This window comes from Meles meles, chromosome 10 (assembly GCF_922984935.1).
Source record: "Meles meles chromosome 10, mMelMel3.1 paternal haplotype, whole genome shotgun sequence".
NCBI lineage: Eukaryota > Metazoa > Chordata > Mammalia > Carnivora > Mustelidae > Meles > Meles meles.
The window spans coordinates 64,242,266-64,530,623 of NC_060075.1; the positions used below are offsets into that span (position 1 = coordinate 64,242,266).

At 35.5% G+C, this 288,358-nt stretch overlaps 2 protein-coding genes and 3 pseudogenes across 7 annotated transcripts; 2 read left to right on the forward strand and 3 right to left on the reverse strand.

The window, feature by feature from the left end:
* Window positions 1-26,421: 26,421 nt before the first annotated feature.
* Window positions 26,422-232,705, reverse strand: PHF14 (PHD finger protein 14). Of its 6 annotated transcripts, XM_046020326.1 has the most exons (19): window positions 232,248-232,705; window positions 231,631-231,741; window positions 222,586-223,379; window positions 214,961-215,105; window positions 193,034-193,193; window positions 187,807-187,918; window positions 184,784-184,921; window positions 173,120-173,266; window positions 172,201-172,471; window positions 171,781-171,887; window positions 170,560-170,655; window positions 168,391-168,494; window positions 166,331-166,462; window positions 160,350-160,518; window positions 140,623-140,673; window positions 140,380-140,501; window positions 95,242-95,271; window positions 94,392-94,509; window positions 38,928-39,298 (listed from the first exon to the last, which is right to left on the reverse strand). In XM_046020326.1, coding segments are annotated over exons 1-19 (2,937 nt in total). In that variant the 5' UTR covers window positions 232,249-232,705; the 3' UTR covers window positions 38,928-39,169. The 6 variants fall into 6 exon arrangements, with proteins under 6 accessions (XP_045876278.1, XP_045876282.1, XP_045876277.1 ...); XM_046020322.1 differs by lacking the exons at window positions 38,928-39,298; window positions 95,242-95,271 and adding an exon at window positions 26,422-26,617; XM_046020321.1 differs by lacking the exon at window positions 95,242-95,271.
* Window positions 138,567-138,734, reverse strand: LOC123952340 (annotated as a pseudogene).
* A 2,108-nt stretch (window positions 232,706-234,813) lies between the features above and the next one.
* Window positions 234,814-235,538, reverse strand: LOC123951523 (annotated as a pseudogene).
* A 7,700-nt stretch (window positions 235,539-243,238) lies between these two features.
* LOC123952327 lies at window positions 243,239-243,355 on the forward strand (annotated as a pseudogene).
* Window positions 243,356-247,712: 4,357 nt separating this feature from the next.
* NDUFA4 (NDUFA4 mitochondrial complex associated) lies at window positions 247,713-255,613 on the forward strand. Its single transcript, XM_046021612.1, has 4 exons — window positions 247,713-247,871; window positions 249,167-249,255; window positions 250,707-250,767; window positions 255,397-255,613. The coding sequence occupies exons 1-4, from the start codon at window positions 247,830-247,832 to the stop codon at window positions 255,451-255,453; spliced, it is 249 nt and encodes an 82-aa protein (XP_045877568.1). The 5' UTR covers window positions 247,713-247,829; the 3' UTR covers window positions 255,454-255,613.
* Window positions 255,614-288,358: the final 32,745 nt, after the last annotated feature.

Consider the following 288,358-nt stretch of genomic DNA (forward strand, 5'->3'; position numbering starts at 1 on the left):
CTGTGTGTCCTGTACCCTAGCATACATGATCTCACTTAATTCCCAAAACCACGCTGGGAGAGGGGAGTTCATGTTTTCATTCTCCAGTATGCAAAGAATTTCAGTAAAGCTAACTGAATAATCCAGAAGATTGAATGCCTGGTGACTAGAAGAGATAGCCTACGCTCATGCTGCCTGCTCTGTGCTAGGTACGTGAAACCATCTCTCATGACTTAGAGTTTAACAATGAAAACAATTCAGGAAAGAACTGCAGGGTCCTGGGCACATTCTCATGTGGTCTGCCCAGCCTGTCTCCCATCATAATGTGGAGTCAGCAGCCACAGCCTCCGGGGAAGGCTTCTTTCACCGTATCTAACCATCTCGTTAAATGAGTACTGCATGGAGCACTGGGTGTGGTGCAAAAACAAAGAACACTGTTACGCTGAAAATAAACAAATTAAAAAAAAAAATGAGAACTGCTTTCTTCTTACAGACCCTCAACCCTTTTGTCCACAGGCCAATCTCTAGGATGCTTCCTACCTTCCTGACTGCAATTGTTTGCGGCTGGGCATGTGAAACAGTAGTAATAATTTTTAAAAGTTTGTAGATTTTTTTATGTGTGTGCCAGACACTTTACATTTTAACTTATCTCTCCTAACAATTCTGTGATATAGGTATGATTACTATCTCCATTTTGCAGAGGTAGAGAGTGAAATCCAGATGGTTAGGCATCTTGCCTAGAGTCACATATCTGGAAAGTTGCAAAATTGAGATTTGGTTTTATATCAATTAGCTGTTGCCACCAAAAAAAAAAATGCCAGCTGAACAACTCAATGGCTTAAAAAAACAGTCATGGATTGTCCTGGATCTGGGAGTCACTTACATGTTGGCTGGCCGAGGCCAGGCTCAGCTGGCTGGCTCTGATCTTGGCTGAGATCGCTCATGCAGTTGGGTCAGCTCAGCATGTACAGCCTGGACTGGCTGGGTGGCTGTGCCCCATGTGTCTCTGGGGACCTCAGGGGCTGGCTTGGGCATGTCCTTCTCACAGAACAACTAAAGAGCAAGGCACAGATGGAAATTAAAGAGGCCTCCTAAGGCTTGGGCTCAGAATCCACACACTGCTGTCTTCACCTCATCCAAACACTGTCAAGGAGTGAAAAATGTAGTCTGTCTTTTGTGAGAACTTCACAGTGGAAGACAAAAATGAAGATTCTGAAAGAAGCGAAGAATAGGGGCAATGCCACGATCTCCCCCATGACCCCATCTCCTTCTTTAGGATGTTACATCCAGGCTGGGAATTTCAGGTCCTTGTTAGTAGCTGACATGATGAGAAATTAAGCTCTGAGATTGTCAACACCCACATTCCCCAGAGAGAGGAAGCAGTTCGTCTGCATTGGTATGTGGAGACATGAGACAGAAAGTCCCGGGGATGCTCATGACCCTAAGACCAGTTCTCTTCAAGCCTCAGCTGTGTTCCTGCCTTTCCTGTCATTTGGTGGCTCAAGCCTGCTTCTGAGGTTCTCACCCCAAGGACGTCTAATTTAGGTTTATTTTCTGCCAAATGTTCCTGAAAATGTTCTAAGCAATATAACATCCTGTGAGTAAAACTCAGTCAAGCAATCTGCAGTAATTCATGCTGAGATATTGAGCATTCAACATATTTTATGCATCTACTATTTTCAGTGGATTATGTTAAAAACTGAGGATCAAAAAGAATGGTTAGGATTGAATTCCTGTCCTCAAAGAACACATCACCTAGAGGGGGACACAGCACATACGTAGCTTGTGGTGCTATGAGATGAGAGCAGTTTGCTCCTAAAGGAAAACACAGGAGAAGAGGGGATTAAACTGTGATTTAGGCAAAAATGGGAATGCCTCAGAGGGACCCATGTGTTCTGTCAAGTCCTGGGAGATTTGGAATATTTCTACAATCAGAGAAAAGAGGTGGCAGTGAGGGGCGTGCTTGGGGTAGGGCAAGGACAATGAGCAAAGTCATTGAGGTATAAAACTGCATGATATCAGATAAAGGGATCAGAATCGCCTGGTGAGTGATAAGAAATCTTTTAAGTGTAATATTGGAAAGAAGAATTTGTCAGAGTGCCTCTAAGGGTGATGCAAGAGATTGCGACTTGTTTGGCTGGCTAACGTGTTCTGCCCTACTTTACAGGCATTATGTCCCCAAAGTGCCATGAGGTATATAGAAAGGGGCCCTTGAGATTCTTCTACTCCTTTCATCCTGATACTGTTCTTGGGAAGCAACCTTTTCGTCGTAATTTGGTTTCCCACATACCCTGTCCTCTAGGGAGGAGAATGAGCTCACCCACAGTATTATCCTGATCCACTTGACAGTTACATTTCTTAGCATAGATTTTTAAATTGACAGCCTCGTTTATAAAACAAACTCATGGGAGTTGAGTGTTTAGTCAGGACTCTTTATTTTACAGAAACCCAACCTAAGCTAAACAAAAAGAGCTTCCTGGAGAATTGTCAGCTTGGCTGGCGGAGGCGGGGGGTCCTGCAGGTACCAGAGCTGCTGGAGAGCCTTCAGAACATGGCAGCTGGAAGCCCGTGTCCTGCTGTCATCCTTGTTTGGAGATTTACTCCACCCGGAAGACACTGGCCGCTCTGAGAGTGTATTTATATAGCTCAGCAGCGAGAAGGAAGAAAGGAATTATTTTGCTCATTCCAGCAGAGATGTGGTTATATGTGCACTGGTGAGGGATGCCGAAGGCGTGAGCTGGAATGACGGGTCCAGTTCTGGATCATGTGGTTAGAGGCAGATGAGAATATTGTTCCAGTTTCAGGAGTGGAGGGGTGAGTGTTTTCTTGAACAGCAAAATCATTGTTTCCACCTTTGTTTATCATGAACCAATTAGGCCGTATGCTCGGTGGTCGCCAGGCTAATAGATGAAACTGAGTCTGAACCCGAAAAGCGCAGGGCGAGACAGGGACTGTTCACCTTTCCTAAGGATGGAGCAGCCTAACAATGTTTAGTCTGGTACTACTTTTCTTGAGTCATGATTTGAAATGATACGGGTTGAGTAAGCTTTCAGACAGGTCATAAATTAAGTCTGCAAAGGTCAACCCTGTGGGTAGGATGCTAAATTTATACTGAGGTGGAAAGATCCAGCTAAGCATCAAATGACAAAAGAGAGTGGGTGTGATTTTATCTCCTTTGCCCCCTTGGGGAGGCACTCATGTGTCTTATGATAGTGACACAGAAGATTTGGAATCAGCAGCCTTCCAGATGCCCAGGGAAAGGTGGAAAGGGGAAGAGTGTGGCCAGATCCCAGCCCAGGCAGCTTCCCTTAGACCCATCCCTACCTGAGAAACTCAGCTTTGCTTTCAAAACAGCACAGGAACCTTTGGTACTCACAGATACAAAGGGTCAGCACTTTTTTTGTGTGGTTTCTTTCAGCCTTATTTAAACCAAGGACCGCTCTCGTAGGTCAAAAACAGCCCATTAATACACTTGATAAGTTGAGAATAGTTAAAAGCATGGCTAATAATACAGAGTTTTGAAAGGGGGGCACGAAATACAAAGAGAAAAGCAGTGGACATCGGGAGACCAAATCTCTGATGCTCATTCTTTGTGTGCTCTTGGGCAAGATACATCCTCTTTGATGCTGTGTCTTCATCTTTGAAAGCACCAGTTGGACAAATTAATCTCTGAGAATCTTTACACATTGGAAAATGTACAATTTCTCTGGAATGCCTAATTCCTAACCTTTTCTGGGATTGATGTGTTCTCAGTGTTCTTTGTTATTAGTGAGGATGATGGGAACGTTGGTGTGGGAGCGGTGTCTATATAATGAACCATCCTTAGTAATTAATTTATACAACACAGAAGAGCATTTAGAACCTGCCATTTGGAATGCACAGATCTATGTTCAAATCATGCCTCTTCCCCATTGCCTGGTATGAGGGACGTTGTGAACAAAGAATCACTAAAACTTGGCTCCTACCTTTCTGGTGTAGGACATTCAATAATGGCTCCCTGACTTTGAGTTTGGGAGAGATAGGAAGGTGGGCTTGCAGAGTCTGGTTTTAGATGTTCAAGAGAAAATGTGCAGGAAGTGGAGAGAGAAGTGAGAATGGAGGCCAAGAGCTACAGATTTTTAAACTGGAAAACAGTATCTTTTTTTCCTTTCAACAATGAGGGCTACAAGCCAAAAAAAACCCTCTGGCTCAGACATGTAGATTAACAATGGCCTTACAAATGCTGTTTTATAAGGGATAAGTAAAGGAGGACATTAGGGGACAAATACAGCTCAAAGGGGCTGTTGACACAGAGCATACGAGGCGGACATGGAGGAGGCTGCCATGCCTGCCTTTCTCCTGTCACCTGGTGTGATGAAAGAAATTCCATTCAACTCCATCCTGGCTTTATTTTAGTTACTTGACACTCCCCGTGTCGGTTATATGGTTGTCTTTTGTGAATGAAAGCAAAAGTTCTTTTCAGGTACCTGTCTTCCTATAGAAGGTGGGGCAGGGCCTGTGGCCTGCAGTCAGCTAAGACTGGGCTTGAGTCCTAAACAGACAGCGACTCATTCCAGTTGTATCTGCGAACTTCACGAAGGTGGATTGACAAGTGCCCATCAGTAGATGCCCATCATCGATCTCTAGTAGCCGACCCAGTGAAATACTATGCAGGTATAAAAAATGAATGAGTACGGGGTGCCTGGGTGGCTCAGTGGGTTAAAGCCTCTGCCTTTGGCTCAGGTCATGATCCCAGGGTCCTGGGATCGAGCCCCACATCTGGCTCTCTGCTCCTCGGAGAGCCTGCTTCCTCCTCTGTCTGCCTCCCTGCCTACCTATGATCTCTCTCTCTGTCAAATAAATAAATAAAATCTTTAAAAAAAATGAATGAGTAGGCTCTTGTATAGTAGAACAGAAAGGTCATCAAGAAATTTTGTTATGTGAAAGGAGTAAGATGTAAAACAGGTTTTTTTTTTCTTCAAGATTTTATTTGTTCAAGAGCAGATAGCAAGAAAGAGCATGAGCGGTGGGGAGAGGAAGAAGCAGGCTCCCCACCGAGCAGGGAGTCTGACGTGGGGCTCGATCCCAGATCCTGGAATCAGGACCTGAGCCAAAAGCAGATGCTTAACCAAACGAGCCACCAGGTGCTCCAAAACAGTTTAAATAGTATGCTACCTCTGGGCTAGGAAGGAAAGAAAAGAGTATGTTTACATATATCATTATTATATACTTTTGTGTAGTATGTATAAAGAAACACTGGGAAGATATCCAAGAAAATATTAAAATAGTTCACTATAAGACAAAGGGGAGAGGGCATGGAGCATTGCACACAGAAATAACATGGGAGTGAGACTGTCAATGTGCATCTTTTATATTTCTATTTATATTTACATTATTTTGATTGCTAAACAATAGGAATAGCTTGCCTATTGTAAAAGTTTTAAATCCAAATGAAATTTCAAATGTATATTTGTTAGTTAAGGTAATACTAGCTGTACTTGAAAATAAATCACAAAATTCAAAAGCTTAATACAGTGTATGTTTATTTCTCACTCACACAAAGTCCAGAAGCAAATAGTCATTCAGGACCTCTGCTGCTTTCAAAATAGGTCACCTTCCTTCAGTATATCTCCAAGTTCTCAGCCTCCAGCTGACAGAGCTGGGTGTGCAGGGGAGGCACGGCCCTAGAAGTGAATCACTTCTACCCACATCGCTTGGCCCGAATGCAGCCATAAGGCTACGCCTAACTGTGAAGGAAGCTGGAACACAGTCTAGCTGTGTGTGCCTGGAGGAGGAGATGAATTTGATGAACAGGTAGTGTCTCTGCCACCAACAGAAAGACCCAACAAAAGAGAATTCTGGTGAATTTTATTCCTCTGTTGAGTATATAAAATTAAAGTTATTTCTATAGCATTATTTTGAAACTGTGCATTAGGGTAGCTGTTCTTGCTAGACAGCTTTGTTGACGTTGATGAAATAGGGACATTCACTAATCTGATCCATTCATCAAATGCCTTAGTCTCAGGTTGAAGGCAGCCATTGGCAGATCTGTCATTAGAGCAAATCTGATGGTCCACAGAACAGTAGGACTCTGTTCAGAAACCTCTCTTTTTTTTACTTCAAGTAGGATGAGGACCCCTGCTCAGTCTATGAATCCCAGGAGATAAGGAGATCATAACTTTGAAATCCCTCCAAGGTGGGTGCTGCTAGTACCAGTGGGCTGTCCAGGAGGGAGGTCATGTTCACTTACCAGGGTAAGGAAATTCAGACAGAGCAAATAAGATGACAGTGTTTCCTGCGGTGGACTCTGTCATTGTTTAGAAACACCTTTCCAGGGTTGTCTGCTGATAGCCTCTCATTGCCTCTGAGCTATTTTACAATTGATGGCAAGGCAAATCCTACATGTCTGCAGACATGCAAATGAATTGTTTGGTGAAGGGACCGCTCTCTTCTTTGTGGAAAAGACACGTATGGATCCACTTACAAATTCAGTTCAGTATTCCTGCCTGTTAAATGTGTCTGTTCTTTGGCTTCTCCTTTAAACCGGTTTTAACATCTGCCTGGTTCCTTTGTTAACAGTTCAGTTAAATAAAATCTTTAATGTGTGTTCTTTTTATCTGCGTGAGAGTTACAATTTTATCCTCTTTTGAAATGAATCCTTTAACAGCCGTAATTGCTCAGAACTAAGGAACTGTACTTCTGGCTCTTGTCAAGCTTTGCTTGCTTTCTTTGGTTTATTTACTTGTTTTGTTTTCTCTTTTTGTTACACCTATCAGCATTGCCAGAAAAACTGTTATGTTGTATGGCATAAAAATTAGGCAGTGAAATGATTTTACTCTCTTGCACTTCCTCCCCGCCCCAACCCCAACTGTTAGACTGCTAATGCCAGCATAATATCATCAGAAAGCCTCTTCTGATGACATTTCAAACTCCCACAGAAAACGCTGTGTATTTTCTGAAAAGCCTTATTTGCAAGATTTGTTCAACAAAGAGGTTGGATAAGCACTTTGGATTAAACCTTCAAAGCAGCAGGCCTTTGGTTACTTTTCCCGATTAACCTGGGAACACTTTGAAACTCTCTTCTTTATTATACTCTGTTTTTTGAAACCATCCATTTTCATAACGAGAAAATTTTTGTAAACACACTTTTTGGTATTTCCTTTTAATTAGCAAAACCTTTATTTTTGCACAAAGATTTCCATATATCAACTTCATCTGCAAAGAATACTTAGTGTGAAGTATTAAAGAATTAGAAGGTTAATGGAAATTACATTTTTTCTACTGATAACATATCAAAATCTGTTGGTCTATCCATTAATATCTAGCTGCTTAGCCTCCAGGAAGCTCAGGGCCAAATTTGGGACTCAACTTTAATCACTCTCAGTAGGACTTACCTGTCTGCATTCTGCCTTTTCCAGTCTTGACCTTGGTTCCTTATTTATATTTTACTTGTTACTGATTTTACTTATTTTTATTTTCTTCTATCTTTTTGTTAATGTTCATAAGCCATCTCTACTGCTTTAGGAAGTAGACTAGATATAAAGGAAAATTTTATACGGGTGCATTATAAATGCCTCTATATTCAATCTTATAAGAGTAATTCCTGGAAAAATTAGTTTCCCTTGTCATTGTTAAAGAACAATGTGTATTTCATTCAGAGACGAGGAGGCGTTTGGGTATTTTAATTCTCTACTCACATGCTATGTAAGGATTGTATACACTTCAGGAACAGACAAAGTCATAGTAAGGTCGGTTAGTATGTTTCAGTTCCTAGAATGATTCACATCGTTTAAATAATGTCGTATTTCAATCTCTAGAATATTTCTTAGCTATATCATTATTTATTAGGAAAGTACTTGCTGACGGTCAGAATCTCATCCAAATTTCTATAAACAGTTCATGAGCTAGAAAATGGCTTGCCATTATGCCTAGAGGTTAAGAATTCAACTTGAACAGGCTTACAAGGGATTTAAGCTACATCTAAATCACCCTGGGAGGGGCATCTGGGTGGCTCAGTGGGTTAAAGCCTCTGCCTTCACTTCAGGTCATGATCCCAGAGTCCTGGGATCGAGCCCTGCATCAGGCTCTCTGCTCAGCAGGGAGCCTACCTCTCCCTCTCTCTCTGCCTGCCTCTCTGCCTACTTGTGATTTCTCTCTGTCAAATAAATAAATAAATAAAATCTTAAAACAACAACAAAAAAATCACCCTGGGAGCCCCGTGGTCCTCAGTTCCCTTTATAGAGGTGAAATCTCCCTAAAAGGAATCAAAGTATTGCCTTAAAGGGAGAAACAAAAGGGCTGCTTAGGTGCCTTCCCCCTGTCATCGGGAAAGCCCCTTTCCTGATGTATTAAAAACACATTGGACTTGGGAACACTTTCTTCCTTATGAAGAGTGTGTTTCTGGGACAGCTGTCCTAACTTGAGCTTGGATAGAACTCTTTTCCTTTCTCCTAAAGCAACAACAACAACAGAAACAACAAAACCACCCTGGCCCCGAAGCCCCAAATCTGGGTTCCAGCCCTGGTTTTGCAACTTGCTGAAGTGTAGTTTCCTGCACCTATAAAATATGGATAAAAATTGCCCTTGCCTTTTGAGTGGTTGTGAAAAGTCCATGTGGGCACACTTGGCATGGAATGGGGTTCCCTCTTCACAAACTCCCTCCCTGATTTGCAGTAGGAACTAAATCTGTATGTGTGAACTCTAGAGTTTTGGAGGCTTTTTCTTTTCTCATGACTGGGTGCCATGCTCAAGCAGGCTGTTGCAATAGCAGCTCAGGGCTTTGGGTTTTACCCTTTCCCCAGGGAACATCCTCACCCTACTCTTGGACATACTTCATTTTGTCTTAATAACCTTTGAGGAAACCTTCATTAAGGAATTACTTGGTCATTTCTGGCATTTTGTATTTTCCAAAGATGGCCACAACAATTTTTCTTACCCCATAAGCTCTTCTGCAGTGTGAAAGTTAAGAAAGGAAAAATTGGGGTTCTAAAAGGATTTAACACTCAGTCTTATGGTCATTCACTTTCTAAACACAGACACCAGTGTTTCAAATTGAACTTCTGTTTGTCATCTGGAGCTTTACAGGGGTTAAATGGAATGGACAACTTTCTTCTGTAAAGGAAAGCAAAGTTGAATACTTCTCCCCATGAATATTGTCTGGCAGGTTAGTTTGGGAAAAACAATATAAGGAAGTAGGAATCTGGAAATTGATTTCCTTACAATGATGGTAGGCATGTACCTTTTGCAGGTCTTACTGTACCTTTGATGGGATGAGCCTCCTAGCTTGAAAGTTACTATTCTTTGCAACCATTAATTTGTGGTGTGATAATTTGAAACTGGTTTTATAAGATACTACTAGAAGCTTAAAGAAAAATCAAAATGAGGCTGGGCTCCATAATGGAAAAAAATTCAGGTAACTCTGATTTAACAATATTTCTTTGTTGTATGTCTCAGAATATAGTGACTCTCAAGGGGTAGAAGATATAGAATGCAACATTTCCCAAACTGAATTGGACAAGAAATCTATTTTTTTCATGGACTCTGATATGAGAATAATATTAAAATTACATATGCTTTTGGAAGCATGGCCTGTATTAAGTATTTATTGGTGCTTGACAAATTACCGCAAATTTAGCTTGGAGCAACGTATATTTATTATCTCACAGTTTCTATGGGTTAGGAATGTGGATACATTTTGATTTGTCTTCTGCAGGGGCACAATTTAGGTGTTGTCTGGGATGGATCTCATGGGAATGTTTGACTGAGAAGGGGTTCAGTCCAAGGAATTGGGTGGAGGAATTCATTTCCTTGTAGTTGTGAGACTGAGGGCCTCATTTGCTCACTGGCGGTTGGCTGGAGGACATCCTTGTTCCCTGCCACTTGGGTCTCCTTTCATCAAGACCAATAAGTGAGCAGCAGCGTCCTTACAAGATGTTTTTGCCATCTCATGTAATATAATTACATAACTGTAGTCATGTCTATCTTGTCATCTTTGTTGAAATCAGTTGATAAGAAGCAAGTTATAGGTTTCACCTACACTCAAATGGAGGTGATTACACAAAGGCATGAATATCAAGAGGGTAGGAATCACGGAGGTAAGAACTGCAAAGCTATCAGTACAAGTGACTTTGTCCACTACCCACACTTAGACACTTAAACAAACTCTAGCATAGCTTCTATCATCTCAAGGCTCTGTCTCTGGGATGACAACCCCTTAAAAGGGCTGCCTGAAAGAGCTCAGTGCTGCCAAAACAATTTACTCTTTCCTGTAGCTAAAATCTGATTATGGGGCGCCTGGGTGGCTCAGTGGGTTAAAGCCTCTGCCTTTGGCTCGGGTCATGATCCTGAGGTCCTGGGATCGAGCCCCGCATCAGGCTCTCTGCTCGGCAGGGAGCCTACTTACCCCTCTCTCTCTGCCTACCTGTGATCTGTCTGTCAAATAAATAAATAAAATCTTAAAAATAAATAAATAAATAAATAAAATCTGATTATAGGTCCCCTTTCTCCTTTTTGGTAAAACATTTACTTTAGAAAACTTGCGATTGTAACTCCGTTCTCTGCCTCTTTGAGATGTGTCTTCTGCAACCCAGAATATCTTTGTCAAGGACCTGAGAGCCATCTCTCTGAAATGCAACCATTGAGGAAGGGAATTGTCTCCATTTTCCTTGGGAAATAATGAGCCCGACTTCAATAAGCACCAGTTAGCAGGCACAGATCTCTAATGGCATTGGCCAGCCTCCCCCCACAGTTTCCTTCAGTGCTTTTCCTTTAGCACACCCAGCATTTAAAAGGCATCCTTTTTGTGTCAGTGGAATGTGATCAGTTTATACTGGGGTCTCTGTCCCCTACAGCCATAGCCTGAAGAAAATCTGTCTTGCCATCTTTGACTAATGTCGGACTCTTTTCTTGGACAAGGGCAACTTTAAAATTTATCTTCCACGATCACCCAGAGGCTTTGGAATCATTTCACTTTCCATTCTAACACATCTAGTCGAGCAAAAGCTGAGGTTCAACCTGCATTTTTGGATTACACGTTTGTAGAATAGCTTGGGTGTTTCTCCTTTTACATAATAGACATGTTCCTAAGAAAGGTAACTGTTTCAAAATAAATTAATAAAACTTAAACTATGAGGGGACTTTGATATTGAAAAGAAGCACAGGCAGAGAAGTATATCTGGCTTGTAGGTCTGGCTCTAATGTAGACTAGTCCAGCTGGTTAGTAGGCAGAAATGAATTCTTTTGGTGGTGAAGTATGATTACCTTTAGACAATTTTGGAGGGGAAAAAACCCAAGTCTCAGCCTTGCTGGAACAGAGAAACTAAGCTGGAGTCAAGTAACGCACCATTACTGCCCGCTCTCAGCCCTTCAGTGGGAATTCACTCCTTTCCCTTGAGGGAGTCAGGTGAATTCCGAGTAGAGAAATAATCCACTCATCCAGTTCGGGCCCTGGATAGAAGAATTGATACACAATGAAAAAGACGTGGTGCTAGACCGTGTTTGCCAAGCAAAGGTTTTGGGATATTTATTTTGAGCCCTTCAGTTAAAGAATCTCTTTGAAGTCGTGTTGGATCTAGAAGTAGTGACAGCAGGTGTTCCCTCTGGCCTTCTCCACGGGCTCCCACAATCAACCGAAGAGCAGGGGCCACCTCTTGTGGTTTCTTGCAAGGAGCGGATCACTTTCTTGCACACAGCTCTCTCCTGACCCTATGGAGCCAGCTCCTTTGCATCGAGCCTGCACCTCCTCCCCAGCTTGTCAAAGGGTGAATGAGCTTCACGGATCATGATGCACTAAGCCAGGAAGAAAAAGACATTGCACAGGTGTTGAATGAGTACAGAGCAAGAGGGCTTTGCAGGTTCTGGTGTTTGGTTTGGTTTTGTTTCTTAAGGGAAGCTCACAGCTTCTTTTATGTTTTATATTATAAACTATGGACAAGAAGAGCTGAGATTTCCCTTTGACATTTTGTCTGTTCAATGAACTGCAGAAAATGCAAACCTTTCCAAGCCAGAGAAATATATCTTCCTTGTGTGTGTTTAGAATATTTAAAGACCAATCTGTGTCTAACTTTTTTGTTCTCAAAGTTTTAGAAATAATATTCCTCTTGATTTCATTCTTTTAAAAACTAATTGGTTCCAATTCTGCAAGTGTTTTATGTCAACAGTTATTTCCCTATTTTTATATTCTCTTTAGTATTCCAAAGTATCATTTCTCTCATTGCAATATCATTATATAGTTCCTTCAAAATATGATTCTTGGGAAAAATTATAATATTCCACAGCTACAACAGTTCTAAAATGAAATTAAATTCTACATAGATTTTTGCTTCTCTTTTATATTTTCTTATTTTCCCTTGAGATTCCCTACTTTTCAATAAAATGGTTTCTTCTCGTATGGACAACTTCACTTATATTTTTAAGCCATTAGTGGTTTGTTTCTAGATTCTTCACCTTAACATTGTTCTTACTACATTAAGAACTTTCAGGTCTTGCTGAAAGTCAAGTTGGTCACTCAGTTGTAGATTCTGGGCTAGAATCTTGCACCTCAACCACCTTCTCATTCAAGGTCTCTGTAGACGGTCATACTCTTCATGCTTTGAGATTCCATCACCGTGTGTGGTTTCTCTGAGCCACTTGGCTAACCTTACTAGCTTTCATTTTCATTTCTTACTAGATGATATTATCTTATAAGCTTATTCAGGAGTGAAATATTTTCATGAAATTATAAAAGATGAAGATATTCCATCAATTTGGAACTATTTGAGAAAAAGTTTAATATCTACTTCATACCAGAACACTCTAATGTCCACTACTTATTTAATCATTATGTGGTAGATAAATCCTAGTGCTCTTGGTCCAGGAGAAATGCTTCCTTCCAATGGCCCTAGCTGTTACTCTCTTTGTAGCCCATCACTCCCTCCCTCAGCTGTTTAGACACAGGAAAACATGTGCCTCAAGAACTAGGCCAATTGTATTACCTCATTTGAGACTTTAGAGTTAGTTCATGGACATTGCTGGAGTTGGAAGATCAGGAGCCTGTGTTGTGGCTCATCTAGACCCGATGCTGATGAGGAATCAAAAAGAAAGTTTTTACAGGGAGGAAGGATGGAAGGGGAAAGAGAGAAGAGAGAAGGGAAATGATTTTAGGTAAAAATAGAGGGGAAACTCTGGAAAGGTATGTTGCCAATCAGCTCCCCTGCTTCTTGAAGATTTTCTAGTTCCCCATTCCAGCCTAAGATTTTCAGGTATTTGGATTCTGTGAGACATCCCTGTGCTCACACATGAAATCTCCCTTTATGTAAATAGGCTTGAGTGGATTGTTAGTACTTACAAAAAAGCTATACATGACTAAGTAATTTCCTAACAATTGTGTGAAAATTATATTTAAAAATTAGGACAGAATGTTGTTTAAAAAGTAGTGGATTGAACTCGTGTTTCTCTCTGCTGCCTTTCTAAGACCCAGTAAAACTGAAATAAAGAGATAAAAAGGGCTTAAAATCCCAGGGACAAGGAGAAGAATAAAGTCGTATTTTAGAACAGTGGAAGGAGCATGATGAGTCGTCCCCCTCTTAGCTCAGCAGAGAAGGTGAGACCAGGTGCCTCAGAACCAGACTAGTATGTGTCTCCAAACTCCCCCAAAACCCAAGAAATTGAACCAGCAGACATGGTGGGAGACTGGAGTGAAGAGTGAAGCTGAAAAAGAACAGATATCTAGGTTCACTTCCCTAGTCTACACAGGTGAGTGTCCTTCCAGCTAAAGGAGGCACACCCATCCCCTACTGAAAGACCAGAGGGTCTCCAGACAGACAGCAAGTCCTGCTACAAACAGAGGAGGGAGGCTCCCTACTGATCACAGGGAGATTGAGTGAGTTTACAAATGGGACCATGAGAATCTCTAATCCCACTAGAGCCCTGGTTTTCTCACTCTTTTCTCACCCTTGGCATACTGTCCTGAGATGCATAGTTTCAAGAAGGAGGCTGTGGCATTATTCCTGGAAGAAATGGCCAGAAACACACAGGCACACACAATCAGAGGTGTGCTGGCTTTTGGCAGATTTTCTTGTCAATGTATCAGTGCCTCCTGGGGTGAAGCTCACCAGCTTAGAACTTGCCCCATGTACGTAGCACACAGAGTGCCCATTTTTTAAGTGTGAGTGGGCTGTCAAGAATTTCCAGACAGGGGCGCCTGGGTGGCTCAGCGGGTTAAAGCCTCTGCCTTCAGCTCAGGTCATGATCCCAGGGTCCTGGGATCGAGCCCCGCATCGGGCTCTCTGCTTGGCTGGGAGCCTGCTTCCTCCTCTCTCTCTCTGCCTGCCTCTCTGCCTACTTGTAATCTCTATCTGTCAAATAAATAAATCTTAAAAAAAAAAAAAAAAAAAAAGAATTTCCAGACAGTTGAGGAAAAGCTTCAACATGAAAAGGGAGAAAAGGAGGGAAAAGGATATTTGGGTGAACAAAGGGGAAAAAGTGACAATGCAAGATAGCTTTAGCTAAATGCAGGTTTAGAGGTATGGGTATCTATAAGGAAATGCGAATTGCCCAGAGCAGGACATAGGGGAACAGAGACAAAAGCCTCTTTAGATAAAGAGGTGAATTTGGGGGTTCCTGGATGGTTCAGTCAGCTGGGCAGCCAGCTCTTGATTTTAGCTTAGGTCCTGATCTCAGAATCCTGGGATTGAGCCTGGTGTGCAGCTCCACACTCAGCATGGAATCTGCTGGAGGATTCTCTCTCTCTTCTCCCTCTGCCCCTCCCCCAACTCATGCGCGCGCACGTGTGTGTGTGTGTGTGTGCACGCGCGAGCGTGCGCACTCTCTCTCTCAAATAAATAAATCTTTTAAAAAAGTGAATTTGAAGACATCAGCTTTGTGATGTGGCCTCAGATAAGGGAAGATAGGTGGCTAAATATAACAAAAGGAGGCTACTAATCCAGAAAGCAGGATGTAAAAGGATATTTAATGATAGAAAAAGAAAGTTTGGTTATTGTAATAGAGGAAAAACTGACTGCCTTGGTCATAGTTAGAAAAAAGCAATGAGGGACATTAAAAAAAAATTGTTGTAAACAACCCACCCAATGGAAAGATGGGGAAAAGATCTGAACAAGCACTTCAGTAGGGATTATATACAGGTGAAAATAGGCACAAGAAAAAGTATTCAACATCATTAGCCATTAGGGAAGCACAATAAGTAAAACCACAGTGAAATGCCCATTTGAATGGATAAATAATCAAAACAAAACAAAACACACACCAAGTGCTGGTGAGAATGTGGTGATGTGGGGCAACTGTGTCCATCTTACATTGCTGGTGGGAATGTAAAATGTTGCAGTCACTTTGGCAAACATTTTGGTGGCATAGTGCACAGTTAAATAAATATACACCTACCACATGACCCAGCAACGTCACTTTTAGGCATCTACCCAAGAGGAATAAAAATTATATTTTTCACAACAACATAGATGTTTACAGAAACTTTATTCATAATCGCTCAAACCTGGAAACTACTCAGATTTCTCTCAAATGGTGAGTGGATAATATAAACCATGGTACGTCCATACAATGAACACTACTCAACTATAAAAAGGAATTAACTCCTGATACATGAAACAACATGAATGAACTGTTTTAAGTGAAAGAAACCCCACCCCCAAAACTGCATGCCGTAGCATTCTATTTTTATGATATTCTGAAAAAGGCAAAACTATATGGACGGGAAATAGATTAGTGGTTGCCAGAGGTTGGTGTTGGGGAGGAGACATTGACAGTGGCTATAAAGGGGCATAAGGTAATTCAGGGATATGACAGAATTGTTTTCTACCTTAATTATGATGCTGCTTACAAGACTGTATGGTATGTCAAAACACCAAGAACTGCACATTAAAAGTGTGAATTTTACTGTATGTAAATCATAACTTTTAAAAAATGGAGGAAAAATGGGGGCACCTGGGTGGCTCAGTGGGTTGAAGCCTCTGCCTTCGGCTCAGGTCATGATCCCAGGGTCCTGGGATCGAGCCCCGCATTGGGCTCTCTGCTCAGCAGGGAGCCTGCTTCCCCCTCTCTCTCTGCGTGCCTCTCAACTTGTGCTCTCTGTCTATCAAATAAATAAATAAAATCTTTTTAAAAAATGGAGGAAAAATGAATGAGGTTTCTGGCTTGAGTGACACTTGGAGAAGGCATTGCTAAGTTCAGTAGGAAAGCCTGGCTGGGCAGCCGACAAACCCGAAAGGAAATAAAGGCAGATTCTGCCCTGGCAAATAGAGCTTGAGGCAGCAGAAATCCGGACAGATAATATGATTAAGGTGGTGGGGGCGTTTTATTGCTGGTCAGTATCCCATTGTGTGAATATACCAGAGTTTATTTTCACGTTTATCAGCTAAAGGACATTGGAGTTGTTTCCAGATTCAGGCTGTTGTGATCTCTACACACATTTGCATGGCTACTGAAGGATCTGAGCAGAAGAGTCAGGGATCTACGTTCCTAAACTGCAAATCTGATCATGTTATTCCCCTGATTAAAATTCTTCACTGGTTCCTTATTTCCTACAGCAGTGATTCTGCGGGGTGACCGCACATCACTATCACCTGAAGTGCTTCAAGATGCTGACTGTTTGGCCCACCCCACAGACTCTGACTTAATTGAGCACTGGATGAGGCTCAAGTGTCAGTTTTTTAAAAAAAGATCTTTATATGATTTTATTTATCAAGGCTTAAATCTTTTTCAGTTAAACTAATTAAGATATAATGCATGTAACATACAAATTATCCATTTAAAGTTTACAATTAGATCATTTTTAGCATATCCCATTACTGATTTTTTTAAAAACATGTATTATATCTATCACACAGTTTGCCGTTTTGTTTATTTATAAAAAGATTTTATTTATTTATTTGAGAGTGAGTGAGAAAAAGAGAGAGAGCACGAGTGGGCCAGAAGGACAGAGGGAGAGGGAGGAGCAAACTCCCTGCTGAGCAGGGACCCTGATGTAGGACCTTATCCTAGGACCCTGGGATCATGACCTGAGCTGAAGGCAGACACTTAACCGACTGAGCCACCCAGGCACCTGTCATTTTTTTTAAAATATATTTTTAAAAGATTTTATTTTTATGTAATCTCTACATCCAATATGGGGCTCAAACAACCCTGAGATTGAGAGTCACATGGTCTACTAACAGGGCCATCCAGGAGCCCCTAAAATTTGCTATTTTCATGTGTATAATTCAGTGGCATTAATTACATTCACAATATTATACAGCCATCACCACTGTTTCCTCTTCCCTATTTAATTTTTTTTTTTTTTTATTTGACAGAGAGATCACAAGTAGGCAGAGAGGCAGGCAGAGAGAGAGGGGAAAGCAGGCTCCCTGCTGAGCAAAGAGCCCGATGTGGGGCTCGATCCCGGGACCCTGAGACCATGACCTGAGCCAAAGGCAGAGGCTTAACCCACTGATCCATCCAGGTGCCCCTCCCTATTTGATTTTAATATGTGTCCAGTTCTGCAGAACTAAATCCAGGTGCCTTAGGAAACTCCCAAAACCTTTCATAAGAATACCTCATCCTTTCCTCCTAGATGCAGTCCCTGTCACTTTCTGCCCTGCTTTCTCTTGGATCCAGACATGCTGATTCATCTTCAACATTTGAAAGCTCATTATCTTTACATATTCCTATTTCATCTCTCTGAAACATTATCCCCACTACTGCTTGTGATAAAACCCATGTCTTCAAATCCAGACTCAGGAATTATTTTTACGAAGTGTTTTTTTCTACCTCTGGGATTTTTAGCTGGTCCCCTCTGTAATCTATAGCACTTTTCATGACCCTCTGTTGAAACACTTAATCGTGGCAATTTTCTGTGTCTGTTTTTGTCTTTCCCACCAGAGTGTCTCCTTCTCCTCCTCTTTCTCTTTCTCTCAAGTGGTGAACACTCTAATGGTGAAGCTACAATATGAACACAGAAATCCATGAGGCAGTTCTTGAAGAGCTGGCAAGAAGAGCCACAGAGAGTGATACGAATGAGAAGTAAAGTTTTGTTGGCTTTAAGGCACTGAGATTTCAGGGACTGTTTGTTTCCACAGCATAGCCTAGCCTAGCCTGACTAATACACTCAGGAATAATTAATTCATCATAGTCACTAGCTGTTCTCTTGTGATGTAAATAAATGGAGAATGTGGAACTCCATGGGAAAGAGATCTTGGGTTTGAGGGCAGGTAGGAGAGCTTGATTTTAGAGAATCTAGGAAAAATACAGGTTTAAGGAAAGGTCTTGAGCAAAGATGGTACCCCAGGGAAGATGGATCTGGGCTGCTGGGATGAGGGAAGATGGAGCACATATTGGTTGTATCTAAAGCAAACAGGCTATTAAAACACTTTACATTGACTGTTCCAGACTTTCAGAATTAGACATAACCAAATGTAAAATTTCAAATCCCAAATCAATACTTGCAAAAAAGATACAGTGTAAAAATGAGAGAGAGAATCATAACCCTGAACAGATGTTCCATTTGTTAATTTGATTTTTACTAACAAGATAAATTTTTTGAAGGTATTGCTGAATGTACCAGTTTTGTCCCTTGTTAATATAATCAGAAGGATGTCTTGGTTCAACAGTGCTCTGGAGGTTGAAACATGTTCTCCTTTATGATTTGCATCTCTGATTAGTTCTGTTTTTCTGCCTAAGGGGCAAAAATGCAAATGTGAATTGAGATTCTGTGTAATTTCTGCTTCTTACATCATAACCATTAAAAAAAAAAAAATTCAGACCAATTATTTTCTTTTGAGAATGTGTGGCCTGAGGTGCACAAGGCAGAATTTACTGTTCTCCAATCTTCCATAATCATATTAACCTACAGTTTCACATTATTAAAAAACAAAACAAAATGTGCATCTGTCATAGAAAAACATATGTAAATTAAACATATCCAGAAGTAAGTTGTTGAAAGGAGAATAGATGTTCAAAGGCACTGTAGTCTGGGATCTGCTTTAAAATAATTAGGCAAGGGAGAAAGAGGAAAAAATTTATAAAGCAAGCATGGGAAAATCTCAAGAAATGTTCAATCTCAGTTTTGAGTAGATGGAGATTCATTGTAATCCTCTCCCTACTTTTGTGTGTGTTGGATATTGTTGATGGTAATAAATAATAGAGGGTTGAAAACTTACAGATAAAACGCCTTCAAATATTTGCATAAATTTAAGGGCACAATTTACAGAATTAGGTTCCTTAATCTGAGAATTACATTGTGTTATATAAAAAAATAATATTTTGCAAACAATAGTTTTGATTATTTCTTCAATCCTCTTTCACTATGTTACTCACCATGGAATGTAGAATGACAGATTACTGCAATGATTATTATCTCTTCCTGATGCTATTTAATAAGCTGCTTTTCTCACTGCCCTGAAATCTGAATATTCTGAAAGTGTTCATCTGTCTTTAGAAGGAACAATGATCTTGTGTCACCTTTAGGATTAGACACAATGTTAAAAATGACAGTTGGAACTGGTATGCATGAAGATCCACATTACCATCTACAAACTTACACATACAACATCTGATTCAATTACTGCTTTGTAGAAACCCTATCTATTGTTTGTGGCTTGAATCATGGATTTGAAAATAGGGATTTTTATTTTACTCCCATGACAGTATCAATAAAGGTAATATAGATCTTATTGTCTAGAGAGATATTTAACATGCTGTAGGTATAAATGAAAGATAAACTAAGAGACAAAAGTGAACCTTTCAAACATTAATGTGATGTTGGCTGTGTTATTATGAGCCTAATGATATCAAGTGCACACAAGAACACATAGGTGTCCTGCTGGGAAACCAATGATCTAGCTTTCATCTTGACTGCAGGCAAAGAATATCTCATTAAAGCTATAAATTTCATGAGTCTGTTCCCAAATTTAAAACCCTTAAGGAAAATGGTTTTTCATGGTTCAGCAGTTTTAAAGGGTTGTACTTACTTGGCTTTGTAACAAGGAAATTAATAGTTTTTCTTAAACAAATCAGAATTATGCCGTAGTTGCATGTGTTTCACGCCGTTGCCATTAGCACTTAACTTGCTTTCTAGATAACAAACCAGGGGCTCCACATTGAATTCACCATGGGGAAACATTTATTACTTGCTATGTTTGTTCAGGATAGTCTGGGATGGGGATGAAATTTGCTCAATCATGGCTAGGTAAAAATTGTTTTCTTAGGTGATGTGAAATGGAGTAGGTTTCTAATCAACCTTCACTATTCAGAGTGAATCTTACTTAGCCTACCATGAGGAGGAGTAAGTTGCTCTAGCCCCACGCAGTGTCAGCAACCAACCGACTGAAATGCGGGCCGGCCTCGGGGACCCAAGGGATTAGGAAATAAATGTCAGTGCGATGAGCTGAACTTACTTCTTTATCTCAGTGGACTTCGTAATAAATCTTCTATAGCCATGTGAGAGGTGTACTTGTAAGAAACATTCCCCTGTTTTTGTTTTATATGCATTTAACTTAAAGAGCAACCATTTGTTGTACCTGGGGAAAACAAGACAAATAACCACAGAGCTAAGAGAGTACAGAAGTGTCAAATGCCTCTAATGGTTTAAGCTAGACTCACCTCATTTCATCAGGATGATCAAAAAGTTACAAATAAAAAACTCTTACACCCTGGAAAGAGCCTGTCCTGCGAGGCATGTGTCGAAGTGAAACTCGGAGATGTTCATGGACACTCGAAACTCAAAACATATAACACTTAAAGTTGGAGAAACTGGATGCACATCTTGCTTTCCCCCTCACTCGAGCTTTCTGATCCCAAGGGGAAAGGATAGAGTTTAACCAGAAAATACAATTGTGATTGAAAAATTTTAGGTTGTGTATACATGTACTTTCAACTGCAAAGGTTATTCAAAACAAATCATTAAACCAGAACATGGAGTCATTAAAAAGCTTTAACTACATTAAATGTTTTCAAATAAGGCATTATACTGTTTTTGGTATGTTTAATTTCTTTTTAAATTTTCATCAGCATCTTTGGTACATAGTAATTATTCCCACCCCTTACACTGTTACAAATATATTGCACAATATATTCAGTTTCCCTGAAAGAAAATCAAGGAGGTTTGTGAACCATATACCCTACAGCTTAGTGTGACAAATGGTTTCTGAAAAGAATAACCATCATGAAATACAACTTTTACTTAAAAAGAAAAAAAAAACCCTCCAGTTTGTGGCTAATTATGAATAAAGTTGTTTAAAATATTCATGTAACAAATGTGAACCATGTATGTAGCTATATGCAATTCATGTAATTTACATGTAATTCATGAAAACAAATATTTGTGTGGGCGTATATTTTCATTTCTCTTCTGTGAAAATCTATAGTGGAGATATGGGGTTACATATTAAGGGTATGTTTAACCTCATACAAAACTTCCAAACTCCTTTTCAAGGTGTACTGTTTTACACTCAACCTGATAATCAGTGGACTTTAGCTGTCAGTCAACCTCGTTCCATGGCTACATCATTACTTTCTCAATAGGCTCATGAATGAAATGCCCATCCTGAAGGGATGGAGCTATGTATGGACTCCGTAACATTACTGTTTACTCCTGAAAGGAGATTTGGTTACCACTGCTGAATGCCGGACTTGCCAACAGTGGCAGCCTAGCCTCAACTTCTCATGCAGTATCTCATTAGTTTTCTACTGCTGCAATAACAAAGACCACAAAATTAGCAGCTTATGACAACACACGTTTATTATTTCACCATTTCTATGGGGCATGAGCCTGAACATGGGTTAGTTGAGTCCTCTGTGTAAGTTCCAGTTGCTTCGTGACCTCACCAGCCTCATCATCAGACTTTAAAATAGCCCAGGATTATCCAGTAGAAATATAAAGGAAACCACATAGACAACTACATTAAAACAGTGGAAATAGTTGAAGTTTATTTAAAAAAAAATTTTTTTAAAGATTTCATTTATTTGTCAAAGAAAGAGAGAGCAAGTGCTCAAAGAGGAGGAGTGGCAGGCAGAGGGAAAAAGAGGCACCCCGCTGAGCAAGGAGCTGGATGTGGGATTCGATCCCAGAACTGGTAAGCAGGTGGCTGAGTCACCCAGGCATCCCTGAAGTTTATTTTATTTTAAAGATTTTATTTATTTATTTGACAGAGAGAGATCACAAGCAGACAGAGAGGCAGGCAGAGAGAGAGGGGAAAGCAGGCTCCCCGCTGAGCAGAGAGCCCGATGCGGGACTCGATCCCAGGACCCTGAGATCAAAGGCAGCGACTTAACCCACTGAGCCACCCAGGTGCCCCTGAAGTTTATTTTAATAGTATACTTTTGTTAGCCAAATCTATTTAAATTTATTGTCATTTCAGCATTTAATCAGAATAAAATTAATGAGATATTTTATCCTTCTTTCATACTAAGTTACCAAAATCTCGCTTGTATTCTTACAGCACAACTTCATTCAGACTAGTCATATTCCAAGTGCTTAATAGCCACATGTGGCTAGTAGTTGCTGTATTGAGTAACATTAACCATAAATATTTTAGTGCGTATACAGTGGTAATTGTAGTTTTAATTTACATTTTCCTGGTAACTAAATGATGTTGAGTATGTTTTCATATGCTTCTTGGTCATTTGTATATCTTCTTTTGTATAGTATCTGTTCCAATGTCCAGCAGTACATGGGATATGCAAATTGTGGCATACTCACACAATGAAAAAATGCTCAGCAATAACAATGGAAAAAATAACTACTGATTCATGCAATAACCTGGATGCCTCTCAAATATTATGCTGAGTGAACACAGCCAGACACGGAAGAATACACCTGCAGTGATGCTGCTCGCACGGAACTTTAGAACAGGCCGACTAATCAAGAAAGCAAGCAGATTGGTGGTTATGATAGGGTGGGTGAGTGATTGCAGAACTGCGTGACAAAACTTCGTAGAGTGATGGGAATGCTTTGTTTCTTGGAGTGGTGATTACGTAGATATGTATATTTGCCAAACTTTATTGAACTGTACGTCTAAAAGGGGTACTGGATACTGTATGTAAACTATACTCCAATACAGTTGATTTTTAAGGAATAAAAGCAATACGTGTTAGTCATACCTGCTATGTACTTTGCAGATGCAGTGCAAAGTAAAACTGTGGGGTCCCTTATTTTAAAAGTATTAAGAATTTCAAGACAGGGACAGCAGAGGGAGTCTGTTAATCGAATTCCTGGTACTAGATGGTGCACGGCAAATAGAAGCTTCCAGTCAAGTTCTGTTGAATGAATTTAAGATCTCATGCTCAGCAATTTCTATTTGAGACCAGCCTACCACCTTTTCCTATTTCTGCTGTTTATTTCATAGACCTGAGGAAAGAGTAGAATTCTGAATACAATTTTAAAAAATGCTGGTCATAAGTATGCTAGAGAAAAGTACTGAGCAAAGTTGGTTTATTTTTAAATTTTCTAAAGATGTGAAGAAATATAGCCCAATCACTAACTTGAAGAGAGAACAGTTTGGCTGAGTGGATGAGACCATACAGGCTCATAAAGTACAAAGGAATCTTGTCCTTTCAGTATTCTGTATTGTTAGGCCCAGGCTAGACTCATAGTGGCCGTGTTACACCTAACCTGGGTCAAGAAAAAAGCATTGGGTATATATAGAGATAAAACAGGCACATATAATTGTGCAGTGGTTTGTCTTCTTTAGAAATCAGTTTTAGATCATGTTCCAATTATTAACATTTCTAGTATTTTGTTCCATCGTAACTCAGTGTACAAAAGACAAAGCAAAAATTTCATGCTTCGGAGCAGGCGGCATAGTGGTTATAAGTACATATAATCCATACTGTCATAGACATTTCATTGGGAGTTTGCTCTAGTGCTTTTTAACTGCTAGAATAGTTATTAACAGAGGCACTTGGACTTAAATTACATGGTATGGATTGAATGCATCCCCTCCAAACCCCCACGTTCATATGCTGAAGCTCTAGCCCCCCAGTATGGCTGGGTTTGGAGTACGGAAGTAGTTAAATGAGATTAAATGAGATCGTAAATTGGAATCCTGATGATTAGGGTTAGTGTCTTTATAAGAGACCAGAGAGCCTGCCTGTTCTCTTGCCTCATGCATGTACCAAGAAAAGCCCCTGTGAGGATGCAGTGAGGCCACCATCTGCAAGCCAGGAAGAGTCCTCATCAGAAACTAAAACCTGGGAATTGCAGACTCCAGAACTATGAAAAGAGAGATTTCTCTTAAGACACCCAGCTTGGGGTATTTTGTTATGGCAGCCTGAGCTAATACAATATGTAATATTCTATAAAATAATAAAATTATAAAATATGCACAATCTGATTCAAATAAAGTGACCAATTTAATCAGCTACATGTGGGCAGCCCTATAGGGTGATAAAAGGATTTATATGTATGTATGAGTAGCATGAATTTATGGACCCTAAAAATTTGAGAAATTCATATGGCAAATTATCCCTACAGGGAATTTATAGTGATTCTACTTCATCACTTACTATCCTAAACCAAGGGGTATTTTAAAAAATTTTTTAAAAAGGAAAACTGGGGTTTTAAATGATTATAGGTATCCCTTAAATATAAATATCTAAAATGCCTGTCCGCTGGCTGAGTGTCACTGTGCCTCTCGTACTATTCAACAACTTATTTTAGGAATCAAAGTATTAAGAGATGAGATGGTAGTGCACTAACAATTGAATAAACAGTTCACTGAAAGAAATGGCCCAAAAAAGTGATTTTGTTACACTTGTTTCATTGGAACTCTGTGTAAAAAAGATAAAGCAGGATTCTCCAGTTTTGGAGCAGGTGGAATGGTAGTTAAACCTGTTTCACTTATTTCACTTAAGCCGAAGTCTTCAAAATAAATTAAGCATGGCTGAGTAGTTGGGGAAGAGAAGTTACTAAAGGAGAGGGAGCAAGTGATGATGAGGGGCTAACAAGCAAGACAGTGCATTTTGGGGGAAGACGGTGGATTGAAAGAAGTATGGTGGTAATAGGTATTTCCACAGTAATTAAATGCGATATTCTGAGGTGAGACCACTTGGGTTTGAAGTCTTTATGCCAGTTACAAGCTACATAACCTTAATTAGCTTACTTCCCATCTAAACCTCAGAATGACTGTTGGAAAATGGGAAAAGTAATAGTAACCATCTTCTATGCTAACAGGGATGATGAGTGGCATAATGTAGAGTAAGCATTTAGCACAGTACCTGCAACAGAATAAACATAATAAATGCTACCTATGGTATGAATCACATATTCTTCTTTTCAAAAGTGTCACTACTAACGTAATTCTAATTTGTGTGAATTTGGGTACTCTAACTCAAAAATAGAAAAAAATGGGGATAATGTCATTTTTATATTGGCTTATTGCCAACACCCTCTTTAGACTCTAACCTGCCTTTCTCAGGCATTTGCCTTGAATTCTTTGTTCCAAAATTAATCCAAGGAGTCCAATATGTGCGATATAGCTATTTTCCTGATATCCACAGTTAAACCTTATTTGAGGCTATGTATCAGTGAATTTTCTATCTTGCCTACTTGTAGTTTTTCCCATTTTGGTTTACTGTATCATAACTGTCAGCGTGTCCCACTGTCACACCTTTATTGAGCTTGTCAGATCCATGTGATAAAACTATGGCTTCAGGGCAAGTACAGATTTCATTCCCACAGGGAAGAAGTTGTATGCTGACATTCTCTTATAAGCCCTCCAAAGTTTTGCCTCTTATTTTAAGAAACTCTGCCTTAAACAATCCAACAAAGACATCTGCCAAAAACATTTGGCTCTGCAAAGAGCAAGTCGTTTCGTTGCTCCTGCTGTAGTTGGCAAATAATAGCTAAAGAATTAGAATCAGCAAAAGTAAAATGTCTTGTTATGAGAACTCTCTTGGATAGAGATAGGTATCAAAGGAATTTTAGAAAATTCCTAAGCGAAAGAAATATAGCTGGGAACTGTTCTTAAAATGTCCAGGAAAGGTGTGTAAGTAGCAGGCCCTTAGTTGGTATTTTATGAATTAAAAATCATGGTACTACTATGCTGCAGAGAATGTTAAATTATTTCTTTTTAGCACTTTTCTGCAATCCTAGGGTAGTATGTCATACACATGTTGATGAGATCACAAAATGGTATTTCATCTTGTGGCACCATCTGATTTTAAGTGTTTTCGCATGCAAGTGTTCCCTGTTCGTTTTTGAACAATGTTGGTTTTTCTTGATATTAATAGTTGGAATTCTATTTAAGGCCCCTGAAGAAGACAAAAGAGACTATTAAGGGGAAAAATGATTATCAGAGAATTGTTGCTTAGGTCATCCATATGTATACTTACAGATTACATGTTACAAATAAGAGAAAATTCTGTTTTTTCTCAGATTTTAGTTCAGAATTAAAAAAAATATATATATTTTAAAGATCTTTTATGTAAAAGTTTTTTTGCTTTAGAAAACATACAAATTCCAAATGCAAGGTCCTATTTCATTTTCAACGACTTTATTGAGAACATTTTGCAAATTAGATTATACAATTTAGCATTTTACAATTAGAAATTTTATCTGCTACTACATAAGTTGCAAACTTTTCAAAACACTACAGAAAATCCTTTAGTTCTTTGGATTTTTCTGTTCCATGCTGAGCTCCTGAGATATATTTTTTCTTTCAGCTTCATTTTCATCTTCCTGTGAAATAAATTTTAAAAAACATTAAAACATAAACTTTCAGGCATTTTATCAGCTATACTTAATACATTTTAATTCTGTTCCCTGAAGAATTAACTATTGTGATTCTGGTAATCCAGAAAAAAGGCTAGAAACAAAATGATAAAATTATGTAACATTTAAATGTTTAGAGTGGGTGTTCTTTTACACTACACACTGACTAAAATTTTCTATGTTTTTAAAAGCAACTTATTAATGACCTAAAAATTACTTTTGAAAACACCTGCCCATAAAAAGTGTCCCTTTTAGGAGGTGAATCGGGTATTTTTACTTCACTGCTCGATAAAAATAAATTTAACTTCTGAGACACTTTATGTGCTCCAGCATGGCATTTTTTTCTCATCTAGCATACTTTCTTGACAGGTCTGCCAATTTTCCAATTACTTGTACCACCATATGTTATCTGAAGATCAGTCAGCTCTAAAATAGGAAACATGGTCATGTCAGGCTATCGAATGCTTACAATCTTCTACAGTTTCGATTCTAAGTGGTGGCTTCATAATTCACAGCATGTTTCTGTGGAACACGGTGAATAAATGAAGTGACTTCATAATGTCAGTCTCCACAGGAATGAAGTGCATCTTGTGTTCAATATTAAATGGTGACCTCCAAAGTATAAATAATGAAGAATCTGGAAAAATATTTCATCTTACACTTTGTAACCCATTTTATCATCTATGTTTCTTCAACAATACCAAGTCTAAAGCAGTCTTGCTTTCCTAATATTTCTAGTATTTGTTAAGTAAGATCTTTTGTTTTTATTAATTGAAGAAGCATTGTCTCTTCTATTGAATTAAAGCATGAGTAGCAATTTAAAAATTTTTTTTTTTACTTTTTAAGATTTTATTTATTTATTTGACAGAGAGAGATCACAAGTAGACAGAGAGGCAGGCAGAGAGAGAGAGAGGGAAACGCGGGACTCGATCCCAGTACTCTGAGATCATGACCTGAGCCAAAGGCAGTAGCTTAACCCACTGAGCAACCCAGGCACCCCTGAGTAGCAATTTATTAAATATCTCTAGTAATACAATAGTATTAGTATCACCAAATACATCACCTTCTATTTCTGAATCATATAAAACCCAATTCAACTCAATTAAGTAGTTGAGCTCTATGTAGGAAATTAACATTATTAAGTAAATACAAATCGAGACATAAATGTGTTTCCCATGAAAAACCACATCCTTGCCTCTGAATGTTAGGGTGGAGAAAGCTTCCTTTATATACTTTGTCTCTCTCAAAACTCACCAGCATCTGTGATTTAGTGTGTCAACACCAGAAAAGTGGAGAAACCACCAATATTATCATCCAACTTGGGCCATTTATGGATATATGGCATAGAAGAGATGGGGTTTTGAATATTATTTTGGCAATGTGATTTTAATATATTTTTTAACTATAAGAGCCACTGTATGTTGTTTAACTTTTTTTCCAATTTATCTCTATTGAACAGAGATACTATGTTCTATTGACTCTTAAACAAGTAGTTTTCACTTTTGACAAGAGTTTCCAGAGATTATATTTTGATTAGATCCTAATAAAAAGCAAATCTTGCTCTATACTTTCCACTGTCTCCTTCGGGTGAGACACTGACAGGAAGTGTTAAATCAGCAGGTAAGGGTGGCAAGAAATTTTTTGATAGGTAGCACTGAGTTTAGCTATATGTTCCTCAAGGCAGGGCTTTCTTTTTTTAATATTATACTCTTATTGTCAACAATGCACATTTAGTATATAGTTGGAGTACAATAAATGTTTTCTGAATTATATGAAACAGTGGAATAAAAAATAAGAGAAGTCTGCCTAAACTAATGTAACTTGGAAAAGCGTAATATTCTTCCTCATCCAACAGTCACACTTTAAAAATCTTAAACTTACCAGGGCAATACCAAAAACAAAAAGAAGCAAAAACATTTGAAGCAACATTAGCCAAAACAGCCATTATCAAGCTCATATCCTTTTTTTTTTTTTTTAAGCTTATATCCTTTAATTTGAAGGACAGGATTGGAACCTTTACTTTGTGGACAGTCTAAGTTCCTACACTGATATGACATACTGGTTTAATGAGCTCGGTTATCTCAACTTCCCTAGTAGCCTTCAGTAGTGCTCTAAGTCAAAAACGGAAATGTAAAGGCTTAATAATAACCTTGAGGACTAGGAAGTATCTATAAACTTTACTTTCATATTTGGCTAAAATTCTTGTAATGCTTGTCTTCTTGCTGAATTCTTCTTAGTAATAAAGTATATACAGTTGACTCTTGAAAAACACAGGATTGAACTACGCAGGTCCACTTATACACAGATTTTTTTTTTCAATAAATACAGTATAGTAGTATAAAAGTATTTTTTCAACATCTCTTCTCTAGCTTATTTTATTATAAGAATATAGTATATTATACATGTAACAAAATAGATATTAATCAACTCTTTATGTTATCACTAAGGGTTCTGGTCAATGGTAGGTCATGTTAGTTAAATTTTGGGTGAGTCAGAAGTCACATGCAGGTAGGTTGTTAGCACCCTGAACCCACTGCATTATTCAAGGGTCAACTATAGTTTATAAATGTGTGCCTCTTCTAACATTGCCTCCTGTTCAGGACAGGTGAAGAACTGTTCCACATTTTTCTTTATGCTGAGGATGTCTTACAATATCTTGCTTTTCTATGCTTTTAAACCATTTCCATAGGTAACAAGATCCAATCTTTTTTCCATTGTACAAGGGTAACTGTGATTCAGATGAAGAAAAGGATTATGAAGGGGAAGAAAAGGCATTTAACCCTAGCTGCTAGAGTATAACACACTGTAATTGCCATAGTAGAATATCATCAGAATAATGAAAATAACAGTAACAGATTTTATCATTATAAATAAAAACATTAGGATTAGCCACAGTAAAGGTCCAGAAAGGATTTTAGAGGTTGCTTTGCTGTTTTTTGGGGTTCTTTTGTTGTTTTTTGGAAGTGCTCATTTGTGTTTCTAACATTACAGGTCAATTTGTATAAGAACTTTATAAGCAATTAAGATTAATAAAATCATTAAAATAGCTCAGGCAGCAAATGAAATATCATTGACAAATGATTGCATAATGAATGAAACTGCAAAGAAAGGAAGATTTTTGTCCAAGTATTTCTTCACTACTAGATATTAAGGGCAAGCGAAATTTTCTTCTAAGTGGCAGGTTTTTGTTACTCTTTGCTGAGATAAGACATCTGTTTGTTTCCCAGTGAAAGAAACCCTTGCTACACGGATCATTTTCTTAGTGACAGTCCTGACAATTTTGACATTTGTCTCATGAAGTGTTCTGAAGCAGCCAGCAAGAAAATATACCCTTTGGGGCCACTGAAAAGTGTAGTCAGGTTTACCTCTTAACTTTGAAGCTTGTTAATTCATACTCCAGAAAACATGTTTGTAACAATCTTGCAGACCTACTAGTTACATGTGGAATTTCAAGAATACCCATTCACATAACAACAACTACTCATAATGCCAAATAATTAAGGTGGTTCTTTAGCCTTCTTGCTCTTTTGACACTGACTGCATTGTTGTAGTAAGGAGAATGATCATTTCTAGGCATATATAGACTGTATTTATATATAGATATATATTATTTATATAGAGACATATTATGGTCTAATGCTCCATGTGGCAATGTAAGACTGAAAGAGTTATTCTAACAGAGAAGTCAGTAAAATCACTGCCATTCTTATTTGAACTTAATCCCTCTTATCACTGAATAAAACTTGCAAGATTTTGTTTAAATGCTATTCAAGCTTCCACCTTCAATTGAAACAGAGGTGCCCTTGGCTTTCCGTATTTACAAAATTGTCTTGGTTTTCATAATAGTCCAAAGAATTGATGCCAGTTAATCAAACCTATCCATCCTGCTTTCCCTTTCTCTTAGGAGATAACTAACTCCAAATAAATGGCAATTATTTTAGCAGCTTAGGTGATATTTGGACTCAAATTAGTCAGAGTACAGATGACTCTGTCTTCACCCTAGAGACAGCCAAACTGTAAATTCTCTTAAAGTACTGTTATACAAGGGGACAACTTTCCCCATTGATTCTTTATCTTGAGAGATGACTGTGTGAGTACCTTTATAGTGCAGAGACCTGTCAGCAGCATACCCCAAGTGATCAAGGTTAACATCACCAGTGAAACATATTAACACTAAACTTTTGCTATGATATACTAAAAAGGGCACAACTCTGGTCTATGGTGTCGTTCCTAAAAATGCATAACTTCAGTTTTTTTTTTTTAAAGATTTTATTTATTTATTTGACAGAGAGAGATCACAAGTAGATAGAGAGACAGGCAGAGAGAGAGAGAGGGAAGCAGGCTCGCCGCCGAGCAGAGAGCCCGATGCGGGACTCAATCCCAGGACCCTGAGATCATGACCTGAGCCGAAGGCAGCGGCTTAACCCACTGAGCCACCCAGGCGCCCCGCATAACTTCAGTTTAATCATGAAAAAATATCAGATAAACACTATAAAATAATCGAACAGTAGTTTTCAAAACTGGCAAGTTCATGAGAGAAAATACAAAGATTTTACAGTTGCAGATGGGAGAAGACTAAGGGAACATGATGACTAAAGACAGTGCTGGGATTCTGCACCATAAAAAGGATATTAGTGGGAAAACAGGCAAAATTAAATATGGCCTATGCAGTAGTAAATAGTACAGTCTTGATGTTAATTTCCTGGTTTCAGTATTTACTGTGGTTATAGCAGTTGGTAACACTACAGCAAGCTGGATGCAGGGCAAATGGCAATTATCTGTGCAATTTCTGCAACTTTTCTCTAAGTCTAAAGTTAGTTCAAAATAAGATTTAAAAATTGCAACATAATGCAGGTTTTCTAAATCAAAAACAAGTATCATGTTTGTGCAAAGGTTTTATGTGGAAAAAAAATTCAAGGCACTTATAGCTGCCTACATTGAAAATACACAGCTCAGAGTCTGCTTTTCATTATTCTACTTAAGATTCCTTTTGTAAGTATCTCTAATGGTCAAAATGGTGATGTTCTTAATTTTTATTCCCTTGTTTGTGCTTTCATGTGTTTTCCTTTTCCACTCTGAGCATGGATTACTTTTATAAACAAAGAACACAAGATTTCTTTTAATAAATCCCTTTATAACCTGGCCATTTGAACTATTTCCAGAAATAAGTAAGCATAATGGAGGTCAATGTTTACAAAGAGAATGGTTTCAGTTGTTTTTACTTAACTGAATTTCATAGCAGACAGATATATGGTAGTATAACAGTAAAATGAAGCGAGAAGGTGCAGCTAAGCACCAACTTAACATATTTCTATTTTCATATGTAATCTTTAGATTTTAAATATTCCTTTGGCCAAAGAATTACTGTAATTAGATTCAAATTAATAACCAAAATTATCTGTATGCTTGAACAATGGTCCTTTTAAAATGTTAGTGTGTGTGTGTGTGTGTGTGTGTGTACATAGATACATATACCTCTGGCAAAAAAATACACCTAACCTGTTGTTAGTTATAGAGTAAGTGTCAAAAGCAATAAATATTCTTCCAATCTGTGGTCAAAAACTGCCTTCTTTTATTCACTTAAAGTGTAGTCCAGATAGAATTCTCAACAGCACTTACGATTGTGCTTTTAATACAGAAAATATGCCAGTGCTGCACAATGAGGAAAAAATTCATCTTAATAACTGGAAAATACTGATGCTAATGAAAATGTTTTAGGCAAAATGGGCACGCTGCATGCTTCAGACTAAAATTAATTAGAGTTTTTAATGTTTTACAATTCTACCATAATTCTTTAAATGGTGCATTTACTTCATAGCAATAAACACTTGGATCATTAAGTAAAGTGCAAGATGTGTGTGATGTGCTACATTTAACAACCTTTGGCTTTTTTTTTCTGTACTTCTGCATTCAGTTTTCCAATGCATTGAATAAGCAACTGAAGGCCACAATTAAATTTCCTGACTTTGCATATTTGAGATTCTTATTTCATTTAATACAAAAGTAATTAATCTACCATTTTACAACTGAATTCCAACTTTAGTGGGCCATGATAGATACTGAAATGAACTTACAAGAAATGCTTAATTAAATATACTGTAAAAAGCATACTACAGGTTTTTTTCTTATGACAGAAGTTGCATATTTAATTAGAAATTCTGGGCTATGTTATAAAATTAACTTGGGAGGTTCTTAGTAAACCTAGCTCAAACACTTAAGTTATTACACAGAATAGAGTTATTTTGTAAATTTCTGCTTTTTCTCTGTACTTAGTGATTTGAACAAGAAATCATAAAGGAAATCTCCCTTTATTTAATATATAAATCATATCCTTTATTTTAATAGCAAGTGAGATAGATAAAAGGGCAGTCATGAATATCTAATTTAATGTATAAGAATATATGCACAGTTCTATTTCATTTGTTGGGCCCTTATCTCCAATTCATGATTTTGGAGATTTAGTGGGGTAGGTTTGCTTTTCTAAGTCTTTAGTTCCTCTTGTCACTTTTTACTTGGTGGTTGCTTTTGGCAGCATGGAAATGGAAAAGTTAAAAAAATAAAACATAGGATTTTCCATATATAATCTGGGAATCTTTCTGGGAAGAAAGGCCCTATGGTCTGGTACTACCATCTAGAGAAGGGTATATTTATTGTAAAGGAAATGAAGATCAGTGAGTGGAAGTTGAGAGTCAGGCAAAATAAGTAGGATAAAAGAACGGAAATGAAATGAGTGACGAAGGGTAGACTCTTAATTCTGTAAGCTTGTATCCTTGTATCTTCCCATAAACATTAGAAAAAAGTACAACTTCCATAAATTGAATTTTTTGGGTATTTCAGATATGTTTAAAATATGAACCTTCCAGAGCTAAGAATACCACTAGTCTCTACATGTGGAACTTATGGTCTTGGAGATTAAAAAAAAAAAAAAATTCCTTCTCTAGTACAAGTTTAATATTTGGAAAACTAATGCTCAATTCTACATTAGAAGCCCCTCCCTTGATAACTCACTGTCATTTATAACATTTTGATTGATTGATAGACTTATTTATTTTGAAAGAGAAAGAGAGAGAGAAAGAGATTCTGAAGCAGACTCCCCGCTGAGCATGGACCCTGAGATGGGACTTGATCTCAGGACCCTGAGTTTATGACCCAGGCAGAAATCAATCAACGGAGTCACCAGGTGTTGCATTTTTGCTTTAAAAGATATTACTTGGTTAGAAGAATTCAGGTTGATAAATTGGTATGTAGTCATCAGTGATTATAGAAGACGAAAACAAAACAAAAACACCTCAAATTCTATAATAGGCCAACATAAATATATTTTAAGTGAGGACAGCACAAGTCCTCTATATGTATTTTTCCATGTAGTACATTGTTTGCTTGTGTTTACTATTTTAATTGAAACACAATTGACATAGTGTATTAGTTTCAGGTGTACAATACAGTATTTGATAATTATATACATTACCCAGTGCTCGCCACAGTTTGTTACCATCTGTCACCATACAAAGTTATTAAAATATTGACTATATTCCCTATTTTGTAATTTTCATCCCCATGACTGATTTTATAACTGAAACTTTGTACCTCTTTGTCCCGTTCACCTATTTTGTCATTCCCCCTCCCTCTGGCAGTTACCAGTTTGTTCTGTTTAGGAGTCTTTTTCTGATTTTTTGTGGGTATTCATCTGTTATTTTTTAGTTTCCACACAGAAGTAAAATCATATGGCATTTTTATTCCATTTTTATTTCTTTTCAGTGTTCCAAAATTGTTTATGCACCACACCCAGTGGTCCATGCAATATGGGCCCTCCTTAATACCACCACCAGGCTCACCCATCCCCCCAACCCCCTCCCCTCCAAAACCCTCAGTTTGTTTCTCAGAGTCCGCAGTCTCTTTCACTGTTTCACTTAACTCAGCATAATACCTTCTAGGTCTATCCATGTTATTACAAGAGACAAAACTTCATTCCTTTGTTATGGCTGGGTAATATTCCACTGTGTATATATACCGCAACTTATCTATCCATTCAGCTATCCAGGGACACTAAGGATGCTTCCATATCTTGGTTATTGTAAATAATGCTGCAATAAACATAGGGGTATGTTGTATAAACATGTATCTTTTTGAATGACTGTTGTTCTTTTTTTTGGGTAAATACCCGGAAGTAGAATTATTGTGTTGTATAGTTTTTCTATTTTTAACTTTCACAGGAAACCCCATGTTCTTTTCCATAGTGGCCGCACCAATGTACATTTCCACATGTAGTGTACAGGGTTCGTTTTCCCCCACAGTCTTGCCAACTCTTGTTATTTCTTGTCTTTTTGATAGTAAGTGATATCTCTTTATGGTTTTGATTGGCATTTTCCTGATGATCAGTGATGTTATCTCTTGGTCCTCTGTATATCTTCTTTGGTAAAATGGCTATTCAGGTCCATTTCTTAATTGGAATTTTTGTTTTTAGTAGTGAATATATATATATATATATATATATATATATGTATATATATGTGTGTGTGTGTATATATATATAATATATATATAACCCCTTATCATTTGCAAAGATCTTCTCCCATTCAGTAGGTTGTCTTTGTTGATTGTTTCCTTTGCTGTGCAAAATATTTTTATTTTGATGCAGTCCCAACAGTTTTTCCCTTTGTAGCTATGGCTTATGTCTGAGAAATTACTGCCTGTGCTCTCTTCTAGAATTTTTATGGTTTCAGATTTCACATTTAGGTCTTTAATCCATTTTGAGTTTATTCTTTTATATGATATAAGGAAGTGGCCCAGTTTCATTCTTTTTCCATGTAGCTGTTTAGTCTTCTAATACCATTCATTGAAGAGACTTTTTCCCATTGCATATACTTGCTTCCTTTGTTGAAGACTGACCATATAATCACGGGTCTACTTCTGGGTTCCCTATTCTGTTCCACTGATCTAGGTATCTATTTCTGTGCTAGTAACATACTGTTTTGATTATTATAGTTTTGTAGTATAGTTTGAAATGTGGGATTGTGATACCTCCACCATTGTTCTTAAGATTGCTTTGGCTATTTTTTTTTTTTTTATTGAAGATTTTGTTTTTTTGGGGGGGGAGAGAAGGAGTGGAGAGGGAGGGACAGAGAGAGAAGCAGGCTCCCTGCATGGTGGGGAGCCCAGTGTGGGATTCGTTCCCAGGACCCCAGGATCATGATCTGAGCTGAAGGCAGATGCCTAACTGACTAAGACACCAGGTGTCCCTGCTCTGGCTACTTGAAACCCTTTGTGGTCTCATACAGATATTTAGGATTATTTGTTCTACTTCTGTGAAAAATACTATTGGCATTTTGAGACAGACTGAATCTGTAGATTGCTTTGGGTAGGATGGATATTTTAACATTATTAATTCTTCCAACTGATGACCATGGTATATCTTTCCATTTATTTGTGTCATCTTCAAATTCTTTCATCAATGTGTTATAGTTTTCAAAGTGCAGGTCTTTTACCTTTTGGGGGTTTTTTTGAGTTGAATTCATTCCCAGGTATTTTACTGTTTGATTGCAATTACAAATGGGATTGTTTTTTTAAACTCTCTGCTAATTTGTTATTAGTTTATGAAAATACAACAGATTTCTGTATATTGGTTTTATAGTCTGCAGATTTACTGAATTCATTTATTAGTTATAACACCTTTTTTTTGGTGGAGTCTTTAGGTTTTCTATATATAGTATCAGGTCATCTGCAAATTTGAGTGCTTTTAATTGGATGGCTTTTATTTCTTTTTCTCATCATATAGCTACAGCTAGGATTTCCAGTACTATGCTGAATTAAAGTGCTAAGAGTAGACATGCTTGTCTTGTTCCTGATGTTAGAGGAAAAGCTTTCAGCTTTTCACCGTTGAGTATGATAGTGGCTGTGGATCTGTCATACAGAGCCTTTATTATGTTGAGGTATGTTCCCATTATCCCTACTTTGTTGAGGTTTTATCATGAATGGATGTTGAATTTTGTCACATACTTTTTCATCCATCTATTGAGATAATCATATGATTTTTATCCTTAATTTTGTTAACATGGGATATAATGTTGATTGAACCACCCCTGCATCCCTAAAGTGAATCCCATTTGATAGTGGTAAATGATCATTTTAGTGTATTTTTGAATCTGTGCACATCAGGGATATTGGTCTGTAATTTTCTTTTTTGTAGTGTCTTTGTCTGGTTTTAATCAATGTAATGCTGGCATCATAGAGTGAATCTGGATGCATTCCTTCCTCTTCTGATTTTTTTGAATAGTTTCAGAATAAGTATTAATTCTTCTTTAAATATTGGGTAGAATTCATCTGTAAAGCCATTTGCCCTGCACTTTTGTTTGTTAGGAGTTTTTGATTACAGAGTCAATTCTCTTACTAGTAATCAGTCTGTGCAGATTTTCTCTTTTTTTCTGCTCTACTCTTGAAAGACTATGTTTGCAGGGATTTACCCATTTCTTCTAGTTTGTCCAAATCACTGGCATCTAATTTTTCATGGTAGTCTTTTGTAAACCTTTGTTATTTCTATGGAGTTGGCTGCAATTTCTCTCTCATTTCTGATTTGAGTCCTCACTTTTCTTGATGAGTCTGGCTAAAGGTTTATCAATTTTTGTTATCTTTTCAAAGAATTAGCCCTTAGCTTCACTGATTTTTTTTTTCTATTGTTTTTAGTCTCTCATTTATTTCTGCTCCAATCTTTAGTTCCTTCCTTCTACTAAGTTTGGGTTTATTTATTCTTTCTCTAGTTGTTTATGGTGTGAAGTTTAGTTTATTTAAGATTCTTCTCGTTTTTTGAGGTAGGTCTGTATCACTCAGCTTCCCACTTAGAACTGCTTTCACTGCATCCCAAAGATTTTAACCCATATGTTTCCTTTTTCATTTGTCTCCAGGTTATTTTTAATTTCTTCTTTGATTTCTTCATTGATCCATTAACTGTTTAGTGTTATTCTAGAGTTCACTTAATCTATCCTCATTTTTAAAAATTCTTTTTTTCTTTTTGCTGTTCAAGCTTGGTGGCTTTCTGCTACATTGTCTTCCAGATTGCTGATCTATTCTCTATCCTCTAATCAGCTGTTGATTCCCTCTAGTATATTTTTCATTTCAGTATTGTATTCTTCGGTCTGTTGTTTAAAATATATATATACATTTTCTTTCTCTGTGTTGACATTCTCACTGTGTTCATCCACTTTTCTCTCAAGTGTGGTGAGTGTCTTTATGACCATTACTTTAAACTATTTATCAGGCAGTTTACTTATCTCCATTTCTTTTAGCTCTTTTCTGGGTTTTTTGTCTGTTCTTTCATTTGGAACATATTCCTCTGTCTCCTCATTCTGTCAGACTCTCTGAGTTTGTTTCTGTTTTTTAGGTAGGTCAGCTACATCTCCTGGTCTTGAACATAGTAGCCTTATATAGAAGGCATCCTGAGATGACCTGTAGCATAGCTCCTTCTGGTGCTTCTAGGGGTGTCCCCTATGTGGGCTGCACATGTCCTCCTGTTGTGGTTGGGAAGGGAATGGGTGTGCTGGTAGGTGGAACGTGCTTGCAGCCCAGCTGTCAGCAATGACCAACTGCAACTACTGTGGGTACACTGGTAATGAGGGTTTGCCCTGAGCATGGCTGGATGAGAAACCTGACTGAGAAACCACTATGCGTACATTGATGAGCAGGGCTTGCCCTCAGCCTGCCTTTCTGCAGTGACCAGCTCTGACTATGTGGGTACACTGATGGGCTTGGCTTCACCATGCAGCTGGCTAAGAGAACCAGCTAAGCAACTGTAAGTGTGCTGCTCACTGGGGATATCTTCCCCTGTGCCCCAGATAGGAGTTGCTCTGGATGAGTGCTGGCCCAGGACAGGGCTGCCTGCCAGGTGTGGCAGGACAGTAGTTGCTCTGGGGGGGAATGCCAGTCCCATTAGGCTGCCTACTGGGTATGGTGAGGTGCAAGACATTCTGGAGGAGTACCTGCCCGGGTGGGTAGGGCAGGTCCACGGGAAGAATGCTGGGGTGGGATAAGTGGTGCTAGCAAGGTAGAAGTTGTCAGAACTGGTTCCCACAAGCCTCTGGCCAGCTAGGCTGCTGGGAAGTAAGTAGAGGGTGCTCACCAACCATTCTGTTCCTGGAGAAAACTGCAGATCCTTGCCTATTTGGTACCCATCCTAAAATTAGTCAATAAATCTTCATATATAACCCAGGTGCTTTTCAAATTGCTACTTCTGTGCTGGGTCTTGAACTCAATGATATGGCATGCTAACCTTTTAAGAACTGAGACTCAAGTTTCTTAATAGCCCTCTCGCTCTGCTGGAGTTAAGTACTGCTGATTTTCGAAGAAGACCTTATGAGGGCTTGTCTTCCCAGTGCAGGTCCCCAGGAATGGGGGTGCATGATGAGGGGCTTGATCCCCTCAGTCTTCTGTGCCTGTGATATTTCTATCACTTTTGGGTTGCCACACTGGTGGTTTTTAGGTTCTGACCATGTCTCTGTCTCTCCAGCACTCCTTAATGTGGCCTTCTCTTTATATCTTTAGCTGTGTAAGATCTATTCTGCCAGTCTTCAGGTTGTTTTCAGAGTGTGCTGCGTTACATGTAGTTATTTCCTTGGTGTATCCATAGGGAGCTGAGGATCCTTCTATTCTGCCATCCTTCTACCCTCCAGATAGTACATTCACAAATTCAGTATATATTAAAGTTTACAGTATACCAAGATATATTTAAATAGATTCTTTAGAAAGTATTTTTATATAAACCATCTACTATTCACTAAACGTAACACCTCAAAAATCCCAAATGTGCTAATATTTAAAGACTTTACATAGAAATTTCTACCTTCTCCATAGTTACTCAAACATTTTAAATTTATGCTATTTTATTTTTTACCCTAAATCTACAGGTTTAAATTTCCAGGGGTTTAAAAAATTCTACCAAATTAAAATGAGAAATATGCAAAATATGAGATACAGTGATCACCAAAGTATAGTAGTCAAGAGATTTCCAAGTTGGATTAAAAAAAGAAAAATCAGTGATTGGCTCTTTAAAAATTTCAGAGATACATATATTGTTTACTATGACCAAAAATGATTCAGCAAATAACAGAGTTTGTTATAAGAGCTGGAAAATACTGTTATGCAGCATATTTATTTATTCATTAACATAAGCAATAACCATGATACTGGAATTGGCCACTTGAAGAGTACTTTCTTTAACAGAGTATGACAGCATTTTCTTTATCCTTCACAATACAATTAGGAGTTCAATGCAACATAGATTTAAAAAGATACTTTATATTGTAAAAGAAATTTTTTTCTGCTTAGTAAGGCCCTAAGGTTATTTTTTACCAAAACTAACTTCTATAACTGCCATTAGAAAAATCTCTGGCTACTTTAATTGAAACCATAATAAAAAGAGAGGGAAAAGGAAAGAGAGAAAATACATTTTATATTTCCTTTGCTGAATTCTGATATTTTAAAGAAAGAATATAGTTCATATGTATCAAATCACTGTCAAAGAAACAAACAAAATTTACATAAATGGTAATGTTACAACCTTAATAATTACTTTTGAGCTATATAGAAAACATCCAGAAAGTAAAAGGTAGCAAAATCTCCCTTAATGGAAATTATATTATTTACATAATTTGCTGTTATTTACAATACTTGATTTCACTGAATGGAATTTATCAAAGTGAAAACTACAGTTTGTATTAAGATGAAAAAATAAGCTAGCAGAGTATTTCACTAAAATTCTTTTAATGTTACTGTTTCTGAGGCTAGACGATGTAAATGTTTTTAAAACTGACAATTTTTAGAATAAGAAATAATTTCATACCTAAGTAATAAAATATCTAGATAGTAGACCTTTAGTTGGGGATTTATAAACTATCTCAATTTTAATTGTTTTCAGTATATAATGCCCTAGTTAAGCAGGAAGTTGCTGAAATACTTATTTCAAAAGCCATATCAAATTCAGATGGACTTGAGGCATTTGTAAACATGATATGTATAAGACATCTCTTAACTCACTTCCAGTTCTCCTCAGGGTAATTAAGTCCCAGAATATTAAAGATGAAAAATTATCAGATCTTATCTAATCCCCTACTATATATATATATATGAAAATACTGAGCACTAGATAGACAAATACATGAAACCAATTTCTTCAGTAGGTTTTCTAGTGGTTTTAAACAACTCCCCAAATTGTTTTCCGAACTCAAATGATTTAAAACTACATTGTTAAAGAAAAACAGTAATTTACAGTGGAAAAACATGATAAACACTAACTTAATTTTAGTGAGCAAGGTTAACCTCACTAGTAATACATATTGACATCCTATTTTCTGTCAAAGCATGCACTGAGAAGGAACATCATCTCTGGTCTGTGGTAGCCTCAATCTAATCATGAGAAAAGACCAGACAAACCCAAATTGAAGGATATTCTACAAAATAAATGAATAATACTCTTCAAAAGTGTCAAGATTTTGAAAGGTAAGGAAAGAGTAATTTCCACAAAATGGAGGATCCATGACGAAATGAAATAGGGGATTCTGGACCAGAAAAAGGGACATTAATGGCAAACCTGGTGAAATCCAAATAAATTATAATAGTTTTAAGTAAACTATTATAAAGGTTTGATAATTTTCCTATGTTCATTCAAGATGTTAAGATAAGGAGAAGTTGAATACTGCATACTCTCCATACAATTTTTACAACTCTTAAAATCTAAAGTTATCTCAACACAAAAAGTAAAAACAGATAAGCAAATAAACAAAATCTTTGTTAGGATGATTTAGAAATAAGTGTACTTTGGTTTAAATAGTGTAGTTTCTCACCAAAGTAGTATGCAAAGTTAATCAGAATTATACAAAAAGAGGCTTTGGGATTTCTGTGATAGGAACAGCTCATTATAGACTCTATACTATGAAGTAGTGCTTTTAGTAAAAAAGTGCTAGGAAAATCATACATTAATCCAGAATAGTGTTTTGCACATGAAGTTCACTGTCATGGTTTCCTGACTCATGCAGCTTAAAAATCATTAGAACAATATTCAACTGTAATATGGTAAAATATGACTTGTTTTTATTATGTCATTTGATAGTTTTTTGGATAGCAGATAGTCTAATATTGAAATGTTATTTCAATAACTTTTAATCTGGGTCTTCAAAAATTATGTCTATTATCTAGAGAAAAAGAGATACTCTTGCTTAACAAAAGAAATTTCTCCAAAGAAACATCATTTGACCTGAGACAGACTTCATAGGGTACAACTGTCAAAACAAAGTAAAAATATTAGTAAATCAAAACCTAGAGATTGAACAATCGATCTATTTATTCATTTTTGGTAACCCAATGAATTACTTGATTGCATTGACTAAATAATCTTTACATTTTAGAAGAGTCTGGAATATATTTTGTCCATTGACTCATATTAAAATTATTTTTTTAAGATGATCTTAACTTGAAGTAAATTCTATTCCTAGAATCCTTCCTTTTATTCTCTCACAAAAATTTAACAAACAATGAATATGTGTTAGACACTAGGCAAGGTGTTGGAAATAACAAAGCTGAATAAAAGGTCTTGCTGTCTAGAGGAGTCCATGTTCCATTTTGGTAGAAAGGAGGCATATAATTACAATGTAATGAAGAAAGTACATCAGACATATAAATGTGAAGAGAAGAAAATTGAACCATGATAATACATAAGAGAGTATTTTTTTAAATGAATAATATTCTACAGAGTTGCGCTATGTCATCAAAATAATAAACCTTCCCTTGTGCCCAAAGATTAGTATTGTGAATTGTTAAAACAAATACTTCTAAATGTAACCTACACTGTTTTTGTATTAAGATAAATTCAATGTCAAGGACAGCTTTCAGAAATAGACTTATGTTTAGGAAGTGAATTTTAAAAACTTTACTCCGAAGTGAACAGATTAAGTTGCCTCAAATATCTCTATTTCAAGTTGAATACTATTTTCCCCAGAGTGAACCCATTAATCTTCACAGTTTTATTGGAAATTAATACCTCATTAGATGTCCAAGCAACACATCTATGGCACATTAATTTTTCATGGATTAAAACACTGATTTTGCTTCAAGAAAAATTTAAAATGCCATTTTAGAAAATTCCACACAAAAAATTGTCTAATGGTGGTATTTCATAATCAGTGTCAAAAATAACAGCCACATTTCCACAACTTGAATTTACAGATTACTCCATAGCCACTATTTTGCCTTTTTAAGAAAAAGATTAAATGTTTTAAACTGTTACCATAATGAAAACCATGAAATGATACATTCAAAAAAACAGGCCTCTTGGCAAGTAACAAATCATTTAGAAACCTTGCCTAAAAATGCACTCACTTATTTAATATTTTTCTATGACCAATTAATTATTCTATAAGTTTAAAGTATTTCCCAGTATTCCATTATTTAGGCAATAGGACATTAGAAAAAATAATTCATACAATGACATTTTCAAGTATTCTATTTGAAAAAAAGATACCTGGAGAGATATATAAGCCATCTATGTATCCCTCTCTGATTATTAACTATGTATCAAGTGTTGTGCTAGGTGCTCAAAAAATATGATCTATTAGAAAGACACAGACAGTCCCTGCTTTATGGAGCTTGTAATCTGTGACTAAAACAATTGATCACTGGAGTAACTATAAAACTGCAATTACGATATGTTCAATGAAAGAAAAGTATAGTGCCACGAAACTTTTAATAGAAGGATCTGAACGTTTCTGGGAAGCTCCTCACCCTCCTGAAAATGACAAATATATTGAGATCTGAAGGATAAGAAGGAGTCAAATTAAGGAATCTGAAGGAATAAGCATTCCAGGTAAGGGAAAGAGTGAGAAGGTAAAATCAGCTAAAGTCCAGTAGGAGAGAGGAAAAGAGTGGGAAATGAAATGGAAAGATACACAATAGTGGTTCTAGCATTTTCTGGTTCTAGCATTACACACTTTGAACAGATGGTTACTTTAGATGCACTTTTATATTTGTTCTGTTTCTTCTATGTAATTGGGTAGTAGTGGGTGTATAACTTGGGCTTTGTGGTCAATAACTAGCAAACCCGGTTCAAATCCTAACTTGGACATGCACACCATCCAAAGCTATGCGGCTCTGAAAAAAAAAAACAAAACTGCTTACTCTTTTTGAACCTTGTTTCCCTCCTCTGTAAAATAATAATAACTGTTACTGATGGCTACTGGTATCAAATAAAATAGAATGTGAGGAGACTAGCACAAATACTGGTCCACAGAAGGCATTCAATAAGCTTTATTCCTGCTTCCTTCTAAGGGTTGACTTTATGACAGAGTTTAATCACCAATGGTATACTGATATGCTGTTAAGTAGTGGGATCCTTTTAAAAACAGTATTAGCTAAATTGCCATCATTCTGATATTAAGTTGAACTCTGTTCCATTTGTGTCTTTAATTTTTTGATCTTGCAATTTCAATTGTTTGTATTACCAGACTCAAAGCAATAGGAAATAAAAGAGTAAGTTAGTTGGGTGAATGATGACTCTCAAAGGTAATCATTCAAAAATAGTAATAATTAAGGAAAGGCAAAATAAATAATTTTTCAAAATTACAACAGGGCCTTTAAGTATCATTTTTGACTGAAGTTCCTCCCAGAATTACCTTATGGTCTGTGTGATGTTGTGATTACTGAAGAATGTAAACTAATGCTTTTCTCCGTGAGTAAAGCAACAATCTTATTGTGTAGTCCAACTGAAATGAAAATAACCCTGGGATCTAGATAGGTCTAATACATAAGAATAATGAATAATGATTTGTAGAGTTAGACAAGTATAGTTCTTATTATTCTTTAATTGACTTAAACTTTTAGGCATATCGTTTAAAAATATAGGCCATAATTTTACAGATAAATTTTTCAAATTTTTAGAAATAGGAATCTTGGAAGAGAAGCTAGAAGTAACTTAATTCACCTCTCTTAGTAGTTAAATTTTTTCTTTTATATATGTATATACTCAAATATATACAGATATACAATAATGGACAATATTTTATATTTGTGAGGACTATATAAATATATGATAAGTATAATTATTCCTTATTATAAACATGATATTAATTATTTGAACAAATAGTCCATGCCACAGGAATGAGTCCTCATTGCAAGGTAAATTCCATAGAAATAATCTGGTTAAATTTATTAGTTTTTTAAAAATGTGGTTGACTATCATGATAGACCCCACTGGATACATGAACTGATTTTAGATAAAATACATGGAGAAACCTACTGGGAACTTCTGTGAATGTATTCCTTACTAAACAAACAAAAACCAAAAACAACAAAAACGCCACACACAAGGCAGGGATCACTTCCTTTGGCTTGCCTTTATGTATTCTTATGTGAGGACATAATACCTAGAGCTCCTAAAACCATCTTGTGATTACTGAGAGACCAGCTTAATGCCAAATGTAAATATACTGATAATTCCAGAAGACAAAATGTCTTCTTTAATTAGTCCTGTAACTACCTAATCTTCTCCAATTCTGAAATACAGGGTCTGGAACATTAATAGTTGGGTTTTCTATTACTTGCAGTTAAAGCATCCTTACCAATACAACACTGGCATCGTTCTTAAATTTCTTCTCCTAGTTCTCTGAGTTTTCCTCATATCTTTTCTTTTAACTTCCTTTTATTGCGGTCTTTAGAACTCTGTTACCCTTTGATAATCTTATCCAGAGATGGCTCTGAAGAGCCTCAAATTCCACCTATTTTATGATGACTCTCTAATTTATATCTTCACCACTGACATATATATTCCATGCTTTAAACTCATATACCCACTGCTATTTGATGCCTTCAGTGAATTTTAATAGATGGCTCAAACATTCAACATACAAAGTCAAATTCTTTATCTTTTAATTTTTTTTTTTTTTTGAGAGAGAGTGAGTGCATGTGAGGGTACAGAAGGTGGAGGAGGATCAAAGGGAGGAGAGACAAAGAAAATTTTTTTTTTTGTTAAAGATTTTATTTATTTATTTGAAAGACAGAGATCACAAGTAGGCAGAGAGGCAGGCAGAGAGAGAGGAAAGGAAGTAGGCACCCCGCTGAGCAGAGAGCCCGATGTGGGGCTCAATCCCAGGACCCCGGGACCGAGACCTGAGCTGAAGGCAGAGGCTTCAACCCACCGAGCCATCCAGGCGCCCCGAGACAAAGAAAATCTTAAGCAGGCTCCACACCCAGCATGGAGCCTGACATGTGGCTCAGTCTTACAACCTGAGATCATGACCTCAGGTGAAACCAAGAGTCAGACACTTGTTGTATAAGTCGGTTGACTGAGCCACCCAGGCACCCCTTAAAGCCAAATTCTTAATTCTTTTTTCGCAACCACTATCAACCCTCCCACCCCCCTGCAAAAGCTTTATACCTCCCTTGGTCAGTAATCTGCCCAACTGCTCAAACCCAAACTTTAGGGGTCATTCCTTAATTTCACACACATGGCCAGCTCCTGCTGTCTCTCACCAAAGGGTATCTAAAGTCTGTCTAGTGTTTTCCATCTCCACTGTTACCATCTTAGTTCAGGATATCATATTTCTTGTCTGAATTATTCCAACAGCCTCCTAACCAGACTTCTTGCTTCCACTTTATACTTGTAAAAACAATTCTCCATAAAGACAGCAATCTCTGTAACACAGAGATGACATAAAATCTCACCCTAGAATGAGGTTCTCCTTATAGCCCTGTATTTAGAGTAGAATCCAAACTCCAGCTTTGACCTATAAAGTCCTATATCATCTGGTTCCTCTCACCTTTCTAGCTTCATCTCCATATCTGTCCAACTTGTTTACCCGGCTCCAAACATGCTTGTCTTGCTTCTAGACGAGATTTGTCTTTCTAGACAAATGGTGGTTTCCTTTGCATCTTTGTACGCTTAGTTTACTTCTGTCATATAGGTCTTAGTCAAAGAGGAGTTCTCTAACTTTCTGCATGCAACTAGCTACTCCTTCAGCACTTGGATTATTCTCCATAACATATATCACAATGAAATGATAATTACCTTATTTATATATCATGTGTCTTCTTTCACTGGAGTCTAAGCTCCATGATAGTAGATATTCTGTCTTACAGTATCCTCAGGAACTTTGCTATTCCTATTATACTCTGGCTTCTCAATGAATATCTCTTGACTATATGAGTAAATTCACTACTATACAGATGGCATAGGAAACAAATACTACTTTTGACTTTTTGAGTATTTATTAAATACCAAGTACTTACATGCATTATATGTAATCTTCACAAATGCCACACAGGAATAAATAGTATCATTCCCATTTCTCAATGAGAAAATTGAGGATTAGAGACATTAAGGGACAGCTCTTGTTCACATACTTAAAAGTATGAGATCTAGGATTCAAACTCAGCTCTGACTCTAAAAATACTAAAGGGATATCCAATATACTAAAGGGACAATTAGAATTGCTCGTGATCAATAAATTTTAAAAGCTTCCCATACCTTCCCAAAGTAAGTCAAATTTTGCATAATGAATACTGACAACTAATTATTAAGTTAAGGTCCTAAAAGTCTATCTTGTAGAACTGAATGAAAAAACAAACTTTAAATTCAAAACAGTTTGACAATTCTGCTCCCTGAAGATAATTCCTGGAAATCTTCATAGAAATCTTAATAAACATGCCAATTGGTTTTTCATTTTTTTCAAGCATTAGAATTTTTTCAATTAGGATTTTAATTTTCAATTAGGATCATTTTTTTTCAATTAGGATTTGTTATTTTATATTTCTTAAATATCATGAGGAATTAGAAATAGTTGACAAGAAAGCGTATTGGGAAGCTGCTGCAAGGATCAGTTTCTGAGCAACTGACAATTCCATTATCTTGGAATGACTGCTTTTAGATCTTAAAATAATTTATTTTTATTTATTATCAAGATCCATAACTTTCTCAATTCTTTTTTGTTTTTTAAAGATTTTATTTATGTATTTGACAGACAGAGATCGCAACTAGTCAGAGAGGCAGGCAGGGAGAGAGAGGAGGAAGCAGGCTCCCTGCTGAGCAGAGAGCCCGATGTGGGGCTTGATCCCAGGACCCTGGGATCATGACCTGAGCCGAAGGCAGAGGCTTTAACCCACTGAGCCACCCAAGCGCCCCTCAATTCTTTAATAGCTACTAACCCAAAGGCTTACTTTCTAAGAAAATAAAAATGGCCTCTATTTGTAAGAAGAATCATAAGCCTCTACAGGTAGGTCAATGATAGACTCCTCTGGGCCCTTGGCAATGTTGAGATTTCAAACTCAAGAGTCTCAAAAGGAAATCCTAGAATACTATTAAACTGAATATAAAATTCTGATATAACTCAATAGTTAATGAAAAAGAAAGTTATTATTTCAAAAATACAAAAATGACAAAATTAAAGTTAATGATCTCATAGCCACATCATGTGGCAGAAATACTGTTCAATCAGAAATGCATTAAACATTTAGGAAGTGCTAATTTTTAAATACAGACGTTCGGCAAATACCCAGGAAATTTAAATTCATAATTTTCCATTGGATTATGAGAAGGTTTTTAAAAAATGATTTTATTTAACTTATCTTTAAAATTACTGGTGTATATTTATCACAGAAAATACATAAATACAATGTGGCTTTTTTCCAGTTTTCTTTTAAAATAGAAAATAAAGAATATACTCTCTAATTCACCACAGATTGAAATGTCTTATTGATATATTCAATTTCAAAAGACTAATAAAGCAGGATTATAACTGAACAATAGCAGGTGTTTGAGACTGTAATGCTATTTTACCCCCTCTGAATGTAGGTAGCCTGATCAGTTAGGACTTTATTTCACTGATTCACAGGTAGTAAACCCCATAATTAATTTCCAAGAAGAGCAAATCAATATATAAGCAGTTTACATTCAAGAGATAAATTAGCTATCAAGATGTTACAACAGATTTCTATGGTCTTTTCCAGACCACTCTTCTCTACCAAGAGCTGTAAGATTTTAGAGATAGGAGGTACCTTACTTAGGGGTTGGATCATTTGATCTATTCTTTTTATGCTGCTGACATTACGGCACATAATTGACTTCCCCAGGGTCCCACAGCTAATTAATAGTAGAGCTGGGATCAGAATTCAGGTCTCCTAAGTTGCTGTCTGGAACTCTTTCCAGATGAGAGTTGACTGCAATGAAGCAATATGATTTTAAATCAAATGTTGGCAACATTGTGTGTATACATCATCAGTGAACTGAATGGTTTTATACTGAAAAACAGTTGTGTGATGTTCTTACCCAAGACATCTACATGAGCACAGTGGACAATGTCTAGGCTTTGGTGTAATCCTGCTTTGGCACTTACTATTGATGTGCTTTTGGGAAAGGCACATGATGTCTTAGTCTTGGTTTCCTTACCGGTAAAATGGGAAAATAAAAACCCAACCTCAAAACCTAACCAGAATAAAAATGATCATTTGGCTTCCTTTTCTAAGTACAATTTTAGTATTCAATATAAATGATAATTGTTACATTAAGAATTACTTAAACTTACAATATATTATTGTTTTCTATTTGTTGATTAATCTATAAGTATGTGTCTACTATGTGTCAGGTTCTGTTCTAGGAAATGGAGAAACAGCAGAGCTATCCTCTTGGATCTTAAATTCCAATAGGGGAAGACAGATAATAAACTATTAACAGGTAATTTCAAATTCTGATGTAGCAGAAAAAAGGAAAAAGAAAGGGGTACCAAGTGCGGCACCATATTTTCTTAGACAAAGTAGTCAGGAAAGTACCTCTACTAACATGGCGACATTTAAGCTCAGACCTGAATGATATGAAGGAGCCACTAATGTACTCATCTGTGAGAAGAGAGTATCTAGGCATGGAGAATAAGAGCAAGGACTTCCAGTAAAAATGAGTGCAGCATGCATGTGCACCAGAAGGGTCAGCATATTTGGTATGAGATTAAATGTTCCATATTACGATATATGCAATGTTGGGTATTCTATGTATAATGGGAAGCCATTGAAGGGCTTAAAAATTTAAGTAATCAGATTTGATTTTGAATTTTATGCTTGTTTTAGTTGCAACATCAAGTGGAAGATAGGTAAGAATGAAAATGGGAAATAAGGCAAAAGGCTATTACAACCGTCCATATCAGGAATGAGGGTGTCTTGGAGTCCTTAAGTAGTAGTGTGAATAGAAAGTATGATATGCTTCAGAGTATGGTATAGTTCAGAGAGAGGGCAGGCTGATAGGTAAATATGGGAATAAACAAAAGAAGAGTAATTAGACATGATTTCCTGTTTTTGGCACCAAAAATAATTAAGTTGGTAAAAATTATGGGAGAAGTAGTTGTGATGGAGTGATGAAGGATCAGGAAACAAGAATTATATTTTGGCACTATTAAGCATAAGACAATCTTTAGATATTCAATGGGAATATCTGACACATGTTTGGCTATATGAATTTAGATCTTGGCAGAAGAATTAAGGGCTGGTGTTATAAGTTTTGAAGTCCTCAACACATAGCTAAGACTATTTGTAATCATCTAGGGAACAATATGTAAATTGAGGAGAAAAAGGCCTTAAGGACTAAGCCATGGTAATACTACTTGGGTGGAGGTGGAGAATTTAGCTAAGAAGACTGAGAAGGAGTTGCCAGTTGTGTAGGAGAAAATGGGGGTCACAGAAGTCAAGGTAAGAAAATTTTTTAAGAAATAGGTAATGGTCAATAGATTGACAAATGATATTGAGAGGTCAGATAAGATTCAAACAAAGGCAAGATTATTGAATTTAACAAGAAAGAGACTGTAAGTGACCTTAACAAAAACTGTTTCAGTGGATTGATAGGTATCAAAACCTAGTTGAAATAGCTTAAAGAGGGAATGGAAAATGTCATTTTACACTTCATCCTTCTATTTTAATTTCAAACATAGAAGTAATGACTAGAGTTATAAAAGCAATCTTTGAACCATGGTAGAAAGACCAAAAGAATCATAATAAAATTACTGATCGCTTGGGCTCCTGACAATACTATTTATGGGCTTTTTGTTAAGCCTTATATTTTATATCTTCTATATTAATCAAACCTTGCCTGCAGCATAAAAATATCCCTCTAAAAATAATATGTGGTATATTCTCCATCCTAGTCTCTAAGACTTTTAGTTTGAATAAAAAACAAAATATAACTGCAGCACTGATTCGCACAAAGTCCTCTGCATTTACTGTAAATAAGAACACCTTTTAGCATCTCCTTGTAAGTCTGGTATGTTCTAGTTATCCTCGAAATGACCATATGATGCTGAATGTATGTATGAAAGAGAAAAACTTTCAGACAAAGCAGAGATCTATAATTGCTTTTATTTTCTTAATGTGCCTATATGTCACTTTATACAGCCAACCATAAACAGTTAAATCAGAGTGATCTTCCCAACTTCAATTTAGTGTTCTGAGAATTATCACTACATGACTGTAGTTAGGAGGTATATAATATTTGTACTGTTTCACTTATTTTTATAAACATTTCTAATTTTGGAGGAAAAGGAAAAGGAAAGTATTGAGTATGGACAACTACACAGAAGTTTTGTTGTAGTAGTTTGGAAATGGGCAATAGTTGGAGAAAGGATGAGGCCAAAGTTAGAGGCTCTGAAAGACTGGGAGATATTAAAACATGTTTGTCAAAGAAAATTTAAATAAATGAAATTCTTCTTGAAAGAACTAAAATAGTTCTATCTGATGTTCTTTTGGTATTAGTTTCTAAGATGAAGTCTTAGGCCATAACAAAATTATTTACTTTCAAAATTAATTTTATAATATTTAAATATTCTATTATAGGAATTTTCATGTTTTGGCTATAAAGCACTGGAAACTGTCATGAAGCATACTGTTATTAAGTCTAGATTTTTCCAATGAAACATTTTAAGATAACAGAATTAATTTAATATAGTTCATTCATGATGAAGAATTTAGGCTCAGCAAATTCAAGAACTTGCCATAATTAAAAATTTTTAATATGAAATATGCTTACATATTTTCCTAAGTTTGTTCTGTAATATAAGAAGTTTAAATTATGATTATGTATAACATACAGAATAGAATTAAAATATAAATAAAAAGATCAAAAGGCTTAGTATTCTATGACATTAATTTACTGTTTTTAATGAAATAATTATGGTACTGTTTGTGTATCTTATACTTGTCACTTTTCAAATTAGCGTATTTCAAAATGATAAGAACAAAGCACATAATTATTTTATTAGAAAAACTGGTTTTTAGATTTTGATTAAGTATATTACTGTAAAATATTATTACAAAATTGATATGAAACTGTGCTAATTGCTTTAGGACAACAGCAATGTTAAAGCTGGATAAAATAAAATACTTCCATAAATTTTAACAAGTGAATCAGCAACTTTATATTATCATTAAAATAATCTGGAAATGCTAAATTCTTCTCAGCCTGTAATGAAGAAATTGCCTAAAAGACATTTTGGAGATTTGCTCATTTTCAGTCTATTTAAGTTTATAGCAGTGATAATGACACCATCATTTTAAAAAAAATAATGTGAATTTTTCACATATGAAAGTTTATGCACGCAGAATGTTATTTTCTTCTAGATCCTCAGTGAAATGGCCAACGAAATTTTTAAAATAAGAGAAAGAAAAAAGAACAAGTGAGATCACAGAACACTCCTACTACATTCTACAAGTAACAAGAATATTTGCTGGGACACAATCAACCAGAGTAGTTCCCTTGCTACAGGTTTTAACAGTACCTGGGGACTTTTCCCATAGCTTCCATCCCATTTGTCTATATTCTCTGACAGACTCTAAGCAGGCCTCATGAGGGCTATATCCAGCCATGGATGCCATGTACTCAGCAATGATTCCTGGACCTTACACTTAAAAAATGCTCAGTAAATATTTGTTAAATGAAGGCAAGATGAAAAGCTAAATAGAGATATACCAGTATACTAACAGTGGTAATCTCTGAAAGGTAGGTTATGAGTTTTGTTTTATCAATTTTTCTGCAATTTCTGAATGATGTTAGTGAACATACATTACTTGTATAATAATTAGAGCAAGATAATACATTTTAAAAATGCAGCTATTAAAATAATGTGCCACTAAATTCCTTACAAAACATACCTTAGATAATCAGCAATATGAAAAAAGGTAATAATAGAAATAACGATGCAGGGGCACCTGGGTGGCTCAGTCTTTTAAGCATCTGCCTTTGGCTCAGGTCATGATCCCAGAAGACTGGGATCAAGCCCCAAATCAGGCTCCCTGCTTGGTGGGAAGCCTGCTTCTCCATCCCCCTCTTCTGTTCCCTCTGCTTGTGTTCCTGCTCTCCCTATCTTTCTCTCTGTCAAATAAAAAAATAAAATCTTAAAAAATATTACGGACATTGGGGATGGTATGTGCTATGGTGAGTGCCGTGAAGTGTGTAAACCTGGCGATTGACAGACCTGTACCCCTGGGGCTAATAATACATTATATGTTAATAAAAAAATAAAATTTATTTTTTAAATCTTAAAAAATAAAATAATAATGCATTATTTATATTAAAAGTATGCTAAGTGAAGCTTATGAATTTTATTTAAATTACTATCGCATACCATCTTTTTGAGGAAAAAATTTTTTAGTAAAGGAACTATTTTAGTATATAGACCATTGTTCAATAAAATTTTATTTTTCATTGTTGGAAAAAACAATGTCAAAGTCAAAAAATGTAGATCTAGGGGTGCCTGGGTAGGTCAGTGGGTTAAGCCTCTGTTTTTGGCTCAGGTCATGATCTCAGGGTCCTGAAATTGAGCCCCACAATGGGCCCTCTGCTCAGCGGGAAGCCTGCTTCCCCCTACCCCAGCCTGCCTCTCTCTGCCGACTTGTGATATCTGGCAAATACATAATCAAAATCTTTTAAAAGTAAGTAAGTAAGTAAGTAAGTAAATAAATAAATAAATAAAAGAAATGTAAATCTGGATTCCCAAAGCCTATCAAGTATTTCTGACATATCTAAAAAACCTTTTATAGTTCTAATTTTTTTAAGTAATACAGATCAAGTAGTATGTAGACTGTTCCCATCCCAAGCAAATACTTAATGACATTTTATCACTGTATTTTTATAGAGGATAATGTTTTTGTGAACTTAAAGTATTTACATTATTAAGAACTATTTTACCTTTTTTTTTTTGCATTTTACTGGAGTTTTTGGTGATTTGGTATCGTGAACATGTGACTACAACAAAAATCTTACTATTTTTCCCCTCTATCAAACAAAAAAGGATCTTCTATAAGATTTCTATAAGGTTTGTGATAATGATAGGTTAAGCTTGTCATACTATTTTTAATAAAATAGTGCATCCTCACTTTAATATATGGAAGATACATTTTCAAGAAGGAAAATGCTGATGTTATCTTGGTTATAAGCTTGCTGCTAAAATGATTTAGATAGTTTTCTCTTCCACACAGTATCAGTGTAAGGTCTTTCTTTTCAAGCAATGAATTATAGTGGATACTTCAAACCTGTTTTATGTGTAGCTCTTAGTTCAGAAAAATGAGAAAACATAAATATTCTATATAAACAGAACACAAGATGTAGATAAAAAAATGATCCATTATACACCAGTGAGTAATTCCAATGTGTATCACTGTAAGAATGGAAAGGGCATCAAATATTTCTACCAGCTTTAAATTTCAGGATACCTAAGGCTACTGAGAAAATTTAAATCTGCAATTACATGTGTTTGGGAAATGCATTTATGGCTCATGAATTTACATCAATAATAAATTCAACATTGTCTATAGCACATTTTGTCAAATACAGTAAAACTACTAGCTTTGCTTCAAAAGCATCTGTAAACAAACAAAAAGTCTAAAAAATCCTAACATGTAAAAATAAAAATAAACAGTGAAGTTTTTTAAGTAAATTCTTCCTTTCACTTTGCCATTTCTGATACCCAGATATTTAAAAGGTAGCCACTGAGGTTTTTATAAGCAAAAAATTCTCATAGTCTGATAATTTGAGGAGAACATGCTAGTATTTTTTTTTTTCTTTCATGAAGCAGTATTTTTAAATTTTGGGAGACTACATGCTAAGGAGAAGGAAGTATTAATTAGGAACAGCAATATCACTAACAAGGTGATAAGTATAAAAACATACATGCTAGAAACAATTTCAAACTAGGTTAAAAATGAAACACAAAAATACCTATAATCAGAGATTCACATAATACACTGATGCAAGGGGCCCCTGAGTGGCTCAGTGGGTTAAAGCCTCTGCCTTTGACTCAGGTCGTGATCCCAGGACTCTCGAATCGAGCCCCGAGTTGGGCTCTCTGCTCAGCAGGGAGCCTGCTTCCCTTCCTCTCTCTCTCTCTGCCTACTTGTGATCTCTGCCTGTCAGAAAAATGGATGGAATCTTTAAAAAAACACAAACACAAACAAAAACAAAAAACACTGATCCAAAATGAAGCTGATAATTTCAAAAATAAAATACGTAAACAGATTGAACTTCTCTATTGGAACCATATATCAAATTATGCTCTTGATGAAACTCAAACTATTACACAGCACAATGCAAGAAAAAATTTTAAATAACTTATTTTACATCAAAATGATAAGAAAATATTTTAATTTGGTCTACAAATGCCAAACAACAAGCCCAATTAGATAGTCACAGAACTTTGACAATATTTGGGAAATGTATAGGCACTGTAAGAGATTTAACCACAAATATCCATAAAGGACGACTTAACATCAGTACTATAAAGGGCAAAGACTGATGGACTTGGAGACAGAAAGTCAAAGTCCTTAACTGGGCTCTGCTAATCATTATAGGTCTTGGACAATTCACAAATCTTCTGGAACCCCAGATTTCTTTTCTTTTTTTTTTTGGAACCCCAGATTTCTTAAATACAGAGATAAACTTGAGGGAAATGAGATATAAGAGCATTTGACCAGGTGACTGTAAAGTCAATTCTAAATTTAAATTCAAAGATTCTGATAGGAGAAGCAAGATGGCAGAGGAGTAGCAGACTGAAATGACATCAGGTCCCAGGAGTTCAGCTAGATAGTTATCAAACCATTCTGAACACCTACAAACTCAATAGGAGATTGAAGAGAAGAAGAGCACCAATTCTAGGAACAGAAAATTGACCACTTTCTGAAAGATAGGACATGCTGAGAAGTGAATTCAAAGCAACAGGAAGAGAGACCATGGCGGGAGGGGCTGGCTCCCGGCAGGCAGGAGGGGCCGGCTCCCGGCAGGCAGGAGGGGCCGGCTCCCGGCAGGGGTCAGAGCAGTGGAGCACAAAATCAGAACTTTTGGAAGTCTGCTCCACTGAGGCATATCACTCCAGAGGCTAAGTTGGGGTGGAGCCCTCAAAGGAACACTGTGGTCTTAGGGCCTGTGGGTCACTGAAAGATCGGAGGTGTCTGAGTGTGACAGAGCTCCCAGGTATTGGAGCTGGAGCGGGAAGGCAGACTACAAAGACAGAGCTGGAGTGAGCTCTCAGCTCGGGGTTACCTTAAACCATGATCCAAGGCACAGTCAAGCCACTCCAGAGAAGCAGCGCGGGAGTAGGCGGCAGGATTCTACTGGTTTTGGAGACTCCAAACAGCACCGAGCACAAGAGAGAGAAGTGCTTGGTCACAGGCTGGGTGAGCTTGGAGCACAGCCAGAGACCAGGGAGATGGGAGGGATTGACTGCTTTTCTCTGAGGGCGCACTGATGAGTGGGGACCCAAGCTCTCAGCTCCTCTGGGCCAGAGATTGGGAGGCTGCCATTTTCATTCCCGTCCTCCAAGGCTCTAAGGAAAAGCGTTGAGGGAACAAAAGCTCGTAAGAGCGAACCCGAGCAGATTACTTAGCCTGGCCCCTGGCAAGGGCAGTACAATTCAGCCTCAGGCAAAGACATCTGATACTCACTGCAATAGGCCCCTCCCCCAGAAAATCAACAAGAACATCCAGTCAAGAAAAGCTCACCTATCAAGGTGACAGCAGAATTCCGAAGCTTGGGGTAAGTAATGCTAGAATGCATGGCTTTTTGCCCATGACTTGCAAAGTTAAATTTTTAAAACTTTTTTCTTATTCTATTTTTTTAACTTTTCCTCTTTCCCCTTTCAACATTTTTTAACTAGATTCTCTTAACAGTACCTATCTAAAAAAAAAAAAAAAAAAAAAAAACTTTTAAAACTTTCATTGTTATAGTCTTATTTTATCCCTTCATTGTATTTATCCCTATTTTTTGTATAAATATGTTATTTTTTTTCCTTAAAATTTTGGGATACAAAAAAATTGGGGGGGGGATACAATTTCTTCTAATAGATCAAAATATACCCTAAATCTAGCACATAGTTTTGTTCTAGTCTCTAGCCTGAGCACATTCTCTCCTTTTTTTTTCTATTCCAACCAACTTAATTCCATTAGAATTTTTTTAACCTTCATCTTTACAGTCATATTCCATCCCTTCATCGTGTTTACCCTTATTTTTATATGTATATGTTTTTCTTTCTTTAAAATTTTGGTAGGTAGTTACTTCTAATAGACCAGAATACACCCAAAATCAAGTGGGTAGCTCTGTTCTTTTCACCAGTCACACACACACACACACACACACACACACATATGTGTATATATACATATATATGCATATGCATTTTTTTTTTCTATATTTAGTTCGTTTTTCCCCCTTTCTTCTCCTGCCGGTTTTGGGTCTCTTCTGATTTGGTTAGCGGACATTTTTCTGGGGTCTTTGCCATCCTTTTAGTATTTTATTCTCTTGTTCGTATATTATCTGGATAAAATGACAAGGCAGAAAAACTCACCACAAAAAAAAGAACAAGAGGCAGTACCGATGGCTAAGGACCTAATCAATATGGACAATTGTAATATGTCAGAACTACAGTTCAGAAAGACGATTCTCAAGGTGCTAGCTGGGCTCGAAAAAGGAATGGAAGATATTAGAGAAATTCTTTCTGGAGAAATAAAATCTCTTTCTGGAGAAAAAAAGAACTAAAATCTAACCCAGTTGAAATCAGAAAACCTATTAATGAGGTGCAATCAAGAATGGAGGCTCTTACTGCTAAGATAAATGAGGCAGAAGAGAGAATTAGTGATATAAAAGACCAAATGATGGAGAATAAAGACACTGAGCAAAAGAGAGACAAACAACTACTGGACCACGAGGGGTGAATTCGAGAGATAAGTGATACCATAAGACAAAACGGTATTAGAGTAATTGGGATCCCAGAAGAAGAAAAAAGAGGGAGAGTGGGGCAGAAGGTATATTGGAGCAAATTACAGCAGAGAATTTCCCTAATTTGCCAAAGGGAAGAATCAAAATCCAGGAGACACAGAGAACCTCCCTCAAAAATCAATAAAAAAAGGTCCACATCCCATCATCAAATAGTAAAACTTAGAATTCTCAGTGACAAAGAGAAAATCCTGAAAGCAGCAAGGGACAAGATGTCTATAACACACAACAGTGGAAAATTAGGTTGTCAGCGGACTTATCTAAAGAGACCTAGCAGGCCAGAAAGAAATTGGCATGATATATTCAGAGCACTAAATGAGAAAAATATGCAGCCAAGAATAATATATCCACCCAGGATGTCACTGAAAATAGGAAGAGAAATAAAAAGCTTCCAGGACAAGCAAAAACTAAAAGAATTTGCAAACACCAAACCAGCCCTACAGGAAATATTGAAAGGGGTCCTCTAAAGAAGAGAGAGCCTAAAAGTTGTAGGTCAGAAAGGAACGGAGACAATATACAGTAACAGTCACCTTACAGGCAATATACTGGCACTAACTTCTTATCTTTCAATAGTTAATCTGAATGTAAATGGGCTAAATGCCCCAATCAAAAGACACAGGGTGGGGCGTCTGGGTGGCTCAGTGGGTTAAAGCCTCTGTCTTCGGCTCAGGTCATGATCCCAGGGTCCTGGGATCGAGCCCCCGTCAGGCTCTCTGCTCAGCAGGGAGCCTACTTCCCTTCCTCTCTCTCTGCCTGTCTCTCTGCCTACTTGTGATCTCTGTCAAATAAATAAATAAAATTAAAAAAAAAAAGACACAGGGTATCAGAATGGCTAAAAAAACAAGACCCATTAATATGCTGTCTACAAGAAACTCATTTTAGACCCCGAAACACCTCCAGATTTAAAGTGAGAGGGTGGAAAACAATATGCCATGCTAATGGACATCAAAAGAAAGCTGGGGTGGCAATCTTATAACAGATAAATTAGATTTTAAGCCAAAGACTATAATAAGAGATGAGGAAGGACACTATAACATATTTAAAGGGTTTGTCCAACAAGAAGATCTAACAGTTTTAAATATCTATGCCCATAACACAGAACCAGCTAGTTATATAAACCAATTAATAACAAAATCAAAGAAACACATCGACAATAATACCATAACAGCAGGGGAATTTAACACTCCCCTCACCGAAATGGACAGTTCATCCAAGCAAAAGATCAACAAAAAAAAGATCAACAAGGAAATAAAGGACCTAAATGACACACTGGATCAGATGGACATCACAGACATATTCAGAACATTCCATCCCAAAGCAACAGAATACACATTCTGCTCTAGTGCACATGGAACACTCTCCAGAATAGATCACATCCTGGGTCACAAATCAGGTCTCACCTGGTACCAAAACACTGGGATCACTCCCTGCTTATTTTCAGACCACAATGCTCAGAAGCTAGAACTCAATCAGAAGAGGAAAGTTGGAAAGAACTCAAATATATGGAGGCTAAAGAGCATCCTACTAAAGAATGAATGGGTCAACCAGGAAATTAAAGAAGAATTGAAAAAATTCATGGAAACAAATGGTAATGAAAACACAACTGTTGAAAACTGTGGGACATAGCAAAGGCGATCCTGAGAGGAAAGCATATAGCCATACAAGACTTTCTCTAGAAACAAGAAAGGTTTTAAGCACACAACCTAACCCTACACCTAAAGGAGCTGGAGAAAGAACAGCAAAGAAAGCCTAAGCCCAGCAGGAGAAGAGAAATCATAAAGATCAGAGCGGAAATCAAGGAAATAGAAACCAAAAGAACAATACAACAAATCAACAAAACTGGGAGCTGGTTCTTTGAAAGAATTAATAAGATTGATAAACCCCTGGCCAGACATATCAAAAAGAAGAAAAAGACCCAAATAAATAAAATCATGAATGATAGAGGAGAGATCACAACCAACACCAAAGAAATACAATTACAAGAACATATTATAAGCAACGCTACTCTAGCAAATTTGACAATCTGGAAGAAACGGATGCATTCCTAGAGACATATAAACTACCAAAACTGAAGCAGGAAGAAACAGAAAACTTGAACACCCAAACCAGTTAGGAGATTGAAGCAGTCATCAAAAATCTCCCAACAAATGAGAGCCCAGGGCCAGACAGAATGCTGGAATTCTACCAAACATTTCAAGAAGAATTAACACCTATTCTCCTGAAACTGTTCCAAAAAATAGAAATGTAAGGAAAACTGCCAAACTCATTTTATGAGGCCAGCATTACCTTGATCCCAAAACCAGACAAAGACACCATCAAAAAAGAGAATTACAGACCAACATCCTTGATGCTAAAATTCTCACCAAAATACTAGCCAATAGGATGCAACAGTACATTAAAAGGATTATTCACCACGACCAAGTGGGATTTATTCCTGGGCTGCAAGGTTGGTTCAACATCTGCAAATCATTCAATGTGATATAATGCATTAATAAAAGAAAGAACAAGAACCACATGATACTCTCAATAGATGCTGAAAAAGTATTTGACAAAGTACAGCATCTTTTCTTGATCAAAACTCTTCAAAGTGTAGTGAGAGGGCATATACCTCAGTATCATCAAAGCCATCTATGAAAACCCCACAGTGAATATCATTCTCAATGGGGAAAAACTGAGAGCTTTTTTCCCCTAAGGTCAGGAACATGGCAGGGCTGTCGACTATCACCACTGCTATTCAGCATAGTACTAGAAGTCCTAGCCTCAACAGTCAGAAAATAAAAAGAAATAAAAGGCATCCGAATTGGCAAAGAAGAAGTCAAACTCTCATTCTTTGCAGATAACATGATACTTTATGTGGAAAACCCAAAAAACTCCACTCCAGAACTGCTAGAACTCATACAGGAATTCAGTAACGTGTCAGGATATAAAATCAATGCAGAGAAATCAGTTGCATTTCTATACACCAACAAGAAGACAGAAGAGAAATTAAGGAGTCAATGCCATTTACAACTGCACCCAATACTAAGATACTTAGGGATAAACCTAACCAAAGAGGCAAAGAATCTGTACTAAAAATCTATAAAGTACTCATGAAAGAAAGACACAAAGAAATGGAAAAACATTCCATGCTCATGGACTGGAAGAACAAATATTGTGTAAAAGTCTATGCTACCTAAAGCAATCTATACATTTAATGCAATCCCTATCAAAATACCATCAATTTTTTCCAAAGAAATGGAACAGATAATCCTCAAATTTATATGGAACCAGAAAAGACCCCGAGTAGCCAGCGGGATGTTGAAAAAGAAAGTCAAAGTTGGTGGCATCACAATCCAGATTTCAAGCTGTATTACAAAGCGGTCATCATCAAGACAGTATGGTACTGGCATGAAAACAGACACATAGAGCAATGGAACAGAAAAGAGAGTCCAGAAATAGACCCTCAACTCTACTGTCAACAAATATTCGACGAAACAGGACAGAATGTCCTATGGAAAATTTTACTCAACTCTCATTTCTAGAAACATTTACTATACCTTTTATATACCTACTGTAACTTTTGGTATCTTTTAAATTTTCTTGTAATGTTGAAAAAGAAAGTCAAAGTTGGTGGCATCACAATCCAGATTTCAAGCTGTATTACAAAGCGGTCATCATCAAGACAGTATGGTACTGGCACGAAAACAGACACATAGAGCAATGGAACAGAAAAGAGAGTCCAGAAATAGACCCTCAACTCTACTGTCAACAAATATTCGACGAAACAGGACAGAATGTCCTATGGAAAATTTTACTCAACTCTCATTTCTAGAAACATTTACTATACCTTTTATATACCTACTGTAACTTTTGGTATCTTTTAAATTTTCTTGTAATGTTGAAAAAGAAAGTCAAAGTTGGTGGCATCACAATCCAGATTTCAAGCTGTATTACAAAGCGGTCATCATCAAGACAGTATGGTACTGGCACGAAAACAGACACATAGAGCAATGGAACAGAAAAGAGAGTCCAGAAATAGACCCTCAACTCTACTGTCAACAAATATTCGATGAAACAGGACAGAATGTCCTATGGAAAATTTTACTCAACTCTCATTTCTAGAAACATTTACTATACCTTTTATATACCTACTGTAACTTTTGGTATCTTTTAAATTTTCTTGTAAATTTTCTTGTAATTTCTTTCAGAAACAAAGCTAAATGCTTGCTATACTCCATACATTTGCCTTTTAACATTTTAAATTGACTATACTTCAGGATTAATGTAAAATACATACATTCTTCATTTAAATATAGTACAACTGCAAAATCCTTTAAATTTTATTTTAAACTAAAGGCTGATGATTTCTATTTGTCTTTTTTTTAAAGATTGTATATGTATTTATTTGAAATTGAGAAAGAGAGAGAGCGAGCGACAGCACATGTGCACACATGTAAGCTGGAGGGAGAAGGAAAGAGAATCTGAATCAGACACTGCACTGAGTCCACCACCAGGCTCGATGTCATGACCCTAAGACCATGACCTGAGCTGAAACCTACAGCTGGCAGCTCAACCTACTGAGCCACCCAGGCAACTTTCTATTTGTCTTTAATTTCCTCTCAATATGAAGTTCATGAGAATGTGACAATTAGTTAACTTGATTATACTCTCTTACCTGGGTCAATACGTAAGGCTACTTAAATAGAGAAGAGAGCTTCTAAAATGAATATTCCTATATGCAAATGGAACTAAGTCATGTATTAAATATCCTCCAAATGTTAGAAGAAACAAGTATACGTTCAAATAAACACAATGATTCTAAAAGGTTAAATACAGATAAATGTCTTATATTTGATAACAGAAACAACACATTATTTAGACGTTTTCTCTTAATAGGTCACTTGTTAATAAATCTGTAAATTTTTAAATAAATCAGTTCTGTGCTAGGGACAAATTTTGTTTCAAATTATTTTGAAGCCAGCTCCTTTCTACTGTTAATAAAAGCTATCTTTTTGTAAAACAAATTCTTTTCTTATGTAAATGTGAAAATGAAAACTTTTTTTTTTTTGCAGACAGTCCTACTCCCTGAAACTTCTGTAATAAGAGTATCTCCAAGGACTTTGTTTTTATTAGATTTTTAAAACTCATACTGGGAAAAAATAAAATATTTGCTCTATAAACAATACCCTCTCAAAGCTATAAAAACAAGAAAAATATAACAACCATATGTTTGCATTTGGTTACAGTACTTGGGTTCCAAAACCACTTCTTACAATGGATTTAAATTCACTTAAAAGGCAGTGCAGTTTTTAAAAATAAAGTTTTTATATTAGAGGCTGTAAAAATAATAAAACAATATAAAAATACTATTCTCGGTCTTAAGAGTGCTTGTCTCTCAGAATCCTTTTTCTCAAGATAGTTAACGGAAATACAGATGTGAGGTAAGTTTTAGAAATTAAACTACTGTTACAGTATTGAGTGTAATATATATGGTTTATATGGTAAAACATTTGTTATTGTCACACTTCATTGTGCCAAATATTTGTTTGCTTGGCTCCATAAAACAATGGTTTCTATATTTCTACAGTATCAAATACCTGGTACTGTTAGTTGTTTTTTTAAAGATTTCTTTATTTAAGCCATCTCTATACCCAGCGTGGGGCTTGAACTCAACCCTGAGATCAAGAGTTGTACACTTTACTGACTGAGCCAGCCACATGCTCCTATTTAGATATCCAAAGCATTAATAAGTCCTTAGTTCCTCAGTTTACATGCCTATCTTCCCAATGAGAGAGAGTTACTCAGAGGAAGAATTGTAGTCTTGCTCTCATTTTTAACTAAGACAAAATGTCTTACTAATTTTTTAATCTTCATAGCGAAGTAATGGCCAGCACAAAGGCATTCATGTTTGTAAATGATAGTCATAAATCATACCCTAGAATTATGTAAGAGAATAAGCATATAAACTAGAAGGGCTATAGTAAATACAAAGATCAGATCATTTGAAAGACTTCAAACAATTATGTTTGAACAATTATGAACATAATAACAATTATGAACGTAACAATTATGTTATTGAACAATTATTGAACAATTATTAAACATAATAACAATTATGGTATTACACATAAAAAATGTTACAAAGGAATCCTATTGAAACTTAGATTTTTTAAAACTGATGTTTCACTCTCTAAGTAGATACACAATTCTGTCTCCAACAATCATAAAACGATGTAGTGCTTTGTGGATATTTGTGGATTACTAGAATTTATAATTATCATCTCAAATGAAATTTCAGATAAAACTGATTATAATGACTGATGTCACAAGTGAATCTACTTTTTCTTAATTTATTATACCCATTGTGTGCACGAAACTGGCTTTGCATAAAAAGAATTTGAATAGTTACTATGTAATATTAAGGGAAAGAGCAGGATAACAGTTGTTTATGCTAGTGTTTCTCAATTGTTTTATTAGCATTTCCCAAGAGTCTTTTTAGAATTTTTTTTCCTAACTTCCTCTCCATGAAATTTTAATGCCACAGATATACTGTATATCTGTTTATGAGCTGTACGTATAGCTAGCTATACTTTATGATAAAAGGAGTTAAGCTTTATGCTTAAAAAGAGCTTAACTTTTTATTTGATATAAGGTTGTGAATGACTAAATATAAATTTTCATCCTTTTGAATTTAACAGAATTAACTTAAAAATTAAATTAAAAGATATTAATATGTAACTTAACTGTGTAACTATAACTGCTGAGTAATTTATTTATATAAATTATATATCAAAATATCCTATTTAAAAATGGGAGAGGACCTGACTAGACATTTTTCCCAAGAAGACTTACAGATAGCCAATAGATTCATGAAAAGATGCTCAACATTACTGATCCCATTGAAGAAATGTAAATCAAAACCATAACGAGGTATTATCTTACACCTGTCAGAATGGTTAAAATCAAAAAGACAAGTGTTGACAAATATCTGGAGAAAAACGAACTCTCATGCACTGTTGGTGGGAATGTAAATTGGTACAGCCACCATGGAAAACAGTATGGAGGTTCCTCAAAAAACTAAAAATAGACTTTTTAAATTTACCCAAAGAAAACAAAAACACTGATTCAAAAGATGTATGTGGGGGTGCCTGGGTGGTTCAGTGGGTTAAAGCCTCTGACTTCGGCTCAGGTCATGATCCCAGGGTCCTGGGATCGAGTCCCGCATCGGGTTCTCTGCTCAGCAGGGAGCCTGCTTCCCGCTCTCTCTCTCTCTGCCTGCCTCTCTGCCTACCTGTGATCTCTCTCTCTCCCGTCAAATAAATAAAATCTTTAAAAAAAAAAAAAAAAAGATGTATGTACCCCTATGTTTATTGCATCATTGTTTATGGTAGCAAAAATACAGAAGCAACCTAGGTGTCCATGAATAGATGGATGGATAAGGAAAATGTGATACACACACAATAGAATATTATTAGAAAAAGTATGAGATCTTGGGGCACCTGGGTGGTTCAGTGGGTGAAAGCCTCTGCCTTCGGCTCAGGTCATGATCTCGGGTTCTCGGGGTCCTGGGATCGAGTCCCGCATCAGGCTCTCTGCTCAGCGGCGAGCCTGCTTCCCTCTCTCTCTCTGCCTGCCTCTCTGTCTACTTGTGATCTCTCTCTGTCAAATAAATAAATAAAATCTTAAAAAAAAAAAAGAATATAATCTCACTTAGATTTTCTATTTGATTTTAGTAAACTTGCTAAAGGCCAAATTTTCTCTAGCTATAAAATGGGCCAGTTTCTCATCAGAACAAAGTTTATCTAAATCAGACCAACGTTTCTTTTTAACACAGTGAACTAAAGCAATCGTTCTCAAACATTCATACTATATATCTCACTAGTCTTCATGAATGATGGTAAACCACTGTGAAAGAAAAAAGAAGCTCAATATTTCTATTAATGATATTCATACATTTCACATTTAAATGGTATAGTATTCATTTATTCATTTAAAAATATGCCATCAAAAGAAATGAAATCTTGCCATTTGCGACGACGTGGATGGAACTAGAGCGTATCATGCTTAGTGAAATAAGTCAATCGGAGAAAGACAACTATCATATGATCTCCCTGATATGAGGACATGGAGAAGCAACATGGGGGGTTAGGGGGATAGGAGAAGAATAAATGAAACAAGATGGGATTGGGAGGGAGACAAACCATAAATGACTCTTAATCTCACAAAACAAACTGGGGGTTGCTGGGGGGAGGTGGGATTGGGAGAGGGGGAGGGGGCTATGGACATTGGGGAGGGTATACTTTATAATTTTTAAAAGAATAATTAAAATAATTATGGCCATGTTTATTATGAGAATTAGATTAACCACAATCATTTTATTTTAATACCTCACAAGTTATCTAGACAAGCTTCACTGAAGAAACTACAAAATATGAGAGTATAGTTTCATATATCTAAACCTATGTTTATACACACTTACTGACATTTTTAGCTTAGATAGTCAAAACATTTGCAATGTATTAAGTGTGATACATATGGTTAAGGATGGTTAAGTGCTCTTCTCAAAAAGTTTCATCATTTTGGGACACTTGGGTGGCTCCATCAGTTAAAGGGTCTGCCTTCCACTCAGATCATGATCCCAGAGTGCCAGGATCGAGCCCAGCATTGGGCTCCCTGCTCTGCGGGGATTTTGCTTCTCCCTCTCCCTCTGTTCATGCTCTCTCTCTCTCTCTTTCTTGTTCATTCTCTCTCGCAAATAAATAAATCTTAAAAAAAAAAGTTTCATCCTTTTCTAGGCTCCTGTAATAGCATATGACAAAAGACATGCTCATCCTCCACTCTCTTTTTTTTTTTAAGGGAAAAAGTTATATTTAAATATAGAAAGGAAAATGTAATCCATTTTTACTCATGAATGCTGACATGAAATTTCTGAAAATGTGGCTTCATTCATAGCTCAAAATACTTTACTATAGTAGTTATATTATTTATGGGTCAAAAAATGTTCAAATAAAGAAAGTCCACAAAAGCCAAAGCCTATAGATTTTTTTTCAGTCCAAATAAAATTGAAGAGTTCTAACTTCTTCAGCTTGCATCTTGAAAAAGATTAAGTTAAATGCTGACAGAACTATTTAGCAGCAACACTGTCACTGTGGCATGCAGTACAACATTTGTCACTGTGGAAGTCACAGCAGCTGTTAACTACCCAGCCTCTCACAAACCTTACTATATATGTGATGAAAAATGAGGGACTTTAAAATACAAGAAATGCAAACATAACTGAATTTAGGAAGACAGGACAAGTTGTTTGGTCTGAAATGAGATGATGAAAAAATCTTAACTATTGCCAACAACGCTAATTACGTGAAGCAAAGCTCACTAATTATTAGTCCTGCCATTCTGCTCCCACCTATTTTTTAATACCAGTTGACTTTAACAAAACTAGTCTGAATGTATCATAAGTTAATTGTTTATCAGTTTTCATGTATCATCCTTTACATTGGTCGACTGGCTAAAAATTATACAAGCTATAAATTAGCTTTAAACAAGCTCTGAATCAGGTTAGAACTGGTTTTTGAATTAAAGAGCCTTCAGTATATTACAAGTTGCTGTCATTTTATTACCTCAATCAATTCTGTGTGGCCTGAGGTGGAAGAAAATGAATGCTGTCTTCATTTGCAATGGGTTTATCTCTTACAGCAGGCTCTGGAAACACAACCACAGCAATGAATTGAAAGCTAAAGCTATATTTAACATTACCAATGCAGGAAATTGTGCTCCTTAACAAAGTTGAATTTGCAATGGAAAAAAAACAATTCTTTACCGTGAAAAATATACAAAAAATTAACATTTGCCTAAACTTAAATTTTTATGGAGTATTTAAAGAATTTTAGTTAAAGCCAACATTCTATTAAAATAATTTTAGATGGTCCTCTAATGAAGAAAAATATGAAAACAAGGAATGTACTGTTCTCAGTATTTTGGAAATAGTAGACAGAAAATACATATATTTCATCTTTATCTTAATGAAAACCACTTCATTTCTTTTTCTTTTGGACATGCATGTAAATGGAAGAGTGAATCAGGTACTGGTAGGCTCATCAACATTGTTATTAGACTCTAAAACATGGATAAAATAGCCCCCAAAGCTCTGATGGGTAAGTATTATTATTGTCTCCATTTTAGTATGAGGAAATGAGGTAGAGAGATTAAGTCACTTACCCAAATTTATATCGTTACCTATACAATACGATTGTGAGTCTGTTCTTGAAGCAGACTATTTGACTATGATTACAGGAACACTGAGAACATCTAAGGGACTTATTTCTTCTTGTACCACAAGAAGTAATGAGGGACACTGATGACAGAATAAAAACAAGTTTACAGGCCTTAGAAGGCTATGTCAAGTGAAGAAAGAGTTCTAGTGCCAGTAGACAAAGAAATCAGGATATTTTTGTGAAAGTGCTCATATAATGTAAGAATTATTAGTCTTTCAATGAAGCTTACTTTTATTAAAAAGGACTTGTGTTTCTCTCCCTAATCACTCACTGTATATTGTCATACAGTTTGAGTTAACTTACATTTTTTGCAAAATGCTTTTAAGTACATATATTTTAGCACTAATCTTACTCTTTTTTTTTTTTTAAAGATTTTATTTATTTATCTGACAGCGAGAGAGAGAGATCACAAGCAGGCAGAGAGGCAGGCAGAGAGAAAGAGAGAGGGAAGCAGGCTCCTCGCCGAGCAGAGAGCCCGATGCGGTACTCGATCCCAGGACCCTGAGATCACGACCCGAGCCGAAGGCAGCGGCCTAACCCACTGAGCCACCCAGGCGCCCCTAAGCTTATTCTTAATCACTGAACAGATTTAATGACAATGTATAATAATTTCTTAAGTGCTCAGTGATAGATTAATGACTATGTAACCCTAATGTGAATCTGAGGTTACTTCTCTGAGTTTTACCTTCCTTATCTATAAAACAAAGCACTTTGACTGGAACTTTTTTTTTTTAAGATTTAGTTATTCATTTGAGAGAGAGACAGAGACCGAGGGAGCATAAGCAGGAGGAGCTGCAGAGGGAGAGAAGCAGGATCCCCGCTGAGCACGGAGTCCAATGTGGGGCTTGATCCCAGGACCCTAGAATCATGACCTGCGCCAAAGGCAAATGCTTACCAGACTAAGCCACCCAGACGCCCCTAAACTATGGACTTTATTTTTTTTTAAGATTTTATTTATTTGACAGAGAGAGATCACAAGTAGGCAGAGAGACAGGAAGAGAGAGAAGGAGAAGCAGGCTCCCTGCTGAGCAGAGAGCCTGATGCAGGACTCAATCAGGACCCTGGGATCATGACCTGAGTCAAAGGCAGAGGCTTTAACCCACTGAGCCACCCAGGCGCCCCAACTATGGACTTTAAATAGTGCCTCATTAATTTTAACAAATGTACCACACTAATGCAAGATGCTAATAAAAAGGCATGAATGAGGGGGCATATGGGAACTCTCTATGCTTGTCACTGAGTTTTTCTGTAAACCTAAAACTGCTCGGAAAAACATTATTTAAAACCAAAAAAATTAAAAACATATTAGTAACTGTTATATGACTTGTTAAACAAGTTTAACAGTTTCCTCCTTAGAAACTGTACACAATTTTTCTCTCCCAAGGATTCCCCCACACTGCTTCAAATAGCAGAAAAGCCCTCTGAAGTATGGTAGCATTATATTTCCCTGGCTTCTTAAAGGTAGGTTTAATGTAATTTGTGGAATGTAAACTGAAGTGATGTGTCAACTTCCAAATATGATTTTAAAAGCCATTCTGCAATTTGCTGTATTTCCTGCTACAGTGCCAAGGACTATATATATATATATACTTATATATATATATAACTGTGATCAGCTTGGGTCCCCAAATTACTGTGATATGCGGAGTTGCTCTGTCAATCTCTAATGGCATGTTATTTGCATGAGAATTCAACCTCTGTTAATCTGCTAAAAAATCTGGGATTTGGGGGTGTGTGTTGCATAACTTAGCCTATCCTAACATTCTAGTCAAATCCTACCTAGTTTTCATAATTCCATTCAAATGATGTATTATTCACCAATTTCTTTTTGATTCTTGGAGCGGAAAGTAAACTAATGTTCTTAATTTCTAAATTCCCAGAGTAGCTTCTCTATACCTTCAAATGGCATTTAACGCTTTAAATCTTGTATTATGACTATATGCATACATGTTTTATCTATCCTACTAGAACATTAAGTTTTTTAAGGGTCAGATTCATGTCTGATTTTTTATTCAAAGATTTTATTTATTTGAGAGAGAGAGAGAGAGTACCAGTAAGAATGAGCAGGGGGAGGGAGGAGAAGGGCAGCGGGAGGAAGAGAAGCAGACTCCGAGGGAGTCTGACATGGGGCTCCCTCCCAGTACCCTCAGATCACAATCTGAGCCAAAGGCAGACCAAGCCACCCAGGCGGCCCAATTTCTGATTATCTTAGTGTATCTCAAGTATCTAGTACAGTGTGTAGCATATCTTTTGAATACGATACAGATTTTCATTCAATGAAATCAGGTTCCTGTTACAGACATATTGACAGGGTCAATAAGATAAAGAAAATACCAGTGTAATATTTCTTCTCAATTTATGTAAAAAAATATAAAATAGACATTTTCTTTTAGATTAGTTTTACCCTCTTAGACAACCCTTGGTGTTCTTCATTCTGGAGGAAACGATTTCTTTTTAATATAAAACTGTATCTCTTTTCCAAAGAAATAAACTATAATCAACAGGTACTCATAAATGTTAACAGAAATGCTCAGTGAACTAGACAGGAATAGAAACTATTCTAAGAAAAGATACTTTAAATTTGCTGAACAGATATTTTCTTACGTCTCTTACTCTAGGTCTTTTATGCATATTTGGGTCATAGCTGGCAGAAATTTACGTATCAGACATCATTTGTTGTTTCAACAAACAGCCTTGGGCATCTAAGGCAAAAGGTAGAACTATGCTACTTCTACTGCTGTTCAGCAAAATAAAACTTTAAAAAATAATTTTAATAACAACTAATAGGAAATGAGCTAGGAGTAAAGAACTAGTAGAAGCATTTTTAAATCTATCTTAGAAAAAAATTGTACGTAACACAGAGACTCCTTGTCTTCAAGAAAGTATAGAAGAAATACTTCTGCCATGCACATTTGTAATCTAGCTGGTAAAAAGAACCCAGACATAAAAAGATAAGTAAGAATCCAAAGAAACATCTACTAAATGCCAAATGAACATTCTAGCAAAGAATGAAAAAGAAATTCAGTCTAGTCCTAAGGATTATACATGGAAACTTAAGCTGAACAATTAATTTAAAAAATACCCTCATATTTATAATAGAGAGAAGAAAGTGAAGCAAGAGGTAAGAGGGAGAGAACAGGAGACAGAGCTATTTTGGAGTATTAGTACGGAGGCAGATTTCAGATGGCCTTAGAAGTCACGGATAAAACCCTGATGTCTATCCTCTAGTATGGACAATGGAGAACTCCTTCCTGGAGTTTTCTAACCTGGAAGGACATGTGAAAATGGTCTTTCAAAAAGATTGATTTGGAAAAGTTTATAGATTGGCTTAATGAGAATAGAAACCTAGATTATGAAGAGAAAGGTGATTTTGGGAATAAGGAAAAAAAGTAAACAACATCCCCACCCCACCCCACCCCCAGCTTTGGAGAGAGGAAACAAGGGACTGAGGTAGGGAAAGTAACAAAGGTTTAGTAGGAGAAGTATGAAGGACTATTTCTAAGGTTGAGAGGAGATATGATGGGGATATGGGCCCTTTTCCTCAATGATCTTAAGAGACAAAGTCAGCTTGAAAAAAATGAGGGTGTTGGAAATAAAACTGAGACTTGAAATATGTGGCAAAAATTTGATATAGCTGTTATAAGAAATTTGATAAGGAGCTCACAAGTGAACATAAGTCCATAAATTCCTCCAGTTACTTCTGGCCAGAAAACAAAAACAAAACCACAAAAAAACCAGTTAAGATGAAACAGTACAATGGATCTAGAGAAAGCTGGGGAATTATAATAGAGGGCTCTAATGCTTTTTTAGAAGTGTAATATTAAATGCCAAAAAAATACTTTAATAAGGGGAGAGGGATAAAATCAGAAGGAAGATGAGGGCCTAGGGGTCTTGATGAGTTGAGGAACTAGAAGAATGTATTTGAAGTAGAAAAACTAAGAAAAATCATAATTTGAGTTATGGAGATGGGGTATTTGGTATACATTAAAGGATTCATGGGGTGGGTGAAATTTTCTCTATCATAAATGGCTTGAAATTTCATTTTTATAAAGATATGCACTGATAAAATATTTCAAAAAATATTTACGTCAAAGTCTCACACATAGAAAACTGAAGACAGCAAAGGTGAGATGAGAGCAAGGATTTCTTTAGAAGAGGAAGTTTAAAGGGAGTCCCCCTATGAGAAGGATTTTCTGAAAGGTACTCAGAGAGTTTGCCCCTAGGAGTTTGAGAGTCACAGAGACTGAATGGTGACGCCACTAGCCGCAGTGGTGGAGCAGCGGAGAAAAAAAAATCAGGACCAGAGATGGAATGCCTGCTTTTCTGAGCTTGCAGGGCAGGGGTGTGTGTGTATGTCCTTATTTTAGGAATAACAATGAGATGTGAAAGACAGCAAGATTCTAGTTATCCAGAAAGGGATTTAGCCAAAGAGGACAGACACACTAGCGGGAATGAGGTGATGCCAAGCAAAGTGGAAACAAAAAGAACTTAAATTCTAAAAATGTGTTGTAAGTAATGCACAGGAGAAGGCATCCAACTCTCACTCACATCAAAGGAACTGCAGGTAGGCAAGCCTTAACAATATGAGATCACCAGAAACCCACAAAAGAAAGCAAGAAAAAGACTTCAAAGTCCAGTATGGCCTCCATCAAACTAAAGCTTTTCCAGTTTGAAGCAGGCCTCAGCTCGGGAGAGGAGAAGTTTTGAACTTCTTGAGAGAATGAAGCCTTGACATTACACCAGACTGGATTTTTTTATATTAAAAAAAAGACTATTAATACCTTAAGGAGACTGCAAAAGCCATGAGATACCTCCTAGAGTCACTGGAGAAAAGCAAATCCAACACAACTTGTTTAAAGGCACTAAGAAGAAAGAATTAGGTTGCTGTTTGTATCTTGTCTTAATTTTTTTTTTTTTTAAGATTTGTATTTATTTATTTGTCAGAGACAGAGAGAGAGTGAGAGAGAGCGTACAAGCAGGGAAGCGCAGGCAAAGGGAGAAGCAGACTCCTGATGAGCAAGGAGCCAGATGCAGGCTCAATCCTAGGACCCTGGGATCATGACCTAAGCAGAAGGCAGCTGCCTAACCCACTGAGCCACACATTACTTACTCCCTGTTCATATCTTGTCGGAAATTTACTTATATTTGAATAAAAGTGAAAGATTGGTATTTTAAAAAGAGGAATCTGGATAGTCTTCAAAGCATTTGAACACGGAGAACAGATAAGACCATCTCTATTTTCTTATATAGTCTACTTAAAATTAATTTGAAGGGTTTTTATTTAAAGGTATCAATTTCAGTCTGTGGATTTTTTTTTTTTTCAAATTGCTATGGTGAGTAAAAAATAATAATATCAATTTAAACAACTAACTATATTTGACACTATTAGGGAGGTTCCTATCCTAGGGAAGATTTTTACTGATAAAGGACCACAAACACATAGAGTATTCATTACACCATTACACCTCAGGGGGAAAATGAGGATGGGTGAAAGAGTAAGGAAGAAAAAACTGGCGTATTTTGGAACAGCTAAATCATAAAGAAAGAGAGTTTACCTCACTGCAAAAATCAGATTCATGAGTAGTAGACTTGGGAATACTCAAAAAGAAATGGGGAATAAGATAGTACTTAAGACAGTCATGCTGCAAACAGGTTAAAGCTTCCACGTTGTCATTAAATGTCAAAGGGAAAAGACAGACAAGTGTCTAAATTATACAGTACTTCACCTTCACGTAAAAGAGGAGAATGTTTTCTGAAAATACCCATTTCCTTCACAATCCTAAGTGACTTGAAGTACAGAAAACCTAGTGAGTGAGAAGTAAACTTAATGACTGGATACTAGAGTACATTTTAAACTGAATTATTAAGTAATTATTTTTGTTGTTGTGGGTCATATGTTGAAACTGCTATATTAAAACAAGGAAATAATGCTAAAATACTTATATTCATGACTTGCTTTAAACCATCTTGCTGTGCTTTGGAAACTGATTCACAAATATCTGGTAATGTAAATCTAGAAATCTGATCTAGAAACAGAATTTACACTACACAATAATGTAATGACTTTGAAAGTTGAGAAAATAGTATAGTCCCTTAGGAACACAAAAGTGAACTGATAAAAATGCATTCATGCAGCCTGAACTTTTCAAAGTGATTCTTAAAAACTGTAACCTCTATATACATACCTTAAATAGTTTTCAAGTCAGCGAACCAGATAATCATTTGTAGCCATTATTGAAGGTACATTTAACAAAAAACCAACTTAACTTCAATGAAGATATAACACTACAACATAAACCTTTAAGAAACCTTCAGAGAAAACATTAAAGTAAATTGTATCTTAGGTGACCAGAGTTTAAATTTAGCATATGAATATAGTTCAGAGGAAAAAGGGAACAATATATTAAAGCTAAAAAAGAAACTTGTAGAAGTCTGAAATCACAAAAGAACATAGATGGCTGAGCTAGGTCGCAGGTGGAAATATGGCAGAACACCACAGTTACACATATGGATCTGTAGCTGCCAAGGATTGGTGGGGGGAGACATTTTTTTAACATAAATTAAAAGTTAGGTAATAAGTTCATACTCTCTGGCTGACAAAAAAAATTAACAAAAGAATTAATCCAAATGAATCTAAATTATATTATAATTATTCTTGGTCCATGTATGAGGTATTGGTTTTGAATAAGAAGGAATTTTTTCTGTAAAAGAATGCTGATATTAAAAATATATATATATATTAAACCTTCCAGTTTGTACACAAAGTGGCAGACACTGCACAAATCATAACGTTCTTTTTTTTTTAAGATTTTATTTATTTATTTGACAGAGAGAGATCACAAGTAGGCAGAGAGGCAAGCAGAGAGAGAGAGAGAGAGGAAGAAGCAGGCTCCCTGCCAAGCAGAGAGCCCCATGCGGAACTCGATCCCAGGACCCTGGGATCATGACCTGAGCAGAGGCCCAAACCACTGAGCCACCCAGGTGCCCCAAATCATAACATTCTTAAACTATCTTTGCAAAGAAACTAAATATGGCTGCTTTTAGTTTCTTTAGTTTAGTTTCTTTTCACAGTACAGGTTTTCAAACTTCACAGTTAATGACAACCATTAAAATGCAATATTTGATTCAGCAAAAATATAGTACTTAGTGCCAAATGAAAAAAAAATTCACTTTTAGATCCCTTTCCCTCACCTCCCTCCAAGTACAACAGATTAGATACTGCTGGGTCTACATAAATCATCTATACTGTGAAGTGGTAACTATCTCCCTTTACAAAAATAATCATTTCGTTCAATTTTATGAAGAAAGGAACTTGAGAAGTTATGGTCTATCTTCTACACCTTACAGTAGGACCATCTTTAATTAATTCATCTGTTTAAGAATTACCTCTAGGCTTTATTGATTTCCCTATTCACTAAAAACACCAAAACAGATCCCACTTAACAATCAAGGTATTTCCTTTTCCTGTTACAGTGCTGTTTATTTATAATACAAAATTATCTGAGTTTCTACATTACCAAAATTTACAGTGACTTCAGGACAAAATCTAATTTGAGAATCTCATGCAAGAAGGAATAGAAAATACCTATTTCAATATGGGAAAGTGGGGCACCTGGGTGGCTCAGTGGGTCAATATGGGAAAGCAAGTTTCTAAAACAAAGACTCCAGAATCAGGCAGGTCTGGGTTTGAATCACTGTTACACCACTTACATGTATAATCCTCCTCTGTATCTCACTTTTTTCCCTACACAAAGGAGATCAAAACAGTAACTACCTTGAAGACTGTGGTGAGGAGTAAATGACATGATATGTTTTAAGTGCTTAAATAATGCCGGGCACATAGAGGTACTCAATAAATGTTAACTGCTATTATTATTTCTAAAATTATACTTTATTTTAAATATGTTCAGTTTTTTGAACCAGAAATTATACAAAGAGTGTATCTGTGCAAAGAAATGTACAGTACTAAAAAATCTGGTAAAAAAAAATCTGGTTAGAAAAAAAGTATCTAACATCACGGAAAATGGTCCCATACACAGTTACAATTTAAAAAATTATGTAACAGAATACATAATATGATTGAAATTTTTAAAGAGTAGGTTGTAGTAGGATATACTACTGAAACATGAGCAGAAATGTGATGCCTACAGGTACTATAATTGCAGGTAATTTAAAGGATTTTATTTATTTATTTGAGAGAGCACGAGTTAGGGGTGGGGGAGAGGGAGAAACAGACTCCCTGCTGTGCCGGGAGGCCTATGTGGGCCCTCAATCCCAGGGCCCTGGGATCATGACCTGAGCTGAAGGCAGCCAGCCGTTTAACAGACTGAGCCACCCAGCTGCCCCTGCAGGTAATTTGAAAATTTTTTTTATGTTTTTAAAAATTTTCCAAATATTCTCTAATGACCATGTATTATGTTGGTAAGAAATTTAAAAAAACACAATGTATGTAATTTCTTTTCTGATTCCAATTTTCTCCAGAAAAGCTGAGTCACAGAAAAGAAAAAAATAAAGATAAAAAGACAAGCATACTTTTTTTAAAGCAAGATTTTATATAAAGGATGTTAATTATATTAAAAACTGTTCTTTTGAATTATTACTCTCTAGCTTTAAAGAAAAAAAAAACTTAAAAGAAGAAAACTCAAAGTCTGACACTGCAATTACAGCATGTTTAATCATATGTCCAGAACAATATTTCACTTGGAGATCAAGTTGATATATTCTCCTACTTAGATAAATTGCTATTTAAACTTTGTAGTAATTTTGTTTTTCCCCAACTTTATTGAGATATAAATGACATATAACACTGTGTAAGTTTTAAGGTGGGCAACATGTTGATCTGATACACATATATTGCAAAATGATTACCACCATTGTGTTAGTTAACATATCAATCACATCACAATTACCATCTCCTTTTTTGTGATGAGAACACTTAAGATCTACTTTCTTAGCAACTTTCAAGTATATAATACAGTATTGTTAAATATGATTAATATGCTTTTCATTAGACTACCAAAACTTATTCTGCATTCCAAGTGATTACACCATTTTATATCTTCACCCAAAACTCACTTGCTCCTCCTTCCTGTTAGAAGTTGCTACTGTAAAATTTTTTAGTTTTTCCTCAGTCTACTAGATGGTGGAAATGGCCAACTAAAATTTGGTGAATTTATCACTAAATTATGTCTTAATTATTAGGCAAAAAATATTTATTTAAAAATAAATATTTAATAATATTTAATTTTTTTCATATTTAATTTTTTCAAAGGGTAAGACTTTAAAAGGCAGAAGGTCTCTCTTTCTAAGAAAATTAACTAAGAAAAAGTAGGTGGGTCGGGGCACCTGGGTGGCTCAGTCAGTTAAGCATCTGTCTCTGCCTCAGGTCATGAGCCCGGGATCCTGGGATCGAGCCCTAGGCTCCCTGCTTCTCCCTCTCCCTCTGCCTGCTGCTCTCCCTGCTTGTGCACACGTTCTCGCTCTGTGTAAAATAAATAAATACATCTTTAAAATAGAGAAGAAAAGGAGGAAGGAAAGGAGCGAGGGAAGGAGGGAGGAAAGGAGGAAGGGTAATTGGATCATTAAACCTAAATCCCAAGTGTTCTTGTAGCTTTGGGTATGGATGCTGTCACCTGCAAAGTAAGAAAAGAAGACTATAAAAAGAATCCAAAGAAGCCTATCAAAAAGACCAAAGATATATATGGTCTCCTAAGAAGAGGGAAAACCAAGAGAAAATAAGTTCACTGAAGGGGCAGGAAGGCTGTTTGCAAAAAGGAGGAAGTTTCCACCAGTATCAGCTGCTGCAAAGAAGTAAAAAAAGATGAAGCAGAGTAACTGAGGAAATTCTGCATGGGGGTAAACTGAATTTACAGCTCAAAGATCCTGAAGATGTTGCTGAGCAATTCCAGAACTTGGAAAGAAGAAAGGGAATATGGTATATTAGTATGGAATGCTACATAGTAACAGGAATGCTACTGTAGTGAACCTGAATCAGGTATCATCAGTCTACCTTGAATCTGCCCGAGGAAGTTTGAAAGATAGTCTGTAGGTACAATAAGTGGATATATGAAGTAGAGACAAAACTATTTGTCTCTTTCCCTCTCCCTCTGTCCCTCCCCCCACTTGTGCGTGCACATTCTCTCAAATAAAAATCTTTTTAAAAAAAGACATATCGTTGTCATGTAAGACTGATGAATCACAGACCTGTGCCCCTGAAATAAATAATACACTATATGTTTAAAAAAAAAAGACATATTGAAGGCACACAATCATGTTATAAAATTCTAAATAAGTTTTTGCAGTGTGCCCTGAAAGTTAATAACCTTAATATCCAGGCTTCACAAGGAATGTGAAAGACTAGTCCAGAACCTTCCATATTTCCATCCTTAGGAGTTTTCAAACATTTATATGGTAAAAGGATATGTTGCTGATATATGCCTATTCTCTATAATCATTCACTAGGCTTAATGAAATCTTTTATTATCAAAAACTGTATATACTTTGACAAGTAGACTCAAATTATCTTACATCTGTCTTCAATGGTCTGTTAATTTTAAATTTTATTTTATTTACTTCCTATTTTCATTTCAGTTTCAGGTTTATAGTTTTCATGACCTTCCTTGACCAGGAAATAATATCCCTCTCCACAGTCTATGGAAATTTCTTCTTGTATTTCTTTACCTATTAAGAAAATCTATCTTCAGTTAAAAACAAGTTTCCTTTTATCCCCATGCCAGTTATATCTTTTTTTTTATTATTCAATGCATGGTAGAACCAGTGGTTTAAATATGACAGTAAACCTTTACTTTCTAAATAATATGCCTTCTTCTTATAAAATAAAGGAAACACATTAGTGTATGATCTGTGTGATTCACAGAGGACCATAATTCTATATTCAACATGAAATAGTCATTACCATCAATATTAAAAAAAAAAATGATGTGCTAATGATCCACAATAGACTTAGAAAAAATGCATGACAGAATAGAATAATTTGCAATTTTAAAAGTTTAGAGAGCCATAGGTACCTTAGTTTAAAAAACAGATGAATTATAAAGATAGCTTTCATGACCTCTTAACTCTACAAGAAATTTAAACAAATGGACTTTTTTGTGAATGGAAATGTTAGACATGACCTTACTCTATTTAGTGTGGAACTCTGAAAGAGGCAAGAAACGATTTTTACTTGGTATGTGAAGACAAAAAAATAAAACAGAAAATTGCTGAAGAGCAATTACTTTTTAAAAACATTTTTTAGTCCTGAGATCAGTCTCACAAAAACATTTCTTACATTCAAAAATCAGAACATTAGGACTAGTTTTGAATTTTTCTCTTTGTAACTAAAATGAATGTTTATTTTTAAGAGTAAGAAGAGATATCATTTACTGAGTATCTCTATTGTTCCAAGTATTGCCATTAAACCTTTCACAAATAAGCAACCTGAAGCTCACTGAAATGAAACAACCTGCTAACGGTCACAAGCATCGTCAATAGTTAATATCTGGACCCAGTCTATTTCTTTTCAAAGCTCATAAAGCTATTTATTCTACACTGTACTGCATACTTTGACTTTCCCTATATTTTAAATTACTGTTTTGTTACTCAACAATGCTTCAGATTTTAAGAAACTCCATAAATTTAATGGTCAATTTTTAAGAAAGGAAGAATATTTTGACTTAAAAATACAAACTTACAGAGACACATACCCTAATCTCATGTTAAATGTTAAGTAACCTGGCATAACACTCTATGTCCCTGACCCCTAATCTGCAATATCTTATCAATCTCAGAACATCAGGATTAGAACACTTAAGTATATTTAACTTAAGAGCTCAATTCCATTAACTTTCAGAGTCATTCTTTGAATTTTCTTAGCTTAGATTTGAAGTCTTACCTGTAGATAAACAGTACTTCTGAAACCACAATACATAGGTTAGAAAGAAAATTTTTAACAGACAAGTAATTCCACACAATGATGAAATAGTTAAAATAAATGTTTAATAAATTAGAAGGGATAAACTATCTGTAGCAGGAATACATGAAATCTCACTGTTTTTTGAAGCTAGGTGTTAAGCCTTTCCTATTATTTACGTTAGTTACACAGCTCTGAAAATGGGCTAGCTTATTCCAAATAGGACCATCTCTTTGTTGCAAACAAGGTCTCTCACCCTCATTGTATATATAAATACTGGAATAAAAACTTCGCACAATTAATATAGTCTACCTTCCTTCTAAATTCTTACATTAATATATTATATAATCCAAATTTAATAATGCTGGGTTAACAAGTAAAAATATTCCTACTAACTTTTTAAAATCTGTAATGAAAATCCTTCAGCCTAACTACCAGATTTTTAGTAGGTGGCTTTTTCCTTCAACATAATCTAAATATATATACTTAAAAAGTGATTTAAAAACTAAAGGATAGAAAAAAGGAAAAAACAGAAGAAGCAAAAAACTAAAGGATAGTATAAAGTTAGTGAGTTTTGAAAGGCATTCCCATGTATGGCACCCTGCTGTACTTTGATTAATTATCTCTCAGTTATGAGTTAGTTCCTTATCACATATGGTATTCCACAGCATGCTATGCAAATGCATCAGCCCACATGCCATCTAAATTAGAAAACAGTTGGGTTTTTCCAGTTTGTAGTAAGTATAATCTAAAAAGTGATTTAGATTTTCAATTTTGTAAATTATTAACATAAAAAAATTTTATCTAATTTCAGTGGTTCCATCAATTTTTTTTCTGTGAACATGATGTTGAAATATACACAAATGTATGTGATAAACACTGATAAACTCTATCTGGAGGATAGAAATCGTATTTTCAGAAAGATTTGTAAGGAATATCTACCCATGACATATCAAAGCATATGAATATGCTTAACATTAACTACACAGTCCCCATGAAAATTACCTTATGTTACGGAACTACACAGATCAGTAGAGATTCCAATTCTACTATAAAGAATAACCACAAACAATCTTTCTTTAGCTCAAACTGTTACTTGATAAGAATACTACCTGGAATAGGTTTCAGAAAATGTCTAGGACCATCAAGTAAAGAACCTCTGAGCAAGCTATAATGACAACCAGTTGAGTAAACAAATGTTCAGTTTTTAAAAATACATTCTACTTAAAAAAAACAGCAATAACACAGTAACCGACTATTATTAGTGGAACGGTTAATGACTATACTTACTGAATTCAAAAATCATTGTTACAAGTCTCAAATTACAACACTCAGAAACTAAGGGCTTAAATAAGACATTTATACAAACAATTCTGTCTGTCACAGAAAATGCTAGAGTAACTGCCAATTGCCTGAACTTAATCTAGATATAAGGTAGGAGAACCACTGGAAGATTGTGGGCTTTATCTCACATACTAGCAAAGAGGAAATCTAAAGTTTAAATATGTAACTATAACTATCATCAAGGATAACTACACCAGTTTTAATTCTCGACTTTTAGTAAGTCTACAAACTACCACGGATTTATTCTATGGTATTCTACTGTAAGATATTGTATAAACAACTTGTCTCTAGACTTTTACATACCTGTATCAGTAAACAGGCAAATCAAAACTCAGTAATGCTAAAGCACTGTTGTAAGCTTTAATGCTTGTCATACAAATGCTAGAAGAATACTAGATAAATGGTACAATTTTTACCTGAAAGTAACCTCTCATGTTAAATCCATAAACTTAAAATTTAACCTAATATTAAATAAAATCCCAGACATCAAATCAATAGTTAAAATATTCTTTAAAAAATCCCAGACGTCAAATCGATAGTTAAAATATTCTAAAAAATCTTTCTTTAATGGGTAAGTTATATAGTTCAAATTTAAAAATGCTTTAAATGATAGTTTAATTTAAAAAATATTTTTTTAAATAAGAATTTAAAGTAATCTCTACACCCAACATGGGGCTCGAACACACAACCCTGAGAACAAAAGTCCCATGTTCCAACAACTGAGCAAGCCAGGTGCCCCTTAATTTTATATTTTTCATAATTTTCATCATAAAAAAATTCAGACATCCAATTCTACCAGGTTCAATTAAATGTGCTTGTTTAATTTATTGTGGCAAGATACTCTTTGGAGAAATTATTTTGTTTCATTCTTAAAGGGGCAAAATTCACAATGAATATTTTATTTGAAAATAAGCACTTATATAGGTAGTTTTTACTCAGGTATATCAGTTATAGAATTCTAGTTGTTAATGCAGAAAACTAGAAAATAAAGATGAAAGAAAATCATGACTTTCCCTACTCAGGGATTTCTAATACAAATGGTTATCAACTAGTACCACTTGCCTCAGGAGGCATGTATTGTATTTGTAGTTCCAGAAAATCTTACATAGGGATGTAGATGACATTTCTGTGCGCATCACTTCAACTCAGTACTGCTCAAAAGTAGTACACTATATAGATCAAATACAAAGAAGCAAACAGAGGTCTCCATGCTAAGACAATTCTTCTTCTAGTAGTCATACAGTGACCTGTCAGGTATACTCTATAGCTCTGCACCAAACAGAGCTTAAATAAGGATGAAAGCTAAAATCATAACTGGCACAGGCACTGTAAAAGTACATAATACACAGTTAAATTCTCAGTGGCATTTGTGAATATATGTGACTTGGATGAAGCTCTTTAAAAAATATTTACGCATATTCATTTCACCATGTCAAAATAAATTACCTTCATTTTGGGTGTTTTAGGAGACAGAAGTTGTTGAGATCTCTATCAAGTATACTCTAGAAAAAGACTGAATAGTGAACTATGCCCTATATTTAAAAAATACAATATTTAGTCTACCTTGCAACTTAAATGTAAGTATACAACATAATTTTAAACTGGTTTGTTGATGTTTCACTTGGGTTATAGGCATTGTGTATACTTGGTTTGAAGTTCTAAAAATTAATTTTTAGATTAAAAATTTTCTGAATAACTGAAGAATTCATAATACACATAAAACAGATTCTTATTCTTGACTGCTCATTAAAATTATTTAGGAAGCTCGTAAAAGATATAAATATCCACCCTCTTTCACCTCCTCCCAAACAATTCAGTCTAAAAACCATCAGGCTATAGTAAGCAAAATAGGTGTCCATGTAGGGTGGAATTAGAGAGTGACAAGAGATTAGTTTACCATCAGGGGGCTGATCATATATAGAAATATTTAAGAATAATGTGGGGCGCCTCGGTTAAGCATCCAACTCTTGGATTCAGTTCAGGTCATGAATTCAGGGTCATGAGACCAAGCCCTGCATCAGATCCCTCTGCTTGAGTGCTCTTTCTCTCTCTCTCTCTCATTCACATAAACAAACAAATAAATAAATAAAATCTTTTTAAAAAAATATATTTAAGAATAATGGGAGCCAGTTTTCTGTTAGGGAGTTACAAATATAGAAAGGAAGAAAGCTGGAATGGTTTCCAGTAACTACAAAGGCAGAAATATAGGTGCAAATGTATATGTACACATACATACATCTAATCCTTGGCTCTGTGGCTCTGTCTACTGAGAAGACCTAGAAGGAATAATGAGCACATCTAGTACCCACAGCTTGATTTCTAAATACCATTCTCCACTGAAAGGAAACGGAGCTCCTTGGAGAAATGGCTTAGTTCCAAGAATAGGGAAAGGGAAAGTATAGTTGAGCCTGGAACATCTTTAGTAAGGAAGTATTTGAAGATTGCTGGGGTCATGTCACAAGGACATAGATGCCGGGTTGAAGTGTCAGAAGCCAGCCTGAAGTGGCTTCTGTTAGCCAACTCTGGGACAATATGAACATCAAAATAAATGGTAATAACCTATAAAATCTAGTGAATGAAACAGAAAATGAAAATTTGATGAGGAATAGGATATTTGCATAGTCTCAAGTTTCTTCCCCACAAATTAATTAATTAGAAAGGTGAAGAGAATGGAGAAGACTTACAAAAAACTTATCAAGTGATGAAAGTTATGCTTTATGAAAGACAACTTTAGTACCAGCATAGAAGTATGGTATCCAAACATTATAGTTGATGTACCTCCATACTAAAAATATTTTAAATATGCATCTTTATATATATATATACACACACACACATACATATGTATGTATATATATGAAGTTACATATACTACAGTATTTACATTATTTACATTATAAGACAGGTAAGAAATTAAAGTCGGAAGCTATATAGAATGAAGTTGATTTTATTACTTATCTTGTCTATTTCTTAGGGTGCAGACACTTCATTTTGGAGGCCTCTAGTAAAAAGAACGGGTAAAATAGATGAGTATGGCAGATTTACTAAGATAGTTTCCAAAATAGGAGAAACTGATAGAATGAGGAAAAAGTGAGACATTGAATCAAGGCAGAAGCAATGGAGGAAAGGAACAAAGAGCACACTGGAGAAACTCTAAGGAAGAAAACTTTTACAGGACTCAGGAAGTGATTTTCTCTATGAGAAAAGGATTAGAAAGGCTTGAAGATAATTCGTTATTTGGCTTGGATGAATAGATGGAATAGAGAGGGGAGAAAAAATAAGAGATAGGTGAAGAGGAGGATTAAGAATAAAATGTATTGCTTTCCCAGGCACATAGCACTCATTAGTGATGCTATTAACACAACACAGTAAAGAGCAGAAAGAAAAATACTAATGCATGTTGATAGGTAGCAATGAACTAGCTTCACTGAACATAAACCCAATACACTGACCAGATAGCTGATGCATTAGTCAATTGTCTTTGAAGCACAGCTTATAGGAGAAGAAGGTATGTTTTGTGCATGTCTGTTTCCGTGTGTTTCTATGTGTGTGAATTTGCTTCCATGTAAGCATGTGTATATTATGTATCTGTGTCCATGTAGTCCTTTTCCATGAAAACTAAAGTGAACTAACTAACAAGGTTTAAAATGGGTTGATAAGGCAGAGAAAGTCTTATCATGCTATACTTCATGGGTTTGGATAGAATAAAAAGTCATTCTATATACAAATATTGAATGATAATGTTATCATACCCCAAACTAATATGTTATATATATCAACTATTTCTCAATTAGAAAAACATTATCCTACTTTTAGGTAAATTGTTATTAAGTCAATATTAAAACTAACTATAAGTAGGTGTATTTTATCATGTACTAAAACATTAAATTATGGGTTATGATATGATGAATATTCTTAGACTTCAGTGGAATTTCCATAAAAGTAATAAGCAGGATATCTGACAGAAGATTTTTGCCCTCATAAAACCCACAGCAATAAATCTGTTACTTGAAAGACAAAGACATGAGAATATACACAGCAATATTTTAGAGTTTCCCCTGCTACATAAAATTTGGAAATAATATTAAGTTAAATTAATATTTAAAGAACAATGCATTTTCAAGCACATATTCAGCTATATACCCTCACCTTCTAGTTTATCTAAAATTCTAAGCAAAATAAATAATTTCTTATTTGGGAGTTGAATTTTCATAATAAAGTTGAGACTTCTTGGACTTAATCCTGATTACCACAGAGAAAGGAAGTTGGATATATGATTTTATGGTTATCACAATTTTACACATGTACTTCCTCCCACCTAAATTTATTAGCAACTGATTCAATTCCCTTCTCCAGGCAATAACTACTTCAATCTTACTTTTCATATCATTAAAATATATGATCATGGCAAACATACACTGTATTACCTAACAAATAACACTCCACCAAATCCAATAGAAGAAAATGAAGGACAAGCAACATATATTAACTTCCATTGTGGGTTTCTTTTAGGTCCTAAGATGATACTAATTTTGGCTCAGATGTTAATAATATTTTAATATTAATATTGTAAAACTGATTTCTTAATTTAAAATGGCTTTTGAAGCAATTCACTGAATTATAAAGCATGACATTATATCTATCAATGCTTTCTTCTTAGGACCCAAACAGGCAAACATCTTCCAAAGGAAAAAAAAAATTTTTTTTTTAAAGATTTATTTATTTATTTGACAGAGAGAGATCACGAATAAGCAGAGAGGCAGGCAGAGAGAGAGGAGGAAGCAGGCTCCTCGCTGAGCAGAGAGCCTGAGGTGGGGCTCGATCCCGGGACCCTAAGATCATGACCTGAGCTGAAGGCAGAGGCTTAACCCAAGAGCCACCCAGGTGCCCCTCAAAGGAAAATTTAAACAGAAATCTACTACCTGCTGGTCAAGAACAGAAGTCTTCAAGTGAACAAAACAAAATGGATGCAACACAAATATTCAAGGAAATAGATTTAGTTTCCAGCTTAACTACTACACTAAATTTAATTTTTTAATGGAAAAAAGTATAAGCATAGAATAGAATGTTGGTATGATAAAAATACAAATCTATTTCACTGCTGTAAACCTTACAGTGAAATGCTGTAACAGTCCAGAGATTAGATACCATAATTAGATGAAATTTTGACCAAGTTGGGTGTTTATATCTGGTATTCAATTAGAGGTCAGAATACAGAAAATACAATGCAAGTTTTCTAACAATATGCCTCCATAATGGATTTCCATCAGAGTCCAAAGACCTATTATCTTGTAAAGAGGGGAAAAACAAAAACAAAAATAAAAATACCTTATGCTTCTCAATGCCTACTGGCATCAATTGCATTACAAAATGTATGATATACTCTTAACATATGTGAAATAGGACCCCTTTACTATATAACTTAAAGCCATTCTTTAAAAATTGAATAAATGGGGCTGATTGGAGAGGCAAGATGGTGGAGGAGTAGCAGACTGAAATGACATCAGGTCCCAGGAGTTCAGCTAGATAGTTATCAAGCCATTCCAACCACCTACAAACTCAACAGGAGATAGAAGAGAAGAAGAGCAGCAATTCTAGGAACAGAAAACTGACCACTTTCTGAAAGACAGGATGTGCTGAGAAGTGAATCCAAAGGACGGAAGAGAGACTGCGAGGGGAGGGGTCAGTTCCCGGCAAGCACCAGAGCAGTGGAGAACAAAATCGGAACTTTTAGAAGTCTGCTCTACTGAGGGACATCGCTCCAGAGGCTAAGCAGGGGTGAAGCCCTCGCAGGGACACTGTGGTCTCAGGACCCATAGGTCACTGAAAGATCGGAGGTGTCTGACTGTGACAGAGTTCCCAGGTATCAGAGTGGGGAAGCAGACTACAGAGACAGAGCCGAAGAGTGAGCTTTCAGCTTGGTGTTATCTTAAACTGTGATCCAAGCACAGTCGTACCACTGCTCTTTGAGCAGGAACCCCACAAGTGGCAGATCCAGGGAGACTCACCTTCCTCCTCTGCAGGCAGGAATCTACTGGGTTTGGAGACTCCCAACGGGGCAGTGTGCCAGAGACAGAAAAGCTTGGTCACAGGCCGGGTGAGCCCAGAGCAGGGTCGGAAACCAGGGAGATAGGAGTGATTGACTGCTTATCTCCGAGGGCGCACTGAGGAGTGGGGCCCCAAGCTCTCGGCTCGTCTGGGCCAGAGACTGGGAGGCCACCATTTTCATTCTCATCCTCCAGAGCTCTACACAGAGCGTTCAGGGAACAAAAACTCCTGAGCGTGAACTCAAGCAGATTTATTAGCCTGGCCCCTGGCAAAGGCGGTGCAATTCCGCCTCGGGCAAAGACACTTGAGAATCACCACAACAGGCCTCTGGCCAGAAGATCAGCAAGAATATCCAGCCAAGACAAAGCTCACCAATCAAGAACAGCTGAACTCCAGAGCTAGGGGAAAGCAATGCATGGTATTCATGGCTTTCTCCCCATGATTCTTTAGTCTTGCGAAGTTAAATTAAATTTTTAATTTTTTTTCTTATTCTAATTTTCTTAACTTTTCCTCTTCCTTCTTTTAACATTTTTAACTAGTTCATCTTAATACTTTATAAAAAAATCTTTTAAACCTTCATTATTATAGTCATAATTTATTCTTCATTGTACTTAACCTTATTTTTTGTTTACATATATGGTTTTTTTTTCCCGGAATAAATTTTGGGATACAATTTCTTCTAATAGATCAAAATATACCCTAAATCAAGCACAGGGCTTTAGTCTGGAACCCAGCCTGAGCACATTCTCTCCCTTTTTTTTCCCTTCTTCTTTCTAGTTCCAACCAACTTATCAATTCTTTCAGAATTTTTTTTTAAAATTTTCATCTTTATAGTCATATTCTATCCCTTCATCGTGTTTACCACTATTTTTGTATATAAATAAGTTTTTAGTTCTTTAAACTTTTGGGAGGTAGTTTCTTCTAAGAAACCAAAATACACCCAAAATCAAGTGGGTGTCTCTCTTCTATTCACCAGTCTAATATATATATATATATATTTAATTACATATATATGTGTGTGTGTGTGTGTGTGTGTGTATATATATATATATATGTATGTATTTTTAAAAAATTTCTCCCCCCGGTTTGGGGTCTCTTCTGATTGGGTTAGTATACATTTTTCTGGGGTCTTTGCCAACCTTTTAGTATTTTATTCTCTTGTTCATATATTCTTATCTGAATAAAATGACAAGGTGGAGAAACTCACCACAAAAAAAAAAAAACAAACTAGAGGCAGTACCGACAGCTAGGGACCTAATCAATACAGACATTGGTAACATGTCAGATCTAGAGTTCCAAATGACGATTCTCAAGGGGTTAGCTGGGGTCAAAAAAGGCATGGAGGATATTAGAGAAACACTGTCTGGAGAAATAAAATCCCTTTCTGGAGAAATAAAAGAACTAAAATCTAACCAAGCTGAAATCAAAAAAGGTATTAATGAGGTGCAATCAAGAATGGAAGCTCCTACTGCTAGGATAAATGAGGCAGAAGAGAATTAGTGATATAGAAGACCAAATGATGGGGAATAAAGAAGCTGAGCAAAAGAGAGACAAACTACTGGATCACAGGGCTGAATTCGAGAGATAAGTGATACCATAAGATGAAACAACATTACAATAATTGAGATTCCAGAAGAAGAAGAGAGAGAGGGGCAGAAGGTACACTGAGCAAATTATATTAGAGAATTTCCCTAATATGACAAAGGGAAAAAGCATCAAGATCCAGGAGGCACAGAGAATCCCCCCTCAAAATCAATAAAAATAGGTCCACACCCTGTCTTCTAAGAGTAAAACTTACTAGTCTTAGTGACAAAGAGAAATCCCTGAAAGCAGCTTGGGTCAAGAAGTCTATAACATACCATCGTAGAAATATTAGATTGGCTGCAGACTTATCCACAGAGACCTGGCATGGCAGAAAGAACTTGGCATGATATATTCAGAGCACTAAATGAGAAAAGTATGCAGCCAAGAATACTATATCCAGCTAGGCTATCATTGAAAATAGAAGGAGAGATAAAAATTAAAAATTTTTATCTCTCCTTCTATTTTAAAATTTTAATTTTAGATTTAATTTAAATTTAATTTTAAATTTTTTAATTTTAATTTAAAAAATTAAAAAAGAGATAAAAATTAAAAGAATTTGTAAACACCAAACCAGCCCTACAAGAAATATTGAAAGGCATCATCTAAGCAAACAGAGAGCCTAAAAGTAGTAGACCAGAAAGGAACAGAGACAATATACAGTAATAGTCACCTTACAGCCAATACAATGCACTAAATTCATATCTTTCTATAGTTACCCTGAATGTAAATGGGCTAAATGCCCCAATCAAAAGACACAGGGTATCAGAATGGATAAAAAAACAAAAGCCATCAATATTCTATCTATAAGAAACTCATTTTAGACCCAAAGATACCTCCAGATTTTAAGTGGCGGGGGGACAATTTATCATGCTAATGGATATCAAAGAAAGGTGGGGTGGCAATGCTTATATCAGATAAATTAGATTTTAAGACAAAAACTATACTAAGAGATGAGGAAGGACACTATATCATACTCAAAGGGTCTGTCCAACAAGAAGATCTAACAGTTTTAAATATCTATGCCCCTAACGTGGAAGCAGCCAACTATATAAACCAATTAATAACAAAATCAAAGAAACACATCAACAATAATACAATAATGGTAGGGGACTTTAACACTCCCCTCACTGAAAAGGACAGATCATCCAAGCAAAAGATCAACAAGGAAATCAACGCTTTAAATGACACACTGGACCAGATGGACATCACAGATATATTCAGAACATTTCATCCCAAAGCAACAGAATACACATTCTTCTCTAGTACACATGGAACATCCTCCAGAATAGATCACATCCTGGGTCAAAAATCAGGTCTCAACTGGAACCAAAAGATTGGGATCATTCCCTGCATATTTTCAGACCACAATGCTCTGAAGGTAGAACTCAATCACAAGAGGAAAACTGGAAAGAACTCAAATACATGGAGGTTAAAGAGCATCCTACTAAAGAATGAATGGGTTAACCAGGAAATTAAGAATTAAAAAAAAATTCACAGAAATAAATGATAATGAAAACACAACTGTTCAAAATCTGTGGGACACAGCAAAGGCAGTCCTGAGAAAGTATTATATAGCCATACAAGCCTTTATCAAGAAATTAGAAAGGTTTTAAGCACACAACCTAACCCTACACCTAAAGGAGCTGGAGAAAGAACAGCAAAGAAAACCTAAACCCAGCAGGAGAAGAGAAATCATAAAGATCAGAGCGGAGGGGCACCTGGGTGGCTCAGTGGGTTAAAGTCTCTGCCTTCGGCTCAGGTCATGATCTCAGGGTTCTGGGATCGAGCCCCACGTCGGGCTTTCTGCTCAGCAGGGAGCCTGCTTCCCTTCCTCTCTCTCTGCCTCTCTCTCTGCCTATTTGTGATCTCTATCTCTGTCAAATAAATAAATAAAACCTTAAAAAAAAAAAAAAGATCAGAGCGGAAATCAATGAAATAGAAACCAAAAGAACAGTAGAACAAATCAACAAAACTAGGAGCTAGTTCTTTGAAAGAATTAATACGACTTACAGACCCCTGGCCAGACTTATCAAAAAGAAAAGAGAAAGGACCCAAATAAATAAAATCATGAATGACAGAGGAGAGATCAGAATGAACACCATAGAAATACAAACAATTATAAGAACATATACTGAGAACGCTACTCCAGCAAATTTGACAATCTGGAAGAAATGAATGCATTCCTAGAGATATATAAACTATCAAAACTGAACCACGAAGAAATAGAAAACCTGAACAGACCCATAACCAGTAAGGAGATTGAAGCAGTCATCAAACATCTCCCAACAAACAAGAGTCCAAGGCCAGATGGTTTCCCGGGGAATTCTGCCAAACATTTAAAGAATTATTAATACCTGTTCTCCTGAAACTGTTCCAAAAAAATACAAATGTAAGGAAAACTGCCAAAATCATTTTATGAGGCCAGCATTACCTTGACCCCAAAACCAAAGACCCCATCAAAAAAGAGAATTACAGACCAATATCCTTGATGGACACAGATGTGAAAATTCCCACTAAAATACTAGCCAATAGGATCCAACAGTACATTAAAAGGATTTTCACCACGACCAAGTAGGATTTATTCCTGGGCTGCAAGGTTGGTTCAACAACTGCAAATCAATCATGATCTGAAGGGGCACATGCACCTGAATGTTTATAGCAGCAATGTCCACAATAGCCAAACTATGGAAAGAACCTAGATGTCCATCAACAGATAAATGGATAAAGAAGTTGTGGTATATATATACAATGGAATACTATGCAGCCATCAAAAGAAATGAAATCTTGCCAGTTACGATATGGATGGAACTAGAGGGTATTATGCTAAGCAAAATAAGTCAATCAGAGACATTTATCATATGATCTCCCTAATATGAGGAATTTGAGAGGCAAAGTGAGGGGCTTGAGGGGTAGGAAGGAAAAAATGAAACAAGTTGGGATTGGGAGGGAGACAAACCATAAGAGACTCTTAATCTCACAAAAAAAACTGAGGGTTGCTGTGGGGAGGGGGAGTATGGAGAGGGTGGTCAGTTATGGACATTGGGGAGGGTATGTGATATGGTAAGTACTGTGAAGTGTGTAAGCCTGACAACTGACAGAACTGTACCTCTGGGGCAAATAATACATTATATGTTAATAAATGTAATTAATTTAAAAAAAGAAAAGAAAAATTGAATACATGGTACACATTTATAGTAGTACAGAACCTTTTCAAAAGAATGTATGCAAAAAAGTATATTCATAAAGAGCAATAAATCGTTTAAAAGATGCTTTCCTAATTTTCTTGTTGAGGGTAGGAAGAAACTCCACGCAAGAAAGGTGTTAGAAAAATCGTATTATACCACAAGGAGTCCAATAAGACAACTCTCTAAGATCTATAGTACAACCACTATTTTTTAAATTTTTAAATACAATTTATGTAAAGCATTTTTTAAATCATGCAATAGCTTTTGTTATTAAAATCTAGGTCTTAGTAAAATGCCTGGAAAATAATTTTTGATATTGTATATTTAAAATCTTGGGCAAAAATGTTTGGTCAGTAAATAAAATGTACATTATTTTCTATTTTAATAATCATTAAACAAGTCTGTAAAATTTTTTACAGAATGCTTTGAATAGTTTTTTTTTTCTATAACCAAATGTTTTTCTGCAGTTTTTCATAAGTAAATTTTTACAGATGGCCTCTGTGGTAACCTAGGTAATCATTTTAACTTAAAAAATATGTATTTGGAGTTTTTTGTTTCTCTTGCAAGAGCTTATACTTTATTAAAAGGTAAAACTGCAAACATTTATACAGACACCCATTATGCCTTTGGGGTTACTCATGATTCAGCATGTTCTGAAATTCACTGAAAAGTGAATTTCTATCCTTTGGAGGATCTCAAATTAAAAATGGATCATTCATTAATGAATTACTAGACTCATTCCACAAACCATTCTCCTTGGCCATTATCAAGGTTCTTGAATATTCAAAATTAGACTTAGAATCTAAAGGCAACAATTTGGCCAAAAAAACATACATACGCATATACACACATTTGATTCCACCATCAGAAAGGAATTCAATATCAATTTTAATTAACTCTAGGACTGACAAATGTATTTATTTATTTTTTTTTAAAGATTTTATTTCTTTATTTGACAGAGAGAGATCACAAGTAGATAGAGAGGCAGGGAGAGAGAGAGAGAGAGGGAAGCAGGCTCCCTGCTGAGCAGAAATCCCGATGTGGGACTCGATCCCAGGACCCTGAGATCATGACCTGAGCCCAAGGCAGCGGCTTAACCCACTGAGCCACCCAGGTGCCCCTGACAAATGTATTTAAATGGCATTTGGGAAAGACAGTTTCATGTCCCTGGATAGCTGATTTCCATTGTCTACTTAAGGAAGAACAATGTGATTAACCTATAGTTGACCAGAATGTCTTAGTTCAAATACATTCAATATTTTGGTCAAATGAGTTAAAGTATCAGGAGTCTAACTATTCACAGACTTTAAAGAAATAATAATCTTAAACTGTATATTACTACAATTTAAGATTATAGTATTGATATTCAAAAAATATAACTTCAGTCATTTTTGGAGATAAAATATTAAACAACCTTATTCTTTTTACTTAGCTAAATACATATAAAAAACACGTTTTAGGATATAAAAACTAGTTTTCTCAAAAACAGACTTCTCTTTTATTACCCCCATATCCATGTTTTGCTTTTTAAAAAAATTTTAAAAAAATTTAAATTTAAAAATTTAAAATTTAAATTAAATTAAATTTAAAAATTTTAAATTTTTAAAAATTTAAAATTTAAAAAAATTTCTACATAAGTGAAACCAAATTATTTGTCTTTCTCTGACTTATTTTGCATCAATCTCAAAGAACAGATTTTATCAAACATTTACAATATACTTAGTGAGTCATCTACAAAATAAAATTGGATTTTATTGGTTATTCTGTTGACTCACATTTATAAATGTTAATATATATTTCTCAAAACAAATTTCATATTACCCAAGGCAGAATTTCCCTGCCATTCCCAAGGTGTGGTAAATTAGCACAGGGTGACTTTCTCTGGTGACTAGACCACTACTTAGTATGTTACATTAACTGGAAAGTATACAAAACAGCTAAAATATTTCAGAAGAAACTACTATAATTTAGTAAAGCTGTTTATTCCTTATTTTAAGCGCAATAAAATCACCATCAGAAAATCTGTGAAGTGCATTAGATTAAAATGTTGGTCATTCACAATTATAATTCTCTTTAAAGTTAGGAAGCTGATGGTATGATATGGCTATCAAAATGAAGTAAAACACTTCTTCTTATGGATTTTCTTTCTCCTTACCTTAGAAGATGAAGAATCACACTCCTGACATATCCATCCATAGCCTGTTTGTTTAGGAGACTTTTTCAAAGGGGGATCCAAACAGCCAAAATGGTAGCACAGTCTGCATTCATCACACCTGCAGGGTAAACAGATTTATGGTATATCTAAATAGTATTTTAAAAAACTGTCTTTTTCAAAGACAAATGGCAAACTACTATACATTTCAACATGGTTAATTCTATGCTTAGTTCACAAAATTATTAAGTGAATGTCTATGACAAAGACAATCTAAACCTGAAATAAATGTTTTAGGAAAAAGCAAAATACAAGAATAAACTTAACAAAGTAAGTATCATTTAGAACACTTTGATAATAGAAATGTTAAGAACATGTGAATGAATGTACATGTATAGCCAAATGTGTTCAAAACTAGCATAATTTCACTTTGAAATTCAAGAATTAATCATTTACCCATTAGCTTAAAAACATTTAATATAAGATACATATAATTCTATATTATGAATTCAATCTAATACATTGTAATTACTTAAAAAAAAACTTAAGGTGTAATCAATCCTATGCAATTTATACCTTATTTATACCTTATCCCTTTTCTTCCAAGTTAAGGTAGATTTTAAATGTACGGTCTAATGTTTACAGCATGCTAACACAACCTAGCAAATAAAAACCATCCTAAGAATGCAGTATCATTTTTCTCAAATATAAATATTCTCAAAATTTACCTGTCACTTTCTCTCAATGCATTTGGGTTTTCAAAGTACTTCCTAGTACACCTTAAAGTTTATGAACAAATATTTTCAGTGTCTTTGCCACCTATGATGTACAAAATCTAAGAAAACTATCATACCTATTCTTCGTTTCAGACAATCTCATCCTGCTGACAATGAAGAAAGATCTGCATTATTTCATTGTTTTGTAAAAAAAAAAAAAATTGCATCAGTTGGAAAAACAAGACCAAAATTTGACAGCAAATAACAAAGATGTATACATGTTATAGAAAGGATTATATCCTCATTTTCTTTGTGCTCTTTTAACTTAAGATACCTTTCTTCAATCTATCAGATTCTCTTTATATATGGTTTCTCTTACTGATTTAAACATTGAGAAATCCACAACTATGAAACCAAGAGAAAAATTTTATAATACATGTTATTACTTGAATAAGATATAAAATTACTATTCAGTAATCTTTATTAGCAAAAAGGGGGAAGGAACTAGTGCTATAAACCACACATAAAGAAAAACAATTGTTTTTCATAATAAAGGGGACTATAAATCTACATTTATGTAAAAATTTCAAATCATGCTACCAAATCCAATTGTTCAAAGACCCATTTTAGAAATCAAGAGTTTCAGAAAGTTAGCCAATTAGCCAAGTTATTCAGTTATAAAGAAATTTAAAACATAATAGTCACAAGTTTATGCATTTCTTCCTCTAGAACTTTCTCTTTATGAACGAAATAAACTTATGCACTTTTCCAAAAACCTTTTCTAAGACTCAAGACAGCCTTGAAAAAAATTGTCTACCAGAATTCTAGTTACATGAAAAATAAAATCAAACAGGAATAACAGCATTTTATTTACTATGCCATTATAAATAAACCAAAGGATTTTTAAATGTCAAATTATTCAAATACCTGTTGTTCTAGCATTAAGAAAAACTACAGATAACATATAGCTAACATCAAATGTAACATAAAGAGACTAAATAGCAAGCCCACACAATTTTATGTTCTTTCTTGTCAATTCAACTTATTTACCTTTCAATAGTTAGAACTTCAATTACTTGACATATAGTTACAGGAACCTTCAGAATATGAGTACTTCTGAATTTATGAGGAGGTTGAGACTTCTAGACAGCTGAGTGCATATTCCTTCAAGCATAAAGCTAGTATTTCAATCATCTTTGATGGGAAATTTAAAAAGAATCACATTCTTTGCTTCATCAAGAAAATACATTAAATATAATTTACTTTGTCATCTCAGGGTCATGAATACAAGTAACACATGCTGCTATGGCTAGCAGAATGCCAGCCTTTTATGTTTGGAGTACTATCCATCTGCTGCTCTGTTTGAATTCTCATATTCGACTTTTTATAGGTTTTCAGGGTCCTCACTTGCTTAAAAAGTATCGGCTACTGCTTTCTGATATTGTGACTCTATTTGTCTAAGCATTTCCCTAACAATAATTTGTTGTGGATTTAGAAAACAAATCTTAAACCTCAGTTAAACTATGCAAACAGACAATTAATAGACATGAAAATGAGACCTTCTATTGAGTTAAGTACATGGACTCAATTTGGGATAATATAATTCTTTTGCTTCACTTCAGGTTTTTGGGCAACGTTCCTTAGAGTTCAGATTGCCAATAATCTGGGCTCTTGATAGATGAAAAGTTATGGCATTAATGTTTTCGTAGTTCATATCAAATTACAATGTAATTATTGCATATTTACCTTAAAACTGTGCTGAGCTAACTTGAAATTATGATTTATAGTGTATAACTCACGTCAAAACACCATAATCAATATAAAGGTAAATTTTAATTTATTTTTCACATTCATCGGTGCAAGTGATTCTTCTTGTTTTATCTATGTATTTCCAGCTAATAAACTTAAGAACAAGTTTGCTACACTGATAGAGTTCGTTTGTACCAGATTTCAATTTATTGTAAAATCAAGTTACCAGCTCAAGAATAAATGCACAGAGGAAAGAAAGGTTTTAATATGCTAGATTTGTTACATGATAATGTTGAAGTATATGCCATTTGGAAATAACATAATCCTTACTGAGTACTTCATGAGTAATACCTTTTAGAATGACTTGGTCTCCATATGGAACTCTAATGTATTTGTAATGGGTCTCAGAGGAAAGGCAAAATTTGTTTGTCAGAATTAGGGGGATGTTACAAGAGTTCTCTAAAGTTATAGCTCACTCACCAGTAAATAAAAACTGCAATTGCAAGACTAAATAACAAAAAAGAGTAGTTAATATACTTAGGAACTGTCAAAATCCAGGAAAGAAAAACACAAAGAGAAATAAATCAATCTTGAAATCAACAGTTCTGTTAATAAATACGCCAATTAAAGCTTTCTATAAATGGCTAAAATTATTTCCATGTGGAAAAAGTACTATTGTTTCTACATTAGAATACTGAGGACATCCATAGCTTTACGTGCTGGTAACAAAAATATCTCGATGATACAAAGTAAACTCCAACAGAATTTGTAAGAATTAATACATCATAGACAAATGCAAGAGATACCATTAAAAACTCAAAAAACCAAGGAACAATGTAGATGGTAAAAATACTGGATTACTTATTTCATTCACACACACACCACTTTGAAAACGTAAGAAAATTCTGTCAGCCAATAAATTCTGGCCATGTTACAAATTTAGATCTTTTTTAAAAATTGGAAAGCAGAAACTCCTAAGGGTCTGCAATCATTCTGCTACCTAAAAGGTGAAACAAAGTTGAAGCAGTTATTGATCAAATTATTATTTATGGTCTCTACTATTTCTCACATATACCTGGAAACACATAACCACAGCACATAATATATATATATATCTAATTAATCAAAAGTAGTGAATACAATGTTTTAAAATCTTTTCCAAGAGCAGTCATTGACCCACAAATGATATAACACAATATACTTTATTAAAAACACAAATGTCTATGTAAAAAAAAAAAACATTATAATCCAATAGCACATATACTAAGTAGAACGATAGTATCTTAAAATATTTAAAAGAATATTAAATTAACCTATAAAGAAATACTATGGATTTTTAAAATAAAATACAAATTGGATGCTTAAAGAAGTATCCTTTAAACACCTAATAAATATTGTACACATTAACACTACAGGGCATTCTAAAATTACAGTTTTAATGAGATAAAATGAATCCCACTTATAAGACGAAAGGAAACTTGATTTTTTAATTAGATTATTACTAAATATAACTTCCTAGGTATCAGATTCATAAAGGATACAATGTAAATAATAAAGCAGATATAAACACAATTCTATATATATATTTAAAATACTTACTTAGCATATGGTTAAGTATAGCACCCTAGACAAAGAAGAGGAAGAAAATGACTTATGTTCAAGTCTAATATCCATACAACAAGCAGTCCTTGGTTTACCTGATTACTGAGGACATGAATACAAGTAAAAAGAAGCAACTGATTTATTTCTGCCTGTACCAAGAAAAAGGCTAAAAACCAATATTCCAAAGGATTTCTTTAACCCTCTTAACTTCCAATTGATAATTTCATTAGAATACACTAAATAACTATTTTTAAACTAACTGAAACAATTAAGTGTACCTCCTATGCATGTAACTTATAGCCAATTTATAAGCTAAATTTCAGAAGAAGAAAAATCCATGCGTGGGACTTGAAAAGAGATGTACATTTTTTTGTGATCAAGTTGATTCATAATCACAACTATTTTTTATGTCAAGGAACATTTTATTTAGGTCCATGTCTATATACGGTAAAATACTGATTGAAAATATATACTACTACATCTCTTCACTCAAAAGGAAACAGACTAAATATTGAGAGAACTGATGGGTGGGTTTCCTTACTTTTTCATCATCTCTGTGTAAAACTTCTATATAAGAAAGATCAAAAGAATTAATATTAACATTACTTAAATAAAATTCACTAGCAGCTTAAAACACCCACACAAATCTATTAACGGCAGTGATAGATTCTTTCATTGAATAGTAGCCAATTATTTCAATTACTCATATTAACAGATGGAGAAAATGCTGGATTGTGGCCCATGAGTTAAATAAGTTTTAAAATAATATAATTTTAAACAAAATTCTGTATTCTACCAATCATAATAACATTTCATATCAGTAAAGACATTTTACTCCTTGTATTTTACAATTTTAGTGCAAACCATCTATATGACCATTTTCTAAACGAAATAATTAGAAAATGTACTTTAGATCATATCTCACAAATATAAGACTAATGTGGAGATCTTCAGCATTTTTCATTAGTGCCACTATAGACCTCTATTTTTTTATCACAGGCAATAATGAATGAATGAGTGGTAAGAAAGACAAAAATACCCTTTACCCATGAAAGTATATTAACTGAAAAAAGTATCTGGATAATTACTGAAATCCAAATTCATATTTAATGATAACTTAAATAATAACATCAATTCAGTTAGCTACATCTGTAATAGCCAGGTTACAAGATTCAAAGGGAAACAAAAAAATAAAACATGAAACAAAAAGAATTCATATAAAAATACATAATTAAGGTCAAGTACCGCCTCACAGCATGATAGAATGATGAGACATTTCCATACCTGTAACACGTCTGCTTTGTTTTTCAATAAACTGATCTCCATCTGCTCATGCCCTTGGAAATTTTTCAGCAGTACAACCTGCTGTGCTCAAGCCCTACATAACTTTGTATTTCCCTGCTCATAATTAACTAATTATGCTCTAATCAATAGTGTAGATCCTGATTTTACAATGTAAATCAGATAAATGAGATGATAGCTGGGGGTCAATCTCATTTTATTTACAAAACCCAGCATGAACAACCAATTTCATTATATCTTATGTACCTGAACAGCAGTGAATCTTATCAGCAGGCCTGCAGAAAGTCTTAAGAGTGAGCACTGGGAGAAAGAGGCCTATGTTCTTACAGAGAAAGTATTTGCAAACCATGTCCATCTCAGAAATACTTTTAATCACAATCCTTAATAGTATGTAATTTTACAAAGTGCTGAGTCAGACAGGTCGGAAAAAAATCTATCTTCATATACATGCAACCCTAAAGCTGAGTCTCTCAAACAAGTTTCAATTGTCAAAAATAGTTTTAGAAGATAAAAAAAAATTTTTTAAACATTACATTCCACTATGCTGTAGAAAGTCCTTCTACAACTCCTTGAATAGATTTTGCTGAAATACTCATAAAATATTTCCATATTGTGAATCAAGTAAAAGAGTGGTAAGTTTTGTAAAATAAGGAACACTTTAAAAAAGAGTGGTCTCATTAAGTGATAAGATGTATAAACAAGAAAATAGTATAATGATAATAAATGATTATTATTTATTGGTCAGTAATCTATTTTTAATGTCATCAGTGTAAAATCAGATAAACATCAAGCAATACATGAATAATGATGATATGTAAGTGATACATAAATATCCTTTCTAAACTAAAGATGGATAAAGGTTAAGGCTAACCCTTGCATATTCAAACATAACCCTAATTTTCAACCTTTTTTTTTTAATAAACAAAGTAGTGAATTATGTACAAAGGCTATGTTCTTTGACTAGTTTCATAAATTAGTTACATAAAATAGTGCTGTCCCCATAATAATTAAAATTTAAAACTTAAAAAGTAAAAAAAAAATTGCTTAAATGAATTTATAAAAAGAAAGACAGTGTATGTTATAGATACAACTCCTATAAACTTATCCAGAAACAAATATTTTTGGAAAACTTAAGGGCTCTTTTAAAGACACTAACGCCATCTTCAATCAATCAATGTAACCACAACACAATGATTCTTTTAAAAACTATTATATACAAATGGTTCTCAAAGTGGTGGTCCCTGGCCATCAGTATCACTCAGGAACTTGTTAAAAATGCAAATTTTCAAGGCTCATCCCAGACCTACTAAATCAGAAACTGGAGGGAAAAAGGAGGAGGGAGTAATGTAGGGAAGAGGATAATAAGAAGATGGAAGAGACAGCAATCTGTGTTTTAACAAATCCTTCCTGTGACTCTGATGCACTACAAAGTTTGAGAACCACCACTAAATACTACTATGTCATTCTTCTTGTACTTCTGATCATTTAATTTCCTTCCTGATAGAATTACTGTATTTTTCCTCTCTCTACTTTGTGAGAAATAGCCATCATTTACCTAACCTACTGATTTTACACATCTGTGAAATATGTATCATTTTGCGCCTATTTTTTTTAAGGGCACATTAATATCTCCTTTGAATAGGAATTGGACCAATCATGGAAAAAAGAGTTAATTATATACTGTGGAAATATGCGAGCACTCGGGAGATTATGAGAAAATGTTTAATTCTACTCCTTTTATAAGTTCTCTTACATGTTTGCAGTACCAATGATCTTATGAATTATGAGATTTGAATTTGTGATGTGTGACAAAGATTTTAGGGTTAGCAACAAATACGGAATAGCATATCTACCACTGAAGATTTTAAGAGAGAGAATGATGATAATGTAGTATTCTAATTAAAGCGAGGTGGAAAGGATTTTGAATAGTGACACCAAAACCACAAGGCTTAATGGTTTCTCAAAAAATTAAAATAAAATGACCCACTAATAATTTCTTACCATATATCAAAGGAGGGTGAGGAACATTAGCATATTCCTTTAAGGAAATGGCAATCTTCCATTTTACTTATTATCTATTACAGTTAAACAATAATAATAATTATCAACTTTCTCTTCAGCTTACGTCAAGATAATGAGTCCTTATTCCAGAAAAAAAAATACCTACTGGTTTTGCTACAGGCTATTAATAATTTTCCTCCAATGTTAAAAGGTCTTTTGATAAGTTAATAATCTCAGTTTATACATATTGTATATACATATTACTTTTCTTAAACATCTTATCCAATAATAAGTTTCCTTAACTATAGATTACTAGCATACAGCAACTTCATACTTAGACTTGTTTTTGCTTATCTAAACATTGCTTATTCTATTCCTAAAGTTTAAACTATTTTCAATTGCCACTATACCTGAAAAGATGTCCAAACCACATTTATAAATCAGGAAATTCCAAGAAACAAGTTAACAATTACATGTATATGTACATTTCAATTTCAGCCAAGAGTCTCTTCTAAATCAGTTCAAGATGGGGTGATGGAATATTCAACATATTTCTGTCGTTGATTTAAAACTGGATCATTAAAACTTGAAGATCAAATTTTAATTCTGTAAACCTCTGGAAAAATATAGATGTTGATGAAGATCTTTCAGCTGGCAGGTTGTATAGTCATTAAGCTTTGACTCTCCCTCATTTCATAACCTCAAATTTAAGGTCACAAAAAATAAAATTATATCGAACACAGAAAGTTCGTGTTAAATCAATGAAGACTGAACAAAACTGGGTATTACTAAAAAATATCTAGAGATCAACACAGATATATTTTACTAATGAGCTTAAAATTTGAAGTTGTAAAAGTTTCATGCTAATAATATTAGTGCTTTCACACTAGGACTAATGAGTCAAAACTAGAATGGCATATGCTTCACAAGTTTTTCACTTTTGTTGAATATTATAAATAGGAATAACCATTAAATAAGAGTCTATAGTTGTTTCTCAATGTAATATTTCACATATGAATATATGTTTTAAATTGGATGAAATAGAATAGCAGACTAGTGGAATGCATTGTCTTTCTTATTTGTTACTGGTATTGTTCAACAACAATGAGTAGCACATTGTATTTAAGTCCCACAGGCTTCCAAAACTCTTCAGTAAGTCCAAACACTGCATATCATCATTTGCCAAAGAAGCAAGAGGGAAAGACATTACTTAATAGGACAATTCTGACAAGACATTATCTACTATTTTTCAACAATGCACATATCAAATGTTTCTGATTAGTGCAAGGAAAAAAAAAAGAAGAAAAATATAGAAAAAAATCCACACAGGCTTAAATTAACTGCCTTGTCAGTCCAAGCAACAAACCAATCAATTACATTCTATCCAAACCTGACAAGCAAAGGCAACTTTTTGCAGTGATAAGCTTATGGGAAGGACAAGATAGCTGTTCTCCTTTACTTTATGTACTCTATTGAGAGTGTTATCCACATTTTTAAAATCACACTTATAAAAGAGGTTTCCAGGACTGCCTCCGAGGATGAGCTGTGGCAGAGTTGGGTCTCATGAAGGGTATCTACACAGTAAAGTGATAAGAAAAGAACATTAACATTTAAAGATCATAGCAGCTCTGTACTATGTCTTATGAAACATACTAACAATACCACAGTAGATTCAAATAACATGATTTGGTCCAAAGAGATAGATACCCTAAAGCTAAATGCCATGATCTTGTATAGGTTTGTACTGTTTAAAATGGAATCATATTATCCTTTGAAACACTGAGTTGCCTCCTCTTGTATTATTAGTATTGTTATTATTAGCTTAAGTTGCAAATTAAATCTATCTTACTAAAACAAAAAAGAAAACATAAAAATGCTGGAGAGTTTATATTTACACAAGCAAATATGTATTTGATCAATAAATGTTTCAAAAAATGGCAGTTTGCTCTTTTTTCTTCAACTATGGCAATTTAGCAATGCTTGTGAAACTGCGGAAGGCGTACTGAATGCAACTGTGCTGAAAACAATCACACCTAATTGCCATGTTACAGTAGGGCTGGTTCTGCTCGACTATAGTCTCAGGGAGGACATTTTCAAATGATGTCTGTCCCCTGGGCCTACACTGCCTTCCTTTGTTAAGGAATATAATAGAAATGCTTGGTTACAACTATGAAAAGTATATCCTGAACTAGCTACTTTAGCGGACTGTGCAACAAAAATGACAGAGAAAATACCTCACTGAGAAGACCAGAAAGATTATGAATGTACTAATTTAGCCAGATTTTCAACACTCATTCACCTGCATTTATTTCTCAAAACTTTTTCTATTGTTTCTTGTATTTATTTCATTAGGAACATGTATTCATTTGCTACCTTTGTGCCTTTATTTTCAGAGGAGAAATGTTAGGTGCTTAGTCATTAGAAGAACTTTTTTTTTTTTTTTTTACTGTGGTAAACACAGAAATTTCTTTCTTTCAGATATCTGTCTGTACCTATGTAGATGAGGTGAAACTGTCAAAGTAGTCACACATCATAGAGAAACTTCATTTTGGTATTTAACTACTAGAAAGATGTGTTTAATGCTTCTAAGTTCCATTGAGAAAAAGAAAGTGAAAAGTGGCACATCACAGACAAACACAGCACTACTGAGAAGAGCTACCACACCAAGCTGAATAATTTCCAAAGAAAGCAAAAACAAAACTGTACAAGAAAAAAAAGAATATAATATGAAACATAGTTTTCAGAGAAATGTACTTATCACCACATGAGAAATAAACAGAAAGAGCTAAAGTCCTTTGTCAAATAATAAGGACATAGGAAGAGCTGAATTCCCTTGTTGAATAGTCATAGCGCTAACTTTTCTCAGTGCTTCAGTCTCTCAGAGCTTTAAGCACATTCTGAATGTGATATTCTGAGTGCTTTGTCTGCAACTTAAGAACTACTACATAAACATAATGTAAGAGGAAGCAACCACACCATTTACCAAAGAAGTATAATTCAATCTTAATTACATGCACAAATGATGGAGACTAGCAGAAAATCCAAAAGATGTATCTGTATTTAACTTTGAAAGGAATTTGAACATAAAAACATTAGGTACCACGGAAATCTGCTTTAAACCCCAATGAAATCTAAGTTGAATTTTAACTTTGAAAAATACTAAAAAGCTATTGCTAATATTCTCCTATCCTACAATTTCACTTACTATTCTAAATTTCCCTTAAAGCCAGAATAAGCTGTGTGACTTGTCTGGGCTACTATCTTCCTAGGACAAAAGACTGTAGTCTTTTACATCAGAGATCAAGTTGTGGCTTTGTATTTGTTCCCTATGTATCTAGTAAGCTTACTTACAAATTACTGTAGAAAAAATAATTATTTTCAAAGGGCTTCCCTGATGCATGTACCAGTAGTCTGTATCTTGTACAGTTGGAATTGCCTGCCAAGAAGCATTTACTTCTTCTGACCCAATAAAGTCAAATATGCTAAGACAGTGTAGTCTAGAGAGGCAGTATACCTAATGATTATTTAGAACACAAGCTACATAGTCAAGACTATTTAGACTCAAACCCTAATTCTACCACTTTCTAGCTGTGTGATCTTGGACAAGTAATTCTTCTCAGTTCCCTCTCCCATAAAATAAGGATAAAATCTGTATCTCTTTCCTGGGATTACATGAGATAAAATATGGAAAACACTAGCACACAGATTGCCCCATAAAAAGCACTCAGTAGGGGCACCTCGGTGGCTTGGTGGATTAAGCCTCTGCCTTCAGCTTGGGTCATGATCTCGGGGAACCGGGATCGAGCCCCACATCGGGCCCTCTCCTCAGCGGGGAGCCTGCTTCTCTCTCTCTCTCTGCCTGCCTCTCTGCCTGTGATTTCTCTCTGTCAAATAAATAAATAACATCTTTAAAAAAAAAAAGGCACTCAGTAAATCTCAGGAATTAAAAGAAGAGCAGCAGATTTATCAAATAGTGTAAGTATTTATTGGAAGGGAAAATTTATGTTTTAATACATAATTTATATAGTTTCAATATAGAATTGGAATAATTTCTATTTCATGATGCTTAGTATCTCTGTACCTCAGTTACCTAACTTCCAAAATGCAGATGTGCCTACCTCATAGGACTGTTGTAAAAACTGAATGAGATCATACATTTAGAGAGCAAAGAATAGAGTCTAGGACATAGGAAATATCTAACATCAGGATTATTTAAATTCCCAGCCCATAAAGACTTTAAAATAACATTTTTAGGGTTCAGTTACAAATGTTAAAAATATAAGATTCTTATACATTATTACCTAGATATAAATATCTATCAACTACAAAATTTATATTCATTGTTATTTTCAAATTCATTTTACCTCTAATTTCATTAATATTGTTTATTTCATAAAACTATGCAAAACCAATACAAATCAAAACCTTGTTATACAAGGAACAGATGAAACAGGATGTTTGATTAAAAAAAGAAAGAAAAACCAGAAAAGATAGTTGGTTTCTAATACTAGGAATTGGATAATGCTTGTTTTGTATGACTCCAAGGACTGAAATTATTAAGGAGAGACATGTCAATCACTTAGAGAAACTGCCAACCATCAGACCTGCCTTAAGAGGAAATGGATTTCTTACACACTTCTATCCCCCACAGCAACTCATTCTCTGTCTCTTAGTAGTGATACTGGGCAGATGATTCAAGGATCAGATGGATGGTGGGATTACATGCTTTGAGATTCTTTTCAGGACTGTACAGTGTTTATTCTGGAGCTTCTTCAAGTTACAAAAGTTACAAAATTTGAGAAAAAAATGAGATTGATGCCTTTATTTCACAAATGAGAAAATTACTTTAGAGATAACTTAATTCGAGGTCATTTATCTAGCCAAAAACAAAACTGTGGCTTGGGTTCCAGTCTTCCCACACAATTTAAAATTTAATACATAATCCCTTCCATATAACTTAAAATATCAACACATTGTCATGGAAAATAAGTAAAAGATTTAAAAAATAAATTTTACTGAAAAATAGATGAATGAATGAGAAATATTTCACTGCTATATATGCTTATGTTTACTACTCTAAAATTACTCCAGAAATACCACACTTCACTATGTAATTAATATATACCATGTTCAGGCTTTTGTTTTCTTTAAATACAAATTACTTGTTTATAATGTATTTAATTTAAAAAGAAAAATAAAATCTAAAAATTCAAACACCGATAACATGAAACATACAAATATTTATGGAATCATGCAAAGTTACTTAAAGGTTAAAAGTTTCAATCAATATAGATCTAAAAGTCAAAGAATGTCATATTAAATACTGAATGTGTAAGGCAAATTATCCAACCTACACATCTAACAAAATTCATTAAATCAACTTAGTTATAAAAGAAAAAAATATAATGCGTAAACACCTTTTTAATGTAATTTTATCAGAATATCACCTTAATAAGAAAAATTACCTTCATTATCTAAATATAAGTATTGTGAAAATTAAACATCTCTTTCCAAATTTTTGCTAATGGAAAAACATTCTTAAAAAATAATTAAAGTTTTCTTCACCAGACCCAGTTTATTTTCTAATTTCCTCTTTAGGATCTAATCTTTTTATGATGTACAATACAGCATCATTTTATGTTCAAAAACATTAACTTAAATCACTGATCATTGCTTTTATAAATCCAGGTCTAAAGCAAAAAGGCAACATTCTTGGTGGTAGGAATGGCCAAGTAGCTTCTACAAGTGGTGATATAAAGCATTCCATTTTAAATTTTAGACTGTCATGCCCGTAAGATATATCTCTGTTATCCTAAGTCTGTTCAGTAAATGTTCACAAGAGCCTTGGAAAATTGCATTTGGAGAATAACGTAAAGACAGCCAGGTCAAGTGGAGAATAAAGAAGCAGGAGAACAGTTGGCCTACTCTGTGAGCTTTCTACATTGACTGGAGTTGAGGTTTAAGCCATTTTATCAGACAAGAGAAAAATCCAAAGGTTTGGAGGATCTGAAATATATTAGAGCTACAGAATACAGTTATATACTAACAATAAAAATGGGTAGAGCCAAAGCAAACAATGGAATCCATGGAGGACTAATCAGAAGTAAGAAACACAGAAAGAAGGCAAGAGAAAACACAAAGCAGCTAAATAGAAAACAGTGAAACAGAGTAACATAGTAGAGAACAGTGAAACAGATACTGAGAAAGAGCTCAAGGAAGCCACAAGAATGAAAAAGGGAGGGAATGGATATCAAGAAATGTTATGATGGAAAATTGTTTCCAAATTATTCTTATTTCTAGTTTTCAAATAATATACAACAGCTATACTTAAAAATTTTTTGAACAAAGTCATAATTATGAATAAAAGTAAATACATTAAGATGCTATAAGATTAAAGGAATTTAAAGTCTTAGAATTTTTTGTATTTTTTTAAAAGATTTTATTTTTATTTATTTGACAGAGATCACAAGTAGGAAGAGAAGCAGGCAGAGAGGGAGGAAGAAGCAGGCCCCCTGTGAGCAGAGGGCCTGATGTGGGGCTCTATCCCAGAACCCTGGGATCATGACCTGAGCCGAAGGCAGAGGCTTTAACCCACTGAGCCACCCAGGCGCCCAAATTTTTTGTATTTTTATGATGAACAAAATTTAAAATGTTTCCATGTACCTGCCTTTAATTTTTTAAAAATATTTATTTATTTATTTATTTGAGAGAGCGAGAGAGTGCACAAGCAGGGAGGAGGATCAGAAAGTGAGGGGGAGGCAGAACCCTGACTGAGTAGGGAGCCTGATGCAGGGCTCAATCCCAGGACCCTGGGATCATGACCGGAGCCAAAGGCAGAGGCTTAACTGACTGAGCAGTCCAGGCACCCCTGCCTTTAATTTTTTCTTTTAATTAACAGACTTTATTTTTCAAAGTTTTAGGAAAATTGAGTAGATATACAGAGATTCACATATACTTACACACACACACACACACACACACACACACTCCCTTTAAATTTAAAGTCTATATTTTTATATAATGGGCACTTTTGATAGCTCAAGGAAGAAAAAATGAAAAAGAAGAATGCCAGGTAGAAATAGAGGAAGAAACAAACATGCTGAGATTTGAGAATGTGCACACTTCATTGATTCTTATTTAGTGTAATGATACTGGACAAGTCTCTGAGTTACAACAATGAAGATAAACAATGAACTTTTGAATATTTAAAGGGAAGGGAGATTTTCATAGGAGAACTGAACTAGCCTTAACATTGCCTCTGGCATCAGTGTGTGTTTTAAGGTTCTTACATTAATTGTGAAGAAGTAAAATAATATTTGAAGAGTTTCAGTGATACAATAAGAATACATACTGTAAACCCTAGGGCAAATATTAATTCTTAAAACAGAGTCTAATTAATAAGACAACAATGGAGATAAGATGGAATCATAAAAAAAATACTCTATGCAAAAGCAGGCAGAAAAAGAGAATAAAAAATAACAAAGAACTGATAAAATAAATAGAAAACAATACCAAGATGGTAGATTTAAATCCAACCATATCAATAATGGCATTAACTCTAAATGGTGTTACCTCATGAAAAGACTGAGATTGTGAAATTGGATAACCAAATGCTGTTTACTTGAAATACAATCCATTTTAAATATAGTCTGTATATCTGAGTATTCAGATATGTATGGAGATATATATATCATAAACATAAAGCTATTTTAAGCATAAAGATAAAGTTAAAAGTAAAAAAGGGTAAAAGATATACCATGCAAACAGCAATCAAAAGCTTATTGGAGTGCCTAGAGTACCATCAGACCAAGTAAGCTTCAGAACAAGAATGTTACCAGATATTAAAACGGACATTATATTGACAAAGGGGTCAATTCACTAAGAAGAAATAATGTATAAAGCAAATGCTAATAAAACTGAAAGGTGATGTATACAAATCTATAATTATAGTCAGACTAATACTCTTCTCTTAGTAATTAATAGTATAAGTAGATAGAAAGTAAATATGTATAAAAACACTTGAACAATGTATCAACCTATTTTTATAGGACATTCCATTCAACAAGTGATCAATATATATATATTCTTTTCAACTTCACATAGAATAAGACACACTACATTCTGGACCATGAAATAAACCTCAATGAATCTGAAGGAACTGAAATCATATAAAATATGTTTATGATACTATTTTGGCCAAGAGAACTGTGTTTCCTCACTAAAGGCTCTAAAAGTCAATGATCAGTTTCAACTGGGAATGAATGGGACTCCATCTTAAAAAGACTTTAAGAAACCCAACTCATTTGGGTTGGATCAGTAAATATGTGAGCTGATGCAAAAAAGGCAGGGGATGTTTTATCTCTGAGGTACCATATCAATGTTGTTCACCTCTGATGTGTGTGTGTGTGTGTGTGTGAGAGAGAGAGAGAGAGAGAGACACACGCAGTTGGGGGTGGGGCAGAGAGGAATCTCAAGCAGGCTCCATACCCACTATAAAGCCCAAGGCAGGGCTCAATCTCACACTCCTGAGATCATGATCAGAGCTGAAATTAAGAGTTGGATGCTCACTGGACTGAGCCACCCAGGTGCCTCTATTCACTTCTGAATTTCTGGAACTAAGTCCAGCATCTGGTACAAAGGGACACAGAATAATTATTTTCTGAATGAATTTTTTTCTAAAATGTTCTCCCAAACAGTTTGAACTTAGTACATTAAAAGCGTGAATCTAAGGGCCAGAGTGAGAACTGGCACAGGTACTATCAGGTAGCTAGTACCTGTGAAGCTTTGTAAAACCACAGATACCCAAATTCCACCCCAAAGACTGAGAATCTATCAATTCAGAATCTCTAAGAGTGTGATTTTTCTTTTTGTTTGTTTGTTTTCAGTAATTCTTTCTAAAGGTGATTTGCATCCCTAGCAAGACTAGAACCATTATCTTAGGGCTTCAGCTAAAAGGATTTCTGGAATAAAACACTGGTTCTCAAAGTATGCCCAAACTTTCAAAATCAGCATTAACTGAGAACTTGTTATCAATATAAATTTTGAGGCACCACCCTAGGACACTCAAAACAAAATTCTGGGGCTTAATAATCCTCTCAGGTGGTTTGAATGTACCCTGAAGATTAAGAACTACCACTTAAAGTAGAGCAAATAGAGCTGGTATGAAGAAAAAACAAAGAGGCATGGAAAGGAAGTTAAATTACTACTACTACTACTGCTACTACTACTACTACTAATAGTAGTAAGGTAAGTAAGGGTAAGTAGTAAGGGTAAGAGACAAATTACAAATATTTCATAAATTTACTTAAGGTGGACCAAGCTGACATTCAACTACTCAAAGACAAGTTTTATTTACATGAAAATATTTTGGTCATGAGAACAAACAAATAAACCACAGAATACCGCACTACCTCATCTTGAGGATTTCCTACTTGGCAGTTAAAATTTCTCTGGACTTAGTGTGTGACCCAAGGACGCCTTAGTGTGTAAACCAAGGACACTTACAGCCAACTCTTTCAGTTCCACCATTCCTTCCCCACCTCCCCCCAAATTTTTTCAGTTCCTCCATTCTTACAGAACATGATTTCCTGCTAGCCCTTCAGTATCCATTCAGAGACAGTCATTTACTTAAAAGTAAAGGTAGTAAAGTTAGGATTGGATAATTGAGTTATACAGAACAAATCTGTAACAGTTACCAAATCTATAACAGTTATCAAATATATTTCCAGAGTTTGATTCCTCTCTATTATTTATAATCCCATAACTTTAAATGCATTCTGGAGATTTCTAATTAACACTCCTAAAAAGGAACCTCACAATTCCCTATAATACCATTCATTTATTTTGTTTCCAAAAATTAAACATGGCTGCTCATCTTTCTGTTACTAGTACTGCGATTCTTTCCAATTAGTTATCTTGAAGTCAGTCAGCTGGGTTAGTCAGGCTTCCTTTTAGGAATATTTCCATGATCCTCTAAGTTCTTATGTCTCTTATATAACCTCCATAACAACAATTTCATGGATGAATAAATGAATGGGTTTTAATATCCTTAATAAATAGGAGGCAGATTAGAAAATAAATCTGAGACTAAACATAGGAATCTTATTTAAAAAATAAAGAACAAAGAGATCTCATAATTTATTTATAAATGAAAGCTTCAAAAGAATAGTCAAAGAAATCTTCAGGCCATGTGCTCAATGCTGTAAATGAAACTCAACTTTCCTTTTAAAAAACATTTATATTTACAGGCCATATCACAAGAAGACTCTTGATATAACTAGGCAATTTTCCTTTTTCCTTTTTTTTTTTTTAAGATTTTATTATTTGACAGAGAGAGACACAGTGAGAGAGGGAACACAAGCAGGGGAGTGGGAGAGGCAGAGGCAGACTTCCCGCCAAGCAGGAAGCCCAATGCAGGGCTCTATCCCAGGACCCTGAGATCAGGACCTGAGCCGAAAGTAGACACTTAACAACTGAGCCACCCAGGCGCCCCATAACTAGGCAATTTTTCAATTCCTTAATAAATGACATACATGAGTACCTGACAAGAGAAATTTAGGACTGGAAGAGTTTAGTGACTTAAAAGGGAAGTTACTGACTGATGTAATTTCACTTGGATGTGACTGAATCCCATTGATTTAGTCTTTCCTAGGCCTATCTTCCTTGTGCAGCTGTGTCTATTGGATTTCATGAGCAATTACAGGGAATGTCTAACAGTCTCTTTCAAAGCAGAACTCCTCCTCCACTTGCTACATTTGGAGAGAACATACTTAAGGAGTTGCTTTTATGTAGTTCTATCAGTTCTCAAGTGCTCAAATGGTTGCCTATTTATGAACTAAATCACAGTAAGGATCCTTGGTTTCATGCATTATCTTTATACTAAAAAAAATCACATATACACACAGAATGCTTGAACTAAAATTTTACCCTAAGTCACATCATGCAGTCACATTTTTAATAGTATATTCACAAGGTAATACTCAACCATTCAAACCTGTTCTTTTTACCCATAATATTTTCCTCAAACTTAGGCCTAAGTATTTTAGGAATACACACACACATACATACATACACACATGCACACATACATTAAGTACCCTGATTAAAAAAAAAAAAAAGTTCTAGAGTTCTGAATTTTACCTTTTAAAAAAAAAACAGGCATATTCAGATAAGTTTCAAAGAACACCATGAAGAATCAAACAACTGCTATATTACCTATGAAAGGGAAGCTGAAGAAACTGGGTAATTTCACTTTTTTTTCCCCCTCTAAATTTCTTCCTCTCTCTTTCACCAAAGAACTAAAGTAAGGGTACAACAAAACAAAACAAACAACAACAACAAAAACTTTGGTTAACAAGCAGTGTAACTCTTTTCTAGGACAGAATTAAATATAATAATAACCAACATGGGAAAATGAAAGAGCTATTATTTTGGAGAGAGATAAATTCTAGAATTGATAAGTTAATTTTCAGAAAAGAATACATTCAAGGGAATCAAGGTTGCAAGAACATTTTTTTTTTAAATGTTCAGGGTTTTAAAGAGAAAAATCCAAATTTAACAGTAAATAAATCTTTTGAAAATTCTGGTAAGTCATTTCACTTACTTGTGTTTTAGTTTCTAACTCCAGTTCTATTAAGCTAAAAAAGTTCATGTAAATCAAAATCGAAGGTGATAAGATAACAAGATGAAGACAATTTCATGTGAAATGTAATTCTTTAGAGTAGTATAGGTTAAGAAATGAAGTACAAAGGGAGCAACATTATATTATATACATATATATGCTTACATATTATATATATATATTTTTATATATTATATATATGTAATAAGAGTTTCTTCTATTATTTACCAACACAAAGAGGCTTAATGAGATTTAAAAACAGGGGTGCAGATAACATGACTAGTATCAATAAATCACATGTTACCAAAACATTTTTTCAAGAATTTGAGAGCCAAACATCAGAACAAGAAGGTCTAGGAAATTTAATAAATGAACAATTTTATATATGGGATATACTACTACTTCTAAAATGGGTGCAGAATTTAAAGATTGACTGTGATGATTAAAACTCAAGAAATATATCAAGAATTGGTTACCAATTACAGTGGAGTGATCAGATTAACTGAATAAAATTTTACAGAAAGTAGCTCTCATCACAGAAGGGAAATGTGGAAATCCAATGATACATAATGACATGACACATGCACATGACACTATTTAAAGTATTCAACGAATACTCAATTCAATGTTCAAGTAAACAATGAAGAGACTTATACAGTTAATCCAGAAGGAGCAGTATTCTCCAAAATGATGACCAGTCAAAACACTAGAACAAAAGTGTTAAAAAGTACACACAATTCATTAAAAAAAGAAATTGTTGACAGGGCATGCAAAGATATAACTGTACACTATAACAGACTCTAAATAAAAAGAGTAGAATTATTTTAAGAACTTAATAACACAGCACCTATAGAAACAGCAAGATAATGAATACTGAAGTCAAGAGGTCTGGGTTCTAAGTGTAACCCACACTAAGCAAGTGTCTTTTACAAACCACACATTCAAAAAAAATTACTGAAAGATTATAGCACACCAAGTTTTATCCTAGCTCTTGAGATACAAAGATAAAACTCATTAAGTTCACAGTATGATGAAGAGGTCAACTGAACAAAAGTATAAGACTCCACGGGAGATTCAGTACATGGTGACAAGTATTATCACTGAAGCCTGCATAAGCTGCTAATGTAGTAAGAGACAATCTTTACTTGAGAAGTAGGAGAGGGTTAAGTAAAAGATTAACAAAAGATTAAAGCAAGTATTAAAAGGTTAAGTAAGAATTTATCAGGCAGAGAATATGTGGAATAAAATTTGAGGCAGAAGGAAAGTACAGAGGAATTTTTAAAAAGATTATGTCAGAAAAGTCACATTGGCATGACTGGAGTAAAGGGCACTTGTGGATAAGTGACAGGGATCTAGACAGTTTCCTGGAGATCCTCTGGAAGTACTTAAATCAATAACATAAGTATATGATACAGAAAGAGAGCTGTGGATACATTAACTGGAGAAGGATACTATAAGGAGGGACAGTTTTAGAAAGTTAACAGCAAAAGTTCACACATGGGAAGATAAAGGCCAAAACTAAAGCAATAGAAGTGAAGACACAAAATGAAGGCATAGATATAGAAGGTACAAACTGTTATGGAGATGTGTGTGACTAGCTATACCAGTCAGAAACTAAGTAGACAGAGTCTGGCTAGAGTTAAAAATTCTGAGTATTACAAATTAAAAATAGAAAATACCAGATAATCCAGTAATCCCACTATTGGGCATTTACCCAAAGAAAATGAAAACACTAATTCAAAAAGATGTACGGACCCCTGTCTACTGCAGCAGTGTTTACAATAGCCAAGATACAGAAGCAGTCCAAGTGTCCAATGATGAATGAATGGATGGATACACACACACACACACACACACACACACACACTGGAGTATTACTCAGACATAGAAAAGGATGAGATCCCACCATTTACAATAATATGAATGAACCTAGAGAGTATTCTGCTTAAGTGAAATAAGTCAGAGAAAAGACAATTATGATTTTATTATTTACATGTGGAATCTAAAAAATAAAACAAATAAACAAAAAGCAGAACTACCTCTTAAATATGGAGAACAACCTGATGGTTGCCAAAAAGTTTGGGTGGTAGGGTATGGGCAAAATGGGTGAAGAGGAGTAGGAGATATAGGCTTCCAGATATGGAATAAATCAGTCATGGGGATAAAGGTACAGCATACGGAATATAATCAATGACACTAAAACAGGATTGTATGCTAACAGATGGTAGCTACATCTGTGGTGAGCATAATATAATGTATAGACTTGTCTAACCACTATGATGTACACCTGATACTAATGTAACATTGTGTGTCAACTATAATTCAACTAAAAAAAAGAACACGAAAAATTTTTCAGAGAATTCTGCATTAATGGGAAAATTAAAGATATGTCAAAGATGAGATAACCAAGAACTCTGCAGAATGAAAAAAGAATATTGGACTGAATGTAAAACAAACAAAACTCACTAACATGAGCAGGGAAAGCAAAGGAGAGAAGTCTATAAAAGGACTATTCAGAGACAGAATACCTAGAATGCCATGTGTTGAAAGCCAAGGAAAGTAATCAATGGAAAAGAGTAAGTTGAAGATAGAGGAGTAGGAAATAATCTGAGTCCAGGAGAATGGGGTCCAGGGCACTGGTAGAAATATTACCTTCAAAAGGAAAAAGGACCACCTTTTCTAGGTGTACTGCTAGGAGAGATACAGGTGATAGAAAGAGATGCCTATGGATACCAACACATTTATAGGTAAGTTATAGGGTACATATTAGAAAGTTCGTGCGTTTCTGTCTGATCCTTTCTGTTATCTATGTGAGACAGGAGATGAGGTCATTGTTTAAAAATGAAGAAAGAAAAGAAGAGGTGTTAAGATGAGGTACATAAGGAGAATGGAAATAGGTGCTGTCAGCAATGAATGTTCAAGTTGACTAGGAAAACATGGAAGGACTGCCAGACAATGGGGGCCTAATTTATGAAGATTAGGTATGTCAAAAAATATAAAACTTACAGATGAATCAATAAATTGTTTATACCTCAGTAAACATCCTTTCAGTCTATTTAGTGTTTTGTTTCTTAACTGAAACTATGTGTATAAAAATTTATTTAGTCTGCCTTTAGTGCCTTTTTTGAGGAAGAATTTGATGTTTAGTTCGTTTGAATATATTTTCCCTAGGAAATGGTAATTTCTGAGCAAAGGTTTGTTAGGTTTCTAAGAGCCATGGTCAACTGATCATAGCTATGTTTTTTTATATTTAATTAGTCTTTTTGTATGTGTGTCATATAGGGCTCTATTTAAACATTACATTCATGTAATTAACTTACTTAAAACTTATTAAAAATTTTTACTGTTTTACTCATAATCCTACCATACTAAAAAATACCATGCTCACTTTTTATTCTCTTCCAATCTCTAGCTACCTATATGTAACAATTTAGTGGCATATACTTACTCTCTAAAATGGGTTTCTTCACTCCCATGTAATTACATTGTAATCTATAAAAGATACATAATATGTTTGTTATCCTGATTTGCAGTTCATCGTCCACTTCCTATATACCATGTTTAAGCTGTTTTTATTTGGGGATTTGTGTGTTTTGGGGGGGGTGAGAATTTTCCTACTATAAAAATGTTTTTATATAGCTTATTTTCTTTGAATATTTCTTTGTGATCAATTCTGAGGAGGAAGATTATTACAATGAAATGTAAGAATATTTATGTAATTAACACAACCAAAGCAGTAAAAGAATTGATTTTTCCCCTTAAAATGAAACAGTGGAATATATGAAATATATTTGTAAATATATAATTTACAAAGGATATTTTTAAATGCCAGAAATTCAAAAATATTGTGTTACTTGCATCAGTTGTTAGTGTTTGGCATTCAGCAATCTGTAAACTATACATTTAGGAAATAGGCTATTATGTGTATACATGTGCATGTATGTGTATGGCCAATAAAAAGTTTCCTTCTAAAGTTGATAATGATGACACTCTTGTAAAGTTAAATTTTATACTGAAGGAAGTAAGCAGTATTCTACCATAAATTAAAACTTATAAAATTATGTCCTACAAATAATTCTGGGTGATTTATAATCTTTATGATAGCTTAAAAATGTATTTTTTATTTTATTTTATGTTTTCCTTTCTTTTTGCCACCATTCAGCTTCTGGAAATCTTCACGATTTGCCTAAACTATTCATAGTTGATTTTCATCTTACATATTTAAAATGCTTACCTGATACCAGAAAAGAGTGATAGAGGAGTCTTATACATACATAGATACACTAATGAAGCTACAAAAATAAAGGGTACTAGAAGGTAAAGAGATAGTTGGTAGATGTAATTCATGTCAGCAAGAGCCACTGAAAGAAATAACTGCACAGGTAAGTAAATACTCCTTAGGAGACAATCACTACAGTGAAGTAAAAGAAAATGGTACTATATCAAAGTACCTATTATCAAAAACAAACAAACCTGAAAAAAAAAGGGGGGGGGCAAAAAGGAACACAGTGCTTTCTATTGCCATGGACTTACTCCAGGAAGTGAAATTAGTAGTTCTCAAGCTGTTAACAAATTTCGTTAAGATTAGAGTAAAACAGAGACCCAATTACACATTACAAAACAAATCATATAGCTTTATTTCCTCTATTCTGACCAAACTAGATTGATATAGTCAGACCTAAGTTCTAACTCTATTATTGCCCAAGCAGTTAAAATCAGCAAAAAGTAATGGTAACATATATTTTCAGATTAGATACTTCGGATTTTAATGAAATAGGTACTATCTTTAGAAACAACAGGAATATTAAGGGTAGTAAAATTCATCTAAGAATTTTAAGAGAGAATAATATAGAATAAGAATACAGAATAATAATACAGCCATGAAAAAAATTAACTGAATTACTATACAAATTATATTAAAATAGGTGATTACAAAATACTACCATCCAGTGTAAACAAGGCTTCAGTGTTTTGTATACAAAAATAACTAAGTTAAGTTCCCACTAGTTACCTGATGACTGTTGCTCTTAAAATATTAAATAAAAGCTACTTTAATTAAAATCTATAGATTCTTATTCTCTTCAGATGTGTAAAGGGCATGCTATATGATCAGCACTGAGCTTGTGATTGGGACTATTAAAATGAATTTGCTTTAATTTTTTAGATATAGTATTTACACACTAAGAATCATGAACTGACAAAGACATATAAACTAAATATAAACAAGTGAGAAACCTCATTCCAGAAAAAAAGGGGAGGTCATATTAGGTAAAAGGATATAACGTAAAGTAAAAGGAAGATGGCATGAAAGTAACGGGAAAGTTTTAATAAGGAGAGATAGTCTGCAGTAGTTTGAATAGATGTCACCTGGAGCTGTGAATAACCAGAAATGAAGATAAAAATTAAACTAAGGTCAGGTTTGGAGAGCCTTAAAAGCCACAGTATAAACTGAATTTACCTTGCAAGAAACAGAAAGTTGCTGGACAAATTCAAGTACAGCATGAACAAATTCATCCAGACAACTGGATAAAGACTATAGACATTCAAACTAAGGAAGGTGCTTGTTACTGCAACAGAATAGAAGAGATTTGATGAAGGTATATGATCACTATATATTTACAGTCATTTAATCCTCATAGCAATTCTATGAGATAGAGAAAGAAATGGCTATTATTCACAGTTTACAAATGAGGAAACTAAACCACAGATATTATAAAACCAAAGCAAAGTCACAACTCGTAAGTGTTTGCGAGGGGAAGATATGAACCCAAATTACTTGGTTCCAAAATTCAAGCATTTTAACCACTATTTTGCTATTGAGAAATAAAACAAAAACAAAAACAATACCACTGCATAATAAAAGCCAAAAGTTTCAAAAATAAGGTTGGTCACTAATATTATATGCTGAAATGAGATCAAATGCAGCGAGTACTTAAAAATTTCAAAGGCCATTAAACTTAGCATTTCAAGGTCAACATTCTTCAACATAAATGACAATTTTTGCCTTAGGAATCAATCACCTAATATATATTCAACTTGAGATACCAAACACTATACAAAAGGTTAGAACATGAACAAGTAGCTTCAACATGTTTTAAAATTTAATTTTAATGAATAAAATTTAGTAAATGAAATTTATTACATTTATTTTATTTAGAATAGAGTCTGAAAGCTAACAAGTTATTTTTTTTTTAAGATTTTATTTATTTATTTGACAGACAGATCACAAGTAGGCAGAGAGGCAGGCAGAGAGAGAGGGAAGCAGGCTCCCCGCGGAGCAGAGAGCCCGATGCGGGGCTCGATCCCAGGACCCTGAGATCATGACCTGAGCCGAAGGCAGAGGCTTAATCCACTGAGCCACCCAGGCGCCCACAAGTTATGTTTTTAAATCAAAAGAAGAATAACATTTTTATAACAGTCTAATGCCAAAACGTAAAGTAAAAAATTATTCTTAAATAGCACAGTATTTCAGCAGATCTTAAAAATATTAGAAGCAAAACAAGTCATCACACAGGTCATCTAGAAGGCAAAGACAAATAATATGTGGTGCCTGCCTAAATAATGTATGATACGTTATCTGTCTATTTCATAATGATATATCAGATAAGTTTTTTTCAGACATAAATATTACAACATAAAAAATTAAAATTTTGATTTGGCAAAAAGTACCATTAGCAAACAAAACACATACATACAAAAAAAAAAAAAAACCTGAAAGAAAGTATTTGCAACTTATACAAAGACATGTGATAAACTCATTTTAAAAAGGGGAAACAGCTAATAGGTAAACAGGCACAGGAAACGGAAAGACAACACATGGGTGATAAAACCCAGAAGGTTAATGCTAATCAATATTTGATAAATTCTCAGTCTCATAGGTAGTCACAATATGTAATCAAATGCCAATTTCTATCCACTGGATTGTTAAAAATCTATGTGATGATATTCTCACACATTCGTGTCTATTGGGTAATGAAATAATTGTATCGATTAAACTGTAAAGTATACACACACACTTTATGTATATATACATTTAATAAACATATTCTTTGGTCAAGCAAACTCACTTTTAATAGAAATCAAAAAGAAAAAAATTCCATAAATAGAGAAATATGACAATAAATCATGGTGCATTCACATTACATTTTGTAGCTATTTAAAAACTGGTTTAGTTCTATTTTTATTCAAAAAAGTCCTTTATGTGTTCTCAAGTTAAAAAAAAAAAAAGCAGGTGTTAGAGTAAAGTCTATTACAACTGTAAAAGGGAGAGAGAGGTTGGAGGGAGGAGGTCAGCCAATGGGCCCTGACATTTTGTTTGTACTTAAAAGAAAGAAGTATGGATGATTATACATGAAACTTAACATGTTCCATCAAAGGAGTGGGGTTTAGAGTAAGTAAGGAGAAAAATAATATTCCTCTATACATTTTTTATTTACATGGTTACAAACAACTTAAAAAAAAACAATCTGTAAGTTAATAAATGCGTTCTAATCCAGTATGCCATTATTTACTCTTAAAATAAAAAGCTATCTATATATGCCAAAGCATTTGTTTTACTTTTGGTTTTACCTGTTTTTCCCTATATGTATGTATGTATGTATGTGTATATATATATATATATGTATATATATATATATATATGGAAAAAAACTATCTTACATATGTATCTTATTTATATATCTTATATATAAATATATATAAATGTATTTTTTCTTCATGAACATTTTGTAGTTTTATAATTGTTATTTTAACTAAATTTTTAGCAAACAGTAATAATTTGAAAATAGCATCATATAAAATGTCCTTGTAATATCTTACTTACATAATGTAACAGTCCAAAAGAAAAACTGCACATTGTGCTATTTCAGGCCAAATAATTCACCATGGATCCCTGCTTGAATACACCTACTACCAAAAAAGAACTTCCCATCTTCTGGCTATGGTCACAGAACCTCTCTTATGGAATGTATGGAATGCCTTGCTCCTTTCTTCCCTACTTGCTTAAACTACCCAACCTTTTACAGTCCCATTGCTTTTACTGGATACCACTCATTTTTTACAATCATCTTACTGGGTAATCCTATACTAAGAGTTCCCATTATGTAAAATTATTGGAAAACAGATTCTTCCTTTGTAACAAATTTCTGTGGCTTTCAGATCCCAACGATGTAGTGGATGAAGTGGAGAGAGGAAGAGACATGGGGGAGAAGGGGAAAGGGAGGAAAGAAAAAAAAGGTACTTGTTCAGTAGGACATACTTGAATTATATCATTAACAAAGGTCTTCGGTCACTTTTAGTTAAAAGCATGGGGATATATATACATACTGCATACTGTCCTGACTAGTTCTTTTGAGCTAGGTAACTGCTATTAGCAAAAAATTAAACAAGATAAAGTGAAGATAAAGAATCGTTGAACTCAATGTAAACTCTAGTATTTTGAGAAATGTGGAAGAAAAGCAACAGAATTAATGTTTGTTAGGAAACTAAATCTAATCTACACTTACAGAGCTCAAGGAAAGCAATGAATATTGCTCACAGAGAGCAATATTCAAAGAGTTATTCAGTTGGGTAAAAGGGAACAACAGACAGAATACTGACTGAGAAATTTCCCATTAAATTTACATTCCTTTAATTGATACTGCACCTTTTACTTTTTAAAAACGTTTTATTTATTCATTTGAGAGAGAGAGAGAGTGCGCACGTGAGAGGGGAGAAGGTCAAAGGGAGAAGAAGACTCCCCATGGAGCTGGAAGCCCGACGTGGGGACTCGATCCTGGGACCCTGGGATCATGACCTGAGCCGAAGGCAGAGGTTTAACCCATTGAGCCACCCAGGTGCTCCTCAAAGTAATATTTAAATACTACTTGATGCATTTTTTAAAAACATGAGATATTAAGAAATGTTCATGTACCAAATAAATTCTCAAGTTTTTTGTTTTTTAAATAATTGTGTGATTGGGCCCATACCCAAGCACTCCATATCAACACTAACACAGAAAGCCCAATGCCCCAGAAGTTTTACAAACTGTCTTTTGGTAAATTACTTTCTCTTTCTTGACAATGTTTTCATAGATGCAAATAAGCTTTGTACTAGTTTTATGTGGGACAATTTTGTAACTTAAGTCCCACTAGAAATATATCCTCTCAAAGTGAAAAAAAATGTTGATTTTTCTTCTTATTGTTTAATTTTAGAGCAAAAGTGTGAGCTGGGGGAGGGGCAGAAGGGAAGGGAGAGAGAAACTCAAGCAGACTCTACACTAGTGCAGAACTGAGGTGGGGCTGCACTCGACTGACCCTGAGATCATGACCCCAGCAGAGACCAAGAGTCAAATGCTTAACCAACTGAACCAAGGAGGCTCCTAGGCAGGTACTGATGTTTTAGGCCTTTGAATCTATTCATGTTTTGTTTCCTTGTATAAGCAGCTCAAGTAATATACATGCAAAGTGATAATAAAAAGGATACTTTCTGGGTTACATGTATAAATGAGACATATGCATTTACTAAACAAAGATTTCCTGATTTATTAACAGGTCATTTAAGATCAAGGGTTACTAAGATAAAAAAAGAACAGGAAGTGCATAATGGAGAAAGGGATTAACTTTAAAGAATAAACAAGCTGTCCCTTGCAGATATGACAAACTAAATGATTTGTGCATCACAGTTTATATATAACGTAAAGGGGGAAAAGCCATGCTCCTAAAATATTTTTTTTAATTTATTTTGAAAAGAGACTTCTATAATAGAATTCAGTGCTTGGTCACCCTTCCCCTACATTTCTATCCCAACTTTGGTTTCTTTTTTAATGAAAAAAAGGAGTCAGCAAAACAAAATGCCACCATTAAATCATTTTGCAACGTTTTGTGTCAAAAATGTAATGGGAAATGCACACATCAAGGGAAAGGTTACTGTTCTTCCAGAACATCTTTTCACTTGGTTCATGGCTCATCCTTCTACATAACTGTGCAGGCACTACTGATGGTTTTCTTTCTTGGTTTAATGTGGCATTTGAAGGATTATGGCATTTTCAGGAAAGCACACTGCAGTGATTTTAGTGGTTATCTGGCTGAAAGTGATACGGATATTTAGAATAACTGTGCTGTTTATGTGCAATAGTGAAATTCAGCTACCAAGTCATCTCACAATGTCAACTTAATTCTTGATTGTGTATTTTCTTAATTATACATGAGGCAGTCTAGAAAGAGAGACCAGAATTAGAGGAAACTCCTAGATGGGAGCTTGCTGTATGTACAAAGGTATACTATAAAGGTATACTATATACAGCTTTAAATACTATATACAGCTTTAAATCCTACTAAGTGCACTGTAGTAGGAAGAACTAATTCAGAAATTGATCATCTTAAATCACTGCAGTTGAGGATAGCATAATTGCTCCTTGAAACTGTTTCACAAAAAGGATTAAAAAGAATTAAGAATTTTAAAGAATCTTAATTAAAATGAAAAGAAACTATATATCATACACGTAAAACAATCAGGAGATATAAAGAGTAAATATGAAACCTGTTTTAAGTACTTACTTAGGTAACACATTATTTTTGTGTACAATATACTTCAGCCTACTTAAAAGCTCAACCTATCTTTTGTTTTAGAGAATTAAGGAGAGAACAAAAATGTTTCAGATTTCACATTTCCTACTATAAACTATTCCTCACAAACCTACATCTCAATTAGTAAAAAATGTGAAGTGGCTACCTTATAATTAACTCACATTTTGGTAGGCTATGATCTATAAGATGTAATAACCCAATCTGAAATTAGAAAAATATTATGGCTAATAATACATTAAAAATAATACTGTAGGTGAAAGTTTTATGCTTTAAATTTTTCAGAATTCCATACATGTAAATAATTTCTGAATTTCTTCATTGCTATACTATTATAAAATCATAGAATGAAAATTGAAGGGGATTTTCAAATCGATCTAATATGCTGCTCATTTAATGAATGAGATAACAAGTTCCCAAAGAAGTTATCTTCATTCCTCATGGTAACACAGTCTCTTGCTGGCAAAGTCTTACCTAAAATTTCAACTTCTCAATTTTAGCTTTGTGTCTTCCCTACCATTTTTCTTGGCTGGTTATTTAATTAAGTTTTCAAGTAAGACTCACTTTTTGAGTCTATTAAATATTAAATGCACTACCACTGGGGGAAAAAAAAAAGATTTCTTCCTTTCGTAAACAGAATAATTACCATCCTCATTTTCCTTATTAACAGTTTTTCCATATATGCCAACAATATTAATTGGAATATTAAAGTTATACTAATGAAGCATACTGTATCTAGAGAATGTGTGAATAAGATGAAATGAAGGAAAATGAGGTTTGATGGCTTCTCTTCTTTACCCTTAATCATAAAACAGAAGCATAAAATCATGCCTGTTCAGGTACCAGAGTGTTAACTAAAATACACATGCATGGCATACACACACACACACACACACACACACACACACACACTCATACACTTTAATACCTGATCAAGATTTCCCTAGGGTTATGTAATTCTGAGGTTATGTATTTCTGAGATTTAAATCTGACTTTCATATATGCTGATGTAAGAATTAAATTCTCAATGAATGAACAAATTAGTATTTATTTTATAAAGATTCTAAAATCACAATGTCTTATTTGCTAAGCCTAGTAAATTTCAAAGGACTGCAAACTCTATTATCTTATATTGTTCTATTCATTTACATGATCCTTCCTCTCCAAACAAACAACTCACCTCAGATTATAATCAAGAGACTGACTTATATATATATCTGTTGTACAAATATAATTCACAAAATGCAAATATACTATACTTATGATTTTTCTTTTTTCTTTCTTTTTTTCTTTTGCACAACTCATGGTTAATACAGATACACCTCTCTAAAATTTCACATCATTGTGCTGACATATCCAGAAATTGCTTTAATCTACAATTAGTACAATGATGTATGTTGTTCTTATGACAAGACAGAGGGACTTCAAAAGCATTTAGTAAATAGACAGTAGAAGAATAAAGATTATAGCGCCAAAGTCTCAGACAATATGAAAACTATAAAATAAACACATCGGATCATCATAAAAGGGCTGTTACCATTTAACCTGCAACAAACACATTTATCAAAGGCACATTTTATCCAATCAGGGAGGGGAATGTAAATTATACTGAGACTATATAGGATTCAGAGCACAGACTCTAATGCCAGACTGCCTGAATCTGAGTATCAGCTCTACTACTTCCAAAGCTATGCAACTTTTGGGAACTTACTCAGGTTCTCTATGGCTTAGTTTCCTCATCAATTCAATGGAGATAATAATACTCCTTAGCTCACAGGATAAGGATTAAGTGATTAAATATATATGGTACACATTATTTGTTTTATTACAGTTGTTGTTTGCATATATAGAGCATTTACAATTCCCTAACAACTAAGCCAACCCCTATATTTGCATTTTATCTCACTTAATCCTCCAACAACCTAACGGGTAGGTACTAGTGATTACTGCTATTTTACAGATAAGGAAACTAAGCCACACAAACAATACGGGCAGAGTTAATAATAACAAAAACAGGTGTCAAATCCAGCTGAATGGATACAAGTCCTCAAACTAATCATCTGTTACATAATACTGTCCCCAAAATGTAGAAAAATACTGAAATTTAATAAAATTTAGGCTCTTTACATAAATATATCAGGCTACTTTTTAAAATATCCAATGTTAATAAAATACCAAGGTAAAGAAGGACTAAAATGGAATGATTTTTTTATTTCAAGACTCATTTTAGTATATCTTTAATTAGAAGTTCCTTCGTTAAAAAAAAATTCAATCACACTTGTTAAAGATGGTAAAGTATACTTCATTTAGAACTATCACAATAGACATTAGGACCATAGCAACTGGATTTTATAGTGGAAGAGAGAGATGCAGCTCAACTCTGAATAAGCATGCGCAAGTGGGAATTTATGGCCAAGGAAAAGGGTGGAAATCAGTGGATGAAAAATTACTAAGAGGCGACATCAAAAATAAGGGGAGATTCTAGCTAAAACCAACAAAACAGGATTGTTGCAGAAGCTCGCCCTGGTGATCAGACATCCCCTTCGGAGAGGTGGAGGATGAAGAACCTAACCAGATATCTAGGATGGTAAGATATCAAGGGTGCGGGGATTCTGATTGAACTGATTTAGCAGGATAAACAATCTAACCTTACACCTAAAGGAGCTAGCTTAAAAAAAAAAAAAAAAGCCCAAAACCAGTAGAAGGAAGGGAATTAGAAAGATCAGAGCAGAAACAAATGAAATAGAGACCCCCCCCCCAAAAAAATAGTATAATAGATCAATGATACCAGAAGCTGGTTCTTTGAAAAGATATCAAAATTATAAATCTTTGGCCAGACTAATTAAAAAGGGGGGGGGAGGCAAGAGGGAAGACTTAAATAAATAAAATCAGAAATGAAGGAAAAGTAACAACCAACACCACAGAAATACAGGAGGATTATAAAGGGATATTATAAAATATATGCCTACAGATTCAATAACCTAAAAGAAATGGATAAACTACAAAACTGAATCAGGAAGAAATAGAAAATTTGAACAGACTGATTACTAGCAATGAAACTGAATAGGTAATTTAAAAAAGCAAGAACAAAAACAAAAAAACTCCCATCAAGCAAAATTCCAGGACCACATGGCTTTAAAGGTGAATTCTAGCAAACATTTAAAGAAGAGGTAATACCTAGTCTTCTCAAACTATTCCAAAAAATACAGAAGAGGAAGGAAAGTTTCCAAATTTATTCTATGAGGTCAGCAATACCCTGATACCAAACCAGATAAAGACAACAACAACAAAAAGAAAACTACTGGCCAATATCTCTGATAAACATAGATATAAAAATCCTCAACAAAGTATTACCAAACTTTACATTAAAAAAATCAATTACCAGGAAAAAGCGGGATTTATCTCAGGGATAAAAGGGTGGTTCAATATTCGCAAATCAATGTGATACATCACATTAACAAGAGAAAGGATAAAAACTATATGATCATCTCAACAGATAAGGAAAGGCATTTCATAAAGTACAACATCTATTCTTGATAAAAGCTCTCAACAAAGTAGGTTTAGAGGGAACATACCTCAGCATAATAAAGGCCATAATATGAAAAGGCCAAAGCTAACTTCATATTCAATGATAAAAAAGTGAGGGCTTTTCCTCTAAGTGCAGGAACAAGAATGTCCACTCTTGCCATTTCTTCAGCTTAGTACTGGAAGTCCTAGCCACAGCCATCAAGTAAGTAAAAGAAATAAAAGGCATCTAAACTGGTAAAGAAAAAGTAAAACTGTCACTATTTGCATATGATCTGATACTATATATAGAAAACCCTAAAGACTCATAAATGATTTCAGGAAAGTCACAGGATACAAAATTAAATATCAGTTGCATTTCTTAACAATAATAATTATCAGGTGCATTTCTTTAGACTAATAATCAAATAAAAGAGAAATTAACAAAACAATCGCATTTAAAAATTGACAAAAAATAAAATATGGATGAATAATGCAAGGAGGTGTATTCTGAAAACTATAAAACACTGATGAAAGAAATTAAAGACAACACAAACAAATGAAAACATATCCCATGCCCATGGATTAGAAGAACCAATACTGTTTAAAATGTCCATAAGCAATCTCCAGATTTAATGTAACTACTATCGAAACACCAACATTTTTCACAGAACTAGAACAACCAATCCTAAAATTTGTACGGAACCAAAAGACCCCAAAGAGCCAAAGCAATCCTGAGAAAGAAAAACAAAGCTTGAGTATCACAATTACAAAGGTGTATTAATCAAAACAGTACGGTACTGGCACAAAAGCAGACATATAGATCAATGGAACAAAACAGAGCCTAGATATAAACCCAAGCATAAATGGTCAATTAAACTACAAGACTAAGGATATACAATGGAGAAAAGATAGCTTTATTGACAAATGGTGCTGGAAAAATGGGACAACTACATGCAAAAAGAAAACCAAAAACTGAAAAAACAAAAACAACGTACCATTTCCTTACACTATGCACAAAAATAAACTCAAAGCGGATTAAAGACCTAAATATGACACCTGAAACCATAAAACTCCTAAAAGAAAACATAGGCAGTAATTTCTTTTACATCAGCCTTAGCAACATTTTTCTAAATATGTCTCTTCAGGCAAGAAAAACAAAAGCAAAATTAAACCACTGACACTACAACCAAATAAAAAGCTTTTGCACAGAGAGGGAAACCATTAACAAAACCATAAGGCAAACTATGGGATAGGAGACGATATCTGCAACTAATATATCTGAGAAGGGGTGAATATCTAAAATATACAAAGAACTTATACAACTTAACACCAAAGAACTAAATAATCCCACTAAAAAATGGGAAGAGGAACCATTCTTTCAAAGAAGATATTCTAATGGCCAATAGACACATGAAAAGATGCTCAACATCACACATCAAGGAAATGTAGATCAAAACAATGAAATATCATCTCACACCAGTCAAAACAGCTAAAATATAAAGGACAAGAAATAATAAGTACTGGCAAGCACTTGTGGGGGAAAAGGAACCCTCATGCACTGTTGGTGGGAAAGCAAATTGGTGCAGACGTTGTTGAAAACAGTATGGAAGTTCCACAAAACGTTAAAAACTGTACAATCCAGTAATTCCACTATTGGGTACTCACCCAAAGTACTCACTATACAGTATGATCCAGTAATTCCACTATTGGGTACTCACCCAAAGAAAACAAAAGCACCAACTTGAAAAGCTATATGCACCCCTATATTTACTGCAGCATTATTAACAATAGGCAGGATATGGAAGCAAGCCAAGTAAATAAATGTCTACCCACAGATGAATGGATAAAGATGTAGTGTGTGGGTGTATCTGAGTATGAATGAATGAATATGAATATTACTCAGTCATGAAAAGGAATGAGATCTTGCCACTTTCAACAACATGGATAGAACTACCACGGATATGGTACTAAGTGAAATAAGTCAGAGAAAGACAAAAACCATATGATTTCACTCAAACTTGGAATTTAAAAGATAAAACAAATGACAGGACAAAAAAAAAGAGAGAAAACAAAAAAAGCAGACTCTTAAATACAGAGAACAAAATGGTGGTTGCCAGAGAGGAAGTGGGTGGGGAGATAAATGGAACAGATAAAAAGGATTAACAGTACACTCAGTGATGAGCACTGAGTAATTTACAGAACTGTTAAATCATTAGACTGTACACCTGAAACTATTATAATAACACTATATCTTAATTATACTTCAGGAAAAAAATAAATAAAAAGTGGGGCACCTAGGTGGCTCTCAGTCACTTGGGTGTCTGACTCTTGGTTTTGGCTCAGGTCATGATTTCGGAATCATGAGATTGAGCCCCACCTCAGTCTACATGCTCAGTGGGGAGTCTACCTGGGGTTCTCTCCCTCTCCTATGTGCTTCCCCTTGCTCACACTCTCCCTCTCAAATAAATAAGTAAATCTTAAAAAAAAAAAAAGTATTTGCTATTTAACAATGGAAGTAGGTATTATGAATAAACTTATTTTCCTCTCCTCTTTAGATGAAAGAGAGAGACACAGCAACACAACAGCTTCCACTCTAAGAGATTTTTTTTTTCTTGAGACTTAATCAAGAGATATAATCACATTCTACATAGTTACAGAGTAGCCTCGAAAGAGACCCTACTGACAATATGTGTTTCCAGGAGAGCTTGTGAGGGAACATAAACAAATAGCATGGGCTTGGGAATTTGGGAGTATCACATAATCTGTGAATATCAGAGCTACTATGTTAGACTTCAGAGATGATACAGCCTAAGTTCTTCTAAAGTAAGAAAACAGAGATCCACAGAGATGAAATAACTTGCCTAAAATGACAGAACTGGCAAGTGACAAGTATGAAGTAGCTGAGATCTCTCAGTGAAGTATCTCAATCAAAAAAATTTATATAACTACTTTTTCCTTACAACATGTATATACTATTTTTAAGTTTGTTCTTAATAATTAAAAATGCTTATAAATTTTAAAAATAAAACAAAAACTATTTTTTAAAGATTTTATTTATTTATTTATTTGACAGACAGAGATCACAAGTAGGCAGAGAGGCAGGCAGAGAGAGAGGGGGAAGCAGGCTCCCTGCTGAGCAGAGAGCCCAATGCGGGGCTCGATCCCAGGACTCTAGATCATGACCTGAGCCGAAGGCAGAGGCTTTAACCCACTGAGCCACCCAGGCGCCCCAAAACAAAAACTTTTTAAAGAATTGTCTCTACCCTCAAAGAAATTACAAAGTATTTCAATTGTATAAAGCTACGAAGGTGTACAGACCTAACAATGTATCAGCAAATAATTTAGTATTTATTTATTCTGAATTAATTGCCTGTGGCATACTGTATTAGATTATAAAAACCATCACAAAACAATGGAAGGCCAAGACCCTACCTTATCTAATAGAAAAAGTAAAAACAATTCATAGACAATTTTTAAACAAGAGGATGACAGCATGATGTAGGACTGTATATGAGTCCCAAGGGCAACCGAAGCAAGAAAAAGATCACTGTGGAATCATCTAAGTCAGGAAGGGTACATGGAAGAAGTAAACACTGACCTTGTCTTAACAAGAAGAGACTGTGATCCAAAATATTACAAGTAGAAAAGTAAGCAAATAGTTGCAGTGCATATTCAAAAATAATGTACAACTAAAGAAAAGAGGCAACTGACAACTGAGATGAAATTTAAAAATTCCCTGGAAAACCCATCTTATCAAAACAGACACAAAACAAAATAAAAAAAAATTCAATAGTTCTATATTTATTTTAAAAAATGAATTATCAAAAACTGCCCAAGAACTAAAACTGTGGTCCAAATGGTTTCACATAAAAATTAAGTGAAAAAGTATCAATTATAAAGGTAAATGAGAGAGAACACTTTCTAGTGCCTTGTAGAGGGTCAGTATACTCTAAAAACAAAACCTGATAAAGACTTTACAAGAAATTAACAAAAACAATACTTTCATGAATAGAGACACAAAGCCTTTATCAAAATATTAACAAATGAAATCCAAAAACATATATATAAAAGGCAATACCTCATGACCTAGAGGGGCTTATCCCAGGATTGCAAGGTTGGTATAATTTTTTAAGCCTCCTTATGTGGAAGAAGGAGCTAGATTGAAACACTGAAGAAGGAGCTCATGCACCTCTACCAAAATCTCCTTATTGAGGGGTCTTACAGACACTCTACTGACTCAGTGCTTTCTACTTCATAACCCTTGCACCCATCCTCTCCCTTAGTGCCCAGAAACCAACAAAACCTTTTGTTCAGGACTCCCTTAGCAGTGACAATAATGCCCCACTCCCCTCTATGTCTGCATTGATTGATTTGAACTTCACCCAATGCTATTCAGCGGAGAAAACATGGAATATCTGGGGAGCCAGCAACCTTTCCCGTTTGGCCTCTTGTTTATGCACTACAATAAATAAATAAATTTAACTATCCTAACTGACCACCTCAACACCGGGCAGCTCTCCATTTTTGCATTAACAGTTTCAAAAAACTGAATTTAAAAATTATATGATAACATCAAAAAACACTAAATACATGGAAATACATTTAATAAAAGATATATAAGACTTTTATACTGAAAACTACAAAAAACACTGATGAGAAAAAATAAGAGATACCTGAAAATCTGAATAATGTAGAGCTATGTCAAGTTCAAGGATCAGAGCACAATCCTGTTCAACACCCAAAAAACAAATAATCCAATTAAAAATGAGCAGAAGATATGAACAGACATTTCTCTAAAGAAGACATACAGATGGCCAAGACACACAAAGATGCTCAACATCACTTATGATAAGAGAAATGCAAATCAAAACTACAATATCACCTCACATATGTCAGAATGGTTAAAATAAAAAACACAAGAAACAAGCATTGGCAAGAGTGTAGAGAGAAAGGAACCCTCATGAACTGCTGGTGGGAATGTAAGCTATTGCAGCCACTGTGGAACAGTATGGAGGGTACTCAAAAATTTAAAAATAGAACTACCCTATGATCCAGTAATTATACCAGAGTATTTATCCAAAAAATACAAAAACACTACTTCAAAGGGATACATGCATCTTGATGTTTATTGCAGTATTATTTATAATAGTCAAATTACAGAAGCAGTAATTTACATTCATATATATATATCTCATATACATATGATACATAGGGATCCAATTTCACCACATCATCACCAACACTTGCTATTTGTTTTTAAATAGCCATTCTAATGGTTTGAAGTGGTATCTTGCGGTTTTCATTCTAATTTCTCTATTGAGTGATATTAGGATCTTTTCATGTCTTTGTTGGCTGATGTGTATCTTTGTTGGAGAAATGTCTATTCTAAAACTTTGCTAATTTTAATCATGTTTTTTGTTTTGTTTTGTCTTAATGAGTTGCAATTCTTGATGCATTCGTGATTATCAATCCCTTATCAGATATTTGATTTATAAATATTTTCTCCCATTTTGGGGGGCTGCCTTTTCACTCTGTTGATATTGTCCTTTTGATACACAAAAGTTTAATTTTGAAAGAAATCCAACTTATCTATTTTTGTGGTTGTTGTTGCTGCCTGTGCCTTTTATGGTATTATATGCAGGTTTCTTTTTTTGTTTTTTTTTTTCAATGAAAACGGACAAGCATTTCTGACACATATATGAAAATGCAAAGGAACTAGAAGCACAAAATAACTTACTATATAGTAACTTGATTACTATAGTAATCAAGACCATTGGTACTGGCTAGGAATAAATACTTAGCTTAGTGAAATAGAATACAGTTTCAAAAGGACCCACTTTTTTTTTTTAAGATTTTATTTATTTGAGAGAGAAAGAGAATGAGCAATGGGGAGGGGCAGAGGGAGAGAGAGAAAAAGAGAAGCTAAACCCCTGCTGAGCAAGAAGTCTGATGTGGGGCTTGATCCCAGGACCCAGGGATCATGACCTGAGCTGAAGGCAGACGCTTAAGGACTGAGACACCCATGCACTCCAAAACGATCCACATTTAAAAAACCAACTGATTTTTAACAGTGACACCAAAGCAACTTCATGTAGAAAGGCAAGCATTCTCAACAGATGGTGCTGGAAAACTGGAAACCCACATGAAACAATAAACCTTCCTTAACTCTGCCTGAGTTCACAAAAAGTAACTTCAAATGGATCATCTATCTCAATATTGAAGTTAAAGTTACAAAACTTCTGGAAGAAAATTTATGCGATAATCTTTGTAATCTGGACATAGGCAAAGGATTCTTAGATAGGAAACAAAAGCAACAGTCATAAAAGAAAAAGGTACTTAACTGGACTTCAACAAAATTAGTAACTTCTGCTCTTTAAATGATACCATGAAGGAAATGAATAGGCAAGCCATGAATAAGGAGAAGATGTTTGAAAAACATTTATTTATAAAAGGACTTATATCCAAAATATATTTAAAAACTCCTACAACTCAATACTAAACATGTAACCCAATCTTTAAAAAAATGGGCAAAAGAATTAGTTCTCAAAGAAAGACACACAAATAGCCAGAGTACATGAAAATGTGCTCAATATCCCTATATCTACATATGTATCTTTATATATCTATAACTATATCTAATTTACATTACTCTGATCAGAGTAAATTAAAACCACAGTGGGATTCCCTCACATACCTATTAAAACAGCAGATATCAAATAAAAACTAAACATATTATTTATATGAAATTCTACAAGAGGGAAAACTAACGCAAGGTCAAAAAGAATAGCAAAATGGGTGCATTTGAAAAGAATGACTGACTGGGAAAGGGCACAGCTTCTTGGAATTAATGAAAATGTTCCAGATCTTATTAGAAATGGGGGTTATATGAGTGCATACTTTTCAGGAAAGTCATCAATTTATTCACTTAATACTTTTGCATTTCACTGTATATAACTTACTACCACCCTCCCAACACACACTAGTGAACAGAGCAGATTTACTTTTTGTAGTTGTTTGGGTTGGCAATTCTGAAACTACTTCCTGTATATTCTAAACTCAAGCAGGGAACTATTGAACATGATACTTTTAAATAAAGTTTAATAAATGGAAACAATATGAAACTTTAAGTTTGTTTCATTATTTCATTATTACTTTAGAATTTACAATTTAGGGACATTGAATTTTTGTCTATGTAGTTGACACAGTCTAGATTTTAAAACACTGAAACAAAACATGTATGATTTAGTTTCTATTTAGGGATAGCCATTTTTTTACTTTTAATTTTTTGTTACCTACATCCAAATAACTAAGATTGAAATACAGTTGTATTTCATCAAAACATCTACTTTTAAAAATATATCAGCAAGGATATTATCTTTTAAAGCTTTTTTTCCTACTTATCTTAGTAATAAGGGAAATAAAAATATCTTTGTAAACCAACAATCAGACTGATTTCTTAATGCAGCTTCCTATAAAGTGTGTAAGCCACTAACCACCATGATTGGTGGGGGTTGGGAGGAGTAGTTCTAGTAACTTGGAGGGAGAACATAAATCTTTACAAGGTTAAGCTTAAAAGAGACTATGGCCTTCAAGATGGTTATACTTTCAAGAGAGAAAAGCCAAGTTAAACATATACCAAAAAGAATAGCAGACAAACTTGAAGAAAGAGGTACATCACAAAGTTGTCAGGGTGACATGAGAGGATACATTTTTACCACACATATCTGAAAGAAATAATTAAAATTCAAGCTTTGGAAGTAGTCCTTCAGAATAAAGTAATTTTATGGTACTAACTAACCACTGACTCAGGAATATAAGACAAAACAAAGTAAAACAAAAATGTAAAACCTATCCTTGAAACTGCTGGTAGAGGCAAGGAATAAAAACAAGCTTATCCAGAAATGTCTTTGTACAGAGAAATGTCTGTTTTTCATACATTTGAAAGTTACTAGAAGACATAAATCATTTTAAAACTTGTAGTTATTTCTAGGTTTTAATTTATAATTATCCAAATAATCCAAACACCACCACTTACAATCATGATATTCCTACAAAAGTATGGAAATTTTATCATTAAGAATGATTATTATGTGATTAACTACAAACAGTAAACTAACAAGTGCGTAATCAAAACAAAAAACTCATTCTATTTAAGAAATCTACCAACTGCAATTTTGACTGTTTTTTAAAAAATAATATTAGGTTTCATTTTTTAAGTATTTTTTAAAATATATTTATTTATTTTAGAGAGAGTGCATTGCGCGGGTTGGGGGCAAGGAGCAGAGGGAGAGGGAGAAAAAAACTCAACCGGCATAACACAGGGCTCAATCTCATGAACCGTGAAATCAGGACCTAAGCCGAAACCAAGTCAGATAATCAACCATCGGGGCACCCCTCATTTTTTAAAGTAATTTAAAACAATCCATTTTTAGTGATCTGATGTTCTATGAGCATAGTTAACAAGTTATAACTAATCTTAGCTTTACTCTCTAGTCTAATAAAACCTTTGCAAGAAAACATCCGTTCAACTATGACACAGGTACTCTAGTAAGACTCCAATACATGTTAGAACAAAATGGGTAATTTAAGAAAAAAAAAAACCTGAGTAATCAGAGACTAATATTTGAAATAAAAATCTGATAAATATGAATTTTTGCAGGTGCTCCTAACAGGTTATAATACAATCAAATCTAGTTAGGAGAGAAGCACTCAGATGCCAGATATTTAAAATGTGAAATAAGTAAAAGTAATAACGATATTGTTGAGAGACCAAACATTCTAATCTTATGGTTCAGTATCTATATAATTTGCCATATGCTCAAATAAGGAGGAGAATATAGTAAGCATTTGATAGTGTGGACTTAGCTATAAAAGTAAAATAGCTTCATAGATCATTTCCTACACTCAAAGCTTTTGAGTAATGGCCACAATACAAAATAAAATTAAAGATACTATTCATGGAAACAAATAGATTCCAGGGTTTTTAGTTTTAGGAAACCTTTTTTCTCTCTCCTATCTCCCATTAAATATTAAGATGTACACAGTTAAGCTAAAATTTAAGGTCTAAAAGTTGGTCTTATTCTAAATCTGATAGCCTGATAAAGACTTAGAAGAAAGGCATACCGACATCTAAAAATCTATCTTCTGCAAATCAAATATGATTTCCTAAAGGAGAGGGATCACTTCATTTCTGTTTGTTACACTGATGTATCAACTAACTAATCTCAGATCTGTAGGGCCTATTTCCTTACCTAATACACAGAAAAAATTCATCCCCTTTTTTTTAGTGACACAAAAGCAATTTTCCTTTATTAAGCCTTCTAAACATCTTCATCAAATACTTATATTTAATGACCAATTTGTTCTAGGAATAAATTATAACAGTAAAAGTTTTCTTTATTAATTCAGCCAATAATGATCAGTCATTATTTATATGAAGTAGTCATTCATTTACCAAGCACTTACTGAGTATTAATTATTCCAGGAACTGTGGAAACAAAAACCAATAAATAATATATCTCTACATGGCCATAACTATCTCAAAAAAAGAACATCCATCACAGAGAGATAAATACCTAAATAGACTTCACAATTCCAAAACAGAGTTTCAATCTGGCCTTTAGCATTAAGAAATACACATTTTTAATTGGAAATTTCCCACACAATTTTGATTTAAATTTTAAAAGCAGATGGCAAAATGGAAGCACTGTTTTTAAAAAATGTGTAAGATACTGTAAACCATCTTCCTCTTTAGGACCTTGATCATTGTCAGATTTCCCATGTCTAGTGAAAATAGTGGAGTCTAATCATTTTAAGGAACATGTCTCAACAAACTCAACAAAAACAAGTCATGCACATTCTCTGAAAGGCAAAAATAAGCATGTATTATTACTAAAACATATTTACCAATTGGAACCCTTATTTCAGAACCTCATATATGTGTCCTTTGTATTACTAAACAATACCACTACTACTACCCTACTATTTTATATGGAAAAATACTTATCGCTCATTTAAGTCCCTAATGGAACAGAGTATAAGTTTGATCATGTATAATAAAGGGAAAAACTGAGACACAGAAATGCTAAATTACTTGCAAAAGACCTGAGAAAAACTTAGAGGCAAACCAAAAATAATAGTTGGAACCTAGTATCACAGTTAACGGATTAAGTGAACTCAATTTCCCAACGATATTAAAAAATTACACATGTAAATTCACATATACACATATACAAATAAAGGAAAAAGCCAGGAAAATAATTAAGAAGGAATTTGTTATATAGCCTGAATTACATAGAGAAGTGTGGTTTCAAAATCAAAGCTGCTAAACCTGAGTCATATCAGTTCAAAGGAACTTGAGAAAATATAGTATATTCAGTAAAATAGTAATTAAATTACCACCCAAGAAGTTTAATTTTATAATAGAACCTAACAGACATACATAATAAGTATAATGTGTCTCTGACTAAGCACTGAAATATATCTTTAGGAAAAATAAAGTCTAATTTAAAATGTCTTAAAATGAAAAGATAAAAAATAGCATGTGTATGTAATACTTAAGATGCAATCATAAAAGTGCAGAATTTTGTGCGGTGGGGTGATTTGGAAACAATAATGGTGCCAATTACAAAATAAAAGAGATGTTAGGGGAAATGGCCAATATTAACTTATAAGATTACCTTTTAAGCACATGAAATTCTACATTAAAAAAAAATTCTTCTTTAATCCAAGAGCAATCGTGCTTATATTGAATATGTACTTTGTTTTTAACAGAAGAGTCACATTATAACCATAAAACATTTTATGGCACTGCTTTATTCAGCTTATTTTATCCAGCTTATTTTATCCTCAAAAACATTAACATATAATATTTATAAAAACATTTAATTCCCTCTTCATAACCTCTTTAAAACCTTTGCAGAAAATCTGTAATGTTATCTTCTTAACAAGGCAAAACCAAGGAAAACTTTGTATATTCATCATTTCTAGAGTAACAAAAATATCTTTACCTTCCAGAAGACTATCCACAAAATCCCAGACACTGGCATGTTATAATAATGCAATTAGGAATGAAAATTTTATGACAGAAATTAATTAAATGATAGGAAAGGCCAATATTACTTTTAAAATCTCACCAAGAATCGAAGAAAGATTGTATCTACTTTTTTTAAATGACAACTAAAATATGATGTGTTGGAGATACTCTTGTTATAAAGTGGTTTTTAATTAGCAATAATCGCACCTCGGATAAACCTCATTGGCTACGATACTGCCACTGTGCAAAGCTTATAAAGTGGTTTTTAAAATTAAAATTGAACTTATGTCTGAGGTTCTTTCAAATATATGACCAAGCAGATAAAATAAATAGAAACCTGGTAAAAATGTATAGGTCCTATAGCAAAAATGTCATGAATCAGCTTCCTATCTTGAAAAAATAAATAAGAGGATTGATATTTACATAGTTTCAAATAACTAAAGAGAGAATAACCAGTTCTCTAAGTTTTTAACTAGTTTCAAATTGATCATGTCCCACGATGCAACCGTCAACCCCAAGGGGATTTCCTTTAGACTGAATTTTTTTTCATTATATAAGACTGCTTTACTGGTTTTTTTTTCTTTTATTTAGTTTTATTGTTTTATGCATTCTATCATGTTATGCTTATGGTTGGGATTTCTTTTTTTTACATAAAGAAAATTATAGTATGGACAGAATTATACATGTGTATCTTTGGATACAGGAACTACTCTATCCTAAATTTAAGTGAGTTTTGTTTCCAGGAGAGCCCTCATGACATTGTATATGTACTACTTCAGAGAACACTGACCAAACATGATAGACCTTCTTAACTTTAAGGAAGCACTTTAATTTCTTCACTGGAATGTTTATTTTCTCCTCATTTTCTTTAATGATAGTATTTAAAAACCTCTAAAATTTAAATTTAAAACTGCATATATTTATGGAATTAAAACAAATAGAAATTAGATTTCTAATGACAAATAGATGACATCATTTTGGAAGCAAATATTTAACATCACTTAACAGTTCTAATATATGTTTTAAAAACTCACTTTTATTTAATTTCTGTGCCCTCAGTTAATTTCACAGGGCTTCATCAAAAGACAATTTTTTAAAGAAATCAGAAATTGTTTCCTTAAGACACAAAAAGACTCTTTGTGTCACTGTCCTTTGAAAGAATGATACTACTTTTAAATTAGATCTCCTTTTGCTCACCCACTTTACCCACTCCTTCATCTCACCCAAGGCTTTGAGTAATTTCTTCATCTCAGCAAAAGAGGCAAAGGCTAAAATTAGCAGTCTCTGGACCCTCAGGAATAGCCACTGTGCAACATCAGCTGAGATTCCTGATTAGCATTATGTCTGATAAAAAAAAAAAAAAAAAGGTACCAAAGCAAAACAAAGAAACAAAGAAGAAAACAAAACAAAAAAGCAAAATCTATCTAGGCCATCTTTTCACCTTTCTTTATTTCATGAGAGAAGCATTTAACACATTCATTTTGATAAGTGGTAAGGAAGTGCTAATGAAGCTCTTATCATTGAAAAAGAATCTGTCTTATTATCACTAATAAACTTCAACTTTTATAACATGTAACAACTTAGTAATTTTATTGTTTTATGAAATCTTCATACAAGGTGTTTAGATCAAATTTTTTTTTGCCCTCTATACAGAGCATTACCAACTGCTCTTACTAAGAGAAAATTGTTTCTTGTGTTCAAAATCCAGATTATCACTCTTAATTACACCTCAAGCCAGAAAATAGCCATGCACATGAAACCTGTTTCTGAACTACTATTTCCACTAAGATTTTAAGAAAGGTCCTATATTGTAATTTTTCCCCCATTATATCTGTGATGAGAAAATATGAAGATGGAACTTTAATCCCCTAAAACAAAGTCTCAGCATCCAATTTACCTGACAAGATTTTCATTGTCTCCAGTTCCCTTGCAAGTTGCACATTCAGTTCGCAAATCTTCAGCCTTAGGCTTCTTTTGTAACACAGACTGCCTCTGCCTTCTCTCTCTAGGAATTCTTTCCTGCCATACAAGGGAAAACAAAACAAAACATAAAAATCAGGAGATGGGGAAAAAAGAAATAATTTAAGCAAGAAAGTTTCTCAAAGTTTAGGTTGTGTAAAAATGCTTAACTTATTCCAACCTCATGTTTTTCTTCCTCAGGAATGAAGCTTCGCTTTCGTCCTCTGGTTCTCTAAGAAAAAAAAAAAATTCCACAAAAATATCTAATGTTTAATTTAATAATAAAAATAAATATTCTCTGTTAAATGTTACTGCTTAAGTTAAGCACTTGGAAAATTAGTATTTCTAATTAATACTGTATTGCTCTAGTGCACTGTTACAATTTATGTCACAAGAGATAAAAACATGACAAATTAAATGCACTTTATAAGCACTTTACTTTTAAATTACACAACAATCTGGTAAGAAAAATAAATTCTTCAAAATCAACTGGAATGACTTCTCAATACTTCACACATGTCACACAACTATGATTCATCCAGAGCATTTAAACCTTCAGAACTTACATGACTTTTATAGCCGAAATGCTAACCCTGGGCTCATACTACTAATACTCCTGTGTGTGTGCAGAGTACATACGTGTTTGTATAACATAACGAATCAATTTTTAACTGCCATCAAAAAGTGGGAGTAAAAGATCTCAGATGTCCCCAAATCCTAGATGAAATAAAACTAACTAAAACTCAGGTTCCATGCCAAGAATGGAGCTTACTTAAAAAAATAAAAATAATTAAAAAAAGAAAAAGAAAAAAAGTAACTAAAACATGGTATAAATGACTTATTTTAAACTTAATTAGTTGAAATTTTATATCCTCTATTTCAGAACACATTTACCATTAGAATGATGACCTCTAAATGTTAAAAGTAATTACAATAATAGTACTGCATCCAATATGTTCAAAATCTCTACCCACATTGCTCAGCCTCTTGTAGATTTATAAGCCCCATGTGCAGACCATAGTTCTTTAGAGACTGAAAGAGAAAGAAGGCACCATTCCCAAAAATTCTTTTGTCTGACTGCTAATATCAAGGAACATTCCCAAATTAGAATAGGTACCAAATAATCCTTAACAGAACTGATATCCAGTATAAGAACCCTCATGTTTTCTTAAATTACTGTCATCTCAATTCTTCAAAATACTGACTCCTTTGTTATTTATTATCATGGCTAGTTGCATACTGTTTAACCTGGCCAAAGATAACCAACAGTTAACTAAATTAGTCATTCAAAAGAAGTAATTTTATAAACAATGTATTCATTTACATTTGTATTGCTAGTCAGTATGTTCTAATTACATTATGGAATAAGTTAGAAAAAGTAAGACTATACCAGGAAAAGGCTTTAAATGCAGGCCCTATATATGTCTATTCTTACTTCTAAAAAACAGCACTGAGCCTTGGTCCCCAAAATACCAACATAGCTCCTAAGCACTGGCATGCCCTGGGAGCTTGTCAGAAATGTCGAAGCTCATGCTCACTTCACCACACTGAATCAGAATCTGCCTTTTAACAAGATCTGCAAGTAAATTGTACATATATTAAAGTCTGAGAACATCAGTGTAGAACAGGACTTAATATTGACAACACTTATACAAGTTCTACCTAAAACCTTGAAGTTTTAGTTTTATTTATTTTATTTTATTTTATAATAAGAAGTTAAGTTCTTAATATATTCATTCATCCTCCCCTTCCGTGACATTCCTGTCCTTTATACTTCACCTTCTGTCCTCCAAAACAATTCACTGTAAATCTGGTAAGAACCATGTCATATTCATCTTTCTAGACCCAATTAATCTTAAAACAATATGTATTAGATAAAAGCTCAATAAATTTGTTTTAATAAAATAAGTGGTTAGATCAAAACATAAATAATTATACTAGATAATGCAAATGATAAAACAGCTGACAAAATGGATAAATTATTATTCCCTTCTCCAGGAATCTATTTTTAAATTTGCATAATTTATGCACATGGGCATTTCAATGAACTGATCCAAATAACCACTACCAAATGGAAAATATTGGGGGCACCCAGCTGGCTCAGTTGGAAGACTGTGACTCTTGATCTCACAGTCATTAGTTCGAGCCCCATGCTGGATGCAGAGGTTACTTAAATAAATAAAACTTTATAAAAAAAAAAAAGGGAAAATACTGAAATGACTCCTTTCAGTTCTACAAACATCTAAGAATGCTCATGAAGCCTCACACATTTCCATACTTCTCTTCATTCAACCCATCTTTAGGTAATGAAGTAGCAATTCAGTTTACTACTTTAGTAATAAACTACTACTTGTAGTTGGGTTTTTTGTTTTTTTTTTTTCATAGAAGCCAACTATTGATAGTTTTTTAAAATTATAGAATCATTGAATTAATTTTTGAAGTACATGTATATTTATTTTTGAACTACTTTATCTAGTAGCAAACTATTACTAATTTTGAATCATCTAATCATTGAATTAATTTTTGAAATACACATGAATCCTCTAAGTTCATGTTTTCAATTCTTTTGAAGATATGAAATAATTTACCATTTATTTTGGGGGAGGGAAGGGACAGAAAGACAGGAGAAAGGAGGGAGAGAGAAAATCTTTTTTTAAAAAAATATTTTATTTATTTATTTGACACAGAGAGAAAGATCACAAGTAGGCAGAAAAGCAGGTAGAGAGAAAGGGGGAAGCAGGCTCCCTGCCCAGCAGAGAGCCTGATGCAGGGCTCAAAACCCAGGACCCTGAGATCATGACCTGAGCCCAAGGCAGAGGCTTAACCCACTGAGCCACCCAGGTGCTCAGAGAGAGAAAATCTTAATCTTAAGAAAGCTCTATGCCTAGCAAGTAGCTTGACATGGGATGGGGCTCAATCTCACAAACCTGAGATCATGACTTGAGCTGAAATCACAACCCTGAGCTTAAGTGACTGAGCCACTCAGGTGCCCCCAATAATTTACCACTTCTTTAAATTTTATTTTTTTAAATTTTATTTATTTACCTAACAGAGAGAGAGATCACAAGTAGGTGGGGGAGAGGGGGGGAAGCAGGCTCCCCGCTGAGCATTTCTTGTTATACTTTAAGCCTTTAAACCTCTGGTATGATTTCATTATTGGAAGTTTTTAGTATCCATACTGTTATTAGTATCATAGAACATAACGCCAATAAGTGATACTATCACACAATGATGTAGTCACATTTCTCTATAAATTTCTTCTATGTATATGTCTTATTAAAGTGCTATTCTTTTTAAAGATTTTATTTATTTATTTGTCAAAGAGAGAGAGCACAGGCAGACAGAGCAGCAGGCAGAGGCAGAGGGAGAACCAGGCTCTCTGCCGAGCAAGGAGCCAGATGTAGGACTCGATCCCAGGACGCTGGGATCACGACCTGAGCCAAAGGCAGCCACTTAACCAAATGAGCAACAGGTGTCCCTAAAGTGCTATTTTTAAAGTGAATATATTTATAATATATAAAATAGTAACTTTAAATTAAGTACACTAATTATCAAATGTAATCACTGATGTATTCCTGTGGTAATTTTAAACAACTAAACAATTTCCAGCCAGAAAAACAGAGGTGTTACAAGCAATATGAAATTATAGCACCTCAGAGCTCTGAAAAAGCAGCCCAAGGAAGTGACCTAATTATCACACAGCTGGTAACTGACAGAAGTAAACTGCAAACCCAGGTATCTCGACTCTGATTCCAGTGATTTTTCTTGCCTGCCAAATCCAAGGTTAACAGTATAATCCAAGCAGAAATGAGTAAAATTATTACGAGAAGGCAAATCTCTTATTCTGATTTGAATACTTAATGAACTGTAACATTGTGATGTCTAAAGGAAGAATTCATCTATTTTGAAACAAGTAGAGACTTTTACCCATGAAAAGGAGTCCTCAATACCTTAAATTGACACTATATTCCACCCAATTTGGTACTCTATATAGTACAATGACTAACATGATCCATTACCAAAGTAAATTACAGCAAGCGTCTTTGGCACTTATCACACCATTAATATTAAAGGAAAGGAAAGGAAAGGAAGAAAGAAAAAGAAGGGAGGGAGAGAGCGAAGGAGGGAGGGAGGGAGAAGGAGGGAAAGAAGAAGAGAAAACAAGAGAAAAGAAAAGAAAAAGAAAAGAGAAAACAGGCTTTAATCCAAACACAACTTTTTATAAATATCAAGTCCTCCAACCAGGAAAATACTGACAGTTCTGGGTTTTCTCTTTCTTTCTTTCTTTCTTTCTTTTTTCCTTTTCCCTACCTTTAATAAAGTGGCAGCAGCTTTAAGTATAAGAATTCATGACTGCGGGGCGCCTGGGTGGCTCAGTGGGTTAAAGCCTCTGCCTTCAGCTCAGGTCATGATCCCAGAGTCCTGGGATCGAGCCCCACATCGGGCTCTCTGCTCTGCGGGGAGCCTGCTTCCTCCTCTCTCTCTGCCTGCCTCTCTGCCTAGTTGTGATTTCTCTCTGTCAAATAAATAAAAAAAAAAAAAAAAAAAAAAAAAGAATTCATGACTGCCTACAATCACAAGAGACAAGATATCTTAAACATGGTGTCCCTGAAAGAATCAGAAAATGTTAAGAGGAATTAAAGGCAGAGAAATGATGCAAAAAGGAATAGCAAAAACATGTTTGGCTAATCTAATTCAACTATCCAAAAGCCTGCCCCATCTTAGAAATATAGAAGTATTCATAAGTGGGTGGTCATTTCATGATATACATTGAAGCTGACACTATTTTAGAAGCAAAAAATAAAGAAAGAAAAAGCAAGCAAGCAAGCAAGCAGCCGAGTAAAAATAGCATGTGGAAAAAGGAAGAATTGTATTTATCAAGTATATGCTTTAGAACTTAACACAGACATATTACCTCAAAATTCCAAATCACTGAGGGTTCAATTGCAAGTTGTGCTTTCTTTTGTAATTATCAAGGTATTAAGAGTAAATGAAAGTTTGAAACTCACCCCAAAACTTGATGTATGTCTATTGTTTTTCTGTGTTGCTATTTTGTAAGAATTTTATTTGCGTAAGGAATAAGGACATTCTGAGTTGCATAGATCACCTGGCTCTTTATCTGCCTATGGTAGATTTTCTTGAAAACAGAAGGTCATAAGATATCCACAAAGAGAGTAGCATGGTATTACAGACAATATATGTAACTTAAAAAGGAATAAATATTTTTAGCTACTAAGCATCATTTCAATAGTTTATTCATCTGAAACAAACAATTAAATGTTTCAATAACTTCACTCATTTGGACTAGAAAACCTGTGACAAATTTTAATTAATTCTTCAGTGCTGGGGTTATTTTAATGTTACATGCATGATGATTTTCCCAAGGTTAGAATGATTCATTTGACAAATGAACTAAATTTAAAACTAAAAAACAGTGCCTCAACATCTTTGATATCACTAAGATGGGTTTCCCATATTCACTGTGTATTGCTTTCTCTAAATTTAAGATGGATCTTTTTTATGACAGTTAATAAACTATATGTGGTTAGCAGAAACATAGAATGCCTGCCTGTGTAATTTCTATACAAAAAAAGACAAAATGCTCATGAACAGAATTCCAAATTCAATGTTAATTAGGACAATTAGGTCAAGCCTTGAAAACCTGTGAAGCTAAAATTCAGATTTATGCCGAGGAATAAATGCCAACAGCTGTGCGGCAGTTACATAAAAATCCTACAGTGTAACTTGTTTTTAATTTTTCAACGTTATATAACATAAAATTCCTAAAAAAAACAAGTAAATGTTTTCCAATTATAAAAAAATATATTGAACACACTCATATATTAAAGCTCATAAAATATTTAAAATAAAATGTTATACATATAAACAAGGTGTGAATAAAGCACCATCTGTTTCTATTGGCTACTGGCATATAACAGATGGAATGGTGATCACCAAAAGAGAGTGTTTTCCTTTCTTGTCAACTGGCTGTAGAGTTTATTTTTTATCTAATTTAATTTATATTAACAGGGTTAGGAAAATATGCTGAAGAATAAAATCATGACCAACTTTTCTTAACACTCTAAATTAAAATAACCACAAGCCTAAAAGTAAAAAACAAATTATACATTTTACATATTAATAAATATTCCTATAAAACCCTTCTCACAAATAATGGTATATTCGAAATAAGTAACATCCTGAAGCTCTGCCTATTCTGTTTTCCTTATTCCACACTCCAGGAAGTAAATAAAATGATAGATTTCCAAGAGGCAAAGGCACAGCAGGAGCCTTTAGGCTCTGAATAGGATTATTTGAGCTAAGGATACCCATAGTAAATCTCTTCTAAGTGAGCCAAAGTGAGTTAGTCCAGTTCACCACAAAAATTTTTGCCAGGATCTATAGATCTTTTAAGGATCTATAACAAACAGAGGTTACATAATCTGTTTAGTACTTCAGAGGTCACTTTGAGTCTAATAACAGACTATAATTCTGATATCTAAAGACTCCATGTATAACTTTCTTCCCAGAACTCCAATAATTTAATTTAAAAAGTATAAAGATAACAAGTTAAGAAACAGTAACCTTTAGTCATTTCAATAGGGCTGAGTCCAAACATTTCTATGTTTTCACTAAACTAGAACCAAAAATTATACACACACACAGACATACACATACACACAAAACATACTCTAGTTTCTCGAAGTCTCAGAGGATTTAGGTTCTGACTTTGTTAAATAGGCCTCTATTTTGCATGTGTAAAATTAGTTTACAAACAAATGTAATGGAAGTAAACTCTTAGGATATTTGATTATCTCTCAAATTAAGAATGCCACTTGGAACAGGCTATTGACTTAATACTGTTAAGTTAGATGGAAAACAGTTTAACCACGTGTTTAAGCCTTTTTTCGAAGTAATGACCTATAACAACAGGTGCATCCTGAAAAGACAATATGGTTTTAGTCAAAGCTGCTAAAAGCATTTTGACTTTTTATTGCATTTATTTTCCAAAAAGGGAGATCTGTAACACAAAATAAAATGTATGAGATAGGAAAAAAGATGTACAACTTCAAAGAGAGTAGAAGATGATGCATGTGTATAAAAGACTATGAGAAGATAGGTTCCAGTAAGTCCTTTGGCACTTGTATAAAAGATGAAAAGTCACTAGATAACAAAATGTAAAGAAAACGAAAAGAAAATCTGAAAGCTTTCAAGTTACATTAAAGTCATTAGAAAATATGCCAAAAAGTACAAACATCAATTTTAAAGTAACTTCAAAAGGGACACAGGTAAGCTAATTTATATTTTCTTCAAAAGTAATTACTTGCATAAAAGCAAGTGAAAAGTTTCCAAAGAAAAAATAATGCAGAGAAAATGTCTAAATAACAGATATTTACACAAAAGTATCCCGGGCTGCCTTTAAGTAATTCTATAGTTTTGCCAATGAAATATGATGAATATATAAAGTGAAAAGGACCAATTTCCTTCCTAACAATAAGGAGCTAGAAAAAAGACTCTTCCAAAGTATACTAGCTTCAGATGTATAGCCACAATGAAAGATGGAAAGAACTGTGAAATACTAAGTACCTGCTGTGAACCAAACCCTGTGAAAGGTAGCAGACATATAGTAGTAAACAGGACAGTTCCTATCCACCTGGGAGTTCATGTCCGTGAGTTCAGTTACCAAACAAATAATTACATTAATAATTATTTATAAATATGTTAAGTGCAAACCAAGATGAAGCATAAAAATAAAATCATGTAAAACTCAGATCTTTCAAAATCTCAACTACAGTCAAAAGCGTTCTTAAATTTAGGCATAAGTCATTTTTAATACCATTAATAAGGCTATAAAACTCAACATTCACCTTAAAGATGGGTATAGAGAAAATGCCCAACAGCAACAAAAATTCTCAAAAAACACATTTAACTGGCTACTCTCAGGCAGGAATGGAAAAAAAAAGAAATTCAGAATGGCAAGAGGATGAAAGAATCAAGGATGATAGCAAAAGCCATTACTAAAATGATTAAATACAGGATACAAGTAAGATATTGGAATTTTAAGTGAAGGCAAGAGGTATGCGAGTAACTATGCTGCTTGATAATAGTGACAATAAGATGGCTATTAGACTAGGAATATAAAGAAGGATCCATGACACACTGAGGTCAAAGGAATTGTGGTTAAATCATGGTTATTTCACATACATCTTAAAATTAAGTACTGGTTCATATAGTCCCTTCTCTTTACCCAATTTGGAAAACTCTTCAGAAAATATCCCTGATGACTTCAACTATTCCACAGAATGAGGCAGCATGTTCCATAGTAAGACAATTCTAATTGTTGGTCCAGTTTTACTGTCTGAACTCAACCTAGCATTCACGTAACAGAAGTTTAAGTATTTAAAAATATATTTATTTTTAGGTCTCTATTATGTAAAGGGTATCTGTCCATTTATTAAAAAAACAACATACAAAAAATTTAATTCCAATTGTGATAAGGACAGAGAAAGAAAATAGTGCTATGGCGATATTTTTTTTTTTTTAAGATTTTCTTTGAGAGGGAGGGAAGGAAAGAGAGGAAGAGAGAGAGAGAGCACATACATGAGCAAGGGGAGGGAGAAGGAGATTCCCCACTGAGCAGGAAGCCCTATGTGGGCTCCCTTCCAGGGCCCTGGGATCATGACTTGAGCCAAAGGCAGACGCTTAATGACTGAGCCACCCAGGCACCCCAGCAATAATCTTTCAATTATTCCCTAGAGTACCTTTCTGGAATTTCATCATATTATCATATTAGGTTTTTCTTGCTTAGCTCATACAAACTAAAATTAAGGATGTGGGCAATAATAATAGAGGATTACTTAAAGCTTTACTAACAGATGTGTAATCTCAGTCATTTTTCATTTGTTTAACAGTCCAACTAAAAACATCATTTTAGCACTGTTCATGGCACACATAAAGAGTGGGAAAAGGGGCTGCATCATTTTTTTTTCTTTTTAAAATATAATCAGTGCCATTAGTCAGTGAAGAAATACAAATCCATCAAAATGAGATACTACTTGCATACCCATGTGCATAACAGCAGCATTATTCACAATAGCCAAAAGATAGAAACAACTCCAGTGTCTGTTAACAGCATAACAGTGTTCATTGTTTTGGCATCACACCCAGTGCTCCATGCGGTACGTGCCCTCCCTATTACCCACCACCTGGTTCCCCCGACCTCCTACCCCCGACCCTTCAAAACCCAGTGAGGTGACTTTTGGCAGACAGTTTAGGATGGCGGATGGTTGCCTGGGGGGCCAAACCTTGTGATTAAAGGATTGGAACTGTCAATATCTTCCCTCAACCTCTGGAGGGCTGAATCAATCACCGATGGTCAATGATTTAGTCAGCCATGGCTATGTAATGAAGTCTCCATTAAACTTCAAAAGGACAGAGTTTGGAGAGCTTCCTGGTCAGTGAACATTTGGAAATCCAGCCAGAGAGATGCACCTGGAAAGGACATGGAAGCTCTGCACTCTTTCTCCATATCTTGGCCTATACATCTCTACCATCAGACTGTTTCTGAGTTTAAATCCTTTGTAATAAAAGGGTAATCTAGTAAGTAAAATGTTAAAAAAAAAAAAAAAAAAATGAGATACTACTGGGCGCCTGGGTTGCTCAGTGGGTTAAAGCCTCTGCCTTCGGCTCAGGTCATGATCCCAGGATCCTGGGATCGAGCCCCATATCAGGCTCTCTGCTCAGCAGGGAGCCTGCTTACCCCCTCTCTCTCTGCCTGCTTGTCATCTCTGTCTATCAAATTAATAAATAAATAAAATCTTTTAAAAAAAATGAGATGCTACTTTACACCCACTAGGATTACTGTATCAGAAGGACAGGTAATAATAAATGTTGGTGAGTATTTAGAACAATTTCGGTCCTCACACACCGCTGGTGAGAACAGAAAATTATATGGCCAGTTTAAAAAACAGTCTAGCACTTTCTCAAATGCTAAAATTAGAGTTATCACAAGACCCAGCAATTCCACTCCTAGGTATACAACCAAGATAAGTGAAAAACCCACATTCACACAAAAGCTTGTACATGAATATTCATAGCAGCATGATTTGTAACAGCCATAAGGTGAAAAATAAAAACAAAAACAAGCCCACAAATGTCCATCATGTGACAGATGAATGGATGAATTTTAAAATCTGGTATAGCCATAAAATGGAGTATTATACAAATATCAGAAGAAATGAAGTACTGATAAATGCCATAATATGAATAAATCCTAAAAATATTATGCTAGGTAAAAAAATTCCAGTCAGAAAACATCACATATTTTTCCATTTTTAAAAATATTTTATTTATTTATTTGAGAGAGAAAGAGTGTGCACGCACAGAGGGAGAGGGAGAAGTAGACTTCCCGCTGAGTGGAGAGCCAGATGTGGGGCTGGATCCCAGAACCCTGAGATCATGACCTGACCTAAAGGAAGATGCTTAACTGACTGAACCACCCAGGTACCACCATATTATTCCATTATGGTATGTCCAAAACAGGCAAATATACAGTGATAGAAAGCAAATTAGTAGTTGCCATGGCCTAAGGCTGGGAGAGGGGAGAATGGAGTCACTGCTGATGGGTATAGGGATTTTGTTGGGAATTTGGGGCAGGGCACAGCAATAAAAATGTTCTAAAAGTAGCTGTGGTAATAGCTATACAACTCTATGAATTTACTAAAAACCACTATATTATACAATTTCAAATGAGTGAATTAAATGGTATGTGAATTATATCTCAATAAAGCTATTATAAAAAAATCATCGGCCATTAAGCTGATCAAGTTAATTTTAATTGTAGCAAACTTTAAAGAAAAATGAACCAATTTTCCATTACCACATAAATGATTAGTTTCTATATTTAACTTACACTTAAATAAAACTAAAATGCCTTTCAAAATTATTTCAACATCCATCAGTGTTAAAAAAAACGATTAATCACTATAAAACTCACCCACTGAGTTTTTTACATAATTTAATGATATAAAACATTTGCGTATGAATAAACTACTATTACCACTGGAACTTTCCAAAAATATGAAGGAATGTGCCATTTGTTTCCAACATGCGTGGATTCAAGTAGAAAAATATAGTTTATAAATCATTATCCCATTTTTATTTTAAATGTGAAAAGAAATATACAAATTACTCTACATTAGTTTCTATTACTGCTGTTAACAAATTATCATAAACTCAGTGGCTTAAAACAAAACAAATCACTATCTTACAGTTCAGACATGGGTGTCACTGGGTTAAAATTAAGGTGCTGGCAGGGCTGCATTTCTTTCAGGGGGCTCTAAAGGAGAATCAGTTTACTTGCCTTTTCTATCTTCTCGTGGGTGCCAACATTGCTTTCTCATGGTCCCCTTCCTTCCATCTTCCAAGGAAGCCAATGCTGCATCTTTCTAACCCGTTTCTGTAGTCACATGTCCCTCTTATTTACAGCCAGGAAAGGTTCTCTTCTTTAGTACTTACATGATTAGAGTGGACCCACATGGATAACTCTGGTTAACATTCCACCTTAAGGTCTATAACTTTAGTCATACCTGCAAAATTCCTTTTGCTATGTAAGAGAACATACTTACAGGTTCTGAGGGTTGGGACATGGACATCTTTGTGGAGGGCCATTATTCCACTTACCACACTGTGAAAATCACCACATAGGTAGAAATAAAATGCTACTCTGGGTTAAAATTCACTAACATAAAGGTATAAGGGATTCCTCTCCTTCCTTATACTGTCAAGAGATTACTCCTCTCCCACCAGAAAAATAACCAAACGCTGACAATGGATTATCAGGCACAGAGAAGGGAGCAGTGATGTAGCAAAGAGAAACCAGAAAGTTTACATGGAATTCTGCTTTCTGAACTATGAGATCTTTAGCCCCCTTCTCCTCACCTGTCCAGGAGTCTGGCAGTCAAAATTATACCTACCACTTAGGAGATGAGAGGATACTTCTAATGAATTGATGTGGGGAAAAAAACTATAGATACTGACATTTAAGATGTTCTCAAAGAGAAAGTCCCCAATCATAAAACCATCTCTATGGAAAAAAATAGCCCCACGTAAATTTAACTACTATTAAATATATATGTGAGTGGACATCTAAGGATCCCCAGACATCTAAAAGCGTCAACATGAAAGGGACAAACATGAACAGAATTAGGAAACCCAAGGAAACAAAGACAATGAAGGATTAAAAAGAACAACTGAGAAGTGATTATTACTGAAGAGGTAAAAGAAGTTTCTTGCCATCATAAAAAAAAAAAAAAAAATCTGTTACTAAAAGAAAAAAAGAACAATGAAAATACACATGCATCCCCAAATCAGAAACTCAGTAAGAGTTGGAATATAAAGTTGAGAAAAACCTCCCAAAAATAAAAATGAAAAAGAGAAAGAGAGAGAGAGAGAGAGAGAGAGGAAGGAAGGAAGGAAAATAATGAAAATATTAAAGGGCGCCTAGGTGGCTCAATGGGTTAAGCATCTGCCTTCGGCTCAGGTCATGATTCCGGGGTCTTGGGATCAAGTCCCACATCGAGCTCCTTGCTGAGCAAGGAGCCAGTTTCTCCTTCTGCCTGCTCTGCCTGCTGCTCCCTCTGCTTCTGCTCTCTCTGTTTGACATAAATAAATAAAATCTTAAAAAAAAAAAATATTAGAGAACTAATCTAGCAGCACCAAAATACAATTAGGAGAAGTTCCAGAAAAAGAGAACAGAAAAGAGAATAAAAATTTCAAAGAAATAACAAATATTAATTTCTCAGAACTATAATACATAAGTTTCTAGATAGAAAGGACTCATTAAGCTCCCAGAAATGAATAAAAATATACCACACCAAGCAAGGTACTGAATCGTACCACTGAATACACTCAAAAAAGAGAAAATACTAAAAATTTCAAGACAGAGGACAGGGGCGCCTGGGTGACTCAGTGGGTTAAGCCTCTGTCTTCGGCTCAGGTTATGTCCAAGGGTCCTGAGATTGAGGCCCGCATCAATTCTTTGCTCAGTGGGGAGCCTGCTTCCCCACCAACCGCCTGCCTCTCTGCCTACCTGTGATCTCTCTCTCTGTCAAATAAATAAAATCTTTAAAAAAAAAGTAATTTTTAGACATGTAAGATCTGAAAAATTTACCTGTCACTAACCTAATCAACCTAACCTAAATAAATCATTGAAGTTGTCCATCAAGCTAAGAGATTAAATGAAAAAAAATTAAATGCAAGCAAGAAAAAATTCCACCCGTGAAAGTTTAAAAGGAAGTCCCATGATAATGTTGAAGCAAAGTCCAAGGATGACAAAGAAAAACCAGTTCAGATTAGAGATGGAAGAGAAAGGACTCTGGAAGAAATACTTAAATTATTTGACATGGCTGACCATATCAAAAACTGTGTAAATTAAAAAAAAAAAATTTTAAGAGTTTGTTTGTTTATTTGACAGGCAGAGATCACAAGTAGGCAGAAAGGCAGGCAGAGAGAGAGGGGAGGCTCCCCCCTGAGCAGAGAGCCCGATGTGGGGCTCGATCCCAGGACCCTGGGATCATGACCTGAGCTGAAGGCAGAGGCTTTAACCCCCTGAGCCACCCAGGTGCCCCCAAAATTCTGTATATTTTAGAAAGAAGGAAGGAAGGAAGGAAGGAAGGAAGGAAAGAAAGAAAGAAAAGAAAGGAAAAAAGAAAAAAAAAGAAAAGAAAAGAAGTAAAGAGGGTGATTTACAAAGAAGTTGAATGTTCTAAGAAGAGTTGCTTTTAGATTCAAGGAGACTAAAAAAGTTAAAAACAACATAAAGCAAAGGAAGTCATTTTTAAAACTCTATTCATGCCTTCCTTTAAAAATAAACTGAATCCCGGGGCGCCTGGGTGGCTCAGTGGGTTAAGCTGCTGCCTTCAGCTCAGGTCATGATCTCAGGGTCCTGGGATCGAGTCCCGCATCGGGCTCTCTGCTCGGCAGGGAGCCTGCTTCCCTCTCTCTGCCTGCCTCTCTATCTACTTGTGATCTCTCTCTGTCAAATAAATAAATAAAATCTTTAAAAAAAAAAAAGAAAAAAAAAATAAACTGAATCGGGGAGCCTGCTTTTCCCTCTCTCTCTGCCTGCCTCTCTGCCTACTTGTGATCTCTCTCTCTGTCAAATAATAAATAAAATTTAAATAAATAAATAATTAATTAAATTGAATCAATGAGAATCCTTTAAATTTAATTAGTGGGATATAGTCTCAGTGTATGGTTTCTTTCGGAATCTGCCTCACCCTGCCTGCTCAGCCTTACAACAATAATAATAAAGTAAAAAGTGTCCTTAAGCGGAGAAAGCATGTTTCTATTATTGTTAATCAATATTTTGTCTTTGGAAAGTCATTATCATAAAGAAGTCAGTATGAAATTGGCTAAGTAAAACAATCAAATGTCACTTTGAAAAGTAAGTAAAAGGACAATTTCAAAAAAATAAAATCATGGAAACAAGACAATATGTAATATACTCGTTTGTTGAAAAGTATCTCCTGGAAGCATTCATAAAATTTTTTTAGAAGAACACTAATTATAATAAAGATAATGGCCAGAAAGGGAAAACATGATTATCAACAAATATGGTCTTTAAAAATAGAGCAATTTTTATTACACGTCATGAAGCCTAATTATAAAGTATTACTATTCCCAGATTCTTTTAATAACAATGTGTGTACTTTAACCTCTAATCAATAGTGGGTTTTAGTTTTTAAGATTTTCTTTATTTATTTGAGAGAGAGGGAGAGCATGAGAGAGAGAATCCGAGCGAGGCAGGGGTGGAGGGTGGAGGTGGAGGGAGAGAGAGGGAGAAGCCGATTCCCTGCTGAGCAGGGAGCCTGATGAAGGGCTCAATTCCAGGACCCTGAGATTGTGACCTGAGCCAAAGGCAGAGGCTTAACCCATTGAGCCACCCAGGCACCACCAAAAGTGTTAAGGATAAAATAATAAATGCAAATGTGAATTCAGAAGAGACTTCTGGTTTCAGAAAAGACTGCAGATTATCTAATTTATTTTTTTAAAGATTTTATTTATTTACTAGACACAGAGAGAGAGAGATCGCAAGTAGGTGAGAGAGGGGGAAGCAGGCCCCCCGCTGAGCAGAGAGCCTGATGTGGGGCTCGATCCCAGGACCTGAGATCATGACCCAAGCCAAAGGCAGAGGCTCAACCCACTGAGCCACCCAGGTGCCCCAGATTATCTAATTTATTTTATAAATGAGGATACTGAGTATAAACAAGGTTAAGTACTTATCCAAGGGCACATAAATGGTTATCGGCAGAGTATGAACTACAATTCAAATCTACCATGTGTTAGTCAAGGTACTTTCCACCACACACTATGCTGTCTTACAGGTTTTGATGCTATCTAAAACATACAAGTTGATTTTGTACCATCTTCTACTTTCTAAAGGGAATAATGCTACAAAGAAAATTTCTTAGGAAAATATCAGTTTATTTTAATGGATAGTTTCTAAACCATAATTGTAAGTCATATCCATAAACAAGGTATTTCTGAGTAAGTAGAAGAGTTATTTAAATTAAAATTAAATTTAATTAATTAATTAATTTCCCAAAGTCCTCCCTCTTATCTTCTGTCTACGGTTCCATGTGAGTAACATTAGTTCTGAAACATTTAAGTGAAGGCCATTTTACTCATAAGAGTCAGATGGTCGTAAGATGGGGTCATAGGAGTCAGATGCCTGGCTTTTGTATAGGCTGCAGCCTTCTAGACCTTTCCATTAGCTCCTACTTCATGGTTCCAGCAGGCTTTGCAGACTTCCCACAAATTCTCATTTTTCTACCCACTCAACAGTGTTCTTTGGGCTGAGATCATCACTGTCAAATTCTTTAATATGGAGTCAGTTCCTACCACCTACTCAGTGCTTCAGGATAGATATTTCATTTACAATTTTTCTAATGTTCGGCAGAACCCCTCTGACATATGGTAAAAGTTTTCTTGACATCCACACCTTCATCTATGCCAACAGTAGTATAAGTCCTTAATTCCCCACAGAGAGAATTCCATTTTCCTGACCACACCTTTAGCCACTAAGCTGCTGAAAGCACAGGAGCCTGTGATTCTGGCCCAAGGACAAGTGCCGGAAACAATCACTGTAATCCTGCATGGAAAGCAGCATAATGATGCACTTAAAAGTTTGGCCTCAGAAGCTACCTTAGTGTGATTCCTGGCTATATTTACCATTTAGAAGCTGTATGTCCTTGGGAAAGTTACTGAAACACTTTGCCTCAGTTTCTCAACTATAAAATGGCAATGACATTTGTAACTACTTCATAGCATAGTAATGACAATTAATATAAAATACAAAGTAAGTAACAGATAATGGTTAAATAAAAATATGCTTTTCAATCCTTTTCTTTCCTTAGACTTAGTCCTTCTATTTGTGCCCAATAATAAAATAGAGAATGTAGTTCCTGAGAGACTGAAATACTGAGGATGGGATATTTGTGAGCCAATTTAAGATGATGTTACAAAGTTACATTCCTGGAGCAGGAAATAATATGTGAAGAATTTCCTAAAACCAGATCATTCCTCTTTTACTTATTAATAATACTTCATTATTTCCATGTTTCTTGAACTATGCCCATATTACTTTTCCATATGACTCACTGATCACTTTTTTTCTTATTTTTTGACAGATACACCAAAAGAAATTTCAAAGTACAAAATATATACCCTTATGATAAACATAGATTCATAGGCTGGGGAAGGGTAATGTTGGGAGGAAAGTCAAAGGAGACTATACTTTTGAATTTCTTATAACAAAAAATATTCACTTTCATAGTTAATATTTTCAAAGTGTTCCTTTCATAGTTAAAATTTAATTTAAAAATAATTCTAACTTTCAGAATCAATTTTTAAAAATAGTAACCTAACAATTAAATATGAGACAATTAAATATGAGGTAACATGAAAAAATGAAAATATGGATCAGAGAGAATCTCCATCTTTGCACAAGAGGAATATTTTCTGGAAATATAGTATTTTCATTCTTACAACTCAAAAACAGCTCTTTTAACCCATTCTTTTTAAATACCTTTAACTCTTTAAAGCTATCATTTATTTCAAGTAACTTTTCTGGCTAATCTTTTATCATCTTTGGGTAGAAAAAAATTAGGAAGAAAAGTAATACTGGGACTACTTTGAAAAGCATCTATATCTTACCAGATCGACTGTCTCAAAATGTGCTATAGTCATTCAGAGTTCTATAAATCCTTATTAAGGAAATCAGAGTAGAATAAAATGAAAAATGAATTTCCTCAGCATCTAAATAATAAAAATATAGTAAGGCTTGCCAAAGTGTTCTATTCCCCCACTGCACTCTCCAGCTATGATAAATGGAAACTGCCTGTCAGCAGGAAAAAGTGGATGCCATTCTTCTAATAGCAGCCTTATTTGGCACAAAGCAGGCACTCGAGCACAAAAATTGAGTCCATGGGCCCATCTCTCTTAACACTGATCAAATCAAATGAACAAATCAAAAAGATATTTGTTGCTTAATAAAAAAAGCTGAGATATAATAAGCCAAATGTTTCACGTAGATTTGGAGTAACTGGTTAGGAAACAAAAACCACTATATACTTCTCCATATTCACTGCCAATTCCAAAGCATGCACTCTTTTTTTCTACAGCAAGTGTCACGGTATTCACAATTTAGAGGGAAAAAAGCCAACCAACACAGAATAGCAAAATAAATATATGCTGGTGCTAATATATACACACATGCTGTCAGTATACTGACAGATTTGCTGCTTCTATTTTTTTTAATATCAATTTCCTCAAGGTAGAATAACCTTCAAACATTATATTAATTAACTTCTACACTGCTGCACTGTGACTTTTGAAAGCAGTGACAACAATGCCCTTGGACAAGCTTGGGAGGAACACTTCACACTTAACAGAAAGTGCAAAGAAAGAGTGTTGGATCTTGTATTTAATGTGAACAAACTCAGGTACACAAGTTAGTAAGTGGATATGTAACTGTCTTACTATAGATAACACTGTGCTAAAGAAAGACACATGAACATTCTGGTATCCCACTCCCAGCTATGCTACCTAAAAACCAAATGTTTTATATCTTCATCTGAACCTCAATTAAATTTCTTCTACAGACCTTAAAAAAAGAAACAAAACCCACAGGGTATTAATTCAGGCTGAGTTTAAGTCCTATTCTGTCTACTATTTGTAAGATCATGGTAGGTTACTCAAGCTTTCTGTGTCTCAGTCTCATTTTGAGAAAAACAGATGTTATACTAGTCATATACCAACTAATTTTTTAAAAGGGGGAGTGGGTCAGAAGATTAGTACAGTGTCTGGCATGTGATGAGTTCTCAATAAATGTTAGGTATTATTATTATTATTATTATTAAACAATTTTAGGTAAAGGTAGGCTAATCCCTCATGTCCTCTTCTGACCTACTAGCCTTTGAAGAAAGTAATGAAGTAAAATAGCCAATGATCGAATAGTAGGAAGAAAGAGAAAATAATAGGATGGCTGGATTTATTAGTAGTATGGATAAACAGAAGTTAAATTAATAGTAGTAACATACCAGGATTTACACAAATACTCCAACATGTAAATCCCTTCCATCCCTCTTTTGCATTTTTACTACCACCATGATGTTAACTTTAAACATAAAGATATAGAGTATAAAAGATGAGAAAGTAATAGCGGGGGGGAGAAAATATGTTCAATAAAAATAGGACTTCAATCTATAGCAGCCATGAAAATTTTATATTTTTGATGGTTCTTAGAGACAACTCTATAGAGACAGTCCTTCAAAAAAAAAATTAAAGTGCTATATACTTAATCATACTATAAAGTCTGAATTTAAAAATAAAATTACTTAATAGAATACCAATTCACATATCCCACAAAAAAGATTCTTGAAATAAGAGAAAAATCATTTTCACTAGCATGAAATAGCCCAAACTTTTCTAAAAACTGTGCTAGTACTATAACCCAAAGGAACTTAAACTTAACAGAAATGGATAGAAAGTTGTAGAACAAATATAATTTTAACAGTTTTATTTAGTGATATATTATTTTGAATGAGAAATTAAAGCTTAGGATATATGTCATGAATTCTCTACAACACAAAGCTAAATTTTACTTAAAATTTTGATAGGGAAATAGGACTATTGTGAAATGAAGTACACTTTGATCAGTAATGGCAGGAAAAATAAAAACTAACGAAAGAATTATTATAAGAAATTTAAGGACAGAATATCCAAAAATGTAATATATGTACTAAATAAAAAGTATAACTAAGAAGATAATAGGAACAATTAAAAAATTAAACAAAAGGAGAGATAAATCACTTATTTATTGTGCAAGATACTTGGTTATATAAATACTGAGATATTTATGAATCAATTCAATGGATTAAAGTATCAAATAACAAAAGGAAAAAGTAACTCCATTCATACAAAATTCAAAACTTGCAAAACTACGTGGTACTTATTTGGAGATTCATTATTAAAAAGAAAAGAAGAGAATGAGAAATCTAAAGTTGAGAACAGAGGTAACCCCTGTGCTAGATAGATGAGAATGTAATTACCAAGGATTCATAGGGAACATCAAAGCCTTTCATAATGTCTGATTTTTGAAGCAGGCTGGTGGATACAGTGGTCATTCATTATTATTATGCTTTAAGTTGAATTCATAAACCATAAATTCTCACGTATGTATGTATATTTCATGATGTAAAACAATAAACTCTTAAGAATGACCAACAGCAATACAATGGTTTCTTTCTTTGACTCCTGAGTATATGTTCATCCTTTGTCTTTCTCACCTCTTAAATTCTGACCTCAGATTTCTGTGATGATTATGATAAACAAGTAAAAAATTACCGTGTTTCTTATTGGAATCTTCTTGGGTTCTGGAGGCATATCCTGTGGAACAAATTTCACCGGTTCCTTAATCTGCCTCCTTGATCGTTTGGTCCCATCTGGTAAGGTTTCCATGGCCATGTCTGCTTCCATGTCACTGCTCCCTGCCTGGTCACATTCTGAACACTGCCTACATAAAGAAAAAAATGTAAGTTCATATATTTATTTTTATTTTCTAGTATTAGCTATGGTTTCTATTAATAAAAATTCAGGTACATGTGAAGAATATATAAAAATATACACTCCTGTAAGAATGACAATAGAAAATATATAAAGCAATTCCTGTATCCCTGTAAGTATCATAAACACATACAATAATGCTACATGTTTAAGTGAACCAACCTAAGAGATTCAGCACTAATGGTGAAGTCCAAAGTAACAGAAATCTGTCTCTCCACCTAGAAAACAACTGCACTGGCACAATATGTTTGATGTAATTATTTTCAAACTCTGGACTCTAGTAAAGGCTTGCAACTTCCAAGGAAAGACTTGCAAGGTAAACTGCATTAACTTCAGTCAATTTCAGCTCTAGGCGAAGTCATAGCTAACCATTCTCCAACCAAGCCACACAGCAGGCAGAACATTGCACATGTTCCTGCAGTAGCTTACAAACAGCTATTAGGAGCCAGGATGGCTAAAATAAACCACGTCCTCTAAATATTGAGCATCTGTGCTCTGATCACAGAAGTACAAAGAGCTGGGTAAGCTCCCCTCGGCCTAAAATGACTTCTAGAACTTAAATTATCCCCCACCTTCATTTTCTCCTTGCACCCTTTTGGGAGTCAGACACTAAAGACATGGGCACTCAAAAATAAGTGCATATACAGAAAAAATTAGCAAATGACCATACTTGCCCAGGGAAAGGCTCAGAAAAGACATAAAAAACTGTAAGTTTATACCTTAGACTGATCCTCAGCACAGAGATAGCACACTATGATAAGAAACAGAAACAAACAAAGAGAAACAGTAACAAAACACAGCAAATGTTGGGAATGGTTGAAAATCTCATTTCCAAAGTTATCACATTATTAAACACAAATGTCCAGTTTCTGAGAAAAACCTCACAAGTTAAACAAAGAAAAAGGAAAGTACGGCTCCTTAAAATGGGGGAAAAAATTAACAGAAACTGTCCCAGAAAAAGACCTGAAGGCAGATCTGCAAGGCAAAGAATTATTTTTTTAAATGCTCAATGAACTAACAGAAATTGTGACAAAGACAAGAAAATAATTTCTGAACAAAAAACGGAAATATCAATAGAGAGAAAGCCTAAAAATAAACCAAAAGGAAATTCTGGAGATGAAAAGTACAATAACAGAACAGAAAATTTACTAGAGGGATTAAAAGGACAGATCTGTGCAGCAAACTTGAAAGACAGAACAATGGAAACCACAAAGTCTGAGGAACAAACAGAAAAAAAAAAAACTTGAAAAAAAGTGAAGAGATCCTAAGCAGCAAGTGAGGGCATCGACAAATACACCAACGTTCGCACTGTGGAAGACCCAGAAGAAGAAAAAGGGGGAAGAGATAATGTTTAAAGGAATAATGACTGAAAACTTCCTAATTTGATGAAGGAGATAAAATGAACAAGAAGCCAACAAATAACCAAACAAAATAAACTCAAAAAGTCCCACACCCAGATGCATTATAATCAAACTTTCCAAATAAAAAGACACAAAGAGAGCCTTTAAAATAGAGAGAAATTCAGAATCATCACATACAAGGGATTTTCAATAAGATTACTGGCAGAGCTCTCATCAGAAATTCTGGAAGCCAGAAGGCAGTGTTAACAATATATTAAAAGTGTTAAAATGACCAGAAAAACAAACAGCAACCAAAAAACCTATCAACTAAGAATACTATGTTCATCAAAATTGTCCTTCAAAAGTGTGGGAGAAATTAAGATAGTACTAGACAAACAATAGCTGGGGGAGTTTGATACCACTAGACTTGTTCTATAAGAAATGCTCAGTGGATCCTGTAGGGTGGGGGGAGGGGGGAGGACACAAGACAGTAACTCAGAGTCCATTATGGAGAAATAAAAATCTCAATAAAGGTTAATACATGATCAATTATAAAAGCTAATATTATTATAACAATGGGTTGTAACTCCACTCTTGTTTTTTTACATGATGTAAGAGACTAATACATTAAAAAAAATTAATACCATAAACAGCTTATACTATTATAACTATTTCTTAGGTCCACATGCATGTAGAAGAAGAATTTAAATAAGATATAGAGGGGCACCTGGGTGGCTGTGTCGGTTAAGGGACTGACTCTTCATTTCAGCTCAGGGCTCTGCACTGTCCATAGAGCCTGCTTAAGATTCTCTCTCCGTCACCCCCCAAAACCTCCCTCTCCACAGGCGCTCTCTCAAAAATATAAATAAAGAAATAAGATATACAAATGGCTAATAAGCATAAGAAAAGATGCTAAACATTACTAATCATTAAGGAAATGAAAATCAAAACCACAATGAGATAGCACCTTACATCCAACCGGATGGCTATTATCAAAACAAAAAAACAGAAAATAGTAAGTGTTTGCAAGGATGTAGAGAAACTGGAATCCTGTACACTCTTGATGGGAATGTAAAATAGTACAGCTGCTTTAAAAAGCAGTATGGTGGTTCCTTAAAAAATTAAAAATAAAATTACCATATAATCCATTCTTAAAGAGGTATCTCTATAGCCATATTCATAGCAGCACTGTTCACAATACCTAATTGTGGGAGCAACCTCAGTAACGACTGACCTACAAATGGATAAGTAAAATGTGGTACATATACAATGGACTATTATTCAGCTTTAAAAAAGAAGAATATTCGCAATATGCTATGACATGGATGAACCTGAAGACATTAGTCTAAATGAAAAAGGCCAGTCACTAAAAAGAGCAATACTATATGATTCCACTTACATGAGGTACTTAACAGTAGTTAAAATCATAGGGAGAGAAAGTGGAATAGTGATTGCCAGGAGCTGGAGGGAAGGGAGGAATGGGGAGTTATTATTCAATATGTATAGAGTTTCAATTTTTACAAAATGAAAACTGTCACAGAGATAGATTATTATTGTATTTAATATGACAATATAATAGTTATTAATGTACTTAATACCACTGGACTATACCACTTAAAAATGATTAAGATGGTAAATTTTACGTTATGTGTATTTTGCCACAGTAAAACGTTTACAAAAACAAGAGTAACATTAAAAGATAATTAAATACTGAAGTTTCAGTCTAGATCAGTACAGTCCAGTAGAACTTTGTTAGAATTATCTATAACTGCACTATTTAGTACAACAGCCACTAGCCATATATAGCTATTGAACACTTGTAATGTGTGACTAAGGAACTGATTTTTAAATTTTAATTTTAATCAATTTAAATCCAAGGAGTCACATGTGGCTAGTGGCTAACACTTGGACAACAAAAGTCTACAAAAATGATTACTGAAAATCTTAATATTGTCAATTATAAAGGCCCACTTAAAAATTCATTAGAAACTGTTAAAAGTAAATTTTTCATATATTTTCTTTAAATTTAAAAGAAGGATCAGAAGGTTCTTTAGAAGCCTAACTTACAGTGTTATCTCTATAAAAATAGTTACAATAAAATAATGTTTCATATTTAGTTTACATATCAGTACCTTAGTTTCTTAAGTAATCTTAGTTTATATCAGTATCCTTGCATGAATCTTAGAATTCCCTCACTGAGTATTTTCAAAGATTTCTTATTGAGGTCATACTACATCAAAATTTACATATCTTGCTCACTAATACAGTAAACATTATCAAACTAATATCTATTTTTTAAGAGTGATAACTTTAAATTTCAAATTCCAGTAGCAGAGTTAAATGAACATGCCATTTGTGTTAATAAGACATATACATTAATTGTTAAAATGCAAACTAATATTCAACGCTTTGTTGCTGTTTTTTTTTTAAAGATTTTATTTATTTGTTTGACAGAGATCACAAGCAGGCAGAGAGGCAGGCAGTGGGGTGGGAAGAAGGCTCCCTGCTGAGCAGAGAACCCGATGCGGGGCTCAATCCCAGGACCCTGGGATCATGATCTCTCTCTCTCTCAATCAAATAAATAAATAAATAAATAAATAAATCTTTTTTAAAAAGGCAAAAAAACCACCCACCTAGGATACTTATTAACACTGCTGGCATTCTAATAAGCCACAGCATTTTGTTAATAAATTCTGGTCTCAAAAGCACAGATAGAACATATATATATTTATGCCCTCCATTATACTTGAAAAGGGCAGACTAGTAGGACTCTCTCAAGACAAACTGATAAAAACACAGTGAGGGACGGCTGAGTGGCTCAGTCGGTTAAGCATCTGCCTTTGGCTCCGGTCATGATTCCAGGGTCCTGGGATCAAGTCCTAAATCCAGCTCCTTGCTTAGTGGGGAGCATGCTTTTCTTTCTGCTTGCCATTCCCCCTGCTTGTGCACTCTCTCTCTGACAAATAAATAAATAAAATCTTAAAAAAAAAAAAAAAAGAACACTATGAAAAAGGATTTCTGTGAAAATGGTGAAAGAATGTAAGCTTCCCAATAAAATAAACAGAGATGCTTTACAACATAAAACAATAAGGTTAAAAAACATGCTTACTGTGTTTGACAAACACGCAACTTTTTTTTTTTTTTAAGATTTTATTTATTTATTTGACAGACAGAGATCACAAGTAGGCAGAGGCAGGCAGAGAGATAGAGGAAGGGAAGCAGGCTCTCCACCGAGCAGAGAGCCCGATGCGGGGCTCGATCCCAGGACGCTGGGATCATGACCTGAGCCGAAGGCAGAGGCTTTAACCCACTGAGCCACCCAGGTGCCCCAACACGCAACTTTTCATATAGATTAGCATTTAAGAACCCGGGGTTTACTCTTTTCTAAAAGTAGAAAGGTCAGCACTTGCGTGGCTCAGTTGGTTAAGCATCTGCCTTCGGCTCAGGTCCTGATCCCAGTATCCTGGGATTGGCAGGAAGCCTGCTTCTCCCTCCCCTCCCTGGTCATCCTCTCTCTTGCTATCTCTGTCACTATCTCTGTCTCTCTCTCGAATAAATAGAAAATAAAAATAAAAATAAAAGTAAATGTAGAAAGGCAATTTGCCTAAGAAGAATACTGAGATTTATTCCAAAATTTTCTGTGTTCTATATTTTTCCTATACAGAATCAGCATATTAAAACTGATTTGTCTCTCCCTTGGACTAAAATTAAGAAAGGATAAAATTCATCATACATAACCTTTTATCAAATATCTGCAGTAATGTAATATACCTAAGTTAATGAAAAAAATTAAAAACATATGTCAAATGTTTCTAGATTGGTTGAACATAAATATAACTAGCACAAATGAAAAATACTAAAAGTAAAGCCTTGAGTGAAACTATTTAAAAATATTAAACCGCAATAAAAGGATGAGTAAGGAGGCAAATTCCTGATAAATTCATTCAATTTCAAAATAAAAATAAAGCATTTCAGAAATTCGTATAATAAAGTAAAATACAACTAATACAAGAGACAGAATTCATGCTTTAACCATTGCTAAGATACCACGATAGCTTCAATTAACTCAATATTCATTTGTCAAAAAAACAGATACAGATTTATGTATATATTATAATAAATATTTATGACTAAAGTGTTCTTACCACAAAAAAAGACAATGGAAACTAAGTGAAGTGATGGATATGTTAGTTTCATTATGGTGATTACTTCACAATATATACATATATCAAATCATTAAGTTGTATATCTTAAATATATATAGTTTTTAATTGTCAATTATACTTAAAGTTGGAAACATTTATTAAAAAAACAGTTAAAAAATGTGCTGAAAATTTTATTGTGGAGCAATAACACCATCTTACACTATTGAAACACAGAGCAAACCATTTCTAATTTTAAAATCTCTTTAATTTTACTTACCAGTAACTGTTCTTGGTCTTTCTTGGCATCCTCGTAAGAGGAGGGTCCAGACATCCAAGGTGGTAATGGAGTTTACAGGTATCACACAATAAAAGAAGATGCTGATCGTGGTTCTTCTTACAAATTCCACAACTTTGAATAAAGGCAGCAAATAAAAGATTAGAATAGTAGTAATCTTAGTGAAACAGCTATTCATAGCCAATTTTTTTAATTTCAAAATTTCACCTTAACTTAAAATTTCTTCTGTTAAAATGTCTTCTTACAACACATGCTTTTTTATAATGTCACTACTTATTAGTTCAAAATATTTTTGAGACTATAGAAAAATAGCTGGATCTAATATAAATATTGCTCTAGAGTCAAACCTTTCAGAGAAAGGCATATATAAGATAGTATTCTCAACATCATCACGATCTCAATTTTAATTATCACTTAAACTCATTTAATATTAGCTTGATTTTTCTCTAGAACGGTAACTATTAAACAAAAAAAACTTTCCAATTTTCTACTTCTCTAAAACTACCAAAGAAGTTAACTTACAAACAAAATTCAGTTTATTTTCTATCATTAATTACAAACCTTTCAAAGAATCTTAAACATAAAAATAAGCTAAATTTATAAGTAAGACTCTTTCCAAAATCTGACTGAGTCTTGAAAATATACCAATTGATATTTATTGCAAAGAATGGGGTGTTTTACTGTTTAACTGTTACTTCGATTTTTGTTTGTTTTCAAGGAATTCAACTTCTCTTGTGCAAAAAGGCAACATAACCACTCCTAGAGCACAAGCCTTTGACCTGAAAATCTAGGTCTTTTTTATATTGGGAACATAAAGAGTGAAGGAAAAGTTGAGAATCTATAAGAGCCATCCATCAACATACAGAAACAATGATATTTGAATTTTTAAATTATCCTAGTAAAAAGAGATCATATAAATGCAACAACAACTAATATTTCGTCTCAATGTTGCTCAGAGTAAAAAAGGAAAATCATCTAAAATACATTCTGGAACAAAAATGAATGTAGTGATAAGTCAGAAGCACTGTGTTATATGTGATGGTTCCAAATGAACCAACTTTATTTAGAAAAGCTGGGCTGAGAATGTGCTAGTCTGCATACTGTACACTAAAACACTAGTCGGCTTTTCCCACATTTCAAGGAAGTCAACTGCTATTACCTATGGAGGGAGCCTCCAACCAAGAATGAAAAATAATTATGGAGATTGATGTTATTACTCCTGCTATTTCTGAGAAGGGAAGAAGTTGTGGGGAGAATATTTATGTATTTATATAAGTATATATAGGTATATATGTGAATATATACATTTCTATGTATATATATACACATGCACACATAAATACACTAGCATCTACTAACTTTCCCCAGTTAATATGCTCAGTTACATTAAAAAAGTAAGATCCTAACCTATTCATATACGGAAAGAAGTCCAGGCTATGTAAAATTACTATAAATGGTGAACACTATAAACTACTGAGACAAGTAAAAAAAAAACACACTTCTGTAAATAATATTACAACTGAGCACAGAAAAAAATATAGACAGATTCAAATCCAGAAGTTATCTCCATCATCCACCACTGTACAAAGGCAGGAATTCAGACTGTATATGATAACTATCACCACTTAAAAAACACATGCAAAGCTCTAAAACTCATTTAAGTAAAATGAAATATAAATATAATGAAATATAAATATAATATATATCCTTTTAATTGTTTAAGAAAGTTATTGTCTACATTATTTAAAGTCACTTTCCAATTCTCCAAAGAGGACTGACTATTCACTTCCATAGAACTTTTGGACATACATCTCCACCTATTTAAAGGATATAAGTTACTTATCATTAAAAGAGAGCAAAAATCTCTTCTGTCATTCAACCTAAAAAGCATCTTTGATGAAAATATTCACAAAATGAACTTCAAATGCATTTAACATAAATTCTAGTATGGACATAATTCATTCACAAATATCTGAAGCACCTTGTTATTAAAAGCACTAGTTTAAAAATACACAATATTAACTTATCATTTTATTACTTGCCTATAAAGTACTGCAGGAAGGATAGATGTCTTTTGTGCGCCTCCTTCTTTTTTACTTGGTTTTCTCTCCTTGGGTGCTCGCAAAATTGCCGGTATATTCAACTTCTATTGATTTGAACAAATGCAGTTTATTTTGTTTTAAAGAAAAAATATAAAGCAACATTCTCCTCTATTTGCCACTCAAGTCAACTAAATATGCTAGAATTGTGAGGGAGAAATGTTTTACCAGCTATTACACCAGCAAAAAAAATTAAAAATTAAATTAAAAAATTAAAAAAAATTTAAATGAGTTTCTTTGGTTACTTCCATTAGAAACCTATAATTAGGGGCACCTGGGTGGCTCAGTCCTTAAGCGTCTGCCTTTGGTTCAGGTCATGGTCCCAGGGTCCTGGGATCCAGCCCCACATAAGGTTCCCTGCTCTGCAGGAAGCCTGCTTCTCCCTCTTCCACTCCCCCTGCTTGTGCTCCCTCTCTCACTGTGTCTCTCACTGTCAAATAAATAAATAAAATCTTTAAAAAAAGAAAAAGAAACCTATAATTACATACTTTCAATTTTCGGTGAAACACTAAAATATTATGAGAATTAAACTTCTACTTCAGCTTTGAAAAGTGAAAGACAAGGACAATCATTTAAGAGCTTAAAAAAAAAAGCCTCACACAATATACTTGACAAAAAGAATATTGAAGCCGTTTATTTTCCTCAACATCTCAGCTACATTGGTGCTCCATAGGTTAATTAGAAAAATTATCTTATTGGACCAAACTCTCCACAAAGTGAATGAGATTCTTTTTGGTCTTCTACTAATCTGTAGTATGCTGGCTTCTGAGACAGCAACCATCTATCAAAGTCATTTCTCAGTGGCCTGGTGGGCCGGCATTTGTTCAACCAACTGGAAAAAAGTGTCGTGCAAATGGTACAAATGAATTCTACTTCTGTGTATTTTACATTTACACAAGGAAATTTGTGAACTTCTGTTAAAAAAGTCATTTAATAAATGAAAGCACCCTTTTTTGGTAGATAATTTTTTACACTAAGTAGGAGATTCTTAAGAGACAGTCTTGCAAATCAAACCAAAAGATAATGCTAGCTTGGTAAATAAACTAATAATAATCTTGTACTCAACATTAACTTCTCTAAATATCAAACACCATAATCTCTCAAAAAATCCATCAACAACCTATCAATAGAAAGGTCAATTCACCAAAGGTGACTACTCATTTTCACCTCTTAAATTATATTACTCATTTTAATACAAGCCACATACATCTTATTCACAAAAGAAGCATCTTTAAAGCTAGCATAGCACAATACATATCAGTATTTATTATCTTCTAAAATATTAAGTCTACATGAATTGTATGATAAATTTGACCCTTCTTAAACCTATGAAACAAGTACAATGAAAAATATCTCTTCGTTGATAAGCCTCCTTCACAAATAAGATTACTCTCATTGTAAAAGGACCACAATGAGTCTCCAACATCCTTTTAAAATGTAATTGAAATTATATGAATGAATTTTTAATTTATGTGTTATACACACAGTACTAAAAAAAAAGCATTCAAAGAAACTACTATTTGGCAATGATTCTTCTTTTCAACACCAAGAACTTTAACAGACTAAAAATGCTCAAGGATAAAATAATTTTTGTCATTACCCAGTGATATTTACTGAAGGTGAAAAACTATCCTTTAACATTAAAAATTTCAAAACCCATCTTAGGCAGTTCAAAACTAAATCAATATAAAAACGAATTTCTCCAGTTTGCCTTTTAAATTTTACACCTAAAAAGAAGGAACTAAATATAACAAAAGAACAGCATAGAAAAAAAAAATTTGGCAAGGAGTCTAACTGCTAAATTAGAGATAAGAATTTGATAGGAGTAACTCATGCTTCTAATCTTAGCTTCATCTCAAATGACAGGTCAATTAGTTAGAGCCAATGAAAAAATTCTGTAAACGAGATAGCTGTTAAAACAACCAAATTAGGCTACAGGTTCTCAGTAGGCAGCTTTCAATGCTCTAGATGTATTTCAGGCATTATCATTACCACAGAGGATTAGTTGCCCCTAATCAAACAGAATTTTTTAGTTACAAAAGTTGTATCAGAAATCTGGTTTTTGAAAATAACAGAGTAAGAACAGGAGACAGCAATTGGAAAGAAACTAACCTGCCCTGTGATTCTGCCTAGTAAGGCCCATATTCCTTGCCCTTCGCTTCGAAGTTTTCCATTAAGATTCTGCAGTTCTTCTAAAGATTCACATAGCTACAATGTAAATAATCCAAATCAGTAAACCATTACAACACATAGTAAAACATGGGGAAATTTAAATAATTAATCAACAAATGTCCAAGAGTATCTGTATTGCTAGTCTGTATTTTTAACATATTTAAGTCACAATACCCTGAAGAGGAGGCTATCCAATTACTGAATAAGCAGTACCAATAAGATGTAAGCATTTTGTTTCATGTTAGCATTTTTACCGATAATACCTATATTTATCATCCCGTTATAGTTTACTACATAATTTCAAACACATTCTGCTAATTAATCCTTGAGTCTATGAAGATGCACTTCCACCATTTTCTCAAAGAGAAAACTAAGGATCATAGGGTTTCTGTGACTTGACCAAGATCACAGAACTAGCAAGAATCCCCAGGTTTACTGAATATAATCCCAGTACTCTTTTCTTTCACTACAGTGTGGCTGATATTGGAAACATATCTCTTACTAATTTTTTATCACTTAAAATGTTATCTAACAATAAGTCAACATCAGCTTTATATGCTCATGCTATTTATTACCTAATATTTTAGCTACACCTTTCTTTTATAGGATATCTCTTTTGATCTCATTACAATGAAGATGTAGAATGGAAATTTAAATTGGGAGGTATTTTTCTTAAATCAAAAGTAACATTACAAAACAATTCAAGATCAAACTAGTAATTTAAAGGAAGTTTCTAAGTTTTCTACAAACTTAGAAAGAGAAGTTCTATAGTACACTAGTTAGGAACAAGGGACTGAATCAGACTGTTTGGCCTCAAATCCCAACATTATGACCTGATCAGCTACGTGAGTCTAGGCAAGTAACTTCACCTCCCTAGGTTTCGATTTTCTTCTCTAAAAATGGGAGCCATAATTACAGTTCACATAAAACTGAAGTGAAAATTATATCAGTTAATATATGTAACGTGCCCAAATAGTACGTAGCACATAGGAAGTACTTAGTGTTATGGATGATAATGAAGCCAGTAAGAGTAGGAAGTGTAGAGAAGGGCCTAAACACTTCATAATAATTTCAAAATAAGACATAAATAGAAATTCTCTAAAATCACAAATGACATCATCAACAGGTCTATGATATTATGTTGTTTTGTAGCCAACTTACCTTATTATATTCCACATGGAGCTTTTCCTGTTCATTCTCTAATTTATCCTTTATATTCTTTTGTTCAGCCATATTTTCCTGAATTTGAATCATGCGCATATTTCTCTCTATTTAAATTAAATACCCAATTTTACTTAAGTAGAAAATAAAAACTGATATACAAAACACACAATGGAAGAAGCTAGCCATAAAGATGATCACATGGATAATTTTACATTGTTTACAATACTTTAACTCTATTCACAAACACAGGAACTCAGCATTTTACAACAACACACAACTTATTAGGAAAATAAATATGCTTTTTATTTAATATATGTAGCATGGCTAATAAATTTCTAAAAATTGACCGTATAACAAATATTTCTAATAGCAAATTGTTCTCATTAACAATGGGCTTATATCAGTGTCTATACTGACCAAAGTAATAATTCACAAAATCAGCAGTGAGAGCAGGTTGCTTATGCTTTCTCCTTCCGTCCACACTAGAACTAGTATCTGAATTGTCCACTGGAAAGATATCTGTACTGATCCCCATTAGCTCTGCTTTCCGCATCAGCTTACGAATGGCTGAAGCACTGCTAGTGAGTGGTCTGGGCAATTTTTCCCTTGGAACCCAGGCCTGAGGTCTGGTAGATCGAGCTAGCTCTGCTTTGGCACGATACTGCTGAAGCCGGGCATTGATCCTTGCCTATAAAAGAAATGCATACAAATTTTAAAAGATACTAAAATGTAACATATTCCCTCTGATTTCTACTTCCATGCTTAGAGAAAGTACAGATAACCAGAATTTCCTATATCAAGGCAAGTTATAACTATCCACAGTTATTAAGATACACTGTATTATTCTTGGGTTACAATAAAGTAGGTCTACTCCTAGTAACTATTCTAGGTCCTAACCTATGATCAGATTTGTCAGAACTAATTTGATAAAACAGAAATTTCTCTTTTCAGTAACTGCAAGTCTCTATAAATTCATCTTAATTTACCTAGAAATACATTTTAAAAGATAGGCAAACTGATCAGATCCTTTACATAAATAACAACGATCAGACTGAAAAAAGATATGGTCAACATACTGCACTGATAGAATAATTTCCTCTAAGCCACATTTTTCAATGTATTCGGAAATACGCTTCATAAAAGGCTGCTCTGTTGACTAGATGAGGAATACTCATCAGCTACAAACTACACTCACCATATAGCTTAATTACAATCCACTTCCTAGGTAACTAACCCCATTTCATAAATGTATTTCACATGTTGCTGGCACACACATATGAGAGCCGAAATCAATAACCTTGAAAGAAAAAACATGATTTTGGCATGAATCCCATACCTGTGCTTCTGGTGACAGTTGCTTCTCTCTCTCTTGCAAAGACATTTTACAATAGGATTGTAGAGCCAAATAGTTTTTTCTCTTCCATTTTCTGTCTAACCTATCTGCATGCTGCTTACAATAAGCAAAAAATGGATCTGCTATATCCTATACAAAAAACAGAAGGGTGGAGGGAACATTTTTACTATAAAGGGTCATAAACAACCTAAGAGCTAATGTTTCTTTTTTGAAGAATCTCCTACAGTGTTGATATTTCTAAGATAAATTATAAAAGTAATTTTTGCCCATAATGATAAAAATTGCTACTTTTGAAACTTAATCTTATATATAACTTCAAATTAACAACCGCTTTCCTAAGGGCCTTGTAGATTTAAAAATACTGCAATCAAATTTTATGTGCTGTATTTAGTTAAACTTGTATACCTAAAAATTAATCAGTTTAAAACAAGTAGGATTTTAATAATCTTAGGCATTATTAAATATTAAAGTTATGCATACACAGATTAATATTACAAGACAATATAACCAAAAAATACAGGAGTAGCCAACACACATAAGTGGAGCACTTTTTTTTTTTTTTTTAAAGATTTTATTTATTTATTTGACAGAGAGAGAGATCACAAGTAGGCAGAGAGGCAGGCAGAGAGAGAGGAGGAAGCAGGCTCCCCGTGGAGCAGAGAGCCTGATGCGGGGCTCGATCCCAGGACCCTGAGATCATGACCTGAGCCGAAGGCAGCGGCTTAATCCACTGAGCCACCCAGGCGTCCCTAAGTGGAGCACTTTTAACTGGCTAGCAATGAATACATGGACATATTCTACCCAGGACAAAAATGATTAAGAAAGCCAGGCCCTGGGACGCCTGGGTGGCTCAGTTGGTTGGGCAGCTGCTTTTGGCTCAAGTCATGATCCCAGCATCCTGGGATCGAGTCTCACATCGGGCTCCTTGCTCGGCAGGGAGCTTGCTTCTCTCTCTGCCTCTGCCTGCCACTCTGTCTGCCTGTGCTCTCTCTCTCTGACAAATAAAAAAAAAGAAAGAAAGAAAGAAAGAAAGAAAGCCAGGCCCTGTCAAATGAACACGTTAGGTATCACCTTTAACTCTTTATATAACTCTAAAACCTCAAATGGAAAACAGAGCTCTCTCACAACCATCCTTCCTGATACTAACCTAATGTGTTATTCTTTACAAAAAGTAGGGAAGGAAGGAAGGAAGTAGGGGGAGGAGAGGAGAGGGAAGGGAAGGAATTTACTCTGTAAAAAACAAAAATAATTTGTAAGTAACCAAAACATGTAAACTGCATTGTAACTGCCAACAAAAGGGAGTTCATTCTTTTTTTTTTTAAGATTTTATTTATTTATTTGACAGAGAGAGATTACAAGTAGGTAGAGGCAGGCAGAGAGAGAGAGAGAGAGAGAGAGAGAGAGAAGAGGAAGCAGGCTCCCCGCTGAGCAGAGAGCCTGACGTGGGGCTAGATCCCAGGACCCTGGGATCATGACCTGAGCCGAAGGCAGATGCTTTAACCCACTGAGCCACCCAGGTGCCCCCAGGGAGTTCATTCTTTAGATCTGTCCTCAGGAGGAGAAATAAAGATATGTTCTCCATATAGTTTTTACAGAAGCTATGTTAAAAGGGTGTAAGGTGTTAGAGTAAGGTGGGGTTTTACAATCCAAAGAGAAATCATGACACTAAAAAAGAAGTACAGGAAAAAGAAGAATGGGACATAATAATAATAACAATAACAACAATAAATTTAAGGTAACCTTAAAAATTATAAAAGCACATGATACAATTCTGTAGTGTGATATCCAGAGATGCCACAATATAGCACTGGGTAACATCACAGAATTTGGAAATACAAAAGTCTGGACACAGGTTTGGGTCAGCTCCATAATTTACAGGTTTTACAACTTCAAAAAAGTTACTACACATCTCTGGGTCTCTTAACTCATTTGTAAAATGGATTTAATAATAACTACTTTATATAGTAATAAAGTAAAGTAACAAAAATGTAGGTAGGAGATTGTATTAACACACACACACACATACACAGCTGCTTTCTCATGATGTTCTAAATCCTGGTGACAGAAGATGATAAATGGAAACAAAGACTATATCAAAACTCGGACAAAATGGCCAAATCTAGAGAAGTATTTTATTATTTTAAAGTAGGTAAGGTTGAAGCTGAGTCATCAGAAGTAGGATTCATGCTTACATAGATGAATTAAACATTAGGACCAAGACACTGAATTAGGAAAAAGACCAGTCATCTCTCGTCTAAAAGATACCTGAAAAGGAACAAATAACCCAGATCACTTTTTTAAATTAATTAATTTGGGATTACAGGACAATAAACCTAATTCTATGTCTAGAATGACCAAGGGATTAATGCTGCTCAGAGAATGAAAAGATATACCAAGCAAATATTAACTGTGACAGAAACCACTGTCTTCCAATATCTATTCTCCCCATCTTCCCCTTGGTAGAACGCTCTGAGTTTTTACTGGGTAAATGGTTACCCTGCTAGAAATGTTCTGCTCCAGCCTCCTTGCATTTAGATATGGCCATGTAGTAAGTTCTGGAAAATGAGATGGGTAAAAATTCCAGACTATGCCCTTGAAAGGAAACTGCCTACTCTTAAACTTCTCTTTCCTTCTTCTAATGGGTGAAGCCCAGTCAAAGTAGAGATAAACAATCTCTGATGTGTAATAAAGTACAAGAGACTAAGGAAAGATAAAACAACAATAAAAGCAACTAATCCCTAGAACCAAACTCCCCTGAATATCAAACCAGTCTAGAATCTCGTATGAGAGCTAGTTCAACTTCTTCCTTCTTTAAACCACTAGTTATTTGATTTTGTTAAACCAGTTAGTGTCCTAATTAATGTATTGGTTGATTTGGAATATCCTTTTAAACTGCTTAGAGAAATAAAACTTTCAAGAAAGGTTCCCAATGGAAAAGGGAAAACATTTATCTGAATGTCGACTATATGCCAGGCACGGGTGCCTTTTATATACTACCTCACTTATTCTATATCACTACAACTTGAGATGAATTATTATTTTAATATCAATTTTATGGACAGAAAACTGAAAATGAGAGAGGTTAAGGTGCTGACCCAAGATCTATGACTAATAAGTAAGATTTCTCTTTTCCAGCCACTACCTGATTGATCAGATTCACTTAAGGAGGTCTCTAAAGAGAGATAAGTAAAGCCCAACTCTGGGAGATTCGGATTCAGTAAATCTAAGGCAAAGGTTTTAAATGAGAATGCTTTGAGAAACAATACCAATAAACATAAACGATTAAAGGAGGCTTCCAAGAAGCTATAAAATTATAAGACAAAAGGAAATGATGTTGGTAGAAGGGGGAAAATAATGAAGATAGAAGAACTTCAGGGTCTGTGGCAAACTAGAATGTTCCACCTATAAAGGCATTCAAAAGCATACAAAACATACTGCTACCATTAAAAAAAAAAAAAAATCCGAAGTCCTTCCCATGTTCTTCCAAGTCCTACATGGTATTCTATGCAACTTCCTCCCCTCTTACCAGTCCTAGTCCCTAACTCTGTACCAGCCATACTAGTCTTCTTGTTGGTCCCCAAACCAAGCATGTTCCTATCTCAGGCTCTGCATATTCTGGTCCCTCAGCCTGTCATGCTCTCCTCTCAAATAAATATATGCCCACTACCACCATCCTTACATGTTGTCATAAAATGTCATCTTGAGGTGCCTGGGTGGGTTAAGCCTCTGGTTTCAGCTGAGGTCATGATCTCATGGTCCTGGGATCAAGCCCCCAACTGGGCTCTCTGCTCAGCAGGGAGGAGCCTGCTTCCCCCTATCTCTCTGCCTGCCTCTCTGCCTACTTGTGATTTCTCTCTCTCTCTCTATCAAATAAATAAATAAAATCTTAAAAAATAAAATAAAGTAAAATAAAATGTTACCTAGCATTACCCTACCTCCTTTACTCTCTAAATGTTTCACCTTACTTTGTATTTTTTTACAGTACTTATCACAATGTTGCATTTTGTTTTCTTTTTTCTTTTTTTGCTTACTTTTTTACTTTCTGTCCTCTCCCCACCTGCCACTCAAATGTAAGCTTCCTTAGAGAATATGTGTTTAAAAAAATATATATGTTTTGTCTGTTTTCCTCACTGCCATCTCCATAGGGTCTATAACAATGCCTAAAACCAGTAGGTAAATATATCTGTTGAATAAATATATCGAATGAATGAGAAAAAAACATACTAATCCTTAAATAGCTAAAGGTAAAATACAGATAAGGTGAAATATAGATAAGGAAAAAAATAAATAAATAAATAATAGTAAGTCCAGCTGAAGTTTCTGATTCTTCCATGGAAATTTCTATCCCTATTTATATTACTTCCTGCCCATACTAGACACTTGTGACATCTTTTAATGTCATACTATTTATCCCCACATAGGTGAATACTGTGCCTTAAAGCTATTTTTATGCTCCTTGACAGACTTCTCCACCCCAATATCTACCTTAGTGCCTTGCACATATGCATAGGCTCTCGATCATGACTGACTGACTTCACTGAGTGCTACGAAGTCACTTATTTCACTACTAAATAAAATATAGATTACCTCTTAACATAACTGGATTTAGGAAAGTGAATTCAAGAAGGATATATAATCATATTCTATAAATGCCTGCTGAGTTCTATTTCTGTCATCTGTTTTGACATAAGATAATGGAAAAATCTACCGGAGTGAAAATATGAGAAAATTTTTCATTTCTAATAAGAAGAGAACCCTTGTTCTCTTCTTTTGAATTCCAAAATGAAGTGCTTAGGATCATTCCAACAATACTGCATGCTTTGTATCATTCCAACAATATTGACACCAACGAGCTTAACAAGAACAAAAAAGGAAACCATAAAGATGCTGATGGGATAGAAGGATAAAATAGACTGGGTTGTTAAGCCACTAAAAAAACCCCAGAACTACGTATGTTTATACCTCCTGTCATATGAGATAGTTAATACATTACTGTTAGGTCATTATAAATGGTCTATTACTTGCCGCTGAAAAACTAAGTAAGACGCAACATAAGAAGATAAACAGCCAAGATATATCTTAAAGACCCCATGCATATTGGCATTAGACTCCAAATGTGGCTCTGGAATTTTTAGACAATTAAAGGAGTTAATAAAATCAGTTACATAATTCATGATATCTGTAAGATAAAAACCAAACCAGTTAATAAGCTAACACAAAGCTAGAGGCATCATGCACCCTGATTTTAAGCTGTATTACAAAGCTACAATAATTAAAACCAGTAACAGACTGACATAAAAACAGACCTTTAGATCAATGAACAGAATAAAGAGCCCAGAAATAAAGCCATGCATGTATGGTCAATTAATTTATAACAAAGGAGCCAAGAATATACAATGGGAAAGGATATAGCCACATACAAAGGAATGAAACCTGACCACTATCTTACACAATGGATTAAAGACGTGAACATTAGACCTGAAACCATAAAACTAGAAAAAAAAAAAAAAGGCAGAAAACTACTTGATCGAGGTTTTGGCAATGATTTTTAAAAATCTGACATGAAGAGCAAAAGCAACAAAAGCAAATAAATAGTAGGACTACATTATACTAAAAAGACAGCACAACAAAGGAAACCATAAACAAAATGAAAAGGAATCTAGGAATCTACTAAATGGGAGAAGATATTTGCAAATAATGTATCTGGGTAAGGGGCTAATATTCAAAATACATAAAGGGCTCATATAAATCAACAGCAAAACAAAACAAAACAAAATCCAAACAATCTGATTAAAAACTGGGCTGAATATAAGAATATTTTTTCCAAAGAAGACAGACAGATGGTCGACCAGTATATGGAAGACACACAAGCATCATCAATCATCAGGAAAATGCAAATCAAAATTACATGACATATCACTTTTCATCTGTTGGAATGGCTACTATCAAAAAGATAAAAAATAACAACTGCTGGTGAGCATGTGGAGAAAAGGGAATCTTTGTGCACTGTTAGTTATGTAAATTGGTGCAGCCAGTATAGCAAACAGTATGGAGGTTCCTCAAAAATTTAAATGTAGAACTACCATGTAGCCAGCAATTCTACTTCCAGGCATTTATGCAAAGCAAATGAAAACACTAACTCAAAAAGATATATGCACCCTCATGTTCACTGCAGCATTATTTACAACCAACAAGATATGGAACCTAAGTGTCCATCAATGGATGAATGCATAAAGAAACTATGATATAGATTATACAATGGACTATTATTCGGCCATAAAAAATGAAATTTGCCATTTATGACAACATGGATAGACTCAAAGGCATCATGATAAGTAAGTCCAAACAGAGAAAGACAAATATTATATGATCCCTCTTATATGTAGAATCTTAAAACACACATAAACAAAACAAACAAACAAAACCAAAACATACACACACAGAAAGCAAGCTCATAGAGAGAACAGACCAGTAGTTGCCAGAGAAAGAGATGGGAGGAGAGAAATGGGTGAAGATGGTCAAAAGATGAAAACAAACAAAATCACAACAAAACCAAATAAATTCATATGCAAACTCACAGCAACACCTAGTATAAAGAACTAAGAGAAAGAATACAATGTACTGAAAAACTGGCTCATTAGTATTCTCAGGTTAATTCAAAAGAAAAAAATCAGTAAGGCAAAATGCAACAATAAAAAATGTAACAACATCAAAATGTAAAAAACTCATATCTGCAAAAAGAATAATCATAAGAATCAAAATAATTTTGTCCAGGTACGTGTCTAATAATAGAGCTTATATAGACTATTTTAAAAAATTGATATACTCTGCATATACCCCAAATACATCATACCTGTTACTGTTAAACTTTAAATAAAGGTTAAATAAGCTTACCTTAGAAAAGTACCAAAGTGAAAGTGACCTATTTGCTAACACATGTTTTAATAGTTCCCTGAGCTGGGATGGCAGGAAACATCATCTTATGTAAACCAAAAAGATAAAGAGACACATGTGTGAATAAACAGTTATTCCAATACCACAAAAAAGTATAACAAAGGTATACCCTCAGGCAATGCCTTTATAAAAATAGAAAATTAAATAAATGGGAAAGGATATATGCAAAATACTACAACACAAAATGATGATTTGAAAACTAACTGTACCCTAGAATTATTTTTTAAAATAAAATCTTACCCCAAAAGCCAATAATGCTAAAGAGCTGATCAAACAAAACCTGACTGATAAAAGGGACCACTCCCTCACAACTTGTATTCTAATGACTAAGACGCAGTGAAAAGCAAGAGAAACCAAACAAAAAAACCCCTCTCCTCATAAATCAATGTTCTAATAAAGGTGAGAGACAATAAACAAGATAAATAAGAATCAATATACTGGACAGTTGTTAGGTACTAAAAAGACGGCAAAAAAATAGCAGGAAAGGGGATTAGAAAGTATCATGGAGGGAGAGTTTACAATGTTAGACATGGTGACCAGGAAAGTCCACAATGAGAAGCAGACATGGAATGAAGATCTAAAACAAAAGTGAGAGCGTGGGTTAGAGCCTCTGCCTTCAGCTCAGGTCATGGTCCCAGGATCCTGGGATCGAACCCCACATCAGGCTCTCTGCCTGCCTCTCTGCCTACTTGTGATCTTTCTCTCTGTCAAATAAATAAATTTAAAAAAAAAAAAAAAGTGAGAGCGTAGCTTGGACAGTTCAGTCGTTAAGCATCTGCCTTCAGCTCAGGTCATGATCCCAGAGTCTGGGATCAGGGAGCCTGCTTCCCCCTCTCCCATTTCCCCTGCTTGTGTTCCCTCTCTCGCTGTGACCCTCTCTGTCAAATAAATAAATAAAATCATTAATTAATTAATTAATTTGTAAAGAGTGAGGGAATGAGCCATGAGGACATATGTGAGGGAAGGGCAGCCCATGCAAGGAAACAAGTACAGAGGCCCAGAGCAGGAGCTTACCCAACACATTCATTACAGGAGAAGGGAAAAGGCCAGGGAGATCGAATGAGGGGAAGTGATGAGGTCTGAAAGGTAATATGAACCCAGATCACACAGAACTTTATAATCACTGTAAAACAAACAAACAAACAAACAAACAAACAAATTGGCCTCTAGTGTGAATCAGATAGGAAGCCACTGAAGGGTTTTGATCAGATAAGTGAGCAGATCTGACTTAGATCTTAAAGGAACAGCATTAGTTGTTACTGAAATGGTCCTCTATTCTCTAGAAAAGGATTGGTAGACTATGACTCAAGAGCCAAATCTGGGCCCAGCTTGTTTTGGAAACAGTTTATTTGAACACAACCATAGTTACTCATTTACATATTCTCTAAGACAGTTTTCACAATCAATGGCAAAAAGTTAAATAGTTGTGACACAAATGATAGGGCCAAAAAGCCTAAAATATTTACTATCTGGCTCTTCAGAGAAAAAAATTGCCACCCTCTGTCCTAAAAAGGCAAAGAAAAGTACGGAAAGAGTTAGGATGTTATTAATTCAGGTGACAAGGACTATTGGGACTAGGATAGCAGCAATGTATTTGTTAAGAAGTGGACATATTCTAGACATACTCTAAAGATATAGTTGAATACAGTTGATACAGATACACCAAAGGTATATATTTTAAATATAAATGTATATATATTTAAAATGAAAGACTTTTTAAAATAAAAATGTAGGTTACCAAGTGCCTAATAGCCAAATAAAGGTATTACTGAAGATCTCATATAAAATGTCAAGTTTTAAGCTATGTAACTTCTTGATGAATTCATGTAAAATTACTGGATCCACCAAGAGCCCATTCCTACCAACTGTGGTTTTCCCAGCAATATTAAGGCATCAGTTCAATAACTAAAGATCTAACTTGAGCCCTTGACATTTAATCCATGAATGATTCCAGTCCATTAAGTCAAAGGTTATGCAAAAAAAGGAATCAATAAAATCTGTAATCTTATATTGTTTCAAAGAGAATTTTCTACATGGTAACAGAGTATGACAAATCATACTTTATCAGAGAAGAAACGACCATATTTTTTACATGAAATATAAGTAACTTTAAGGTTAACTAAATGGTGTGAAATATAATCACATAAATTTCAGTCAGCATAACTGAATCTGTGCTATTGCTGTTTTAGTAATAAATATGTTGCATCATAACATGGTTTGAATATTCTAAATAACCTGGAATTTTCACAAAGTGGATCAGAAAGAATAGAAAGTTCAAATGGATCCTCACCAATGAGATAAAGTACTATGTCAGAAGGCTATAAAAAATCATTAAAATATGGTAAGGTATATGAAGTCACAGGATGAAACTGAGGTTACTAATTCTTTTTCAACCTTTCTTTTACTGCCTATATAAAACAGCCATTAAGAAGAAATCCTGCTTAACAAACAAGTCTTTAAAAAGGGGGAAAGAAGATTTCTAGAATGTCATAGAAAACTGAAACAGAAGGCATGTTCACAAACAATAGATCTGTTTTAATTTAAAATGTTTCTTAATTAAATATACTATTATATTACATGAATCTTAGTCTATAGAAGCACAACCATAAGAAGTAGCCAAGAACCTCTTTTAACAGAATGATTACTGCCAAGAGCAAACCTCACTGATATAGATTCATAAAAAGTCTTGGGTTTTAAAAAAGTGTTCTGAAATCTTTATAATTTTCCAATTCTATTTTATAACAAGATACCAGAAACATGCAAATATGTTTTAAATCATTTCCCCCCCAAAATACACGTAACAAGGCAGCAGTATACGGCTCCTCCATGCATTTTCTTTTTATTTTTTTAAAGATTTTATTTATTTTAGAGTGCATGTATGGGCACATGTGTAAGTATGCGGGGGAGGGGGCAGAGGGAGAGGGAGAAAAAACTTTAGCAACCTCTGCGCTGAGTAAAGCCATGGCCTCTTGATCGCATGATCCTGAGATCACAACCTGAGCTGAAACCAAGAGTCGGACCCTTAAATGACTGTGCCACCAAGGCACCCCAACTTCACATATTTTCCTTAGCTACTGTCTACCCACCCCCCAAAAAACGGTGAATGGTGCTATACAAAGGAACCCAAACTACCATAGTATGAAAGGTAAAGTTCTCAATAAGTTCTAAAAGAAAGAGCTACAAAGGAGCTTCCAGACTGCAAAGCTCAAAGGTTACCACAGTACAGTAATAACCTAACAGATTCTGTGATCTTAAGTATTCACCTGGGATTACCTGGTCTTCTAACTCTTACATGTATTGCCCCCTTAGCACTTCTGTTCACCATCCTGAGTTGTAGTAATAACTAATCCACACAACCCTATTATATAATTCATTATACCTCTGTGTCTGCCTAAGAGCTGTGAAAATGTTCAATGTTTACCCAGTACCCTTCATCAATCAATCAAAATACAATTCATAAGAATCAGAGACTGGTACAAAACTATGTACCACATATAACTGCTATAGAATTTATTTATTCAAAAAATACATCACTGTAAATCTACACAACAAATTTTCATCAGATTATCTTTTTCACTTGATTCCTGTCTATGAATTAAATCAGGTAAGATAAAGATCCAATATAATAAGTATGTTTTTATATGACACAAAAATTTAACCAGTAAAAGAAGAAACTCAACGAGAGACTTGGATATACCACAGATCCACCATGAATATATAGCAAGAATTACCAAGCAAATACTCAAATACCTGCCTACATAAGAAAGTTAAAGAAGTAACAAAACTTAGTCTCAGGACTCCTTAAGACTTAAAAATTATTGGAGCCCAAAAGAGTGTATGTGAGTTATATTTATAGATAGTCCCCATATCAGAAGTTAAAATAATAAATAAAATTTGAGTATATTTATTCATTTTAAAATAATAATCCCATCACATGTTAAGATAAATAACATTTGTATTAAAAATATTCTAATTTACATACACAAATTCAGTGAGAGGAGTGGCACTGTTTTACATTTTTGCAAATCTTTTTAACATCTAAATAGCCCACATAAAAGAAGATAGCTGGATTCTCAAAACTATTTCCACATTTAGTATGTTATATTATTATGTGTTATATAATCTCTGAAAATATACACTATTACTCATAAGAGAATTAAGAGTAAAAATATATATATACCATTCTCATAATTGTTACAAAGATAGTTTTAACCTCATAGACCCTTTGAAAGAATATTAAGGAGTCCCCAAAACATACTTTGAAAACAACTGACTATTTAATCTAAAACTAATAAACCTGGAAGGAAAATTATAAAATTAAAAACAATTGTAAAGAGAGAAAAACAGATACTGAAGATGGGGTAATGACTTTATTTACAGAAAAAGTAAGGTTTCCCAAGTTGCTGACATTTTAATGCTTTAAAACAACCTGGATTATGTTTCATTTTATCTGTCAGATATATCTGTCATTATAAGAATTTTAGTTAACATATTTTCCAAATGTTTAACTAGCTTTCAAACTGAAAAAACTCATAGACTGTTTACTTTTGGAATTTTAGATCAGTGATCTGGGCAAAGACTTTTAAAATAAGCTTGTTAATTTCTTTTATGATGCCCACCTGTTGTGGTACATTTATAGTCATAAGACATCTTATGAACATATTCAACAACGATGAGTTTAAATAATCCCACCTCTTCTGCTGCTGCCTCTGAAAGCAGACCTTCCTTCTGGGCACAGGTCACATGGAAATAGGCTCTGCACATCCCTGCATCACAGCTAATGCAAACTCCAGTTCTAGCAAAACGAGGGTCTTCACAGAAGCTACACTCCTACAACAGAATAATAGGAAAATCTCAGAATAAAAATCTCTAGGACAAGACTGCATTCTCATACAAAGCATCCATAAGATACAAATAGTGAATCAATAGCATATTAATAGAAACAGTAATTAAAGGCAAGAAAAGAGTTTATATGAAAAAATTCTCTCTATAGTTCCAATAAACCAAATTCCATTGATATAATAATGATGACAGTAATAATAATAAGTTGAAGGTTTATTATGTGCTAGACACTATTCTAAGCACTTTACAAATATTAATATATGTAACCATACTGTGGAACCTTCCACTCTAATATGTGGAAGAGATATTACCTCCATTTTCCGTATGAGAATACGGAGCTGAAGACAGGTTAAGAAATCTCCTCAAAATAACACAAAAAGTAACTGCCAAGTCAGTATTCAAACCTGGGTAATCTTACTTTAAAGTCCATGTTCTTAACTATTAACCTATACTGATTTAAACAATATAATACTGCTTGGAAATTTTAAGAAAATAAGAAGCCAGAGAAAATTCACCAAAACATCTAGGCAACACAGTCCAAGAAATTATGTATTTTTAAAATACATTTAAGAGAATTAAATACTATTAAATTAAAGAGAAATACTTTAAAGAGATTAAAAGTAATCTTAAGTAAACAATTTAATTTGTTGTGATAGATATTATAGCCAATTACATCCTTTCTGAATACAAAGGAAAAACTGTAAAACTAAAAGTTAGTTTAAACCTGAGATTGCTCCCAATTCCCTCAAACTGACTTTATCCTTTTCACTATCTAACCCACAAAGAAAAAAAAAAATCTGGTCTAAAATATAAATTACTCTAGTGATCATAATCTTCATAAAAGAAAAACCTGCTAAATTCTGAAAGACTGCCAATTGACAATTAAAGAACTGTTTATAGTAAATACATTCTAAGTAAATTAAATATAAGGGAAACATAAAGAAAAAATTTAGAAGTTCCAAAAGATACTAAAAATGTCATTTTACCAGTGTACATATTGACTATCTTGTAGGTAGACAGCACCAAAGTGACACATGAGCAATGAATGAAAACAGCAAGAACAGGACTCTGGGCACAGATGTGAAAACACACCCAAATCCTGACACTCTACTGCTTGGTTATGTGTCTTTTTTTAGTTAACAGTAGAAGGTGTATGGTATAAAATCCTAGCAAATAGCAATCTAAACATGAAACCAAAAAAAGAGAGAGAAAATGAGACAGGAGAGAGGAAGGAAGAAAGAGAAATGAAGAAGAGAAATGAAGAAACAGAACCAAATTGTTCAGGATAGTTCCGAAACTAATTCAATGTAATATGACAAGGTTGAGCTAGGGATTTCAGAGTGAATACAAGGAAAATTTTCCTGACCATAAAGTCTTGAGAAGACTATAGAACAATAAAGAAAATGGAATCTTTCTCAATTGCTTGAATCATTTAAAATGCTAGGGAACTAAGCAACTGAGAACTTGAGCAAGCAAGCAACCAGGATTAGGAAATGGATAGATAGGTCTAGAAGAGCTCATTTAACAGATGAGCTAGAGAATACATTATTTTTTACTCCACTTCTTGGTCATCAAAACAAAAGGTGATAATGAAAAATCAGGTCACAACTGCATATTTAATGATTCTCTTTTTTGGTTCAGAGGTCACTGCTGGCTTCAGATATATGAAGTAATATCTGGTCCCTGTGTTTTTCATTGCTTGTAGATTTGTATTTATGATAGTAATGTCTGTCACTGAAAATTACTTAAGTTGGTCCCTTCTAGGCTCTGTGTGAATTATGAAACTGTTATCAAAAAGCAGTACCTTTCACTTCCAATAATGGTGCACTGGGTAATTTGTACGAATCCTGCTAGAAACTAGAAAATATGGACAATTTTTTTTTTTAACTATAGCTTAAAGGCATCAAAGAAATAACAAGATAGTATAAAATTACCTGAGCACCAGGAAAGTAAGTTCAGTGCTTGGGCCTGTTTTTCTCCTCGGGGACTTTAGCTAATTTTGGAGAGGGACACTGAGATAGTGCAATAGAAATTACCCAAACTGAAGCACAAGAGTTTTGGAGTGAGGCTGGAGGGTGAGGGATGCAGGTGATGGTTAGAACCTAAGAAGGATATTCTGGATATAACAGCAGAAAATGTCAAATTCTTGAATTTTCAATATCAGAATTTTCCAACAACCTGTGAGCTTCCCATCCCACTTTAATATGTTACTAATGCTTTTCAAGAGTCTTCCTTCCCAATTTCCCAAAAGACAGCAATGGAAGAGAATGTTATCAGTGCCTAATTCATTCTAATATTACAGGCATGTCTGTGGTGATTTTATACCTAAATTTAAATTAATAAGTGCATTTTTATCACTTATAATCCTAAAGCTCAAGCAATAAAAACCAATTCATAAACGTGAAGCTGACAGGTTGCTGAACAGATTATGTAGTCTTTAAAAAAACAAAACACAACACTCCTTCAATTCTAAGTAAAACATCAGGTGCCTTTTGTACTCTTTTCATAATTTTGGTAAATTCCACTTGAAAAGTAAAGTCAGAAATAGGTTTGTATTTGTTCAGTCATGACTGATCTGAAAATTCGTATGTGCTAAGGAGGGTGCTAAATGCCACAGAAACGGAAGTAGAATCAATTATCATTTTACCCTACAAGTTACTTTAAATTAAGAATGCATGGAAGAATTTATAAATTATAGGCTTTTGGGGAATATTACTATCAATAATAGATGGTTAAGTGCTAACTGCTCTACAGATAGTATAATAAGAAAAAGCATTTCTATACTCAACAATGATACTGACATTAGTAAAAAACCATATGAACTAGTAGGTAAAATTTTTCTCTTTTAAACAATCAAGAAAACTTTGTCTCACCTTGGCACCATATTTGGAATAGTTCATTTCTGTTAGTGTTACTGGTCGTAATTTGTCAATATCTCCAAAGGCTACTCCAGGAACATACAGGGCACATACAATGTGAACCCATCTATGAGGAGAGAAAATATGATTTTGCTATCAAACCCTTTCATAAAATGCCCAAGAGGAAAATAAACATAAAATATGTGCCATCTCAAATAACTACTGAAAGAATTCTATGGTCAGATCTCAGAATCTCACATAACTGAAGAATACGGAATAAGCACAACTGCAATAAGCAGTTTTCAGCACTTAGCCAAAGCGAAGAGTGAACAACTATAATTGCCTGTCACTTCAATTCACTGCTCTTTGCACTCACCTGTTATTCTTAAATATTTGCACAAAACCACTACACAAATGAAACAAAACATCATTTTCTTATGCGTGGAAAGGTACTCACATTCATTATTTTAAGCACTGAGAAGTAAGGATCTAATTTAAGAACTGTGCAGTAATTCTGCAGTAATTAGGTAAAATTGTTCTTCCTTGTTACTTTTTTCTAAAAGCTGTTGGAATAGTCCTTCAGAACACTTTAAAACAATTTTTGGTGTTCATCCTGACATTCTCTCCAGGTTAAAACTGATTCCTGAAGACTGTCCAGAACAGTTGTAATAATAAAAGGAAGTCCTATTTCACTCACCTGTTCACCATACAAACTATGTACTAAAACTTACATGCCCCATGTATTTTTTTTAAGTCTGAATGATGCGCAACACTAAACAAAGAATGCTCAAAACTAAAAGGGGAGTTGATTCTATTTTTTTTTTTTTTTTGAAAGTTGCGCTGAAACTTTTGAAATGCATTAGGAGCCCTTTCTGTTCATATACAACCACACAATATACGGATCACCGGATTTTGAAATTTAAACAGATCTACAATACTTCTCTGAGAAAGAAGGTAAACATGAGATAGCAAATCTCTCTTAACCTTGTGACTATATTAACAATAAATTCTGCTTTATCACAGCTTGAGAGGCTATGACGGCTACATGGTTGTGTTTTGTGACACACTATAAATTTTCAAAGAGTAAGACTAAGAATCATTTTATAGAGGCACTGGGAAAAACAGTTACAAATCTTTAGAAATTATCTTTTTTATTGAGAAGAAAATCCAAAATTTTGAGATTTTCTTGATAAAATGTTTTAATCCAACTTCCCAAATGCATCCTGTGGAGTTCAATATAAAGATACACATCTTCAACAAGCAGCTGCTTTCTCATTTAATTTGCACAGGTTTTTCATGCTCCACTGGTGTATTAAATGCCACTGTACTCTGTAGGAGTTTATCTTTGATAAACCCAACAGCTGGCTGCTTGCTTCATACTGACCTTCTGAAAATGTTTTAGTACAAGTCATGCAAGTACTACAGATTTAAACTGCCATTTCAGTGTGACTGGCACACAAGTGTATCATTTCCCCAACCACTGATGTGAGGATGTCAACTTGAGTCTTTATTAAAATGCATATCAAACAGCTGAGACAATTTTTTTTCCCTTTTAATACCTGTTGTGAATAATTTTTTGTTCATTTGTTTAATAGTACATACTTTAGAACTCTGTAATTAAGACAAATGAAGAAATCAAAAAGGAATAATCTTTGCTAGTTTAACATTCATTTTGGAGCATAAGGACAGATGTTGACTCGGGAAAGGAAAAAGAAAACAAGCACCACATAAAACCACCAAAAAATGAAGAGTCAAAATCGTCATTCTAGCATGGAAACTAGTAATATATCCTTTAAAACACATATTTTAAAAAAGCAAACTAACTAGGCTTATCTAGGACTCAGAACGGAAACTACTTTAATCAACCAAATTTGATTTTGAAATGCATTGTATTTGTAGTGCCTTTACGACATGTAAAATAAATCCATTTCCACTATGTTATTTTCATTTTTCATTTATTCATTCAATAATCAATTACTAAATGACTCTGAGGAACGAAGCACCACAAAGGCAGTTTGAAAGTTATTATTACTTAACATGAAGTACTTGCAGCACAGTGTTAGGCATGAAATCTTTAAGGATTAGAGCCTATCTAATACTTCCCATAATCAGGTAGATAGAAGCCACTTGAGACAGGGTAAAATACTCTTCTTAGGGAACGGAATAAAAATTGAATGACAAAAAAAAAAAAAAAAAGAATGACAGTGGCGCCTCGGTGGCTCAGTCGTTAAGCATCTGCCTTCAGCTCAGGTCATGATCCCAGGGTCCAGGGATTGAGCCCGGCATTGGGCTCCCTGCTTAGTGGGAAGCCTGCTTCTCCCTCTCCTACTCCCCTTGCTTGTGTTCCCTCTCTCACTGTGTCTCCGCCAAATAAATAAATGAAATCTTTAAAATAAAATTTAATGACAAAAAGTGCTGATGGTTTCCACACATTAAAGCACATCATTTTCTATGTAGAACTTATGGCTCCCATCAGACTCAGAGGGGAAAAAGTCTAATTAGCCTATGTGATACACAGTTTCAATACCTTTTTCATTCTTTTCCATACTGAAGCTAGAATACTAAACGACTTGTCAAATTTTCTTTTTTTTTTTTTTTGCCTTGAATCAAAGTATATCAAGCTTTAACCATACCCTTCAAACTATATCAAGACCTATAATTTCCACCATAGCCTATAGATGAGTGTGTGCCTCAATGCAAATAAAATGTTCAAATACTATAAAAAGAACTTCTGCCAGGCTGTATCATCAAGGGAAGTATCTACAGGTAAGATCCGTAAGAGTCAGTACAAATATTTCTCAGTGAATCTAATTAAAGGGGCCTCTCTTTTCTCCACTCAGAAACAATTTTACAAGTTATTTTGTGGATTATAATAGCATGAAAAGGCAGATACTGTACAGTTTTTCAACAGAACTTTCAAATTATGAACAAGAGAAGAGGTAAAACAAACTCTTTTCCCTAAAAGGAAGCTCTGTGTTTTCCAAAGTTGTCTTACTTATTCACCACAATTTATCACCAAAAATTTCAACTGTCAGGACAAAATAGTTACCAGAAGGAATTTATACAGCTGGTACTCTATGATCATCTTAAGGAAATGGAATACTGGTGATAGGAAAAGCAATAGAAGCAGCATTAGAAATAAGGAGACATTTATAAACTACTTATTACGCTCCAGAACAACTGTATTGTTCTATAGGAACCACCTCTTTCCTCTCAAAAGTACTAAGAAAATGGAGGTTTTGAAAGGTTAAATCACATGCCTATAATCCCAGTTATTAAAAAAAGACCAGAACTCAAATATATGCAGTCCAACTTAAAAATATATGCTGTACTAAATTCCCTAATTCTGGGCCCAAGTCAGTCCAAACATGAAATAATGGCCAGGTCTATGATAGAGACTAAAGATTCATGTCAATACATCAAGTCACTTGTTATGCCTCATATTTTATTTCATCTTTTTGGATGTGCAATGAGGAAGAAGAGCTAAGATTTTCAGCCATTTGTCCTACACATCAACACACAGGGTTCTCCAAGATTCCATGGTAGATTCTATGCTATCCCAACAACTAGTATGGCAACATTTCTCAGGGGCCTTTCCACCAACTGAGGGAAATATAAGAAAAATATTTTTGACTTTACTAATGTAACATGTATCAAATTTTAAAGATTATCTTTATTTTGGGATAAAATGTATCCTATCCTTTTCAATGTTAAAATATGGAAAATAATGCTGAAAATTTATATACATTATTTTATCATTCATGTATATTAAATATTTTTTAAAAATACTGAAATAGTTCATCACAAAATTAAAAAATCACAAAATAAAAAACAACATCACCAAATAAAAAACTTAATATATTTTAGTACTTCTCTTTTACGGGAGGGGATGGGGTACGGGATGGTGAGGTCAGGTAGGTAATGATCCATAAAATATAAGAGGGCAGGAACTACTCTTAAACTACCCAGATGGTAGTCTCTTGGTCAAAAACATGAAAAATGTCAACATAATTATGATGACAATTGCTCAAATGTAGTAATAAAGATGAGTATGAGTATAGTTTAAAAAAAAAAAAAGAAACATAGGTCTTTGTGCCAGTTATCAATTTATTGCCTCTCAGCTCCAAATCCACCTTAAATACCTGCTATGCAATAATGGACAAAACCCCTTCAGCATTTCTCCTTTATAGTGAGCACGATATTAAGCTATCTTAGTAGAAGTGGTAGAGAGCACAGGAGGAAAGCACTTCTCAGTAGGAATGATGAAGAGCATCTGCCAGGGTTCTGCCCCAGCCACATACAGCAACTACTGACTCTGCGACCTCACAAACCTAGCCTAAAGATCACTTTTCTATGGCCCTCTTAACAAGGACCCACATACTGCAGACACCACACTGGTGCCCCAGTTCCCTCTCCAACTTGTGCCTAGACACCCACTTGCCAAGAACTAAAGACCCAGTTCTAACCCAGGCAAACCAGTAAGCATCTCCCTAAAAGGTTCCAACTACACCTTCTCCATTACCGTCTGAACTCCAGCCTTGGCCAGGGGACTGGGGGGGGGGCGGGGGGGGGGGGAGTGTCTTCCAAGTTTGTCATTCCCTGGATACTCTCCCTCAGCTTTAGGGTATCCTTTAGAGCTCTTTTATATTGCAGTAACTTTTTTTTCCTTTTCTTTATTTATTTAAATTCAAAAAGCCAACAGGTAGTACATCATTACTTTTTTTTAAATTATTTTTTAATTAACATATAATAGTATTACTTGTTTCAGGGGTATAGGCTGTGATGTCACAGTTACTCTTATCATAGCATAATAATTCTGTAAAGTTCCCCTTTAAAACCACTGTTAAGGGTTCTGTCTTCTGGTATACTTTTGAAATCAGACAGATCTAGGCTCAAATCTGACTGTTTACCTGCTTATAGCCTTGATCAAATTAAAATTACTTAATGATCTCAGCCTCAGGTACTATACCTATAAAATGGAAAACTTTAGCACCTGTCTCATCAGAGTCATTAGTGGGATTAAATGGACTATGGTTACAAAGCCAAGTGCAGGTAACCAATAAAGTCTTTCCTCCCTCTTCCCCTGATCTGTAGCCTACTGTTCATTTACCCTATGCCAAAAAAAAAAAAAAAATACAAAGAAACAATCAAGCAAAAGTTTGTAACTGAAAAAAATTAGAATAGTCAGAAGCAGACAGATTATAAAGCAGGCATATTAACCCATCAGAATTATGACATCAACCTTCCAGCATCTGTCTCCTTGAAAATTCCATCCTGATTAGGACAGAGTTCACAGCTAGGGGAAACACCACATTTACAGGCATCACAAAACCAAGGTTCCGTGGAGTTTTCAGAAGCTGAACTCATAATAGAGTCACTCTCTCCATCAACTCCATAGCAACCTAAAAAAAAAAAAAAGATATGATTAAATAGGTTACTGTTTAACTCATTTATAAAACTGCAAAAGAAAAAGGGAATTAGAGAACAAATCTGAAAAATTAATGGTTTATAAGAATGATATTAAAGTCAAAACAGTGAAATAATTTTATAAAAGTACTTTTTCACCTACCATAGTAAGCACAATGAACAAAAATGACCTTTTAAAATAATTTTACATCTATTGGAACAGCATTACGGGAATAGAAAAATGTAGAGTTCTTTAAAAGATTACATAAAAATAGGGCGCCTGGGTGGCTCAGTTGGTTGAGCGACTGCCTTTGGCTCAGGTCATGATCCCAGAGTCCCAGGATCAAGTCCTGCCATTAGGCTCCCAGCTCCATGGGGAGTCTTTATTATCCCTCTGACCTTCTCCCCTTTCATGCTCTCTCTCACTGTCTCTCTCTCAAATGAATAAATAAAATCTTTAAATAAATAAATAATAAAAGATTACATAAAAATAGAAATTTTCATTAAGGAGAAATGAGATTGCAGCTAGGAACTACTGATTAGTATTTATGGAGCTCCTTTTGTAATGGACACTTAAATTTATTTAAGACCATGCTCACACAAAACAAATATACAATCAAAAAAGTCTAATTTTGAAGATGACAGGTAAAACACAAACTCCTATAACCATAAACACAAGTTAAGTATTAGTAAAAGAAAAATACATAAAGAAACCCACACAGACATAAATAAAGGTTACAGAACAATTTGAAGCGTTCAGAGTAGAATTAGACAAACTGAGTTCCATTTACAATTGAGCCAACTTCAAGTTCTAGAAGGTATTTGATTTTTTTTTTTAAGATTTTATTTATTTATTTGACAGAGAGAGATCACAAGTAGGCAGAGAGGCAGGCAGAGAGAGAGGAGGAAGCAGGCTCCCTGCTGAGCAGAGAGCCCGACGCGGGGCTCGATCTCAGGACCCTGAGATCATGACCTGAGCCGAAGGCAGCGGCTTAACCCACTGAGCCACCCAGGTGCCCCGGTATTTGATCTTTTTAAACACTAATAAGTCTATCTTCTATAAAAATTTATCCATAACTGAAATTAATGAAAACAGGAGATTATTCTTTTTCTGTTTAACTCAATATTCTGAGAGAAGTTAAATTATTTAATTAGAAAATGTGATAACAATTTTTAAAGATCCTCATTGCAAACAAACAAGATTAGTTATAGTATAGGTCTTTACATTTTAGAATAGGTCATGTTACACTTAACTACCTTTCAATTATTAAGAGCAAAATGTTTCCTTATCAATGTAAATATACATATCTACAATTACAAATTATATTTAAAGTTACTATTTGTACTTCCAGATTTAAAATTTTTATAAAATCAAAAAATATTTTCCTTGATTTTGAGCTTAGAGGGTATCAGATATCAAACATGTACGCCAATAGGAAATTCAAGCAAAACATCACTGTGAACATTTTGGTAAGATCAGGTTCTCATTAAAATTCCTGAAACTCAATTTTTTCAATGAACTCAGTGTTGATGAGGCTCTCGGTGTGTGACAAACCACACTCACTAGAAAGTGATATCATATTCATTACCATGAATAATTTTTTTTTTCAGTATAAAAATACCAAAAAGAATGTATTGGCACTGACAAATATGGAACCCAATAAAAGGAAACTGAAAAGTCCAGAAATCATTTTACCCAGACTATAAAAAACCATGACGAACTCTTGATGACTTACACTATGGACTATAAAAATCACGAGTCCAAAATAGTTTTCTTTTCCCTAAATGATACTTGACACAAAACTTCATATTACCTAATTTCTCTTTTTCTAGAAAGGAAGACACCATCTTCATGATAAAAATATCCTGAAGAGAAAAAAAATAAATGCATAAATAGAACTAAACTACAATTCTAGGCCTTCATCACCTTTAGGCATGGGCACTTCTCTCATCTCCTAAGACACATTTATTACTTCTCCAAGATAGGTTGCTTCTACAGATAGCCAAAGAAACCAACCACCCCAGGATCTTCTGACCAGGTTTATTCTAAGAGTCGAATTGCCAAATTCTAAGGGGCATCCGAAGTGACCTCTATAAACTGAAGACATTAAAAACAAACAAAAGGGATGTCTGGGTGGCTCAGTGGGGTAAAGTCTCTGCCTTCGGCTCAGGTCATGATCCCAGGGTCCTGGGATTGAGCCCCACATTGGGCTCTCTGCTCAGAAGGGAGCCTGCTTCCTCCTCTCTCTCTGCTTGCCTCTCTGCTTACTTGTGATCTCTGTCTGCCAAATAAATAAATAAAATCTTTAAAAAATAAAAATAAAAATTGGGGGCGCCTGGGTGGCTCAGTGGGTTAGGCCGCTGCCTTCGGCTCGGGTCGTGGTCTCAGGGTCCTGGGATCGAGTCCCGCATCGGGCTCTCTGCTCAGCGGCGAGCCTGCTTCCCTCTCTCTCTCTCTGCCTGCCTCTCTGTCTGCTTGTGATCTCTGTCAAATAAATAAATAAAATATTTTTTTAAAAAAAATAAATAAATAAAAATAAAAACAAACAAACCAAAAAATACTGTAAGAAACATATGTAAGCAACAATCATCTCTCAAAAGGCTTTACCACACAGGTAGGTTTATGTGCATCCAGTGCAAAATGTGATTATTTGAACTGTTACACACTGAACAACTGGAGTCTAAACTGGAGAGTGTCTTCTCACAAACACCAAAGATACTCAAATTAAAATAAATAAATAAATAAATACTGAGTTAAATCACCCAGAAAGAAAAGAACCATACACAACGAGTAAGTAATTTTAAAGGACCAACATTAATTTACTAGATGTCACTAACGGGTTAATAGTCATGTGTAACTATTTAAGTCACACAATGCTACGACTGCCTATAGATTATAATTAAAATAGCCTGGTAGGCAGAAAACTAAAAAGTTGGTATGCAACTATGACTTACATAAGCTGCTCGAGCAGATGCCATAATTGTCATCTTCATGCTATTCAAAGGCTTTCTAATAGTGAACCTTAACGTAATCTGACAATCATACAAAAGCTTGCCAAAGAAAAGATTTCAAAGTAGCTATACTATAGTACACAAGATGAGGAAAGAAATCAAAACTTATTAAATTCTTTAATATCATTAAATTGTAGTTGATAGTCATTATCTTCACTTCTGTTTAGGTATATATTTTTTAGATGACAAATCCCAAAATGAAAAGGAAATACAATTTTCTCCTTGGGAGCAGTTATTATTATCACCAATAACAGAGAATTTTTCAGTAAACAAAACAGTAAGCAAAATACCATATTCAAAGAAAAATCACAAAACAAAACAATAAAAATTTATCTGCTATCTCAAAGGTTTATACAATACTACAAAGAAAAAAACCTATTTTCTTTACAAAATAATGTTCCTTTGAAGTAAATTCTTTCATCTGTATTCACACAAAGTAGGCAATTACCAAAATAACAAAGCCCCTGTGGGATTATTTTGTTCACTTCATTTGCCAAAATCAAGGTAAATCACAGCAGTTTTTTACAATAAAGCAAAATTTCCATCCTACTTTTTAAAGAATATTCTACACACTGGCAAAAATCTGCATAGAGATTAAACCTAAAAACAACCTGAAGAATGAGTTTTTTGAGCAGTTCTCCTAGGAAATCCCTACTCTGTAACCTAGAAGATCAGTATCACATTAAGTTCAAAGAGCAGCCAGCAGGTGCCTAAGTATTTCTTCTTCAGCTTCAATGCCCCTGAAAGATGATTCACAGTGTGTTATGACCTCTATAGGGTTCTTCACTTGCCGTTTTTCCAATACTTCTCCACCATATCTATTTAGTCTTCTGACCTCTAGACCAAAGTTCTAACATGGTATAACCACTCTGATACCTTTTAATTAATGACTAAATACATTTTAAGATCTTTTTCTTTCCTCCATGCAAAACAAAATTTAAAGTACTATAAAACAATGTTTAGGGGCACCTGGGTGGCTCAGTGGGTTAAGCCTCTGCCTTCAGCTCAGGTCATGATCTCAGGGTCCTGGGATCGAGCCCCACATCAGGATTTCTGCTCAGCAGGGAGCCTGCTTACCTCTGTCTCTCTGCCTGCCTCTCTGCCTACTTGTGATCTCTGTCTGTCAAATAAATAAATAAAATCTTAAAAACAAACAAACAATGTTTATTTCTTGGCACCTAGGTGGCTCAGTCAGTTAAGCATCTGCCTTCAGCTCAGGTCATGATCCCAGGGTCCTGGGATCAAGCCCAAATTCAGGCTCCCTGGTCAGTGGGGAGTCTGGTTCTCCCTCTCCCTCCGAACCTGGCTCGTGCTCCCTCTTTCTCAAAGGAAATAAGTAAAATCCTTTTTTAAAAATAAAAAAAACCTTTGGGGTGCCTGTGTGGCTCAGTCGTTAAGCGTCTGGCTTTGGCTCAGGTCATGACCCCAGGGTCCTGGGATCAAGCCCCACACTGGGCTCTTTGCTTGGCAGGAAGCCTGCTTCTCCTTCTCCCTCTGCTGCTCCCCTGCCTATGTTCCCTCTCTCACTGTGTCTCTCTCTGTCAAATAAATAAATAAAATCTTTAAAAAATAATAATAATAAATAAAAACCACCTTTATTTCCTTCTACCTACCTAATTCTGAGTAGAAGATAGATTATGAAAAGAATTTTTCATTTGGGTACCCATATAAAATAAAATTATAGCCATATAAAACCTGCTTCATACAGTGTTTTCATGTTTTCAAATGTGTAGACATAAGAGACATGTTTCTACGCCCATCTGATTAGGAGTCCACCTCTGAGTAAAACATGCAACTTGCATAAATCATATTTGTGGAAAAATAATATAAACTGTGTTTACAGTTGTTTTGAATTATACAAGGGTATGGATAATCCAAATCAGTGGAAATTTTCCCCATTCAACTTGTCTCACAGGAGCAAAAGACCTGCAGCCTTCCATCTTCTAGAGTTATGTAACTTTGGACAAATCATATCTCTGAGGATGAGTTAAAATGATCTACAAATGAATTTAACAATTTCTCTCCTAAATTAGTTCTCAATATAGAAAAAAAAATAGGAGCCCAAAAATTGTTATTTAAAAACTTAAAACATTTTTTCTGTTCTTAACATTTTATCATTAAGGCCTCTGATATTTATTCACTTAAAAAAAAGATTTTTTTAAAGTAATACTGTTGTTTATGAGAAAAGATGTAACAAATACGTCCTAAAGCATAACAGAACCAAAGTGTCTGCTGACTTATAAAGTTCAAATGGTTGTAACTTGGACATACTTTACTACTCAATTAACATTCATAAGGATACATTTTTGCATATACTAAGAAATAAAAATGGTCTAGGACTAGTTAATGGCAGACTGAAAATAAATGGGAGGAAAACATCTCTTAGTAGACCTTATCTCATTTAATGCACAGCAGCTAAACGGAAGAGTAGCTGCTGGCAAATGTCGTGCATTACCTAATGCTCTATCATGTACTATGACACATATGTGACATTTTTCTTCAGACACAGTGCAATCAGTTTATCAGGATAACCGACATCACAGTCAGGGGTACCCTGCTATTACAAGTCAGTTACAAGAATTTGTCACAAAGATGTTTATGCTATGTGACAAGTTGGAACTCTTTGATCTCAAAGAAAAATTTATCTACATTTAGATAAAGTGAGTATTCTAAAAAGTAATAAGCAGTGATTTCAAATACTATCTTTTAGCAAAATCTCAACTTTTTATTATGCTTAAGAATAAGTATATTTAGGGATGCCTGGGTGGCTCAGTCATTAAGCATCTGCCTTTGGCTCAGGTCATGATTTCAGGGTCCTAGGATCCAGCCCTGCATTGGGCTCTTTGTTCAGTAGGAAGCCTCCTTCTCCCTCTCCCACTCCCCTGCTTGTGTTCCCTTTCTTGCTGTGTCTCTCTCTGTCAAATAAATAAAATAAAATCTTTTTAAAAAAGTAAGCATATTTAGGGGTGCCTGGGTGGCTCAGTCATTAAGTGTCTGCCTTCAGCTCAGGTCATGATCCCAGGGTCCTGGGATGGAGCCCCACATCAGACTCCTTGCTTGGCAGGGAGGCTGCTTCTCCGTCTCCTTCCCCACCCCCCGCTTGTTTTCTCTCTCTCTCTGTCAAACAAATAAAATCTTTCAAAAAAGAAAGAAAGAAAGAAACCAGCAAGACTAGCTTCCTATTGTGCTTTAAGAAAATTTCCCTTTCTCTGGATTAATTTTATATAAAAATTCATTTTGGAACTTAAAAAGTTCCAAAAAAGAGCTAAAGATCCACTGCTGTAATTTTATTTAAAAGGAACATTCTATAAACAATGAATAATAACCCAAAGTTACAAAGTACATGAAAGGGTGGAAAAAATATTTGCAAGAATGGAAAATCTCCATAACACATATAGCAGTGAAAGGATTAAGATTAGAATGGAAAGAATTCCAGTAAATCAATGAGGAAAAAGACATGCAAACTTATTAAGAAATGACAAAGGAAATGCAAGGCAAGTAACAACATAAAATGCAAGTGGCCACAAGATATCAAACTTCACTTATAATAACATGAACGCATATTTTAATCAAGTGATAATTTCCAAAAGATTGAAAGAAAATTTACTAATACGCAGTTATCAAGTATTTTGTACATTGTTGGTAAGAATATCAACAAATACAGTCTTTTTGAAGATCTTTCTGGCAATTCTGTCTCTTTAAAACTTAAAATGTACTTACCTTTAGATTCAGCAATTTCACTTCTAGGAATCTATCCCACAGAAATTATTATATGATTATGACACATATCTGTTAGTACTATATACAAGTGAAAAACTTAAGAAAAATAAAGACATCACGGTTGAACCATTCTATAGCTAACTATGTAACATTAAAAAGAATAATATATCCCATTTGTACTCACATGAAAAGAATCTCAATATTAACAGATTAACATATGAGTGAAATAAAGCAAGTACAGGAGGGAAAGTCCCATGGTATTTACTCATTTATTTAGAGACAGAGACAGAGAGCATGAGCATATGCATATGTGTTCATGTATGTACAAGGAAGCCTGCACAAAAGGTCCCCTGGGAAAGGAGCTCTCACTGGTCAAATTCGGACAATTTAAATATCAGAAAGAGTAATCTGGTAATAAATGATAATATCTGAGAGCACAATAACAACTGAAAAGAAAAAAACGGAGAAGTTCTCTATAAAACAAATGCTGCCTATTAATGTAGAGGAATGACAGAATTAAAAATCCCCATCTTGCAACTACATATATAACTGATTCTGACAGAAACCCTAATACCACTATGCAAAAGGCTATTAGGAAACAGGATATTAACAAAGTCTCAAAGTTACTACCTCAGAGATTACTTGTTACTTACCAAAAGAAAAATAAATGGCTTTAAAATGGAGAGTTCTAGGTGACACTATCTTAACTACCACCAAAAATTCAATAAACTGGCATTGTACTTTTTTTGATGTGGTATAATGAGAGGTAAACATCGACATAGTACTTTTGCCAAAAAATGTTTAAACTGAGTCTAGTTATGAGGAAAAAAAACAGACAAATCTAGATTGAGGGAAATTCTACAAGTTATTGTAAAACCTGGCTTACATTCTTCCACACATGGTCATGAACAATGCGAAAAAGACAGAAAATTTGTTTTAGGTTCAAGGAGACTAAGACACAAAAAGCAAGGCATAATATGTGAATGGATCCTGGATTGGGATCAGGGCAATACCACTGTGATAACAGAGGTATAGAGGTCACAAGAAGAGTTTGCACAAGGGCGCCTGTGTGGCTCAGTCAGTTAAGTGAACAAGTCTTGATTTCGCCTGAGGTCATGATCGCAGGGTTGTGGGAAAAAGCCCCACCCCGCTAAGCTCAGCACCTGCTTCAGAGTCTCTCTCCTCTCCCTCTCCTTCTACCCCTCCCCCCATGCACGTGCACTCTCTCTTTCCCTCTCTCTCAAATAAAATCTTTTAGAAAACCCAAAGTTTTCATATTACCAGCCATTAATTTTTTTTAATGTGTTTGTGTATCTGTATGCACACGAGAAAGCAAGACAAGTCTGGAAGAATATACACAAAGTTTAAAGTATGTTTATCTCTAGGTGGTACGATCATGGAAGATGTTTTCCTTAGCTCATTTATACTGATACGTTCTACTATGAAAATGTATTCAAGTAATATGATAAAGTTAAATGAAAAGCACCTGTATGGGGGCTAGAGAGTTGCAGAGAGGGACAGATGTGAATATAGACCAAACTGTGAACAGTAATTTCCTAAGCTACAAAGTTGAAAAAAAAAAAGAAAGAAAGAAAGAAAAAAGAATTCAGATGAAGGCCTGTAATTCATTGTTCTACTTTATGTACTTTCATATTTGCAACTTCTATCTTTATATGCTACTTATATTTAATAGGAAATATTTTAATAAAAATGATTTTTCAAATACCCTAATTAGACAAGCCAATGGTAAACACTAATTTAACACCTATACATTTAGGTTATATTTGTGGAACATAAGGAATATGAGAAGAGGGAACAGCGTAAGTGAAAGCCCTCTAATACTGGAAAAGCAAGTCATTCAAATTGGCAGGTTATGAAATCTAAAAGAGTCCTGTTGTGAGTGTAAACTTTATTCTAAAAGGACAAAATGATTTTAAATAGGGGAATAATATGAACAGATGTGCATTTCAGAAAAATCAGCCCTGAAGATAGTAGGAGAACCGGAGCAAGAAGAGGTGCATCTGTTTAGAAGTTTTCACCCTAGCTCCCATCTGCCTCAAGTCTCAACCTTCTATCAGCGTGAACCATTATTTTTTGTGTTCAGAGTTTCATTTTATCTCTTCTTGCCATGTTCACAACCACTTCTATAAGAAATAAAAAAGTCTAAACTTTTTTTTTTTTTAAGATTTTATTTATTTATTTGACAGAGAGAGATCACAAGTAGGCAGAGAGGCAAGCAGAGAGAGTGAGAGGGAAGCAGGCTCCCTGCCGAGCAGAGAGCCTGATGCGGGACTCGATCCCAGGACCCTGAGATCATGACCTGAGCCGAAGGCAGTGGCCTAAACGTCTTACCTGCCTTATACCAGAAAGCATACTTTATTCTTCATTGCCCTGGCTCCTTGCCATGACCTGTATCTGTAGCTCCCTTAAGCTCTAGGATGACAGCCACCTACCCATTCCTTTTCCCTCTCAAATTTTGCTTCCTTCATTGTGTTTACACAATGTCTCTCAAAGGATGATCTCCCCCCCCCCCGCAAGAAAATCCCAATGTACCTTTTAAAACTGTATATACTAGAGCCCCACCCCAGACCTACTGAATCAGAATCTCTAGGAGTAGTACCCAAGAATCTGTTTTAAACAAGCACCTCAGTGGGTTCTTGGTGGCTAGTCAGTTAAGTCAGTTAACCTGATTTTAGCTCAGGTCATGATCTGAGGGTCTTGAGATCAAGCCCAGCACTAGGCTCCCCACTCACCAAGGAGTCTGCCTGAATTCTCTCTCTCCCCTCCCTCTGTCCCCCACCTCACACATGCACACACACACGTGTGCTCTCTCTCTCTCTCAAATAAATAAATCTAAAAAAAAAAAAAAAAAATCAAGTACCCTGGGTAATTCTTTTCCACTATAAAATCTGAGACCACTGGAGAAAACATCAATTAAAGAAATTATTCTAAAAACCATTAATATTTATTTTGTATACCACCCAAATATCAGCCACAATCATGGCAGAAACAGAAACATTCAGGAGATTTAGACTCTGACTACATAAAAAACACAGGAATTTGCTAACAAGATATTCACAGATTCTAACCCTTACATAGGTACAGTGGCTTCAATCATTCAAGACTATACCTCTAAACAACTTATTATCCCTAATTCACATAGGTGGCAACAAAATGAGCTAAGGAAACATCACCCATGATCATACACCTAGAGATAAACATACTTTAAACTTTGGTGTGTATTCTTTCTGACTTGTCTTGCTTTCTCATGTACATACAAATATACAACAAAAGTATTTACTGATTATTTACCACAGAATAAAAAACCCACAAATTCATCAAGGTTTTTACTTCACATTCTCTTTAGAAAAATAAATAAGATTATACCCATTTTATACATACACAAAATATCTCTAAATTGTCTTACACCCAGGGATGCCTGGGTGGCTCAGTGGGTTAAAGCCTCTGCCTTCGGCTCAGGTCACGATCCCAGGGTCCTGGAATCGAGCCTCACATCAGGCTCTCTGTTCAGCAGGGAGCCTACTTCCTCCTCTCTCTCTGCCTGCCTCTGCCTACTTGTGATCTCTGTCTGTCAAATAAATAAACAATTTTTTAGTGGGTTGGGCTGCTGCCTTCGGCTCGGGTCATGGTCTCGGGGTCCTGGGATTGAGCCCCGCATCGGGCTCTCTGCTTGGCGGGGAGCCTGCTTCTCTCTCTCTCTCTCTGCCTGCCTCTCTGCCTACTTGTGATCTTTCTCTGTCAAATGAATAAATAAAATCTTTAAAAAAAAAAAAAAAACTGTCTTACAGGGCGCCTGGGTGGCTCAGTGGGTTGGGCCGCTGCTTTCGGCTCAGGTCATGATCTCGGGGTCCTGGGATCGAGTCCCGCATCGGGCTCTCTGCTCAGCAGGGAGCCTGCTTCCCTCTCTCTCTCTCTGCCTGCCTCTCTATCTACTTGTGATCTCTCTCTGTCAAATAAATAAATTTAAAAAATCTTTAAAAAAAAACATTTAAAAAACTGTCTTACAACCATTTATTTTTTCAAAAGATTTTATTTATTTATTTGACAGAGAGAAACACAGCGAGCGAGGGAACACAGAAGGGAGAGTGGGAAAGGGAGAAGCAGGCTCCCGAGGAGCAGGGAGCTTGATGTGGGGCTCGATCCTACGACCCTGGGATCATGACCTGAGTTGAAGGCAGACACTTAACAATTGACTCACCCAGATGCCCATGTCTTACACCCATTTCTAAAAAAAAACAAAGTTTATTATTCTGTGCTGAAAATATATTTTTTAAAGTTTTTACTTACTTATTTGACAGAGAGAGAGATCACAAGTATGCAAAGAGGCAGGCAGAGAGAGAGGGGGGGAAGCAGGCTCCCTGCTGAGCAGAGAGCCTGATGTGGAGCTCGATTCCAAGACCCTGGGATCATGACCTGAGCTGAAGGCAGAGGCTTTAACCCACTGAGCCACCCAGGCGCCCCTGAAAATATTTTTTACAAGAGTTATATTTTGTTTCCACAAATACAAAGTAATCTCTGCTTCAATGAGCTCATTTAATTTTTTTGTTTCAATTCAATTAGTCATTAGTTTCAGATGAAAAGTTCAATAATTCATCAGTTGCATATAACACCCAATGCTCATCACATCACATGCCATCACCCAGGGCACCTGGGTGGCTCAGTAGGTTAATTAAGCAGGTAGAGAGGCAAGCAGAGAGGCTTCCCTGTCTCTACCTGCCTGCCACTCTGCCTACTTGTGATCTCTGTCAAATAAATAAATAAATCTTAAAATAAATAAATAAATAAATGCCCATCACCCAATTACCCCATCTCCCTATCTACCTCCCTTCCAGCAACCCTCAGTTTGTTTCCTAGAGTTAAGAGTCTCTCATGGTTTGTCTCCCTCTCTGATTACTTCCAATTTAGTTTTCCCTCCCTTCCCCTATGATCCTCTTCACTGCTTATATTCCACATGAGTGAAACCATATAACTGTCTTTCTCTGATTAGCTTACTGGCTTATTTCACTCAGCATAATATCCTCCAGTTGCTCAATAAGCTTATTTTAATGAACAGTAAAATAACACTGAAAAGTAAAGACATAAAAGGAGCCTTGAAAAAGTGATTTCTAAATGCAAAGAAAAAGTCGCATTAACAGACCACAAATGAATTTAATAGTATAAAATGTGGTACAAATCATAAACACCTTAAAATTTCTCAGAACTAAAAACCAATAAGCTAAATACAATGTATTTAGAAATATATATTTTAGTGCAAGGATTAGCAGCCTATTGTTTGCATATCAAAATGTTAGCTAAGATGGAACAGAAAGTTACTCAAATGAAAGTGCAGAACACTACCAGCAGAAAAGGTGGAGGAGAAGGGACAAAAGCAGGGAAGGAGTGTGTTTATTTTGCAGAATGGACAGTTCCAGCTAAGGAGACACCCAACTAGGTGTTTCACCTGATAGGAGTGTGGTATCAGGGGTGTCTCACCTGACAGCTTCTTAGAAGAGCCAGTTTGAGCTGGGTTGGAGCTGAGCACCTGCACAAAAGTCCCCTGAATTATCATAAAGTTATCCTTAGTTCATTATAATACTAAAATCTTCTCCTACGGGTAGAGCTTTCTGCCATTTTTTGAACATATGATGTATCCACGAGCATCCTGACATATTAAGCATTCATAACTGAACCAGAAGTGCCTATATGAGCTCCCTGACCCCACCCCCAATACACTGAATATAAGTTTCCTGTACTAACCCCATGGGAGATAGTACTATAAGAGCTATCTCCCTTTCCCTTACTTGTAACAAGAAAAAATTCTTTGTTTTCAAACCTTCCTTGGGTTGTGCTCAGTTTGATGTACCAATGAACGCCTTGAAATCAGTTACAAAAACGGAACATGCAACTGACTCACAAGTCACCTAGATTTACCAATAAGGTATGATGCACTCAATATACCCACAGCACAGAACCTATAACTCACTTATAAAACGTTATTCTTTGTTCTTATTTTACATGATTTCTTTCCCTATTATGTAAAAACGGCAGACACTATAATCTGGTATATCCTTCACTTTCCTAGCATCAAATCTTACATTTAAATGTTTACAGAATCAAGGTAACAAAAGAAATTCATTTAAATAGCAATTAGTGTTTACATCAACACCATAAAGAAACTTGTGCTCACCAAATATCTCTCTTCAATCCTCTCTAGGTGGTAAAAAGAGCAACACTAGAGAGACAGAAATGCTGATGGGATCTATGACTCAAAGAAAGTAACAGGCAAGTCCCATGTGTGGGGGTGGGGTATTTAACACAAAAAAAAGAACTTCCAATTATAATTTCCAATTATTATTATATAATTATATAATTATTATTATATATTATATAATTATAATTTCCAATTATTTCGGTGGTTTATGCACATAATAGTAATAGTCAACAGAAGGCAAGTCTAAGAGGGACTCATGCATTAGAGCCCTTTGTCTCTGAGTCCTCAATATAGAGAACTGTGGGATTCCCCAGTGATTCCGTTAACCCTTTCTCCTGCTTCATTAGACTCTGACTTTTAAGTTTCTATCTTTGTAACTCTGGGAACCTGATAAAGAATATCAATTTTGTTACTTGGACATACTGCTTATGGTAAAAAGGACCCCACTAGCAGACTGCATCTGAACTGAGAGTAACAATAAATGGGGATAGGTGGAGGAGAATGACACAGCCCAAAGATGGCTCCCAAATCACTGTGAGCTGCTTGCTGTAGGGACTACTACAAAGATTCACAAAAAGGAAGGCATGAGGCTGCTTTGGTGGCAAGCTGTGATTTTGTTCTTCTATCCTTCTGAATAAACTAGCGCTAAATGATAATCCTGAAAATCACTAAGTTCAGCTACCCTGGTAAGCACTGCAGAGCTACCTCTTTGTATTATCAATGGAGCTAATGTTTTAATACGTGTATGAAACATCTTGGGATCTTTTCAAAATATAGATTCTGATTCAGAAGGATATGGTCTGTGATTCAGTATTTCTGACAAGCTCCCAGGTTATATAGATGCTACTACTTAATGCTGTGGATCCATGGACCCTACTCTGAGTAGTAACACTTAAAAAAAAAAAATTACTGAAATAGGTAAGAGTGACTTTTAATTTAAATACTATGAGCTCTGGGGGAAACTGGGTGGTGCAGTCAGTTGAGCCTCAACTCTTGGTTTTGGCTTGGGTCTCGTGATCTGAGTCCTGAGATGGAGCCTCTGGAGCCTTACATCAGGCTACGCACTCAGTCCAGAGTTAGCTTGGGACCCTCTCTCCCTCTCCCCTACCCGCTCCTGCTCATGTGCGTGCATGCTCACTCTCCCAAAATAGATGGATAAATCTTTTAAAAATAAGTAAATACTATGAGTTGTGGAACATTTTTTTAAAACTCATTTACTACTTGCCACTTAAGATGCAGCAAGAGTTCAGTTATATAGGGATAAAGACCTTAAAATTTATAATAATTAAGCAGTCACGAAAGCTCTGATTGGGACAGTGAAGAACTGACACTTCTAAGAAGCTGCTGACCCCATTTTAGGAAAAAAAAAAGAAAACTAAGAATTAAAGAGGACTAAGAAGATGGTACACCTAGAAAGAGACAAAAGAACAAAAAATCTAAATTATTTGGACCAAGTCACATGTCACTGCTTATTTTTTCAAACCAGACTTTAATTAACATGGGCTTGTAACTGTGTGATGACCCAAAAAGGGACCAAAAAATATATATACTGATCAATCTGCACATTACTATGCTAAGAATTACCATCATTACTCTTCCCAGAGGAGAAAATCAACCATCTAACCAATGAATATTAAGCAGGGGTTTTTTGTTTCTTTGTTTTTATTTTTGTTTTTCTATTAGTGGACTCAACTGATCTAAAGCTAATGGAAGATGAAAAATTCTTTACAGATCTATTAATCAATATAATTTCTTGCTGCTACTACCCAAGTATTGTCCAAAAAAACTTAAATAGAGAGTCAGAAGTATTTCCATACCAAAACTACCCCTTCTCAAACATACTGCTCAGTGATATCTGGTAAAGGAATCTTTTTAGACTAGCCAGGTAAAAACAACCTACAGGAAATTAAGTTAAAAAGGAAAAATGTATTTATGTAATGCATTTATGAAAAATACATTAATGTTTATTAACAATTCTTCCCTTCGGGTGCCTGGATGGCTTAGTCTGTTAAGTGTCCCTTCAGCTTAGGTCATGATCTCTGGGTCCTGGGATGGAGCCAGAGTTAGGCACCCTGCTCAGCAGGGAGTCTGCTTCTCCCTCTCCCTTTGCCCCTCTTCCCCACTAGTACACAGAAGCGCACAGTGGCTTGTCTCAAATAAGTAAAATCTTTAAAAAAAAAAACAAAAAACTAACACTTCTCCCCAACCAAAACAGATATTAAAACTCACCAAAACTAGGAATTTTTCAAGCTACTAGTTCTAACTCTACTAAGAAACCAAGAAAAAGAATTATATAATCATAATTACATAACAGAAAACTCCAAGATTAACAAAAGAAATGGATATTATGCTAGAGTCGAAAAACTGTAACATAATTTTTTTAAAAAACTCTCAACATTTATGTTTAATTTTTGTTTTTTTTTTTAATATTTTATTTATTTGACAGAGAGAAATCACAACTAGGCAGAGAGGCAAGCAGAGAGAGAGGAGGAAGCAGGCTCCCTGTGGAGCAGAAAGCGGGACGTGGGGCTCGATCCCAGGTCCCTGGGATCATGACCTGAGCCGAAGGCAGAGGCTTTAACCTACTGAGCCACCCAGGCGTCCCTATGTTTTACTTTTGATTTATACTTTGCACTTTAAATTTATCTAAGTTCACAGAATTCACAATACTACCAACAAAGCAATTATACCACAACATAAAGATTTATCTAAAGATGTAGAAAACTGTTCAATTTCCCCACCTAGTTTTCCTTATTTATTCATTCCACATATTAGCTGCCTCTCAAAAAACTTACAAAGCTTCACACTCAAGAGCATTAATTTTCCTTTCCTTTTTCCTTCTCCCATAACAGAAATTCTAATGAGTCAGTCTTCGAAGAAAAACGAGCAATCATTAGCAAATGCTCAAAAACATTTGGAACTTAAACTGCCATCAGAGCCAGTTAAATGAATTATTTAAGAAAATATGATACACGACTTTACAGACACAACTTGGTTCTGACTTAAGTGGAATTACCACTCAGCTTGATCATCTTATTTGTCTACCTTGACTCAGAAAGACTTTCTAGTGTTTCTAAAAAATCAGACTACCTTAGAAATAAAGTAGATTTGCCATTAACTGAGGCTTTTCACCTGAAGCATGGGTCCCATTATGAATCTTAAATAATTCTATGCATGTTAAGGGTACTAACAGAGTACCCTTTCAGAAATCTACATTTGTGTGAACAATGAATCTTCTGGGAAAGAACTCGTACTAAGAATCTAAGGTGCACAAGTCTGAATCAAAGACAACAGAACCCAAGAAGAGGGTTCACTCTGAATTGTACATGGCACTTGTTCCTGGTGGACTCGGGGCTGAGTTTTAAAGGCAAGCATTTAGAAAAGTAATTCCTTTACTACTATAGCTGTGAGACCACAAGGCCTCAGCAGCCTGAGCACCAAAACCAAGAGACAACATCCTCAAAATAGATGGGGAATTCTACATTCAAGTACCTTCAGAGAAAATGCAACTGACAAAAATGAGTAAGTAGTTTGGGAAAGGACAGTGGTAAAAAAGAAACTGTAGGCTTTACCAGCAGGGGGCAACCCTATTCAACTCTAGCAGAAGCCCTCAGGAAAAACTACTGCTGCCAGCACTTCAAGAGAAGTTTGAAATCCAAAATGTATAAAATAAAATCTCCCCGTTTTTAAATATTAGGAACCAATTCAGTTCCTTGAAACCACTGTGTTGGCTTTCAAAAACACATGCATGGTCAAAGCGATGACCTATGAAGTAGAGATAGTGCTTTCAGCATAATAAGTCAACATTAATAGTCCTGGTCACACCTGCAACACACATCAGCAATGACATTTATGGATATAAGCAGTTGTTAACATATTTGTGATCAACAGTGGTGATGAATACAACAAACACATCAGCAGCACAGCAGCTGCTTTTGATGTTTACCTCTTCTGCACCTGCTCTGAGGAATCTGAACCATGCCTAGAGAAAACAAAACAAAAAAACAAAAAAAACACCCCAAACATATACACAACCATGCTGACTCGTCTGTTTAATTCATTATCACTAATCACAAGTGGTCTTTTATAGCTGTCAGTAAAACATACATGTTTTATATATATATATATATACACACACACATATAAAACATATATATGTACACATATATATTATATACATACATATAAAACATACATGTTTTATATATATATATACACACACGTGCGCATACAGTGTTATGCCAATATTTTCCTAATCCACTTCATTCTCCCAAATAACTATTTTATACCAACCTCTGTTCCCCAATCTCCCAACATCTATCTCCACCATCTCTACTCTGCTAATGAACTTCCTTCCCATTTCACCAAGAAAACAAGAAACATTCAAAAATAAGTTGCACATGCTCTGACCACTACATCTAACAACCTACCTACATCCGCTTTCCTATATCCTTTCCCCTCTGCTTACTATGGCTACTCATATTTACTCAGTCTCTTCACTTGATGCTGGATCCCATCCCCTCTAGCCTTGTATTCAAAGCCTTAGCTTCAGCAACTGCTTCCTTTTCTCTCCTTACATTAATTGTCCACTCTCTTTCCACTGGTCACCCCCATGTTAGTATTATACTAACATGCTATGTAATCTCTGTATCTGTGATAGGCAGCCTCTAAGATGGTCCCCAATGATCAGTGCTCCTTGTATTAATCATCTTAGACTGTGACCTCCTACATTTAAGTAGGATTGTTCTGTGTGAAGAATATGCAGAAATTATAGTATATATTTCCAAATTAGGTTGTAAAAGACACTAGCTCTCTTATATGACTGCTTCTAACCCTTTCTCTCTCTGATCACTCATTCGGAAGCCAGCTGTCCTGTCATGAGAACACCTAGGCCCACATGGTGAGGAACTCAGCTCTCCAGCCAAGAGCCACCAAGTTAACAGAAGCCTATCTATAACTACATAAGCAAGCTTAGAAGCAGATCCTCCAGCTCCAGTCAAGTCTTGCAATGACTATAGTTCAGGCCAACAGCTTTGACTGGAACTTCATGAGAGACCCTAAGCCAGAATCACCCAACTAACAGTTCCAGCAAATGCTTGACCATTAGAAACTGTGGGAAGTAAAAATGCTTGTTGTTTTAAACTGATACATTGCGGGATAGTTTGTTATACAGTAAAAGATAACTAAAAGCATCTAAAATAAGAAGAAATAAACCCTTCCTCAACTCCACATCCCTGTAGCTAAGGTCCCATCATCTTGCTGCTTCCATTTATATAAAAATTCATTGTAGGGATTGCATTTAGTCACCATCTTCACTTTCCTTCTTCTATTCCCACCTGAACTCGACATTCATGTTACTAAGTTCAATGTAAACTCTCAATTGTAATGATGTTTTGTTCTGCTTGAGAATATTCATTTCGCTACAGAAAAACAAAATGAGACAGATGAAATGTATAGGTACAGATAAAACAGGTATGCATTAAACATGGACAGAAAGACCAAGAAACATTTAACATTCTTGAAGCACCTAGTTACTACATATACAGAAGACACAGAAGAATCAGAATATACTAAATGTATATGAGACATAAAGAAAACAATATTCATGAGGTCTCAGTATGGCCACTCATCAGTTATACCTATTCTGGCTCCATGTGTCCAGAGCCCAAGAAACATAAAACCCATAACTATTCTGTAGGTTAACTGGAGAACTAAAGCTGTAACCAGGCATACTTGTCTCTAGATCTGTCCAAGAGAGTGTGTGTTTGACCCAGGGTAGTGTCCATGTGGGCTCTGGTCCTCAGAACCATACTACCAGCAGCGAAGGCTGAAAAGGCAGAGAGAGGTAGGACATACAATACAAACTCTGTGTATCCCAGGATTCAGGTGATCCTTCCACCAACTTGTACTCTATCATGAGCATGTTAACTAATTTCGTATTTTTCTCCTTGCTTCTTTCCATGTATTTTACACTTATTTAATAAAACCATGTAATTAAAGCATCTTGTCCATGAACCTTTTTCCCTATAACTTTTGGGATGGCTTGCCTGGTAGCGTACTTGGGAGTCTACCATTGCATTAGGGTAAGTGGCCACATGACATAGGTCTTTATCTGACTCAAGAAACAAAATTTAACAGTTACTCACTTTCTCTGTTTGAAACATTTTCCTTACTTAGCCTCTGGGTCATTACTCCTGGTTCTCCTCCTGTCCCACTGGCGATGTGATTCCCATCTCCTCTGAAGTGCTAGAACCACTTTACTACTCCCTAGATAGCATATCCAATTTCACAGCTTTATATAACATCTACAGGCTGATGAGTCCCAAATTTTTATCTCTAGTCCCAACATTTTACCTAAACTCCAGACAATTTAAAAAATCAAAAGTTTACTATCTATCTCAAAACGTTTTCCTCTCTTGCATCATTGCAATGGTCTCTGAAATGATTTCCCTGATTCCCAACTTAGAACCACTTCAGTCTACTTCCAACCCAGCAATCAGAGTAATCCTTCCCAAACATAAATCCAATCATATTAATCCTCTGCCCAAAACTCATAGGTCTTACCACATCCATCAGCATCAAATCTAAAATCTACGACCTGCAAGGCCTACCTGGTTTGCTCTCATCTTTACCTCCACCACTTACCAGCTGCTCACTTAGCTCCTGCCATGACATAAACACTCCAACTGTGTTCCCACTTCAAGATCTTTACACTTCCTACTCCTTCTTCCTGGGGTGCTCTTTCCCCAAAGAGTTGCATGACTCGCTTCCTAACATCCTTCAGGTCACTGCTCAGTATCACCTTATTAGAGAGGATTTTCCTCCTCACCTTGCATAAATACAAACTTCCACCTGCCCACTCCTCCCTGCAAATCCACAGCATTTCCAATACTCTTTGTCCTGCCTTATTTTTCTTCATAGTTCAGACTATCATCTGATATGTATGTATGTATACATATGTAAACATATATATATAATTATTTATTGTTTTATTTTTTCATTGCTTGTCTTACTAGATATTAACCTCCATGAGGTCAGCAATTTCTACATTGTTTATTTTATTTTACTTTACTTGTCTAAAATCTACAGAATGCCTAGCATATAGAAGGTACTCAACAAATATTACTGAAAAGACTAAGTGAATGAGTAACAATAATAGGAGACATTTCCACTGTAAGCCTTAGCACCAAGGAATGGCAGCTTTATATGAAGGCAAGAAGGTACTGGCTAAAGAAGCATAGGCCCTGCAAGTCCCATAAGCCCAGCAGACTCCAAGAACTATTGAGAGAAGGGCTGTAATACCAAAAGAGGAGGTAAGGACAAGGCCATAGAAAAACTCTTCTGTGGTAATCATGGCCCTGCATGAAAAAATTAACTGACAGGAAGAAATAATTTTACCACAGAGAAATCTGGAAGATACCCTCTCAACTAAGTGATAAAAGTAACATCACCAACGATGGGAAAAGTAAGTACTATATGCTTCTTAATATGATAAACTGAAAATACAATATAACTTCTATGGCATTTCTGCCAAAAGCATGTCAGCTGAGGGGTGCCTGGGTGGCTCAGTGGGTTAAAGCCTCTGCCTTTGGCTCAGGTCATGATCCCGGGGTCCTGGGATTGAGCCCCTTGTCGGGTTCTCTGCTCAGCAGGGAGCCTGCTTCCCTTCCTCTTTCTCTCTGCCTGCCTCTCTGCCTACTTGTGATCTCTGTCTGTCAAATAAATAAATAAAATCTTAAAAAAAAAAAAAAAGCGCATGTCACCTGAATCTAACCATGAGAAAAGAAAAAAGAAAAAATTAGTATTAAGGACATTCTATAAATGAACTGGCTCGTATTCTTCAAAAATGCCAATGGCATGAAACACAAGGACTCAAGAAATGTTCCAGATTAAAGGTAACCAAATAAGACACAATGACTGAATGTAATGCATAATCCTGGATTTTATTTTGCTAGAACAGACATTACAGGAATGATTGGCAAAACTGAACATAGTCAGTAGGTTAGATAGAATTCAATCAATGCTAAGTTCCTGACTTTGATAATTATATGGTTATGTAAGAAAAAGCCCTTATTAATACACACTGAGGTATTTAGTAGTAGAGGGGGATGCTTTATCTACAGTTTATTCTCATAGAGTTGAAAACAAAATTGTTGTATCAGAGAATATAAACAGCAAAATGTTACCATATGGGAAATCTGAGTGAAGAGTATATGGAAATTCTTTATAATACTCTTAAAAGTTTTCTGTAAGTCAGAAATTATGTCAAAATGAAAAAAAAATTAAGTGAAAAAACAAGCAAAAAAAAAAAGATTCAAAAATAACTGGAAAAATATTTTCCATATATTATAGTAGCTTCTATTTCAGATTTTAAAAGATAATCTCCCCCACACAAGTTTAAAATTAAAAATTATAGCCGTGAAACAAAAACTGTGTCTCACTAGATTCAGAATGTAATTTTTTAAATAACATATTCTACCATTAACATACTACATTTTTTCCTATATCTAAATTTCATTTAAAAACGAGAAACAAATGCCAGGAAGAAAACTATCATAACACTGACCTTCAAAGAAATACTGTGATTTCCATGTAATAGTATTTCTATTTCAGTTATTTAAAAACACATGTTAAATAAACATAATCCGGCAAATAATACCCATTACTTTGAGGATTCAATATGTCCTACTTCAACTGAAAAACCATGAAGTACTACACAAAAACCTTAGAACAGTACAAACGCAAAACAGTTGATTTTATTTATTTAAATGCAGTGTCAATAAGCTGTTTCAAAAAGGAGACAAAACAAAGCAAAATTACCTTCATGGACTGTAATGCCACAATTGTCACACTGAATTATTTCATCAGCATCCTCGCTATTATCTCCAAGACAAACACAGCAAATCAGAATGTGGTCCATTTTTTGAGAACTCCAATTTTGACTCTTCTCAAGAATCAGCGAGTCCTAATATTAAAACATATCAGAAAATCACATGATTAAATTAAAAGATAATTTTAATAACTATAATTCTCAAAGTTATTTTATGCATTTCTAAAACTATGCTGCATTCTCCATTGTTTTAGTAATTTAGTTTGAAATTTAATAATTCCAAAACATCTGAAAAGTCCATCTGTTTATCAAATGGTCCTCTAAGCACCCTTTAATTTTTATTTTTCCTGCAAGACCCATATTCTCCTCTTTAAAAAACGAAAGAGCAAGCTTGCGACTAACAACTCTTCATCTGCTTTACCATTCTGGATTATAGTAAGACATGGTTCCTACACTTTGGAAGCTTATAATCCTGCCTTAAGGGAGACAAGACACACACATATCAAACAGGAAAAAAATCAATCCAAGATAACATATAAGCAAATATGTATGGGATGGTATATTTACATACTGGCATAATTACAGACTGTATAATCCTTAACTGCTGAGGAATTCAGAAGTTTTAGGGTCATCAAACTACTGGATGATAGATTCAAGAGAGCCTACATAGGCATATCTGTATATACAGGCACAGAAAACCATTTAAAAAAGGATCCAGGTTGTCTAGTTGATAAAGCGTGAAGTACTCTACTGAAAGTTTGTGTCAAGAAATAACTAGTATAGGGTGCCTGGGTGACTCAGTAGGTTGAGTGTCTGCCTTCAGCTCAGGCCATGATTCCAGGGAAAGCCTCTTTCTCTCTCTGCCTCTCTCTCTCTCAAGAATAAATAAAATCTTTAAAAAAAAAAATCTAGTACAAACTGATAATAAGATACTGACTAATAATATAAAAGGAGAAACAAAGATATAAAGATAAAATTTCAAGAAGGAAAAGAGGTTTGCTTTGTTTAATTTAAACTGCATTACAGATTTAAATGGCTAACAATGATTCTTATATTATTCTTTTAAACTGACTAATATCTATAGGTAACATTTAGAGTCATCATTTCATAGCAAACTATAAATGACATCTGAATGACCCCTGAACATCCCATCAATAACATTTTTTTCAATTCTGTGCTATACACCTAAACTTACAACTGATCTATAAAACAAATCAGAAAAAATGCAAATCAGAAAAAAAAGCAAAGTCAAATAGGAGACAACGTCCATGCTCTAGAGAATCCTAATACTTTAAAATTGTACATTTTGGGTTTGTTTTGTTTTAGTTTTAGTTTTTTTGCTCCTCTTTGTTATAAAACCAAAGTGGTTTGGGGCTTTGGACATGAGTACCAAAAAAGGTAAAAACTTCCTAAGAAGAAAACTCATGTTTTATAGTACTTCGGTCCATTGAGCGAAACAAAAATCTACCCAAATGTTCACCCCATTGGCTATGCTTCAAATTTAAGAGCATTTGACTTAAAGTCTAATGTTTTGTGTTTCATTCTCAGTTCTCACTTAATAACTACTGAACCTCGAAGCTACAGTTTTCTCATCTGTAAAATGGGATGGCAAAAGTAATACCTACCTGCTGAGATTGTTGTGAAGATTAAGATAATTGTATGGTAAAAATGTTCCTGAGATATACTAGGTACTCAATAATTATGTTCATTTCCATTCCCCTTTCCTAATTCTTGTAGGTGGTTCAAGAAGAGGAATATGAGCTGACCATTTATTATACTGAGGAATCTTCCTTGGAATCCCTCCAAAAGTTGTAACCCTCAATGAGTACTGCTATTTTAAATATCTCCCATGGCAAGTCCAAAAAGACTTTTTTCCCAAAATACCACATCTAGGTTAAAAATCACAAACTAGAAAATGATCTAGCCAACAACCTCAGTTTGATGATTGACAGGCTACTTGTGTAAAATGGGTTCTGACAATGCTTTTCGGTGGAATTACAACTAATGAGCGTTTGAAAAAAGGTTTATCCATGTGGAGAACAAGTAAATTTCTATGGATCAGAAAAACAAGCATTAATAGGTAGCTGTAATTCCATTATTTTCCTGTTCTTCCATTTTCTTCAGAAAAAAATGTCTAGATTGTATATCTATACCAACTTCACTCTACACATACCATCATTTAGAGGCAGAGAAAACAAAATCAACTGGTATTTCTGGGAGACCCATCATTTGAGAGTCTTACCAGAAATGTAATGCAGAGAGAGAAATGGGGGGAACTGAAGCCCTACTAAATGACTGACATAATGCTTCTGGTGGGAAAATCTTAGTAACACATTCTCTTTTTACCAAAGTTTTTACCAAAAAATATATTATTTGAAAATTTGGTTTTCACATAAAAATAGATATTGGGAAAGTAGGTTTTGAATGGCACAAGAGTATCACAATAGAACTTTGATATTATAGGGGCGCCTGGGTGGCTCAGTGGTTTAAGCCGCTGCCTTCAGCTCAGGTCATGATCTCAGGGTCCTGGGATCGAGTCCCGCATCGGGCTCTCTGCTCGGCAGGGAGCCTGCTTCCCTCTCACTCTCTCTGCCTGCCTCTCTGCTTACTTGTGATCTCTCTCTGTCAAATAAATAAATAAAATCTTTAAAAAAAAAAAAAAAAAAAAAAAAAGAACTTTGATATTATATAATAATTTAATGGAATCTACGGCAATTAGAGGAATAAATGGGGCACTATAGTTGTAAGTCAATGACAACTTTTAGTGAACTTATTCATTTTTTTTTCTTTGGGATTTAAAATTTACACCTAAAATAATAATATTGTCTAATGCGCTCCATGGGTTTAGTGCTCATTTATTTATGTATTCTACAAAGATGATTATAAATACTATATACAACAGGATAAATTCTAAGTTTTATGTATGTTTAATTAAAGGGAACTCCTGAACACTTCATGCAAAACTAGAATGAAAAGAATCCTTATAGCTCTGAATATGAGAAAAAATTAGTACACCAAAGAGTTTGAGCAACAGGTCTTCCTCTAAGTTGTTTTTTTTCTTTCTTTCTCTAAGTTTTTTTTTTTTTTTTTTTTTTAATATTTATTTGACAGAGAGAAATCACAACTAGGCAGAGAGGCAGGCAGAGAGAGAGGAGGAAGCAGGCTCCCTGTGGAGCAGAGAGCTGGATGTGGGGCTCGATCCCAGGACCCTGAGATCATGACCTGAGTCGAAGACAGAGGCTTTAACCCACTGAGCCACCCAGGCGCCCCGCTTTCTTTCTCTAAGTTTTTAAAGAAAGTTAAATTCTCAAGAATCGGAAGTAATTTTTGCACAGTATTTTGAATGGTCTTTTTATATATTAAAGCAGTTGTTTTAAGGGCACCTGGGTGGCTTAAGCTGGTTAAGCATCTGCCTTCGGCTCAAGTCAGTGATGCCAGGATCCTGGGATCAAGTCTCACAACCGGGATCCTACTTGGCAAGAAGTCTGCTTCTCCCTCTACCCCTCCCTGCTGCTTGTGCATGCTCTCTCTCTCTCTCCAATAAATAAATAAAATCTTTAAAAAAAATGCAGTTCTGGGGTGCCTACATGGCTCAGTTGGTTAAGTATCTTCTTCAGCTCAGGTCAATGATGCCAGGGTCCTGGGATCAAGTCCCACATCGGGGTCCCTGCTTAGTAGTAAGTCTGCTTCTCTCTACCCCTCCCCGCTGCCTGTGTGCGCTCTCTCTCTCTCTCTCTCCAATAAATAAATAAAATCTTAAAAAAAAAAATTCAGTTCTGGGGTGTATGGGGGCTTAGTCAGTTAAGCATCTGCCCTTGTCTCAGGTCATGATCCCAGAGTCCTGGGATCTAGCCCTGCATCAGGCTTCCTGCTCACCAGGGAGTTTGCTTCTCTTTCTCTCTCTCTCTCTCTTTCCCTCTGCTCCTCCCCACTGCTCATTCTCTCTCTAGTAAATAAAATCTAAAAAAAAAAAAAAAAGCAGTTGTTTTATTTTGAAATGTGTAAAAAGCAACTGATATTTAATAAGTCAGAAACCACAAACAGAAGTAGCTATTTATAAATTTTGGCAAAAATTTAAATTATCAAAAACTGGATGACAATTGCCATTTCTTCACATGCATTTAACATCTTATAATCCATTTAACGCAAGGGAGTCTTTTATGAAAAGAAACCAAAAAACTTCCACCTGAAAATTTCTATTGATATAATCTTGTCAAATATTAATCCTCAATCAAAGCTCTAGTTTCAAAGTCCTGAAAATGCGAACCATTCTCTGAAAATACTACACTACCCATCCCCAAAAGATTTACTTCAGAAAACCAAAAAGCAATATAACATCAATTAATCTCATTAATTAAAGCATCAAGATAAAAGTTTGAAAATGGCACGTAACCATACTCCAAGGTGATTGTTCAGACCTCACTAAATTCAAAAAATGTCATAATTCTATAGGCCAAGGGAAATCCCCATATGTAGAAAATGTAGGTTTATCAAATGTTCAATTATAGAACAGTAGTTCTCAAGGTGTGGTCTGTGGGTCTCTGCTTCATAGGGTCCACAAGTTAAGGTTATTTTCATAATAATAGTAAGGTTGTTTTCGCCTTTTTCACTCTCTCTCATAGGTGTATGATGTAGTCTTCTAGAACTAGACGACAGGGGATAGGGTCATCAATCTGACCACTTGTGTGCTTTCGTATGTTTTAATTTTTTGAAATTCCTGAGTTTTAATTTGAAAGTAACAAAAGCTATAACCTACATAAATACAACTGGGGTTCTCAGTAATTTTTTTTTTAAGAGTGTAAAGTATCCTGAGACAAAAAAGTTTAAAAACTACTGCTCTAGAGTATTTTCAAGGCCTACAGCATAGGCATGTTTAGTCCATTAAGAATCAATAAACGGGGTGCCTGGGTGGCTCAGTGGGTTGGGCCTCTGCCTTTGGCTCGGGTCATGATCCCAGGGTCCCAGGATCGAGCCCCGCATCGGGCTCTCTGCACTGCTGAGAGCCTGCTTCCTCCTCTCTCTCTGACTGCCTCTCTGCCTACTTGTGATCTCTGTCTGTCAAATAAATAAATAAATAAAATCTTTAAAAAAAAAAAAGGAATCAATAAACGGTCCCCCACTCAAAAAAAAAAAAAAAATCAAATTCCCTAAAAAACTCCAAAATTATTGAAGTTTCTGGACATCACTTACACTTTACATTTCTTGTAAAGAAATGATGAAACATCATTTCTTTACAAGAGCACCTGACATAACAGCCAAGAAAATCTGCTGTTTATAAACTAAATATAATTCAATTACGTATTTCTAAAACCACACTTTCAGCTAGTTCTACTACAAAGCAGTATTTGAAAACATAGAGAAAAATAAAATTTCAAATATAATCAAATATATTTGTATTAACTAATTGATAATTGATACCTTGATGCCAAAATATCATTACCTAAAATAACCAGGAAGATTAAGATACAAACAATGGCCATAAAGAAACAAGAATTACCTTTAGTCATCTTTACAAAATCAAGAGCATATGAAGAGGAAATTTAGAAATGTAAGATAAAATAATAATCTCAATTAGTTTTTATTAAAATTTGTTAGCTAATTTGAGTGATAAATAGAAGAACCATCAAAAATTACTAGTGTTGGGGAAAAACAGTTACCAAGATTTCAGGTAGACTATTATTGAGTTAAATTAACTTTCTATCAGTCTTCTGTATTTCGGCATAGGGTAAAACAAAAGGAAAATTAACAGAAATTAACACAACAGAAATTAGTTTAGCTACTATAAGAATTAAATTCTTAACAACTTCATCGAGGCACATTTCCAATAAATGCTCTGCAATCACATTCCTTTGGGACTTAATCTAAATATATGAAGTCCCATTTTTTAGTAAAGTCTCTCCTGGTAGGAAAAAAAAAAAAAAAGACAGCACATGTGGCCTTCAAATGCATCATAAAGGACAGTCTACAACCTCCTAAGCAATGTTATATATTACAGATTATTAATAAATGTTTAAGGTATACATTTTACCTGTGAATTTTCTAACCATCTGCAGGTATTCCCCACACCATCACATAAAATCTAACTCTGACTTTATTACTAGCCAACCTACTTCTGTGAATGTCAGGCTAATAAAAATAAAGAAAATAATGCTACCAAGGTAAACTTATTCAGTAGATATAGACTATTAAATACTATAAAATGAACTGGATACAAGCCTACATCAAACATGAACAACTGAATTTTCCATATTTCTAGTTCCCTAAATTGGCACTGGGAATATGGAACTGTTTGTGCTACAGAATTATAAATACTATATTATATTCCAAATGACAATTTCCCATTACTTAAAGATAAGAATTAGGATAGATAGCACTGGAGGCAGACAACATTCTTCATATGAAAGCGGATAACCTAGAAGTTAACCAATGTTTATAATTAAAATATAACATGTTTCATCACTACTGACATATACGGCCCTCATAGCCTGTTACTTATTATTTTGGCAAGAAAAAAAACACCCAGTTTTTAAATGAAACTTACTTAAAATAGGTAATCACTGCTACGTCAAACTTGTGAAGTAGAAAAAATGTAAAAGAATACAGAATAGAAGGAAAATCCTTCTACCGTTTAACCTTTTCCAATGATATGAGAAAACAAAAAATAAGTGCTTGCTAAAGAACTGAATTTTTGTGACAACAAATACACTAACAGAAATGACAAACTTAATTATTATAGTTCTACATGTTGATGTAACAGGTACATCTACATGTAAGACAACAACTCAATCTTGCTTTTGAAGAAAAACATACACATAAACACACAGACACAGAGACACAAATGTGTTTGACTGAAGAATCTTGAATGTTGCATCTTGGGCCCAAAGGATAAACCTAACTTTCGGTAGTAGAACTTCAAGTGGAAGAACTGAATCATTACTGTAGTTTTAAGACAGAAATGTTTGTTTTATGATACGAGTGTTTGATTTTTCTTTTTCATTTCTTTGTAGAGAGAACTTATTCACTAAATATATGTAAACACAGTTCTTATTTACTCCCATACATCTAAAGCAAAGACTTGGTAACTATTCAGATGATGAGTGCTATGTCTGGTAAAGGAATTAACCTTAAAATGAATCACTAAAAGTCTGAGGCAATCATTAAGCTTTTTGTTGTCCTGCTCTGAAATATTCTAGAAGTCTAAATTTTCATGTGGATAGGACATAGCTAAGTTGAAATAAAGGTGACCTTTGTTTTCATACTCCAGTCAGCACCATTCAGCAGTCCTATGAAGAATGGAGTGAGAGGACAGGAAAGGGAAAGGAAAACTACTATATCCCTAGTTTATGGATATAAAAATATTTCTCTAACTATAAAGACTGTGAGCTCCTTGAGGCCGGTGATTGTGAGCTCCTTGAGGACGGTGACAAACAGTAGGTACTCAATAAAGGCTGGTTGACCAAATGAATAAATGTTACAGTTAGGGTGCTCATTCACTCCCACAGCTGTCTATCAATAGGATTTCAAGGAAGCTACTTAATATAACGAGTAGAATGGTTTAGAGAAGAATTCCCTTTTCCCCAGACAGACAGATATCATAAAAATTGGGTTGATCTACCTCATTACTCTTGCTTTGAGATAGTGTCAGGCTATCATTGGTCAGTTCCTCATCATCAGCACTGTTTCTGCTAAGAACTTTACTCTTCTTCTTCTTGCAACCCCCTTCACTGGCAGGGCTGCTATGATCTTCATCATTGCCTTCATCATTCTCATCCTCATCACTCCCACTTCCCTCATCTTCATCATCTTCATTGTCTCCATCACTTCCTTCTTTCTGAGATGCAGATCTCCCCTTTCTCTTTACTACAGTAGGTCGCCAATCATTGTCATCTTCGCTGTCATAGTCATCCATATCATTCAGCTCTTCCATGGAAACAAAATCCAAAAGTGGTCGATTTCGACGAAGGTTCCACTTTTTTGGCTCACTGACTTGTTCCTCTGTAGTGGTTGCTGCAGTGGGGACTGAAGGAGATGTGTTAACAGCAGGACTTGTGGCTGGTGTGGTGGCAGCAGCAGCAGCAGCCACATTATCAGATACTGCTGCTTTTTCTTTATCCTCTCTCTCCTTCTCTTTCTCCTTTTCTTTCTCCTTCTCTTTTTCCTTTTCCTTCTCTTTCTCCTTTTTCTTTCTAGGTCTTTCTCCATTTTCTTCTTCCTCCTTCTTTTCCATTTTAATTAACTGTTTTTCTGATGACAGTATTTCTTCCTCTGCAGAATTTTTAAGTTGTTCCTCTTTTACTTTAATATCTTCATTCAGTTCTTCTTCTAAAATATTTTCTTCAGAATCACTACAGGAACCTTCTCCACTGTCCTTTGAAGGATCTTCACTTCCATTACCACTCCCTTCAGAATCTGTTGAAAATATGAGAAAAAAAAACCACACATATGTATATACATACACACACACACACACAACGCTGACACAAATAAAACCACCAAAATTTGTGAGTAACTTGCAAAACAATATAAACAAATTTAAGTCAAAGAATGATAGACATTCCCAACCTGATTAAATAATAAATCAATGAAGTTGGTATAATGGTTCTAATTCAATATAGCACTGATGAAGATGAATATATGTAACTCTAAAATGTTTTTTAAAAAGGAACACTATTTTGTGTTATATAGCTCATGCTATATGTGGTACCCTAGAAGCAATTTTTTTTTCTAAAAGTAAAGGTGCTTCTTTTTAAACTGGGCACTTGATTTTAACTTAATGATATAATACAGACCAAATTCTTCTTCTCTTCCATCTTCGCCTCATAAACTGTAAGAACTTACAAGCGTTGAGTCACATTCAGAACAAGAAAAATCTGGCCCAAAAAACGGGTCTCATTTACTTTATTCCTTACCCAGCAAAAATGAACACAGGTATTTATGACAGGCAACATCCCTAACATACTAATCAATTTTAGGACTATCAAGTACACAGGTGAAAGGAGACAGTAGCATGGCATAGTAAATGGAAGTTCAACAGCAGTTATCAATTTTCCTGCTGATTAGTATACTATTCATACCAGTAAGAGCCACCTAAACTTTCAAAAAGCCCCCTAGAATGAAAGAAATTGCTAATTTTTTAAAAAAACAAATCCATCTTGGAAATAAGCAACCATGGTAGTTATTTAAAAGATTGGCTTAGACTATTAAAGAGTTCATACAGGACTACAAGCTTTCTAGCAAGTTTCTTCCATTCCTGCCTAGGGCAGTCCAGGCCATCTTGGCCCAACACTACTCAATAAATAACCTTCTGATCCTCTTTACACCCAACTGAATAAATAAAAATCTAAAATTTGAAATAACAAGAAGAAGACAAGAAAAGGAAGGGAAGCTGAAAGAAGTAAGAAACAAGCGGTCATTTTCAGGTCATGGCCAACAACTATAGTAAAATCTATAAGGTGATACATTCTTTGAGCCTATAACTAAGAAAAGGATAACAATAAAATGGTGAAAAAAAGTCTATGTTTCCGCACCATTTTAAGTTCTGTTAACTCAACCAGCCTTAGCTATTATAATTAAATGGACATTAAAAGTAAAGAAAGTTAAAAAAAAAAAAGTAAACTGTAATGAGTATCAGGTATCTAAAATATCCTAGAAATCCTTTACAAAACACTTAAAAAAATCCTGCAAGTTAAATCAACTAAAACTATAGTAACGTACAATAGATATTGACTGGCCCTACAAAATAACTGTCAATCTCAAGATTACCACACAGGGACCCACAGCTTATTTAAAACTGTTGTGAAAAACACTCATCCTAAACAATCTTACATAGGACACAAGAGCACTATCATTTAGGTCAACAATCCCTTATTTGAAACTTATGGAGCCAGATAACTTTCAGAACTTTGATTTTTTTTCACAGATTTTGGAAGGGTAGCATGGTGTATACACATGTATTACACTAAAATCTCCAGTGAGTTTATGACACTATCTTATAATCAAATACATTTCCGCAGTGAAAAGTATAAATATTTACAAATATGATAAGGAAACATTACAAATAAACTATCATTTCCAGTTAGGTTTTACCAAAAACGAGTTTGTATCAAATTTAGGAAACACCTTTAGATTTGAGCTTCTTGAATTTCAAAGAGTGTAAATCCAGTATCACCCACAACTAGGTAACTTCTTTTCAGTCCAACAGTTATACAAATCATGAAGAAAATTATGATTTTTTTTAATACCACTTATAATTAAGCCAAACCTACCAAAAAAAACACTACTTCTGGTAAAAATTAAAAAAAATAATAATTTTTAGATTTTTTTTTAGATAAGAATCTAATAAATAATAAGCAGAGTTGACCAAATACTTCTAAGGCAAAAACAGTCTCTGTGCATAGTGACTAAAGAAAACTGGAACATCTTGCAAATGATGCCATAATTAAGAGAGATGACCATAATTAAGAGAGATACTCTTTAAAGTACCTAAAAAAGGGTGCCTGGGTGCCTCAGTTGGTTAAGTATCTGCCTTCGGCCCAGGTCATGATCCCTGGGTCCTGGAATAGAGCCCCACATCAGGCTCCCTACTCAGCAGGGAGTCTGTTTCTCCTTCTGCCTCTCACTTTGTTCATGCTCACTCTCTCAATCTCTCTCTCTCAAATAAATAAATAAAATCTTTTAAAAAATTAAAATAAATAATAAATTAAAATAAATAAAATCTTAAAATTAAAAGTACCTAAAAATTACCAATATAAACATAGTAGATATAAAAGTTAGATTAACTGGGGCACAAATGTGGGTACCTAATCAAAACTGAGACCAATCCAACTTTGTTATTACTTGGTAAAGGTTGCAAGATGTTAAGAATTTTTATGATTTTTGTCTTGGTGGTTGTAGCCAAAGCCAATCATTTCTAAATGCATGGGGGTGAGGGGCGACTGGGTGGCTTAGTCAGTTAAGCGACTGACTGGTGGTTTAGGCTCAGGTCATGATATCATGGGTCATGGGATTAAGTCCCATGGGGGCTCTGCACTTAGTGGGGAATCTGCTCAAGATTCTCTCTCGCTCTCCCCCTCCCCTGACTCACATGCAAGTGTTCTCACACTCCCTCAAAAAAAATAAACAAATCTTTAAAAAAAAAAAGTATGGCAAAATTGGTACTCCTTGATTGTGTTTGTTTTGTAATCATATCTCAATAGAAATAAATTTGAAAAAAGATTTAAATGTTTTACATCTGTTAATATATTATTAGATAAATCTGAAATTTTCCCACAAATCCAAATCCTAATAGCTTACCAAACCCTTCATTCTCCAAATATAATATATTATCCATACTCCAACTGCAGGCATCAGGAATATATCAAATTTTATGGCTCTGATTTCTGAAAAATAACTTCTTCATCTGATTAGTCATCACTTCTTTTTGATACATATGCACTTGAGGGATGGAGATAAACAATATTTAGCTACAAGCATAGCTTGACAAAAATGACAATGAAAAAAATCAGTCTTTGGCTGTCTATAATTCTATTTTTATAGGCTGCAAAGAAAAATGTCTTATTATTACAAATTCAAACAATGACTCTGTGTCATGTTCCAAATCCATCACTCTTATATCTTTTTTTTTCTAAGTTAATAGACTAGAGAAATAAGCCAGATATTTCAAATAAGTCAGTTGCTTCTTAGCATTGGAAGAGAAGTAATTCTGGGATGACTGGGTGGCTCAGTTGGTTAAGCAACTACCTTTGGCTTAGCTCATGATCTCGGAGTCCTGAGATCAAGCCCAGCATCAGGCTCCCTGCTCACCAAGGAGTCTGCTTCTCCCTCTCCCTTCTTCCCCTTCCCCCTGCTTATGTCTGCGAGCTCTCAATCTCTCTCTAATAAATAAAATCTTTAAAAAAAAAAAAAAGTAGGGGCACCTGGGTGGCTCAGTCGTTGGGCATCTGCCTTTGGCTCAGGTCATGATCCCAGCATCCTGATATGGAGCCCCACATCAGGCTCCCTGCTCTATGGGAAGCCTGCTTCTCCATCCCCCACTTCCCCTGCTTGTATTCGCTCTCTCACTGTCTTTCTCTCTCTCTCCGTCAAATAAATAAATAAAATCTAAAAAAAAAAAAGTAATTCTAACTTTACAATAAAAATTTTTCTTTAGAAAAAAAAACTTCAAAATTGAAATAGTTAAATAAAAGGTATCTTTCTGAAATATACAATATATAAAAATCTCTCTAAGTAATAGCTATTTCAACTAACAGAAGTTAAGGAATTTTTTACAGATACAGAATTAAAAAAACAATCTTCAAGAATTCCTTTACAATATTCAATGCTCAAGGTTTCCCCATGATAAATATTAAACAAAATTATATTTAATTCAGTTTTATTTTAGCTTTGCAACATAAAGAATGACCTTTGTTCATCAACCTTAATTAACTATTCTGTTCCTTGATCTACTGTAATAGTAATTAGTGTTTATAAATATATAGAATATGTAATGGACAGATTACCAGTCTACTGGTTATTCAGTTATCACCTTGGGGCCATTTTTTACTAATCCTGTATTTTCTCTTTTTAAAAAAGCCAGTCGATCAACACAACTCATCCTCTACTCATCAGCTCTAGTTCCAGCTGTGTCATTTATCATTTTCTGAATAAATCTGGACCAGCGGTTCTCAAGTAAGAACAATTTGGAATACTGTCCCAAAGAGAACATTGGCAATGTGTAGACAATGAATGATTGCCATGAAGGTTGGGTGGGGGCAGGAAGGGAAGATGCTACTGGCAGTTAGTAAGTAGAAAACAGATCCTGCTAAACATTCTACAGTAAACAGGAAAAGCCTCTTACAAAGAATTATACAACAACAAATGCCAACACTGCCGAGATTGAGAAACCCTGGTCTAGCAATTAAAGGTCTTAATTTGACCTCCTTATACTTGCCCAGGTGCATCTCTTATTCTTTTACTCAATCCTGATTCCCAAATATAAATGATATTTCCCAGCCTCCACACTTCTGAAACTTAATTCCCTCACCTATACTGCCGCTCTTTCAGTTCCTAGTTCAACTCTTATCTCCTCAGTGAATTGTTCTAGATAAATCCAATCTGAAGTAGTCCTATCTCCTTGACTTGACTGACAAAAGGAATCAATCATGCTTTGTGTTGCTATTTTACTTACTTAGTTATTCTGATGTTATCACATTTCTTTGTGAATTCACAACTATATTCACCAAAATGCTCCTAAACAAAACTACACATCAACAACCATTATCTTGATCCACTTAGCCAAAATTAGATTAAGTACAAAATGCCACCAAAGCAAAGTCTCAACCAGACTCTTCCAGCTAATTTTCTGGCAATTTGACCTAATTAAATTAACTACCGATCAAGATCTAAAGTTAATCACCTTACTCTGGCAAGCAGGTTAGAGGGGACACAGCACTGCTATTTTGTCTTAGTTAACAAAAGTTATATATGCACTCATCTTCAAAGACATTTCACTTATATATCTATCTTTTATATCTCTGTGTGTGTATGTGTGTGTGTATTCCACTTATATATATCAGATAACTAAATGATTTATCTTAATCCCAATTCCAGGACCAAGTCTCAAATACAACCACTTTAACTAGCTTGAATGATGAAACTGCCAATAATCTGAAATTTGTAATTTCATATGGTCCAACATTTCCACATATGGTTCTTCTGGTGACTGTCACCATAATTCTAATATGATTATATTCTGCCCTCAATCAAAACTGAGAAATTGTGGGGCATCTGGGTGGCTTAGTTGGTTGTCTCTGCCCTCAACTCAGGTCATGATCCCATGATCTGGTATTAAGCCCCATAGGCTCCCTGCTCAGCAAGGAGACTGCTTCTCCTTCTCCCTGCTTGTTCTCACTCTCTCAAATGAATAAATAAAAATCCTTAAAAAAAAAAAAGGGGGGGTGCACCTGGGTGGGTCAGTGGGTTAAGCCTCTGTCTTCAGAGCAGATCATGATCCTGGGGTCCTGGGATCGAGCCCCACATTGGGCTCTTTGCTCAGTGGGGAGCCTGCTTCTCCACCTCGCTCTACCTGCCTCTCTGCCTACTTGTGATCTCTGTCTGTTAAATAAATAAATAAATAATTTTTTAAAAAAAGAAAAATCTAACTAATTTCACATTAAAGATGAAACAAGAGATGATCTATTTTCAGTTTGTACTCTTCTAAAGTCAGAGGCTTATACTTACTAACCATCAATAATCTATCACTTGTAGTCAGAATTTCTGATTTCAAAAAGGAAAAGAAATTCATGCACAGAATCCTGTTAACAAAAATTAAGGCCAACCAATCTAATTATTTTAACATTAAGTTCTAAGGGAGTGAGTAGTTCATTCAATAAGTCATTTCTAGACATTGTTTTGAAAGAAGCTTTGGTCAGATAGATGATTAACTACTATTTCTCCACCTCCAGTTTAATCTATTCTTATGTAAGGGTTGGGATTCCACAATTCTAACATGACTGAAAACCAGTGATAAGTCTAATAATTTATTTCCTGTATGAGTCCAACTACCTCAGGCAAAGAAAAGATTCAAACAAGAAACACTGGTAATCTATAGTAAACCACCATGTTAGTTATGGGGGTCACCGATGCACCCTAACCAAGAATGGAAAGTAGGATTCAATCTCTACTATTAACTATTTTAAACAAAATCATTTACTACTATAATCTCCTTTGCAGTAACATAATGAGAACTACACAGTAATCAAGGAAGTAAATTACAAATAGAACAGACTAGATATGATAACAAGAGGGAATATAAAGTACTTTTTTTAGCACTTTAAAAAGATATTTTAAAAAATTATCAGCCTAACAAAACTCATCCTCCCACTTTTCACACATAATTGATAATTCCCATCAACTCTGATTAAGATTTAACAAGGTCAGAATTTTCACTTAGCTTGAAACCAAAAGTTATCTTGAAAAACAGTTTGTTCATTAGATTGTTTTAACCTTTGTAAGGAAACAGGATACATGTGCATGACTATAATTTGATAAACAAAAAGAAAAAAATCTAAAAGTCGGAATTTATTGTCACAGAAACAATTATGGAATACCTAAAGAATTAAGCTTTGGAGTTTTTTCATAATGGTATTCAAGTAAGTCATAACCTCTGAAACGCAATAACTGTTGTCACAGTTAACAATCTCTACCAAAACTACGTTCTAACGAAAAATATCATCTACCAAGATTCTCAACAAGAGAACTTAAAGAGTTTTGGCTCCCCTTCCTTCCCTTTCTTTCCTTCTTTGGAAGTACCAAACATCAGTGAATTGACTAAACTGGAGAGAAACTGGCTAAGAAGCAAAGGTTAAAAACCAACTAATCAAGATAAACTTAACTTTTGATTGTTGGGAGCGACCTCAATTAGTCACAATATCCAAGTAGTTTTAGTTTAAGATTACATCTATTTATTTTTAGGATCTAAGGAGCAAAAAGATTTAAATTTTGGCATCAAAGGCATGGATTACATCCATTATGGCCTAAGTGACCTCATCCAAGTTCTTTAAACTCTAGTCCTCTGTTATCAGTAAAATACTATCTCCTTCACTAAGTTATTATAAGTTAAATGAGATCACGGTAATAAAAAGTTCTCAGTAAATCACCATGCAAATTCTACTTGTTGGTGCTATTTAGAGTAATAATGGAAACATAACACAACCTAATTTATCTCTTACCATCCCCAGCAGAAGAAAGGAAGAAAGAAAGAAAGAAAGAAAGGGCGAGCAACGGAAAGGAGAGAGATATGACTAAGCATAGAAAACTCTCTGGGGGAATACTTTAAAATTATTAAAGGGATGAAACTGAAAAGTCTTTAATTTCTTACTTTATTTAAACAATCAGAAGGGGCAAAATTATAAGAAATTTTTATTGTGCATGTATGTATTAGTATTTCTCACATAAAATATTTAAACAATTTATATTCATTTCTCAGATTCTTGCAATTAAAACTATACATATATATCTATACATGTGAAGTACAATAAACAGAAGATACCATGGAAAACCGTATTTTTCTGTTTTCCAATCTCGTACAATGTGAACATATGACCTTTTTAAAAAAGTTTGTTTTTAAAATCACAAAATATAATGAGTAAGCATATATCTCTGTACTTAGGAGATTTTTGATAAGCCCAATCCACAAGGTCCAACGCCTACCACAAAGTACAACTTTTTACTCTGGTCAACTTTATTCTGATAAGGGAGCTAATAGACAAAAAGCAAAACTCCCCTGAGAGGGTGCCAAGTGATCTGAATAGAGAAGAACCCTGTTATGGGCTGTTCATGGCCCACATTACTCTCAGGATATTATCTGACTTCCGGATATTTATATATTTTTTTCCTCTATCCATAAAATAAGCATAAATTATTTTTGAGTAAAGAACAGAGAAAACGCTCTGGTATCTATACTGTAAGTTCTTTTCTACCTGTTAATATCTGAGTATCAATATAAACAGATGCAATGATAGGGATCTAGTGAAAAGATCTTAGGGAAATGTGAGAAAATAAATGAAGTTTATGTGCTTTAACTTTAAATTGGCATTTTAATCAAAACCGATTTTTTAAGAGGGTCTGAAAATAAGCCCAACTTTCAGAAAGCTGGGAAAAGGGGAGAAAAAGAAACATTTACCTGAGGCATCTCCAACTTTAAAATCACTGTCATCTGAACTATCATAATCGAGAGCTTCTAGCAGAGAAGCTGCCAAAGGCTTCACCTGCCTCCTCTTGGAGCTGCGATCCACTGTTAAGAGAAAAACATTACATCGTCATTAATAATCACGCCCAACACAGAGGACAGCGGTGATGCTAAGGAAAGATACAGATGACCTCGAGCAGGGAATCTTTGTCTAATTCATTTCTCAGCAAAAAGTGTAGGAAGCTTGCTTGGGGTGGGCACACGGTCTGGGGAGAGCTGGCCAGCACCACAGGAGGCTCCAGCCTGCGGAGTGGCAAAGGCGAACCCCGGCCAGCCAAAATCAAAGCTGACCCCCGTAACAACATCCTCTTATGTTTGACCGCCTTGCTCAAAATCCCTCACTTAGACACGGAGACAGTCAGCAGAAAGAAAACGCGAAGCCCGGGTAGTGAAAAAAGCCTTGTTCATTCCCGCAGATGTGGAAGGGAAGCGCCCACGAAAGGTCCAGCTTCCAGCGGAAACCTGTCACCCCCACCCTGCTCCCACAGGCCCTGACTTCTAGAAGGGCTGAAATGCACCTTTCTCCCGGCAGAGGCCTCTGACACACTTACTAAGGAATCCGTGAGGTGGTCGTGTGGAGAACTAGGGAGAGGCTGCGAGAGCCTAGGCAGCGCTGAGGTCTGGACTGATAACCGCGGGAACAAATCCGAAAGATGCTACTTAAAATCGGCGGCAGCGCCGCCGACCGGACCCGAGCGCCTCAAGAGCAGCCCCTCCCGCCCCCCACCCCCGCCCCCTAGTCCTCGCCGAACCGGCCCCGGCTGCTCGCGCCCCTTCCCACGGCGCTCCCCTGCCAGAGGCTCCCTTAGGCCCCGGAAGCTCTGGGGAGTTAATTTCCTCCGTTAAAACTGTTAGAAAAAATAAAAGAAAGAAAAACTTTATTAGCCTGCACCAGAAGAAACAAAAGACCCAGAAATGAATTTGCACTGTCCGAGGTCGATTGCCTGAGACAATAGAGAAAGCAACGACCCGGATACAGCTCGGAAGAGAAGGAAGTGAAAACCCAAGGCAAAGCGCGGCCCTAAGAGCAGCAAGAGGCTTGAGCGCATGCGCCGGACTTGCAGCGGCTCTCCGTCTCTCCTGTTGGAGGAGCCGAACAGATCCGAGAGAGAACCGATTGGGAGCCGAGCGGAGCCGAGTAGTGACGGGCAGGAGCAGAGGGCCCTCCCGGACCCTGAGCGGCCCTTCCCACAAATCACTGAGGCTCCACCCCCCGCCCAAATCTGTGGGAGGCCAATGTTTGTTTCTGGTGTTTGTCTCTTAAAGAGTTGCTCAGACTACACTTTACAGAAAGAGCCCTTTGTAGCTTAAGTTGCTAGCACAAGCATTAGTAATACCAACAACAACATTCTACCTGCTACCTCTGTAAATTGCAACCCTTTAAATATTTTGGAACGTGCGAATATTTTATTTCCTGAAAGAGGGAATGTGAGAACGCATTGGACTTCGCTACTTCGAAAATTACAACTGCGACGAGAGGGGGAAGACCATTAATTTAGTTATATTAATTAACTATTTACTACAAGGAATGTACTGTGGACAGGCATTTCCACATTAGAAAAAGAGTATTTAATTTTACTGAGAATAAATCTTGGGGGAAATAATCCATTTCACAAGTATATCGTGTTACGTCAGGATGTGTGTGCACGTAGATGTGAAATAATGCCTTGCATTCACGTAGGGAATTTATTTTTTAAGCTGAATTTTTAAATCCGTAAAAAGTCAAGTCCGTATGTACAACTGGATATGGCAGTCCTTCAACAGTTTCAAATGCCACATTTATTTACATACAGGATAGATACTTTCTAAACAGTATTAGAATGTTAGACTCTGACTAGCATTAATACTTGACAAAAGTTTACATATAGATAGAGAAAGGATTTGGATGAAGTTGATTCAGTTCACTAGTTTATTCCACACATAAACATGGAGTGGCAGTGTTTGTAACGTGGGAAAATAAATTTGTAGGAATCAAATCATATAATGCAATAGTGGAGCTTACTCTTTAAAGAAACGTGTTGAATTATTTTGTGAACTGGAATTGAATTTTATAATATTAAATTTGACAAAAAATAGCAAATATTTACACAAAGTAGTATAATTTATGGAATAATTACACGGAGGGTGGAAGGACTGCAAGATAGTGTCTTTTCTGTTCCAGAACTTAAGGTACAGGTAAGGATAAAAACGGATCAGTATATTGTGAGACAGGCTACCAGAGTTAAGAATGCACATGCTAAGAAGAGAGAAGGCATTCAGGGAAGGCTTCCTGGAGAAAGTGATAGAACCAGTCATAGTCTGAACTTACCTGAAAAAGGGAGAAAAGGAGAAAGGAGAAAAGGAGACAGAACTGTTCCAGACCAAGGAAAGGTCATGTCCAAATGCTCAGGGCTAGGATTGCCTAGTTAGAATCCCCAAAAGCTGGACTACTTCTCATGTCCCAGGACATTCCACCATAACAGTAGTTGTATAAATTATATTTCAACCTCATCTTTCTGTTTCCCTTATCCCTGCCAAAAATGTAAACTCTTGCAATCTCTAAGAATCTCTAGTCCCCTGATCCACTGCTATGTGCCCCTCAAATCTTTCCACAGTGCTATAGAAACTTACATTCCTAAAATTTAAAACTTACTTAGTAAATCCTCTTCCTTTCTGTCTAAAGGTCCTTGTCTAAAATGGAAAGTTACCCTGCAGCCCTCTCAGTTGGAGGTCACTCAGCCTCCCACACCTCATTTTCTCAAGATCCAGAGGTGGCATCTAATCCTTAACACTAGCCACTGGCCTTCAGACTTGTTAGTCCTCCAGTTAAAAGCCTAGAAAATTAATTATTTGGCCAGCTCAACTTTGGGAACTTAATTTCCATTCTATTTCAAACATTAACCATACTAAGGATTGTTTTACTTCTGAGGTTAGAGAACCAAACAATCCACTCTCCTCCTAGATTCATTGGGAGGAATTATGCTGAATTATCTAAAAGGAGACACTCCAAAAGCCAGCATTTAAGTTTCTATAAGAAAAATTCCTAAGAAATAGATTATCTTTTTTTTCCAGATATTGTATTAAAGGTCTTTATGGAGCAAAATCCAGACTCCAGATCCAGCTGCCAAGGACACCCTGTTATCCTGTGGGTACTGGCAGCAGCACAGCAGGACGCTCTAGATTCCCATCCTTCTGTTCCAAGATGGGGGTGGTAGGCAATATCTCATCTTTGGGTTCCACAACGCTCACATGATTAAGCATGGGCTTCTTTGAGCCAATCTTACTACTTGGGTCCCTGGGAAGCATGATCTTCACTTTGATGCCTAGCACATCCTATCTGAGGAGCACATGGTACACAACAGTGTCAACATAGTAGTTAGGGTTCCCACTATGAATCATCAGGCTATCTACAAACATCATAAATTTAGCCCTCTGTCCTTGTACTTTCTCAGACACCAAGATCTCACAGACTTTGGCCCACTCTTCATGATGAACTGCAGTACATTATAGCAGGCCCTCTGCACAGCAAGTCATCCTAGGAGTTTGTATCAGAGAGACTCTGCCCTAGTAATAGCACACAAACCTCTTGTAGTAGCCTTTTCAATTTAAAGTTCTACCCTGCACCCCGCAAATCAAACCTCTTCTGAACCCAGTGGTCAATTCCCAGATCTGCTGGCGCTTCTCACCGAGAACATTCTGTGTCCTGATGGCCAAGACAATGATTTCTGTCCTAGTTGGTGTAATTCAGACCTCAACCCCAGAGTAGCCATCTTCAGCCATCTACGAAGTGAGAAATTCATTTAGTTCAGCTTTAAAGATGCCATTGGAAACAAACTTCTCTTCTTAGAAATTTGCACCACCATCTTGCTGTCATGGGCCACTGCTAGAAATAAACTTTCTGAATAAAAAAATGTAAACATTTTTATATTCAACAAACATTGCCTAATTGCTCTCTAAAAATAGGCTGTACTAATATATATTATCACCAAGAGTACATGAGAATTCTTTCCAAACCCCTGGTCATTGAGTATTCATAATCATTTTTTTAACTTTTCATTTTTAAGTAGTTTTGGATTCATGAAAAAATGAACAATAATACTGAGCTTGTATATACTCCTCACCGTGCCACTAATGTCAACATCTTGCATAACCACGTTACATTTACAATTCTAAGAAATGATTGTTAGTACAATATTATCAAACCACAAACTTTACTTGGATATTGCTAGTTTTCTCACTAATACCTTTTTTTGCTCCAAGATCCAATCCAGAGGTCCATGTTGCATTTAAATTAACAATCTTTTTAACCTTTGCAATACATGTGTTAAAAGAAAAAAAAAAGAAAAAAAGAAGGAAGGAAAGAAAGAGAAAGGAAATTCAAATAGTGAATTGCTTTTTGATTTGTATTTAATGTGGAAGAAACTGCTAGATGTTTCCCAATACCTATTATCCTTGCCTCCAAAAATAAAAGTCCCAGATTTTAACTAGACACAAGTTTTTCCTTTTTCCTTTTCTTTTTTTTTTTTTTTTGAAAAGATTTTACTTATTTATTTATCTGAGAGAGAGAGAGAGAGATCAGCAGGGAGGAGCCCAGAGCCCAGCACAGGGCTCAAGCTCAGGAACCTGAGATCATGACCTGACCCCAAATTAAGAGTCTGATGCTTAACTGACTGAGCCACCCAGGTGCCCCACTAGACACGTTTTTCAAGAATAAAGACTACATTTCCTAATCTTCTCAAAGTTATATGTGGTTACATAATTAAGTTCTGGCCAATGGAATGCTAGCCAAAAAGGTATGTAGAACAGGAAATTACATGAAATGAATTCTTTCTTTTTTTTTCTTTTCTGAAAGTCCTCCCCTGCCCCCAATCATTGTGGCTAGAACTTCCAGTACACTGCTGAATAAAAGTAGTGAGGGCATACTTCCTTGTCTTGTTCTTGATCTTAGAAAGAAAGCTTTCAACCTTTCACTGTTTTAGTCTGATGTTAGCTATGGGTTTTCATAGGTTCTTTCATTTCATAAAAGGATAACTTCTTTTCTGTTTCTAGTTTGCTGATTGTTTTCGTTTTGAAAGAGTTTTGAGTTTTATCAAATGCTTTTTCTGTATCTATTGGAACAATCATGTGGATTTTATACTTTTGTAATTTTGTCAGTATAGTGTAGTACATGATTTTCATATGTTGAGCCAGCCTTGCATTACTGGTACAAATTCCATTTAGTCACGGTGTATATGTTACTGGATTCAGTTTTGCTAGTATTTTGTTGAGTATTTTTGCTTCTATGTTCATAAGGGATATTGCTTTGCTGTTATTTTTGTCATATAAAGAATCTTCATTGTTTATGAACTGCTATATTAGCATCTCCTATAATGTTTTTCTATATGTCTTGAAGGCACACATTGTAAATTACTATTGTCATTCTTAACTCAAAAATTTGAATCTCCTAGTGATATGCCATCTTCTTGTTAAAATATTTGTGTTATATAATCCATCATGCTTTTCTTTTTGTTCTACATTCAATTCAAGGTATTCATGCATTAGTACCCATATTGGGAAAATAACTATTTCCTAATTGTTGCAACCACAGACTGCCTTAATGTGGTATTTTGCCAAAGAATACTCTTAATGTTCACAAATCAAGCTGAACATGATTGTTCAAGCATCATCAACAAGTATAAAAAGCAGGTTTATATGTAGAAATGATCCTTCAAACTACTCCTACAAAAGGTGGTGAAGTAAGGAACATAGTGTTGTATGGACACTTGCTATATGAAAACAGCAACAACAACGGAAAAACAAAAGACAGTGAACAGAGAGTCTGCAGACCCGAATTTGAATCCAAGCTTTGCCACTGAATTTTTGCTTGACCTTTAAAAAGGCAACTTGAACTAAATAAGAAGCCCGGTTCACTGGATAGGTAATTACCTATCCAGTGAACCGGGCTTCTTATTTAGGCAAGGTATATAAATTCTAGCTACCAATACCATGCAATCTATATATACAGACATATAGGCAAGCAAGCTTCATTAATTATTAAAGTAAAACTAACAACATGAGAGGAACTAAAGTTTTAAAAACCTTTAAAACAATTATATAATTCAGATATATCAGGGCTTCTATGTACATCATGAGATTTAGAAGGTAAAAGGAAGGCAGAGGCCATCTACTTTTAGCAGCAGCAGCAGCAGCACCAAAACAAGTCTCATTATCTATGAAGATAGAATCCACATTCTGGAATCTACTCACCAGCTTCACAGGTAAAAGGTTAGTTCTGGAAAAGGTTAGCAACAATAGCTGCACTCATTTTCTGACTTCTAGATCACAGCTACAAGTGTATGATCTTCAAACTAAAGTCTGATTGGATCCCTGACTTTCCCTCCAGCCTTTCAAATGACTTTATATGCACTAAATTTTTCAGCATAATATACCTAGAGTGGTTTCTGTTTCCTCTACTGAAACCTTGTCTGATGCAGTGTTTAGTACAGAAAGATGTTTAGAAAATATATAAGTAAAACCTCAAAATGGGAATTTAAAATTTATTATTTAACTTGGTGTAGGTCAAAACACAGTGGTGATTTTATTACCAGTGGAAAATAAGATTTGGGCAATCCAAGGCATGCATGATGAAAGAGTTGCTTACATTATTACATATGATAACCTGGAATAAGGTACCTGTTTAAGGCCAGCTTTTTATAATAAGTATTTGTTATGACAGGATGCTAAGTTGAAAAAAGAAATATTGAAGTAGGTTGGTACTCACACAAGCCAGCAGCTAGCCATCATTTATGATACTTTAAGGATATCCCCTGCAGAGAGCCCATAGCTCATATTATCTTGCCATAATTAATATTTTCAGAGATATTCAAGAGAAAGCAATATTAATGAAGAAAGGAGTGTGCTCAAATTTCTGAACTTTAAGAGAATTCTAAATTTTCCTTTAGAGAAAAGACAGAATATCTACAAAGAAATAGGAATTAGGTTCAAATCAGAATTCTTAACTACAACTTTGGATGTCGGGGAACTTAAAATCCTTTCAATGTTTTGTAATAAAGTGTTCACTGATAATCATCCTTTTCAAATTATGTAAAATATACTGATTACAGAATTTTCTTCAAGGATTTAGGCAGCAAAGATCTACTCTAGTATTACATGAATAAAAACTTTCTACATATTTAACAAATGAATAATATTGAAAAGATTGTAAGTTAGTTTTTCACAGCTAGTATGTCTATATAGTAAAAAAAATAAATGCACAGAAGACTATCATGAAAATAAATTATCTTATCTTTGTACCTTAAGCAGTCAATCATCTCTCTAGATATTATCTAAACAAGATTACTTTTTTAAAAAAGTGCTTGAGTTGTGTAGGTGGCCCACTCCCTTAACCATCTATTGGTTTGGGCTCAGGTCATGATCTGCCATCAGAGATTGACCCCAGCAGGGAATCTGCTTCTGCTTTCCCTCCGCCCTTCTCCCTGGTCTGCACTTTCTCTCTCTCTCTAAAATAAATAAATAAACCTTTAAAAAAATAAAAAATAAAAAAGGTGCTTAGCTCAGTGCTGAGTTTTTATAACAGCTTTATGGAGATATAATTCACATACCATAAAACTTACCTCTTTGTGGTATAAAATTCAGTTTTTAGCATATTCAAAAGTTGTACAACAATTACCACTATCTAATTCTAGAACATTTACTTACTCCAGAAAGAAACATCATACCCATTAGCAGTTACTTCACATTTCCCCTATTCCTAATCCCTGGCAATCAATAATTTACTTTCTCTATGGATTTGCCTATTCTAGATATTTCATATAAATGGAATAAAAAATGCACGGTTTCATGTATCTGTATTCTTTTTTTTTAAGATTTTATTTATTTGACAGAAACACAGTGAGAGAGGGAACACAAGCAAGGGATATGGGAGAGGGAGAAGCAGGCTTCCTGCTAGGCAGGAAGCCTGACACAGGGCTTGATTCCAGGGTCCTATGATCCTAGGATCCTAGCATCATGACCTGAGCCAAGAGCAGACACTTAACGATGGAATTACCCAGGCACCCCATGTCTGGATGCTTTAATCAAGCACACGGTTTTCATGAATCATTCACATAGTAACGTAGTAACATAGCTCTTTTTAAAACTAACATGAAACTGTGAAATGTTATCAGTATTTGTTCTGTATGAAGAAAAAAGGGAGAGGTACTTCAGTATTTGCTATAATAAGGGCACCTGGTTGGCTCAGTGGGTTATGCCTCTGCCTTTGGCTCAGGTCATGATCTCAGGGTCCTGGGATTGAGTCCTGCATAGGGCTCTCTGCTCACCAGGGAACCTGCTTCCCCCTCTCTCTGCCTGCTGCTCTCCTACCTATGATCTCTTTCTCTCTGTCAAATAAATAAATAAAAATCTTTTAAAATTTTTTGATGTAATAGCTGTTTATTAGACAGATCTCTTAGACAAGCTAAAGTTTTTAATTATTTTTCAGTGCATATGAATGGCAGCCTTAAGAGCCGTGTTTCACAAGGGGCAAGTCCCAAGAAAGCAAAGCAGATGGGCAAAGACAGCATCAGTGAAGCAACATCATAAAATGAACAATATTGGATGTTAGAGAGACAAATAAGGTTAGTTAGAGACAGGTTTCATGTCATCAACTCAAAAGCTGCAGAGAAGTTTTCAAACAAACAAAAATGCATAACTGATACCTTCTGTTCTTTTTTAATCCATCAGATCTTTAAGTGACAATCATAAGCAAACTCCCTAACATTGTTCTAAATCTATACAACTCAGCTTAAAGAAATTATTGGGAAATATAACAGAGAAAAGTGAAAAATAAATAGTGTACAGATCAAAGGATCATCAAGAAGCAAACATCTTTCTAAACACCATGCCAAGGGGCAGGGTGGCTCAGCCGGTTAAGGACCTCCCTTCGGCTCGGGTCATGATCTCAGGGTGCTGGGATTGTGCCAAGACCAAAGAAGCCTCTCTTGAGCCTCCTCAATTGATACTCCTTCCTTCTTATAAAGTTAGTCATTATCCCTAGTCTAATACTATTTTTAAAATATGTACTGCAGCATTTCATTACCAAATGGAAACAATCACCAGATGGATTTGGGCAGGTCCTGAAAGCATAAGTTGCATGCCATGTTCTGTATTCCCCTCTCAATCTGCACCTATGGTATGGAGCATTGCCTAAGAGCAATTAACTAAGAGAGACATATTTGAGCCTGTTTTACAGATGGTTCTGTATAAAATGCTATCAATATTCCAAAGTAGGCAGTTGTAGCACTATAATCCCAGTCTGGATTGAAGCTGAAGTACAGTAGTGAGAGACAATATGGGAGTGGTTCTTCTAACTTTCCCTAATGATCCACTAGTAAAATTATGACTTACCATCCCTGCAATTGTGGCTTTGCTGGTCTAGAAGTCATAATTTCAAGGAAATAGAACTCTATTACTCTATTAGTTTTGATTAGCAAGGGAAACAGGGATACTACAATTCAATGAAGGCAAGGAGGAATATTTCTGGAATGAGTGAGATTTTCTTAGGGCATCTCTTAGTTTTCTTTTTCTTGTCAAATTCCTTCTTTAATTCTGTGACAAAGGGCTCTAGAAATAGGGTCTCTCTGTCCTCATGGGTTCCAGCTATCCTCACAGGTTCTAATGTATTTTTGGTTCTGACTTCCTGTTCCTCTTCCCTTACTGACTGCCTCCCCTGTTGACTTCAGACTGCAATAAGATACTGCTCCCACAATTGCATAATGTCAATTCCTTGTAATAAATTCCTTATTAAATGTATATTTCCTAGAAATTGTTTCCTTGGTTAAACCCTGACTGGTATAAAATATTTATCTGCCTCCATTTCTGACTTAATCTATCTTTGCTGTTCTGATTCCTCCCTCCTGGCCTGGTCCCCGTTTTATTCATGTTCTCTAGGGTTTTAGCATTAACCCTCTTCTCTCATTACACTTTCCTTCCCACATATTCCTCATGAACAAGCTCATCAGTTCCCAATAACTGTCACCTATATCCCCTTTCCTTTTAAACTGTACCTCTAGACCAAACTTATCTGTTGAGCTGAAGAGTGATGTTTCTGCCAGCCTTCAGAACATCTCTAATTGGATATTTCAGAGGTATACCAGACTTAACATTTCCCAAGATGGATTTACATTCTTGATCTTGGCTAGGACACTATGTATCCAGTAGTCTAAGTCATATATCAGTGTCTATTGTAGCACTTATCAGAAAGCTTTGTAATAATGATACTCCAAGGCCCACTAGGCTTGAAGATGCTGAAGAAAGACAGCAATGTGTTATTCTTCTTATCCTAAGCACTCAGCATGAGGAGTAATATATAGTGGGCACTTACTATATGTTGAATGAATGAATGAACATATGGATTCATAGAGAAGATAGAAATTTCAGAGAGATAATAAATAATAACAGAAGAATAGAACATAGCTATTCTAAAAAATTCTAATTTGATGATCTAGGTATATGGTATAATTTTCCAAAAATTATAAATATGCAGTTTTCCTAAAATATTGTTTAACCAGAAGATTTCTGTGAAAATGAGTGTCACTATTTCAAATTGTTAGTTTTGGGGTGCCTGGGCGGCTCAGTCAGTTAAATGTCAGACTCTTGATTTCAACTCCAGTCATGATCCCAGGGCTATGGGATCCAGTCGGGATCAGGCTCCACACTCAGCTGGGAGCCTGCTTGAGATTCTCTCCTTCTCCCTCTACCCCTCCACCTGCTTGTACTCTCTCTCTTTCAAATAAATAAATAAATAAATTGTTAGAGTTTCCTTGCTTTTTACTGTTCATTGAATTTTGTACATAAAGTTCTTCAGGTGTTTGATTTAAATTAATGACAGTATGTGAAGCTTTGAGATATACAACAGGGGAAGTAAACTTTCACAGACTAAAATATGTTCTTATTTTTCTAATAGAAATTTTATAATTAAATAGTTTATGCTAAGTAACCATAATACTAGTGGAAGAACATATTTATTTTTAGATTAAGGATAGATAGCTACAGAATCTTCATTAACAAGTGGAGGTATAATTTGTATTTGTATTATCAGAAAAACAACAACAGTTGTCAATTTATCTGCTAGCAAAATAATTAAATGCCTAAATGCAAACAGAGTAAAAAAATTAAAGATTCTGCCTTCAATTTGTGTTATTATCATATTCCACAGCTCACTTATCAAATTATTCCTCTCTAAAGAAACCATTTCTAAAAAAAAAGGAAAGAAACCATTTCTTTACTGTCACACATTAATAACAACATATAATCAATATACCTCCCAGAATTTTCTAGGCTTAAATTTTTAGAGAAACTCTGCAAGAAAAATCATTTTTGAGGGGTGCTATTAATACACTGCTTAGACTTTTCTTAGAGCTATTCACAGTACAACTTACCTTTAATTTAGACAAATACTATTTATATATTTTTATATTTAAATATTATTCACAAAACTAAATCAAATAATGGAACAAGAAATCTAGAGGGCACAAGTCTCAGAGTGAAGTTACAAAAAACAGCTCCAATTCATTTATGAAGATTTAGCTTTGCGCAGTGGCAGTATCGTAGCCAATGAGGTTTATCCGAGGCGCGATTATTGCTAATTGAAACATTTATGAAGATTTTATTGTTGCAGAATTTTTTTCTCCACCTTTGCCTGTCGTTCTTGGTCACACCTCTTCAAAGAACTAAGTGGTCCGCCAGAGTGGTGGGCAGCAAAGTAAGGTTTATTGAGCGACAGCAAAGTGATAGTACAAAGCTCCCAAGGAAAGAGGGAACCCAAAGGGGTTGCCACTGGAGTTTCTTTTCTTTTTTTTTAAGATTTTATTTAGGGTGCCTGGGTGGCTCAGCCATTGTCTGCCATTGGCTCAGGTCATGATCCTAGGGTCCTGGAATGGAGCCCCGCATAAGGGTCCCTGCCCTGTGGAAGCCTGCTTCTCCCTCTCCCATTCTCCCTTCTTGTGTTCCCTCTTTCACTGTGTCTCTCTCTGTCAAATAAATAAAAATTTTAAAAAAATTACCATTTATTTATTTGAGAGAGAGAGAGCACACTAGCATGAGAGAGAGAGAGAGAGAGAGAGAGAGAGATCAAGCAGAGGGGAAGGATAGAGGGAGAAGCACTCTTTGCTGAGCAGGAAACCTGGCACAGGACTCAATCCCAGGACTCTGGGATCATCACCTGAGCCTAAGACAAATGCTTAACCTAGTGAGCCACTGAAATGCCCGCCACCAGCGTCTCTAAAGTTTAGGGGTTTTTATGGCCTTGTTAGTGGGCTGTTTAGATCTGATTAACCTCCCTTCACCTGTCATCCAATCAGATTTTTGTCACCTATCTATCATATGGGAAAGGGTGGAGGTCTCCTTCCAGGCTTGGATCAGAGAGCTATACCCTTATCTCTTTGTCCAGACTTTGAAATTGTTCAGTTGAGAGAGTTTACTGAGACTCTTTAATTTATTGAGATGTTTCAATAAAGATGTGATGGCTACAGTCCTGATTATGTCATTATCTTGAGATTTTTAATTTATCTTTTTGATTAAACATCAATCTCAGTTTTATCTTATACAGCTGAAGATAAATATTAGCCATATCTTCCAACTCTGCAAGTCTCTAAATTTCTAGATGCTCCATTCTCTGTCATTGAAGCTTGCAAACCAACCAATTACTTTCTGAGTCCATCTCTATGTTGTATTACCTTGTCAGCTGTTGCCAATAGTAGTGGACACATGCAGCTAACATACCTGTTGCCCGCCATTTCACTGACACCTATGAATTTATGCAGGACATTATCAACCTTCCAATTAACTGAGAACAATTTCATCAAATGTTCCAGCACTGTATGACATAATTGCTATCCTTCCAGCTTCTGGTAACAGTGTTACCCTGTGACCTGTTGCTGGGACCTGAATCCAATGATAAATATTTTAGTTTTATTATGGTAATATACCACACTTTCAGTGCCAAATTCTTTATTAGAGTAGGCTAAGTTAGGCTGCAGTAACAAACTCTTAAATCTGGTGACTTACAGCAATAAATGCTTATTTCTCATTCTCATTACATGTTCCTCGTAGGTCAGCAATGTCTCTGCTCCAAGTAGTTTTCAATCTGACACCCAAAACTCTATCTAGAACACTGGTGACCTTGTGGCAAAAAGAAAGAACATGGCATATATTGGCTCTTAAAGCTTCTGCTTGTGCATTTCACATCTCATTTGTTAATAAAGCAAGTCATCTTATTAAGCCTGACATGGAGGCAAGTGAGTGATATCCCCTTTGAGGGACAGGCAACAGGTACTTATATACAATATAATCTACCACACATACCAAAACCACTTCTAAAGCTAAAGTGTATTTTTACAATATGCATCCTCCACTATGGCTTCTTTTCCTTGATGGTTTCTTCCATACTTTCAATTCCTGCTTAAAATATAAGTCATAGACTCTTTCCCCTAACTTTAATATGTATAATTCAAACTTTTATAATTTGACATTCTGGCTAATATTTAATGACATTTATATTCTGTAACCCTGCTTCGTTAACATTTCCAAAGGCATCACTTGATTACCTACATATTATTATTACTGCTAGAAATTAGGTCAATGACCAAAAAGTTAGTCTTTGGATTTTACTTTCTTATCAACAGTGGTATCCCTGTATACCTATTTACTTATTTTATTATCACCTGCTATCATTAAAAATATTACAAGAAGAAACCTTCCTCATTCTAATTTCTTTGTTAAAAGTCCACCTGCACTTATTGCTATCAGGTTTCTCTGTTTACTTTTAAGGAGTTTCCATTATTTTTATGCTGATTTTTGAAAATATAGCCACATTCCTCACCATCATCTATAAAGTCAATGTCAGATTCCTTATAATCTCCCTGACCTCTTTTTCTTCTCTTTTAATATGGCTCAGCCACAGCCACACTGGCCTTGGGTTTTATTTTGTTTTTCAATCTCAAAACCATTTCTCTTGAGAACTGAACATTCTTCACCCATATTTTCACCAGGTTACCTCCTTATTTAAGTGTGGTAACCTTAATTTATTTAGATATTATGGCTAAATTTATTTATTTACCTCCTCAGAGGAAACTTCCTTACCTACTCTCACTTAAGTAACCTTCTTTCCTCTACTCCCTCATGTTCTTCTCTCTTATTATCATATTTTATTGGTTTATTAGAATCTAAAACTATCTTAGTTGTTTATTTATAGTTTGTCTTCCCAACTTCCATGTAATCTCAATTAGAATACTCCCATTCACTGCCTTCTCCCAAGTTAGAACAGGCCCTGGTGCTGAGCAGGTACTTAATGCAAGATTTACTGAATGAATTAAAAAGACACCATCTTCCTAAGCATCATGATATATCATCTTAATCACCATTTATTTATTTATTTATTGCTAACCTTATCTCCTCTCCCAAAAATTGTATTAGAATTCCTCACCTTCATGTCCTTTGTCTCTCTTGTTACCTTCTACCTTCTCTCCCTAAGCAATCTCAATCGTCATATGTCTTTATTTCCCATGAATAAACTGAGTCCTAAATATATTTTCCCAGTTTAGAGCTCTCTTTTGCCCTACAGAGATCTACTTGTATCTTACATAAATACATATCCATTATTCTCTATAGTTTCTTATTTCAGTAATTGGCATCAACATTCAGCCAGTTGAAACTGAACCTCCGTAATTATCCTGGGCTTCTCCTTCTCCTCACTTCCTCACATTTGACCAATGTCTGGAAACTTTTCTATGTCATCACATTGCCCACACTGGTCCAATCTACTATAATCTCTCCTAAGGACTACTACAGTGGCCCCTGATCAGTCCCCTCCCCTTTCATGCTTATGTCCTCGAATCCATTATTCATAGACAAAGCAATCCTTTACAGCCACAGTAACTTTTATTTTATTTATTTATTTTTTGCATAACTTCCTAATGCTCTCAGCATAAAACCCTTGGTATTTAAGTGGTCACTGGCCCAACAGATCTGATCCCCACTCTGCTCTCCCTCTTCAAGTTCAAACCATACCAGACCTCCTTCAGCTCTTCAGAAGGTTATCTCATTGCAGCCTGTCACCCTACCAGTCTTGTACACCCGCATCATCCGTTTTCACTTGGTTAATGTTCACTTCTCCTTTAGATCTAACGTTGCTTTCCGGAGGAGCCTTTTCCTAGTCTTCCCAATCACTGGTGTGATGATTCGATTAATGCTTTAAACTACTTAAGAGAATGGAGAGGGTTCAGACTGTCCTGAGACCCCTGAAGCCTGCCTGTCCCATGTTACAACTTTCAGATAAAAAAATAATAAGAACAACAGATAAATGAAAATTGTGTTAGAGTACTGGAAGGTATGCGTAGGAACAGGAGCACTCAAAACACATTTTAAGAACGCAATTTCGAATCCTGGGACAGAGTATAAGGTAAGGCACTGAACATTAAATCCAGAGCTAGGACCTGAGGGAATTTAGAGATTACACTGAGAGGGCTACTACCATCTTCAAGTCATTTACTAGTTTTTAACTTCTGCCCGTAAGCGACAGTCTAAGACAGGAAGCAGCTGCAGTCTTCTTAAACCACAGTCGCTGACCTTAGCAGCAAGACTCGACCTACTCCCCCTGCGCCGGACGCCGAGCAGCCGCAGGCGCCGCGTAGCTCCCTCAGCGGCAGCCAGGGCCAACAAGCGCGCGCCCAGCACGCGCGCCCTCAGCGCCTCAGCGCGCGCGGACGGGCTCGCAGGCACCTCCCAAGAAGACCCCCCTCCCCACCCTATTTCTCAATGTGTGTCTTCCCGAGAAAGTGCCTGTCTAGTCAATCAAAGAGTTCCAGTTTCAATGCAAAAATTTACCAGTCAGATGCATATATATGACAGGGGTGAAATGTTTCGCTTGGGACTGGAACGCTAAGGGTCTGGCCAGGTTAGAGCGGACGCATAAGGCACTGGATCAAGGCAGGCACTATTACGGACAGCCGCATCCGGGCCCTCCCGCCGCAGACTGCCCTCCGAGCCAGGGGTCCTTCAGGTAGGAGGTTCTGGGTGACTTTGGACGTCCGCTCATCCTCGGTGTAGGTTTTACTTAGTCCCCGGCCTGCTGCGCTAGGTTTTTTTCCTTTCCTGGTCAGGAGGACTCTGCCGCAACCATGTTACGCCAGATCATCGGTCAGGCCAAGAAGCATCCGAGCGTAAGTTCGTGACCCTTTTAGCAGTGTCTTCCCTGTCCATCCTGTATCTGGCTGCGGCTTCCTCAGCTCCCTCATAGTCGTTAACTCTTGCTCGGGGTGGACCCTGCCTCACTTAAGCTGTCCTCCTAGTTGCCTCAGACCCTTGAGCTTTGACCACGCCTTGCACTGAGGGGTTTAGGCTGGCAGGGGGAAGGTGAGCGATAACTTCGAGGAAAATAAACTGGTGAAGGTTGGAGCAGTCTGGTGGTTAAACCCTCTTGTATGTTGGTCGGACCTAGGGATAGTTGTGCGCCGTATGGGTTGGAGACCAGCAGGTCAGGTTTCGTATTTATTATGTCATCTCAAAGATCTAGTGCTCACTGCATTGCACCACCAGGCCTTGTGGCAATTACAAAGGTCTGTAATCTTGGAATCTTCAGTTTGTGTTTGTTTTGAGATTTTGGGAGACTTCTGTAGCGCAAAGGTGACTCGCAGTTAAGTTCTTTTGCATGTCGGTTTTCTCCCCTGGACATCAACGTGTTGTCCTAAAACTCTGTTACGCAGTCTTTAACTTAAACCCATTGCGTAACTACGCAATAAGCATTGGTAGAAATGTGTTCTCAGAGATTTATGCATGTAATGAATGTTTGTAATGGGCGTGCTTTTGTTTGCTCATTTAGACTCTTTATTTCACGGAATTTATGTTTTTCATGACACTTATAAGACAGGGCAAGAAGTTTTACAAGCCTCGAGAAAAAGGAAGCTGGGAAATTTAATGAGGATAATGTATAAATAGTAGAGAGGTGAAGAAGACTTGATATATTTTCCTGGAAATTTAAAAATTTGAATAGAAGTTTTTCTACATTAAACCGGATTCATCTTCACACCTTCCGGAAATTCCATTTCTTTTGAACACAGTTATAAGAAATCTTACCTCAATATAAGGTCTTTCTTTATTCAGATTTTATTTTAGTTTATTTTTTTTTTAAGATTTTATTTATTTATTTATTTGACAGATCAGAAGTAGTCAGAGAGGCAGGCAGAGAGAGAGCGTGGGGAAAGCAGGCTCCCTGCTGAGCAGAGAGCCCGATTCGGGGCTCGATCCCAGGACCTTGGGATCATGATCTGAGCAGAAGGCTTTAACCCACCAAGCCACCCAGGCGCCCCTCTTTATTCAGATTTTAAAACAAGACCGAAAAATAGCAGTTTGAGACTTCAGAATTAGCGTGTAGGAACTACTGTAGCCTTCCTTTTTTTCAGTACCTACATATTTGAAGGTGGCTGTTAATTCTTGTCTGTTTTGTGTTTGATTCCAGTTGATCCCCCTCTTCGTATTTATTGGGGCAGGAGGTACAGGAGCAGCACTATATGTCTTGCGCCTGGCATTGTTCAATCCAGATGTCAGGTAAGTACTTAAGAGTCTTTATAACTTTGATGGTCTAAAGCTGGTTTAGCAGCCACAGTCTTAAGGGAGGCAGCATCAAGTAGTAGAAAGAGCCTAAGTTTTGTAGTCATATATAGGAAGTTCAGATCCTAGTTCTGCTGTTGTCATTTACTTTTTCTTGGTTCATAGAAGTGTCTAAATTTCTGAGTCTTATTTTTCTCTTGGGTAGAGTAGAACTGCTAATATCTATTTAGAATCTTGTGAGAATTGAGATAACTTTTTATAAAATACTTAATCAGAGTTGCTGATACATGTAAATGGCTTTTGCCTGCTTTTCTTCAATAAGGAATGCCTTTTTTTTTTGTTTTTGAAGACTTTATTTACTTATTTGTCCGAGAGAGATGAGGGCGTGTGTAAGTGCGCAAGCATGGGGAGTGGCAGGCGGGGAAGAAGCAGGCTCCCTGCTGAGCAAGGCGCCCTATGTGGGGACTCAGTCCCAGAACAGTGGGCTCATGACCTGAGCTGAAGGCACTTAACCGACTGAGCCACCCAGGTGTCCCAGGAATGCTTCTTTTTGAAGTTAGAGAACAACAGGCAACAAAAAAAGATTTATTGTTATTCTGTATACTTTTCTATATATCACTTCTTTAGCAAAAGCCAAGTTAAAAGTTCTGTGTGACAGGGATAGGGACAAATACACTGTCCCAGAGGCCCTGTGTTCATTTAGTCAACACACACTACATCATTAGTTTCTGGTGTAGCGTTCAGTGACTCATTAGTTGCTTATAACACCCAGTGCTCATCACATCCTGTGCCCTCCTCAATGTCCATCACCCTGTTACCCCATCCCCCCACCCACTTCCCTTTCCACAACCCTCAATTTGTTTCTTGGAGTCTAGAGTCTCTCTGTAGTTGTCTCCCTCTCTGATTTCTTCCCATTCAGTTTTCCCTCCCTTCCCTTATAGTCCTCTGCTATTTTTTACATTCCACATATGAATGAAACTATATGATTGTCTTTCTCTGATTGACTTGTTTCACTTAGCATGATTCCCTCCAGTTCCATCCATGTTGATGTAAATGGTAGATTTTCATCCTTCGCAATGGATGAGTAATATTCCATTGTATTTATGAACCACATCTTTATCCATTCATCTGTTAGAGGACATCTCAGCTCCCTTCACAGTTTGGCTATTGTGGACATTGCTGCTATGAACATTGGGGTGCAGGTTCCCTTTCCTTTCACTACATCTGTGTCTTTGGGGTAAATAACCTAGTAGTGCTCTACCCTTTTTCCTAATTAATTACATGGAATTACTAATTATAGAGCCCCATCTCTGCTTTAACTAATGAAAACACCACCATACTTAATCTCATAGAAAATGAGATCTGTTCAAATACTAGCTTCTTAGGAAGTACAAAACTATTTTAAATAGTTTTATTACTTTAACAGTTACAATATTTGTTCCTTTTAGTTGGGATAGGAAGAATAACCCAGAACCCTGGAACAAACTGGGTCCCAATGATCAATACAAGGTAAGCTACAAAATTGTTTCAGAATTGCTAGAAAGCGTTGGTTTTTTTTTGGTTTGTTTTTGTTTTTTGTTTTTTAAAGAAAGCATATTTTAATACTCATGTAGTAGAGGTTTTTTTGAAATTAGATATGCATGTAAAATTCCACTATAATGAACTTTGGAGGAACAGCTAGATTGTTCTGTAAAATTAAAATGGCATATTTCCCTAGCGAATATTTTTGTCTAAGAATTTTATTCACAGACTTTAGATCTGGATGTGAAGGTACGATAGCGTTTTCATGATCTGACATAGTCTTGTGCAGTGGTTTTCAAACTTCAGTGTACATAGGCCTCACCTAGATAGGTGGTTAAAACACATTGTTTAGGTCCATTCCCAGAGATTCTAATTTAATTGGTCTGTTGTGGAGACTAAGAATTTGCATTTCTAACAAGGTTTTGGATGATGCGGATGCTGCTGGTGGGTGGACCACACTTTGAATAGTACTTATCAGTGGATCGGTTGGCTCTTCTTTCTTGGTGTGGTTGAAATATTTCAGGTGAGGGTAATTAGGAAGAAATGAAATTCAGTTGAAACTTAAATTTTACATTGAACCTTCTAATTAAATTTTTTTAACATTTACCTGAAAAGCGGTGTGTGGAACTACTCTTTAACAGAATGAGTTTATGGACTGAGACCACTTATTTATTTTATTGAGGTACAGTTGGCATATAAAATTATGTTAAGTGTGAAGTATACAAAGTGTTGGTTTGATAAATTTATGTATTGCAGTATGATTACTATAGTAGCATTACCTAACACTTTTATGTGTCACATATTTGGTATTCTTTTGTGTGTGTTGAGAACAGTTAAGACCTAGAGTCCTAGCAGCTTTGAAGTTTATAACACAGTATCGTTGACTATAATTCCTGTGTTGTGTATTAGATCTCCAGGATTTATTTATTTACTAGTTGCAAGTTTGTACTCTTAGACTATCTTCCTAATTCCCCTACCCCTACCCCCTGGTAACCACCATTCTGCTACTTTTACAAGTTCAGCTTTTTTAGATTTCACATATAAGGGATATCATATAGTATTTGTCTTCTCCATGTGATTATATCTTACTTAGCATAATTTTTTTAAAGATTTTTATTTATTTATTTGTCAGAGCACAAGTAGACAACTTTAAAGCCCATCCATTTATAAACCTGAGACCATTTATTAATTCCCTAAACATAAGCCGCCTCATGTGTAAAAATTTTGCATACAATGAAACTCTAGAACTGTTAAAACCAGAGTAGCTTTATTACGGTATAATTTACATTATGTACAATTTACCTATTTAAAGTGCATAACTCGCCATGCACTTTGTGCACTTCCCAGTGTACAAAGCTACTTCATCAAAAGAGAAATAGCTTAAGCACTCTCAAGAAGGTGTGCTCTGATCAGTGTGTGTCCAGGACCTTTTAGCACATCTGCATCTGATGGAGGTGGCTTCTGTTATTAGTAAGAGTAACTTTTAAGATAATTATTGCCTTTTGCTGATGCCAAGCTTTCCACTCAGTTGTCTGATCATAATGGGGCTCTCAGGGGCACCTGGGTGGCTCAGTGGATTGGGCCGCTGTCTTCGGCTCAGGTCATGATCTCAGGGTCCTGGGATCGAGCCCCGCATCGGGCTCTCTGCTCTGTGGGGAGCCTGCTTCCTCCTCTCTCTCTCTGCCTGCCTCTCTGCCTGCTTGAAATCTCTGTCAAGGGGCGCCTGGGTGGCTCAGTGGTTTAAGCTGCTGCCTTCAGCTCAGGTCATGATCTCGGGGTCCTGGGATCGAGTCCCGCGTCGGGCTCTCTGCTTGGCGGGGAGCCTGCTTCCTCCTCTCTCTCTCTGCCTGCTTCTCTCCCTACTTGTGATCTCTATCTGTCAAATAAATAAATAAATTAAAAAAAAAAAAAAAGAAATCTCTGTCAAATATATAAATAAAATCTTTAAAAAAAAAAAAAAAATAATGGGGCTCTCAGATCTCTAAATGGATCTCCCTGCAAGAAACAAATAGGAATGTGCTGGCAAATATGAAATGAACTACTTAACCTGTGTATTACATTTTAACTTGAAAAAATGGTAAATGGGCATCCCAATTTATTTTTCCTCTTTTTTATAAGATTGTTTAAATTAAGTGCATTCTAGAGAAAATGATTTCACATCCAGTAAACTTTAAAAAAGAAAAGGGAAAACAAACAAACCAGCCTTTGATCCTTCCACCAAATTGTGTATTGGAGTCTCTGGATAAGTGTAGTTCAAAAAGCTCACTAGGTGATTCTGATAATGAAGGCAATTACCAATGCCCTGGCACTATGATAACACATGCCAGTATAAGGACATGTGATTTGGAAATGGAATGTTCCTGCAACAAAAATCTAATTTGTGTGGCATGAATGGGATGAGTAGCTATGACATGGATTTAGAGATTGGAAAGATGATCATACTTTTTTTTTCTTTCTTTCTAAAGATTTTATTCATTTACCTGATAGAGATCACAAGTAGACAGAGAGGCAGGCAGAGAGAGAGGAAGGGAAGCAGGCTCCATGCTGAGCAGAGAGCCGGATGCGGGGCTCTATCCCATGACCCTGAGACCATGACCCGAGCTGAAGGCAGAGGCCTTAACCCACCGAGCCACCCAGGCACCCCAGGAGAGATGAATCATCTTATATATGATATAAAATATTTGATTATGTATCACCTGCTGTAACTTGGAAGGTGGACCATGTGCCTGAAGAGCTTTTTATAGGAAAAGATTTTGGAAAACAGTATGTTTGTGGACTATTATTGGCTGTATTTGCCAAGAGATGAATTTGCAGAAGAATTGGGTGATTTGTAAGCCAAAATAAAAGGGAACCATATCCAGAAACTTGTGAGCCTTGAGAATGAAGCCTGCTACTGCTTCTAAACCTAGACAGTGACGAAAGATAATTGGCATTTAGATTTTTGGCCACATCACTTATTCTGGAAACTCATAACTAGGGGAAATGATAATCTGCCACTTCTGAACCAGTGTGTGCTTCCCCCATTGTTCTATTTCATCTGTCCTGAGACCAAAATGGTCAGTTCAGGGTTACTCATTCAACCCAGAATTTCAATGAAGAGGACGTGGAGCAGTCAGCTTATAAATGGCATGTAATGTGAGTGAAAAACAAACCTTTGTTGTTGTAAACCACTAAGTTTTTGGGATTATTTGTTGCCACTTTGCAAGTCTAGCCAAAGTTAAGACCAACAAGAGGACTAAAATTAAGCATTATAGGCCCAGCAACACTCAACTGAATAAAATGTCCCAAAGCCACGATCAAAATACATGTGGCTTCCCAACTGTTGTTCCAGAGACCTTCCAGGTAGCCACCGTTAAATTGAGAAAAAGAATGGGGACATGGAAGCTGAAAAATAAAACAGATTGAAAATTACTTCATTACTTCAGCAGAGAATTTTGATGCTGGCACATGGAACCGAATAGAAGTAAATACATCAGAAGCCTGCTTAGTTTTAAGAAAATTAGCAAAGATACTATGACCTTTCCACTCTGCATGAGTGTAAGGTCTGGATCCTGCTTCTTGTTCAGTATTTGGGGAATCTTACAACTTGATCTTCAGTTGCCTCTTTTATAAAGTAAGAATGAGTAAGATAAACTTAAAGCATTGTGCCCACAATGTCTGGCATCCATTAGAAGAATCCAGTCAGTGTTTATTTTCTTAATATGTAGCCTGTAGTTCTTTTATAAATGCTCCTAATTTTGTTAACATGTTAAGGTAACACAGTTAGTTTCTTTTGAAAAATCTCCTTGTCTAGATTCAATTGCTTCATAAGAACAATGTCAGAGCAAAGATACTTCTCTGTCTATGCAAATTTGTGTATATCTCAAGGAAAAGCTTTACAACCTGGGAATTTTTCTTTCCTTAAAACTTAATTAAAATAAGAATTTTTCAGTTAGAGATAAAGAAGTTAGGGTATGTTTGGAAAAATAGAGAAAAGGATTTGAAGAAATAATAGATACAGATTTATGAACCTCTTAAAAACCCTCAAGAAAATGATGATTCTGCAGTTCTAGTTCTTTTGGAGTTAAAATAATATAGTCTTAAGTAACTATATCACAACTTCTTCAGTGTTCTTTTGCATAAGAATGTATAAACCCAAGATTATAGCCTTGGACTTAATATATAAATCCTAATTTATATATTGTTTTTTTCTAAAAGAGTCTTAGATTTCTAAAATTAATTTTAGTTGGAAATTTTTAGAAATTACGGGTTTCCAAACACGCATTATGATTTAAATACAAAATTACTTAGAAGCAAAATTATAGTATTATTTAAAAACTTCCATACCGGAGGTGGTCGGATGTCAGTTTGATAGATGGAGTCTGGTTTAGGAAATTGAGGGAACATACTAACACTGTTCTTCTGAGGTAGATTGAATATTTTTACCCTACCAAAATCGTTATTAAAGGACTGGAATTTTAGTGTCTTTAGATGATTTTTATATTGTTAAATATAAGTGGTAAAAATTCATGTCTGTAATTGTTACTATAGAAAGCTGAATAAAAATAATTTTTAAAACTTCTGTGTCATCTCTGTGTATTTGATAGATTATCTAAAATATCTTTTTTCTTTTCCAAGTTCTACTCAGTGAATGTAGATTACAGCAAACTGAAGAAAGAAGGTCCAGACTTCTAAATGAAATGATTTACTACAAAGCTGCTTAAAATGAAGGTCTTCCAGAAGCCATCCGCACAATTTACCACTTATCCAGGAAATATTTCCCCTCTAAATGCACGAAATCATGTTGGTGTATTGTGTTGGGGTTTACACTGAATAATAAATACCTGAAACTTGATGTGTGTCACTATTTAATGCTGAAAATCTGCTCTGAACTTCATAAGTAGGGTATAGGAATAAACTTAGAATTTAAGGAATTTCTTGAATTTCCATCTATTTGTATAATTTGAAAGTAAGACTTTAAGCTGCTCAAAACACTTCATTTTTTATATAGGACATTGGTAACTTCACTAGAGTGTATTTAACAACTGAAGCTGAAGCTATAAATTATGCAAAGATTGGGAAGACTATTCAGGTGTCTTTGGCATTGGCAAAGTGGAAACCTTTGGGTTTCTGCTACTGACTGATGTCCAAGTGTTCTGTTATTAATGATTTTTACTACGGCATACTCTGTGCTGAAGATTTTCAAGGTTATCAGGGGTTGTAGTTGGATATCAGTCCAATTGAGATCATTGAGCTAGTAACCATTATGCTTTTACTGAGCTGATTTAATCTCTAACAGACTGCTTTGTCAGTTCCTTATCTTAATGAGGTCACCAAGCAAAGCTGCATTTAAATAATGATGTCTTGGGTTAGCATTATACATACATATACACATACTATATTTGATACATCTGTGGTCACTCAGTGTCTCCATGTGGATGTCTAATTGGCATCTTAAATTTAAAATGTCCAGTTCTGGATTTGTGAACCTCTCAGACTCCACGTCTACAATCTTCAGTCCCACCATCTTCGGTCATACCAGTTCATAGGAACACTAGCCTTAACAGTTAAGGCCAAAATCCTTGGAGTCTTCATTTACTTTTTTTTTTTTAATACCCTAATATATCAGTAAGTCATGTTTGCTCTGCCTTCAAAATATACCAGAATCTTACTGTTTTCAACATATCATTTCCTCCCCTATCACCGTGGTCCTAAGTCATTGTCAGCTAATCTCAATTATTAAAATAATCTCTTACTTGTCTGTGATTCTCAACACAGCAACCTAAGTGATCTTTAACATGTCAGAATATGACATTCTTTTGCTAAAAGCCCACCAACACCTTCACATTTTATTCAAAAGCTAGATATTTCAACTTTCTGACTCCACTTCCTATTGTTTTCTACTTTGCTCATACCTCCAAGTGGGTTTCCTCGATTTTCCACCTCAATGCATATTCCTACTTCAGGGATTTGATCTCTGGTTTACAATTCTCTTCCCCAAATACTGGCATGGCTTGCTTTCTCATTTTTCTAGTCTTTCTCCGGTGTTACCTTTCTTTTCTTTCTTTTTTTTTTTTTAAGATTTTATTTACTTAACAGAGAGATCACAAGTAGGCAGGAAAACAGGCGGGGGAGGGGGAGCAGGCTCCCCGCTGAGCAGAGAGCCTGATGAGGGGCTCAATCCCAGGACCCTGGGATCACGACTTGAGCCCAAGGCAGAGGCCCAACCCACTGGCCACCCAGGCACCCCCAGTGTTACTTTTTCAGTGAGGCCTTCCCTGTCCAAAATTTTGCAGCCTGCTTCACCATCATCACTTTCTTTCCACATATTTGTTACTGTCCTAGTATGTAATTACGTTACTTTGTTTGAAATACTTCCCCTCACTAAAATTTAAACTCCATATCCATAACATGTGCATTGGTACCCAACATATAGTTGGTGTTCAATAAATAATTGTTAAATGTATATTTAAATAAAGGGCCAGTTCATAAAACATCTAGAACAGAGTAGAACAGAGTATCTAGTCCTAAATGGGTACAGGTGACTCTTAATGGAGGCAGGCAGACAGAATTGCAGATGGTGAAACACCTTTCACAAAAGCACTCTGAGCTGTACTCCCTCGTCACAGTTGATTTTTTCCCCAGTTGATAATTTTAATAGATTTTTAAATTTTTCAACTACAGCATTATGTTTGTACTAAAATAGTATCTACTGTTCTCGAGTTTGAAGGTTATTTTCTTTCACAAACTAGAATCAAGATGAATATAAATGAAGAAAAGTATAGGCACAGATCCTCTTTTTATTAAAAAAATCCTTGAGTTCCCAATACCATAGTCCTTGCCAAAACTCCATTTTCTTGTTTCCCTTTTGTTTCTAGTTGTAAAAGCAGTGCATGTTTAGCACAGTTAAAGTAATTCACAGAAAATATATATCTAAGACTTGTTTTTTGTGGTGTAGAGGATATGTTAGGTGCTATTTTGTTAACTACCTTTTAAAAAATGCTCAAATACAGCATTCAGAAATGTCATTATTTTAACAAGTAACAGTTAAGCAAACAGGCCATGTATTCTAATGAATATTTAAATGTAATAATGAAATAATATATATATTATACATATTAATTATATGTACATTTACTACATTTTAACATTTCCCATTGTACCAGTTTGTCCCTTTCCTCTGAGGTGGTTGGTAGAATTCATTTTTGGAGGAAATCTCCACTTGGTTGTGTAGAAGGCAATGAAACTGAGAAAGGGTTATAAGAGGGCATCTTGTAACAGGATGCATCTAATAAAGATAACATACAGCTAGGCACCACATTAAGCTCCTTACATTTTTTCATTTATTACTAATTACAACATTGTATGGCACACTTTTTACTCCTCCTCCACCCTTTTTTTGACAAGGAAATCAAGGCATAAAAACATGCCTAAGGTCAAACATGATTAGGAAGTGGTGGAGCCAGAATTTGAATCCAAGGAATTTAACCTAAGAGTTCATTCTCTGAACCCTCTAGACTTGTCTCATAGGGTTGTCTGTAGAATTAAATAAGATAATATATGTAAGAAGTTTAGTATATTTCCTGGCAGGATAATCATTATTTAAGTTATAAGCTATTGTAATTATAAACCCTGGAGTTTATTTCTTCCTCTCCTTCCATGGGAAACTTTAATGAGAAACTTCTAAAAGCCATATTATATAAAACTTAAAATCACTAGTTAGTAAAAGCTTATTCAACTACCAACAATCTGATGAAGAGATCCCCTATTATAAATATAATTGATATCAACATGTGGGCAAAGTGGACCACCTTTTATACACAGTTGATAGACTTAAGAAGTTGTGTGATTTATGTTTCTCAACTAGGTTTAATAAAGCATCGCCTACCCACATAGCATACCATAATAATGTTCTATCTTCTCTAGTTTGCATTATGACTCAGTGAATTAAAATCTTGATATGCAGGTCATTTCTTCTAGGTTGAAAATGATACTGAATTAATCCATGCCTGATACTGAAGGAATTATTTGATGTTATATGAATGACAAATAGCATCTGAAAAAATCCTTAGGTCTCTTCCCTGTTAACTGTTGTTGTTTTAGTCTTTTTTTTTTTTAGATTTTATTTATTTATTTGACAGAGAGAGATTACAAGTAGGCAGAGAGGCAGGCAGAGAGAGTGAGAGGGAAGCAGGCTCCCCGCCGAGCAGAGAGCCCGATGTGGGACTCGATCCCAAGACCCTGAGATCATGACCCGAGCCAAAGGCAGCGACTTAAACCACTGAGCCACCCAGGAGCCCCCTGTTGTTTTAGTCTTAAAAGGCAACAGCTTATGTACTTTATAATAACGTTTTCCTGTGTGTTCCTTACCAGTTAATGCTACACAAGATTTTTAGACTCCATATTAATTCAACCTACATGAAGATACTTCACAAACTTCATTCGTTTTAAACTGTTCAGAGAGTAGTTTATTCTTCCCAGTTATCTAGTGTACATCTTAAGATACAAAGCAACTTTGTTAGAATTCTATAAATTGCTTAAATCCTATAATTCTTATAAGGGTTTTGTCTGATATTCCCTCATGATTACTTGTAGCAGTGGTGTGGTGGTAAATGAATGTTTAACAACCAGCTTTCTGGGAGGAAAAATCTTGATTTGTAGTATTTGCCAATTTCTGTTGTTGGCAGACTAATGCCCTCCCCCCCCCCCCCCCGCCCCCAAAGTAGTTCACTTCCTAACGCCTGGAACCTGAGAATGTGTTAAGTTAATGGCAAAGGAGAAGTAAGGTTGCCCATGAAATTAATGTTCCTAATTAACTGACCTTAAAATAGGGACATTATCTTGGATTTTACAAGGCTCTGTGTAATCAGAAGAGTCCTTCAAAGTGGAAGAGAGGTGGAAGAAAAGTCACAAGGAGGTGTGACTGCAAAAATAATGATCAAAGAAAAAAAAATAATGATCAAAGAAATGAAATATTGCTGGCTTTAAAGATGGAGAAAGGGGCCATGAGCCAAGAAATGTGGGAGGCCTCTAGAATGGGGAAAATCTTGGGGAATGAATTTTATTTCCTAGAATTCCAGAAAGAAATTCAACCCAATCAGACCTGTAACCGAATTCTTTTTTTTTTTTTTAAGATTTATTTATTTTAGAGAGAGAGTGAATAAGCAAGTTGGGGGGTGGGGAGGAAAAGAGAATCCCCAGCAGACTCCCTGCTTAGTGCAGGGCCCAAAGCAGGACTCAGTCCCAGGACCTGAGATCATGACCTGAGCCAAAACCAAGAGTCAGATACTTAAATGACTGATCCACCCAGGCACCCCGTTGACCTGTGACAGACTTCTAACTTACATAAATAACATTGTTTTAAATCACTGAATTCGGGGCGCCTGGGTGGCTCAGTGGGTTAAGCCGCTGCCTTCGGCTCAGGTCATGATCTCGGGGTCCTAGGATCGAGTCCCACATCGGGCTCTCTGCTCAGCAGGGAGCCTGCTTCCCTCTCTCTCTCTCTGCCTGCCTCTCTGCCTACTTGTGATCTCTCTCTCTCTCAAATAAATAAATAAAAAAAAAATCTTAAATCACTGAATTCTTGGTAATTTTGTAACAGCAATAGAAAACTAACACACCTGTCATGGCAGGGTTCAAAGGCACCGTGGTGGTGTGATTGATCACAGGTTGGGGAAAGTTGAGAACATTCATCTCTAAGGAACTGATGTGAACTGGTTCCAGCACACCACTGAGTGGACTCAAATAAAAGTTTTGTTCATCTTCTCCTTTTATTTTGTAATAGAATAAAAAACTAGATAAGTGAGTAATAGAAAATCTTATACTGTCATTAAACTATTTCCTAGTACTTACTTTTTTTCTTGCTTTTTAGGACCTAAGGCAGCTGGAAGGTAGGAAATAAGCAATTAGAGAGGGGAAAGAGTGAGACAGGGTCAACACATTGAACAACTCCTGAGAGGGCTTTTTCATATGGACAATGGTGCAAATGATATCCCATGGAGTTGAGCAAAATTAAGCCTCCAAAATGGCTTTAGATTTTTATACAAATACAAAAACTGCCTTTCTTTGATCACATGTTTCTTTTAAATTTAAGTTCTTCTAAATTAGTGAATAGAAACTAAAGTTTTTTTTAATTAAAAATTCAGACTTATTCAAATAAAATACTTTATTTTGTTTTGTTTTTTTAAGATTTTATTTATTTATTTGAGAAAGAGAGAAAGCAGAAGTGGAGGGTCAGGAGGAGAAGCAGACTCCCTGCTGAGCAGGGAGCCCAATGTGGACTGGATCCTGGGATTTCAGGATCACGACCCAAGCTGAAGGCAGTCGCTTAACCAACCGAGCCATCCAGGGGCCCCTCAAATAAATAAAATCTTTTAAAAAAATTCAGAATCATGTAGGAAAAAGAGCATGAGGTTTGGAATATATGTAACTTGATTTTACTTTTGTTTACCTCAAAGAACCAAAAAGAAATATAAGAGATCAAAACATTGTAACAGAAATGAAGAATGCCTTCGATGGGCTCTATATAGACTGGATGTGGCTGAGAAAAAGTCTCTGGGAAAGAGAATATATCAGAATCCTTGAAAACTGAAAAACAAAATGAGCAGAGGCTGGGGGGAAAAAAAGGAACAGACTACCCAAGGACTGTGGGATGACTATAAAAGGTGTAACATACATGTAATGGAAATGTAAGAAGGAGAAGAAAGAAAGGGACAGAAGGAATATTTGAAATAATAAGGACTGAGAATTTGCTAAAATTAATATCAAAGCAGATCACAGATCTGATCCAGGAAGCTCAAGAACACCTGGCAGATAAATTCAAAACAAAACAAAATGAAAGACTACATGGGCATATTATTTTCAAATTATAGAAAATCAACTTTAAATTTAAAAAATCCTGAAAGAAGCCAGAGAAACAAATATGTTAAGAAAGGAGAGAAAAAAACAAAACAAAACAAAAAGCAGAAAAAGAGTAGAAGACAAATATAGAAAAAGAACAAGGGCAACAAATAGAAAACAATGACAAATATATAATATTTATTCCAACTATATCAATAATCACCTTAAATGATAATGACCTAAATATACCAATTAAAAGAGATGTTAGAGTGGATCAAAAAACAAGACCCAGCAATACGTTGTTTATAGGAAACTCACTTAAATAGAAAGACAAATAGACTAAAAGTAAATGGATGGAGAAAAATACACCATGCTAACACTAATCTGAAGAAAGCAGAAGTAGTTGTAATAATTTCAAACAGTGTAGATATCAAAGCAAAGATTAGGGATAAAGAGGGTGTTACATAATGATAATGGGGTCAATTCTACAAGAAGACATAGTAAATCTTAATGTGTATGTACCTAATAATAGAGTGTCAAGCTATATGAGGCAAAATGTGATAGAACTGCAAGGAGAAATAGATGAATCCATCATTGTAGTAGGAGACTTCAACACCCCTCAGTTCCTACTTGAAGAACAAAATTTATCAAAACTCACAGGGAAGAAATAAACAATCTTAATAGGACTATATCTATAAAAGAAATTGAGTCAACTATGACCAACTGTCAAAAACAGAAAGCACCAGACCCAGATGTTCAATGGCAGATTTCACCAAACATTTAGGGAAGATACACCAATTCTCTATATTTTCTTTGGAAGTCCTAGCTAAACACAAGCATATTGTCTTATGACAGTTAAAGGGAAAACAAAGTATACCAATTGGAAAGGAAGAAATAAATAGTCCTTGTTCACAGATGATATGATCACCTCTGTAGACAATATAAAAGTATTCGCCCAGAAGTCTGGAACTAATAAGTGACTATAGCAAGGTTGCAGGATACAGGGTTAATATACAAAAGTCAATCATTTGGGCTGCCTGGCTGGCTCAGTTGGAAAAGCATGCAACTCTGAATTTTGTGTCAAAGTGTCAGCCCCATGTTGGGGCTAAAAAAATAAACTGAAAAAAAAGTATTAAAAAGTCAATCATTTTCCTGTATGCCAGCAATAAAAAATGGAATTTGAAATTAAAAACAATACCATTTATATCAGCATCCAAAATAAGAGAAATACTTAGATATAAACCTAACTACATATGTGTGTGGGGTGTGTGTGTGTGTGTGTGTGTGTGTGTGTGAGAGAGAGAGAGAGAGAGAGAGAGAGAGCGCTATATGAGAAAAACTATAAACTCTGATGAAAGAAAAAAAAAACTAAATAAATGGAGAGATACTCCATGTTCAAAGATAGGAAAACTTAATATTTTTAAAATGTCAGTTGTTCCCAGCTTGATTTATAGATTCAATGAAATTCCAATAAAAAAATCCTGGTAGGTTATTTGGTTGATATCAACAAAATGATTCTGAATTTTATATGGAGAGACAAAAGGTTCAGAAAAACCAAGATGATACTGAAGGAGAAAAAGCTGGAAGACTGACGGTACCCAATTTTGAGACCTATAATAAAGTTATAGTAACCAAGGTGTGTTGTTACTGGCAAAAGAATACACAAATAGATGAATGGAACAGGATAGAAATCACCCCCCACCAAATGGTTCAGGCAGTTTGGAAAACAGTTTGGTGGCTTTCTAACAAAACTAAACATGCTCCTGGTATTTACTTAAAGGAGTTGAAAACTTGTGCCCACACAAAAACTGAACATGATCTTTATAGCAACCTTATATGTATTTGCCAAAACTTGGAAGCAGCCAAGTTGTCCTTTAGTAGGATAAATAAACTGTTACGTTTAGGCAGTTGAATATTATTCAGCACTAAAAATAAAGGAACTATCAAGCCCTGAAAAGAATGGGGGGGGGGTCCTTAAAAACATATTACTAAGTGAAGGAAGTCAATATGGAAAGGCTATATATACAGTATGATTCTGACTATGTGACCTTCTAGAAAAATCAAAACTATGGAGACAGTAAAAAAGTTTAGTGGCTGCCAGGGGTTAGGGGTGATGGCAGTGGTGAGGAAGTGATGAATAAGTGGAACAGAGGATTTTTAAGGGACTGAAAATACTCTTCATAATACTATAATGATGGACACATGTCATTATACATTTGTCCAATCCCATAGAAAGAACAACACCAGAGTGAACCAGGAGTGGACTTTGGATAATTGGAATGAGTCAGTGTAGGTTTATCAGTTGTAACAATGTAACACTGTGGTCAGGGATGTTGATAGTGGAGGAGTTTATGCTTGTGTAGGGACAGGATGCATTTAGGAAATCTCTGAATCTTCCCCTTAATTTTGCTGTGAACCTAAAACTGCGCTATTTGAGAGAGAGAGAGAGAGAGAGAGAGAGAAGAAAGGAAGGTTAAAAAAAATCCAGAATGTGATTTTCAGCCTAGATTCTTTCCCCCCTTGGACCTCTCATAATACATGGCCATAGGTTTAATATTTATGATGGCTACCAAAACTCTATGTGTAAATCTACTTCCCCATTTCACACATCTTGAGTGCAACACTGAGGTTTTCTGTGTATCCATAAGAACAGCATCTATGTTTATTTTGCTCATCCTTGTATCCTCAAGGCCTTTATGTATCTCTACTTAATAGGCCCACAAATATTCATTGATTGAGTATATAGAACATTATGTGATTGCCAAAGCTTTTGATTTATAGACATTTTCTCTGTGAGTGTATAACTTAATTTGTGGATGGTAGTTGAATTTTGAATGAATGTTTGGAAGCAAAAGCTCAAGTGCTTATCGGTTATTAAAATGAAAATAAAATGCATTAAAATTTTTTTATATAAGCCTGAAGGGATCACATATAAAACAGCAATGAAATAATGATTGAAAAACATTAATTACTGACAGTTGTTTACTTGTAGACACCTTCTATGACATTTCTAGATGGAAGCTATTAATTTGAATTACTCCAGAAAAATAATGCATATAGGCATTAGTAGTTTATCATTATAATATGGTGATATGCCCCCCTTTTTTACTAGAATCCCACAGTGCCTAACAGTCATGAATAAATTTATAGACTTGTTTTTCATATTGAAGGAAAATGACTATGAGCATTAAATGTCCTCTTCTTTTAGTTTCCTTACTCCAGGCATATAAAACAAAATACCCATTGGATAATGAGAGTATATTACTCCATGGAGGAGCAGAACTAGATGACTATTATCAATTTTTAGGTCAATAAACAAACAAAAACATCATATTACTGGCCAATATTGGGACAAAAATAATTTTAGTTTTAGTTTTGAACTTCACTTATCAAATAAGTATAATTTTTGAATTCCAGAAAATGTTGGCAGGAGAAGAAATGAGTATGGTGTTTGCAGGCATGTAAACATGTAGACTTGATTACTGATCATAAACAATTGCAAGAATTACAGCACTATTTATTTATTAGAGTGCGGTGAGATTTAGTTCACTGGAAAGAAAACAGAAAGACATTTTAGCTCATTTGTAATGCTTCTTAAGAGCACAAACCTAGTAAAATATTGTGTTAGGAAAGAAATGCTTAGAAAGCAAAGTAAATGGAGAAATATTGAATAATCATACCATTAAGGATAAAAAATAAAATTTTAGGAATTAGGGGGATTAATTTTGCTTTTTCTTCTATTAATGGATAGTGAGAGGAGAACAGAAGCTCATGTTTGAATATGCAAGACTATTTGCTTGGGCTACCTCATTTTTTTATCCTCCCATCAGTCCTATTGGCCTGCTTTATTTTACTTACTTTCATATAGGAAAAATGAGGTTCAGAGAGGCTGGTTGAATAAGTGATTTTAAAGTTACACTACTAGTTTATAGGAATAGATGTTTGAATCCAAATCTACATACCTGCAAGTTCCATTTTCTTTCTACTATACCATACCTCTTCTCTGGTAAGAATCTCTCTACTTCCAGCTATGCCTGTCAGGGTAGCACATGAAAAGCGTCAGTAATTTTGAGTCCTAAAGCCATTTGCAAAATGATCTGGCTTTACAAAACTGCAAACCTGGTGGGAGTGGCTCAATCTTGCCTTTACTGTAACTTGCTCTTTTCATTGCCTTTGGGTTATTTTTATTCCTATTTTAACAGATGAAGAAATGAGTATTGCAGTTAAGTAAATTACCTGTGCTTACATAGACACAAATTGCTTAAATGGGATTTGAAACCAGGCAGGGTAACTCCAGAGTGCATATGCTTAACCAGTGTGCAAAAATGTCAGGCCTCATGGAGGAGGAAATATAATCCTTCCTCCTTGCTACAGGTTTCATTATCTTCTGGTGGTTTAGACTGTTTGTGGAAAAGTAGCTAGGGATAAGTTTATGAGTAGCAGAGGAGGACAGAGGGAAGGGAACTCAAATTATTTAATTATTATATAATTATCTTTATTGATTGTTTTATGGTTTATATCTGCTCTTGGTGTATGTTGTAGGAAACAGGAACACAAAAGGTATATTTGGACAGTGATAAATAGGGATAAAAGGTATAAGGTTTATAGCATAAGTATGTAAGCTGATAGTAAGAGATAAGACTGAAACTGTTGAGGACAGATCAAGAAAGGAAGGCAACACAAGACTGAATTTTACATGGTACTTGGAGAGGTACATTTTATCCAAGGTTTATTTATTTATTTGAGAGAGAGAGAAGGAGCTTACACAAGTGGGGGTAGGGCCAAAAGAAAGAGAGAGAGAGAGAAAATCTCCAAGCAGACTCCCTGCTGAGTGGGGAGCCTGATGTGGGGCTCCATCCCAGGACCCCGAGATCATGACCTGAGCCAAAATCAAGAGTTGGATGCTCAACTGACTGAGTCACCCAGGAACTACAGAGAGGAGCATTTATGATAGACACAATCATTATGATAGATAGAAGTTACCTTTAAGAGACTAATCTGGTGTAGGTGGTATATGGTGAGTTGGAAAGAAAAGACATTGGAATTAGGAAGTCCAACTGGAAGGCTATTTGAAAAATAATATAGACTACATGTATCTATTAGGGGAATATTGTTAAAACAGATAAATCTCTGTATTAGTTGGGCTGCCATAACAAAATATCATAGATTCGGTGGCTTAAACAACAGAAATTAATTTTCTCACAGTTCTGAAGCCTGGAAATCCAAGATTAAGGTGCCTACATAGTTCAGTTTCTGGTGAGAACACTTATCTAAGCCTATAGCCTTCTCTCTATGTCCTCACATGACAGAGAGATTGAGAAAGAGCACTCAGATAGTTTTTATGAGGGTATTAGTGTCATGAAGGTACCACCCTTATGACCTCATCCAAACCTACTCACCTCCCAAAGGCCCCATCTTAAATGCCATTACATCGGTGTTTAGGGTTTTAACATTTGAGGGAACATACATATTCAGTCCATAACATCCCAGACCTTCATGGCTTAACACAATAGAATTTAATGAGGCCCAACACAGGCATTCGTTGACAGAAGATTTTAATATGTTTCATATTCCAGGACATTTCTGTGTGTGATTCTGTCCTTTTATGGCACCTTGGAGAAATCTGCATTTATTTGGTGTACGGATAAAGAGAATGAGGATCATACATGGGAAGTTTTATGGGACATGCCTGGAAGAGGCTTATATCACGTCTGTCACAATCCTTATACAGTAACTCTTTCATATATCAATAGCTAATTCCAAGGGAGATGGACTGGACAGTGTACTTTAGCTCTGTCACTCAAGATGGGTTAGGTTTTGCTATTGTGAAAAGCAACACCAAAAACTTAATTAACTTCATTAATAAAAGTTTATTCTTCACTCATAGATCATTTCCAAAACAGGTCAGTGAGGAAGCTCTGCTTTTCAAAGTCACTCTGCACCTTAAGCTAATGAGGACATTATTTCTTAGGCTACTCTTCTGATCACTAAAAATTTGACTCATCCCCCTTCTCTCAAGCAGAAGTGGTCACCTCCTAATTTGTATCTAGATACAGAATTAACCTCAAACTTGAGATTGATTTCTGGGTGATACATAAAAGTTTCTACATCAGGGAATACTGTGTGGTAATTTCTAAATTAAGTCTGGATATACCTCATCTTTTTTTTTAATAATTTTTTAATTTTTTTATAAACATATAATTTATTTTTATCCCCAGGGGTACAGGTCTGTGAATCGCCAGGTTTACACACTTCACAGCCCTCACCATAGCACATACCCTCCCCAATGTCCGTAACCCCACCCCCCTCTCCCAACCCCCCTTCCCCCACCCCCCTCATTTTTTTGGTGACATTAAGAGTCTTTTATGGTTTGTCTCCCCTGATCCCATCTTGTTCCATTTATTCTTTTCCTACCCCTCAAACCCCACACATTGCATCTCCACTTCCTCATATCAGGGAGATCATATGCTAGTTGTCTTTCTCTGACTGACATTTCACTAAGCATAATACCCTCCAGTTCCATTCACGTCACCGCAAATGGCAAGATTTCATTTCTTTTGGTGGCTGCATAATATTCCATTGTATATATATACCACATCTTCTTTGGATATAGTTCATTTTGATTCAGGAAAACTTGAAGGAGGCACCTGACTGGCTCAGTTGAAAGAGGGTGTGCCTTTTGATCTTGAGGCCTTGAGTTTGAGCCCCGTATTGGGTGTAGAGATTAGTGAAAAAATAAATAAATAAATAAAACTTATAAAAAACTCATAAAAAGTTTTTATAAAACTTATAAAAAATAGAGGGAGTCAAGATGGCGTGGAAGTAGGAGGAGGCACCATTTCAACCTGTACCCTAAAGTGAGCTGATTACCTACCAAAGAACTCCGACCACCCATGAAATCAGCCTGAGATCAGAATTATACACGTCTGGATCTCTACAGGAGCAGAAGACGCCAGTGGCAGGTAAAGCAGACTGGGAACGTCTGAAGATAAACAAAAGGGGGAGGGAGCCACCAGAGGTGACCGATTGGAAAGTAACACCCCAACACGAGAGTGCTCTGCGTCTGGGGACCAGCATTAACTTGGAGTCTGGTTGAAAGCACTCAAAAAACAAAGAGCAAAGGATCGCGGGGGGGGGGGGGTAATAGTGGGAACCTGGGCGGTTAGGGTCAGGGACCTAAGTCCCCGGACCCAGGACAGCCTCCCCTGGCGCGGAGCCAGAGAGAGTGCGGCGGAGAAATCAGGTCTCCATTCCTGAGCGGCCACTGCACCTGAACGCCAGCGTGCCCGAGAACGAGTGGGGTCTGGCTCCCGTGAGGGGCTGGGAGCCTGGCCAGATGGCAATCCTGAAACGCGCGCGTCCCACACCCTCCCTTGGGAAAGGTGCTCATAGGCGCTAGCCTGGAGCTCTGGCAGCCAGAAAAACCAGACATTCCCAGCCCGGGACAGCGGGAAAATCTCAGTGCGCGATCTCTGCTCGGAACCTCTCTGGCGGTCTGGAGCTGCCTAGACAGCCACAGCTGCCCTGGTTTTGGGTACAACGAGGAGCTCCTGCATCCCCAGGGACAGTGACTCAGAACCGACTCTGCCAGCAGCTTTTGCAAAACAGTCTGAGGCTTCTCTCTGAGAGGGAGGTTGGGGTGCTGTTTGCTCTCCTCTAAACCTCCAAAAACCATCAAAAGCTGTCAAGGCGAGAGAAAGCAGATGAAAGAACATAAAAACCCCCAGAGAACAAAAGGCTGAAAAAAAACAGTTTCCTGAAAAAAAAAAGAGCTCACCCCCTTGAGGGGAGTGGGAGGACCTAACTCAGGGAACATCATTGTCTGAAAACCCACGTGGCAGGCCCCTCCCCCAGAAAACCAACCAGGAAGGAAGAAAAAAAAAAAAAGACTACAAGAGAACAATCACCACTACTTCATAAATACAACTTTTATTTTTAACTCTTTACCAATATTCTGGTTCTTTTTAAATTTTTTAACCTATTTTTTATACTTTTTATAATTTTTTAACCTATTTACCATCACACTGAGATGTCCAGTACATCAAATTCTTTAATAACCTTCTAACCTGAACTTTTTGATACATATACCCGTGTTTTTCTTTTGTTTTTCTATTTTTTTAATTCTTTTTAATTTTAACTTAGTTTAGTCTAGTTTATTCTTTTTTAATTTTTATTTTCTACTATACATATAGAGTTAAACTTCAAGGTAATCCCCTTTCCCCAATCAATGCTACCCCTATAAGCAAACCAGTTTCTAATCCCCCTGTAACTTAGGAAAGTTGAGTCCCTTAACAAAAACATCAAGATACCTTCAGGAAGAATCAAAATAACCTTCCTCACCCACACTGAGAATCTATAACCATTCTCCCAATTTTTCCTTCTGTCAGTGTTTCTGTGAATTTGTGTTTGTCCTGATAATATATAAACCTTATACTTGGGGTTCTTTCTGATGAGGTTCTTCCCTTTTTTTTGCTTATATATACATATTTTTTTCTCTTGTCATATACTTTTATCACTCTTTTTGTCTGTCTGTTTTTGTTTGTATACTCCACAAATCTTACCTTGTGGCCCATTTGGGCTGAGCCTTCTCTTTTATCTTCCCTTTTTTTCCTATCTCTCTCTCTCTTTTTTTTTTCCTTTTTTTTCTTTTTTTTTCCTTTTTTTCCCTCTTTTCTTTCCCTTTTTTTTTTCTTTCTTCTTCTCTATTTCTTTTTCTTTTCTTTTTTCTCTCATTTGGGTGGGGAATCCTGATTGCACAGAAGCGTTCCAGGGTGAACATTGACTGCACCACAATCGATAAGTCCAGCTGCATCTGTTTAGTCATCTCTTACCAAAATGACTAGGAGGAGGAATACCCAACAGAAGAAAAATACAGAGGATGGGCCTTCTGCAACAGAGCTAATGGCTATCGACATAGACAATATGTCAGAAAAGGAATTCAGACTAACAATTATCCAGGCAATAGCTAGGTTGGAGAAAGCCATGGATGACCAAACAGAATTGATTAGGGCAGAACTGAAAGCCACCAGGGATGATGTTCAAAATGCTCTCAATGAGTTCCAATCCAATCTAAACTCTCTAAAAGCTAGGGTAACTGAGACAGAAGATAGAATTAGTGATCTGGAGGACAAACAGATAGAGAGAAAGGATCAGGAGGAAGCCTGGAACAAACAGCTCAGAAGCCACGAAAACAGAATCAGGGAAATAAACGATGCCATGAAACGTTCCAACGTCAGAATTATTGGAATCCCTGAAGGGGAAGAAAAAGAAAGAAGTCTAGAAGATATAGTGGAAGAAGTTGTCTATGAAAATTTTCCCAATCTCACGAATGGAAACAATGTTCATGTACTAGAGGCAGAAAGATTTCCTCCCAAGATTTTAGATTCTCGAAAGTCCTCACGGCACCTTATAGTTAAAATGGGGAATTATGTTTCAAGAGAGACCCTCTTAAAAGCAGCTAGGACAAAGAAGCTTCTTACATACAGAGGAAAGCCCATTAGAATAACGTCAGACCTTTCCACAGAGACCTGGAAAGCCAGGAAGGGCTGGCAAAATATATTCAGAGTACTAAACGAGAAGGACATGCAACCAAGAATACTCTATCCAGCAAGACTGACATTTAAAATGGAAGGAGAGATAAAGAGTTTCCAAGACCGGCAAGGCTTAAAAGACTATGCAACCACCAAGCCGACACTGCAGGAAATATTAAGGGGGGTCCTATAAAAGAGAAAAAATCCTAAGAATATCATTGAACAGAAATATAGAAACAATCTATAGACAGAAAGACTTCAAAGGCAACACGATGTCAATAAAAACCTATCTCTCAATAATCACTCTCAATGTGAATGGCCTAAATGTGCCCATAAAATGACACAGGGTTGCAGATTGGATAAAGCGACAGGACCCATCCATATGTTGTCTACAAGAGACCCATTTTGAACCTAAGGATACACCCAGACTGAAAGTGAAGGGAGGGAAAAGCATCTTTCATGGCAATGGGCCTCAAAAGAAGGCCGGATTAGCGATTCTCATATCAGATAAATTAGATTTTAAACTAAAGACTGTAGTCAGAGATACAGAAGGACACTACATAATTCTTAAAGGGACTATCTGACAAGACGATGTAACAATTGTGAATATCTATGCCCCCAATATGGGAGCACCCAATTACATAAGAAAACTATTAATCAAGATAAAGAGTCATATTGATATGAATACAATAATAGTAGGAGATCTTAATACGCCTCTCTCAGAAATAGACAGATCATCGAGGCAGAAAATTAATAAAGAAATAAGAGCATTGAATGAAACATTGGACCAGATGGACCTCATAGACATATACAGAACATTCCACCCTAAAACAACAGAATACTCATTCTTCTCAAGTGCACATGGAACCTTCTCCAGAATAGACCACATACTGGGTCACAAAGCAGGACTCAACCGATACCAAAAAACTGACATTATTCCCTGCATATTCTCCGATCACAATGCTTTGAAACTGGAGCTCAATCATAAGGAAAAGTTCAGAAGGAACTCAAACACCTGGAAGCTAAAGACCACCTTGCTTAAGAATGATTGGATCAACCAGGAGATCAAAGACGAACTTAAACAATTCATGGAAACCAATGAGAATGAAGACACCTCGGTCCAAAACCTATGGGATACAGCAAAGGCGGTTCTAAGGGGGAAATACATAGCCATCCAAGCCTCCCTCAAAAACATTGAAAAATCCAGAATACACCAGCTGTCTCTACACCTTAAAGAACTGGAGAATCAACAACAAATCAAACCAACTCCACATGCAAGAAGGGAAATAATCAAGATTAGAGCAGAGATCAATGAGGTAGAAACGAGAGATACAGTAGAACGTATCAATGAAACTAGAAGCTGGTTTTTTGAAAGAATCAATAAGATCGATAAACCATTGGCCACACTAATCCAAAAGAAAAGAGAGAAAGCCCAAATTAATAAAATTATGAATGAAAAGGGAGAGATCACAACTAACACCAAGGAAATAGAAACAATCATCAGAAATTATTACCAACAGTTATATGCCAATAAGCTAAGCAACCTAGATGAAATGGATGCATTCCTGGAAAGCTACAAACTCCCAAAATTGAACCAAGAAGAAATTGACAACCTGAATAGACCGATATCTAGCAATGAGATTGAAGCAGTGATCAAAAACCTCCCAAAAAACAAGAGCCCAGGACCTGAAGGATTCCCTGGGGAATTCTACCAAACTTTCAAAGAAGAAATAACACCAATTCTCCTGAAGCTGTTCCAAAAAATTGAAGCAGAAGGAAAACTTCCAGACTCTTTGTATGAAGCCAGCATTACCCTGATCCCCAAACCAGGCAAAGACCCTACCAAAAAAGAGAATTTCAGGCCAATATCACTGATGAATATGGATGCAAAGATTCTCAACAAGATCCTAGCAAACAGGATCCAGCAGCACATTAAAAAGATTATCCACCATGACCAGGTGGGATTCATCCCTGGGTTGCAAGGTTGGTTCAACATTCGCAAATCAATCAGTGTGATAGAACACATCAATAAGAGAAGAGAGAAGAACCACATGGTCCTCTCAATTGATGCAGAAAAAGCATTTGACAAAATCCAGCATCCGTTCCTGATGAAAACGCTTCAAAGTATAGGGATAGAGGGAACATTCCTGAACTTCATAAAATCTATCTATGAAAGACACACAGCAAATATCATCCTCAATGGGAAAAAGCTTGCAGCCTTCCCGTTGAGATCAGGAACACGACAAGGATGCCCACTCTCACCACTCTTGTTCAACATAGTATTAGAAGTTCTAGCAACAGCAATCAGACAACAAAGAGAAATAAAAGGTATCCAAATTGGCAAGGAAGAAGTCAAACTCTCTCTCTTCGCAGATGACATGATTCTTTATATGGAAAACCCCAAAGACTCCACCCCCAAACTACTAGAACTCATACAGCAATTCAGTAACGTGGCAGGATACAAAGTCAATGTACAGAAATCAGTGGCTTTTTTATACACCAACAATGAAAATACAGAAAGGGAAATTAGAGAATCGATTCCATTTACTATAGCACCAAGAACCATAAGATACCTGGGCATAAACCTAACCAAAGAAGTAAAGGACCTATACTCGAGGAACTACAGAACACTCATGAAAGAAATTGAAGAAGACACAAAAAGATGGAAGACTGTTCCATGCTCTTGGATTGGAAGAATAAACATTGTTAAAATGTCTATACTGCCTAGAGCAATCTATACTTTTAATGCCATTCCGATCAAAATTCCACCGATATTTTTCAAAGAGCTGGAGCAAATAATCCTAAAATTTGTATGGAGCCAGAAGAGACCCCGAATTGCTAAGGAAATGTTGAAAAACAAAAACAAAACTGGCGGCATCACGTTACCCGATTTCAAGCTTTACTACAAAGCTGTGATCACCAAGACAGCGTGGTACTGGCATAAAAACAGACACATAGACCAGTGGAACAGAGTGGAGAGCCCAGATATGGACCCTCAACTCTATGGTCAAATAATCTTCGACAAAACAGGAAAAAATATTCAATGGAAAAAAGACAGTCTCTTCAATAAATGGTGCTGGGAAAATTGGACAGCGATATGTAGAAGAATGAAACTCGACCATTCTCTTACACCGTACACAAAGATAAACTCGAAATGGATAAAAGACCTCAACGTGAGACAGGAATCTATCAGAATCCTAGAGGAGAACATAGGCAGTAACCTCTTCGATATCAGCCACAGCAACTTTTTTCAAGATATGTCTCCAAAGGCCAAGGAAACAAAAGCAAAAATGAACTTTTGGGACTTCCTCAAGATCAAAAGCTTCTGCACAGCAAAGGAAACAGTCAACAAAACAAAGAGGCAACCCACGGAATGGGAGAAGATATTTGCAAATGACAGTACAGACAAAAGGTTGATATCCAGGATCTATAAAGAACTTCTCAAACTCAACACACACAAAACAGATAATCATATAAAAAAATGGGCAGAAGATATGAACAGACACTTCTCCAACGAAGACATACAAATGGCTATCAGACACATGAAAAAATGTTCATCATCACTAGCCATCAGGGAGATTCAAATTAAAACAACATTGAGATACCACCTCACACCAGTTAGAACGGCCAAAATTAGCAAGACAGGAAACAACGTGTGTTGGAGAGGATGTGGAGAAAGGGGAACCCTCTTACACTGTTGGTGGGAATGCAAGTTAGTGCAGCCACTTTGGAGAACAGTGTGGAGATTCCTGAAGAAATTAAAAATAGAGCTTCCCTATGATCCTGCAATTGCACTGCTGGGTATTTACCCCAAAGATACAGATGTAGTGAAAAGAAGGGCCATTTGTACCCCAATGTTTATTGCAGCAATGGCTACGGTCGCCAAACTGTGGAAAGAACCAAGATGCCCTTCAACAGATGAATGGATAAGGAAGATGTGGTCCATATACACAATGGAGTATTATGCCTCCATCAGAAAGGACGAATACCCAACTTTTGTAGCAACATGGATGGGACTGGAAGAAATTATGCTGAGCAAAATAAGTCAAGCAGAGAGAGTCAAGTATCATATGGTCTCACTTATTTGTGGAGCATAACAAATAACATGGAGGACATGGGGAGATGGAGAGGAGAGGGAGTTGAGGGAAACTGGAAGGGGAGATGAACCATGAGAGACTATGGACTCTGAAAAACAACTAGAGGGTTATGAAGGGGCGGCGGGGGAGTGGGGGGGGGTTGGGAGGTTGAGGGACCAGGTGATGGGTAATGAGGAGGGCACGTACTGCATGGAGCACTGGGTGTGATGCCAAAACAATGAACACTGTTATGCTGTAAATAAACAAATAAAAAAAAAAAACTTATAAAAAATAGATTTGAGAACTACAATACAAACTATATATAACCCACGTACTCAATATATAGTGGTAGACAAGGCACAAATTAACCACAATAAACATTCCCATTCAGAGGAAGAGTGGGAACACGCCGTAGTCTCTGGTCCATTAACATACTGAAATCTCTCTATGTTGTGAGGGTCCCCAAACCTAAGGATAAAGAATGTTCCCTGATTGGGTCAGTTCTCCTTTCCAGGAGGTGCTACACTGTCCAGTATTCTCTATGACTCCCAGGCCTTACTTTTTGAAGATTTTTCACATCCATTATTCCTCTTAGTCTCACCTAAAGTGAACATTGTAGAATATGTCCTCCTTGGAGACTGAGTAGTTTTTGTTCAATCTGCTTCTTGTCCAAGGAAGGTTGGAGGCCAAGGGTCATGCTAAGTCTTAAACAGTCATAGACATTTCTAGTTTAGAATTGTTTTTTTTTTTTAAAGAAAAAACTTCTTGTAAACTTTATAGGCATTTAATCCGATATTACTTTTATGTACCAATGGCATACCCATAGTTCTTTTCTAGACATACGTAGGTTTACTATGTCTATTTACTATGTCTTTTCTTTTTCATCCCCATCTGCTCTCTGTCTTTCTGTTTCTCTCACTTTCATCATTCTCTCTTGGTATCTCAGCTTGCCTGGAGTGCCTTGGATTTATCCGACTTCAGTGGCAGAACACACAGTTGATTTATTTTCCCTGGTCATTTTGACCAATCAAAAAACATATAATGGGTATCAGCTCAATTTATTCACAAACCTTAAGTCTGATCTCTACTAGAAGGCTGAGTTTTACATGGTCTTTCTTGCTCAAAGATCTCTGTTTTATCTTTAACTCTTTGGGTTCGAGGAGTTACCTCTTCCAACCCTGTAAATCATGAAATTCAGGCTTATTACCTCTTGCTACCAGCGAGTTCTTTTTAGGACCTTCTCATTTTCTTGTAATGCCTCTTGGAATGTAGGCAACACCAATTAAAGCATGCTACTAAACTTCTCTTTCTAACCTTTCCCTTATGGCCTCAAGTCCATTAGTTATATAATCTTCCATCTAAGTTATTGCAGGTGGCAGATCTATCAAATGCTTTGCCATGGCAGTAGTATGGGAAAATCATATTTTCACCCCCTGAAAAGAGTTTCCTCAGTTTCCTGTTGTCTGAATACAATGCCACATTTGGTTTTGTTGACTGGTAAATATTATTTTAGCATTGTTTTGGAATAGGCCAGATATAGAATAAAAATCTCCTAAATCTCAGTGACTTACTAAACCAAATTTATTTTCCTTTCATTCTACATTCCTGGTGTGGATTTGACAAGAGGTTCTCTTCATAACAGACACTACGTAATCAAGGCTAGTAGAAGTTTCATCTAAAAACCACTTTCTTCCAAAAATCGTAAGGTGACCAAGCCTTTCTGGTTTGTCTAGATCTTTCCCAGATTTAGCTCTGAAAACCCAGCTTCCTAAGAACTCCCATTAGTCCCTGTTAAGCCAGATCAATTTTCCTGAGACTGGTCTGATCTTAAATCTGAAAGTCCTATGCCCCAGGAATGCCCTCAGTTCTGGGAAAATTGGGGTGGTTCGTCACCCCATGCAATCATTGCAGCACTGGGAAGGAAATGTTGCTGTTAAGGCATCAGCTCAATAACCACACCTGTCACCTTTCCTTCCTCTGATTGGCCAATGCAAGCCAGATGTCATTGTCTAAAATCAAAGTGGGCAGAGAAGAACAACGTAACATGTGTATGTAAGGCAGAAATATTTAGTGAACAGCACAAAGAACTACCACACCAGCTCTGGACTCAGTAAGAAGACAAAATGGTTTGATAAGCAGCTGGTTAGACCACAGCATAAAAAAGAAATTGTGGTAGCTTATGTCACTCAAACTTATGAAAAGTTGCACAAATAAAAGCAATATAAAAGTGGTAAAAATGGATGTTTAGAGAGTGATCCAGAAAATAAATCAGATCTAGAAGATAACAAGATCTGCTTTTGAACTAGAAATTTGAACTTGGTTTTAGCTATTATATGTACATGTGTGTATGATGGTGGATATAATACATGTAGAATTTTAAGATCAGTTACACTCTGAGGGTGAAATTTTGGAGAAATTACAGGCAATGAATACAAATCATCCCCCTGTACAGATTACTCTTTCTGAGTTCAACAAATGTGAAAATGAACTTTAAGTATTTCCAAGTCTATTAATTACTAGAGCTTAGGTTCAAAATGTTAGTCAATCATTTATTCATGTATTAGTTTACTCAACAAATATTTATTGAGGCACAAACAGTGATAGGGACTAAGAATGTAGACATATAAACTGCCTTCTTACTGGGGGAGATAGGTAAGCAGGTACATATGTTATAGATTGTGATCATTATTGTGGGAAATAAACAGGATGATAAGATGGAGAACTAAAACGGCCAAGAAGAGGTAGGAAGCATTTTGAATCAGGACACAAAGAAAGTTCTCTGTGAGGAAGGATATCATATAGCTGAAACCTGAAGGGTAGGCAAGAGTTGGCCAATGGAAGAGCTGCTGGAATAGCTCTATAGCCACAAGTGTTAATAAGTGCAAAGGCATGAGCCTTCAAAGAAGAGCCACATGAAGCCTATATGGCTAGAATGTGGTCATTGGAAAACTGGTACCAAAAAATGTGGGAGAGGAGGTAGGAGCCAGGCTAGAGTAAGGAGACTGAACTTTATTCTGACAACAGAAAGATTTTTATTCAGTAAGTGGTATGATCTGTTTTTTTTTGTTTGTTTGTTCATTTTGTTTTTCGTTTTTTTTTTTGTTTGTTTTTTTTTTTTTTTACAAAGAACGGTCTGATTTCTGTTTGAATAATGACTGGAAGAGGCCAGAGTAAAGGCAAGGAGCTAACTGGGAGCCCCTTTTAACAATCTTGATGAAATAAAATTATCTTTGGATTCAGGTGGTGGCAGTGGGAATTGAGAGAAGAGGATGGATTTTAGATAAAATGTGGAATGAGCAGCAAAAGGACTTGATGGATGTAAGGAGGGAAAGAAAGAGAAGGATTGAGACAGACTCCTTAGTTTTCAGCTAGAGCAACTGAACAAGAGGATGCACCCTTTACCAACCTATGAATAAAGTAGAAAGAAACAAGATCTGTGGGAAAAATCAAGATTTCTGATTGAATTGAGAGTTTGATATATTTGTTGGATATCCAAGTGGGACTGTAAGCATTTGGGTATGTGGGTCTAGAGACCTGGAGAGAAGGCGTTTATGAGATGTCAGCATATTAATGGTATATAAAGGTAGGGTAGGGAGAGCATGCAGATACAGAAGAGAAAAGATCCTGGACAGATCTGGAAGGACTCCAACATTTAGAGATTTTTATAGAGAAAGAAGGAAAGGAGACTGAGAAGATGAGCTCAGGTAGTCTAGTGTAATAGGCAGCAAATGAAGAGACTGTTTCAAGAAGGCAGTGTGGTGGCGAATTTTGTTATTGCTGCTGAAAAATTCAATAAGAAAAAGACAGAAAATAGCCACCACATTTGGTAACATGTAGATTGCCACATGAGCAATCTCTATGGAATAGATTGAGAAATGAGTGGAAAATGAGGAAATGGAGAGAGTGAATATAGATAAAGATCTCCAGACATAAATTAATCATATTAAATATAAACAGCTGTATCATAATTAAGTGGCAACTTAATATACTAAATGGAAAATTTACCAGTTCATAATTATATTACTTATCTCTAGATGGAAAATAATTAACAGAAGGTGATAGTGAGCACAGAACCTACAAAGAGGAGACCACAGTCCAGAAATCGAGTAGTTAATTCAATAGGCGCAAAGGGAGAGTGACCGTGAACCTGGAAGGAAGAAGAGTTTTCATGATCACAGAGTTGACTCAGTGAAGAGTAAGGAGAATTATTCAGAATTTATTATTGTGTAAGCAAAAATCTTCTTCACTTTTTCTTACCTTCTCACTAATAATTCATTGTCTCCAAATAACCAGAAGGGAAAGAGAAACAGAGAGGAGTTTTGATGGAAAACTACAGATAGAAGGATTTATTTTGGAGATAAGAGGTTTTTGGTTCCTTCCTAAGAGTCAAGTAGAGAATACAGTATGTAATCGGACACAGCAAAATATGTAGTAAGTAACCAAGTGTGGAACTTCTCTACAATGGTATTATTAGACAGTTCAGGCTGCCATAAGAGTATCATAGACTGGATGATTGAAACAGAGAAATTTATTTTCTCACAGTTCTGGAGGCTAGAAATCCAAGATGAAGGTGCTGGCAAATTCAGTTTCTGGTGAGAATTCTTTTCCTGATTTGCAGACTGCCAGTGTCTCCCTTTGTCATTACATGATCTTTTTCTGTCCCTGTATTTTTAGAGAGATCTGTGGTGTGTCCTCCTCTTCTTACAAGGGCACTAGTCCTGTCAGATCAGAACCCCACCATTAATGATCTTACTGAACCTTAATTACCCCCTGAAAGGCCCAATCTCCAACTGTACTCACTGCGGGGGTTCAAGGTTCAAAATGCGAATTTGGTGGGGGGGGGCATGACACCCTGACAGATGGTTTTACTCTTCCTTTTTTTTTAATTTTTAATTTTAAAAAAGATTTTATTTATTTATTTGTCATAAAGCATAAGCAGGTGAGTGGCAGGCAGAGGCAGAGAGAGGACAAGGAGCCCGATGCGGGACTTGATCCCAGGACCCTGGGATCATGATCTGAGCCTAAGGCAGTGGCCCAACCCACTGAGCCACCCAGGCGTCCCAGTTTTACTCTTCTTAATAAAAGAGGGTGCATTCCGTTTGGCTTTAGTTAGTAAGAAATGTATACTCATTTATTATAGTTTGATTATATTCTCAAGCAAGACATGGCAGGCTGGTAGTGGGACTTTGTATAAATGCCTGGGATTAAACAGGGTTGGGAAATGGAGTAGTAGACATAACACAAGAGTGTTTGGGCGGTAGGAAAGGAGAGATGAAAAATAAATGATATTGTTAATGAGGTCTTCTCACAAAATGGTTGGCGATGGATTTACACTAAAACTTTCCAAACTTTCTTCTGTGGCAGAAAAATGACACAAAAATTACAATTTTTGTGGAATTTTGAGTTATCTACATGGGTCTTAGAAAAAGTTTGTATTGCTTATTTTATTTTTTTAGTAACAGTATAGTAAGAATAATGAATACCAAATACCATAGAAGATAAACTATTGAATTTGTATATAACTCTAAATAAAATCATTTAAAATTTTAAATGAAAACTTGAGTTTGTTTTCTGAGCATACCATTTTTAATATCAGGATATTTTCCCTCGTAGAATAGCCATATGCAATTACAGATCAGAAAATTTTTTTTAAGGAGTTTATTCATTTATTTGACAGACAGAAATCACAAGTGGCAGAGAGGCAGGCAGAGAGAGAGGGGAAGGCAGGCTCTCTGCCAAGCAGAGAGCCCGATGTGGGGCTTGATCGCAGGAGGCTAGGATTATGACCTGAGCGGAAGGCAGAGGCTTTAACCCACTGAGGTACCCAGGTGCCCCTACAGAGCAAAAATTTTATGTGATGATCTATTTAAATTCTTAATAGTTATTATTGATGCAAAACATTACTCACATAAGTATATTAAAAAATTAAAACAAATTCTTTAGACTAAATTAATTTTATAAGAGTTGCAATCGGTTTTTTAAATGTTTACATGTTAAATGTGGTGTTTTTTTGAAATAGTGAAACAAGATTTCAGATCCAACTAAACTTTTTCAGACTGAGCATTTAAATGTATATGCATTGTTAGAAGAATCTTCCTGTAGATAGCTTGGTGGCTGCTGAAAGGACAGATGAACTATAAGTATTATTTATGATGATGGATTTTGGGATGTAGTCCCCAACTGTGACTGCCAGATGCCCTGTCGGACCTCACCTTGGTGTTCTGGAAAATGGGATATATTACTTGGATGCCTGGAACACAAACTCCTTCAACAGCTTCCCGGTTCATTGGTGGAAAATGGACAGTGATTGACTGCTGAACCAGCTTTTGAGGATGCCTAGGTGATAGAACACATCCTTGCTCATATCATCATTGTATGATAGAACAGGACACACCAAAGGATACTCATCATTTTTTGAACACTGCACTTGGGCTGCCCCCCTGAGGAGCCCCAGAGGAAGTTGGTTTGTGTAAGAGGTTAGTAGGTGGGGATGTGGTAGATCCAGGCCCCACTGTGCCTCTCTAAGGTTAAAGAGAGCATCATTTCAGGGAATTCTGCTTAAGTTTTGGAAAGAAGCAAGTATAATCAGAAGAGGGGTAATAGTTTTAAGGAACTAGGAGAAATTTTAATAAGGAAAAAAAATTGGTTCATTTATTCAGAGCTTAAATTCTAAGAATTCTGTTTTTATTTTTATTTTTTTCTGAAAATTCTTCATTTTCCTTTTCCCCCCTTTTTGTCTGACATATAAAAAACCCAAATTCCCTATTTGTTTAGACCAATGGATCATCCATCTGTATCTGTTTTTGTATGCTGACACCAAGAAATATTTTATGGGGGACCATAACTCTCTTCAAGCAAGTAATAAAACCAAATTTGCTAACTTTTCTTTATACTCTGTTATAAGTAAGCTATCTTGGGGTGCCTGGGTGGCTCAGTTCGTTGAATGACCAACCCTTGATTTTGGCTCAGGTCATGATCTCAGGGTCATGATTGAGCCCAATGATGAGTTCTACATTCAGCATGGAGTCTTCTTGAGATTCTCTCTCTCCCTCTCCCTTTGCCCTTCCTTCAGCCACCCAGGTGCCCAGATCACTGTAATATTAAAAAAAAAAATTATTTCCAGAGGCGCCTGGGTGGCTCAGTGGGTTCAGCCTCTGCCTTCGGCTCAGGTCATGATCTCAGGGTCCTGGGATCGAGCCCCACTCTGGGCTCTCTGCTCAGCAGGGAACCTGTTTCCAACCCCCTTCCCCCACAGCCTGGCTCTCTGCCTACTTGTGATCTCTCTCTCTGTCAAATAAATAAATAAAATATTAAAAAAAATTATTTCCAGTATAGTTAACATGCAGTGCTATATTAGTTTCAGGTGTATAATATAGTGATCCATCAGTTTTATACATTACTCAGTTCTATCCTGATAAGTGTACTCTTAATCCCCTTCACCTATTTCACCCATCCCCCCACCTCCCCTCCAGGAACCATCAGTTTTGTTTTCTGTAGTTAAGAGACCTTTTTTTTTTAAAATTAATTATTTTTATTGACATATAATATATTATTTGCCTCAGGGGTACAGGTCTGTGAATCACCAGGTTTACACACTTCACAGCACTCACCACAGCACATACCCTCCCGAAAGTCCATAACCCAGTCACCCTCTTCACACCCCCACCCCCAGCAACCCTCAGTTTGTTTTGTGAGATAAGAGTCTCTTATGGTTTGTCTCCCTCCCGATCCCATCGTGTTTCATTTTTTCCTCCCTACCCCCCCAAACCCCCCACGTTGCCTCTCAAATTCCTCATATCAGGGAGATCATATGATAATTGACTTTCTCTGATTGACTTATTACACTCAGCCTAATACCTTCTAGTTCCATCCACATCATTGCAAATGGCACGATTTCATTTCTTTTGATGGCTGCATAGTATTCCATTGTATATATACACACCACATCTTCTTTATCTATTCATCTGTTGATGAACATCTAGGTTCTTTCCATAGTTTTGATATTGTGGACATTGCTGCTATAGACATTCGGGTGCATGTGTCCCTTTGGATCACTACGTTTGTATCTTTAGGGTAAATACCCAGTACTCTGATTGCTAGGTCATAGGGTAGCTCTGTTTTCAACTTTCTGAGGAACCTCCATACTGTTTTCCAGGGTAGCTGCACCAGCTTTTATTCCCACCAACATTGTAGGAGGGTTCCCCTTTCTCCGTACCCTCTCCAACATCTCTCCTTTCCTGACTTGTTAATTTTAGCCATTCTGACTGGTGTGAAGTGGTATCTCACCATGGTTTTGATTTGTATTTCCCTGATGCTGAGTGATGTTGAGCCTTTTTTCATGTGTCTATTGGCCATTTGGATGTCTTCTTTGCAGAAATGTCTGTTCATGTCTTCTGCCCATTTCTTGATTGGATTGTTTGTTCTTTGGGTGTTGAATTTGATAAGTTCTTTCTAGATTTTGGATACTAGCCCTTTATCTGCTATGTCATTTGTGAATATCTTCTCCCACTCTGTCAGTCATCTTTTGGTTTTGTTGACTGTTTCCTTTGTTGTGCAAAAGCTCTTGATCTTGATTAAGTCTCAATAGTTCATTTTTGCCCTTGCTTACTTGCCTTTGGCAATGTTTATAGGAAGAAGTTGCTGTGGCTGAGGTTGAAGAAGTTGCTGCCTGTGTTCTCAAGGATTTTGATGGATTCCTGTCTCACATTAGGTCTTTCATCCATTTTGAGCCCATTTTTGTGTGGGATGTAAGGGAATGGTCCAGTTTCATTCTTCTGTATGTGGCTGTCCAATTTTCCCAACCCCATTTGTTGAAGAGACTGTCTTTTTTCCATGGGACAGTCTTTCCTGCTTTGTTGAAGATTAGTTGACCATAGAATTGAGGGTCCATTTCTGGGCTCTCTATTCTGTTCCATTGATCTATGTGTCCGTTTTTGTGCCAGTACTATACTGTCTTGATGATGACAGCTTTGTAATAGAGCTTGAAGTTTGGAATTATGATGTCACCAACTTCGGCTTTCTTTTTCAACCTTCCTCTGACTCTTTGGGGTCTTTTCTGGTTCCAAATAAATTTTAGGATTATTTGTTATTATTATATTATTTATTCTTTAGGATTATTTGTTATAATAATAATAATTATACAAAATATTATTATTATTTGAAAAAACCTGATGGTATTTTGATAGGGATTGCATTAAATGTGTAGATTGCTTTAGGTAGCATAGACATTTTCACAATATTTGTTCTCCTAATTCATGAGCACGGAACGTCTTTCCATTTCTTTGTGTCTTCCTCCATTTATTTCATGAGTACTTTATAGTTTTCTGAGTATAGATTCTTTGTCTCTTTGTTAGGTTTATTCCTAGGTATCTTATGGATTTGGGTACAATTATAAATGGGATTGACTCCTTAATTTCTCTTTCTTCTGTCTTGTTGGTGTATAGAAATGCAACAGATTTCTGTGCATTGATTTTATATCTTGACACTTTACTGAATTCCTGTACAAGTTCTAGCAGTTTTGGAGTGGAGTCTTTGGGTTTTCCACATAAAGTATCATATCATCTGCAAAGAGTGGGAGTTCAGCTTCTTTGCCGATTTAATTTCTTTTTGTTGTCTGATTGCTGGACTAGGACTTCTAGTAATATGTTGAGTGGCAGTGGTGACAGTGGACAGCCCTGCCATCTTCCTGACCTTAAGAGAAAAGCTCTCAGTTTTTCCCCATTGAGAATGTTGGTTTTTCATAGATGACTTAGATGATATTGAGGTATGTACCCTCTATCTGTACACTGTGAAGAGTTTTGATCTAGAAATGATGCTGTATTTTGTCAAATGCTTTCTCAGCATCTATTGAGAGTATCATGTGGTTCTTGTTCTTTCTTTTATTAATGTGTTGTATCACTTTGAATGATTTTTAGGTGGTGAACCAACCTTGCAGCCCAAGAATAAATCCCATTTTATTGTGGTGAATAAACATTTTAATGTCCTGGTGGATCCTATTGGTTAGTATTTTGGTGAGAATTATTGCATCCATGTTCATGAAGGATATTAGTCTGTAATTCTCCTTTTTGATGGGATCCTTGTCTGGTTTGGGGATCAAGGTAATGCTGGCTTCATAAAATGGATTTGGAAGCTTTCTTTCCATTTCTATTTTTTGGAACAGTTTCAGGAGAACAGGTATTAATGCTTCTTTTAATGTTTGGTAGGATTCCTCTGGGAAGCCATCTGGCCCTGGGCTCTTGTTTGTTGGGAGATTTTTTTTTTTTTTTAAGATTTTATTTATTTACTTGACAGAGAGAGATCACAAGTAGACAGAGAGGCAGGCAGAGAGAGAGAGAGAGGGAAGCAGGCTCCCCGCTGAGCAGAGAACCCGATGCGGGACTCGATCCCAGGACCCTGAGATCATGACCGGAGCCGAAGGCAGCGACCCAACCCACTGAGCCACCCAATGACTGCTTCAGTCTCCTTAATGGTTATGGGTCTGTTCATGTTTTCTATTTCTTCCTGGTTCAGTTTTTGGTAGTTTATATGTCTCTAGGAATGCATCCTTTCTTCTAGATTGTCAAATTTGCTGCTGTATAGTTGTTCATAATATGTTCTTATTGTTGTTTGTATTTCTTTGGTGTTGGTTGTGATTCTTCCTCTTTCATTCATGTTTTATTAATTTGGGTCTTTTCTCTTTTCTTTTTGATAAGTCTGGCCAGGGGTTTATCAATCTTATTCATTCAGAGCCAGTTCCTACTTTCAAGGATCTGTTGTACTGTTCTTTTGGTTTCTATTTTATTGATTTCTTCTCTTTATAATTTCTCTTCTCCTACATGGTTTACGTTTTCTTTACTGTCCTTTCTCCAGCTCCTTTAGGTGTAGGGTTAGGTTGTGTACTTGAAACCTTTCTTGTTTCTTGAGAAAGTTTTGTATTGCTATATACTTTCCTCTCAGGACCACCTTTGCTCTGTCCCAAAGATGTTGAACAGTTGTGTTTTCATTTTCATTTGTATCCATGAATTTTTTCAATTCTTCCTTAATTTCCTGTTTGACCCATTCATTCTTCAGTAGGATGCTCTTTAACCTCCATGTATTTGAGTTCTTTCCACCTTTCCTCTTGTGATTGAGTTATAGTTTCAAAGCATTGTGTCCTGAAGATATGCAGGGAATGATCCCCATCTTTTGGTACCAATTGAGACCTGATTTGTGCCCCAGGTTATGATCTATTCTGGAGAATGTCCCATGTGCACTAGAGAAGAATGTGTATTCTGTTGTTTTGGGATGGAATGTTCTAAATATATCTGTGAGATCCATCTGGTCCAGTGTATCATTTAAAGTCTTTATTACTTGTTGATATTTTGCTTGGATGATCTGTCCATTTCAGTGAGTGGGGTGGTAAAGTCCCCTACTATTATTGTACTATTGTTGATGTGTTTATTTGATTTTGTTATTAATTAGTGTATATAACTGGCTGATCCCATGTTAGGGACATATATATATATTAAACTGTTAGATCTTCTTCTTCTTCTTCTTTTTTTTTTCCCAATTAAGCAGGCTCCCCACTGAGCAGTGAAACTGATGCAGGGTCTGATCCCAGGACCCTGAGATCATGACCTGAGCCAAAGGCAGGGGCTTAATCCACTGAGCCACCCAGGGGCTCCATAAAATCGTTAGATCTTCTTGCTGGACAGACCCTTTAAGTATGATATATTGTCTTTCTTTGTCTCTTATTACAGTCATTGGCTTAAAATCTAATTTATCTGATATAAGGATTGCCACCCCAGCTTTCTTTTAATGTCCATTAGTATGATAAATGGTTTTCAAAAAAACCACATGCTGCTGCAAGTTTCCTCTCTCAGTTCTCCCTGCACAGAATGCCTACACAACTCATGGAGACCTAGCCTATGCACCTCTTGGGGAATTCACATCTTCTTTAATAGTGGGTTTAGAAATTACCACTGAAAAATATTGGCAAACCTATATTTAGTCAACTGATAAAATGTGAGGTGAGTACAGTAAAAGGGACTAAAACATATACTTTTGTTTCCTTTTACCAAAAATACCTTCTTAAATTGAATATTAGGAAAATTGAAGGGTCCTGATTGTGTTCAATGGCTCCTACTTTAGGGCATTAGCAGTCACCTGCTATGACATGATGGATTTTTTTTTCCCACGGGGGTGAATGGCAAGAAATTTGCTGCCCATGATGAGAAAGCACCAGAATTTTAGTAGGATATTATAAGAAGAATAAAATAAGAACAGATGTGATTATTCTTATTATAGCAAACTCTCTTTTTTTTGAATTGGTCAAAGCATATTTGCAACAAGTATACTGGAAAATGCACACAACCTGCAACATTTCTCATCTATTCCATACCTATAGTGTAAACAAGTACAAATGTTCTAGAATGATATTGAGAATACATAAGGTAAAACCTCACACATCTTTGCAAAGGTTGACATTATGATTCCTGCTCTGTATCCCACTTAGTATTGTCATGTACATCAATTGACCTATTTCACCAGACTGGTTACATAGAAAGTCACATTTAGTTGAACAATTCACATAATTCACATACATTTCTTAAGATTCTACATGTTCAAACAGTAGAACATCTGGTGACTCACTTTTGAAGTTGTCTTCACATAAATTGTTGAAAAATTTAGTGGGCTTAATTTGCCAAAAAAGGATCATCTTCCCTACAGATTCTTGAAGCAGAGAAGCAGGAAGAGAATGTGACTAACCATATAATTTTGTCTTGTCACTGTAACATTTTTCCCTACCATACTAATACTACCCATGTTCTTGGCTATGATGATGCCACTGTCATTTTGGAGATCCTACTCTCTTAGTTTTGTAGTCAGGCATGAGTGACTCACAGTTTGCACACAAGGATGCAGCTTTTATGATTATAAAATAACGCACATCATCATGGGTTAATATAAAAAACAACTACCAACCAACATTTCAGACCATTTCTTTTATTTTTTTCTCTATTACTGGGATCTTACTGTAACTCTCCTCCTTCTCCTCCTCCTTCTTTCCCCTTTTTTTCTTATTAAAGAGAGAGGGGGGAAGGGGCAGAGGGAGAGGGAGAGAGAGAATCTTAAGCAGGCTCCATGCCCAGTGTGGAGTCCGATGAGGGGCTTGACCTCACAACACTGAGATCAATG

Bases quoted from the DNA above. Each gene is read 5' to 3' on its own strand.
- PHF14 (XM_046020326.1), bottom strand. The intron at 187,919-193,033 runs GTTGATGTCATA...CTCTCCTCATAG, and splicing joins AAGGAGACAGATGCTGGAAG to ATGGGTTCACATTGTATGTG. The intron at 168,495-170,559 runs GTTAGTTTCTTT...TCAAATCAATAG, and splicing joins TAGGCAGAATCACAGGGCAG to AAGTTGAATATACCGGCAAT.
- NDUFA4 (XM_046021612.1), top strand. From the start codon at position 247,830: ATGTTACGCCAGATCATCGGTCAGGCCAAGAAGCATCCGAGC. The intron at 247,872-249,166 runs GTAAGTTCGTGA...GTTTGATTCCAG, and splicing joins AGGCCAAGAAGCATCCGAGC to TTGATCCCCCTCTTCGTATT. The intron at 250,768-255,396 runs GTAAGCTACAAA...TTCTTTTCCAAG, and splicing joins GTCCCAATGATCAATACAAG to TTCTACTCAGTGAATGTAGA.